This window comes from Sceloporus occidentalis, unplaced genomic scaffold (genome assembly GCF_023333645.1).
Source record: "Sceloporus occidentalis isolate IW3139 unplaced genomic scaffold, rSceOcc1.0.p SCAF_135, whole genome shotgun sequence".
In the NCBI taxonomy this organism is placed as follows: Eukaryota; Metazoa; Chordata; class Lepidosauria; order Squamata; family Phrynosomatidae; genus Sceloporus; species Sceloporus occidentalis.
In genome coordinates, this window is record NW_028317115.1 from 234,765 (window position 1) to 523,122 (window position 288,358).

Genomic DNA, 288,358 nt, shown 5'->3' on the forward strand with positions numbered 1-288,358 from the left:
TAAGCTCGTTTGCATAAGTTACATAAGCTTTTGGCACCTCGGAGGTCTCTTCATTTGTAGGCTTTATTATAATGTTACTGCTTAATGATTCATTACTTTCATTTGTTTTTGCAGCGGTTTGTTCTGTGAGTTTTCTCCGCCGATGGTCCTACCTCGCACTAGTCCCTGTGACAATTTTGACTGTCAAAACGGAGCCCAGTGCATTGTGAAGGGCATGGAGCCTTCGTGCCAGTGCATGCCTGGCTATCAGGGAACCAAATGTGATAAACTAACCAGCGTAAACATTGTCAACAAAGATTCATTCTTACAAATCCCTTCAACAAAGATCCGGCCTCAGACAAACATCACACTACAGGTGAGAAATTGCTGCAGATCTTTCCTTGGGTGAAAACAATTATTTTGGATTTACAAGTCCTTGTTACAAGTCTGGAGTCTTCAGTAAAAGTTTATACCAAAACAGAAAAGGATATAAAGGTTCAGAAGCTTTCAGGACCTCGCAGGTCTCTTCTGCTGCTGCCATATTTCAGATCTTCCATCTGAAGGAGTGATCTCTGAGCCTTTGAAAGCTTCTGTATTGTTATGTCTTCTTCTATGTCTGTCCAATGAAAAGTATTGCCTTCAACTAAAGACCCCAAACCTTTGACTGTTTTTTTTTTTATTAACACTCTATTGTTCTCTATATATAACATGCTGCAGCAGAAAACAATATAAATCACCATTCCCATGTGTGAACTCGTAACATACATCAGCTTGGTGCATACTTCTGTGTCACAATAAAATGGTTATTTAGGTATGAATATTTGCGGCAGAATGGAGAACTTTTAATAAGTAGAACACATTGAAATTCCTCATAAAATTGGATCCTTTGTTGCTGTTCCAGAAATCTGTTTCTCTGTTAACATAATGCAGATGTTGATATAGGTTAGCACCGAAGAAAATACATTTCATGCTGCTCCATGAAACTACATGAAAAAATAGATGAAATGTCCGACGAATCGACAGATTCTATATGTACAAATCTGCCAGCATGTGTAATTATCTTTTTATTAAAGTGTTTCTCCATAATTACATTTCACTAGGGTTTGAGGCAACAACAGGCTTTGTGACGGACAGTTGTCCACATGCCCCATTTGTGCACTTCCACAAGCTGTCATTTGCCTACCTTTGTCCCCAAAATCATTTATAGGACAACAGTCAAAACCAGGTCTAACTCATGAGTTAAGTTGCCAAGGGCATTACATTTATTGTGTAAAAAGAATTAGAAGACATTACAAAGACCTTATGGTGTCTATGAATGACAGTTAGCCTAGAGGCTCACCATCCTTAACATATGCAGCATCGTAAGATCTGGTTGTCCATGCCTTGTGACATTGTACCTCTATGATCTAGGATAATTAAGTAATTGTTACGTGTGCAAAGGTGTGGAAACCAGGATGCAGGAAACAAACGGACCTGTCTCTTCTTAGTCAGATAGTCCAGGTTTAGGAGCAGAGAAGTAAACGAGGTCAGGAATCAAGCCGAGGTCGGTACCAGGTATCAGGCAGAGAATGGTCAAAACAAGCCGGGTCAGGAGCTGAGAGGTTAACGTGGTCAGGAATCAAGCCAAGGTCGGTAACAGGCAGCAGGCAGAGAATGGTCAAAACAAGCCGGGTCAGGAGCTGAGAGGGTAACGTGGTCAGAATACAAGCCAAGGTCGGTAACAGGAATCAACATAGACAGGTAAACACCAGGTAGATACAGCAGCTAGTTGTAAAAACAACTGAGCACTGAACTGGTGTCAGTGCTCTGCTTTTAAACCTGCCGCCCTTCCAGATCCCGCCCCCAACTATGATGACGTCCAATGGACGTGTTTCTCCTCCATAGGGGTAGAGGATTGACAGGGGGGCGTGTCCTGTGACACCGTAGGTGTCCATCACTGTGCGGCGGTTCATTCTTGTGAACCGCCGCGGAAGAGGACCCTGTGCCACTGGATCTTCCCGGGAGGGGTAAGTACCGAGTACCCGCGACGCGTCCTGGACGGGGCTGTGACGCCGCGGGTACTCGGGCGACGCACTCCGCACGGGAGCGCGACGCGGTGAGTCCCCCCGGACCGTACTCCGGCCGGGATCGTGACAGTAATGTTATGATCTTGTGGTGTGTTGGCATTTCGTTTGGTTTATAGTTTTTGTTGCCCCAACAGGTTGCCACCAACGAAGAAAGTGGAATTCTACTTTATAAAGGAGATAAGGATCATGTATCCGTAGAGTTATATCGGGGCAGGGTACGCGTTAGTTATGACAGTGGGACTTCTCCAGCTTCTGCCATCTACAGGTAATACTGTCATTTATGTGTGGACACTCCTCATTTCAATCAGTTATTTTTAATTGATTATATACTTTACCCAACGTGGATCAAAATATTTGAAAGCCAAAATGTGATCGACTAAACTGCTTTATGCAGAGGCACAAACACTTTTTCTTCCTAGCTCCAAAGTTTGTATGAACCTCACAATAATGATAACTCACCGTGAAAGTGTATAAAACGAAAGGGTATAAATATCCTTAATGTGTACAATAATACCATAGCTCATTGGTATGGTAACCAATGTTGTCAGTTTTAACACTGGGCTGATCTGGCTCAACCGGCATTGAGCGAGTGGCTGTTTTTTTCTGGCAGTGAGTGAGAAGAAAGCAAAAAAAAACAATATGGAGATAACGTTTAGAGATTCCATCTCTAGAATTCGCTAAAGTATTTTATTGTGTGTGACCTTGTAGTATAAATGAGGGTTCCCAGGTCTTAGAACATAAACACAATCAAATAGAAGCCAAGCATAACTGGTTAACCTCAATCCCCCATGTCTGTTGGTGAGAATTCTGCAGGCAAAGGCAACGGACACTCACTCTTGTTTACAAATCTGCTAAATCACAAACCTAGCTATAAACATAATAATCCAACACAGTATGGGATTGTAGATGAATTCCAGATTGTTCTCTTTGTGTTTACCCATCTGCAATGGATTCTTGTTTTTTTTTTTTTGCTTCTTCTGAAATTTTGCCCATGCGGGATCATTTAAGGTGTTGGGGAGGTGTTCAGGATGACGACTGTAGCCCACAGGTGTTGCTCTAGTTCAGACCTGGGCAAAGCACGGCCCGCGGGCCACATCCGGCCCGCTGAATAGCTCGGACCGGCCCGCAAAGAGTGTCCTGGTGACTCACCAATGAGTCCGGTGTCCCCCCCCGTCACTTACCTTAAACTCCTGTGTTGGAAGCGTTTGTCTCGGGTGCCGGCGCTTTACGCTGGGCGCCGGCATATGACGTCAGACGCCGGCGATCAGCAGTGAAGCGCCGGCACCCGAGACAAACGCCTCACGCTTCCAACACAGGAGTTTAAGGTAAGTGACCGGGGCGGGGGGGGAGATCCTGAGAAGGGGGGGTTAGGGAGTTAGAGGGGAGATACTGAGAAGGGGGGGTTAGGGAGTTAGAGGGGAGATACTGAGAAGGGGGGTTAGGGAGGGAGGTCTTACTGTGTGTGTGTGTCTTACTGTGTTTGTGTGTGTGTGTCTTACTGTGTGTGTGTGTATCTTACTGTGTCTGTGTGTGTCTTACTGTGTCTGTGTGTGTCTTACTGTGTCTGTGTGTGTCTCACTGTGTCTGTGTGTGTCTTACTGTGTCTGTGTGTGTCTTACTGTGTCTGTGTGTGTCTCACTGTGTCTGTGTGTGTCTTACTGTGTCTGTGTGTGTCTTACTGTGTCTGTGTGTGTCTCACTGTGTCTGTGTGTGTCTTACTGTGTCTGTGTGTGTCTTACTGTGTCTGTGTGTGTCTCACTGTGTATGTGTGTGTCTTACTGTGTCTGTGTGTGTCTTACTGTGTCTGTGTGTGTCTCACTGTGTCTGTGTGTATCTTACTGTGTCTGTGTGTGTCTTACTGTGTCTGTGTGTGTCTTACTGTGTCTGTGTGTGTCTCACTGTGTCTGTGTGTGTCTTACTGTGTCTGTGTGTGTCTTACTGTGTCTGTGTGTGTCTCACTGTGTCTGTGTGTGTCTTACTGTGTCTGTGTGTGTCTTACTGTGTCTGTGTGTCTCACTGTGTCTGTGTGTGTCTTACTGTGTCTGTGTGTGTCTTACTGTGTCTGTGTGTGTCTCACTGTGTCTGTGTGTGTCTTACTGTGTCTGTGTGTGTCTTACTGTGTCTGTGTGTGTCTCACTGTGTCTGTGTGTATCTTACTGTGTCTGTGTGTGTCTTACTGTGTCTGTGTGTGTCTCACTGTGTCTGTGTGTGTCTTACTGTGTCTGTGTGTGTCTTACTGTGTCTGTGTGTGTCTCACTGTGTCTGTGTGTGTCTCACTGTGTCTGTGTGTGTCTCACTGTGTCTGTGTGTGTCTTACTGTGTCTGTGTGTGTCTTACTGTGTCTGTGTGTGTCTCACTGTGTCTGTGTGTGTCTTACTGTGTCTGTGTGTGTATTACTGTGTCTGTGTGTGTCTCACTGTGTCTGTGTGTATCTTACTGTGTCTGTGTGTGTCTCACTGTGTCTGTGTGTGTCTTACTGTGTCTGTGTGTGTCTTACTGTGTCTGTGTGTGTCTCACTGTGTCTGTGTGTGTCTTACTGTGTCTGTGTGTGTCTTACTGTGTCTGTGTGTGTCTTACTGCGTGTGTCTTACTGTGTTCATAGCTTATTCAGTTATTGTAATAAATATTTTAGCCCATTTTTTAGCTCAAAATATTTTTTCCTTTTTTTTCTCCTCTAAAATCTAGGTGCGTCTTATCAGCAGGTGCGTCTTATAGAGCGAAAAATACGGTATGCACTCCGAAGCCTTGTTCATTTTGTTCACTTCTGTGCTGTGCTAATAGTTATTCAGGCCTTACTTATTCAAGCACCTCTACCAATGACGTAGGCTTGAATAACTTTATTAAACAGCACATAAGTTAACAAAATGGACAAGGCTTCGGAGTTTGTAGTTTGTAGAGGTCTGGCCCTCTAAAACCATTCCAATTTCTCATGTGGCCCCATGGGAAAATTAATTGCCCACCCCTGCTCTAGTTGGACAAACCATTAATAGCACTCTCTACTTTGTTAAGCAAATTTACCTTAGCAGATACTTCATTTTAACCTGATGTCCTGATGACAACTGGAATAATTATTGCTCTTTCTATTACATTTAACTGCTATTCCATTAAAATGCCCTTGGAAGCCCACATATAGAAGTCATAACACTTTGTGCCTTACAGCTTTTTTTTTTAACAGAGCGAGGACAGCTTCCCAGGCAGTAATTCTTCTCCTTTTAGGGAAACAAGTAAATTATCTTTAGAAGAAGAGAAGCCCTGTCTTTCTTGATTAGTTGCATTGTCTTTGTACCAACACCATTGGTGAATGGCTGAATAAATCAGCATTATCCAGTGGTAGAACTTAATAAATTCGAATGATCCTCAACAGAGCCTTTTGGCTGTCAGTGTATTAGGAATTAGTGCTTGAGACTAGAAATCTTTGGCTTTAAGATCATCTGAAGCTTTTGGTTAATACTTTCAGGTGCTCTATTGATTCACATTATAAGTTGGTTTTAATTAAAAATGAAAGATTGTCGTTGGAAAGGCTAACAATCATTTTATTTGTCTTGTTTTCCAGCGTCGAGACCATAAACGATGGCAATTTTCACGTTGTGGAATTAATAAGCCTGGATCAGACCTTGTCCCTAATCGTCGATGGAGGGAGTCCGAAATCCATTACTAATTTGTCAAAGCAGTCATCCCTGAGCTTTGACTCCCCACTTTATGTAGGAGGTAAAATATATTTGTTTGCTATGTCCCTGATAAGAGCCAAGTTTATTTAAAATATGTCATTTTGATTAAGAACCGTTTTGACCTCTAGGGCACATTTCAGACTTCTGTTGAAATTTATTGATCCATTGGGGTAGACGTTCTCAGAGTAGATAGCTTAATCAGAAAGTGAGGTAATGGCATGAATGGTTTTCTATATGTTAACCCTTGCTTGTTCCTCTAATATGTCTATCTATTAATGCGGGAGACTATAACGCTTTCCACAGAAGCCGAGAAATTGTGTTAAAAAATGATATAAAAATTAGCTTTGAGATTAGATCAACATTATTAAGCCTGTTAGAGCTTGACTGTTTAACCAGAATCGCTACAGAAAAAGAATAAAAAACATTTACCTTTCATATATTTCAGTAGTTTTTGCTAATACCTTTTTTTCTTTGTTTCTAATCAGTTGCTGTAAATAATAATACAATTAAATATATCATAATTATTTTTTTTTCAGGAATGCCTGTGAAAAATAATATTGCGCTTCTTCGTCAGTCTCCTGGACAAAACGGAACGAACTTCCAAGGCTGCATCCGTAACTTGTACATTAACAACGAGCTACAAGACTTTAAAAAGTTTAATCTACAAGCAGGAATCCTCCCGGGGTGTGAGCCTTGCCACAAAAATGTCTGCGTTCATGGGACCTGCGTAACGACCAGTCAGTCCGGCTTCTCTTGTGAATGTGAAGGAGGGTGGACGGGGCAGCTTTGTGATCAGCAGTCGAGTGACCCATGTCTTGGAAATAAGTAAGATCTTTTTTTTTTTTTGAAATCAGAAAAATCATGTTTATCATAATATCCTGCATGTTTAGTGCTTGTTTCGATAATACTTCTCCTATGAACGTCAGATTGCTATGTAGATTTTATTGGTTCAATACTTGTGAATTGGTAAACACGGAAAACACCAAAATTGTTACAGAAACGGGATTTCTTGTTGAAAGAAATGGTTACTTGCATGACGGCAATGCATCTTTCAAGTGTTAGAGCTTTAATCAGACACCGTGTCTTCAGAGGCTCTAAGCAGATGCGAAAACAAGCATGGCTACCCTAGAACGGAAAGCTTGTAAAGCGCGTTGCACAAAATGTGTATTTCTGAATTGGAGGGAATATTAAATTGAACATATCACACGTAACACTGCAATCAAAGCCCCATTAACAATATAATTGTCTAGCCGAACTGTCCTGCCACAAACCTGCGGGCAAGCGGGCCACATAGCTGCAATCGGAGGATTTCGGTTGTGTGCAAAATAGCATTTAACCTATACATTTGCTACAAGTATGTATAAATCATCTGAAAAGGAGAATAACATGCGTGTGCATCAATTTCTCTTTATTCCATGTGTCGCTTTTCCTTTACTTGTCTACCAAAGTGTATTAAGTTGTCTGCGTGTGAAGCAAGTAGAAACTAATAGCCATATATTGGATGGGTTTTATTGGTATACAGATCTACCGCAGAACTTACGTAGTTATATATCCTACCAAGTCAATCATAAATCTTGAATGCAATGATGTGCTTCCATCAATCTTATCAACCAATATTCTCACAGCCAAGGCATTATCTGTCATGCACCCTCTTCTTATCTCTTAAGAATATCGTCTGATTTCAGTGTTTTGGCATGCGCTGTTTCCTATCTTCATTTTTTTCCTTTTTTTGGCACATTTGAATTAGTGTGTCTCGCTCCCCCCCCCCCCCCCAATTTATGCTGTTTTGACAGTTCCCAGCTGAAAGATGTCTGCCGTACCTTGCACATATGTTCATCCTGGCACAATGACAAAATATAGATGGAGACAATTTGTTTGTTTATTATAATTCTAAGGAAGGGTGTGAAATTCTTTAAAACATTTCTGAAGAGGGAGTATTGGTAGAGCGAGACTAGTAGTTTGACTCCATAAAGATGTTTTCCAGATGTGTTATGCAATGTTTTCTAGTCTGCTAAATTTAACCATTTAATACTTGGATACCGTGGCCCACATCTTGACTTCCATTTTGAGTGAATAAACCACAGCCCATAGTTTACATGAAGTAAACAAACCCAGGACAGACTGGGGAAGAAAACAGACCACAGCACATTATGGAAGCACTTTACGTTTTTGTATTCGTGCCGCTAAAAGTAAAAGTGGGTGCTTTGAATATTAACTTTATCAATAGTGAGATTATGACTGGCTTTCTTAAAAAAATAAAAATATATATATTATAGCCCTTACAAAAAATTACTGCAGTTTTTCTGAAGTAATACTGCAGTTTTTTGGACATGAAAAAACTGCAATACTGCACTTTTACTGCAGTATTACTGCACATTTACTGCACTTTTTTTTTTTATATTGCAAACCTGCAGTTGTACTTCAATGTACTGCAGTACAGTGAAGTACAAATGCAGTAAAACTGCAGTAAATGTGCAGTAATACTGCAGTAAAAGTGCAGTATTGCAGTTTTTTCATGTCCAAAAAACTGCAGTATTACTTCAGAAAAACTGCAGTAATTTTTTCGTAAGGGAGTGTTCTTTTTTCCCATATTTAAAACACATTTATTGTGCCATCTGTCATGTTGAGTATTTCTACACAGAATTGTAATATTGTAATGTTGTCTCTCTTTACCTGTAGATGTATCCATGGAACCTGCCTCCCAATTAATGCTTTTTCATATAGCTGTAAATGTCTGCAAGGCTATGGCGGCGTCCTTTGTGATGAAAGTGAAGATCAGCATAGCCCGTGCCAGTCTCTCAAGTGTAAACATGGCAAATGCAGGCTTTCCGGCCTAGGAAAAGCCTATTGCGAGTGTAACAGCGGCTTTACTGGAGACCTCTGTGATAAAGGTAAATAAATCCCCAAAGTACTTAGTGTACATGGGCACGCTATTTTAATGAAATGTATTATTCCGATATGTTATATTTATATAGCACATCTAAGAGGCGCTGTCTCATCTGATATATCTTCCATACTGTTAATAACATAACTGGTTAATTTATGATTTTTGGAGTGAAAAGCACAAAAACTGAATCGTAAAATGTATTACCAATGCCATAGAGACCAGGGTCAAGTCTGTCAAATATTAACCTTATAATAGTCAATCACAGAGATGCCATTGTATTAACTATGTAATGGCGGCAATCAAAAGGTTATAATAACTGCTGTTATAAAACCCAGGACCCAAGGAGGAAAATGTGTTCTGAATAATGTAACCTGTATTCAAATCCCTGCTTGAATACAGGTTACATTATTCAGAACACATTTTCCTCCTTGGGTCATGGGTTTTATAACAGCAGTTATTATAACCTTTTGATTGCCGCCATTACATAGTTAATACAATGGCATCTCTGTGATTGACTATTATAAGGTTATATACCAGTGGGCAAAGCACCACCTGGGATACTCAGATATAATTAAATTAGATTATAAAGTGTAGGAATCAGCTCCAGATTGTGTGACCATGTGAATCTGCCCATGGAATAAAAGCCCTAAGACTCCTAGTCAAACCATCAAAAATCCAAGGCATGTGCCCGGCTGCCATTATTATTACTATTATTATTATTATTATTATTATTATTGCAGTTTATGTGCTGCCACGTCCTTGGCACATGTTGCAGGTCTCCATCTACACTCAATTCTTTCCCCGCAGAGAGCACCATCACATGACAAAGACAAATGACAAAGATGTTTCGGTTAGAGAACTGGCAGTTCCGCAGTTCACATTAAGCTATTAAGCACATTTGAATGAAACATAGAATTGCTTGTACCACACAATGGCAAACAGCGCCACCAAAAGGAAAGACCTCATACTGCAGCTGGACTATCTAAGAACTATTTAAGTGCTGTATCTGCAAGTAAAAGATAACATTGGTTAATGAGTAAATGTTGAAGTTTTATATCATCCTCCTTAACTAGAAAAAAGAAATTTAAACAGAAAATGATATAACTCATATAGAACTGCCTATTAAAACATTGGAAAACATAGAAGTCATTCAGCAATAAATAATTTATTTTTGTTTTTCTTTTTTTTCCAAAAAATGCTTCTCGCCATCCGTGGTTTAAAATATTATTTTTTTCATCTATATTTTCCTAAACTTTTCTCCTGAATACTTTAGCGTGTTCTTAACACCAATGCTGACCTTCTGGCATTTACCAATATTCTTATCTTCTTCTCTTATCTTTATCATAAACTGTGCTTTTCACCCTTCAGCTGCCATTGATCTGTCAAAGCGCGTTTCACAGGTGAGATGGTTAAAAGACCCGGACTCCCAAACGTATATCTTTACCTTTGCTTCCTCTCATTCTAGTGTCTCCTTCCTTCTTCATCTATCAGCATCTTCCCTTTCTGATTTTTTTATTTAACCTCTGAAAATTTTTTATTTTTGCTTTCAGCGTTATTGTGGACAGGGGAGAACGTGGCCAGGGTAGTGATTAATAGATGGCTCATTTTTAGCCAGCTTATTCTTCAGTAATTTATGAAGCTAGCAGAATGTAGTTTGTGTATTAAGGAGTAGATTGAATAATATCGAGCTGGGGGTCTAATAAATTAAACTGCATGCTCTCTGAAACAGTTCCCTGATGTAAACAGATCCAGCTGTTCAGACTGAGAACAGTGTATGTGTATTTGCGCATTCAAAGAAAAGATTTAGGGATCCAATTTTGTTGTCACTGTAATAGTTTTGTATTTATTGCTCGCAGGCAATGCGATTTTCCTAAAAAAAAAAAGCCAGAATGTGTGTCGTCTGCATCAATTCCAAGCTTTGAAACAATATCAAAAACCAATATTGTTTGTTAAGAATGTTTGATTTTGTTTTCAGAAATCTCTTGTCGAGGGGAACGGATCAGAGATTTCTACCAAAAGCAGCAAGGTTATGCAGCTTGCCAGACGACCGAGAAGGTATCGAGATTAGAGTGCAAGGGTGGATGCTCAAATGGCCAGTGTTGTGGACCACTGAGGAGCAAGCGACGGAAATACGCCTTTGAATGCACAGATGGTTCTTCATTTGTGGACGAAGTTGAGAAAGTCATTAAATGTGGCTGTACAATGTGCCCTTCCTAAGTATGTAGCGTCACAAGTCTTTTGTTGTATACCTATTGACCGTGTTGGACTAATTAAAGCTTCATAGTGGAAATATTGGAATTATATTGTAAAATACAGAAACAGACTTATTTTTTATTAAGAAAGCAAAGAGATTTTTTTTCACTTGCTAAAAAAAAAGCAAATAAAAAAAAAAAAAAAGGCCGGGCTTAAACTAAGACTTCTCAAAATGACGAGGAGCTGCCGCTGGAACATGAACATGAATGAAGATATCACTTCATCAGGAGACTTAAAACTGCTGTTGATATGGATGAAACAATCTGCTCTGAAAAGTTTTGTTCTCTATGGAAAAATGGCGTCCACAAAGAGGCTTATTGGTTACGGCATATCAGCGTTTTTCAGTTAAAGAGATTGGAAAACCCACGCTGTTATAGCAAAGGAAACGCATATGATTGACGGATCAAAAAACTGTGACTTTTTAACCTAATAAAGTTGGCACATCCTGGCCGAACAGCTTAACCATGTTAAGGAATTATGCACATTCCACAAAAAAAAGAAGAACCATAATTAAGACTGAACATTAGCCTGTATTAACGTTCTGATGTTAATGTTACAGATAGCACAAGGAAACTTACACAAGTGTTCATTTAACCCTTTTCCAGTATTATTTTTCTTTTTTGTAATATAAAAATTCAAGTGGACCGTTAGAGAAGAAAAAAAAAAACTTTGTTAGTTTTCTAATTAGGAAAAAAGTGCTTAAAAGTTTATAAGCAATGGAATGAGACGTATTTATTGTATTGAAGTACATTCTTAACGTGTTTAGGTCCCCCCCTTTTTACAGTTTTTTTTTTTTATGCTTTAATATATATTAATTTATATTTCTCTTGATATTTTTCTATTTTGGGAAAGACAAAAATGACTCAAAATGTTTCTTTGTTTTATAATAGTACTAACGTAGCATATATTCTTGGGCGATGCTTTGTCAGAGAAACTTTCTCGTTTTCTTCAAAACAGCATCTTTTCCCAAGATGGTAACAAGTGTACAATAGAAAAAGTGTCTTTTTTGTTGGACTAAAGTATCTGGAAGTAATTTTTTTCCCTACAAATAATATAAATAAATATATATATTTACCTACAACTAAAATTGTGTGTAAGAATACAAATGACACTAGAGTTTAGGAAATTACAAATTCATATTTCCCTGGTAATTTACCCTTATTCTAGAGCAGGAAATTGTGCCAAAAACTGTGATTTTTTTCTTCTTCTTCTTCTTCTTGCAATAAAACTACTACAATACCCTGTGATTCCCCATGTTAATATGTTGCTGCTAAAATACATATACATTTGGAAATGGTTTTTAGTGGACTGTGCTCTCCTTTACCTAAAATAAAAGAAAAAAACAAGAAACCCAGGCATTCTGTACAAATACAGCCATTTGTTCAACATGTTCGCTCTTTTTTTATTTTATTATTTACAGAACAATTAGGTGTCCATGTATAATACAGTGTACTTTATCTTATCTGGACTGATGTTTGTAAATTAAACAAATATTACTTCATTTATATTATCTCTATGTCTTTTTGCGAGTCAGCATTCTTAATGTAAATGTAACGATCAAAGGTTAGGTTATTAATGTTTCATTTATCTTCATGTTCTATAGTATACTGAATAGAGAAGATGCAATTGTTATATAAAGTCACAGTAAATTGATATATACCGTAAAGCCTTTCTAAAATAAAAAAAAATATCTAATATATAAAAACAGTATAGGCATTGAACATACATTCGGATACTAACTATACACTGCTAATTACATAATCTGCACATTTTCTCAGGTCATAAAGGTCACTTTTTAGGGTCTTAAGCACAGTCCTCTAGAACAATGAGGCCCAGGAACACCGATTTCATAGCAAAATGTATGTTTTTATTTACAGGTGCACATGAAAAACCATTAAAAAAATCATAAAATAAAGCCTTGGAGCCCTCTCTGGCTATACTTTGTTGGCCTCGGTGGACCACGCTAAACACTCACTAACCTCCCTGCCAGACATAGCTAAGACAGGCTCTGGAAAACTTCCCTAGACCAAAGACAGGCCACCCTGAAAATATCATATTCAAAAAAAAAATATCATAATTTGCATACTAATTAAATAATTATTAGTACATCTTTTGCAAACCAACAAAACAAATTGCAACAGTAGCTTTCAACTGTAATTATCTCCTAAGTTACAAATGTTGTTGTACTTCAGAAGTTCTTACACACTATGCTGATCAGTCCATTAAGGAATCCATAAAGTAAAGTCTCTGTTTAAAGCCTATGGCCTTTAAATGTTCTGTAACCTAAAATTCACATTTTGTCGATCAATCTACCAAATCCCAACAATGGTGTGCTATCTGGAAAAAGGTACCTTGGAGCTGAAATGATCCTCGTCAAATGTGTATCAACATTGGGCTTCAACAGGGGTGGCCTCAAGAGATGGGTTGATTGATTTAGGATACATGGGCAAAGGTATGTGTGTATGTGTTTAAAACAAAATTCTGCTATTCTGCATGTCAGTATGAAAGGTTTGAAAGACAACCCTGACCACTAGTTGTCATCCTGCAGGCCTGAGCTGCCGTGGAGCTATCGCGATAAATAAGTACCCTCTTACTGCTACCCATGTTTGCATGTAGAGGCTATAGACTGCTAGAGAACCAAGGGACTATTTGGGCAGGACAGGAAATCTTTGTCTCTGCCATTATTGTATTAATACAGCTTTGTAAACCCTTGCGCCCAGCCAAGCCATTATCAGCAACCCTTTAAAAAGTGCCCATTTTTGGTCATTGGAAGTGTTGGCAGGTATGGAACTATAGTGGCAAACAGCCCCAAAGTGCTTAACACAAGGAAGCCCTGATCTATACTATACTGCTGGAAAGTATGTCTAGTTTAACTAACATGTCATGTAAAAGGCAATCCCGCAGAGTTGGAACGAAATAAAAGTAAGAAAGGCAGCCGACAGAACACAAATGCACAGAAATAATGTATGTGTTGTGAGGATGCATGCCTTGATCTAATTTAAATTAATAGGTACTGTATCTCGTGTATGTCTTCCATAGCCTTCATGTATGTGCAGTCTCACAGGTTAGATGAGGCTACATCAGCCGTCCAAACACAGCTCTAAAAGAAAACAGATTTTGCACATTCAGATAAAGGAGAATGGGTAACAGTACGGCCAGCTTTTGGGTAGATATTACATTAAAATGGATTAAAATACCACAATAAGCTGAAAACTGTACACCTGTACCCCTTCACAGCGTGTGTATTTGGGTGTTTTAATAAATATACTAGCTGTTGTGCCCTCCATTCAAATGGCAGAAGGTGTCCCGCATCCATCAAATCTGCATGGAGTGCTTCTACCTGCTGTCTCGGTGGTGAAACCACCTCTTCTCACTAGAGGACCAGGAGGAGAGGACCTCATTTGAGGATGGCTGGGCCTCTCTACTTGTGTATTTGGGGCATATGGACAGCATGGGTGGGAAGGGTTGCCAGGAGAACTCAACCCAAGGAAGCACACAGATTCTGGTCTGAAATAGATCGCTGCACCCATCAACGCTCCTTACTAATGAAGCTGTGATGTCAGCTCGTTCACCTGTCCCCTGCTCATTAAGATGTTTGCAAATATATCTCTGGGCCCAACCATGTTAAAAAGGCAAAATGTCTAACAAGAAGTATTTTAACAACCTAGAACATTGTGGTAAAACATAATATAAACCTATTTGTGTAGCAGCATTATAGACAATAAGAATTCTAGCCTTTATTTTTCTTTTTGATCCAATCATATTAGAAAATAACAAATTCACCAAGTAGTGTGCTTCTGCACTGTTTAGAGATAATTTGCTTATATGACATATAATCAAGATTCATTTCTATAAACGTTTGACACAGCACTACCTGCAGGGGTAGAATCGATATCAAGTGTAAATGGGGCAATATTTAAGGGAAATACTCAAGGAAATTATTATTATTATTATTATACTTTATTTATAAAGTGCCAAGGAAAGAACTCTATGGTTTGTCAAAGCTTTTGTTTATTTATCAGACAAGTGAGGACAAGTAAAGGACTTTGCCTCAGATGCTCTGCGATCATTTTTAATATGGACTTAATAAAGATATGCTTTTTTTCCTCTGTTTGGCAAAGTGCAATGTTTTTTGTACATATTTTCATGTAAAGTCAAAAGGAATCCAAATTAGTTTCAAAAGATTGATTGTGTGGAGGTCATGAGATGACGTACAAAAAGACATGTATTTTCATGTGTGACGAGTTATGAAATTCATTTATCAAATGATTATGTTTTATAGACATTCTGTGTATTGTTTTAAAAACTTTATGATAACGGCTTGGAGCTCCAGTAATCTGTGCAGCGAGACCAATGAAATGTTCCTTGTGATGCAATAATACACATTTCAGTAGAGAAATTTAAGTAGTGATGCTAGGATTTTTCTCTCTAACATCACAGGTACTCACATATATTTCTACTAAATATGGAGAGTCTATCAGCTTCCATATACCATACTTCAGTAGGACCGGGGTAATGACCAACGGTATGGTATGATCACAGGACATTAGTGTTTGTACTTGTTCTTTTGAGAATTTTGCCTTAACCCCTTCAATCCCAGGGGTTTTTGGTACCTCAAAGCCCAGAGCAATTTCGCCATTTTTGGGGTATGTCGGTTTAGCGATGATTCTCTTTTCCTGTAAATAGTGTACCCATATAAAACTATATATTGTTTTTTTCAAGGAGAGATAGAGCTTTCGTTTGATACCATAGTTGGATGATTAGCTGAAAATTTAGAATGAGAAATTTAGTAAAAACTAGCGAAGATTAGAAAAATAAACTAATTTTTTTTACATTTTCCCTCTGAATCCTCACAAAATTAGGTAAAGTGATGGAAAATCCCCTCCAAGTTTATTAATTCAGGTGTCCTGATTTCAGAAATACCTAATTTATATAGATTTTCCAGACTTTCCCAGCACCAGGGAGCATACTATAAGGTGTACAATTTTGTATAATTTTTATGCCTATGGCTTAACGGGTTTGGGGGTTGTGAACGGGGGCAGGAGGGTTATACTGGCTAGATGTTATGCTAGGGCAATGGGAAGTAAGGTTTTTTAATAATTTTTTTATTATCTTTTTTTATATATTTTTTTTAAATTATTTTGAAATTTTAATTTTTTTACATTTTTTTTTATTTTTTATATATTATTTTTACACAGAAATGGTTAGAGGTCCTCCTAGGGACCTCCTGAACATGCCAGTGATGTCACAATGACATCACAGCTCACATTATAATTTTTTTTTGTATTATATATATTATTATTTTAATGATTTATTTAATATTATTTTTTGAATGAATTAACTTTTTTTTTTTCTGCTTTTCTCTTTCAGGACGGGAGGGGGAGTGAGAGAGGTGGTTTCTCACTCCCCTCCCCGCGATCCCCCTGCACCGATCACACTGTGATCTCTATGCAGGTCCTCACAGACCTGCATAGAGATCGCAGCGTCTCTGTGCCTCATCGGAGGGCAGGATATCCCCGCAGGGGATATCCTGTCCTCCGATGACCTTCCGGGTTACGTCCTCCGATGACATTCCGGAAGGGAATGCCCGATCGCGCGTTTGCAACTGCAATCGGGCACTTTCAACTGTAACAGCTTACCGGCTTTCATGCCGGAAGCTGTTACGGTAGATCGGGCAGCAGAAAGCCGGCGATGCCGGCTTCTGCTGCCAGGGGGGAGTCCAGGCTGTCAAACGACAGCCTGATCTCCCGTGCAGCGGCAGGGATGTGTCCCTGACGCTGCACGAAGGGCTGGACGTACCGGGACGTCCATAGGGGTTTCTTTGTGGGCGTTTTTTGGACGTCCCGGTAGGTCTATAGGGGAATGAAGGGGTTAAAGTGCATATGATGGATGGCGTGATATAATAAATATCATGAATGGTGATACAATTGAACAAGGCCATGTTGGTCATTAAAATTGGTCCTGGCACTTTAAGGCCAGCAGCTTTAAGGCAGCTCAAGCACTCCAAGCTTAATATTTTTCTATATCATTGGGAAAATCAAGAGACCTTGCATAAACAGAGTCAAAACAAGAATGGGTTAATGTAAAATGCAAGCTAGAATTTCAGTGTGTTTTGTTTTTTTTTTTGTATCTAGGAACCTTTGATAAAGCCAACAATTGTGTTTCATGCAAGTCTGCCAACATCCTGCATACAAATATAAATATATATAAATATACCTGATTACAAGTGTCCCACTTTCAATGTGTCTTTGCTGATTTTCCAGATTACTCAATGTTTAGGAATGACCCTCCACGGTCTACTGTTAGACGTTAGAGGCTAATCATAAAATAATGTAAGATTGGCAGCAAAGACCTCTTATGGAGAAAAAAGGCTCATTGGAAAAAAATGCAGACTTCCAGACCAAAAATTCAGATTTCCAGACCAAAGTGCTGTGACTCCATTAAGGAGAACACTATTAGGACCAGCTGCAGCCCAAATGCCATCGGACCTAGGAGTTCACCCGACACATGTTAGAAGAAAGCAAATCCATTATCCAATTCAACAGCTGCTGTTAGCGCTTTGGGTTCTCACATGAGATTGATGCTATAGTGCAATCGCTCCACCATGTTTTTGGACTGTTTCTCTTGGACCAAGTATTTGCTAACAAAATACACTAGAAGATAGGAAAAGGTAGTAAAGGTGCTCAGAATAAGGGCCATAATATTAATTTGCAAGTTAAAACTATAACATTTGATCCAGATGTCCCATATATATATATATATTATTAGTCATTATGGTCGGGATTAGGTGGAATTCATCAAATGCATTTTGGATGCATGCCAGCTGGCCTGTAATTATATGTTCAAATTACAGGGCAAGCAAGAAACCTTATATTGAAATATCTTTTGATAGCTATGCTATCTCTTACCAGCGAAATATGTCCTTACGAATTCCAGGTACATTCGATGAAAATATTACTAATACTGTATTTTTTCTTTCCATCATAAATAACCACATGTCAGTTCCGAAAGGTCTATGATACTATTAATGATTAGTTGTGGCAGAATTTGACTTCAATATTTCAACTAAATAATGTTATTCATCTTAGCCAAAAAACAGGACATTTTAGAGCTACATTTTCTGGCTTCCGATACCGTGTACAATCACTGTATAATAAAAATAGGCTCATCGGCAAAAGCCATGCTTTGCTCACACAAAGATTGTTTGCTTGGTCCTAGACTCTCCAACCTGGCACATTCTTGTGAATACAGTAATTTTGATAATGATCATTACAAACATAAGCATGATTAAATCTGGAAGGAATATCGCTCTCTGGCTGCGCGTAGCGTTCCATGGAGTTGTTCTTGGCTTGTCATAACGTTATGTAAGCATTTTCATCGTTATTTCAACTTTTTGATTTCATTTATGTTTTACAACACTTAGAAAAGCCAAGTAAATTGCCTCCAGTTATATCAAAAAACATAAACAAAAAAAACTCCAAAGAACTTAAAACATAATTCTTTGTTGTTTTCCTCCAATTGAACCCAATTAAAAATTCTGAGCAGTTGTGATGTTGGATCCCACTTTATCTTCACACTTGTGTGTTCCACTCTTTAAGTACTTCTCAATTTGTAATCAAACACATCTGCTTCCAACATGACACATCTCTTTTACGTTAGAGGTATCTGGCAAAAGCCATTTAAACAAACTCTTATGAAATACGTACATGGCTATGTTTATATTCTGAACCATTACACAAGTTTATGAAGCACTCCTTCTTACCTCCTAACACAGGAGGACTCTATTCCATGGCAGTCTCCAACAGAAGACAGTGGGACAGAGGACAGAGGACAGTGACTCTGTGTGTTCAAACATCTATAGCACAATTCACTCATACCTCAATGCCTCTAGGCATGGTGCATTGTAGATCTAGTTGAAGGAAAGACCTCGAATTACGCTCACTCTATTCAGCCACTTAAGTGTACCTCCAATTGGGGCTTCTGTCCCTGATCTTGCTGTCCTACTAAGGGTTCATCTCTGGGGAGTAATGTTGAAAAACAATATAGAAAAAGACCAAACTTTACAAAAATGTATTAAACGTGCATATTATGCAAATAACAATAGCTCGTTTTTTTATTGTAATATACATAAATATTCTGGCCTTTGGTGTTTTCATATGTTAGCTATACCCTAGCCAAAGAAACATGCCATACAGTATGTTCCATACTAAAGAAGGTTAGAGGCAGGCCCGGACTGGGACAAAAAATAGGCCCGGGCATTTAAGCCCGAGCAGCCCATATTTATTTATTTATTTATTTATTTATTGTTAAAGCCCACCCTTCATGTACCATCTTTGCATTTACTCATTCACACAAATCATTAACACATTCATTAATGCAGTCTCACAAATCATTCAAGCAATTCATCCACACATGAATTCATTAATTGTCATACGCATTCACACAATTCATCCACACATTTATTAATTCATTCATTCTCACACTTACATTAAAACATTGGGGGGGTTTTTTAACTTTATTTAACATCCTCCATGTTAAATAAAGTTAACAAAAACTTTATTTAACATGGAGGATGTTAAATAAAGTAAAAAAAAACAAACCCCGATGTTTTAATTTAAACATAGAGTGGCGGACCTGGTCGCAGTTGCGGCGGGCTTAAGGGGCAGGTGCCCCTTATGCCCTGCGTTAATGCGGCCGTAGAGGCAGCATAGGCCCAGTCAGTTCGGTCCTGACTGGGCCTATTTTAAGGTAGGGGCCTGGAGCTGCAGCTCCATCAGCCCCTAAATCAATCCGGCCCCCGATGGCCAGTCCGGGCCTGGTTAGAGGTAATCTGGTTATCTCCATAACTGCTTAAGAGATGACATCCTATCACAACTTGCTTGGCGTTACTGAAATATAAGCCTAGAAAAACAATGTTCTTCAAGATTCTTTGTAGTCATCTAAATCAATTCTGCTATCGGTTACCCATGAAAAGCAGACACTGCAAACCTAAAATATTAGAAAGAGGGGATTATGTAAATCCTGCTATCAGCATGTTTCTAGTTATAAAAATAGTTTCAAGATGATAGTAGAAAAAAGTTCTTAATAATAAATCTGCTCATGTGGTAAGCATATCATTTGTAGATATAAGGTGCAGACATAAATATTTTGGGAAAATGCAAGCAAAGTGAAGTATAGAATATAAAAAAAATAAAAAAATGAAAACGTTTCTGCAGCAGTGACTAAAAATGTGGTCCAAATGTTGGATGACAATAACAGGACAGATCTTATTATATGCACAGATGAGTTAATAACTCACCTAAATCAATGACGTTATCCTTTATCGTTAACCAGTACATTTTCACAAGGAAGATTACCTGTTAATGTTGACCCCATCTGTTGACTGTTCAAGGCTATTGTATCTACTATACCTCAGCAATTTCAGTATAAATGGGAAGATAATAGATCTAGAGTTTAGAACATTGGAGTTTATTCACTAAAGGTAGAATTGACAGGAGAGTTTGTAGGATTGTTTTTATTTCAATTGCTTGACTTCACTATACATTAGCCCAGTCCTGATAAGCTTGGTTGGCTGGCTTGGCTGGCCTTGTATAATAACTAGCTAAATCAGTGAGATTTCTCCAAAGTCTCCTCGCCAACTGAATAATACATAATTCAGGGCCAGCCTAGTCTTGCTGGAGAAACCTGCCAGTGTTGGATCTTCATTTAGCAAAGAAGTCACATTGGGTTGACCACCCAGTTCCTTTCACTCACATGCTGCCAAGGAGTACCACTGATGGACACCACATATTTTTCAGCATGCATCACACTTTGGTGCATATGGGAAAAAGTGATCAATGTATGCCTAGGCTACACTAAACTTTTGCCCCAAACAAGTAACCCCTGATTACCAATGTAAAAACGGTAGAACTTATGTTAATAAAGCAGAGAGAAATTAACCATGGAAACAAAGACATAGACAGCATTAAAAATGTTTAATAGATGATGTACTCAAGAGGATTAAGAAGTAACATGGACAGGAAACATTAAAAGATGTAAGTGCATTCGTTCCCCTGTCTATCAGTAATACCAAAGTTGGGTGTGAGGAAGCATCACTGTGTTCATTAAACTAAAGTTCTTCCCCCAAAAAAGCGATTCATGGGAAATACATGAGTAGTACATGTTTGGCATACTGCGAGTTTTAAAGATTAGGAACTGTGGGAAAATGTACAAGGAAAGTCAAAAGCTGACAATTGCTAGTGAATTCAAGAGACACCCATACATTTGCAGTACAGAGAAATCAAAGCTGAAATAGAAAAAGTAGGAGATCCAAGTTTTTATGGAAAAATAACACAGCTTAAATAGAAACAGTTTCTGGTAGCATAGTCCAAGATGCTATAGAGGATTTAACCCAAAGAGAGGAGTAACAGCATCTGATGATTCATATACAAATCTTATTTTTTCCTTTTTCCTATCCGAACCTGCAGTAATATATTTTGGGTATATTAACTGGGTGTTGGGTATTTGGGTAGCTTTTTATATATATATTGCCATAATCAGTCATTTTAACGGGTCTGTATCAAGAATCCCAGATATTTCATAAATAATATAGCTGGACACCCTTTGCTGGGAACACTAATGGACACTCCTGGAAAGTCCTGATTTTGACACACAGTATGAATAAACATTTAACCCCTTCGTGACAAAGGCTGATTTTACTTTTTGTACCCTTCGTGACAATGGCCTTTTTAACATTTCTGCGCTGCTTGTGTTTAGCTGTAATTTTCTTCTTTCCCGTTTACTGAACCCACACACATTAGATATTGTTTTTTTCAGGACAAGAAGGGCTTTCTTTAGATGACATTGTTTTGATTGTATCATATTATTTACTACTAAAAAAAGTATAAAATATGGTGAAAAATTTAGAAAAAAATGACTGTTTCTAACTTTTAGTTGAAAAATCTTTTACTCATCTATAAAAGGTAATGAAAAAACCTGCTAAATGGATTCTACTATTTGTCCTGAGTTTAGAAATACCCAATGTTTTTATGTTTTTTTGCTTTTTTCTACCCATTATGGGGCAATAAGTACAGGTAGCGTTTTGCTATTTCAAAGCCATTTTTTCCAAATCTGGTAATTCTTCCCCCCATGTGCCATTTCGGGTATCTTTGAACCCGGCCAATGCAATTTACCCCATCAAATCATATATTTTTGAAAACTAGACAGCCCAGGGTATTCCAAATGCTAGTATTTTAACTCTTTCCATGCACCATATCTACCACCAGTTTTTGTTAAACTTTGTGGTAGTCATTTTTTTGCATTTGTTTTGTCACACACATTTTACTTCAGGTATTAATTAAAAGGTTCTCGTATATGTCACTATCACAAAACACCCCAATATGTGTTCAGCAACATCTCCTGAGTACAGCGATACCTCACATGAATGATTTTGCCTGGCTGTTTGGGGGCAAAAGGGCCACATTTGGGGCATGCGCATTTTTCAATGTTGAACTTTGGCATTTGGGGATTCACTGCCCATGCCCTATTTGGTACATCTTTGAGCCGGGCCATTTCAGTGTGCCCAACAAAACCATATATTTTTCTAAACTAGACACCACAGGGTATTTTAAATGCTGGTATTTTAACTCTTTGCATGCACACATTTTACCACCAGCATGTTTTCAAAGTTTGCAGTAGTATTTTTGTGTGTGTATTTTTCCCACACACACCTACTTTATGTATGAATATACAGCTCCTGGTATATGCCGCTGTCACACGACACCCCATAATGTGTTCAGCAACATCTCCTGAGTGCAGTGATACCCCACATGCATGGGTTTGTCATTTTTGTGGGAACTAAAAGGCCACATTTGGTACGTGTGCATTTTTCTAATTGGAAATTAGGTGTGTGGCCATCCTTCCCCCGGTGTTAATTGGGACGTTGTTGAACCTGGCCAATTCAATTTACCCCATCAAATCATACCTTTTTTAAAAGTAGACACCACACGGGCATTTAATATGCCAGTATTTTAACTCTTTCCATGCGAGAATTGTTTTAAGCTAATATGCTAATTTTAGGACTTGCTCACAAAAATATATTTTTTATATATATATATATATTTTTTGTCTTTTAAAAAAAAACTTGGAGGTTCCCCTGATAGTGACATCAGTGGGAAATGATTTTTACATTTTACTAGTTTTTTACTATTTTTTTTCTAATTATTATTAATTTTATTTTATTTTTTAATTTATTTTTACTAATCACACTGTGATTAGAAAGCTGGGTTCCATTGACTTGCATGGTGAATGCAGTACCTGTATTCAACCTGCAAGTGGAGCCAAAGTTCTCTAGATGGTCTGGACCATCTAGCGAACTTTTAAAATTTGTTGGTTCCTGTTACAGGGCAGCGGCCATCTTGCTTGATGGCGAAGATCACTGGCAGCTGCGGCTGTGACCGCTCTCCGGAGCGGTCACAGCCCATCGAAAGGTAAGTGTTTGGTGTCGCTGGATGCCTCCTGATCGAGGCATTCCAGCGACACCATTTAAGTTTAGGAGGCGATCGAAAGTATGGCGGATGTTGACGCCCCGTGGAGGGGCCAGAGATGGCCCCTTCGTTCCGATCGCGGCGTTGCTGAATGCCTCGAGGTCGAGGCATTCAGCAACGTTTTTTGGGTGCAGAAAGCGAAAACAGATCGCTTTCTGCACCCGTTTAAAGACGTGCCGGTCCTGGCACGTCAATTGTCGTAAAACACATGCTTTTCCGTGTCGTGCCAGGACCGGCAATTGTCGTTAAGGGGTTAAATGATGTGGCCTAATGATTGCTAATATGATTACCTTTGTAACTACACAATTCCAATGTATTGCCCCTGTTGTGTACAGATTCAGGTTACTGACTGAAAAACCTAAAAGCCATGATGCCTAGCCATGGTCTTCCAGTTAAACAAAGCAGATTGTGGGGGCGTGGCTAGCCACGGATGAAGATGGCTGCTTAGGTTTTTCGCTCCGCTAACCCTCTCCGTGTCATCGGCGAAATAGCGTGCATTCTCATCGCGATGGGCAAGACAAATAAAGCCCCGGGTACCCCCAAGCCCCCGGGATGTAAGGACAAACCCCCACTTACCTCGGTCCGCTCCTATTTCCAAGGATCTCAAGATCAGGACTCCAGGGACTCTTTCCACAAAATGGCGCCTTCTCCCGCCAGCTCGACTGCTGAGGGCCCTGAAGACTCCTACTCCGAACATCGAGATTGCCCCTCGCTTCAGGACACTCTCCGTCTCCTGCCGACAAAAGAGGAGATGGTGCCGCTTATTGAGAGAGCCACCCAAGGCATTCGTGATGCCTTGTCTGACCTTAAGGCCGACGTGCAGCAACTTGGTGACCGCGTGGCGGCGGTGGAGTCGGACGCCGCGAAGATGACCGACTCTGTGGATGCACTTTCTACTCAAGTCTCAGAACACTCTCATACCCTGCGTCTCTTGGCCCGGAAACTGGAAGATCTCGACAACCGTGGCCGGCGCAATAATCTCAGAGTGCGTGGCCTTCCTGAGGATATCGATCACGCCGCGCTTACCTCTACACTCCAGGCTATTTTCAATGAGCTCCTCCAGCGACCTACCGATATGCAAATCGAATTTGACCGAGCCCACCGGGCCCTCAGGCCGCGGGGTGACGCTGCCAGCCCTCCGAGAGATGTGGTCTGCCGTCTCCACTATTACACAGTGAAGGAGAGCATCCTCTGAGCCTGCCGAACAAGGGGTGACCCCACATGGAACGGTCATGCCCTCACAATTTACCCGGATCTCTCTCCCACCACTTTGCAGGCTAGACGCACCTTGAAACCGCTGACGGCTGCCCTGCGGGAGGCGTCGATTCCCTACCAGTGGGGTTTTCCGTTTGCGCTGATCGCACGGAAAGGTTCTGACATGGTTGTCCTTCGCCAAGCATCGGATGCCCCTTCTTTTTTGCAGAGCCTGAATCTACCTCCTGTTGTTGTGCCGGACTGGGAGTCGGCCTTGGTTGCTCCCACCCGTTTACGTGATCCGTCTAAGGGCTGGTCGCCCGGACCTCAGCGGCACAAACGGCCGAAGTTTCCGGCGACTTGAGTTTGCACCACCCTGCAGAAGTTAGTACTTTATTTTCACTCACCGTTGCAGATCGGTTCCTTTCCTCTGGTTTACCACTCTTAGTCTCTTGACCGCTTATGTGGACTCGGATTACGCCCTGACTTTGCTGCCGGTCCCGGCTGATCGGTCCTGTTGTGTCTCTTTGCTTCCTCCTGGGATGCGTCTTCACCCTCTCCGGGGATGCTATCCACTCAGCGCGTTGTGTCAGCTCCAGGGCCTGGATCATATTCGGCTCCTGCTCCCGCCGGCTTGCCGCTCTGCTGATCCCAGGATCCCCCCGGTTCCTGTGTTGCGATGCCTATTCGGTCGCTCTATTGCTCTGACTCTGTCCTGGACTCACCGCCGATTCTGCCTGTTTTACGGTTTGATTTTATCATGCTTGGGTTTCCTTTTCCCCCTTTTTTTTTTTTTTCTTTTCCCCCCATGTACCCATTTGTGTTCTTGCCGCACTCGGTCACTTTGGATCGTAAACCTCTATATTCATGCGGCTCTATACTATGCTCACACAACCACACGGCAATCTTGCCCCCCATACACACACGAGCACACACACTCCTACTGGCCTCCGTTTCGAGTTTCCCATTCCCCGAGATGTTCCGGTACATATGGAGGATTTCGATCCTCTGCACGTACATGACCCCACATACTTACCTTCCTTTGTGCCTGCGGTCCTTCTAGGTCCTGCTCCAGCTCGCTACCTTTCAGGTATGGACCTAATTGCTACCGCTCCTGGGCTGTGTGCCTACTACGAGGTGGATTCCTCTTTTCATCCCTTAGCTACATTACACCACGGACCATGTCCCCCCCCCCTTTTTTTTTTTTTTTTTTTCTTTCTCACTTATTCTGTTTTGATTGCCTTCCCTACGCATACTTACCTAGTCACACATTCATGCACGCTATTGTATTTACCATTGCATTTGTGTTTGCTGCCCGTCTGACACGGAGGGGGTGCTCTTGCACCTTGCCTTGCTACCATCTTTTCTTGTCACTACGACTTGTCACTGTCTGTATTATTCCACCACCCCTACCAGAGCCTACCTACCCTGCCCTTTGGGTTCGGTACAAGGTCTTTGACCACTGGTATGGTCATTTGGCTCAATACTCGATGTTGTTACATCAGGGCCCCGCGTTGCCCAGTTTGTTTTTGGTTTCTGTTTATTGTTTATATGCACGTACGATATTCTATTCTTTTTGCTGTCATATTATGTTCCTTTGGATGCTATGAGGTACCGTCTACAAGTACTGCTATACCTTGGCCTTTAATGTCCTATGGCTCTCAATCACCTTAAATGTACGTCTCTGAACGTCAGAGGCTTGAATAAACCCCAGCAAAGGTCAAAACTTTTCCTGCTCCTCCAGTCCTATAGAACCCACATAGCCTTCCTACAAGAAACCCACTTCACGACTGCACAGGTATTTAGGCTCACAAATAGACATTTCCAATCGGCATACTTTTCTAGCTCTGCTACTACCAAGACCAAGGGTGTTGCCATTTTGCTACATAAGAGCCTTCCATTCCAACTTACTGATGTTTGGAGGGACACGGAGGGTAGAAGTTTGATTGTCAAGGGTTTTTTGGGTATGCACAAGATCACTTTAGCCACAGTTTATGCCCCCAATAAAGACCAAATACCTTTCCTAGTACGCTTTCTGTCCAAGCTTGCTGACCTCCAGGAGGGACTGACGATTTTTGGTGGGGACCTTAACATGGTCCTGGACCCTAGACTTGACTGCTCGACGGGTACGTCCCATCTCCCATACGCTAAAATTAAGAAAGTGAAACGGATGCTCCTCCTTAACCAATTAGTCGACGTTTGGAGGGCCAGTCACCCCACTGACCTCGACTACACCTTCTTTTCCCCTCCGCATAACAGGTACACGCGTATTGACGCCTTATTCGTGTCTCACCACCACCTTTCCTACCTCCACTCCGCTTCTATTGGGACTCAGGCGATTAGTGACCATGCCCCCGTCCACATGTCCCTTCGGCTCCCTTCTGGTCCTCCCAAGGTCTGGTGCTGGCGCCTTAATGCCAATCTGCTTAACGACCCCACGTTTCTCCCGGAACTCGAAGACCACCTCAAACATTATTTTGCAGACAACTCTGCCCGAGGTACCCCGGTCCCGACGGTCTGGGAGGCCCATAAGGCGGTGATGAGAGGCCATCTTATTCAGCTTGGAGCCAAACTGAAACGTTTGGATTACCTGTCCCTCATTTCCCTCACGCGTCAAATAGCAGACCTGGAGCTCAGACATAAGCTTACCCTCTCTCCTGATACCCACGCACAGCTCCAGGCTCTCCGCGCTGACCTCTCTTCCCTCCTGGATTCCAGAGTTAAGCGTAATTTCCTTCTCGCTAGGAAACATTTCTATGAGCTTGGAGACAAGCCTGGGAAGCTGTTAGCCAGGGCCCTTAGGGCCAGACGGTTGGCCACCTATATACCCAAGATTAGGGACGCGTCGGGTACGCTGCATCATCAAACGAGGGACATTGCTCGCTGTTTTTTTGACTATTATTCTGAACTTTATAACCTAAATGGGGGAAGGGACCCTGACGATTCGACACTTGATCGTATGGCAGCGTACCTGGACAAACACCTTAAGCTCAAGCTAACTGCTGAGGATAGGGTCGGGCTCAATTCTCCTATTAGCTTGGAGGAAGTGGAGCGGGCGATCAAACTCCTGCCGAAGGGCAAATGTCCAGGCCCGGATGGGTTCACCCCACTGTATTACGGCAAATTCTTCCGCACTCTAGGCCCCCAACTGGTGACCTTTTTTAACGCCCTCGCTGACGGGTCGCCTCTTGACCCACATCACTTCAGAGTTGCAGCAGTTCCACGACTTGGCGCAATATAAGATTAACCTGCAGAAATCGGAGATCTTGGGTATACATGTCCCCCCCCCATGAAATTGCACCTCCAGGCCGTCTACCCCTTTCGCTGGGCGGATGCGTATCTTACTTACCTCGGTGTGCGCATTCCGGCTGACCTATCCACTCTGGAGGACTTGAATTTTGCCCCCCTGTTGGCGTCAGTTTCAGCAGATCTGCGGAAATGGTCCTTCAGTCACGTCTCCTGGTTCGGGAGGGTGAGCGTAATCAAAATGAATATTCTCCCTCGCATTTTGTATCTCCTGCAAACTCTCCCTGTCTATTTAACTCAGTCCTTCCTTAAACGGTGGACTAGGACCTTTGCAAAATATATATGGTCCAACCGTTCCCCTAGACTGGCTCTCTCTTACGTGACCGCTACTAAGGAGTGCGCCGGACTGGGCCTTCCGGACATTGAGGGTTGCTTCCCATCTTCGGCGGGTTATAGAATGGTCATCTCACTCACATAAGCACTGGGTCCAGATTGAAAATTCCCTCTTTCCTCACGACATTGCTGCTGTTCCCTGGCTCTCGCGGGCGCATTGCTTCCCCAACCCGCCACGCCATCCGACTATCGCCCCGACGTTGCGTGTCTTTCATAGAGTCCTCGCCAAGTTCTCCATAACGTCCTGCCCTAGCCCGTTGACCCCCATCTTGTCCAATCCTGACTTCCTCCCTGGTCTGGCCCATCCTGATATACGGATTTTTGTTCCAGCTCAAGTGTGGGTGCTCCGCGTCACACATCTTTACGTCGGGAACTCTATTCGCCCCGTGTCGGATTTTGTATCTGCTGTGCCCGTGCCCTTCGGGGCGACCTTTCTGTATCACCAGATTAAACATTTCCTGTCCTCCCTGTCCCCCGCCTCCGACCTGACTAGACCGCTGACGGCGTTTGAGTTACTTTATATGGATCCCTCCAGACATTCCCACCTTCTCTCCACACTCTATAAAATTTATCTGTCTTGCCGTACCCATAGGAAACCATACTTTCTCAGTCTGTGGGAAAGGGACCTGTCCCGTACGTTCGAACAGGACGATTGGGACAAGATGATATTGCTCACCCTTAGAGGGGTCACCTCTAGTAAATTGCAGGAGTCAGCTAACAAGCTCCTCACCAGATGGTACAGGGTGCCCGCCGACTTGCATCGCTTCCTCCCGCATGTCGCTCCGTCCTGTTGGCGCTGTGGGACTGATGAAGGTACCTATTTGCACTTATGGTGGCACTGCCCCCTAGTACAGCCCTTGTGGACGGCTGTAGCTGCGGTGATCCGGGCAGTAGATGACCCGGATTTCCAACCCAGTCCTGAGTCTATGTTGCTGCACTATACCCCTTCTAGCATGGGTGTATATAAGCGATCACTCACTATTCATTTTATCGCCGCGGCTAGGGCTACTGTTCCTAGCTTCTGGAGGCAGGCTAGATCCCCCTCCGTCTCTGTTTGGCTCAAGAAGGTAGGCTTTATTTGCCAGATGGAGGACTTGGTCATGACTTCCAGGGGCTTTGGCTACAAAAACGGGTTAAAATGGCTACCGTGGCGGGCGTTCCTGGCTTCTCCATCTTTCCGCACTGTACTGGGGGACTATACTGATGCCCCTCCTGACTCAGACGGTTTCTGAGAGGTATTCTCCCCGCTTGAGTCCGTCCCCATCTATTCCCCCTGCTGGCCCTGCCCGTTCATATGGTTCGTCCTACCACTTTCATTTTGCGGACGTTTCCCGACGGTACTCTACCTGCCTATTTAAGTTTTTACTAATTCACTCTTCCACTCGTCCATGCATCCACGTGTATTTTTGACTGTATACACGCTAATACGTGCTTTGTTTTTTGTTTTTTGCATTGTTGGTTTTTATTTGTTTCTTATGGTTTGCATTTGACTTGGATACTCTCCGAAACAATGTTGCCTACAGGCGGTTCAAGTAACATTACATCTGCGCCATCGCTTTTATTATACTGTTGCTTGTATAATGACTGATCTGTTAATGCGGCATATTTTGCTGCTTGCGGTCCACATTTGTACTGCCTTCTCTCTTGACTGTATCTTGGCTGATGTACGATGTTCTGTTATGTCATATTGCCTGATGTATTTTATTTTCTTCATGTCTGTACGCAATGCTGTCTTCTTTTAATAAAACGGAGATTTGAAAACAAAGCAGATTGTAAACTAGGTATACGCTTCATAATATCTGTGGGAATTAAACCGTTTGTGTAATGCTTGGCCTGTTTCCCCCACATACATCGCTGTTGGGCATGTAGCACACATGATGAGGTACACCACGTTAGATGATTTGCAAGTAAAGCAGCCATTGGTTTTGTGGTGAAAGTGTGAGCCTGGTATCTGTATTTCATCTGTGGGAAGGATGTGTGCACAAGGTCTCGCATCTCTTTTGTTAGCACCAGGGGCGTAACTAGACGCCTCAGGGCCCGGGTGCGAGAATCTGTTAAGGGCCCCCCCCCTCCCCTCTCACCCCCCCACCCTCTCACCCCCCCCCAAAAAAACATGATTTTTACCCAACAATTTTTTTTCAACTAATTCAACAAATTCAATTTACATATTGAATCATATCTGTAAAAAAATCAAAGAAAAAGGGGCGCATGTACAAAGGGCATAATCCAGGGGTGTCCAAGTTTTTTCTGCAGTGGGCCACTTCATCAGAATTGTATACGTGCGCGGGCCGCACTCATTTTTCACTGTGACAAAAAATATGGCCTTTAATAAAATATGCAGATTAAAATAAAGTAAAATGACACAAAACCTTTACTCTTCCTCTCACTGATTTCTGGGCCTTGAAAGTTTTGCGACTACAAATTCAGGATTCCCTAGATTTATTCTAGGGATGAACTAAAATGAAAATTCTGGACCAAAACATTCAGGGTTCACTTAGCCAAAACTGAAAATGACCCCCACCTTTAAAAATAATAATAAAAACTCACATGTTTAATAAAAGTAGGTAACACACAATTGGACAAAATTAGCAATATGACTTGGCATGATAGGAGTGTGATTGCTAACAGCAATCACACTCCTATCATACCCAGGCAACCAGTAAATGCTGGTACCTAGGCATTATGGGACTGTGCTCGCTGTGATTGCTGTTAGCAATCACACTCCTATCATGCCAAGTCAGCCAGTACATGCTGGTACAGGGTGGCTGTAAGTGATGTGCAGACCCCATACTGCTGGCAGCATCACTACACAAGGGGGGCAGCTAGCTAGGTTTCAGCATGTACTGGCTGACTTGGCATGATAAGAGTGTGATTGCTAACAGTAGTCACAGTCCCATCATGCCTAGGTTCCAGCACTTACACATCCATCCAGTAAATGCTGGAACCTAGGCATGATGGGACTCTGATTGCTATTAGCAATCACACTCCTATCATGCCAAGTCAGCCAATACACGCTGGTACAGGATGGCTGTAAGTGATGTGCAGACCCCATACTGCTGGCAGCATCAATACACAAGGGGGGCAGCTGGCCAGGTTTCAGCATGTACTGGCTGACTTGGCATGATAGGAGTGTGTTTTCTAACAGCAATCACAGTCCCATCATGCCTAGGTTCCAGCACTTACACATCCATGCTATCACACACACACACACACACACATTTATTCATATAATCATTAATTCACAGATTCATTCCCTCAATCACACACACTCATTCAAACACCCTCCCCACCCCCTTACCTGCACTGCATCTCTCTTCGATGCCGCTCACAGACTTCAGCAGGGGGCGCGGCCTCCCTCTGCCTTCTCTGCTAAAGCACAGAGGAAGTAGGATGTCACGTGAACTCCGCTTCCTCTGTGCTGTCCAGTAGACCCTCCCACAAGTAAGTAGCAGGGCTTGAGGTGCGGCTCGTGTAAGATCGGTTGCCCTGGCTGCCGATCTTACGCGGGCCGCACCTCGAGGTCTCGCGGTCCGCATTTGGCCCGCGGGCCGCATGTTGGACGCCCCTGCCTTATTTAAAAAAAAAAAAAAACTTAAAAAAGATTTCGGGCGGCCCCTTGGCTTGGGCCCCCCTGCCGCCGGGGCCCGGTCGCAGTCGCGACCCCTGCGACCCCGGTAGATCCGCCACTGGTTAGCACCCTTCACAGGCGAACAGCAAATGGTACCTCTCCCTGCCAACAAAAGAGATAGTACTGATGGGATCGTTCCGCACCCAGAGGGAGAGAAAAATATGGGAGGTAAAACTAATCTGCCTCAATAGAGACAGAGAATTCAACTCTCATTATAATATTTCAAACCATTAATCCTCTCACCAACATCTAATTAACTACAAACAACTTATTCCTGTGAACATTTGACACCTTCATGGATCTGGCATCTGTCAAATAGTTTTATGGCCCCTCTAACCAGAGAGTAAACTGACCAAAGATGCTCTGACTGAACCGTATCTGTCTATTAGATCTCTGCTAGTCCAGATAGTTTACTGCTGAGCAAATTCCCCCATACCTCTGTGTTTATTTAAAGTTTTTGTTAACATGTGAATTGAGCTTTTGTATTTAGAAAATTCTGTTTTAGCTTCATTAATGCCTGAGGAAAGGACCTAACAACTTGGCCTCGGAAGCTTGCAATTAAACTCTCAGTTAGCCAATAAATGGTATCAAGTCAAGGCTTTGGCCACCCCGCTCTATGAGTGTGCGTGGTCTACCTCTTCGTTTCTGATGGTACTCCAAAATGCTTCTACTTCACAATAATAGCGCTTACAGTTGACCAGGGCAGATCTAACAGCGCATAAAGATCACTGACTTATGGCAAAGGTGTTATCCTATGACGTATAAAGTCACTGAACTCTTCAGTATGACCTGTTCTACTGCCAATATCTGTCTATGGAGATGGCTGCCTATGCGCGGATTTTCTAAACCTATTAGCAATCTGTGTGGCTGAAACACCTAGGCTCAATAATTAGGAGGTCGGTCCACATACTTTTCGGAATATAGTGTACTATTGGGAGGGAAATCCCTCTGTCCCCCTTTCCTCCCCTGATGTGCCTCTTGTCCAAAAGCTTATAATGTTTTCCGGGTATGAGAGTATCACGGTGTTCTACAGCCTAATCCGACGCAATACATATAGAAACAGTAGTGAATGAATTGTGCAAATTAAAGATATTCTTATTTCTTGTTCCTTACTCAGTTACATAATCTGCTATCATAAAGTCCTCTTGTTAATGCCCTGCCTCTTAGCCAAACGTTTTGGGTCACCAGGCTTCTCTGTGCATTGTGTTCAATGTTCTTCTCGGCCCAGCCTCTAAATCGTTCCATGTGCCCTAAAAAAATAGAGTGCTGGGTGTTGATGATAAGGCTGAGATGAAAGGAGGAATGGGGGCGGAACAGCTATAGTTAATTTAGCGGAACAAGAATGACTTGTTCTCTATGGTTTTCAAAAGAGTGCAATATTTTCTACTAAAGGTTTATTGGTGTTCCTCAGGGTCATCCTTCTTAATACGCAAGCCAAACTACTAGGACTTGCTGCTGCATATCAAATAAGCCTCCGACCTTAAGTTTTTGAACAGCATTAATTAATTAGTATGAACTCAAGAAGAAAGGTCAGCAAAGTTAATCAGTGATTTGGTGTATTTATAAAAATAATCCCTAAACCCATACCTCTAGCTTGTTGAAAACATTTCTGGAACTCAGAAGTACTAATGTAACTATAAAAAATTACACTCTGGTAATTTTAATATCATTACAAACTAAATTAATTTAAAAAGAAAAACTGTTTCTGTCAGGTACATGTTCTTTCAGGTGCTATTAAAATGCAGGTTATTTATTCCGCCTTAAATCAACTCTCTCTAACATCAGGGAATTCTTTAAAGAAGGTTATAAAAAAAAAGTATCCATGATGATCGCTGTTGGGTACAGAGCCCTTTGTTCTATAATGTAGAGTATGTCACCCAGACCAAAGTACTTTTATATAGTGTAAATAAGAAAAACTGAATAGTTTCATGGTTAATTGATTAAAAGGGTTCACAAAAGATACTAGATCAAAGAGCGATATAATACTATCATAGTACTTTAGATAACTGTCAGAGGTTGATTTGACAAGCAGACCTTGAAACACTGATAAAACATTTTTTTACAGTTTTGTCCATAAAAAAATTGACCTTGTGTATGCTGCTTATAGCTCACCCTAAATGCCAAGTTTGTGAAAAATGAAATGACATTAGTGTAATACAGATGGATATTGGTTGTATAACACCAACATCTAGCAATGCTACAGGGCCCCAAACTAGTGGGGACTAGAAGGTCCTTAAGCATCTGCAGACAAGGCCACCCTTGTTATGGGCAAGGGTCCTGGTATTTAGGAATGCCTTGAGGGTTTGTGGATTGACCTTGTTCACTAACACATAGGACTGTGGAGAGTCATGTGAATGTCCTTAAGCACGGACTAGAATTATGCCCTGCAAATGCTTACAGTTAGGTTCGGGAATATTTGGATACTGACACAAGTTTTGTTATTTGATAATGAAAGTTAAATAATCAATAAAGAATTAAAGTGCTTCTTTCGTTATTTCTTCATCAATTAAGCAGGTAAAAGGTCTGGAGTTGTTTCCAGTTTCTATTCGCATTTGGAAGCTGTTGCTTTAACCCCACAACATGCAGTCAATTGAGCTCTCAATGCAAGTGAAACAAGTGCAAATAAAACCATCAGAGATAGCAGGTACATTAGGAGACGCCAAATCAACAGTTTGGTACATTATGAGAAAAAAAAGGAATGAGCTCTGCAACACAAAAAAGGCCTGGACATCCATAGAAGACAACAGTGGTGGATGATCGTAGGATCCTTTCCATGGTAAAGAAAAACCCCTTCACAACATCCAGCCCAGTGAAGAACACTTTCCAGGAGGTAGGAACATTATTATCCAAGTCTGAAGAATACTATGAACATTGGAAAATGCTTGACAGAACAGAATATTCAAGATGTATCCACAAAAAGAATTAATAGGGCATTAATAAACAGAATGGCACTAAATTGCTCTGTGTACTAAATACTATCCTCTGATTATAGTTGGGGACAAGCTATATATTTTGATGTTCAATCCAATCTTTACATCATAGTTCAATTTCCCAGCTACCTGAGAGGGTCACATCCAACCCTATTCTTGCCACATCTATCAAGGGCTGGAAATGTATTAGAATCATACTTGAGAACTTTTGGGCTCCGGCTACCCGGAGCCTTCCCTTGCGGGACGCGGCCAGGACTGGACACTGACGTTGGTGGGTGGTCCCGCTGACGTTGGTGGGCGGTCCCGCTGACGTTGGTGGGCAATCCCGCTGACGGCAGCGGGAAACACCCCTATTTAAAGGAAAAATGGGCGGGGAGCAGGGCGTGTCTAGACCCCACTCCCGCGACCCGGAGGATTCGGGTCTTGACCCAGAGAACCGGAGGAGCAGCGCTCACCTGGCAATCTCCGTGTCAAACCCAGAGAGTTCCCAGGTATGATTAGAATACATTATCTTTTATCTTGGCAAGGGACACCATTTCTCCCATGGGAAGGGAACCCACATTTTCTACAACACATCCCTTCAGATCTTGGTCGACACAAGGAATAACTATTTTAGGTGCTTTTCTTAATCTAACTGCGGAAAGATGTTGACTTTTGACGAAATGAAAACTAAATATTCAAAACATTAGGACAAACATCCCAGAAAAGTAGGACAAATATCCCACTTTATCTTTCCCTTTATTTACATACCTTCAGGTGAGACGCTATGCAATGTCCCAAAGACCCAAGTCCTTTTTAAAATTGGGATAACCCCTTGAACAAATTAATACACAAAACAATAGGTCAACTGTTCTCTACAGCAACGCTATACAGATGCAATGCGTAAACGACTTGCCTTCTCTAAGGGATGGGCTTCAATATTTGATTGATCAACATGCCACATTTAGAACTCGATGATATCAATACTGCGACATATGCATCTTATAAAGCTACCCCACCAGCCCTTTACTGAGACATGCTACTTAAAACAACATATTATGTATATCTCTGCCCTCAATGTCTCTTTATGATGGGACATAAAGCTGTTTGAAACTGCATAAAATGTCAAACCCCCAAGCAGACCTTTACCATTTGCTTCTGGCAAGGTCCCTCAATACAATAATTCTGGAATGTCACATGTCTTTTCTATTAAATACTAGGCTTGCCCCTACAACGTATCACCCTGGAAATCGCTATTTCGGGCATTACTGGCGAGACCTATAATGGTAAACCGTAACTTTGCATATTTCTTGCGCCTGCAAGCAAAACAGTTACATAGTTTATAAGGTTGAAAAAAGACCTAAGTCCATCAGGTTCAACCCTTCCACCTAACCTTCCTACTCTTGATCCAAAAGACGGCAAAAAAATCCCTAATTAAGCTACTACTTCAAATTCTGCCATCGGGGAAAAATTCCTTCTTGACTCCAAAAGGCAATCAGATTTCTCCTTGGATCAAGAAGCTTTAAAATATGAATTCTATTTACAGCCCTGTATGTCATGCCTTTATAAAATAAAAAATATCCAGACCCCTTTATTAGGCATCTAACATATTTGATAACACCACCTCCCTTGGCAGTGAATTCCATACCTTTATTGCCCTCACTGTAAAGAATCCCTTTCTTTGTCGTCTATTAAATCTTTGCTCTTCCAGTCTCAGAGGGTGACTTCTTTGTACATTTCTGTTAATGAACAGGTCATTGAAGAGCTCTTTATATTGGCCCTGCATATATTTATATAATGTTATCATATCCCATCTAAGACGTTTTTCCAGTGTATATAATTTTAACTTTTTTAGTCTCTCTTCATAACTAGTATCTCCCAATCCCCTTATTAATTTCGTAGCCCTCCTTTGCACTTTTTCTAGTTCCATAATGTCATTTTAAAAGGACCGATGCCCAGAATTGTACCGCATATTCGAGGTGAGGTCTTACCATTGACCTGTAAAGAGGCAAGATGATATCCTCCTCCTGTGAATCAATACCTCTTTTTATGCATGCCAAAACCTTATTGGCCCTTGCAGCTGCTTGCTGGCATTGCGCACTGTTGTCAACCATTATTCTTCTTATTAGTAGGTTTCCCCAAGGATATTCAATTAATAGTATAGGTTGCATTTTTATTATTTTAACCATAATGCATAACTTTGCATTTATCTATGTTGAACCTCATCTGCCAATCCCCAACTCTGTCTAAATGCTCCCGCAGAGAGGAAACATCAAGATTAGTCTGAATTACCCGGCCTAATTTTGTGTCATCAGCAAATCTGTGACATGGCTCTCAATACAGCTTGGGAGATCATGTATAAACAAATTAAAAAGAAGAGGACCCAGGACAGACCCCTGAGACACTGTACTTAATACCTATGTACAGTCTGAGACACATCCATTCACAACAACACTCTGCATTCTATCTTTAAAAAAAAAAAAAAATTATACATTTTAAGGGATGATTTTTTTTAGACCTGGACTGGGTTTATTAGCAAACTAGATAATGTCAATAAAGTCAAGATACAAAATACATTCCAGTACACCTTTTGGTATTGCACCAGAGTTAAGATGTGTGATAGGTGCGGTTGAGTGAGGTGTTTTGTGTTATATGCGTGATGAGAGGAATGTGTAATAGGTGTAAGGTATTTTATGAAAGAGGTGTGATGGAGTGATGTGTAATAGGTGTGAGGGAGGTTGGTGTTTTGTGTGAGTGAGGTCCATTTAAACCAGAAGACCTAAAGGTAACTCCCCTTCTGTGATGTCAGAGATCGGAAGCCAAAGCAGTGCAGACAGACCAGACTATGAGGCCCCACAAAGATGCATACTATAGTCACAGTACATAATAATAAGGAAAGTTGGAAAAAAGGTCTATGTGGAAATGCCCCTTGAACTACATACCCCGACAAATCCATGCAGTTCCCCACTGCATCCTTAGCCTCAGACAATGTCTGCCACTAGTGTGTGTATGTGTGCAGCTGTATATCTATAATAAATGTAACTATGGATTTTATCTTAGATGTGAAGCTTCCACTTTAAGGAAGATATGATAGAAAAAATGCTGTCTGAGAGATAAAAGGAAAGAATGTTTTGCGTCCCTTTATAAGCCTTCCAACTGCTAGTATTAAAAAAGAAATTAGACAATTTCAACCCCTTCTGCATATATCACTTAACGCACCATTATTATAATCTTTATAAATATGCATTTTTATTTATTATTTTAACAGTTTTAACTTATTCCGGTATATTTAATTTTTTTACAACAGAATTGAAATAAATGAAAAAACATAATTACTATTTATACATTTCTAGTTATAATTTTTTCCTTTTTTCTGATGCATTTTTAATGAAAAGAAAAAGGGATACGTGAATTAAGTCTCAATAAATTAGTATTACAAATGTTCAAACTTTTTTTTCCTGTCATTTTAGAGAATCCTTTCATTTTACAGCATATGTTGTTTAACACGAATATCAGTCCTACTTCAGAGGTGAAAATCCTTCCGAGCAGAAGCTGTACGTTCAATTCGCACAGTTTAAGATTATAAAAGACTGTACATTAATGACATATGAAAAGACAGCAGTGTTCATCTGTCCATGACAGAGGCACAGTGCCATCAAGTGGCAATAAGTATATAAGCACCCCACTTATATAAAGCTACCCAGGGTTCCTGGATTAATAAATGAATAAAATATATGATAAAAAAAAATAATAATATTGAGTCTTCTTCTATTATTTCTTCTTCTTTATGATTTCATTCAATCATTTTTATCTCCAACCAGGCCACTGGTCTCAAGCTTGTACTAATTGTCTACAAATGTATTGGTGTTCCACAGCACCACCAACGAAGTACCCATTGACACAAGACATAGTACATAGTGGCATTATCCCCTCCAAGCCAAGGAGCTGCTGAATCCCTCAATGCATTTGGGTTGGGGAGAAAATGCTAATTTAAAGGGGACATTCAGCTATTATATGCATTAAAGTGCATATGATGGTTATACTGTTTCCTTGACACAACACAGTCTACATAAAATGGAGTCATAGGAAAGGTGCTTCTGCTCCACAAAGTTTGTTTTCCGGCATTCCTGTGCAAAAGGACTGACAGAGTTGGCGTTATCCCACAAACTTTTCCAAGTAAAACCAGGGTGTATTTAAATGATAAGAAACAGAATCAGAGGGAAGATAACAACCATTCAGCTCATCTACTTTGTCCTTCTTATTCGAAAACTCAAACAAAGTCATTGGTCTTGCCTTAGATTAAGGATAGCCTTATGCCATGAATGTTTAAATCTCCTCATTGTATGAGGTCTCCAGAACTGTACACAATGCACTAGGCGAGGTCTGATCAGAGATCTGTAAAATGGCATATCCATATTTCTGCTACCAATGCCTCCAGCTATACAACCCAGCGCCCTGCTTGTATTTTCTGATACTTTGTGGTGTTGTCTGCGTACCAGGCAACTTACTGCACTTATTTAACAGTGACGAGATTCTGTTGCTGTAGCAGCTGAATTGTCCAATATATCTTCCGCCTGACTGGCCGCTTCAAGCAGCCAATCAGTGGCAGAAAAGTTCTCTGTTGACATCAATGGAAGGACTTTACACACATATGCACGGTTGTCTGAACAGAACCCCCCATGCATTTGCTAAAGAAACAGTGGTGCATATGATGGCTGTAGTGTGTCCAGTGTGACCAGTGGTCTCTGCTGGGCAAGTTGCTGCATTAGGATTTTAAAAGTCTGTACGAGCGACTCTGTGGAACTTTTAAAATCCTGGTGCTGTAACTGGCCTGGCAGAGACCACTGGTCTCCCTGCTCTATCAGTTAAATGTCCGTACCAGTGACTTTGTTGGTCGCTGGCACGGACTTTTAACTGTTGCAGCAGGGTCCCAGGTTGTTTTATTTATTTTGTGGTGAATAGCAATCAGTGGTCAGGTTGCAGGGTCGCTTGCACGGCCCTTTAACCTACGGAGCAGAAATCCGTAGGTTCGCTGTCAGGAGTTAAAAAGGCCGTGCGAGTGAGCCTATTGGTCACCTGCAGGGTCTTCCTCTGGCATCAACCAATTGGAGGTCCCTGTAGGTGACCAATAGGCTCACTCGCACTGCCCTGTAACCCTGCCAACTCCTGCGATGCCGCGAAGATAAGGTAGGCTAGATGGGGAAAGGAAAGGAGAGATTAGTAGACGAAGGTGATCACGAAGATTCTTCGTGTTGTGTGTCTTTGTCTACCGCCGCTATCGTCTCTTCTTCATGTCTTCAGAATGAAAACGCACTCTTTGTGTTTGTTTTCATGTTCGCCCAAAGACAAATGCACAAGTCTACTCCAAACCATTCTTCTAATTTACTTAAATCATTAGCCATTTGGCTTATCCAGCCAGGAATGGCTTCCTTGTTGCAGACCTTTGTATTATCTCCCAAAAGACATTTTGTAATACTGCTAATAAAAATATTAAAACGGGGTCCCGGTATCATTCTCTGAGGTACCTCACTTGTAACAAGATCTTCTCGATATACACCATTAACTCCAACCTTCTGACTGTTGTCACTGCGTTTATCCATTCTCCTACGAGAGACGGTGTCCAATGTCCAACTTAAACCTACCGATGTCTCAACTACTGAAGTAAGATGTACTGGTGTGTAGTAAGCAGCCTTCCCTGCTACCTTTTTGTGAAGTAGTAAGAGTTTTGGGTGAATCCTATCAGAATTTAAGCATGCATGGACTAGACTAACGTTTGAGTCTTTACATCAAGAAAAAAGGGCTGACTGGATGAGCCAAATTACAATTGCAGCCAGCCCTCCGGAATGTATTGTGCGATACCGAGTAACTGATTCCTTTCTGTGGTTTTATACATTCCACACAGAGCAGGTCAGCACTGTATAAACACTGTGAAAATGATACATTCCCAGACAAACAGGGTTCTCCTCATACCTGCAAACTCTCTGGGAGGATTTCAGGTGTTGAAGCGGTCCTTCTCCTGGAGTTCTCCGGGTCAATACCTGAACCCTCCGGGTCGCGGGGTCTTGACAAGCCCCATTGCCTTCCGATTTCCCCTTTAAATAGGCGCGTTTACCACGATGTCATTTGGGAACGCCTCCTGACATCAGTAGGCCCGCCCACCAACGTGTCCCGCAAGGGCAGGCTCAGGGTAGCCAGAGCCCAGAAGTTTCCATTTATGGTTATCCTAACCCAAAGAGAGACACTTCCTACATACAGCAATAAAGGAGACGTGATTATAGTAAATTCTAGAAATATAATAGAAATATAATAGAACACATACACAATAAGGAAAAATGGTTAAAATTATTGTTTAACTCCTTAAGCACAAAGGCTTTTTACCACAATTAAGTTTAAAGTTAAGGCGTTATTAGAAAGAAGGTATACACAATGCATTAAACATTACAGGTCAAAAGCTTGCGAGCCATTATGTGTGTTTTATAAAGTACCGTTTGTGAATTTGATTTATAAACGTATATCAGCGCGTAGAGCAGAAATAAACGCACCCAAAAAGAGTCAAAACCCAAGCCAGGGTTCGTCTGCGCACTGGAAGCAGATTTGTACTTCTCGGGACGCCGTCCGACTGCATCGGTTGCTGTGGTAACGGAAGTGGACGGTCCTGACGCCTGAGCTGGTCCTGGAAGCGGCTGTCGCTCGGTACCGCTTCGGCTCTTGCACTGGGTGACGGCGGCTAATTTAATTCTGTGAGCGTCGGGTGAATTCTGGAAGGTATAATACGAGCTCCGACGTGACCGGATATTCCTCCGTTACAGACGTAGGCATTTGTAAGGTGTAGTGCAGCGCAGCACGGTTAGCACACGAGGAAAGGTATATTGGACCGGTTTTGTTTAATTAATAATGCTAGTTTAGGATATACCGCACGGTTAAAACAGGACAGGGATTAAAACATCACAACGTGCTGCAGACTACAGCACCCTCTCCCCCGAAACCCGAAAACATGGGTTACTGAGAAAGACTGAAGCAACTAAGCTGGCTTTGGACATAGCACCAGGCCTGTGTCATTCCTGTATGTGGGGGGCGCAGTCAGTACCCGTGTATGGGACCCAGGCAAACAGGGGCGCCCACAAGCTTCTGCCTGGGTCTAGGCCCCGTGGGCTGCTATGTGTGTCTGGGCCCTTGCAGGTTTAGGGGCCCTGATGGCCCCTGTTAGAGAATTGGGACCCATTGACCCTTTTTCTGGACTTTGTGACCTGGTGGCCCCATTGTGAGGTTTAGGGCTCGTGGCCCTGCGATGTTGAAACGACATAGAGTGTGATGGTGCTGTGTGTGTGTGTGTGTGTGTGTGTGTAGGGGGGGGGGTTGAGTTTAGGTTTGTACTGAGCCCCAAGATTCATGTTTGGATGGCGGCTGAAGAAGACTGCTGCCTCATCCGTACCGAGAAGAAATTATATCATTGGCTACTTTATAGTTAGACAGCGGCTTGATTACCGAGGCAGTCTGTAAAAGGCCTCTATTCTGGTGAAGTAAGCTGTAACTCTTATTTATTAAATAATTTTAGATCCATCATTTGCAATTGTTCTGATGTCGCAGCACGTGGGTTTAGTTAAACTCTGCTTTTTTGCAGGTACGAGTATAGAAAAGACAATACCTGAGACCCCTGGGAAGAATATTTGATAAGTTCACCTCCAACACTGCATTTTCTTAAACCTGCAGTAAATGTTTTCAGTACTTCTAGCTCTCTGTATGATATGATATGGTGAAAATATATATTTATTGGTGGAAATTTTTTATTAATGTCTTTCTTTTGTGAGACAGGTTCCTAACATGTTGACGTCATGCATTCAGGATAGGTGTATGAGCCAATTGAATGGAGCAGTCACTTACTATATAAAAAAAATTAACTTCTCCATAGGAATCGGTTCTAGTGAAATAACGTAGTTTTCATTTAACCCATCCTAAACTTAGAGGGAGAAAGAAGAAAAGGGGTTGGGGAGAGGGGGACCTAGACATAGAGGAGCAGATCACCCTGGTATGGTAAGGTTCAGAATTGGCTTACATATGAGGAGACTAAAAGATAAAAAGCCGTGGCTGGGTAGGTTTAATATGTATATTATTAATAAGAGTAGCCGTAATCGCTTTTTGTATTTAGTATGAAATGCTTGTGTGGTGAAGCCTGTAAGGACTGGTACCCCCCTAGAAGCCGAGTAAGTACCTTAATTACTGGACAGTCCCATCGGATGTGAGCACCAATCTCAGACTTTCAACTACAGCTGTATGGGGATTTAGTTAACGCTGTAATGTTTTTTTTTGTTTCCTTTGGTTTCAAAAATATTTATTGTGCGAGAACATCTAATAAATCTCAATTATCTGTTTATTATCCTTTTTAGGACGTTATGGTTAACAGCGATGTCTTCTGCATCTAAAGGTTATCAGAGAGCCGCAGGTCAAAGAAGCAAATCTACTTCTTCTCCTTCTGCTGCAACCGGTTCCACAAATTCAGCCAGCGGTTCTCGTCCAAAACCAAGTGATCGGCTTAATCCTAAAACCATCGACCCAGTAGGTTTTCTTTTGCAATCATTTCTACTTTATATTCGTACGTAAAAGGATGCTGATATGTTGAAATTTGTGTTAGCACCTATGAGCATCAGTTCCTCATGAGACCAAAGGTGTAGATGGATTGTAATGGTGAAATCTGCATACGATACATGCTAAGAAAAGCTGCAGAGTTCATTCAAATCAGACCTTTTCCAATGTATCCCTATCACATTGAAGACATCTTGTAAATGATGTATTAAGGCAACATAGTTCCTGCTTCAAGATTAATATTTTTTTCCCGTCTCTGTCTTTCTGGTATGCCGACAAGTAGTGTGTGCCTATTGATTAGGCCTGTCCCTTGTTTGCCATGGTGATAAGGCCACTTTTAAAACATTGCTGCAGGACTATTTATAAAAACACTCCGCTTCTCACATTTGTTTAATGGTTTTTTTGCTATGTATGTAACAATAACTAGTTACGGTGCAGTTTGTTACAATCCTGTAAATTCTCGCTTTTCAAGAATTCAGAATTGCAGAACAGAGCTGATTTATAACATGATTATAGACTTTACATTTTCACCATGAATACCTACTACAGGGGCGTCCAACGTGCGGCCCTCCAGCTGCTGCAGGACTACATCTCCCATAATGCTCTTTCAGCTAAGGGGCTGGCGAGGAGTATGGGAGATGTAGTCCTGCAGCAGCTGGAGGGCCGCACGTTGGACGCCCCTGACCTACTACATTTAACATTACAAGCTCTCACTGCTCGTGTTAAAAAATCCACACTGTGCAAGAGACATAGTTAACACTTTCTATCAAAGCCCAATTAATGATTATGGATGGAAAATACAACTGATTTGTGAACCCTGTCAATCCACATGAAAGACATGTTTAGTCAATTAGTATAAGCTCAGTACCTCTTATATTTGCACCAGTGTTTCTGTTTCTACAACATGCTGCTGATCTACAGAAGACAGGTACAGGTGATGCATCTCTCGTATTGTAACGTCCGTTACCATCAGTTGTTTGCTATACAGAGCATCTGCTTCGTTGCGGAGGACTGCTGATTTAACCAGCGATTCCATAAACAAGGATATTCTACAAGTTCTTCCAATGTACATTGTGGATTAAATGTGGTGCATGCCATCTCGTAACAATGTATCAAAATACATAAGCTATAAACTGTATTTGCTCGATTATAAGACTAGGTTTTTTTCAGAGGAAATGATCTGAAAAATACCCCTTGTCTTATATTCAAGGTCGTCTTCTAATCAGACCTCAAATAGAGGTCTGACTATTAGACTAAGATCCAGATCCCCCGCAGCGCTGCAGGGGACCTGGATCCTCCTGTTTGGCAGCCTCTTCTGCTGCCGGCTTCTATGATGGGTGCTGGCATCTCATGACCTTCCGGTGCTCCACCACTTCCGCTGGGGCTTCTATGGTGGAGCACAGGAAGGTCATGTGATGCCGGCACCCCGTCATAGAAGCCCCAGCGGAAGTACTGGCCACTAGCATAGGAGGTCTACATCGCGCAGACCTCCACCAGCTGCCCCACTAGACACCAGGGAGTCTGAAGCACAGGTCACAAGTAAAGGGATGCACTGGTAAGTTGGGGGGGTCATGTGAATTAATATTTACTAGGAAAACTTTTTTTCCTATAGGGTTGTCTTATAATCAGGCTTTTTCTTTTTTTCCTAAATTAATATTCAATTTTTAGGGGGTCGTCTTATAATCAGGGTCATTTTATAATCCTGCAAATACGATAATACCGATATTTACATACTGGAGTGTTTTGGTTAGAGTTGATGTTTACATGCAGCGTATCGAATACAGTCAATTTCTTCGCCTGTTAACAGTTAACACGGAGGTTTAATGGATATATGGGGATCATTTAAATGTCCATTTGCCCGTTAAACCCCCTTGGTCACTTGTTGGTATAAGAACGTTTTTATCTGCTCAAAACGGAACGTGCATGATTTGCACGTTAATGAGCCACTTAACGAAATATTGAATATTCTTGCATGTCCCTGAATGCTAATCACCCGAGTAAAGCTGACCGCAGCACTGTGTAGAATCCACTAATGCTCCGGAGCAGGTGTCCTCTTGCTTTGCCAAAGTGGGTTAATTGTAATGCATTTAACTCGCCAGCCTTGCTGGAGGGATTGTTGCAGTTGAAAACTACACATTTTTAACACAAATATATTCATTCTATTTTTCAAACACTCAAAAAGAAAGGCATTTGGACAAAGTGTGAGCGGCACATATACTCACAGCGGTGCCCACGTGTGACACTTTCCATGCTTTCATCACCTAGTAGGGGCATCCAAGATTTAACCCTGTGAGCACCTCAGCTCGGTGGGATGGTATGCTAGCCTGCCAAGTGAAAAGAGATGGTCGAAGGCTCCCTGTGCAGTGAGCAGATACTTCTGCAAGGAAGGGTGACGCTGTTAGACTACAATATTGGAAGTGTTCTGTGCAGACACATGAGGTGGTTGGTCCTTTAATGCATTTAATAGTCTTTCAGTGGTAGACAAACTGTGGTCTTTTTTTTTTTTTTTGTGGCCCCAGGATCATTCACAGGGTGCACCTATGGAGGTGAAGAACTGCTGTATTTGTGTGCAGCCAGCAGTGTCCTCCGCGTGTAATGTTTAATGATTCACGTCTGTGGAATACCTGCTCAAAGTCATGGTTTCTTGACAAGCCTGGCAAGTTTAATCGGGGCACCTGCCCACGGGGGAAAAATCTGCGTGCGGTTGGATGGCACATAAACATCATTTTTGTAACCTTTTAAAACATGTTGTGATTGTACAGGAAACAAAAAAAAACATTTTCCAAGTTTGGTTAGAAGTGGTTTTGCTTCATTTATTTGCACAAACATTTTGTTTTTTAATATCTTTTTTTTTGTTGTTTAGTTTGCAGCATCACAGAGATGTCCATCTGCATTTGCTGCTGTATATTCAAAAGGCGGTATCCCTTGCAGGTAACGTTAACAAGATACCTATGCTACCTAAGTATACAAATAGGCAGTGTAGTAAGACCGATATATATCAAATATACTGTATAAGCATTGTTTATCAATTGAAGAGGTAAGTCATGGCATGGCTATCACTTTCTTTGTGTTAATGTGTCACTGAACCAACACGTGGTATCACTAAATGGTGGAGATACTCTGTTGGTATCTGATGTCTGCATGTTAAATGGGAAAAAAAGACATATTTCTTTGAGTAAAATAGTATGGTACAAAGCAGCATTGAACAATGTGTACTGTTTATCATTGTCTCAGTAAACGTATCTGGAGACTTAAGTGCCAACATTTGTAATACAACACACCGTGCTAAACGCCTTTATCTATTTACATCCGTTATTCTAATGGTTCATCTCGTCTCTCTCCTAGACTGAGATTACCGTATGTGTATGACGTTGAATTCTGAACCTTTTTTTTGTATTTCAGGCTGGTTCACGGTTCTGTAAAACACAAGTTACAATGGGAATGCCTGCCGGAAACAATCCCCTTTGATCCTGTACTGGTGACGTTGGCAGAGGTAAGCTGAAGATGCTCAACTTGACGTTATGGTCGCCTAAAAAAGTAAAGTTGTAAAACTCTTGATTGACTTGTTAGACTAAGCAACAGTTTAACACCTGTTGTTTATACTCCAGCAGTCCCCGATAGCATAATCTGACACCTGAAAGCCTCTTCTGGAAGAAAACTCCTTATCAGTGTAGGCTATTTCATCTGATCCACCAATAAACATTACCTTATACATGAAGAATGTAAGGATAAAGTGCTGTGTATATAGTGACCAAGCATTGGCATGCAAAAGAGTTGATTTACGTTGTATGTCGAGCTATCAAATGAAGCCTTTGGGGACCATTACTGGGTCCCGTGACGCCCTCATGGCTTGCTGTGTCTGTGAAATGTGTCTGCGCGTATGAGATACTCGAAAACATGTCCCTTTTCAGCCCTGTTTTAGACATATTGTTAATTGAAGACAGGTTGTGTCAGTGATTTCCACTGAAAAGTGATTGACTGCCCTTTACCGTCAGGGTGATGTGTAACAGGTGCTGTCAACTTTCCATAACAGGGAGCTCCTTGTGGTATAATTATTTTTATGCCTTTCAGGCCAACTGAATATTAATCAGGTTCCTTCACAGTCATTTAATTTTTCTGCAGATCATTTAATGTCTGGCCAGTGCTCGCTTCACAAATTTGTAGTTGATTGGCTTTAGATGGGACCTAAGCACTGTTATTTTTTCAGAAACTAAGTTGCGAATGCTGTTAGTTTTAGGCTTTTTTGAAGCAATAGATTATAAATAATACTTCTTACATCCAATAAATAATAAAATTATACTTCTATAGCAGAAAACCTAAGAACAACATACACAACGATGAATAGTGGCCCGTACGCATTTGCTTTCCTTGCTTCACATCCAACTCATGCCGTTCTCTATATGTACAGATAAAAATATAATGTCTTCTTTTTCTTCTCCTCAGGGTCTAAAAGAGACGAGACATCCTTATACTTTTGTGTCTCAGGAAGGCTTTAAAGAGCTGCTGCTGGTCCCTGGAGCACAAGAAAAAGCACTGCCAGTATTACCTAAGTTAGCAACAGCACTGAAAGGTGCCCTGGTAAGGAAATGTTTCATGAAAATCTCCCCTATGCAACAGGAGTTAGCCGGTACGGGCGTTCGAAGGGGATGAGGGAGAGATGAAATGCTTTTTTGACCGTTGTTTCAATGGCCAACATATATACAATTAGAAAGAAAAAAAAATATATATGACAAATGTCCCGCTGGTGCAATATCTCACTGTACGGTAAACTGTAGATTTGCCCTGAAAAATTAGCGGGGGAAAAACTTGTCTTTAAGAGGATGCGAGAAAATTTGTGAGAGGCAAGGCTCGGAAATGATGGAGTCCAGACAGCGAAAAAAGACCTTATGGCTAAAGGGATTTGAAAAAGTGTCTGGAAAAAATAATAGAAACGGTCAGGAGGTTAACATGAATAGCACCAATATGAATTTCTAGTATGCGTAGCTAGTAGTTAGAAGATTCTGAGGAGACAGGCACATAACACGTGGCACATGACAGACAGACTGGAAACCAAGAGCTAAAGGAAAAGGTCAGATAAGGACCTACATGGCAGCAGACCAGACAAACGTGTTCTGATGGTGCAGGAGATACAGTTCCTGTAAAAACACAATTATTCATAGCGGTTTTGATAAAGACTTTGTACAAAATGTCCATATTTTTAATAACTGACTTCTGTGAGACCACTACATTGACCGGCAAAGTTTGCCGAAATACGCGAGACCCAAGAAGCGGAAAATTAAAGGAGACATTGAGACTATAATTATCAGAAGGCGCTAATGCCGTTGAAGGTTATGGTGCATCGTCTCTCGTATCTGTGCGTAGAATATGAAACATACTGTATGTAGGTGATATCAGTTTTGCACGAGTCCAGTCCTTGATGGCTGCAAACATGTTCTTTTTGATATCCCAGCTTGTGTGAATATTCTTTGTATAGCATTAACATGTTCTTTTGTTCTAGGTACATTCGGATGGCAGTGTCTTTGAAAGAGGGCTGAATGCTTTGGTTCAACTAAGCGCAGTTGTTGGGCCGTCGCTAAATATCCATCTGAAGAATCTACTCACAAGTGTAAGCAAGATGGCTGATTACATGTACATTTTGTACACTGGTTTTATGTAATCCATAATCATAGTGGGGATAATTCGCTGTCTGGGATTTCTAGAGAAATTGAACACTTCCACTAATAGGCAAAAAGCCACATTTTTGTTAATTGTTGATGAACACCAGTTGTTTGGGGAGAGGTAAATATTGACATACAAGTCACATATTTACATGTGTTTTTACTAGTATATAGTTTACTTTTAGATTAATTACATTTGGACTTGTAGGCTTAACCCCTTATCTCCGCCTGCACCTCTGATATATAATTTCAAACTAATGTGTATATACTTTGCGTCTATACTTTGCACGGGGCACATTTTCTCTGTGGCTTAGATCTTTTTATATATATATATATATAATATATGTCAATGTATGGATTCATCAATGTAGAACACTATGGGCATTGCAGCTTTGACTTATTGGTATATTTTTGAGTCATTAGTCTTGGTAAATGTTCTTAACTGAGGGAACTGATGTGACCGAGTGCTTTCTTTATGTTATACATGTGATTTATATGCTTTTACCAGCTTTCAAAAAGACTGATGGACAAAAAACATAAAGAATTGGTTACAACTGCTTTGCAGAAGTTGGAACAACACGGAGGGAAGGTACCTATCTGCTTTTCATTTATTCATATTTGAACATGTACAAGCTAATAGTGAATTATTATGCCTAGAAACCAGTATATGTTAATAATGCATAGAATATACCGTATTTGCTCGATTATAAGACAAGGTTTTTTCCAGAGCAAATGCTCTGAAAAATACCCCTTGTCTTATAATCAGGGTCGTCTTATAATCAGACCTCAAATAGGTCTGATTATGAGACTAAGATCCAGATCCCCGCAGCAATGCAGGGGACCTGGATCCTCCTGTGTTATGCCCCCCCCCCAACTTACCGGTGCTTCTGAGTCCCCGGTGCTTAGTCCGGGCAGCGTGTAGAGCTCTACGCGATTCGCGTGGAGCTCTGCCTGCTGCCCGGACTAAACACGGGGGCTCAGATGCAGGATCCTGGATCCTCCTGTGTTATGCGCCCCCCCCAACTCAGAAGCACCGGTAAGTTTGGAGGAGGGAGGGGGAGTGTTAAATGGGAGGTGTAAGGCATTTCTGGAGGCAGAGTGCCCTGTGAAATGCCTTTTAACCCCTTTAATGCCACTCTGCCTCCTGAAATGCCTTTTACCTCCCTATATGCCACTCTGCCCCATAATATGCCTTTTAACCCCCTAAATGCCAGAGTGGCATATAGGGGTATAAGGCATTTCTGGAGGCAGAGTGGCACATAGGGGGTCAAAAGGCATATCATGGGGCACAGTGGCATATAGAGGGTTAAAAGGCGTATCATGGGGCACAGTGGCATTTAGAGGGTTAAAAGGCATATCATGGGGCACAGTGGCATATATGGGGTATAAGGCATTTCGGGGGCAGAGTGGCAAGCCTGGGGGCAGATGTGCATAACTGGGGGGGCAGGTTGAAAAAAAAAAAAAAGGAAATAAAAACAAAATATTTTTCTCAATCATAGCTTTTATTAACCCCTTAAGGACCGGGCTCATTTTTCGTTTTGTACCCTGTGGGACCGAGGCTGTTTTGACACTTTTGTGGTGCTTGTGTTCAGCTGTAATTTTCTCCTCACCCATTTAGTGTACCCACATAAGTTATATATTGTTTTTTTCAGGACAAGATGGGCTTTCTTCAGATACCATTATTTTGATCGTATCATCTTATTTACTATAAAAAAAATTAAAAAACATGGTGAAAAATTGAAAAAAAAACACATTTTATGACTTTTATTTGAAAAATCTTTTACTCACCTAAAAAAGCAAGTAAAAAAACTAGCTAAATAGATTCTACTACTTGTCCTGAGTTTAGAAATACCCAATGTTTTTATGTTTTTTTGCTGTTTTTTGTAAGTTATAGGGCAATAAGTACAAGCAGCGTTTTATGATTTCCAAATCTTTTTTAACAAATCTGGTCAGTCTGCCTCCATCTCCTCTTTGGAACATCTTTGAAGCTGGTTAACTCAATTTAACCCATTCAAACCATATATTTTTGAAAACTAGACACCCCAGGGTATTCCAAATGCTGTTATTTTAACCCTTTCCATGCACCAATTATACAACTACACTTTGTCAAACTTTGTAATAGTAATTTTTTTTTTTTTCCCCACACAAATTGTACTTTAGTTATAGATATACAGGTGCTGGTATATGTCACTGTCAAACAACACCCCAATATGTGTTCAGCAACATCTCCTGAGTACAGCGATACCCCACATGCATGGGTTTGTCAGATTGTTTGGCTGGTAAAAGGCTACTTTTGGGGCATGCGTTATTCAGGTGGTCATTTGGTCATTGTGCCTCCCTCTCCTCTTTGGAATATCTTTGAAGCCGGTTAACTCAATGTAACCCATTCAAACCATATATTTTTGAAAACTAGACACCCCAGGGTATTCCAAATGCTGTTATTTTAACCCTTTCCATGCACCAATTATAGAACTACACTTTGTCAAACTTTGTAATAGTAATTTTTTTTATTTTTTTTTCACACAAATTGTACTTTAGTTATAGATATACAGGTCCTGGTATATGCCACTGTCAAACAACACCCCAATGTGTGTTCAGGAACATCTCCTGAGTGCAGTGATACCCGACATGCATGGGTTTGTCGGGTTGTTTCAGATTTAAAATGCCACATTTGGGAAGTGCGCTTTTTTTCTCCATTTTGGTCAGTCTGTACCTATGCCCTATCTTTGAGCTAGGCCACTCCAATTTACCCCATCAGCCATTTTTTTTATATATTAGACACCCCTTGGGTATTTGAAGTGCTTTTTTTTTAACTCTTTGTTGAGATTTTTGAGAAATTTTAGCACTTGCTCAAAATAATAAACTTTATTTTTTAATTTTATTTTATTTTTTTAATACTTTTTTTATATTTTTTTTACACATTTTTCTGGTACTGGATGGTTCATCTAGTGACATCACTGCATAATAATTTTTAAATGTTAGCACATTTTTTTTTAATTTTTTTTTTTCCATTTTTTATTTATTTTTATTTTTTTTGAATATTTTACTAATCACATAGTGATTAGAAAGCTGGGCTCCATTGACTTGCATGGTTGAATGCAGTACCTGTATTCAACCAGCAAGTGGAGCCAGTTCTCTAGAGGGTCTGGAGACCCTCTAGCGAACTTTTTCGTCTTTATTGTTTTATTTCCCGGGCCGCCGCCATCTTGCTTGATGGCGAAGATCACCGGCAGCGGCGGCTGTGACCGCTCTCCGGAGCGGTCACAGCCCACCCAGAGGTAAGTGTTTGGTGTCGCTGGATGCCTCCTGATCGAGGCATTCCAGCGACACCATTTAAGTTTAGGAGGCGATCGTTGATCGCCTCCTAAACGCTTTTAAAACGGGCGTCCGCCGCCATACAATGTATGGCGGCTGTTGACGCCTCCGGGAGGGGCCAGACATGGCCCCCGATGCCGATCTCGGCCTTGCTGAATGCCTCGACATCGAGGCATTACAGTAACGCCGTTTAAGCGAAGAAAGTGATCGTTGATCACTTTCTAAGCTTATTTTACTTTTTGACGGTTCAGGACCGTCAAAGGTCATTTAGTGACCTTCAGGTCATGACGGCAAAGGTCGCGAAGGGGTTAACAAACAATTGTTCACATAGTTTACATGAATTAACATTTACTGGTAAAACTTTTTTCCTATAGGGTCGTCTTATATTCAGGCTTTTTCTTTTTTTCATAAATTAATATTCAGATTTTGGGCGGTTATCTTATAATCAAGCAAATACGGTACATACCCTCTTCTCACTACTAGTCCATTATGTATCAGAGTTTCCTTTTCATATGAAAATTATTTAGCCCTGTTTTTCACTTGCAAACAACTTGCTTCTTCTGGTATTTTTTTTTCTGGAAACCTAATTTTTTTTCTTCTTTCGAAAGGAAAGTCTTACAGTTATTAAATCAAAAATACCAACTTATTCTTCTATTTACAACTGAACAAGAAAACAGCTGCCCGCAAGAAAATAATACTGATACAAGGCATTCCAGCTCTAACAGCTAGACAACATGGCAACATTATTTCATTGTTTTTTTGTTTTTTTATGCTTCAAAAGAATTCGAAGCATCAGCATATCAGATCCTCCAAACTCATTGAAATAAATTTATAATATCAATGACAATATTGGGATGAGATGATCTGCATGTTGTGTTCTTTTTAATAGTGTGGTGTTCTTGCTATTTGTATAGCTCAGTCTAGCCTACAATGCAGGGCATTCGTGTTTTTGGGATCTCCATCTGCAACGTTAGAGTGGAATATGAAACATCCGGTTTACTTGGCTGCACTTTCTCCTTTCACTGGTTTAGTATTTAAGTATAATTCTCTTTCTGTATCATCACTGACTGAGTGATGCCCTTTTATTTACTTTTTGATTGTAAGATTTAAAAAGGTGAATAAATCACTCTTAATATAGGGGCACAATTATTATGTCATGTGTCAGCAGTGTGGAGTATCTGGACACATGCGTTGGCAGCGTCACACATGTCCCCATTGTCACTGGGATGCTGGTGATGCTAATGTTATGGAAACCAAGCAGACTTGGATGCTTGGAATAGCGTTCATATATAAACAATGGACGAGATGTCTGATGGACCTTTGTAAAGATTTTGACTGTCCCTTGTGTGTTTACATTTTCTCTGATTGCGCCATTTATCTGTGCAATGTTTACAAAAAATAGGTAAATTTACAATTTTAAAACCATAATAGCAGTCAACCATGGTACATTTACGACAAACCCAAACCCCCCCCACAAAAAAAATAATAAATATATAGAAATTGACACAGAATGGGAAAAAGGGAAAAAAGAATAAATGTAATTTTACTTGAAGCATCCATTTTTGATAATTATATTTTTATGTCTTGGGCAATTAAAGTATTTTTAACCTGCTATGCTGCGTGTGGCTTTCATGTTTAATGGCTGAATAGTAAATTGTGGTATTTAACCAGAATTACACGTTATACTTCACACATGCACATGTTAATACCCTTTTAGAATAATACTGTCAGAGTATGTATAGAGTAATAGAAACATTACAGCTCCGTTGCTGTTGGCTTTATTATCACTGAGTAAATATGGTTGCTCTCGTGGTCATGTAGATCTAATGCATATGTAATGGTTATTACTAGACATTCGTATTTGGGCGAACATGAAAACGAACACAAAGGGTGCGTTTTCGTTCAGCCTGAATACCAAAGGGGGCTCGTCTGCCATCAACCATTGAAGTGCAGGTGCCCCTTCTACAAAAAAACGGCAAAAAAGAAGAAAAAACAAACTCGAAGAATGTACACAAATATATGCCCGAACCGAACACAGGAACGGGCGAATATTCGTGGAATACCAAGGGGTTTTTTTCCCCTCGAAGAGTTGGCCGGCGCCCAAGTCTAGTTATTACTATTGTTCCATAAACTTATGTTTTAAGCTGTAACAAGTAGATATGCAATATGACTGGTGTAGGGTTACAAATGTTTCATTTTGAAATGAGGTTTTATGTATTGAAGAATAGTGTTGGCTAAAGCGTGATTAGTTGGGCTGGACTCTGTAAACTCATAGCTGATTTGAGCTGAGCCAAGTCTCCGCTTGCCTTAGTATATATTACTTTACAGGTGAACTTGTGTAAGAAAGCCATATTTTCTTTGTTCTGTACAAATGTTCACATTAGGCATAAGTGAAACCTTTTCCACCCGTACTGTGAATGTTTAATGGGTGTGTTTTCATAAAGATATGAAAGATGGTCATTGTTTGTGTGTTATTAGCTTAAGCACGTTGTATTTATCTATACTTGTGTCACATTTTATGAACAATTAATGCAGAAAACCAGGTAATTCCAATGGGTTCATTTACTTTTTCTTGCCATTGTATATTCGTACAAAGTACTATTTCTAAATTTGTTCAGCATCGCCAGTTCTGTTTACTATATCTGATGCATAAACGACTACTGTTAGGTGACTTTACAATTTCTTCACTGTCAATATTTGTAGTGAGATGCAAATCTCCATACCAAAAATATGCAAAACGAAGGTTTAATTTAGCGAAGATACTGTTATTGTCTGGAAAAAATGTTTCCTCCTGAGAGTATTTATAGTGTGTATGTGTTACTAATGAACTTTATTCTCAGAATGCTATACGGAGATTAGTTTTCATGCCTGCAGCTGCGATACTCTATAAAGGTAATTTACTATAGTAAACTATGACAGTTGGTTTTCTCTGTTTCCCTTAAACTCAGAATTTTAAACAATATTTTAATGCAGATTTGTAAAAACAAATGTAAGCCTAATGCCCCTAGGGTATATTTAATGAAGTTTTATGCTAATACTTTTTTGGATTATGCGCCATTTTTGTACTGTACAATCCAATTTTCCATTTCTAACATATATTAGTCTCTGTATACGTTTCTTTACTTCACCCTCAGAAACGTCTTGTGTGTGCGTGTATTTATTAAACACTAACATTTTTAGTTAATACCGTATTTACTCGATTATAAGACGACCCTGATTATAAGACGACCCCCCAAAATCTGAATATTAACTTAGGAAAAAAAGAAAAAGCCTGAATATAAGACGACCCTAAAGGAAAAAAGTTTTACCAGTAAATGTTAATTCATGTAAACTATTTTTTTAAATAAAAGCTATGATTGAGAAAAATATTTTTTTTGTTTTTATTTCCTTGTATTTTCCAACCTGTCCCCCAGTTACGCACATCTGCCCCCAGGCTTGCCACACCAATATGGCACTGTGGCCCATGATATGCCTTTTAACCCTCTATATGCCACTGTGCCCCATGGTATGCCTTTTGACCCCCTATGTGCCACTCTGCCTCCAGAAATGCCTTATACCCCTATATCCCATTCTGGCATTTAGGGGGTTAAAATGCATATTATGGGGCAGAGTGGCATATAGGGAGGTATAAGGCATTCCAGGAGGCAGAGTGGCATTAAGGGAGTTAAAAGGCATTGTATAGAGCACTCTGCCTCCAGAAATGCCTTATACCCCTATATGCCACTCTGGCATTTAGGGGGTTAAAAGGCATATTATGGGGCAGAGTGGCATATAGGGAGGTAGAAGGCATTTCAGGAGGCAGAGTGCTCTATTAAATGCCCCCTTAACGCCACTCCAGAAATGCCCTATGCCCCCATTTAACACACACACACACCCTATACCCCCATTTAACTAACACACACACACACACACACACTCTCTCCCCCCCCTCTCACCCCTCTCTTCCCTCTCCCCCCCCCCCCTCTCACCCCTCTCTTCCCTCTCTCCCCTCTCAGCCCTCTCTTACCGGTGCTTCCAGCCGGGGCAGCAGGTTGACGTCGCCTTCCGCTGCAGCCGGAAGGAGGTGGAGTTGGCAGGGGGGGTTTGTATGCGTCCGTCGCGTATACTTTCCCCGGCTGTCAGAGATCAGAGTTCCCCGCACCGGTGCGGTTCCGGTGCGGGGAACTCTGATCTCTGACAGTCGGGGAAGGTCTACGCGACGGACGCAGACAACCCCCGCTGCTAGCCACACCTCCTTCCGGCTGCAGCGGACGTTGTCTACGCGAATCGCGTAGACGTCAACCCGCTGCCCCGGCAGTACAGCAGGAAGCACCGGTAAGTGTGTGTATGATGGGGGGGGGGGGGTGAGACAGGAGGATCCAGGTCCCCTGCAGCGGTGGGGGGATCTGGATCTTAGTCTCCTAATCAGACCTCTATTTGAGGTCTGATTAGAAGACGACCCCGATTAGAAGACGAGGGGTATTTTTCAGAGCATTTGCTCTGAAAAAAACCTCGTCTTATAATCGAGCAAATACGGTACTTTACAGATTACAGTATAATAGGAGGTACAATAAATACAGTCATAATCAGTAAAACATTTTTTGATCGGGATGTAATAAGTATGAATATATTGGGAAATGAGATCCCTGTAGTCTGAGTCTTTCATTTTTATGTACACTATAGGCAATGGTATATGCTACATAAAGCATAACCATTTTGGTTAACCTTGGTCTCTGGTTTTTCAAACAATTAACAATTTGTTGACCTGAACATGGGCCAATCAGTAGCAAAGCTGTCAATAGTAAATATATAATATGTGTATGTGTGTGTTTATCTTCTAAAGCATCTGTTGACTGTTTTCCCCCAAGAGTGTCATCATAGAAGCCCAATAACATTTAAGGACTGAAGAAGTGTCAAGTGTAGATTATTTATTTTATTTTTATATATTAAAATGTATTATTTGCCAAAAGCATGGTATTTTTTTTCTTCAATGTTAATATAATGTTAGCATTTTAAAAGAAACATTTTGCAGAATATGTGTAGAAAAGGAGTGGTATTAGGGTGTCTTGTCAATTTAGTCATCAAGAGATTGAGTAAGGAACTAGGTTTTCAGTCTCTTTGTGAAACTTGTGAAGATCGTCAGTCATATGAGGAATGTTATGTCTTTGTATTTACTCAGTCCTGACATTTGTTGTGTGGAATCGAGTTCTTACATGGTTGCACAGAATAAGGATTATGAGACTTTACTTGGGTTTGATTTTTACTCTAATAAATGTTGACCCCCCCATCCCAGAACTTGATGGGTTCCACACCTTCCCAAGGGTTACCTTTTTTAATCCCTCTCGTCCTGCTACACACAGTGTGAGAGTGGAGGAGTATGGGTGGGCATCAAGCCTTGCCACTAGAGTGACAACATTTTGGTTCTGCCATTCAGGGACACACTATGAAGCTCCGTGGGTCACATGGGCACACATATGCATTCATATACACATAAAATGCATTTTATATTAATTATTTAGAAGCCTTGGGACGCATGTTGGTTTCAGATTTAATAATATAGTTATAGTATAAAATACATACAATCATTACAGACATGATTAGTTTCAGAGAATTAACCTCTCTATTACCAGGTATGAACAGATTCATAGAATTAACCCTTCTATTATCAGATATTACACACAGTCACGCAAACAGACAAGCACAGTTACATATACATACCTGGTGCTGCCTCAGCTCTCACTGTGCTCAGAGTGTTGGAGGGACTCAGCCTATCAGGGGAGTTGAGAAGCCTGATTGGCTGAGACAGCTATCCATTAGAGTTCTCATTATGGGACAATGCATTGTCCTGAATTGAGACTGCTGGGGACCCTGGACTTAAAGTCCCATTGCAGGACTGTCTTGGCCAGTCCGGGACATGTGCTCAACCTACTTCCCAGAGGGATGTTTTATACAGTTAACACTCATCCCACTTGATAGAGGTTGAGGGGATGCACCTATCCCATGACAATGTTTGCATGTAAGGATGATTGATGACAAGCAGATCTGATATTTTTTCCCCCTTATAACCATGGAAACCAATGGCTTCACTATCCCTAATCTGGTCACTGGTTATTAGTCGCTGACCAGATTAGTAATGTTTTTCCTGGCATACAGTGGCAGTACGAGTGGGTAATGTCCTTTTCTTAGGGACAAGTAGAATCTAAAGAAAAAGAAATGGTTAAATGCCCCTCCTCCTTACCCATAAAACCAGAGCCGACCGCAGGAAATCAGTTTTTTTCTTGTCCCTTTCAGGGACGGACAGTGGAATCTTCGGTCCGGACAGTGGAATCTTCGGTCCGGACAGGGAGTCTGGTATTTCTGCATCTGGTGAGGCGCACGGGTTGCTGCCTGGGGGTTTGTCAGCCTCCAATTGCTCCCCGGGTGGTGAGCAGAGAGAGGTCTTCCCTCCGTAACAGTTCGCATTCTGGAGGAGGTCTGTTTGTCTTCCTTTGTGTCCAAGGAAGTGGGAGCATGCGCGGTTTGGTTCCACCGAAGATCCGATCGCTCTACTGAGCATGCGCGATTCGGATCTTCCGGAGGGCGGCAATTTTAAAATTGCTTATAATGCGCTTTGTCTGTCTGACTGCTGGAGCTTTCGTCAGTACAGTGCTACCGTGTCACCAGCCCCCCCACACGGTTCAGAGGAGGTTAGGGTAAGATATTTTTTTATCTTGGCTCTTTCTGCTCCTCTTCCCTCCAAAAAAAATAAAAAATAATTTTTAATTAACATTTTTACGCTTTTTTTCTTTTTTATCAGATGTCTAGTCCGGTGCCTACAGAGAATCCGGATAAGGATAAAAGACCTGTTCCAGCTCCCAAAAAGTCCACTTCTAAAGCCAAACATTTAACATGTTCTGAGTGTGCTACTCCACTTCCTGATGGCTGCAGGGAAAAATTGTGTAACTCCTGCTCTGCAGAACAACTGGCTTCTGAGAAGCGTAAGGAGATACAATCATTCCTTGGTTGGTTCCAAGAAAATTTGGCCCAGGCTTCTGAGGCTTTTCAATTCTCAGCAGCTCAAACCCAGGAGAAAGTCAAGGTGGGTTCTACACGGAAGCGCAAGAGGTCCAGGTCTTTCTCTCAGTCAGACCTTTCCTCTGGTGAGATCTCCCGTTCCTCAGTTTCATCATCAAGTGACAGTTCGGAGGACGAGATGGTTTTTCCTTCCCACGACCTCCATAAGTTCACCAAGGAGGTGACGCGTCTGCTGCTGGAGGATGATGTGGGAAGAATCAAAGGTTTCCCTGTTTTGCCTAAAGTTAATGACCTTATTCCAGGGAGTGGAAGCACCCAGGAAAACGTGCCTTCATTTCCAAGCAATTCAAGCAGTTGTTCAGAGTGCAAGGGGAATATTCTTGGGACGAGCCCCCCAAAGTGGATGTGCAAGTCGCCCAACTCTCCAAAAAGACTACTCTCCCTATTGGTGAGGTGTCCGGGCTTAAAGACCCCATGGACAGAAGAGCAGAGACATCGTGTAGGCGTATTTTTCAGGCTGCAGGTTCACAGTGCAAAGTCGCGGTGGCTAGGGCCCAGCACATGTGGATTCAGGCCTTGCAAGATTGTCTCACTGATGATTCCAATTCGGAGATTGCGAGGCTTTTAAAGAACTTGAAACTTTCTAACAGTTTTTTTTGTGGATTCGGCTCATGAATCTTTGAAGCTCTCAGCTAAGAACATTGCATTGTCATCTGTGTCACGCAGATCCCTGTGGTTACGATCCTGGACGGCTGATTCCGCTTCCAAAGCCGCGCTTTGTGACTTACCTTTGGAAAAGAATAAATTGTTTGGTGCTCCTTTGGAGGACCTGATCAAGCAGATTTCAGACACTAAAAGAGCCTTACCACAGGATAGAAGACCAAGGTGGAATCGTAGGTATCCATATAGAAACCCGAGGCCTTTTCACCAATCCTCTAGATCTCCGAATTTTCGTGGCTCCTTTGGAGATAAGAAATTCCAAGACCGGCCGAAAAAACAGGACAAGAGGAAGTTCTGACAAAGTAGGAGGGCGCATGCAGCACTTCAGACTCTCCTGGGAACAGAGCACGCAAAATCCATGGATTGGACAGATTATTTCAGAGGGTTACAGGATAAAGTTCATTCATCCTCCGGTCCGCCAGTTCCTGATTTTATCTTATCCCTCGGTAACAAAGAATTTGGTGCTTTATTCAGAAGCATGACACTGTTGGAAAAGGGAGTGATAGAAAAGGTCCCTGTTCACCAAAAATTCCAAGGAGTCTATTCCTGGTTATTTCTGGTTCCGAAGCCAGACGGCTCCCTTCGTCCGGTTCTGGACCTAAAGAATGTCAACCGCTGTATCCCCTATCAGTGTTTTCGTATGGAAAGCATCACCTCAGTCACACAGGTTCTGAAAAAAGATTTTATGGTCACCCTAGACCTCAAAGATGCATATCTTCATGTTCCTATAGCTGAGGCGTCCAGGAAGTTTCTCAGATTTGCTCTGCGGGTCAACCAGAGAGTGCATCATTTTCAATTCAAGGCCTTTCCATTCGGTCTGTCATCAGCCCCAAGAGTTTTTACAAAAATTCTTTGTCGTTTGACGGCTCACCTCAGGGAACAGAATATCTCTATCATCCCTTATCTAGACGATTGGCTGATCATGGCGGGTTCCCGGGCGAAGTTGTTGCTAGACCTATCCACAACAGTGAGTTTTTTGGAAAAACACAGCTGGTTGATAAACAGGAAAAAATCTTACCTCATTCCTTCCACCAGGATTCTATTCCTGGGGTTTTTGTGGACTCGATGTCCCTTTGCATTTATCTTCCGCAACCCAAGCTAATAAAGATAAAACAAGAGGTCGCTGCTCTTCAAAGGTGTCCAACTTGCTCTGTCAGGAAAGCGATGAGCGTCCTGGATCTGCTCAAGGCTTCCATCCCGGCGGTACCTTGGGCAAGGTCTCAGCTTCGTCCCTTACAGTGGCAGATTCTCTCAAACTGATCCAAGCAAGAAGAGGACCTGGACACTTCCTTCACAATCGCTGGGCAGGTCCTATCTCAACTGAATTGGTGGAAACAGTCGACCCATCTCTCCAGAGGTCTTTCTTTCCAACCCAGAAGTTGGATAATTATTACCACGGATGCCTCCGGTCTGGGATGGGGAGCTGAAGGCAGTTCTTCAGGCCCTCCTGGTCTTCGGGCCCTACATAGAGGGGCAGGCGGTAAAGATCCAATCGGACAATGCCGCGGCCGTCGCCTATGTCAACAAACAAGGTGGGACGCGGATACGGAGTCTTCAGACCCTTTGTGCGGTAATTATGGAGTGGTCCCAACATCATTTGGAAGATATTTCGGCGACTCATATCAGAGGCCGCTACAATCTAATCGCGGACGATCTAAGCAGGGCAAAGTGATCTCAGACAGAATGGTCTTTGACCTCGCGAACCTTCTGCACCTTGGTGGCACGATTCGGTCTCCCGGAAGTGGATTTGATGGCGACTCGACGAAACCGCAAGGTTCCGGTATTTGCGTCCCTCAGCAGGTGGGACTCGCTTCATTTTCTGGACGGTCTTTCCATGGTGTGGAATTTCCGGTTGGCCTACATCTTCCCTCCGGTGGCTTTGATTCCTCGCGTCCTGCAGAAAATTCGCTACGACGAGTCCAGGGTCTTGGCCATTCTTCCTTACTGGCCCAACAGGAGTTGGTTTGTCCTCGTCAAACAGTTGACCGTGACCTGTTGGGAGCTGCCGATTTCAGCACAGTTATTGGAGAACACCGACCTTCGCCCGGAAGTCCTTCAAGTGTTCAGACTGACAGCCTGGCTGTTGCAAGGCTGATTTTGCATAACCAGGGTCTTGACGAAAATATCTCTGATTTTCTGTTAACATCAGTGAGAAGTTCGACGTCCAGAATTTATTTCCGGGTGTGGACCAAGTTCCTCCTGTGGTGCTCCGCCAGGAATCTTTTGATTTTTTCCTCCGTCCATCAACTCATTCATCCAGTTTTTACAGGAGGGTCTGGCTTTGGGCCTTAGTGTCTCGACACTTAAAGGGCAGATTTCGGCCCTTAGTCATTTTTTTCTTTCTGATCTGGCCTCTCACCTACTAATTAGGCGTTTCTTTAAAGCCGCCACTATCCGACGTCCTCCTAGGAGGTCTCATTTTCCATCATGGGATCTTACCATTGTTCTACAGGCTCTATGTTCAGCGCCCTTCGAACCTTTGGAAGAAGTGTCCATGAAACTTCTCTCGCTAAAGACGGTTTTTCTGGTGGCTATTACTTCAGCCAGGAGAGTAGGAGAAATCCAAGCTCTGTCCTCCTCTCCTGATTTCACTGTTTTTCATAGTGATAAGGTTGTTCTACATGTCAAACCCTCATTTCTCCCTAAGGTCATCTCCAAGTCGAGTGTCAATCAGCCCTTAGTTCTTCCATCCTTTTTTCCGTGTCCTTCCTCTCTAGAGGAATCTGCATGGCACACGTTAGACGTCAAAAGGGCTTTGGAGATTTAAATTTCACGTACCTCCTCTATCCCTACCTCGGACCATCTGTTTGTGAATTTTTTCGGGCGTTCAGTCGGTAGAGCGGCTTCAAAATCTTCCATTTCCAGATGGCTTGTGGACACCATCTGTATGGCCTACCAGTCCAATGACCACACTCTGCAATGGCCCATCAGGGCCCATTCCACAAGGGCCATGGCAGCCTCCTGAGCAGAAAAGGCTGCGGCTTCACCTGAAGACATTTGTAAGGCAGCTACCTGGTCCTCATTCTCCACCTTCATTCAACATTATCGGCTAGACGTCTTCTCCTCCTCTGTGGCGGATTTTGGGCGTAAGGTGCTCCAGGCGGTGGTCTCCTAATGTGCTTTTCCCTCCCAATTTACTGGGATCTTGCTACTACATCCCACTCGTACTGCCACTGTATGCCAGGAAAAACGGAAATTTTTACTTACCGTAAATTCCTTTTTCCTTAATACAGTGGCAGTACAGTTTTCCCTCCCCAGTTGTGGTGGAATACATTGATTTTTTTGGCAAGCATTTTCTGTGTGTGTCTTGTTACTTACTGATTTCCTGCGGTCGGCTCTGGTTTTATGGGTAAGGAGCAGGGGCTCCGGGGCATTTAACCATTTCTTTTTCTTTAGATTCTACTTGTCCCTAAGAAAAGGACATTACCCACTCGTACTGCCACTGTATTAAGGAAAAGGCAATTTACGGTAAGTAAAAATTTAATTTTGTAGCCTGCCTCTGCACCTTTTCTAGTGCTATAATATCCTTCTTTAGAATAGGTGCCCAAAATTGCACAGCATCTTCGAGGTGTGGGCTTACCATTGATTTATAAATAGGCACAATGATATTTTTGTCCCGTGAATTGATGCCCCTTTTTATACACGACAATACCTTATTGGCCTTAGCAACTGCTGACTGACATCGCACATTGTTTCCTAGTTTGTTGTCAATACCAATTCCCAAATCTTTCTCATCTCTTGTTACCCCTAATTCACTACCATTTAGGGTATAAGTTGCTTGTGCATTCCTTACCCCGAAGTGCATAACTGCATTTATCTACATTAGATTTCATCTGCCATTTGTGTGCCCAGTCCCCCAGTCTAAATCCCTCTGCAACAAAGTAATATCCTGCTCACGTTGTATTACTTTACAGAGTTTAGTGTCATCTGCATACACGGAAACATGACTTTAAATGCCTATTGCAAGGTCATTTATAAATAGTATGAATAAAATTGGTCCCAGAACAGAACCCTGAGGGACACCACTTACCACCTTTGTCCAGCATGAAAAATTACCATTTATGACAACTCTCTGTACTCTTTCACTAAGCCAATGTTCAACCCAAGAACAAGAATTTGCATCTAGACCTACTGTTGATCCAGCTGTTCCATGACCCATTGATGGAGCTGGCTGACTATGAGTATAATACACGTTTGGTCAAACACATTCCTTGCAGACCTAGCTGGAAAGAGGCAAATGCTTAGATTTTAAAAATATCTTCAATGTTAACCTTTTAAACTGATGATACACATGTGAAAGACCACATGAACTTATACATAGTAAAGATCATTTTTATTCTAATCAGCTGCTATGGCTTACAGTACATAAACACACCAGAATATTCGCTGATGCTTATCACATTTTTTCAATATGAAGTTTTATATCTGCGGACAGCATTGTTATTTTTTTCTGAAATTGACGCTTTGGACATGAGACAGTGTTTATTTGGTGATGAACTAAAAATGATGCCTGTGTCTATCAAACACAAAGGATCTCAATAAATCACAGTGTCTGCTATTTAGACCTGTGATAGTGGCACTAATGTCAGAATCCATAAGAGCTGTCCCAGTTTCCTACATGTGCAGAGAAACAACAGATTATCGTAGGAAACTTGGCTGATACGCATGGTAGCTGATACGGTCATTTTACTTACCTAATCGGATTTCTTAAATTCCATTGGTATTAATAGGTAAAAGTATTGGGCTGAGATGGAAGGTGTAACCTTTGACTGCATTTGCAGTCATGTGGTATGAAATCTGGTATATTTGGAGCATAATAAATAATGCTGCTGGGCCAAGGTGGCACCATATTTTGTCTTCCAACTATTCAAATCATTTATTATTACTGTTTATTAATGTAGTAGTTAAAAAGTTAATTTTCTTCCCCCAATAAGTTAATTTAAAATAATACTATACTGGAACAAAATACATTCTTCAGAACTTAATTGGAAAAAGACCACAGCTTTTCTTATGAATGAGTATTTGTCAACTTTTATCATAAGCAAGCGAAAAATCATAAATATCATGAGGACCATTGGCCAAACATATACTGTTTAGTTTATTATGTTTTTTTTTTTTGTTTGTGACTTTTCTAATTTCAGGCACATTTTATGGAAAGATAATAGAGAACACTTTACCTCACTGTCCTTTATATTTGTACTAAATGTATGGTAAGAAGCCAGTGATGTAACTTACCATAGTAAGCAAGGATCAGGCAGTTGTCCGTCATAGCATGAAATACTGTGTTTTATAAAGTACACTGTTGTTAACAATTTATTAATTACTATAAGCTAATATTGGCCACTTTTTAAATAAAGCGTAGTGAAAAAAAACTATGGTTTGCGTGAAAATGCAAATGTCCCACTGTATGCCATTAAAACTGATTTTAGAAAGGCGTCAGTAAAAAAAAAAAAACAAACAAAAAACACAATCCAAAAAGCTGTTTTGCATAATATATGACTTAGTATAAAGCTGAACAGTCTATTTATGGTAAGATGGAAATTGCAGCTTCAAATCATTGACAAAAATAGATCGAATGTCTTTTCTTCATAGCTAAGACACGTGTGCTAAATCAGATTTTCAAACAGCTGCATAGAGCACATGATATTTTCATCCTGTAAAGAAAAAAAAAAGTTATTTAGGATAAATTGCCTTTTGATTGGGAAAACATTTATTTAACTCTTTATATCCTCATTTAGGCTGGTTCTGTAAGAGTTAAGTTTTGTATGAATATACAGTATATTGGGGTTACCAGCAATCCTCACACACGCAGGTCTGTCCACAATATGTATGACGTCATATAAATGTATGTTCATGTTACGTTGGGGGTGTTTTGACATGAAACTCTATCCATTTTACTTCCCATCTCTCACTTATTAAAATGCAGAGCGCCTCATTTGGGTATAATTCATGCATAGCTGCTGGCAGTCCTGATCATCACCACTCCTTTTGGAACATCAAACAGGAACAGAAGCCTGGTTATCAGAATAGTTGGCAGCTATGGCAACACGCATGGTGACAATTCAAACAGTGCTGTGAAAAAGTATTTGCCCCTACCCGATCTTTGGCGGCAACAACTTCAATCAAATGTTAGTGATAACTGACAATGAGTCTTTTACATCGCTGTGGAGAAATCTTGGCTACACTTCTTGGCAGAATTATCTTAATTCTGACCTTACTTTATGTCCTGCTCATTGTGACCAGCCCCACAATGATAAGGCTATTATAGGTATTATAATTATTTAATTATGTTTATCCATCAATCTCATCTGATACGAAAGGAGACATTAATAGGTTGTTACCAGAATCTGCTGGAACAAACCAAATGGCAAGTGATTGAATCGAGACTGCTGCTGCAGTTTAATGCTGATAAATGTAAAATAATGCACTTGTGACAGAGAAAGTGCAAGGCAGAATATGGCACTGGAGCAGTGTTCTGGCGGTGACAACAGAAAAGAGGGACTTTGTAATAATGATTTCAGACAATACAATAAAGCGTGTAAAAAAGCAAACAGGGTGCTGGGTTATAGCGAGAGGCATCAGTAGCAAAAGGAGAGAGCGGGTTCTGCTACTTTTACAGATCACCGCTCAGACCTCACCTAGAGTATTGCCTACTGTTCTGGAGACCCCATCTCTGAAAGGATATTGACATGTGGTAATTGGTTTGCAGGGAGAAAATATCAGGATAGACTAAGGGATCTCAATATGTATAGCTTGGTGGAAGAAAAAGAGAGGGAGGATGTGACAGAAAGATTTAACAAAGTACATGATGTTTATTTCAAAGCAGTAGAAATGTTAGAACAGGTGGCCCACAGTCTAAAACCAGACAATAAATAGTTTGAGATGTAAGAAGGTTTTACATTAACAAAAGAATGGTAGACAACTGAAACAACCTCCAAGTGGCAATTTAAACATGCATAGGAAAAGCATAAAGCTATCCTGAATCCAAGATAAGAACAGGGACTGATTACCTTACATCAGGAACAATAGGCAACTAGGTGGACTAACTCTTTATTATCTGCTCTGAAATTCAATGTTTCTAAACGGAAAATGGTTCTTTCAAGGTTTACGTGATGTTCTTAACCTGATACAGGGAAAAACATAAAATGTTTGAGCTCTGCTAAGGTTTATTTTCTTAATAGCTAAGTGGAAGAGCACCTTTAATATTGTTAAATATAACAAAGCCAATATAACAAAGCAAAAAAAATGTTTGGATGAAAGCTGTGAACATTTGCTGCTGAAATGTTTATTAAAATTGTCAAATATTGCATTTGAGGGAGGTGTAGACTTAGTGGAGTGTAGGTATATCCTTTTGCCACATTTACATTTTCAAATATAGTTTTTATTTGAAAGGTGTTTGAAAGATGAAACAAAAACAGTCCAACATTATCTCTCTGGGCATTTAGAGTATCTTAATGGAGAATATAACCGGAAAAAATAGCAAAACAATCATGTTGGAGGCACTCAATGCAGGGCATACCCTGCTAACAGTTTTATCGCCCATGGTGGCTCCACTAGGAAAAACTGATATATACGGAATATGGAAAGGTAAAAGTCAACAGCACTGCCAAACAATTGCAAAGCTGTACGCGATGTGTATGGATTATATAGAATTTGAAACCCTACACATAATCATACCGTAATGCATAATGTAATACAAAATTGCATCAAATTGAAGCGTTGACCGTTAACGCTAACCATGCATTCTTTACATCCATTAAATAAAATTAAGGTTTAGAAGGGTAATTTAATGAGGCCTAGAGCATCTTGACTGGTTTCCTTAATGGGACACTCCTATGCAGCCCTACCAACAAAAAAAGCATGCTGAAGTAAGTATTTTTATATGTAAATAAATAAAACAAATCACCTTTAGGAGAAACTGCAGATCCAGAGCTAGGTGCAGGAAAGAAGCAAATGCCTCTAGAGTGATTCTGCAGAACTACTCCGTGCATTTGAAACGGAAACCAAATGAACATTTAAAGCAGGGGTTCTCAAACGGCGGCCCTCCAGCTGCTGCAGGACTACATCTCCCATACTCCTCAGCCAGCCCCTTAGCTGAAGGAGCATTATGGGAGATGTAGTCCTGCAGCAGCTGGAGGGCCGCAGTTTGAGAACCCCTGATTTAAAGGGATCACTCAGCTATCAAATGCATGTGTATATGATGACTGGAGTCCCCCATTAAGGATTATTTTCTTTTTTTAAATACAGTAATTAAATTAATTTAAACAGATTTAGTCCATGCTTGTGTTACTTACTTTTTGACAGCTTTCTATGAACTCCTCTTTAGTAACTACTCCATCTTTATTAATATCCATTTTCTGTAAAATAAAGTAAAAATGAGTATGGAAATATAATAATTTCCCAACAAATACCTTTAACTTGTTATATGGAAAATAGCATTTTGATTACACATTGTGCTATTAACACAATTACAAAATGCAAATACACAAATGGGTAGAGATATCGGATATAAGTTTCTTGTCTTTTTTATTTGAGATAAAGTACTTAGAATCTTTTCCCTACTTCATATAATTCCCTACCTGGAAGAAATTCTCCACATGTTGTTTTGGTGTTTCCTCTCTAACAACAGGATAGGTGTATTTGCCCATCATGTCATAAATTGCCTTCATTATATCAAGCATTTCCTGTTAAGAATAATAAAAAGTCTGTCTTTGAAATTGAAACTGTGAAGTATATATAATTCTCATCTACAAACTATTTTCTTTATAGTTTTTGAACATTAACAAAACCAAATATAATATATATATATATATATATATATATATATATATATATGGTGTGTATATATATATATATATATATATATATATATATATATATATATATATATATATATATATATATATATATATATATATATATATATATATATATATATAGCGTTATTCAATTGGCGAGGAGACATAAGAAATCTCATTTAACAATACATTATACAGGGTTAGCCAAGCTCTTCCTGCAACAGAAGCTCTTTGGGGTTTGGACTTTCATAATGGTTATTGAAGCCAGGCAGTTGAGAGCACAACACTCTTGAAAATGTTCTTGACAACTCTCTTTATGGAATAAACCCTTTTATGAGACACTTTATGAGAGGTGGACAAGCCAACCACGGCATTGCATTAGTTTTGCTCACAAATGGCTGATCGTAAAACCAAAGGGGAAGATGCTTTTAAAACACCTTAGCTCTGGCTGCATGACTGGGAAAAAATAGGCCATGGTGGCTGGGCAATGATAGTTTTTCCATATGTACCCTTCATAAACTCAAATTCATAAATAAAAGCCCAGGATCAAGAAGTTAAATGGTGGGCAAATGGAGCACAAGAACAATCATTTGGAGACTTGATCACCCATTAAAACCAAATATTTTAACATTTAAAGTTTCACATATTAGATAAATAGCCGCTATTATTAGTTATTGCATTCAATACTTACGTCTTTAGTTATATATCCATCTTTGTTGATATCGTATAAATTGAATGCCCAGTTAAGCTTTTCGTGCACTGTCCCTCGTAGCAATGTGGAAAGACCCATTACAAAATCCTACACAAGTGGAAAGAAAACAAAAAGATCATTGTTTCTTCCTTTTGATGTTTTAGAGGAACAACATATCAAAGAAAAACCTTGGACGGAACATCTAAAGACGCCAACATACAATTATCACTAGTGAACATTTCATGTGTTCATGTAGGTAACTAAACAATTATTCTTCTCAACATCGAGATAAAATTAAATTACGTGGAAATATGAGGCCTACCTTTTTATGGACACATATTGGTGCTCACAGGGCACGTCCTTAAACGTCCACCACAAAATGCTTTACTGCCTACCCTTATATTTGCCTCACGCAGGGGTAATAAGGTGGAGAGAATACTGTGCATGGATTCTACTATTCTCATGCATATGGTTCATGTGGTTTACATAATTTATTTAGTCTGTTGGTAAAAAGAGAAATCCAGTAACATTGGGGGAAAAAAGCCGATTCATATTCCTCCTAAAACTCATTTGTGATTGATTGGTGTTATTTACTGAAATGGTCTTCAAAGAAACATGCTTTTAACGAGTAAATATGTTAGAAGTATTAACTGTCACACACCGGGAGAGCCACTTAATCAAGCAGAATTTGTAAAGAGTGATTCTCCGCCAAAATGTGCTTGTACAATGATGAGAAGAAACTATAAAGAGGGTGCTGAAAGAAAACATTGATGTTTATTGATGGCCATCGTTATACGGAATAAAGAACTTCCAATACATTTCTTTCCAGATTCATGATTCTTCAACAGCATCATAAATTCAATCAGCTTGCGGATTAAACATTACACATTGCTTTGTCCCCTGCCTGTCTTCAGCTGCTTCAGATTCTAGAATAGAATGACCACACTTCTCAATTGTATATGAGAAATGATCAGGACTGATAAGGCATACAGATGTTTAAATTACCGTATATTAAAAAAAATATACGCTCTACGTGAAGTCTTACATTTCAGTGAAACCAAGCTATGAGAATCTTAGACAGCTACAAAAGCAACTGATTCATCTGAATTCACAGCTGTATTCCAAAGAATTGGACTTTTGGGGCCAGCTTTACTGGAACTTATGGTTAAATCCAAAGGTTGATGCCTGAGACAGCCAATGCATGGCACATAAAACAGAAACAAGGAAAAACTGTGAAAAAGCAATACTTTAAACTACACGTAATACAATTCTCCAGGACAGACTTTGAAGGTTCTTCAGATTCTACTCTGACCCATGCCAATGCCGTGCAACCTTATACATGGACATTTCAATGCACTTGAAGGACAGATCAGCTAATAAAAATCAATGTATGCAATATATTCTTCTTTTTTCTTATTTCCCCAGTTCACATGCATAGACAGAAACATAACATTTGACAGCAGATAAATGCCATTCAGCCAAACCAGTCTGCCCATTTGTCCTGGTGTAAATGTTGCACGCCATTCCCTCGGCAAGGAACCAGTAACAAAGCAAATAAAAATTGGAAATTAGGACAAAATAAACACTACGACTGTCCAGATATTGTATTACGTACCTCAAAACTTACAGATCCGTTGTGGTCCGTGTCAAAAGCATTAAAGAGAAAGTGTGCGTAAGTCGAAGCATCTACAATTAAAATAAAAACATTGTAAATTAACTTTATGACATGGTTAAGATACAATAACATAAAAATGGGAACATGCCAATTTTCTGGCTCATTAATTATGAAACTAAAACATTTGAAAAATACATGTTTATAACTATATTGTAAATGTGGTGTCTATTAAATATATGATGGTTAACTATATTAAGATACCTATGGTGGTGGCCATTGTTTTTATTGAATCGTCTATATTGCAGACAAAAAAGCTTTAAATATATGGTTCAGAGCATCAATGTAAAAGACATTAAGATAAGATTTGTAACTTTAACATCCAGAAGATGGAGACAAAGAGCACTCTTTAATGCTAACCATAGATGTTTTGTCTTAAGATACAGAGAATCGCGTATAAATGAGTGGCTTTATGATGTATGCTTTTTATTTTATTGTTTGCATCATTGTTATGGATGAATATTGTTGCTCTTGGCACCTAATGTAGGGTCAAAGGTCCTGCCTGGTGTTGATGTCTTATCCACTTCGGGAAATGGACTGGGGTTTGGGGCATCGCCACCAAGAGGTTCAAGTGAGCTATCAATCCTGCCCCATGAAAGTTACTGCCCTAACTAAAATTGACCTGCGTGTGAGAATTCATAGCTTAGGCCACCTCCTCGATTCATAAAGAGATGTAGGCCTTGCTTAGGCTTTGGATCATGGAGTTAAAGGTCAATAGAAGTTAAGATGATACTTTCCATGGTGGTGATATAAGTCTACTCAGGGTTCTCTCCTTCAGATAAAACTATTTCTATCTGAAGAAGATACCTCTGAGACCCAAAAAGCTAAAGACTCTATCTTTTCTTATAGCTATGTGTATTTCCCCATTGGCTGACCAAAACCCCAAAAATAAGGAAAACAACAGGATGAGGCATCTACCCTAAATGGACAGTTTAGTGTCCTATGCAGCCTCATCAACAAAAAAATTATATTGTAGCATTCTGTAAATACTTTTAGGAGAAGCTGCAGCACACCCCTTATCACACCCCCTGCAAATTATATAGCTCGAAGGCAGACAGGGCAAGAAACAAACGCATAGAGGGAATTCTGCAGAACCCCATCAATTTGCTAGAAGGAAAACAGTGATGTTTAAAGAGACCACTCACTTATAATATGTATTAAATTGTGTGTGACCCATTATAACACAATAAATAATAATAATAATAATAATGTGATGACTGGAATATCCCTTTATGTCAGCTTTAATATAGTAGAACACAAAATACAGCTTATTATGAAGTCCACCACTTAAAACTCCTGGCAAGTGGAATATATGGCTTAAGAAACGCAGGAATGAAGAAGCATTAAAATCCACAAAAGTGAGACACATTTTAAAAGTTATCAAGCAAAATAAACTTCTTATTCAGCATATCCTCTGGCCCAAAGTTACCATTCTTAAGCATAAATTCCTTCCATTTAAAAAATCACAATTAGTCTTCTTTCAAAGAGCCTTGAAAGCATGAATTGCGTATTCTCAGGAAATCAACACGTTGCGAAGTGCCAATGTTGTTACTATTTAACATCTGCTGCTTGCATTATTTACATATTTCCACTACTGTTAACAGTATTACAGACACGATAACTTCTTACATCAGCAAGCGCTGGGATATAACAGTGGCAAACATGCCCTTATGTTTTTTGTAAACACTTTGTAGTATGTGCTCGTACGCAAAGCATTCCCCCAGAAACAGCTTGTTAGTGTTTATACAGTAGAATTGTCAACCACATAGTTGTAATTCCTTGTTTAACTTACCTCCTTGTGGGAAGAACTGTGCGTAGATATCTTTAAAGGTTTCTTCGTTAACCACCCCACTGGGACATTCCTGAAGATATGGAGATAAAACGATTAAAACGTTTCTTAATGTACACAATTCTGATTCACAAGCAGTTGCCGTAACAAATACCGGCCTTTGTTTTATCATCGGAACACATAGAAACGAATTCTACTATCATCATTTTTAAGATGTGATTTTTAGGAGAATCCACCAAATCAATTCAGATTGCTTAGTTCAGCACTCTACAGTTCAAGGTGCACCTTAATGTAGATATTCAGAGTTTGATTACATGAGAACAAGGGGACGTAGTAGTGAAATAGAAATGCTGGCGGTTTTAGTTTAATTTAATTCCTACTTGTCCCCATATGCCTCTGTTCCATCTTCTATGGTCAGTCATTATCATCTTCTCTTTCTTCAAGGATATGTCTTTGCATTCTCTACTCCTTCTCTCCTGTTAAGCATTTCCTTCTAGGTCACACATTTTCAGCTGTCACTCAGCTTTGAGTATGCATGAGTTTCGTGCTTGCTTACTAATATTTCATATAAGAGCTGATACATTCTAAGGAACCCACAAGTACCTCTGCCTGTTTTTGGAGAGAATGACAATCATGTTTTTCAATGGTAACTCTCAGAACAACAAGGGGTCTTTAGTGGGGATCCCTGGCTCTCTGGTCCTTCAGTAGTGACCATATGAAGCTCCCATGCAGAACTAGACATTCCCGGTGGAATAATCCAAATGCCTAATGATTTAAGTAAATTAGAACAATGGCCGAAAGTGTAGTAGCTGCAGCTGAAGATAAACAATGTAAAAATTGTGTTATTACAATTATTGTTACGTTATCATCATGTTAATAAACACTTTGCTCTATTTTAAACCTAATGCTGCATCTGGGGTCTTTAATAGGAAACCTGGCGTTCCCCATCTTAATAAATAGTTTGCAGGACTGATTTAGGTTTGAATCCGGAAAAATGGGCAGAACAGATGGGCCAAAAGGTTCTTTTATGAGATCAAATGCTATGTTTCTAAGCACTTACTATAATATTGAACTCCTGAAAGTGGAGGAAAAAGAAATTCCACAAAGCAACCAGTCAGCAAAGAGGTATTATTGGATACCCTCAGCACAGGGATGAGGCCAATCATGGGAGGGCCACCTCCCTTCTTCCAGGGAAAGGCGACAGATGCGAGGGAAACTTACTGTTGCATTGTTATCATAAGAGGATCAGCAACTAATTATAAAAGCATGTCCCACCTTTGTGTTATTCAGTAGGGACTGGCACAGGCAGTAGGGACTGGCTTAATTTTTATTGTATTTGGTCACCCGATGTTTACCCGGGGACACCTCTTCTGCTGCTGCCCACTAGCTCTCCCATTCACAATACAAAGATCTCTCTGTTACATACCAGCGTTCTGTCCTTTGGAGAACATCAGCTTCTGTGGCATGGTTTGCACAAGTTAATGGTGCATATAGTGAAATTGTCATCTGAAAACAAAATTGCTGGCGTGGATTGACAAACCAGTGTCAACACACACTACATGCACAAGACAAACGTGTTTCCACAGGTGGCTTTTGGAACATCTGTTTCTCTAATAAAGCTCGGAATTTTCAATGAATGCATGTTTATATAAGAGTATATGTCTTGTGCTGATCCATATATTAGATTTTATTGTCTTTACGTCATGCCTATGAAAACTTATTAGGAGTCAAATAAGATTTACTATATTTTATATCGTGATTTTCTTTTCCTAAATTAGATTGTTCTCAGAAGAACATCTTTCACTTGCATCCCTCCCTTTTACGTTCATATGAAATGTCTTTCACCTGCAATGCAGGAAGAAAAATAGAGAAGCCTCAAGGCCTTAAGAGTCTGACATTAAACAACAAGCCTGACATTTTTTTCAGTCAGTACTACTTAAAATTCATTGGAGAATATTTTTAAGGACGTAGTGGTGTAGATGTGCTTTGCTTGGAGATCAAATATTTAATCTACCTCTAAAACCCTTTACCTTGATTTAAACTTGCTCACGTAAGAGTGTGAACATAATTAGAATGTACAGGTCAGCGCATTCTACCGATGCCTGCAGAATTTACTGCATTTGTCTTGCTTGGCTGTTATTTTCCATACTCCTGTAACATTTGCCCTCTTTGTGACATTGCATTTTCCTGTGTTACCAAAAGGCTTTTTTTTTTTGTATTTTACAAGTGATTATCATGCTATGTTTTTTTATATATGGCATGCAACTTGGAAATATGTGCTCCTTGGGGAAAATGTCAAACGTTAATACGTTTTAAAAATAAAGAGTTAAGATTTAGAAAGGAAGATATACCTTTATTTAGAGAATTGATCAATAATAAAAATTACAGCTGTTTTTTATTTTAGGATGCTCTTTAATAACTAAATCGTATTCCGTAAACTATAAAAAAAAGTGCAAGAAAAAGATTCCATGTAAAAATTATTAAATGTTGCTAAAGGGTTAAAGGGAAGGAGGGGGAGATGAGTCATTGGGGGGGGGGCAAAGGTGTATAATGTTACAAAAGAAATTGGATAAAGGGTCCTTGAAAGGAGATATATGTAAAATAGACTAACATGAGTGCCTAAAGAGAAGAGACGAAAAAGGCTGTGGGTGGAAACGGAAAGGAGCTAAGAAACGGGGAGTAAGGGGTAAAGAGAAGAGATGGAAGAGAGAAAGAAAGGATGGAAGAGCAGATCATTAAATCAGGGGTGATAAATTTAAAGTAGAGTAAGAAAATTAAGATTAGGGCACATGAATATGAGTCAATTGGAGCAGCCACCACCTAATTACTGTACATGAAAAGATTAAATACACTTAATTCTGTAATGCTTGATGCACCTTTGGAGTATTTTAGTATGTACGGCAGTGGGTTCCAGCAGAAAGCTAATCGCTTTGATAGGTATGCATGGACCATAGAGTATATAGCAAGTTAATCTCTAACATATTTCAAAATAATAATAATCAAATTTGTAGCCATTCATCTTCTGGTGCCAAGGCGATAGAGCTCCCTGTAAAGATTTGGCTGGCCGCTTTACACTATTAAATGGCAAACTGCTCAGAATATTTACATAATTTTATAACTCTACTGCACCCAAGACTATTTCTCCTGTTTTTATCTTTAATAAATGCAAATGCATTTTTTGATTTACTCCTCAGGTCCAAGATCGAAAAGTTTTGCTGGAAACAGGGATTAACACATGATACTTGTAGCTGTCGTCTCTCAAGAAAGCGGGAGTAATTCAACCCTTGATAAATGTGTTTCCAGATTATCATCAAGAACTTATACTTTTAAAAGTAATTGAAAATGCCGCTCATAATAAAAAAACAAACAAAATGAAAAGTGTTATCACGTCGACCAGGTTAAGATCAGTTTTTAAAAAGAAATTCATACCTTTACGTTGTATTTCTTTGTATCGTTTTGACAGGAGAAAATATTTCCGCTCCCTTTTGTAGCAAGAAAATATATGGGACACTCGGAGGAACTTATTTATTTAACGTTTGAAGCACTAAATTGTATCACCTTTTATTTTGGTGGAATGACGCATTATTTACCTTTTGAAGGATTTGTATGTTTCGAATGACGCAAAAATGCACGAAACGTTTTATGTGCCAAGTTTTAAAAAGAGCTTGTGTTATTACTTTTTAACCTGATTTCATTTTAATTATTGTTTGTTTTTCTCAGTAATTTGGGGAGATGTTTGCGTTTTCCACATACATAAATACGTTGTTGAATAGACAGCGGTCACTAATTTCCAGTCACTCACATCAATAATAATTAGTACTGATTAACATTGCAAGAAGTATGTTTAGCTGCAGAGGAGTCCATTCATTTATGGGACCCCATCAGAAATGAAGTCTATGTATCGCGTTCCATAGTGTCCCTTTTAACGGGGCGATTCGGCTTACACTGAACAATCTTTTCTCTAAGAAACCTAAAGAATTTAAGAATTTCCTGTTTTGCTATCTTCCTAACAGTCTTCTTACCATTTAAAAAAAGACAACGTGGGGTCTTTAGGTTTAATTTAGGGATGGGAGTGATGAGGATGATGAGTATGAATTTTATGATAGTACATTTTTTTTCAAATGTCGGGCCCCAAAATGAGAGGTGCGTCTTAAACATGGGAAATACGGTACTTCTTATTTTATTTGTGTCCAATCATATACATTCAGCATGATTTAAATATCACATATGGATTGTTTCTGATAAAACACTTAATTTATTCTGCCTTGTAGATGAAAACACGTATATTAACGTTAAGCTTTTAATTGCCTATTAAACTGCTACCTCGTCCGACTCCCCTGAAGATAAATTCTCTCTTCCGGTATCCACTGTGTATTCGGAAGAGTTTGTATACTTCCTGCGGTCCCTATACTCCTACTATAAATGACAAGAATGGGTTGTAAATTCCATAGAACAGATTACTGCAGATGAGTATTTTCTTTCTTGGGTGTTTAAGTAAATATGCAGAAGAGCCTTTGGTCTACAATTTTAATGTTGTATGAGGTGGTTACAGGCCCTCATTGGCCATAGACACATTGGGTAAATGCTCATTGGACAGATTCACAGTAACCCCTCCCACAGATCATCAAGGCCATCATTGATGGCTGATGTCTGAAGGATGAATTCAACCACACATCATTTGACCTATGTCCTGCTGGCCTTAAAGTGCCAGGGCTCATTTTATGGTCTAGTCCAGTCCTGGGTGGATAAATGTTTTGGCTTCTGAATGATGGAGAAAGGAAGGAAAATATTTATAATTGTTGGCAAAACTGCGGGGAATAAAATCAGGATCCAGGAGCATAGGAAAAAGCAAACATATTTTGGTAGGCAACCATGGCACAGGAATTAAGATTCCACTGGCAGCACATTGCACATCTATTAAATGAAAGGAAACTAACAAGCCCTCTCTGAAGACATGATTAGTGGAGAAACCATTGTGTTCCATTAGCCCATGAATCAGGCTTATTCCAAAGAGATGCCAGGAAGTCCTGACTAAAGCCATATTCTTCATCTTGCATTCAAAAGAAATGTAATTCCTTTTTGACAATTCAGGCAAAACTACATGTGGCATCCAGATTGTATTGATGACTTGTCTAATCATTTGCCGGCCGAATGGAACAAGCGTTATGATTACCAGGGGATTTGATTATCATCCTGTCTGTTTGAACCAATGTTATTGATGCATCCATGTTAGCCATTCACTATTGGTATTATCTTGGTTTTCACTGTGGTAACAGAGATGAAATCAAACTAGTAGAGTTAGTATGGAAGGCTGTTTGTTTTGGAAATTATGTCTTTAGTTAGAGGGGTGGCAAAATAATGATGGGTTGGGGGGGGGTAACAGGGTAGGAGTTTGTGTTATCCCCGCATGTATTTGTATAACATTTTCCTATCTCCTGCAAAATGCATTGTTTTCTAGTGTAAACAAAAATGCAATTTTTTGGCCTGAACATTTTGTGCCAATTTCCCCTTCTTTCCCACTCAGGTTGAATAGGGGTCTTACTGCCAACCCAAGCAGGAAGTAGTTACATGGTTTCTGCTCCCTGCCTGCATTGTTTAGCTGTCTGTGAACGAGCCTCTAGCGCTATAGATTTTATACAGCTATGCAGTTCCTCTATAAAGCTATTATCAAATACGTAAGGCATAGTTGCCAACACTTGAAAACTACTTCCAGGGGCACTTTGTGGCTCTGCTATCAATTACTTACTTGATCATTTACCATACCCACTGCCACAAAGCTCCTCCCACTCTGCCATACCCCCATAATTAGCATAATTTATCTCCACCCAGTTATTATCACCAAGTTTCCACCATCTCTACCATACATTCTTGGTATGCGATAGATACACTTGCAGCCAATCAGTGGCATAAATAGTTGGAGAATAGGAGAAGAAGGCATCTTTTGCAACTGGGCTGCCTCTTCTCTGTCAGGTAAATGCTGTATTTTATTTTTTGTTTCAGAAGAATACGTATTAATATTTAATATACATTCTTTTATAGTAGGAGTGTCAGGATATTGACAGCAATGTATTGGAGCTTTTTAAATGTTTCTCATATTAATGAATTTAGCAAGCTGTGATTGTATGACGTTGTATATACATATTCAAGATCAATCTTTAAAGATATTATATGATTTATGATTTAATCTACTGGATGATTATCAATATTCTACCATGAGAATAGCATATTACATCTCCATTACAATCACCAGGCTGCATCTCTCCGAGATGGTAGAATATATTACCACCTTTGTTTTACCACTAATAAAAATAATTACATACTATTAATTTGTGTTCCTATCTTTGTGTGCGAACATATCTTTGTCTATGAAAAAATAATCCAATAGTGCGTTCCCCTGTCAAAGCACAAATGTTATTTTGATCATAAGACAAACTTTATTACTTATTTATATATGCAATAGACACATAGCTTAGGGAATATGAGGGTTTACTTCAGTCAAAAGAAAAAATATTTAACATTTGCATTAAAGTGGAAATGATGATTTTTCCACTCCAAATTAAGTTATATATAATATAAAGTGGGAACAGGCAGCTCATAGGGCTTTATTAAAAAGTAATGTAATTTATTAAGCAGAGATTATATAACATTTTATACTATGTATCTCTGTCTGGAAGGATGCATGCCTTGGTAATCCCTAAAGCTTCAGAATCTTCAGAAACCTTGTTTCATTCAATACATCAGAGCCTCATACCCCTCAATTGTTCCATGGCGGAACATGGAAAGGAACTGTTCTTCAATTCTTCTTTCTTCTCGAATAAACATATTATTGGGTTTTAGGGTGGCTCAGACACCTTGGGATGTATGACTCAATAGCTACTGCATCCTCTTGTTAGTAGAGATGGGTAAGTGGACTGTGGTATGGCAGAGCCCAGCGACACAAACAAATGAGCCATGCTAAACACTAAATACAGATTATAGTCTCATCTGTCCAGATGATGTGTCTGAGGCCCCAAAATTGGAAGGATTACCAAATATACTTCGTTTTTCCACAGCAGGTGCTCAGTGGCCATAGGGCAAAATTATTACAAGCGTTGACTACAGTGAAAATATAATTAAACATTTAGAAGTATATTAAAAATGTAAAAAATTGTTTAAAAAAATAATTTTTTAATTGTATGGGGCATTGTATTGTGTTCGCCATACATAATACATTGTATTGTTATCTAAAGAGACAGTTTTATGGAGAATCTGTCACTCTGTAAATTATTTATTTGGATAATATTTTTTATTTTGCTTTTTCTATTTGCAAGCAAATTATAACTGGTATGGCGGTAGACAAATGATCCAACAGTAAATGTTCAAAGCAAACTTAGCTAGCACTGGGTTTAGTATTTGGAATTACTCAAGGTCTGTTACCGATTACTCTATTAATATTTTGGTTTAAATATATTTAACTGTCATACCCAACCTTGATACATCAAACATTAAGTTTGAATATTTTAATGTAAAAATGTAAATTATATTTTGATGAATTAACAAAAATGTTGTTGAATGTTAGAAAAAAAAAGGTTGTTTGTATAGCTGCATTTAAGCGTATTTTATATAGAAGTTTTTCAGAATTTTAGGATGATTCAGTCTTCTAATATAAATAATTATACTTTATCTGCTTGGAATATTATCACTTTATATAAAGTATATCTTTAAGCATTGATCATCATTGTAGGTAAAATCTCTCACTTGCCACAACTTCTTTATTATTATTATTATTATTATACAAACCCTTTTTCTAGATAATGGGAACTAAGTATGGGTGGACAGGATTTTTTTCTGGATGAAAGAGCCAAGGGCAAATACACTTACTGAGAGACTCCAGGTGTGTACATATCAGGGTAGTAGATTTATGGTTGTAATGTTTTAAGGTTGTAAAAAACCCCAGGGGATTATAGGAAGCCTTATTTAGCCACAGAGAAGAAACTTCAAAGAGTAAACACATTACACAACAACACCAACCCTATTAAATCCAAGTAGGACCTTCTCCCTTATCAAGGGGCAGCCAGTTTAGTTAGTATAGACAGTAATGTCCATACAGGTGAAAGGAAATATTACACACCTGGAGATATCAAGACAGGTAGATATGAGCATGCATGGTTGATATTTGTAAGTATGAATTGTATATCTAAGTTTATGTCTATTAATGTTGGAATAGTAGTATTATTTGTATTGTTTCATATTTGAAATGTATCAGTAAAAATTGGTCTTGATTAAATCATAACTAGCATTGTGGAGTCTTGGATATCCTGTTGTTGTTTTCAATATATTCTGAGTCTGATGGCACTATATAAAACAATAAATAAAAATAATGATAAAACTTGTAGTGCTACCACCACTGGACAGATGGACCCCTTGGACCAAATGTCCGCTGCACTACACAGCCTTTAAACAAAGCCCAGGACAAAGGTGCAGAAGTCAGAAAACCACAAGACTTGTGCATTCGGATTTTTACGAATTGCACAATTTAACAAAAATTGCTGATTTTGTCAGTTTATATGAATCTCCGAATATGAGGCCAGATTCCCTTCTACTTTGTACCAAAATAAAATAACAAAAAACATATATATACACTCACTGGCCACTTTATTAGGCACACCTTGCTAGTACCAGGTTGGACCCCCTTTTGCCTCCAGAACCGCCTTCATTCTTCGTGGCATACTTTCTACAAGGTGCTGGAAACATTCCTCAGAGATTTTGGTCCATATAGACATGATGGCGTCATGCAGTTGCTGCAGATTTGTTGGCTGCACATGATGTGAATCTCCCAATCCAAACATCCTAAAGGTGCTCTATTGGTTTGAGATCTGATGACTGTGGAGGCCATTGGAGTACAGTGAACTCTTTGTCATGTTCAAGAAACCAGTTTGAGATGATGTGAGCTTTGTGACATGGTGCTGGAAGTAGAAGATGGGTACACTGTGGTCATAAGGGGATGGACATGGTCAACAACAATACTCAGGTAGGCTGTTGCTGTAAACAATGCTCAGTTGGTACTAAGAGGCCCAAAGTGTGCCAAGAAAATGTCCCCCCAACACCATTACACCACCACCAGCAGCCTCAACCATTGATACAAGGCGGGATGGATCCATGCTTTCATGTTGTTTACGACAAAGTCTGACCCTGCCACCTGAGTGTCCCAGCTGGAATCGAGACTCAGCAGACCAGGCAACATTCTTCCGGTATTCCATTGTCCAGTTTTGGTGAGCCTGTGCCCCATCCACACAAATGCCTCTCACTGGATATTTTCTCTTTTTTGGACCATTCTCTGTAAACCCTAGAGATGGTTGTGGATGAAAATCCCAGTAGATCAGCAGTTTCTGCAATACTCGGACCAGCCCATCTGGCACCAACAACCATGCCACGTCCAAAGTCACTTAAATCCCCTTTCTTCCCCATTCTGATGCTTGGTTTCAGCTTCAGCAAGTTGTTTTGACCAAGTTTACATACCTAAATGCATTGAGTTGCTGCCATGTTGGCAGATTGGCTGATTAGTTATTTGTGTTAACAAGTAATTGAACAGGTGTACCTAGTAAAGTGAACGTGCATATATATATATATATATATATATATATATATATATATATATATATATATATATAAAAATCTATATTTATGCCTGTGTACATATACAATAAAGTTACAGAGACAATACATATCTGCCCCATCACATAGTTTGTCCAGGTGATAAAGACCCCTCTCTCCCTCAACTTTTATTAGACTTTAATGGAAATGGAAATTAATTCAAATTACTTATTATTTTACAGCACAAATCTAAAGATTTTTTTCACATGTAGTGTTCCTGTTTCATTATTTCACATTATTATGCATAATTTTCCAGAATTTCCATTTTGTCATTGTTCTAGGCCAATTATGCCGCATGAGTTCCCTTGTTTTTACTTTTATTCCTTGGTTCTTTAGAGGATTATTTTCCTCATCTATTCAAGGTCTACCCGCTCTTATGTTTGATAGGTGTAAAGTCATATTACAAGCTGATATATTCATTATTTCTCATCTACGATTATGCTTTGCACACCAACATACCAAGAAATAATGAGAATAAACTTTCCCAGCCATTTAGTTTGACTGCAAATTGAGGACAGATTATTCTTGGTATTCTTGGTAAATCAATACATTTTACATAAAGATATCCACTGTTTTAAGTGAATAAGTCTATAGTGAGCGCTGAAGGCTTTTCATCCACTTTGAGATGACGCCCCATCTTTTTCCATCTGAACGAGCCAAGGTAGGGTACGTTATCTCCGTATTCACTAACCATGCACTTTGCCATTATGGAACGTAATGTACCTCTGGTCAATGACTATACTGACTTTATATGGATTTTACAGCTTGTGTTGGACCTTCATGGTAGAACCTCTACTGCCTCCTCCTCATTATTCATCATACGCTAAGGGTTCCGGTATAGGATTTAGAACATTTATGGTAGTAAATTAAAATAATTACTAATTACTAATGGCTTATCAGGGAGGCTAAAGGATGAGCTGGCAAGTGGAGACCCGTCTTCAGAACTAGAGACTCTAATCCCTTATGTTTCATGGCTGTCCACTAGACTTGTTCATTCGGATTTGCACAATTTTGGTAAATTCAGCGATTCGTACAAAAGAGAAAAAGAGCCCAGACCCTTTCCCCCCACAAATTGGACAGAAACAAAGCAAAAAGGTCCGAATTGTGTTCGAAACACGTGGGCCCACACTCTTTCACACACTCATTCTTGTTCACCTTCTTTCTCACACTCTCTAAATGTTTCCCTAATTTCCTACTGATCAGTTTTGCTTCTGCCGACCACTTCTTATCTTCTATATTTGATCTTCTCTTCTATCTTCAATCTGCTACCTTCTTTGTTTGTCCAGAGTATGAGGTTCAGACCATCATGAATTCCAGATACCTTAGGTGGCTTCTACAATACATGATCCAGTGGAAGAGCTTCAGCCTGCAGCACCCGATATGGGCGAGTATGTGGCTCTGACGGCATTTGCCCCTTGTGCCAGATGGCCAGTCTGGGCCTGAATGCATGTAATATTATTTCACAACTACAATTCAAATCATGACAATAAATGCCTAAAACATATATTGAAGAAAAAATATCACAACATTTGGACTGTATAATTAATGCAGCTTTCCATTAAATAAACATAAATGAAAAAGAAAAAGAATTCTCTGTGCAGATATCTTGCAAATAATCAAATCAGTGCCTTAAACTGGAATCAATATCAGCCGATTCAGGGCCAAAGGGGATGTAATGCATTATAAATCAATCATTTATTTGATTTAAATAAACATAAGCAAATACTTAGTACCGAACTGCCAAAGACATCTGGGGCCCTTAACTTGGAATATCTAAACAACGTTGGTCATTTCATAATTTGGTGATTACATTACAACGTTTTAAGGAAAATAGATGCCCCAAAATCTTGAACAGATGAAGTTTGTCTATAAGAAATATTTATATGTAAAGAGACATTAAACAGGGGTGTGACAGTGTACCTAGTGTAGACTAGGTGTAGCTTGTACTTCTCAACAGTCTTTACGGAAATGAAAACGGTCAGAGCCACACTTGTATACTTCTTGCAGCATTCCGATAAGGAAAAAGTAACGTGGGCTTAATGGAGCAAAAAACTATCCTTTTACATTCCACAGCAATACCAAAGTTATGAGCATAAGGAGAAGTAGAGAATAAGGTTAAGAGGTGCTCTTGATAAAGTGCCAGAATGTATTTCCCAGATACATTCACACCCTTTAGAAAGTACATACTCAGTGTGGATTTATGATAACTAAGACTGTCTTATTAAAATCTGCTAGGTCTGGGAAAACAGATTTCATGGGGTGTAGCCGTATTGGTCTTGGTTCAATGACACATCAAAATTCTAGACTTTCTTGCAGAAAAAATATTGCATGTACACATCACATAGCTCATAAGCAAAGCCTGGGCTGTTTCCGTGTCCTAACCACTAGGAATCTAGCTATATAAAAGAAAGGCATGTAGTTAATCTTACCACAGGATTCTGCCACAACAGAAGCCCATTACAGCTAATGCAACCCTAGGTTAAAAAATATATTTGTTTTAATTGTTCACTTCTTGTGTTATAAGGCACAATGGGTGCAAGATACATCTATAGAGACACAAGGAAATAAACATTGCTGAAGTACAATGTAGAAGTACATACACATTTATTCTAAAAAAAATAACAATTTAACTAAACTTTGATTTTTTTTTATTTTGAAGGCACAGCCCAGACACAATTGCATATGCACTATATGGACAAAAGTATAGGGACACCTGACCATTACACCAACAGAGACGTTTATGACATTGCATTCTAAATATGTATACATTAATATGTAGTTGATCCCCCCTTCGCATCTATAACAACTTCCACTCTTCTGAGAAGGCTTTCCACAAGATTTTGAAATGTTTCTTTGGGATATTTTGCCCATTTATCAAGGAAAGTACCCGTACCCTACCCATGGGCATATTATCGGCCCCCACCCCATTACATATATGGTAGGAGAAGAAGGTGGTTTGCTTCTTTCCTTCTTTTAAGACTTTTAACTGGGAATGTTGCAAGCTGCAAAATTTGCAGTTGTATGTACTTGCATCACCTTGCAAGCAACTCATATATAAGTGAATATACACTTTACAAGGTTGTAGCATGCAGTTAGGTCACTTAAATTAGCTTAACTTGGCTAAGAAGTGAACTGTTTAGTGAATTAAAATAATTATAATATTGTGGTAACTTTTTTATGCTAGAACGATCTTTGGAATAGTGACAAATGGCAACCTTAAACAAATATATTCAATTAAACAGTATGGTTTTTTGATAATAACTTTGTTTATACTAAAATTCTCCAAATAAAATAAAATCTCACATTTTTAAATCCTCTGTACAGAATCTGAAGCTCCTTCTTTGTGAATTTTGTCTGTGCTTCCAGCAACTCAAGCGCTTCAGGGCGATGTCGCACAGTGGCCATTTCCATTTCATCTTCAACATTGTCTGAAGAATAAAGTAGAAGAATATTAAAACAGGAAATATAAATTCAAAGGAAGTAACCTTCAAAGTAGAAAGAAATCCCAAATGTGTCCATATCACATACAACCTTACTTTATACAACACATCTTTCAGATTGCCCTTCATTTGATTCACATTATTGTAATTTTTTTTACTTGTTTAAAATGTGATTACCATTAATTAATTTGATCTGATTCATGGAAACAGCTCAACAATCCAAAATAACTTCAGTGAAAATAACTTTCGTTTTAAAGCCAACACATGGGCTGATTTTGACACATTACACAATGTTAGAACATTGAGTATTTCAAAATGTTGGAAATGGTGGGTCTTGTGCCTGGCTCTGGCTGGCACATCAGTTGCTTTTTCCATACTACATAATTACTAGCCTTGCCATGCAGGCTATTTTTAATTAGTATTTCCTGCTATAAACAGCCTTGAACGCATAAAGTAAATTTCAACGTAAACAATGTATACTCATTGGCTTAAGAAAAAAGAGAACACCAAGACAAACAAGGATAAATATTTATCAGTTATTTAACAAACTAACAGTAATTTAAACAAACAGCATAACAACATATACATCACTCCAGGTAGCCTGTCAAAAAAAGGTCAGGAGATCAAAGAAAAAAATTACATCAAGATGTTCCTCTAGTATCGCAGTTTATTTGCCCAAAAGACAAAAATGGTTGCTACCCATTAAACCCACTGTCAATTAACGCAGTGTATTCTTTTCAGACAGAAATCCTATACTGCTTCCGTGTCTCCTTCTTCTTTTCCACAGCTCCACTTCTTCTCTTGCCTCTTGTTCTTCTGTCTTAATTCTTTGTCTACTTCTTCCCGGTATCAGCTCCATTAACCAGGCTTCCCGAAGCACTTCCTCAAAAGGGGGGAGTTCCACGCGCACTTTGGCTCCTGAGGAGCAGGGGCAGAGGCTGAGCCTGCGGGGTGCACCATGGCAATTGCAGGATGTTTCTGTCCTTCTCTTTCTCTGCCAATATGTCTGTATTACAAAAAACAAAAACTGTCTGCGCTTCTTACCCTAATATAGTTGGCAACAAATATATAAACATAATATAAATGAGAGGTTTTGGTTATATGAATTGGCCAAAGCATAATTAAGCTCACCCGCCACGTCAAGGCACACTCTCAATAGGGTGAGAACCTACGCTCACCTCCTACATAGTGGGCACACAAAGCAATTTATACTGCTACCAAAACCTTATTAATGTGTTGGGGGAGGTGCAGTTAAACCTCCTCCCTATTAACCCCTGGACAGCAAGCTGCAACCAGACTAATGAGGAGCCAACAACCTCAAATATGTGCAAACAGGGAAAAGAAAAAATGTCGGTGCGCTAAGCTAGTCACAGGCTCAAATAATACAAATGTATAATACGAGGCCTACCAAACAGGTGTAAGCATGCTGCAAAAACAGTGTATTGGCTGTACAATGTATACAAAAAACAAAAACTGTCTGCGCTTCTTATGTCTGTATTATTCTGGCTTCCTGTAGTATTGCAAAAGGACAGAGCCAGGGCCCGCACCACTGACACAGCCTGTCCTCCGTTCCTCTAATCGGGGTGTGGTTGGAGACTCAGCCCTTTTCAGGAAGCGCTCTGGGGAGCCTGGTTTATGGAGCTGGTACCGGGGAGAAGCAGACAAAGAAAGAAGACAGAAGAAAAGGCAAGAGAAGAAGCTGATCTGCAGAAAAAGAGACAGGGGCACTGGTCGGTGGAGAAGATAGGGAAACATTAAGAGAGAGAGTGAGAGAGTGTGTGAGAGAGCCTGACAGAATGTGTGAGGGAATGAGTAAGAGTGTGAGAGTTCAAGAGAGTGTGAGAGAGGATAAGCAATAGTGTATGAGAATGTGAGAGAGTGTGAGAGAGCACGAGAGAGTGAGTGAGCGAAAAAGCAACAAAATACAAGCACAAATTTGGAGCTTTCTATTTCATTTTATTTTGTTTCATTGGGGTTCCTCCTTATTTTCAGACATTTCTACTAATAAATAAATTGGCAAATTTCATTAAGGTTAAAACTTCCACGAATCTGAATGCACGAGTCTAATTTGGACTAAAAATACAAGAAAATATTCTTCTGTGAATTAATCAACTCATTTAAAAAAAATATATAATCAGGCAAAACAAAACATACACATAACACACTGTAGAATATCAACATAATATTTGTTTTGTGAAAACTACACATATGTATATTTTGACAAGGTTGTGTCTTCAGCGATTTTTGACAGCATTAAATTTCCAAACTTGGGACCTCTGCATATAATTTTCAAGAAAATACATAAAATAAAAATACACAAAAGTAATATTCCCTATTTAACAAACCCTTATAGAGTGTGGTGAATACCCCACTTAGCATCTATCAAACCAACTGTTTATGATCTATTAAGCCTTAAATAAAGCAATGGAGGAAATGGAACATATATTTGTTATATATAATTTTACTATTGTAGGATCACTGAGTAATTTTTTTGGAAGCACTGCTTAAAAAATGTGAACGTGGGTGTTGCTCGGGTACTAAAGAAAATCACATAATTTGGCTAAGGTAAAATGTTCACATTCACCCTAAAAAAAATAAATGATTATAAAAATAACTGCTATTAATTTCATATAATTACCCTTATTCTATCAAGCCTATCAAAAGCTTGTGTAATGAAATGAAAAGCCTAACTTCAAAGTCTTGCAAAAGATAACAATTGCTATCTCAAATTAAATTTTTCCTTAGCCTTGATATTTTATCATAATGCTTCACCTTTACATGGCAAATTAATGATTATGTACTACAATCAAAAAGCAAACCTAAAAGGAACATAAGTCTGTTCTGGAATATTAATGTCCAGCTGGTGGCCTGTTGGACCGATGCTTCATTCAAAAATGTTATATGGTCCTCGTCCTGCCAGAAATTCTACTACAGTCTACTACGGTCTACTACACTACAGAACCATGTATATACCGTATTTGCTCGATTATAAGACGACCCTGATTATAAGACGACCCCCCAAAATCTGAATATTAACTTAGGAAAAAAGAAAAAGCCTGAATATAAGACGACCCTAAAGGAAAAAAGTTTTACCAGTAAATGTTAATTCATGTAAACTATTTTTTTTAATAAAAGCTATGATTGAGAAAAATATTTTTTTTGTTTTTATTTCTTGTATTTTCCAGCCTGTCCCCCAGTTACGCACATCTGCCCCCAGGCTTGCCACACCAATATGGCACTGTGGCCCATGATATGCCTTTTAACCCTCTATATGCCACTGTGCCCCATGGTATGCCTTTTGACCCCCTATATGCCACTCTGCCTCCAGAAATGCCTTATACCCCTATATCCCATTCTGGCATTTAGGGGGTTAAAATGCATATTATGGGGCAGAGTGGCATATAGGGAGGTATAAGGCATTTCAGGAGGCAGAGTGGCATTAAGGGAGTTAAAAGGCATTGTATAGAGCACTCTGCCTCCAGAAATGCCTTATACCCCTATATGCCACTCTGGCATTTAGGGGGTTAAAAGGCATATTATGGGGCAGAGTGGCATATAGGGAGGTATAAGGCATTTCAGGAGGCAGAGTGCTCTATTAAATGCCCCCTTAACGCCACTCCAGAAATGCCCTATGCCCCCATTTAACTAACACACACACACACACTCTCTCCCCCCCCTCCCCTCCCCTCCCCTCTCTCCCCTCTCAGCCCTCTCAGCCCTCTCTTACCGGTGCTTCCAGCCGGGGCAGCGGGTTGACGTCGCCTTCTGCTGCAGCCGGAAGGAGGTGGAGTTGGCAGCGGGGGTTTGTATGCGTCCGTCGCGTATACTTTCCCCGGCTGTCGGGGAAGGTCTACGCGACGGACGCAGACAACCCCCGCTGCTAGCCACACCTCCTTCCGGCTGCAGCGGACGTTGTCTACGCGGATCGCGTAGACGTCAACCCGCTGCCCCGGCAATACAGCAGGAAGCACCGGTAAGTGTGTATGATGGGGGGGGGGGGGTGAGACAGGAGGATCCAGGTCCCCTGCAGCGGTGCGGGGGATCTGGATCTTAGTCTCCTAATCAGACTATTTGAGGTCTGATTAGAAGACGACCCCGATTAGAAGACGAGGGGTATTTTTCAGAGCATTTGCTCTGAAAAAAACCTCGTCTTATAATCGAGCAAATACGGTATTCATTGTATTCTTTATCTATGGTCCACATATTGACACCACTATGAAGGAAAATGACTTAATAGAACAATATTAGTTTAAAACCTAAAAATTAATCATGTCCAATTGGTAGGCCCACTGGTGACATTTGGTAGTCAGACATTTGGTGGCAAAATATCACTCGTAACAATTTCATATAATACAGTTTAGCCTATTTTCATCCATACAGCATATCTACTCTCTTCCCTGTCCCATATATGTCGTGCCAACAGTAGACATTTAATAAATCCACTAATCTGTTTATTGTTCACTTCTATATTGATATTTATCCCACAACCATGATAGTCATCAGTCATTTTTAACTCAGTCTTAACCATTTTTGTTCCTTGTTTTCAAAAATATTTCCACCCTGATCATTCCCACCTAGCCCATGAATTATTATGTAAACATGTTAAATGGTTAATTGGTTTATCACAAATTAAGAAATGTATGGTAAATATGTAATAAATCAATCCAATTAGCCAAGCGACTCCATTCTTGGAGAGCAGAATTTCAGGTTAGTGTCAGATGTGTCTTTTCTGAGTGTTTCTTACAAGTCAATCCCTAGGATCAGGAGCAGACTCTTCAGAAAAAGGTAAGAATGTATTAAGGAATGTGATGTTATCTGCAGCGGCTAAGCCTATATGGAAGCTATGATTGCTGTCTGATGCTTCAAGAGCTGTGGAATAGCTGTGAAATTACTGCTACATATTAACCTTTCCCCTCTATTCCGTCAATATCTATGGCACTGCTGCTGCCATCTGTAAAATAAAAAAAATCTGGCACTTAGTGGATATTTCTACCCCAATTACCACTCCACATTAGCATCACCCATTCACTCCACTTTAGAGTGCAATCCTGGAAGTTATTAGCTTGGTAAACCAGTTTGATTATGAACAACATTCATAACCAGCCACCTGTCCTCCCAACACATCAATGGGCGCCATTTACACCGATCTCAGCCCAGGAATCTCCATCAGCCATCACTATATGCAATTGTGTGGCATAACACAGCAATACCGAACAAAATGTATGGAGTCGAGCAATACATAGCATGGAACCTGACTTTACTCCATCACGTCTGTTATGTAATATGTGTAGCATTGTCACTCAGCTCAACCACCTCAATAGCTTCATCTAAGTGACTGAGACGCATGCTGCCCAATGGCCAGACAAATAGAGCAGCAGTGTTTTCAGCTGCTAACACAACGAAGCACAGCGGCATGGTTTATCATTTTTAATCCTGCAAGATCATGACATTAAGTAATTGGAAGGAGAACTGTCCATTCTATGAGACAGGTGCCACATTAGAACTGCTTTGTATGATATAGTACGACTGCGCTCAGATGCCAACGGCAATTAGAAACAGAAAATTGTTATAGCAACAGAAGTCCGGTCATAAAGCCATGTACTAGTGAGTTGCCATGTGTGTTCCGCTACTTCTGAGACATAAATCTGATGTACACAGCTGATTACTTTAACCTCTTTGGGGCCATTGGTACTTTATATTACATACCATCTATGGATGAGTCAAAGGTTGCATGGTGTGTAAATGTATTTTAAAAAGCAATAGCAAAATTTTGATTTTTCTCTGTGAATCTCTTGTGCAAACTATGGCATTAAAATACCCCAAATTGGAAAGTGATTATGGATTTGTTCCTTCTCTTTGTTTAATACTGATCATTATCCAACAGGCACACATGGCAAATTTGTAAAAAAAAATGAATATTTTATTTGGCACAACATTATTTTAGCTTACTACAATACTTGAAAATGCTCCTAGTGGTCATAAACAGATGACATTTTAAGTGATTATAAGCAGATCTACAAGTTCTCTAATAATAAAAAATGTAACGGTAATTACGGCTTTCTATAATATGATGACTTCTGGGTACTGATGGCTTCTGAGTACTGCCGCTCTGTGTGCCGACCTTGGCTTTGTCTGACTACCCATTTAGTGTACCAAACCCAGAATTGACCACTACCTGTTCTGCCCCCAGAAAACCAGGATTGTTCTATGAAAACTGTTGGGAGGTACAATAATGTAGCCACCTTTAATGTAAGCACCATGAAAATATTTAATTGACTACAAACATAACTAAAAACTTGTATGATATGTTCTACTTATTTTTTCATTTAATAATATGTCACTATATCCTAAAAAATGCGAATGTTCTAAATTTCATCTACTTTTTACGAAACGTGGTAAAATATTCAGATTTCCTGTCTAATATAAATGATGGCAGTAACTCGTGTAGTAGCTCCAGAGGTAAGCATTTGCCAGACATTGATAAATTCACCTTCCTACAACTGTGTCATTAGGAAAGTAAATACTATCAGCCCAGTTTATTCGTTTGCCTCCTTGATAATTATGTACTCCATCAAAGCCATTTAGTGTGAAGAAACAGCATACCTGTGTTGTCGTGAATAATATGCAGCAAAAGACAAAAGTTTAAGCACAAGTAATTAGTATCACGAGTAAGTATATCTCTTTTATGCATAATGTTTTGATGCAAGCATTTTGTTGTAACAAAAAAACAGTGTAATTTAAGGCATATTGTATCTCTTATGGACTAGGAACCATGCACTTTATACTATATTATAACCAGAATTGCTAACATCCACACTGGCAGTGCCATGAAAGCAGCTTAAATTGGACGCAACCACTCAGTAGAACAAGCTGTGTATTTTTCCCATTGACCCTGCCCAAGTGAAACCCAGGCAGCCTGCAGTAACCTGTTGACGACCGAAGGACGTTCCCTGCCGCCATGTATTTCGATGCATTGCCGACCAATCACAGAAGGCACAGGTCTTGCATCACATCAGAATGTTTTGAATGTTAGCTCTGTCCCTCTCTTACTCACAGTTCTTTTGTGACGCTAGAGAGTCAAATAAACATTGTTGAATGTGTAGACTCTACACTGTACATAATTTAGTGTAGAGCACTGAAGAGTTACATTTCTTTTGTGTTGATGGAAATTGGCTTGGGTGGTGGGTGGCTTTCTTAGTAGGTAGTTGTGCAGGTTTAAGGTTTAGGTGGGTAGGAAAAAAAATATATAATTTGTGCGGGTGCACTAAACGAGAAAGAGGGACGTTACAGTTAAACACATCCAGAGCAAAAGTGACAAAAAGAGCTCTGGTCTTTAAGCAACAATTTTAAAAAAAATAGGTCTGGTCATCAAAGAGTTAAATAAGTCTTGTTTCAGAAGTGCTGGCATCCAGGCTCCATAATTCTCAACATGCAAATAATTAAGAGAGAGAGAAACAGAGAGAGGGAGAAGAAGAAGAAGAAGAAGAAGAAGAAGAGAAGAATCAGTGGTGTATTCTGGACTAGGCCTAGGTCTATGGCTGCAGCCCATCTGTCACATAATAGGGAGCCTGATCGCCCTACTATATATTACTGTTGGTTGATCGGTCCCCCTGTACCGCCACTAATTGATCAGCCGTCTAAAAGAGAGATCACTGATCTCCCCAAACAGCCCATTATCACTATGGAGAGTTGTGCCCATAAGAGATACAATATGCCTTAAAGAGTTAAAAGTGGAATGCTAGGGTATGACAACATATCCACCCAATAGAAATAACAGCAGCACAGAGGGGGCAGCAGGCAGCGCTACCCAGGGTTAGGCCTAGGGCGGCGCCAAAAGTAAATACACCACTAGTAATAACGTTTTATCACTATAGCCCAGGATTCTACCTCCAGAATTATCCATAAATCCAATTGTCAGATGATTCATTGAAACAGCTGATCAAGAAGACTATTTTAGAAGACTTTACTCACTGGGACTATAAAGAAAAACAATATTTTGTCTATTTGGACAGCAAAAATGTGTATACCGCCAAGGAATTTTCTGCAAACATGTTTTATTATTATTATTATCTCCACTGAACATAAAAATAATCCCACAATATTACCTGCCTAAAATTTCACCATGTTCCAATCAACTATACTATCAGGGGGCTTTGAAGTTATCACAATAAAGGATTAGGATTAAACCACCTGATGGTCTAAAGAATTAAATTTGCTAAATGGGGGGAAAAAAGGCAAATTCTATTTGCTTTCATACATACTTTTCTTCAAAAGTTTTTAACCCCTTCAGTCCCAGTGGTTTTTGGTACCTTAAATCACGGAGCTATTTTGCCATTTGCTACTGAATCCTGGGGATGCAGGCGGTGTGGGGGGGGGGTGCAAACTGTGTAGCCTTATTGCATTTAAAGAATTTCAGCTGTTTTTAACTGTGAGTAAAAATAGTTTGAAAACCTAGATTTTTATATAGATTCAGTGAATGCTAGCAATCTATACAATAAATGTGTATGGCTATCCATCTGTATCAACGACTATATCCGCCCTAAATAATCTTATTTTACCAATGAAATTCTAATGTACCATGGCAGTCGCTGAAGATAACATCTCTTCATTTTGTTTTTTCTAAATAGCCACATGAGCCAATATTAAACAATACCACCTTTTTGTACCGTGCTATTTATCACACTCAGCAGACAAAAAATGAATGGATTTAATATAAATTTTTTTGGGGACATCACCTTGCACGGGACACATTTATATTACTATATGTGTGGACAGCTAGGATATTATGCAGTTCTTATACTCTTGGAAAAGCATCAGTAATTTTCTATTTGCCAGATGAAATCGGTTACAAGCTAAAATGGACCTGCACCCAAAACAGATACAGTATATAACCAAATTAAGTGGAAAATGCAGACTTAAAGATTTGAAATAGAAACTGTTTTGTTTTTCCACCAAAGAGAATATTTTTTTTAACTCTTACAAAACTGCATATAATATAAAACACTAAAACCTGTAAAATTATTGAAACATTAAATTAATCTAAACAGCTCATATGAAATTCAAACGTATTTAAACTGTACATATGTAATTCTGATTTATTTTTTGACATTTTTTTGCACAATACCCAAAATCTGAATATTAACTTATGAAAAAAAGAAAAAGCCTGAATATAAGACGACCCTATAGGAAAAAAGTTTTACCAGTAAATGTTAATTCATGTAAACTATGTGAACAATTGTTTGTTAATAAAAGCTATGATTGAGAAAAATATTTTGTTTTTATTTCCTTTTTTTTTTCAACCTGCCCCCCCAGTTATGCACATCTGCCCCTAGGCTTGCCACTCTGCCCCAGAAATGCCTTATACCCCATATGTATGTCACTGTGCGCCATGATATGCCTTTTAACCCTCTAAATGCCACTGTGCCCATGATACGCCTTTTAACCCTCTATATGCCACTGTTCCCCCTGATATGGCTTTTGACCCCCTATGTGCCACTCCGCCTCCAGAAATGCCTTATATGCGTTAAAAGGCATATTGTGGGGCAGAGTGGCATATAGGGAGGTAAAAGGCATTTCAGGAGGCAGAGTGGCATTAAAGGGGTTAAAAGGCATTTCACAGAGCACTCTGCCTCCAGAAATGCCTTACACCCCCCCCATTTAACACTCCCCCTCCCTCCTCCAAACTTACCGGTGCTTCTGAGTTGGGGGGGGCGCATAACACAGGAGGATCTAGGTCCCCTGCATCTGAGCCCCCGGTGCTTAGTCCGGGCAGCATGTAGAGCTCCACGCGAATCGCGTAGAGCTCTACACGCTGCCCGGACTACGCACCGGGGACTCAGAAGCACCGGTAAGTTGGAAGGGGGGGGCATAACACAGGAGGATCCAGGTCCCCTGCATCGCTGCGGGGGATCTGGATCTTAGTCTCATAATCAGACCGATTTGAGGTCTGATTATAAGACTACCCTGATTATAAGACGAGGGGTATTTGCTCTGGAAAAAACCTCGTTTTATAATCGAGCAAATACGGTATTTTACACATTGCTAGAAAAAAGGACTAATTAAATGTAGGCTGAAAAGATACTATGAGTAAGACAGAGTGAAACCTTACTTTTAGTCCAGATTAGAAAAAAGGTAATAAATACATATACTGTATATTTCTTTACTGTTATATTCAAGGGTTCCATTGGCTGGTCTTTTTATTTGGTACTTTGTGTTTGATATATATATATATATATATTTTATTTTTTATTTTTTATTTTTTTTTACTATGGGATTACGGACCTGAATAAAAGATCAACTGTACATTTTTAATGACACATAATCTGACCATCTCTTCTTTGAAGGCGTGCCAGTCTTTGGGTACTATACATACACTGCATATAGTGAATCACTCCATAATGTTTTGAATATTTTACACACTAACACATACAAGCACACTTATTAACACACACACTTAAATAAGCACATTCACATGTATTCACACATACTGACACATCTGCATACATGCACTCACACACGTCTATATTTTAGACACAGGTGAAAGATTGTCCCTGCTGATCCAGAGGCCAGTAAGAGGCCAGTCCTGCTATTCCTTGCCTTTCCACACACACTGCCTGTTCCTGTCCCACCAACTTATCTCCTATCTGTCCCCTTTCTTCCCCTGTCCACTCTAAAAGCATATATACAGCCCTCATACAGTCTGCAACACATTCCCCAATCTTTCCACAATTCTGCTCTCCCTACCCCTTTCCCACTCTTCTGTCTTTATAAAAACACTTCATCACCTTATCTAATTACATATCAAACCATTAGCCAGTAGAGGACACCACTATAATTGTTCTTTTTCTGTCACATTCTCTGGCACATCTTCCATTAAGGATCAATTCTTGGCCCTCTGCTCTTCTATCTTCACACTTCTGTGTTCAGTTAATTTTAGTTTCACCTATATGTAGATGATGCTCAAATCTACTTAAGGCTTCTCCTGACCTCTCTCTCTCCTTCTCTCATGTCCTGTATGACCAGCTGAGTGTCTGCTATATGTAAGTGAATGTTACAGTACCTCAAACATTATCTCTCCAAACCTGAATTTATTGTCTCTCTTTCCATCTTCATTTCAGGAAGCTGAAATCTCCACAACTATGTCCCGTACTAACCAGGCCTGATGCCTTGGGATCTCTTTGACTCAACCTTGTCCTTCATCCCTCACATCTGATACTTCACCAGATCTTGCGGTGTGTACCTAAAAAAACTTTCTTGCATTCCCCCTGTCCTCACTCAAGAATCTTCAAAAAAGTTAATTCTCTTCTATCCTGACTTGGCTTTTTCAACATCCTTCTGATTGGTATTGCTCAACTCAACTATTGTCGCAACTCCCTCCCCTGTGATCTAACAAAATCAGGAAAATAATGCTGCTAGGCTTATCTTCCTTATACAACGCTCTTTCTTACTGACTCCTTTTATGTTGTATGCAAACTAGGAGAATTCCCAGGTATAATGTGTGATACCTTAGGCTTGACACAGGGCAGTCTCTTCTCATCCTCAGTGCTGAGTACTGACATATTCTGGCACCTAATTAAAGGCACACAGGGCCACATAAAGCAATATAGAGCTTGTGCTGACACGTCACCGTTCAACACAGTATGATTGGGCTGGTTTAGATGGCCAGAGATCTCCATTTAAACCAGCCTACTGCAGAGGGGCTACTGCCTCCAAGACTTGCTATCATAGACCTAAGTGTGCAAGAAGACAATATGGAAGCTCCAAGGAATTAAAACTGTGTGCATCATATGTTAAAGAGCAGCAAGTTAAACCTATAGTTCAGGCTAATTAAAGCTCACTTATTTTGATCGTAGCTACCCTTTAAGTATACAGTATAATTTAAATGATGAATTGCTCGACAAATGTAACATATTAAATATTAAACAGATAATCATTCTACTTTGACTTGTCACTGCAGGTAAAGTGAAAAGGCAATGTTAACTTGATATACATAACCCTTAAATATTATAGTTATCCTTTGTAAAGAAAATAATGGCCAATGAATCCATTGGCAAAATTCCCTGAAAAAGCTAATTTTTCATTACATGTATTTAGCACCAACATTGTGTTAGCTGCTAGAAAAGAGGAAAAGGAAAAGAGATATCTAAAATGCATAATCTGTCAGCCGTAATTGATTGGGTGCTCTCAAAAGTAGAGAGGCTCATCTCTTATAAATGAAAAAGTAAACCATACAATTTTATTTTCCACATTCTACTTGTCATACGGATAACGCAGTTTATGATAATCTGTCTTGTGGAGTTATCTTGATCTATGTAGATAAAATGTTCTTTCAATATACATGTCTAGGATATCTATTTTATATATAAAAAGCGTATAATAACATTTTGAATAACGCTATAAAAATGTAAAATATACAGAATGAATATTAACAGCACAATGTGCTATAAATGTAAGAGATTATTATCTGTATGTGTTATGGTTCCACCCTTCTTGCCAGGACTCTGTCTATATCCTCTAGAGTGTGAGAACCTGGACTAAGTACTGTCAGCTGATCCTGATGACCTGGGTGTAGCCCTGCCCTTAAATACGTGCTCAGCCCTGCAGTCTAGGCCTTTTGTATTGTGGTGCATGTAGTTCTGCTCTGGCTCTGCTTTTGGTTCCTGCGTCTTGTTGGCTTCCAACCTGTTGTGCCCTGGCTTGTTTCTGCAGATGCCATTCAGCCATGTGCCCTGCCTGAGAGCTTCCAGACTCGTGCCCTGCCTGAGAGCTTCCAGCCTCGTGCCCTGCCTAAGAGCTTCCAGCCTTGTGCCCTGTCAGAGAGCTTCCAGCCTTGTGCCCTGCCTGAGAGCTTCCAGCCTTGTGCCCTGCCTGAGAGCTTCCAGCCTTGTGCCCTATCAGAGAGCTTCCAGCCTTGTGCCCTGCCTGAGACCTTTCAGCCTTGTGCCCTGCCAGAGAGCTTCAAGCCTCATGCCCTGCCTGAGAGCTTCCAGCCTCATGCCCTGCCAGAGGGCTCCCTGCTGTGTGCTCTGCCTGAGGGCTCCATGCCGTGAGTCCTTGTCCGTGGACTTTCCAAGCCATGGGTCCATTATCCAATGTCCGTATCCCACCGGGGTCCACCTGCCTTTGTGTCTTTGTCTTTATCACGCTTGTTAACTGGCCCAGTTTGCACATACATATTTCCCGCTCTCTCTTGATGTCTCCCTACCTTTTCCACCGACCGCTTCAGTATTACTGTCTCCTTTTTCACAGCTCTGCTTCTTCTCTTGCCTCTTATTGTTAGTCTTCTTTCTTCATCTGCTTCTCCTCTGTATCAGTTCCGTTGATCGGGCATCCTGGAGCACTTCCGTGAAAAGGGCAGAGGTTACGCTCCCACCATCTGCCCCGATTGGAAGAATGGGGGAGAGGCTTTCTCCGTGGCTCCACCTTTTTGCAGAAGTACTTGGAGAGGCCAAAATAATGCAGAGAAAATTGCAGAGAAAGTCATGCAGAAACACTTCTCTTTCTCTGTGGATCCCTCTGCATAGTTTTGGCCTCATGGAGTACTTTCAGAAACTGTCAGAGCCACGGCGACAGTGGCGTCGGCAGGGGGGGGGGCCAGAGGGGGCCATGGCCCCCCCTACATCATGCTGTGCCCCCCGGTGTGCCCCCCCAATTGAAACGCCGTCTTTTTTTTTTTTTTTTTATAGACCCGGAGGAGAGAGTGAAAGGCGCCGAGCGGTTGCTGAGGAATAAGTTCTCAGCAACCGTTCGGCACCTCTCACTCTTCTCCGCGACCGCGAGGCCTCTTCCTGGTTCGCAGTGCCGGCATTTCAAGCCGAGCGCCGGTATATGTCGTCATATCCGGCGCCCAGCAGTGAAGCCGGCAGAACCGGGGATACAGAGACCTCGCGATCTCACCGCTGGACAAGCCCAAGGTAAGTGAACTTCAAAGGGGGGGTTAGAAAGTTAGGAGGGGGTTAGAGAGTCAGAAGAGGTAGATAGGAAGTGAGAAGGGGTAGATAAGGATAGATTGGGAGGGAGAGGGGGTAGATGGGATAGATTGGGAGGGAGAGGGGATAGATTGGGAGGGAGAGGGGGTAGATTGGGAGGGAGAGGGGGGTAGATTGGGAGGGAGAGGGGGGTAGATTGGGAGGGAGAGGGGGGTAGATGGGATAGATTGGGAGGGAGAGGGGATAGATTGGGAGGGAGAGGGGATAGATTGAGAGGGAGATGGGGGTGGATGGGATACATTGGGAGGGAGAGGGGATAGTTAGGATTGATTGGGAGGGAGAGGGGGTAGATAGGATAGATTGGGAGGGAGAGGGGGGTACATAGGATAGATTGGGAGGGAGAGGGGGGTACATAGGATAGATTGGGAGGCAGATGTGGTAGATAGAGAGGCAGATGTGGTAGATAGGGAGGGAGAGGGGGTAGATAGGATAGATTGGGAGGGAGAGGGGGTAGATAGGATAGATTGGGAGGGAGAGGTCTTTATGGGACAAAAACGGCGTACGTTCAGCTGTTTGGGGACAAAGTTGACATAATGTGTAACTTAGGTGCTGGTCAGGTTCTATGTGGGCAGTGTGGACACCAGGGTTGGCTTTGGGGTGTGTGACCAGTGATCTATGCCTGTAATTTAGGGGGTTTTATCTATACCTTTAATGCAGAGTTTATATGTAATTTCCAATTGATTTATATCTGCAAAGCTGGGTTTTGTGTCATTCTGTTCATCTGTATCGGCTATATTTCCATACATTATTAATGTTTACCTGCAAATATAGGATTTGCATGTCTTATTCCGTTGATCAATACCTGGCGTGCTGTTTCCATGTGTTTATTATTTGATCTAAACCTTCAGTGCTGAGTGTACATGTGATTTCCAGTTGATCTATACCTGCAATGCTGGGTTTGTGTGTTCTGTTGGTTTATACCTGCAATGCTATGTTTCCATACATTATTTATGTATACCTGCAAATACAAGGGTTTTTTTTAATCTCATTCAGTTGCATGTGCTGTTTCCATGTGTTGTTTATTTGATCTATACCTGAACTACAGGGTGTAAGTAAAAGAGCGCTATGGTTTAGTGAATGAGGGGACAAAGGGACTCTGGGGATGATTACAGGGGAGAGGACCTCTCAATGTCACGGTGCAGTCAGAAGGAGGGAACACTGCACTGACTCTCACTGTCTTCCCCTGATCTGCAGTCAGTGTGGCAAATATATTGGCAGCAGGGTCTAATATTAATATATATTGGCTGCAGGGTCTAATATTAATATATATTGGCTGCAGGGGCTAATATTAATATATATTGGCTGCAGGGGCTAATATTAATATATATCAGAAGCTGGGACTAATGTTTATATATATCGGCAGCAGGGGCTAATATTAATATATATTGGCTGCAGGGCCTATTATCAATAAATATTGGCTGCAGGGGCTAATATTTATATATATTGGCTGCAGGGACTAAAACTATATATCGGCAGTAGGGGCTAATATTAATATATGTTGGCAGCAGGGTATAATTTCTATGTATATCGGCAGCAGGGTATAATATAAGTATGTATCCGCAGCAGGGGCTAATATTAATATGTATCTGCAGCAGGGGTTAATATTAATATATATCGGAAGCAGGGTGTAATATTTCTATATATCTGCAGCAGGGTCTAATATTTATATATATTGTCAGCAGGGGCTAATATTAAAGAATGAAAAATAACTGTCACTTTAGCTGTTATTTTGAAATCATATTTTAATCACAGTCTTTACGTCAAAGAGATAAGTGCATATTATGTAGTTAAAAATGCACGTCTAACGTGTGTGTGTGTGTGTGTGTGTGTATATATATATATATATATATATATAGTGTATATGTACCGTTTTATAATTGGCCCCCCTACTTTGGTCCCTGGCCCCCCATGTGCCCCCCCTAAATATGAAACCTGGGGACGCCACTGCACGGCGAGCACTACGGGGACAGCCTCTCCCCCTTTTCTTTAATGGGGTAGAGGGTGTAGGGGAGGCCTGGTTAATGGAGCTGATACCAGGGAGAAGCAGACAAACAAAGAAGACAGAAGAACAACAAGAGGGAGGAGAAAAAGTGGAGCTGTGGAAGAGGAGACACGGAAGCCATCATTGAAGAAGGTAGGGAGACATTAAGAGCGTGAGAGAGAATGAGACTTTGTCAGAGAATGAATGAGCGTGTGAGAGAGGGTGAATAAGTGTGTGAGGGAGGGTGAGAGAGAGTGAATGACGGTGAGTGACTAAAAAATTTTGAATGAAAAAAGCCCTCTGAAATTTGATGGAACTGAAAAGGCAGGAAACGATAACAAATGGACAAAAAAACGATACCAAATTTCATTTTTGTACAAGTTCAAAAATCATTAAGACATAATGGTACAGAAGAGAAGAGGGGCATTCTATTACTTCACCAGAAAAAGAATGGAAAATATATATTTTGTGTTGAGCAATATATACAGTGCTGTATGCAGTAGTGTAGTGTAGTATTGAAAAAAAGTGGGTTTTAATTTGCTTTGTTGCGATAAAAGGCCATTTAGCTGAAGACCTGGAGGCCGCCAGTGTGGCCAGTCACTGGATATCTTGGATGAATGTCCATGCTCAGACCTCACATTGAGCTGATTCTTTATGGCAATCCTAAAGAAGTCCTGCTTAGCCAATAAAAACCTTTCCTCCAAAAAGATGCCAGAGGGCCAGTGTCTGGGTTCTATTGTTTACTATAAGGCGGTATCACAAGGAGTCAAAGTGTCTGTCTAGTAAAATGGGATAAGTTAACAGAGCTAAAACACATATACATATGCAGATGTGAAAACTCTAATCTTTATTAAAAAAAGTTTTAATATAAGAAACAGGTAGAAGTTACTTTAAGAGTAGGTTTACTTCTATGAAGCCAGGCCCACACTTAATGGTCAAATTCTTGTAGGCATTAAGGCATCTGCTACACCAACCTCACATGGCTGATTGGAATCCCTTAGAGTAAAGCTGTTCTTTAACGACTTTTTAGAATCCGTGATTCAGTACAGTCAAATGGTTAGAATAAACTATGCATTAAAACACAGAATTATTAATAAGATTACAAGGTTATTGCAACCCAGGAGAATTAGTATGTTGCAATAGGTTATTCATAAAACATCATAAAATCAAACACCACTATTTATTCTCACCAAGAGATTTAAATGTTGACTTTAATTATTTTACCAGACTTCACTATTCCAGAACAGATTGTGTGATAGGGAATGGATATATTCTAGAACAAACCAATCCAATTGGTTAATAAACATGTGAGTTTGGCAGTGAACAATAATATAGCGAGGTATCAACGGGTTTATTTTTCATATTTTCCATTTACCAACCTGCAATCTATAATATAACTCTGTAAATTATTAAATGTATATATTTCATTTTGCTTCAGTCCTTCTGTATAATTGTAATAATTCCAATGATGGTCAGACATTTATAATTAGATGTTTAGTTTCATTTTTCCCCCTGGTATGAATATACCATTTGATCTGATAACCCCATTTTATATACACTAGCTCTTTTTATGTTTAATTTATATTTTTTACCAAATGCAATAATAACACCTTTATAGTAGAATACTCTATAATACTGCACAGAATTAATTTAGACAAATGTTTTCAAGCATAATAATAGAAAAGAACATGCAGCCTAAGGGAATCATTGTTCAAAACTGAAGTTAACCATACGAGCAAACAAAACCAAGTAGCTACATAGTAAAAAGTGAGCCCTGGGGAGGCCACTTCTAGACATTAAATTGTTCCCATTATAAAAGTTTGAGTTTATTCAAAATAGAACATAAAGAGACACTCCGGTGTCCCATGCAGCCTCCCCAATAACGTACTTTGGCTGAACACCGCTCCTGTAAGGATATGCGCTGGGGTTATGGAAAGGGTTAAATTCATTTGCAAGTGGGATCACATGAAAATTTAATTTAGTATAGCCATAAAAGAAGGTCAAATAACTGCCAATTAATAGAAATAACAATATCATCTTAAAATTAAAATGGAAAATAAAAAGATAACAATACAAATTAAAGTAATTGCTACTTTTAAAGGGAGAGTTTAGTGTCCTGGGCACTCCCAGTATAGAAAAATGCATATTACTCAATGAGCTATATAAACATAGAATAAATTAATGTATAGGTTTGCTCACTGATGAAACAGTACCTGTTTTTCTAGGCAAGATGTATTTCAAACAGCAAAATAAAGTAAAAATTAAAAAAACATAAAACTAAAAAAGTACGATAAAACCATAGTGTCATTATTTAGGTTATAAACAAGAACTCTGGAGGATTCCCAAATCTGAGTCCAGGAAGAAGCAGGCTTTCGAACAGCCGGTACTAGACGTGGCTAGTGTGTTATGACACAATATTAACAATGAACACAGACATTATGTGGTAGGATCCACAGGCCAATTTAGAAGGCTATACAAATGGTGACCATTTTTCCACTCCAACAACCAATGTTTTCAATGTCTTCACCTTTAGTGGTGGAATGGACACTTTATGCAGCAGCCATAAAGCTTTTTTAGCTCTATGTCTTAATATCAGTGTTAGAAGAGGAACACAGAGGTACATTCATAACCTCAGATGTAGAAAGCTAGGAAACTAACTCTACAGTGTCCACTCTTGTAGGTATTGAATTTGATGCATCAAAGGACTTTGACTCAATGCTTTGATTCTTATATCTAAACAAGTTGCTGCAAATCCAGCTTCTTATTCTTTGTTGTAATTGTTCATGTGCAACAATCACCGTTTCCCTCGGGACGCCAGCTACAAAGGCAGAGCAAAGCTTTACTAAAGGAGCGATAAAAAATCCCAGTGTTTCTGGACACGTTGCGCTGACAACACAGATTAACAGGAGATATAGTGTTCCAGCAGAAGGAAGTGACCAGCGTTTAATTAACTTTGTACAACACAACCCAAGGGCTATAAATTATTTGTGTAAATTAAGACAAACAGTTACATAAGATAATTACCCTCTTTACCACTTAAATTCACTATTACATATTTATAATCCTATTTTGACTATTATTTATGATGTATTACTTCCTTGTTCTTTATTTTTCTAACATTTATATTCTTTTATTTCTTTCTATACAGAAATATACTATTTGTATAATTTTATCTCCTTTCTTCTCTTTTATTAAGTTCTGCTGTTTCCAGCTTTTATTCATTTCGTATCGTCTATATATATATCTCATTATTTATTATGTGCCTGCATGTCTTGGTTATGTTACATTGGTACTATTGGGTCTCCATATTCCCTCTCCCTGTACAGATTTTTATATTTTCCTAAATTTTGTAATTATGTATTTTTATACAAATTTCATTACCCATTTATAAATTTATAAAAGCCCGGATTTTATATATTACAGGACAACGGTTGGCGGAAGCTTATTAATGTTTGGTTAAAGGTCTACCCATTTAGCCACAAATGTATTGTCTGACTGACTGTGGCAAAGTATCCCAATTGCAAAGGCTAACCTTGTTGTTCATGGACCCTGGTCATTCTGTTAACCCGTCAATCAAGAAAGGATAGGGGCAACAGAGGATGTAAAGCACCCTTTGACACGTAGGAAAAGATTAATGCCGATTTTGTATTCCACCCTTGAAAGTTAGAAGTACTCTGAATATAATTCTGATATAGATTCCGGGAAGTTATTCCCACAAAAAAGGATATCTCACTGAAATCAAAAGTTGAACCACCAAAGGAAACAGTTTTTTGGTCATATTTCCATTAAAGTTTAGGAGGAGACCCCAATTTTGTATAGCAGCGTGGGCAAATATTTAAGCAAAGTGGGGAATTTCCTCTTGACTTTCATAAAATTGTAGGTAACATCACTGTGATTTCTGTTTTACTTGAAAACTGATTGCTGTCAAAAAGTTCACAATAACTTTAAGTCTGGTTATTGACTAGAATATTCCTGACGATCTACATGAATTAACATATCATATTAGCAGTTGAAGTTACCGGCTCCCATTTATGAGACTCCTGTGACTTGTACCATCCGTTTACTGTCAGAAGATTTTAGGTATGTAGGCAAAACAAAAAAAGGAAAGACCAAAGCATCATACAATATATATTTCAACAACACATCTTAAGAACTTAGAAAAAAAAATGAGGACACCCAATATTAACAAAAATGGAGTATATTTACTCTTATACAGTTTATCTAATTGTAATAATACATATAAAATTGTATATTATTCTATTTAATTAGCCACTACATTTGCCTAAGACACCCTAAGGCACCCAAGTACATTATGTGATGAAACTGATGGGTTTCCCACATTGCATCGCACAATGCATGCAAAATGATCCCACTACAACGATCATTTACAAAATACATTTTCCATAATAAGGTTTAATTAATTGAGCATCTTGGATCCTCTATTAATGCATATACTGTATGTTACATTCCCATGTTTTGAAAATTCATGACAGATAACATTGTGATCTTCGTCATTTACTTTTTTGGGGTGCATATTGTAATTTGTTTGGGTTTTGTTTTTTTCTGTGATTGTTTGTGGTTAATGTATGTTTTTACTGTAGGAATCTCTTGCTGAATCAGTGGTTCTTGGATCACTCCTTGAGGGGCTCATGAGATATATTAATTGAAAACATTGAAACTGACCTCTCAGCAGTTGTAGTTCAGGGACTTTAAATGCGCCAGTCTAGTTAAAATTGCCAAGGTTATATATTGCATATATAAAAGCCTTACCTAAAAACCTAAAAGTATAAAGGTAAAGTCATTTATTTCTGCTGTCTCTAGGACACTGCTTATTTTTAATCACAGATAGTTTTCTTATGTGAGTGCGGAATGATATATATATATATATATATATATATATATATATATAAATATATATATATATATATATATATATAATAGTAATAAAAATTGGGGTAGATGTGATCTGAAGGCTTTGGGACCATATCACAAATTTTGTTCTAGTGTAAATTACTTTGTATAGCCCTAAGATTGGGCAACAGGCGGTCTTAGCAGCATTTACATTATTACTGAATCCTTTGTGTGCTTGTCTATAGATTCTGAATATGGACCCTTCTAATGACTATGCCTTTACAAGGTGTTTGGGGATAATATATTACTAAGTGATCCTATTAGCTAAATATTGCCAGTCCTTCCATTGAAAATAATGTAAGGACAAATATCAGATGCCACTAGTGTATTTCTAAATTTCCACATCAGCGATTTTTAAGATATTTTATAGACTGATACATTCGAGTAACTTTTTCTTGTTAAGTGCATATTGGAGCACATTTTGCTCCAGTACATTTTACTGCATAGAAATGGGTGCAGTCCTTCCTTAGTTAATGGAGTTGGAAAATAAGACTCGTCCTTCCAGGAAGTATACGTCAGTTGTTCAGTAGAACTCCTAGCCAAAGAGGGCTAGGTTCCCAATGCATTGAATAGCCGATCACATCTATACTATCTGAACACTGATGTTTTATTAGCGTACATGTGGTTGGGCGCTGCTTTAGTGACTACAATGAAAACGCTACTAAGTATGCACAAGCAGTTTACATACTAATGCATCTTGATTTCATACAATGCATTGCATTGGAGTTCATGCAAGAACGATTTTGGGGACTATTTCCTTAGTAAACTATGCTATTATACTTAACTATATACTTTATATACAAGATATTTAACTACAATTAAACATGAATTAGTCTATAGATAAACAAAGGGTGAAATGGTCAACATCTAATGACACAATTATAGAAACCAGTTTGATATTAATATTTACAATACACTGGGGCAGTTAAATTATAGCCAGTTATTATAAGTGGCTCGTTAACCTATATTGTACCAGTCTAGTAGAGTGTTGGTTCATAGAAATATAGATAAGATGGAGGAATGCTTATAGGATGAACTTACAGCGTTACACGTCTCGTGTTTCAGTATAACGGGCAGAGTTCAGGGCGTACTGTGATCACCCCAAGCACTAGGAGCTCTTTCAGGCCAAGTGCTCTTCATTAAAACTAATCAGCATTCTGAAGGCAACGTAATTTTGTTGCAGATATACAGAGGTCACAGAAACATACAAGCAGATAATCAGCTCCTCGGCTGCTCAGGGTCTCAAAGCCCCCCTCAGAGAATATGGAAGGGATGAGACAAAGATACCTCGTAAATTATGTAACTACAATGTATCTCCTTACCAAGATATTACGTGCCTTTGTTTATATTCAATATTATGTTTATACAAACATTTATTTATGTTCTTTTTTAATATAATGAAAATAATATAATCACTGGTTGTTTTATTCATATAAGATATGTCTTTATGAGTGTTAAAGATTGCCTAAATAATCATTTAGAGTTATGAGGACATTTGTGCAACAGATCACTGCAATGTTCTTTCATGAGCTGTAAATTGCCCTTATTTCTATACTTGTTAAGGATAGTTTAATACTAAGAGATTTAGCAGGACTCCGGCTTAATTAAGCAAGCATATGATTCATACCTCGCAAGAGCTCACATACAGTGTTTGTAGTAAATGTTACCAAGGAAACGCCATATTAAATTAAGATTTTTTAAGTAAAATCAGCCCATCGATCATATGTTTTTTGAAAGTATAATAAGATTATTATGATGACCCAGATGTGGCGGTCTCCTTGGTCCATGGCGTCAATCGCAGCACATGTATCTGCAGAGACACAGACAGACTCCATTTCTTTAGTATGACCAGTGATGGTGGAAGGAGCTTCTCACTTCCTGTCATGTGACGGATCAGTCAGTAAGTCACATGTTGCAGTGCGCAAGGGCGGAAGCCCCATGGCTGTCTGTTTGTGTGACTACTATTACTGTATACGGTACACATATTCCCACTGGTAGCAGCAGCATCATTATCGGAACCGTGTTAATTGGATGATCGCCCCAAGCAGTATTTGGTTCTTATTGTGTATATTTTCCAATGTATTGTGTCCTTTTATCTACTGTAATAAAGGATCAGAGGCAGGTGATCTTAAATACTTCATAGTCATCATAGATAAGGCTATAGAATCCGGATACACACACCATCAGTGCTTTTAATGAGGGCTATCAACTGGTACCAAGCCCCCATCGCTTCTTGAATGTTTGTGCATGCCTCCACTTATCATCCTTTGCTGTTTTTTCACCACTTTATCTACATTTCAGCTTCATTCACTTCTCCCCTGCTTCCGCTCGCCTCCCATTTTATTTCAGATCCACTTCTCTGTATCTATTCTTCTCTTTCACACCTCAAGCCTATATTAAAATTGGACTGCGACTGCATATCAAAGTCACACTTTTTGAAAAAAAGCAGCTTCAAATTATTTATTTCTATTTGTGAACAGTAAACATTCCAATATTTAAGAAAAAAGAAATAGCTTTCCTTTTGCTAAAATGCAATCCTTCTGCTATTAGAGAGAAACAATCTAATCCCAACAATAAAAGTTACTAGCAGCGCACCACACATTTTGATGCCGAACCGCCTATTGGAAAACATGAATAAAACAATCAGGGTTACATCAATTATTCCGCAAAGTGCTCCTTTACTAACTTTTAAAGTAGGCTGTACTGTGCATGCTTAAAGGTCAATGATCAATAACGTGAATGCCATTTTATACCAGTACCATAGTTTATCAATAAATGGACCTGCTGCTTAGATACAACCGCTCTCTGTGTATAAACGCGTTACATCCGAATCCTGCTTCTTGATTAGATTTTAGATTACTTGGCATTTCAGCAAGCCTACTGAAGTGGCTTCACTGTGAACACCTGAAGACAGGCAGAACAAGTAAATATTTAGATGTTTCCAGAGCAAAATTCTCCAGTAATACATTCTGTATCAATTATTCTGCGTTTAACTCTTTGTAGGTGCATCATGATTCATTTTGATAAACGTGTTCATATATTTTTTTTCCCCCTTTCAATTCTTTGTATGCCCTGGTAAGAAACATATTAAGCAAAGGTTAATTAGTTTGGAAAGTTCTATAGATTGAGTTGAGGTTACGTCAGGTTATGGTTTTTCAGGACTGTAAGTGAAAAAAATTGATCTCATACATTCAACAAATTTAATTATACAGAATAAAAAAGCCAAACATATCTTTAATTTATTTGTTTTAAAAAAAAAATTTATGGTGATATCACTTTATGGTAAATGGTAACAGGAAACTGTTCCTCTGAGTAACCTTCGATCAATAAAAGAGTTAATTAAACATAGAAGTCTATTCATAAACCATAGATAGCACGTTTACTTCAATGTTGATAATCCTTGGATTAAAAAGAAATGAACGGGGGAAAACTATTATTGATCAGTCACTAGAAACCGTGCTTGTTCCATATTCCATTTATGCTGCCCTAGTGAGTCCAGCTAAACCTGTTATGGAAACCAGGGTGGGTATTTCTTTGCATAATAAAACATAAAGAAGAATATTGGGTTTTTTTTATTAAAAATGTTACAATACCTGTTTCTTATTAAAAAGTTGTTAAAAAATTAAAGTAAATTGGTCGCCAAAACCCCATAATATTATTTTTGGCAACAAGCCTGCACCTTGTATAATGTGAATTCACATTGATATAGCTGTTTAATAAGGAAAGAACGCAGCAAAAAGGTGCATGAATATTGCATCATTTCGAACAAACTCACGTGTATAAAAGTGTAGTCACTGGGAGCATCTTATTATAGGGTGCAGAATTTTTGCATAGTATTTATATGCCCTTTTTTACATTACTTTCCTATTCTTACTATGACTATATTTATATCATGAATGTATTTTAATAGTATGGTATATTATACTATATTGTATATAAAAATAACTGGTATCCTGTAATAATATGGATCCTTACAGTAGCACTATACCACTTATTTAAGTTAACCTCGAGAGGCTCCCCCATCAAAATACAATCTTTTTTATAAAATACATCTCACAAGCACTAGTGGTACATACAGGAAAATAATATACAGTAGCATAATCACCTGCAAATTAGACTTGTGCATTTGTCTTCGGGCGAACATGAAAACGAACACGAAGAGTGCGTTTTCGTGTTCGTTCCGAAGACACGCCGAAGAGAAGATGGCGGCGGCGGTAAAACGTAGGCGAAGACGAAGACACACACCACGAAGATCTTTGTGATCGTCTTCGTCTACCATTCTCCCCCCTTCTAACTTACCTTGTCTTCGCAGCATCGCGGCAGTTCCCGGAAGTGGAAATCGGCAGGTTCGCCGTCACGGGTTACAGGGCAGTGCGAATGAGCCTATTGGTCGCCTACAGGGACCTCCTCTGGCATCAACCAATTGGTTGATGCCAGAGGAAGACCCTGCAGGTGACCAATAGGCTCACTCGCACGGTCTTTGTAAGTTAACCCCTGACAGCGAACCTATGGATTTCCAGTGGCATCTGCAGTGTTTTAAAACCCCAATGCTGCAACTTACCCGGCACATCCCACTGGTCTCCCTTCCTGTTCAATTAGTTAAATGTCCGTACGAGCGACTTTATTGGTCGCTCGTACGGACATTTAACCCGGCACAGACTAACTAATTGACCAGTGGCATCGGCAGGGTAAGTTGCAGCATTGGGGTTGATTCAGCTCCTTGGTAAGAAATATAGCCGTGAAAAATTAGATAGGACTCATCAAACTTGGGGTACTTTGACATAGTGGTGGGCTAAACAACAAGTAGCAAAATAAGCCACTCTGTTTTTGTTTTCATTTCAAAGGACTTATCATATAATTATCATACATAATAATGTAGTGGCTACTGTCCAGGGATTTCTCTGTGTTTGACTCGGTGTTTCTGGGTGAGTTTCTTTTTTTCTCCAGGAAGCAGAGAAGCATCAGGCCAGTGCCCATTCTCCCACATTTTTTACTACCCCCTCCCCACTTTCCCCCTTATTCCTGGTCAGTTCCCTTCCACTAAAGCCTTTTTGGAGTTACTCTGACCCCTTCAAAAAACTGGGGATAACACTGAGTAGTTAACCATAGGATGCCAGTGCATCGCACTCCTTTTAACAGTAAAAAATATATAACAGTAAAAAAGATATGTGTTTGTATAGTGCATTCGCTGTGGTTATTGAAAGAGCACGTTCTTTGAAAAGCAGTTTAAGATTATGTTGCTTTGTAAGGGTGCACAGGAGACAAAAAACATGGTTCTTTGTAGTAACTCTGCCTATCAAGTTGTGCGTCATCATGCTGCTACAATTTGAATTACAGCATTGCAAATGTCACTCCAATTTTATGTTTGTGTATTATGTACGTAAGTATCCTATAAAATCTTAAAAAATGTAGTATCTGGAGAGATATCAGTAATCTCTATGCCTAGAGGTTTATGACAGGTTGATGAAACACAATTGTTATTCGCACTGCAAAAGAATGATCCATTGTCCTAATCCCAGCATATTACAGAGTGTCAGAATCTTATTTGAAACAAATGCCCACTTATTTTGTAGTTGTTTGACAATGTCGGAGATTTTCGTCCACACCACATGAATCATTTTTAGATGTTGTACATTTTAGATTTTTATTCAGCAAGACATTGGCCTTTACCTGAACCGTGCTATGTACTCCTAATATGTAAAAGGGTTTGTAGTTTTTTGTTCTTGCTTTGTAAAACAAATTATCCCCTTTCATAAGGGAAACTAAGCATGATTTTAACTTAACTCAAGTTAACAAGAGTTCCATTTAATTTGTGTTACAAAGTGACAAATAAAACCCGAGCTTTAATCACAAAGATGCCCAGACAATTTCAATTAGTAGAAAAGTCATCCGTTTCCAGTAAGTCTCTAATACGTTATTTTTCAGGATGTGAATGCTGGTATTAAAATCTATTGTTCATATTTTTGACAGAAAGTATGTTCATACACCAGACATTTATTTTTTTTGCTGGAATCTGAATTAGAAAGAGGTCACAGACAGAAAAGGTAAACCACTTATCATTCCAGAGAAGGACAGTAATGACTCTTTCATCAATTAAAGTAAAATAATACATAAAATTATATATATATATTCTCTTAATATTTTATACATGCTCTAAACACTTCAAAAACCCTTGAAAGATGATCAAAGATGCAATAATTATATTTGTTCCAGTTTTGCCCCCTTAGTAAATGTTTGCAATATTACGGATTGTGATGGAATTTCCTCAATTCTAGATTCATAAGCCTCCATGAGTTATAGTATAACCGACAATGGCATAAACTTCTTGTAAACTTCTCATTGGAAGCAGTCAAAATTACACAACGGAAGACATGCTGCTCTACAAAGAACGAACGTACACAAAAACAAAACCGCATCATTTTCCAAGGAAATGATTAATGCATTTCACGTCAATTACTAAACAATCAATAACTAAAATAATCAAAGGAAAATGCAGTTGAAAGATCCATTAATTAATTATGCATGTTAATAAATAGCAATGCTATGCATCTTTGTGTTTCATGCACAAAGGAAATGTCAAACTTAGTTAACTATATAAGGGATATCTCCATACATAGATGCATAAAATATTTTAGCTGATTAAAACAATATATTTTACATTTGCCTCATATTAAAATTCCACAACACACATTTTCTAGAAGGAAATTATATTCTTTCCATTGCTTAACACAGAGAATCATGAAGTATGACAAAAGAAAATAAATGTTCCTAAGCCTCGACATCCTAAAGTCCTGTAGGATCTCCCATTTCCCAGTATTAGGATTGATGAGGGTGATGAGAACAACGGGGTCTAAATCCTATGGTTAATCTCAAAAATGCAATAGATCTGCAACTATGAAGAAAAATCAATTGAAGATCATAGACAGGGACAATGTGATGGGTATTTTTAATATTGCTACAACACTTGCCTTGCTCAGCAAAAAGTAAAACAACTAACAATTAGTAATTACCTTTAAGCAGACACGCCAGCCATCATATTCACTTACATGCATAATGTATGGTAGGTGAATGGTCCCTTTAAATATTTGTGTCGTCTGTTTCGCAAACACATTGAAGGATTCTGCTTAATCCATCCAAATGCATTTGCCCCTTTCCCCACCCCCAGCTAAATGCCCTGCAGTAGATATATTTGGCTAAATATATCTCCCTGCACATGATGTACTCAACTCTAACCAACTACAGCGCCGGCCCTGGTGAACCCTGCGTGCAAGGCACTGTTTAGACCCCAGTGAACATATGTAAAGTTTTCCCATTGACTTCAATGGGGGGAACTTTCCTGCCACTACTTGGCTGCTTGAAGCTGTCAATCTGTGTTAGTACCCTTATTGATTTAAATGGGGACACTTTCCTGCTACTGATTGACAGCTTGAGTTAGCCAACCAGTAGTAGGAAAATGCTCCCACTGAAATCAGTGCTAACGTTTTAATTAATTTGTTTTGATTCAGAAGAATGAATGTTAAAGTACTCACTCCTTCATTCTTCTATAGTAGGGTTATCAGGGACATTAGACTGTCCCTTTAAGGATTTCCATTTAAAAATGTGTAAATTGGGTAAACCATCAACAACTATGAAAGGCAAAGGCTGAATCAGCACATTTAGGTGATTTATAAAAAAAAATATGATGCAAAGTTTGAAAGGTGGTCTTATCACAATAACAACTAAAGTAATGTTATTCTGATTGGAACAGCCCATAAATTGCTACTGTGATAAAACTACATTTCAAACTTTCGACCAGAATAACGTTTGATACATAAACTCTGCTGTAGCTAATTTTCTGCACTTGCCATTTTGTTTTCTGTGAACAGTGCTTGTTTTCTATTTCAAGAAATCCTATGAGATTTAGATTGGAACCCAGGCGAGAAAGGAAATGTAACATTGATCAGATACAATCCCTTATGTCCACAACAGTCATAATACTATAATATTTTATACATGTTAACAGCAATACCAAATGGAAAAGCATACTACATTATTTAAGGACAAACTGGATCCAACACATACACTAAACACAATTATGTTTTAAATAAACACTGCAGGAAAATGAACACATTAAAGACAAGAAGCTAGTTTCATTATTTTATATGTTATTAAATCCCATTTTAAACACATTCAGCAACTGCATTCCCCATTAAATGTTGAATAATACCATTAATTTATGAATAGATCAGAAAACACAATTTAAATCTACTGCTGCTTTGAAAACTGTTATTACTCTCCATGGTACTGAAATAAAAGTAAATCACTTTAAATCTAATATGTAATTCTCTAGATTTTCCATAAGGCAGGGCAGATGTGTATTAGAGTTCCAGCTTTTAAGGATTCTATGTTAGACAAAAGGGGCTTAGCAATACCCCTGTCCTCCTTAGGCATTTCCCACCTATATGCCCGTGTTGTTTAAGCTTATGTCCCCCTTTTTTGTTCATGTTCATTCTGGGTTTAGCCCACCTACATACAGAGCTTAGACCCCAGGCCAGAGGCAGTTATATCAATATCATAATTATTATATCAATTTATATTACAGCGCCAATATATTCAATGCCATATGTGACTTTTGGGCAAGTAAGTAAATGAACAATTGTATACAGTAACACAGCTTTCTAAGCATAAACAAGCATTAATAATTGTTTCATAAATGTTCATTAAATCTGTTCATTAAAAGCAGGTAATTAAAGCAAATCTTCGATATATATAATAAATATAAATATTTTCGTTTGTGCTTAGTAAAGAACTGAGACTTAATACCAAGAATCAAGTAGACATGTATTCATGCCCAATGACATTGCTCTGGAACTCTAAGGGTTAATCAGATTACTCAGTTTGTGTTAATTCCAGGATAAATTAAATTTAGGCTTCTTTCCATGATTGGCATCAGCATTAATATCAAAGATTACCAACAGCCTCGGAAGATATAATCTTTAATACAAATAATTCATTGAAGTCAGTCTGCATGCATTAGATCCATTATCCAGATAGTACAATTTATAAGCACCAATACCTTAAAAGTACTAATCATAAGCAGCTAGTCAATGTAATATGTAGTGGGATTAATTGTGTTTATACCTTTATTTAATTTCAATGTTCTTATTTTGTATTGATAATTAATCATTTGATGAATTCCCTAATAAGGATAAACTATAATTTCTATACAAACTAATAAATCTTATATTACAGGTGGAGTTTCTGCATTTTTTTGTTTGTTAATCATTTTTTTTATTACTTAGATACTTAGCATCTGAAATTGTTTCTGGAAAATGTTTAACTTTCAAATTTGTACTCCAATGCTTTTTGTACAATTGTTTACCTCTGTGTTTCATATTTTGAACCTGGTATATAATATATATTATCTTTGTCTGTCCTAGTCCTCTTGGTTAAACATTGAGACTAGAATTTCAATCAGACTTTTTTTTTGGGGGGGGCGACTAAATAAACAAATATCTAAGTATAAATTAAATATGATCTGAAGTGTAGATTCCAATGGCAGAATATGGAAACCATTTGGCTCCCAAAAGCAACCACCTGCGCAGTAAGCAGTGTTCCAGTTGCATTTTAGTGGCAGCTAGTGAATATAATAATGACTAAGTAATGAATAATTCATGAATAAGTAATCACTATAATGAAACAACAGCCTTAATCAGCAAGTGTATATTAGATATTATACTAATAAAGGCAAAACCAAGACAAATCAAGGTATTTGGGGTGGGAGAATTAAAGAAGAACACACGCTAAAGGTCTTAAATGAGTAAGAGGTTAAAGAAGATGGAGCACCACCTACTAGGCACTGGTTATGGAAAAGGTCCAAGTATAAATAGTGTTTCGGGGCACCAAATCTCAAGTTTTTCATATATGGGTGCATAGCATCAATGAGTGTGACTCCAAAAATCTGCAAATTTAGGTAAAAATATTTGCATCTGCAATGGGAAATTACCAAAGATCCCTTATAATGTTGACAGCTGGCGACACTGTGTATCAGACAATATACATATTTCTAGATTGTGTTCTTTTAAGCAGTTGCAGCAATATAATCTGCAGAGCGCCTGGAACTTGTACTCACAAAATGATGAATGAACTTTCCACACATGATATGATTCTGAAAGCACAGCCATAATGTAAGTCAAAGGTGCGATGCACATCAGGGCGCTCTGTGTCATCTCATGTGCTGCGATTGATGTTATTTTAAGAATGCTCACTTCAAACATAAATTACCAAAAGCACAATGAAAGCACAATAAATATTGACTAAAAGAAAAATTGATAAATACTAGGAATACTTCTGAATGACTTCTATGATTCAATTGCATTTAGTGATGTGTGACTCGGAGCGGATGTTTTATAATCGCTCTGTTAGGCTAGTTTATGCTTGGTCAGCATTGGCAGACATCCGTTAGTGTAATGTATTTACCGTGCCAGTAAAAATATTCTGCTCCCAAAACTCTTATTTGTATATCAAAGGTGAGTTGTGAACGTCACAGGTTTTTGCGGAACTAGAGCTCCTTTGTCACTCAGCATAATTGTTATGGAAATACATTCTGAGCCTACATTTGGAGAATGTTAACATCATGGAGAATGACGGCAGCGTGTGGCAGAACCAGCATTATCAATTTCCTGTTCTGATGTTCTCTTCTCACCCACTCTCATTAGATATTAATTAAGATTAGGCTCATCTAGTCTTCTGTAAAAACATCAAACATTGTTTGGTCCTCGGTCTTGTTATACTAAGTATAGCTGTATCCATGTTTAACCCCTTCGTGACAAAGGCTGATTTTACTTTTTGTACCCTTCGTGACAATGGCCGTTTTAACATTTCTGCGCTGCTCGTGTTTAGTTGTAATTTTCTTCTTTCCCGTTTACTGAACCCACACACATTAGATATTGTTTTTTTCAGGACAAGAAGGGCTTTCTTTAGATGACATTGTTTTGATTGTATCATATTATTTACTACTAAAAAAAGTATAAAATATGGTGAAAAATTTAGAAAAAAATGACTGTTTCTAACTTTTAGTTGAAAAATCTTTTACTCATCTATAAAAGGTAATGAAAAAACCTGCTAAATGGATTCTACTATTTGTCCTGAGTTTAGAAATACCCAATGTTTTTATGTTTTTTTGCTTTTTTCTACCCATTATGGGGCAATAAGTACAGGTAGCGTTTTGCTATTTCAAAGCCATTTTTTCCAAATCTGGTAATTCTTCCCCTCATGTGCCATTTCGGGTATCTTTGAACCCGGCCAATGCAATTTACCCCATCAAATCATATATTTTTGAAAACTAGACAGCCCAGGGTATTCCAAATGCTAGTATTTTAACTCTTTCCATGCACCATATCTACCACCAGTTTTTGTCAAACTTTGTGGTAGTCATTTTTTTGCATTTGTTTTGTCACACACATTTTACTTCAGGTATGAATTAAAAGGTTCTCGTTTATGTCACTATCACAAAACACCCCAATATGTGTTCAGCAACATCTCCTGAGTACAGCAATACCTCACATGAATGATTTTGCCTGGCTGTTTGGGGGCAAAAGGGCCACATTTGGGGCATGCGCATTTTTCAATGTTGAACTTTGGCATTTGGGGATCCACTGCCCATGCCCCATTTGGTACATCTTTGAGCCGGGCCATTTCAGTGTGCCCAATAAACCCATATATTTTTGAAAACTAGACACCCCAGGGTATTTCAAATGCTAGTATTTTAACTCTTTCCATGCACCATATCTACCACCAGTCTTTGTCAAACTTTGTGGTAGTAATTTTTTTGCATTTGGTTTTCCACACACATTTTACTTCAGGTATGAATTAAAAAGTTCTCGTATATGTCACTATCACAAAACACCCCAATATGTGTTCAGCAACATCTCCTGAGTACAGCGATACCTCACATGAAGGATTTTGCCTGGCCGTTTGGGGGCAAAAGTGCCACATTTGGGGCATGCGCATTTTTCAATGTTGAACTTTGGCATTTGGGGATCCACTGCCCATGCCCTATTTGGTACATCTTTGAGCCGGGCCATTTCAGTGTGCCCAACAAAACCATATATTTTTCAAAACTAGACACCACAGGGTATTTTAAATGCTGGTATTTTAACTCTTTGCATGCACACATTTTACCACCAGCATGTTTTCAAAGTTTGCAGTAGTATTTTTGTGTGTGTATTTTTCCCACACACACCTACTTTATGTATGGATTTACAGCTCCTGGTATATGCCGCTGTCACACGACACCCCATAATGTGTTCAGCAACATCTCCTGAGTGCAGTGATATCCCACATGCATGGGTGTGTCATTTTTGTGGGAACTAAAAGGCCACATTTGGTACGTGTGCATTTTTCTAATTGGAAATTAGGTGTGTGGCCATCCTTCCCCCGGTGTTAATTGGGACGTTGTTGAACCTGGCCAATTCAATTTACCCCATCAAATCATACCTTTTTTAAAAGTAGACACCCCACGGGCATTTAATATGCCAGTATTTTAACTCTTTCCATGCGAGAATTGTTTTAAGCTAATATGCTAATTTTAGGACTTGCTCACAAAAATATATTTTTTATATATATATATTTTTTTTTTGTCTTTTTAAAAAAAAAATTTTAACATTTTTTTTCAACTTGGAGGTTCCCCTGATAGTGACATCAGTGGGAAATGATTTTTACATTTTACTAGTTTTTTACTATTTTTTTTCTAATTATTATAAATTTTATTTTATTTTTTAATTTATTTTTACTAATCACACTGTGATTAGAAAGCTGGCTTCCATTGACTTGCATGGTGAATGCAGTACCTGTATTCAACCTGCAAGTGGAGCCAAAGTTCTCTAGATGGTCTGGACCGTCTAGCGAACTTTTAAAATTTTTTGTTCCTGTTACAGGGCAGCGGCCATCTTGCTTGATGGCGAAGATCATCGGCAGCTGCGGCTGTGACCGCTCTCCGGAGCGGTCACAGCCCATCGAAAGGTAAGTGTTTGGTGTCGCTGGATGCCTCCTGATCGAGGCATTCCAGCGACACCATTTAAGTTTAGGAGGCGATCGTCGATCGCCTCCTAAACGCTTTCAATACGGGCGTCCGCCGCCATACAAAGTATGGCGGATGTTGACGCCCCGTGGAGGGGCCAGAGATGGCCCCTTCGTTCCGATAGCGGCGTTGCTGAATGCCTCGAGGTCGAGGCATTCAGCAACGTTTTTTGGGTGCAGAAAGCGAAAACAGATCGCTTTCTGCACCCGTTTAAAGACGTGCCGGTCCTGGCACGTCAATTGTCGTAAAGCACATGCTTTTCCGTGTCGTGCCAGGACCGGCAATTGTCGTTAAGGGGTTAAATTCCTTCATTCTATTGACATCTACAACGGCTGCCTGAACGAATCAACAACAATCAGAAACTTAACAACAAAAATATACTATTTTGGAAAATTGCACATCCGAAGAATAGGACATAGGTACACACAGAAGGTGGAATTTTGATGGGTGTATAAATTTGGTGTATTACCTTAGGTTTACCCTTGTATTTGTTGATTGTCTCTTTGTAACATTTCTAAAAGTTCAATACTCTATGAGATTCTTGGAATATGATGGTCCAGATCCAATTATACTATTACCTGGGCCCGCTAAACCTTTCTTCTGGGGAAAACTGGGTGTCTGCTTCAGTCATGTAAGTGCACTATTGACCTATATTTCTTATTGTGACAAACCATTAATAATAGAAAATAGCATCTCTAAAATATTTACAGACTTTCATTATTTGTAGATTTTTTTTTAAATGTCAGTGGTAATACCGGGAAATAACATTTATACAGAAATACAGAATTCCATAGAGCATTTAATCTGTCTGTCTGTCTGTCTATCTATCTATCTATATCTCTCTCTCTCTATCTATCTATCTTTCTCTCTCTATCTACCTTTTTTGTTATGGGAATAGACACTCTTACTCTTATCAGCAAAACCTTATTGTTTGAAGGGACAGTTTACCCCCAAATAGTTTTTTAAAGTGAGTTAAAGTTTACTATGTATTAGCTCGTTCATTGCTTTCTTTTCATGCATTCTTTTGCTATTGGAGATAGAAAATAAGACTTTTGACTGCCTCTCCTGGAATGAGGAAGTGTCACAATGGGCTGTTAATGGGAGTACTACAGAGCATGTGCAGGAAGCATACTTAAGTACACATTCTACTTTCAGGAGAGGCAACCACGAGGAATTATCCAAAAAAAGGAATTAATTTGCATGTATAAAACTACAATGCAGTCCAACCAAATTGGACTCCAACATGCATTTTACATACAAATAGGACTGGAGTGTTTCTTTAAGCAGAAAAACAATGCATGGGTTTTTAAGGAATTACATCTGTGAAAAATGTAAATATTATCATGTGTTGTATTTCAGTATTGTGATCATCTTACCATACAATATACAGTAGCTGTATTTGCTAAATCAACTTTCTCCACACATAATAAAACCAATAATGCTCCACTGCTTCAGCCCTTGTATTCTATATCCAGGTTTCTAATAACCATAAATTAATAATTCTAACTGTTCACTGAAAATAATTATTTTGATCTCTTCTTCAATATTGAGTAATTACTGATCGTCATATATTCGCCTATGGCCTGGATATCTGGATTACCTGGTGATTTAAACCTCAGACCCTACAGAAGGTAAAAATGTTTTCTTTCGCTAAAATTTGTTCTGATATCCAACCGCTCTATCTACATCTTCTGTCTTGGGCAACTAATCTCTTCCTTTGGTTTCCAGTACCACCTCTACACTGAGGACACACTCGCCTTCTAACTTATCTTCTGAAATTGCATTCTGCGTGTCTCTGCATATCTACAATCAATGAGGTGTTGACCTTTCAGTACCAGGGGCATTTTACATACCAATCTAGTATTGGCATAAATCAAGATTAATGCACATTCCCTGGGATGTTGACAGTCTGATTTTATGCTGACATGAAAAACTATTGGTGTTTATAGTAAAATGTACTTTATTATATCTCATCATAAACTAATTTCCAGAAAAATGCCCACAAATGTAATTCTTTTATTTAAATGTATTCTCAGCATGCAATATAGCACTAAAATGTATAGTTATAAGCATTCTAAAAAAAAAAAAAAGATTAACAAAATACAAGTTGATTCCATTATGATAGCCCATCTAGATTTTTTTTAACTCGCTACTAACTCGCCTGCCCCTCTCCCACCTTTCCCCCCTCCAAACCTGAACACCTTTGCTATTTTCCTATCCCATCTCTCTTTAGCTGCTGTCCCACTGTGTTGTCCCTCCTTTGGTTCCCAATACCTTCCGGAGTTAATCTTAAATTAATCTTTAATTAACACAGTGCCTCCTATATCTTTGCTATTATCTCCCAATAGTCTCCTAACTGCCCTCTTCAGTCTGTGCCTCTCTTCAATTGTTATTAACCTCTTCCCACTTTCTTTCACTACTTTACCTTTGCTATACCTATTCTTAGACGTGAAAAAATACATTATACATTAGAATATCCCCCCAAAAATGTGCTCCTGTTTTTTATATACCAACATGATATATATATAACTGATGCCAGACAAGGAATTTGATACATACAATGAAGCACTTCAGTTTCCAGTTACAATCTAAACTCAATATTAACAACATACGGTAATTGCGTCACCTGTAACAAACAGTACATAAAAAGAAGCATTGACACATTGACAGTTCAGACCCTCGGGGGCCATCACACACAGTATGAACACCAACCCCTATAGTTATCTCTTTGTGCAGTAGGTCAGTGGGGGGTTTTTTATTGCTGTTTTAATTTGTTTGTTGGTTTTGTATTAGCATTAGTTGGAATTGTGGCCTGAAGGGCTATTTTCTAAAGAAGTTTTGGAACTTTAAATTGCATCCACAACCCAAACTAACACTGTAAACTATAAGACCGTTAAGCTATAGCTGAGAAAAACAATTAAATACCACTTAAAGTCAAAATTACATTTTCTACAATTATTTTAATCTATCTGTATGATATAATGGTCTAGCTCTATTCCTAGTGACTATGTAACCTTATGGGTATAAGAATTTTCATTAAAAGTATGGTCTAGTCCCCAGTGTATTTTCATTTTATAATGCATATTGAAGTCCAATTTGACACGGAGTCCAACGCGTTTTAGTATATGTAAACTGGAGCATGCATTCTTTAGTTATTGACGAAATCGGAAATTAGACTCGTCTCATGTCCTTACCTGGTTGCCTCTAATGTAGCCGGGAGGCATTAGTATGTAGACATCTCCCACATGCCCAGCAGCACTCCCATCAGAGTCAGTCAAGAGTAGCATAAACCAATTGCATGTGTGCTATTCAGATAGCATACTTGTCATTGGCGGCTGCCATTCCTATTGTTTTCAATAGGCGCTCAGCTCTTATTGAGTAGAAAGGGAGATCTACTGAGCATGTGCAATAAGCATGCTAAGATTCTTGCTTTCAGTAGAGGCAGCTGGGGAGAAACAGAAATCTTCATTTTCTAACAACAATAACTAAAGAATGTTTGCACGGATTTAACAGTCCCTTTAAACTATTTTAATTGTTATTGGCTCATATTTAAAAAAAATATGATTAACTTTCTATGTGCCCATGACCTCGGGTTAGATCTATAAATGAACGTATTGTTAAATAAATTAGAACATCAAACAATGGAGGAGACAGCTGTTACAAGCTATGTGCATATACAATCTTGTCTAGGAGTCAAAGCTCCTCTTTACATTTCAATTAGGAGTGAGACATGCAGTGTACGAAAAAGGTAAAGATGCTACTTTAAAAACATCTAATATTAGTTTTGCATCTAAGGAACACAAAGCCTGGAATAAATTTAATGGCAGCAGGAATCTTCCACAAACCATCCAAGTGTGACAGAACAGAAAGAGACCTTTAGGTGCAGACTTCGAATCACGAAGATGCCAAGGTAGTTCAGAGAAAGAAGATACCAGAAAATACACTGCTCAAAATAATAAAGGGAACACTTAAACAATACAATGTAACTCGAAGTCAATCACACATCTGTGAAATTACACTGTCCACTCAGGAAGCAACACTGATGGACAATCAATTTCACATGCTGTGGAGAACGTTCTGCTGCCTGCAACATCCTCCAGCATGACCGGTTTGGCAGTGGGTCAGTAATGGTGTGGGGGGGCATTTATTTGGGGGGCCGCACAGCCCTCCATGTGCTTGCCAGATGTAGCCTAAATGGCATTAGGTACCGAGATGAGATCCTCATACCCCTTGTGAGACCATATGCTGGTGCGGTTGGCCCTGGGTTTCTCCTAATGCAAGACAATGCTAGACCTCATGTGGCTGGAGTGTGTCAGCAGTTCCTGCAAGAGGAAGGCATTGATGCTATGGACTGGCCCGCCCGTTCCCCAGACCTGAATCCGATTGAGCACATCTGGGACATCATGTCTCGCTCCAGGTCTGGGAGGACATCCCTCAGGAGATCATCCGTAACCTCATCAGGAGCATGCCCAGGCGTTGTAGGGAGGTCATACGGGCACGTGGAGGCCACACACACTACTGAGCCTCATTGTGACTTGTTTTAAGGACATTACATCAAAGTTGGATCAGCCTGTAGTGTGGTTTTCCATTTTGATTTTGAGTGTGACTCCATATCCAGACCTCCATGGGTTGATGAATTTGATTTCCATTGAGAATTTTTGTGTGATTTTGTTGTCAGCACATTCAACTATGTAAAGGCGAAAGTATGACATACGATTAGTTCATTCATTCAGATCTAGGATGTGTAATCTTAGTGTTCCCTTTAATTTTTGGAGCAGTGTATAATAAGTGGTCTACCAGTGAAGATATTTCTTATTCGACGGGTATCCCTTTATTTGTTTACTATTAGCATAGTTATTATTCGGATTGAAAGATGTTAACTCATCAAGTTCTTCATATTCAAACAAAGATTAAAACGGCAGCACAGAATGACACAGGAGTCATTCTGGTTTAGTATCAAGAATGTAAGAGTTAATGCTGTTAGCGCACTAAACTTCTCTAATTCGCACAGTTCTAAAGTAACAGATTGTAGCAGTGAGCTGAAGAGCCCTCTGATTCACATAAAAATGACCCGAAAAGGGCAATGATTACAGCATTCTCGCACAAATACTTCAGTTGAATCCAATTAATTAGTTGATGACTAACCCTCTAAAAAATATGAAAAATAGGTAAATACATAAATCAACAGGGTTTAACAACTTCTTTTTATTTATGCTTAAAAAGGGAATGGCACAAAAGTTCTACTGTTTTCCTTACTAGATACACTTGTCAATAGTTCAAGTTATTCGTAAAGAAAGAAGAAAGAAAAAAATAAATAACCTCCTCGCTTATCCATATGAACCCTTTCTAACTTAGATGTAATCTTAAATTACAATATATAAAAAACACAACTATATTTCACTGTTTTTATATAACTATGGTGTATCCAGTAGAATAGAGTAAAATGTTTCACGTTTTTACCTTTTCAAAATAAATATTTTCAACACGCAGTACAAATCATAGAGCAACCTGGCAAAATATCACTTAATGGCTCAATAATACAGACTCCAATTGTGATTTGAGATTGATAAAAGATTTAACATACTGTAGTATGTAAATACTTTTTTTTTCTAATTTATTTTGAATGGTAGTGGGTATTGAAATTGTAAGTTTGAGAACATGTTAACCATTTAGATATTTTTTTTCAGCGAGTGCATGAATCACTCAATTTTTATCAACAAATTGCAGGCAATTCATGTAGCAAACTGATTAAATGTGGCCTATTATCTTTGTTTTTTATCAATCTCTTTTTGTCCTGTGATTTTAGGCGGTGATAGAAAACAGCACAAAGAACTTAGGAGAAAATTGATTGAAATGAAATTGAATGAGTTCTGCAATCAGTGATACAAACAGGCTTTTTAAACTGTTCTCCATCATCAGCTCTTTAATAATACTGCCATTTCTTCAGACTTTTTTAAGAGTTTCCATTTCTTACATGTATATTCTATATTATTCTCAAATGATAGTCAAATGAGATTATTATCTTCTACTTGTGTGGGAGTCCAAATTAGAGAAATTTAACAATCCAAGTTCAATCATTAATCACCAAAAGTACCTGCTTCATTGTTTATTAGCAAGCTACCTAAATAAAAAAACCATAACGACACAAAGAGCATAATTTACATAGCGTTAAGCCTAAATGTAACAAAAAATGTTTCTATGTATCAAGCAAATGATTTCTAATTTAACATTTCTGTGAGGCATGCTCTAATGTCCCATACAGTGTTACCAAAGAAGGATTACAAAGAGTAACATCCATGTTTTGGTAATAAATAAAAAACACTAACCTTCAGAAGAAGCTGGAGCACTAGAGCTGCAGCACGAAGCCTTCCCCCACATCCATATTTTGTGCCAATCACTGGCAGGAAAGTGCACCCATTGAAATCAATTAGAACACTTTCTGCATACAAACACGTTGGGCTCTCATTAGACCCCCTGGAGATATCACACAGGTCAGCGCTGGCAACTTTCCCTGACCTCTCTGACTTTAACTAAAGAGAAAAGTCTTACATTTACACTTGGATAGTAGGCTTCCTCTAGACAGCACAAAATGTTACATATCATTCTATGACCAATAGTGAATTCTCTTACTGTAAATAAAATAATAACTATAATAAATAGTCAGGATGCCAAAAAGATTATGAGGGTTATAGTGTTTATGTATCTGGCAATGTGTATGTATTTATATGTTGTATGTCTAGAATTTTTACTGAATTAGGCTGGGTTTCTAAAAAATATATTTTTGTTTGGCTTGTAGGGGGGGAAATATGGGGGTAGGTTTTTTTGTGCTTAACTTGTCCTGAAATATCGATTTCCCTAGGTAAAGTGTAAGTCATTTATAAACTATTTTCCTATAACTAACTATAACAAAACTTTTCACCTGACATCCTAGGAAGAAAAATGTTTCCCACTCCATGGCACTAAAAATTTTAAAACCTATAAGTAATTTTAACTACAAATTTACAGCCTATCAGTGTTTCAATGCTTCTTAACAGGAAGCTGAGCTATCGTAAATAACATTTAGAATTAATCTCCCAAAGACAGAACCTTTAAGCCTTTCATTAGCCCTGAACGTAAGTGAATATTATCCAGGGAGATTTGATATGCTGATTCAACTTTATGAACGTAAACAATATGAAGGGATAAGGACGCTCTTTAGAAGTCCACGCTTAAGGAAAAAAATCATCATAATAGCTTCTCATAATAAAACATCAACTAGCAGGATTACTGGTTAACCCATTACATCAGCTGCTCACCTGGGAAAGAATTACCTGTATCCCTTTTAATTATCCTGCTCACGTTAACATGATCGTTGATGGTTTTCCGCACAGCCGGGCCTATACAGTTGCATAACGTGTGTCACAATGTTTATATCATCACGATGTCGTCACTTACACAATATTTATGGAAACTTTGCGTGATGTCAGGAACGGGCAATTTCTACCTGGTTTCCTAGATATCTGGGTTTGTGTGGGAGTGACCGTGGAAAGGGGCAAAATCATGAGGTTTTGATGGCCAGCTTTCATTTTCTATTGGCCTGTAAGCCTAACTGCCTTACAGCGGATAAGGAAAAACAGAATCGTAGACGGCGCACAGAAGTGGTTGTCGGAGAAGGTGGGAGAGAGTCAGGAAAAATTAAAATTGGGAACTTTCGCCTTCATTTTCATTTATTTCTACATTTATTTGCACTAAAATTTTAAATAAAATAAATGCAAATGCACAAGTCTAATAACTACCGTATAGACTATGTGTAGGACATGATTTAGCTTTTAGTGCCAGGATTCATCCATAATATCTCAATTGGGTGTTTTATTTTTTTCATAAATTAATTATTTGCTCCAAGTAGCCATGGAGTAGTCACATATCCGCTATTTTTCTGCTATGCTAGTTTTGTAACATTTGGCAAAAATATGCGAGCTCATGCATAAAGAAATGGTATCTTGGTCTCTTCAGTCTGGTGCCAGTAGCTACACAGACACCCCGAGCAAAAAATAATAATTAAGGGCATAAGAAGCAGTTAAGGGCGCATTGAGGTGGGGGCATTGCACCTACACGCTCCTGTTACTCAGAGGGGTCCCATAACACAACATTTTACTAGAAATGAATAATAGACAATGTAGGTTTAAGTTACAAAACTACAATAATAGTAAATGAATGGGTATGTTACCCCCGAAATGGGCAGTTAGGCCATTGGGACTATTCTGCTAGCGATGTTGAATATCACAAATTATGAAAGCAGGATCTTTCGCCCCATAAGGACACACTCTTCACACTCGCACCCCCTCAGGCCCCCACAACACCCTTCATCTCCTTATTTTCTCTGCTCATAAGATCCCTTCCAGTCTTTCTCGCTCGCTGCACCCGCCAATATGACATCACTTCCTGCCGTGCCGTACATGAGACAAAGAAGACCTTTCACGGGAAGGACCCGCCATATTGTGGGGCTAATTTCCACATCGGGGACAGCGCCTCAAAATCAGAACTGTCCCATGTGAATCAGGACAGCTGGGAGGTATGGTAATAATTTGTGGAGTTATCCCAGGGACTGCTTCAACCATATGTTTAAAAAAAACAAAACATTTTGGGAAGATTCAGTATTAAGCAATTATTGTAAGTGAACACTGACAATCAGTCCATATAAATATTTCCATCATTGTGATGACAACTACTAAGTATCAAAGTTTAACTAAAATATATTTTTCTAGAATAAATATTTCCTATTTTTAACTATTATTTGCCCACAGAGCTTACTGTCTCAATGGCATTATCACTATTATAATACAGGGCCTCTGAAGCCTGGTTCCATCACGATTAAACTGTAGAAATCTCTGCAGCAACGTACATATAATTCATATTTTGCAGTCCCCTTGTTCCAACATAATATTTACTTCCAATAATTAAACTGATATCAGAGGAAACAAGAATGAACGTGGAATTGCAATTAGATTCACAAGCCTATCTGTTATGCAGTGTGAAAAACACATCTCTCTAGATGATATGTAGTTTTTGCTTTATCTCTCATAACAATCGAACCCGTTGGAAAAAAAATTAATAAAAAGAAGAACATGATCTGGCTGTAATCGAGAAGTCGCATCTTTATTGTACTTATTTTGCATTTACATTCAAATACGCAGCAGACAGCAATTTCACCAAATGAGTGTAATAGTGTTGCACTCATTAGTCAAAACCAGTGCAGTGTGTGGAAGTTGTCTAGCCTCGCTATATCCATATTTATCTAAATAGAATGTATTGCCGCTCCCTTTCTCTTTATCTCTCTCGCTTTCTCTCTCTTCTTCTCTCCTTTTCATTCTCTCTTTTTTTTTCTCTCTCTCTCTCCCCTTCTCTCTCTCTCTCTTGCTCTCCCTCCCTCTTTCGATATATGTATATATATATATATATATATATATATATATATATATAGATATACATACACATTTAAAACATTACATTTGTGCTTCATCATTATGATAATGAAAGGGGTAATTATTCTAGAAATAACTTCCTAGTTACAGTCCCTGATTAATTTTTTCAAGTACAGTAAACATTTCATAGTCATCCCAACACACGTCATTTTGTGCTACGTCTAAATATTGATCTCAAAATATTTTTCAATTTAAGGATTTTTCCTTTACTTTTTTCTCTTTCATTCATTTTTTTTTACATTTTTTTTTTATTTTAGCATATTGGGTGTAAAGCTAACAAACTGTCTAGATACAAATCTAAGTAATAACTTTACCTTCGGAGAAGTCGATCAGCCCCAAAAGATGCAGCAGTTTCAAAGATGCACAAATGATCATAACGATTCCCACCGTTTGCAGTCCTTCAGACTCCCACTCGACTGTTAACATCCTTGGAATTGGCAAATCATTCCTGTTTGAACTTTACAGCTGCTTGGGTGGTTTTTGTCCAGAAAGCGAGCGTATCAGAAATCTTGCAGTCATGAGAAAGAAATAAAGGCAGCTTTTCCCTGCCCGTGGAAAAGACCACTGTCACTGAAGCAAAATATCCATAATAGCCTCACATTGCATGCTTCCTGGTGTTTGATTGTGTTAGCAGTGAATTGTCGGGAGATGCTATGGTGTAGAACTAGCCCTTTGCTTTGACATCATAACTAGGAGCTAATGTGTTCTTTAGAGGTCTTCATAGAGCGTCTGCTTTGGAACTCATATCCTGACTTTTCAATTCATAACAGAAGCAATCCCTGGAAACTTGCAGCGTGAGAGCACGTTTCCTTTTGCACACAGCTAATTCTAATACCTCTGTGTTCCCAGCGTTCACTTCACAATCCCGTTTAACACTATTTGCTCCAAGCAGCGACATATCCTTCGACACAAAACGACCCCTGCATTTAAAATAAATCAAGTACCACTTTTTTTGGGGGGGACATTTATTTACGATGACGTATTTCTATGGCTTGTAAGACGCAGAAGAAGATATATGGTATTATGTCTCAGGGCACATTGATCCAGTTTTATGCCAAGTTATGATATCATTTTCTGGGTGTCTTTTTGATTTGATATTTATAGGTAGAAGAAACAGGGACAGTTTCATGACTAATTAAGCTCCTGAAACCGTGACTAAGATCTCTGGGGACTTGTAAAAGATTAATGCTCCCTTTGGACATAGCCATGAACGTAGCAGGATTACAAATAATGCATTTTTTTCACATAAAAGAGGTAATAGTCTTCACAGATGCTATGTAGTTTTGAAAAGGGGGCTTGACGGCATAGGTTAATTTCATTTGTAACTTGTAAATTGACATGCAGGAAAAGATAACGTTTCGTACTAATTACTCACGAGTTCAATCTTAATTAAAGCCACTACCGATAATACCGTTAAAATAAATAAAAAAAAACACTGAACAAATATAGACACATTCTGTGTCTGTAGTCACAATCAAATATCTTTTCTCAGCAACATATTAGGCAGTAAATCAGCTTTTATGTGAGTGGATGATTTTATTGAGGATAATAAGAAGGCAATTGTGGCAGAGAAGAAACTTATCGCTTGGGAGGAAAGTTGTGTTTTTCTTTGTTCTAGGAGAGTAATGTAACTGTAAAGACTTACTTAAAGACAATGAAGCTGCTTCAAGATTTGCACGAACTTTGCCTTTCCTAAATCCCCCACGTTTTTCTTAAATACCTGATTATTGGTTAAAGGGTTCATGGGACATATCAGTTAATGGGTGCTATCATTGTTATGTTGGTTTAACCAAAGTAGTATTCATCGTGAATGTTCCACTCTCATTATTTTATTTTCATTATCTATCCAAGGAAATTATATTGGGTAACCCCCCATAGGTCTTAATGTGCCCAAATATTGTACTTAATTTGCTATTTCAAAGGTTTACCACCCTTTATGTTTTTGATAATTAGGTTTCACAAAATACTTTTGGATATTGACTGGGAAAAGTGAACCCAAATATGCAACCAACAATGACTTTTCCAAATGTCTAAACTTGTCTATAAATCATAACACCTTCTGTTTTTCAGCATTACGTGAGTCTTTAATGACCGGTGCGATTATTCTTGGGCTGCTACTAAGATGGTCAGGCTGGCTCTGACATGTTTATATTTACAGCCCCCGGACTAAGTGATGATCACATCTTTTCCAGTTCACAAATAGGCCCATTGGGCATTTCCCAGTATGTTCTCTATAGCCAGACCAAACCTGGTTACTGGAGTCATCACTATTTAGCCAGAGGCTAAAAACACTGGAGGTCATAGATGAATAGCTCCTGGAGGATGTAACCATAATATTTTCTTTAACTAATAATAAAAAATAAATTAACCAAATGACACTGATGTTGTGTATTGTATTTCTTCCAAGGTGCCTAGTGTAGTGCGTTGACTTTCCATCTACTGAGCAAGCCTAATGCATACCCTCAACTAAACATAAATAGTAACAACTAATAACTCTGGTGCAACCACAGCAAGTACAGCCATGACTCGGATCCAAGTAATAGGAGTTCTTGCCGTCTTGATCTCCTGTGATATTTGGAATAGAAAGTTCTCTACCGGCACAGACCTCCCTTGTCTTGCTGCCTACCCAAGGATTGCGTATTAATAGGTACTCTGGGAGCAGCAGGTTGTGTTCTCCTAACCTTGTCCTCATTGTGGTTCTGCAGAGTAGGACCATACGTGGGAAGTATGAGAAAAGAGATTATGCTACACCATCAGGGACATGGTAGGGGTCAAAATGAGCAGTAATGAAAGTTGGTGGTTGGAGCACATTTTCTGAGAATAGGCTTCCCCCTGATTACTTATACTGGTGAGATCGACTTTCAAATATATCTGCTCTTTATTGTGATTTATAAGCTCTCTGTTTTCTGCTCATTGAGTTATAACTCTAGCCAACACACAATAACAATTTGTAACAATATTACAATTCTGTGTTTTATACTAAACCGGCTTCCGTTTTCTAGGAGCCAATCTGAGCCCTTAAACAAAAAAGTGTGAGAAAACGAATGCTGTTGCATCTAATGCATGTTCGACGGTACATTAGTCATTTTGTGTTTTAACAAATATTCTGCCTTTTAGTCTATGAAAAAGCTCAGAGTAACCAAATCCTTTCACATACTTCTTTATAAAATGAACAAAAATATATTGGTTAGATTATTGGTAATTATATAATTCCAGATTCCATAACAAATTATTTATTATTATTGGTTTTATAAATTTATATAGCACTATCATATTTCACAGTGCTGTACAATTTAAACAAGAAAGACGGTTATGGTAAATCCCATTATATGAATCTTTATTTCATTTACTAAATAACTTTACAAATATTATATACACGATTCCATTTTAGTAAGAGGCACCAAAATGTTAGCAGTAACAACCAATGAGATACATGTAAGCATTCAAAATATTAGGCACATGTAATTTTAGTTCACTGTTTTCTCCAATAGGGTTCAAAATAGCATACAACAAAATTTCATAGAGAGATTTTTTTTATCAGATTTGGGGTAAAGGAAATGATTTTACAGTAAGTGTAGTAAACATGCTGAATTCACTGCAGGGTTAAGAGTGTTTTTGTACATATTGTCATTGCATTAAAAATGGAAAGCATATTTTTCAGCTGAACACACATTTTAGGTAATAAAAGTTAATGATGAATGAGCAATACATCAAAAAGGTCCATGAACTCCTTTGAGACAAAACTGAAAATGGTGTTGCTGTATCCCCCTTTTTCAAAATCAATAATACACCTACCTGTAAAATGTGAATTTCATGTACGTGACTTTTTCAGACTAATAAAATATGTAAATTCATGTTTTATTTATGTTTAGACTATTTCCTTTCCGTAGTTTTAAAAGGTATTGAACCCCTATCTATAGAAAGATATCATTATCCTGGAGAGAATATAAAGAATGGCTCGTAAGGTATCAAAACATTTATAGCTTGGAGGAAAGGCGAGGAAGAGAAGATGTGGTAAGAGAAGGCGAGAAGATACATAAAATGTTTACAGAAGAGATGCATGTTTTAAAGAAGGAAATGTTTGATCTTAGTCTTAAACTGGAAGGTTAGAGGCGTCAAAGTAATCTAGCTCTTCACTGAGAAGTTGGATAAGTGGAACACCTTTCCGGCCAAAGTTGGACTAAGTTATCTTTCACATTAGACATGGTGAAGAACCAGTTACGGTTTGAGGTTTTACAAAAGGTAACAAAATGGGCAAACCAGGTGGGCCAACTGACTGCCACCTTCCATGAAATCCCATGCTCGATCACTGCATGGCAGTCACATAGCCTTAGCCTGCAATAAGGAAAGGCGTGCGATTTCAGCTGTATATTTTAATATATATGAAACACTTCTTTTCTTTAACAGCTTTTGATAACGCATTACTGGAGAACATGTTTTTTCTATAAAATCACCTTACCAAACCATCTCACTTTCTATGTAACTCAATTTAATGTGCTAATTATAATTCCAAAAATATTAAAGTATAAAGAAAGGAGATAAAAATCAGTGATCAAGGAATTTATCTGTCTGTAGAGATGAGTGTAGCCATGGCAGCAATTTAAACCATTGTTCAATGTGAATCTTGTTATCTTATTTATTTTGTCAGCTGAGGCAAACAAGGCTGACATTTAGTGAATTTCAAATTCCTTAAGGGAGGTATCATAACTTAATCATTATATATCAGCTTATGTTAAAGAAATCAAAACACGGGAATATAATTTTTACAAAAACAAAATCAAAATATATAGTTAATAAAACATGGCTTAACAGAAGAAAGAACACTTGATGCAATGCTACATTTAATAAACTAGTTTTACTCTTTTATTCATCAATATGAGGTTTATTTCAATGTACCACTAATTTAATTCAGTAACCAAAGTTGTCTTCTGCCAGTAGCATGTATATGCTTCTAAGAGTACCTATTAATTTATCAATATTTTATTAATATTTTGCATATAAAATTGATATCTAAAATAAAATTAGAAGTAGTATTCCTTCAGTCATATATACCTTTACCTTACTGCCTTCAAACTTATGGCTTGCCTACCAAAGCGGTGCCACCTGTATCCTGTGCAGCTGAAAACTACAGATTAGTATTGTTAGCTCACGTATATGGTAGGGTCAGCTCTGGCTGGGTTCAGGTTACTAACACCATACGTTAACACACACATTCTCTAACACTATACACGTATACATAACAAAACATACTCTAACTCTCCCTCTACCTTCCCCTCTCCTTGGTGTCACTAACTGTAAGGTCACCCCATGGCACTCTAACACCATACACACTCTAATGCTAACACCAAATACTAACACACACATACTCATACTAACATACATTGAATAACACCATACGCTGAGTGAGACACTCACGCTAATTCAATACATTAACACACAAATGAACAGTATACACTCAGACATGCTAACACTATATATATATATATATATATATACCAGGGGAGGGCTGGCAGCCTAAGGCCTGGGGGGCAAGTCTAGTCAACTGGCCCGTTGCACCATCAAAGCGGCTGCGAGCGACATTGAAAGCGGCCGTCGTGCGGCAGTCACTCCACCAGCGCCTAATGAAATTAAAGTGGCCGGCGTGCACGCACCGCATGCCTCAGCTCTTCATCCCACCACTTTTAAGACGTGGGAAGAGGAGCTGAGGCATGGCCATTGGGTCTGACAGCCGCATGATGCAGGGGCGTACCTAGAGTATTTGGCACCTGTGGCAGATCCTGTATGTGGCACCCCCCCACACACACACACACTTTAAAACTGCATAGTTTCTATGGTTAGGCAAACATTGACAGGGGTACAGCATATTTGTTATCATTATATGCTTAGGGATTATGCGGTACCACCGTCAATGTGTGCCTATACATTGAGCCAGACACTGACAACCCCTATCACTATATACTAAGCCAAACATTGATGTGGTGTAGGCTTACCACTTTAGTGACTGGCATAGTATATAGTAGGGATGCAACGAAATGAAAATTCTGGACTGAAACTAAAAATTCAGCATTCACTTGGCCAAAACTGAAAAAAAACAAAAAAAAACTTTAAAATACTTTATTAAAAGTAACACCAAAATTAGACAAAAAAATCAACAACAATATTAACATATATATACACACAAACACACATATATATAACAACAATCACAATCCTATCATGTCCAGGTTCTAGCATGTGCTGGCTGACTTAGCATGATAGGAGTGTGATTGCTGTTTGCAATTATATATATATATATATATATATATATATATATATTAATACTGTCATTGAATTATTCTGTCCAATAAAAGTGTTAACACACCGAAGTTGGACCAAAAAATTATTTATAACAGCAATCACACTCCTATCATGCCTAGGCAGCCACTACATGCTGGAATCTGGGCATGAAAGGAATGTGATTACGGACTCCCTATGCCAAGCTATCCCCCAACACTTACACATCCATGCTATCTGAAACCCTCATTCACAAACATTCAGCATAACACCCATCACTCTCACACACTTACATTCAGCATAACACCCATCACTCTCACACACTTACATTCAGCATAACACCCATAACTCTCACACACTTACATTCAGCATAACACCCATCACTCTCACACACTTACATTCAGCATAACACCCATAACTCTCACACACTTACATTCAGCATAACACCCATCACTCTCACACACTTACATTCAGCATAACACCCATCACTCTCACACACTTACATTCAGCATAACACCCATCACTCTCACACACTTACATTCAGCATAACACCCATCACTCTCACACACTTACATTCAGCATAACACCCATAACTCTCACACACTTACATTCAGCATAACACCCATCACTCTCACACACTTACATTCAGCATAACACCCATCACTCTCACACACTTACATTCAGCATAACACCCATCACTCTCACACACTTACTAATCCACTCTTTCCTACCTTTTCTTCTTTCACGCTCACTTTTCCTCCTCCTCCTCTTCTTCTTCTTCCTGTCCTTCCGGTGCACTGAGCGCGGAAGACGGTGGGCGTGGCTTCAATGTTGTGCCGCGCGCATCGTTTCTGAAGGCGTGCCGGCATGGTGGCACCCCTCAGATGAGCGGCAGCCGGGGCGGACCGCCCCCCTCCCCCCCACGCCAGGTACGCATGACGGCCGCATTCAATCCTGCTCGCGGCCGCCGCTTAGTTTTTAACTTTGCGGCCGCAGCCGCATTGAATGCTCGTCAGTCCGGCCCACCGGCCCGGATTTAGGGCGGCCTGGGGGGCAATTGCCCCCCTGCCCCCCGGCCCAGTCCGCCCCTGATATATACACACACACAAACACACACACTCACTAGCCTACTCTCCCTTCTTCATTGCAGCTTTCCCCCTCCCTTTTGTGGTGTTTAAACCAAATATAAAAATATATCTCAAAGGTTCGTCTACTTTAACAGATATTTAATAAGAAACAAAAACACAGTAACATACAATAAATGAGTGACAGCCCAACATACAATGCAACACTTTCCAAGACTAATCTGCAACCTAAAGGTCCAACATAACCCGATTACCCCATCCATGCAGGATGGTGGGCAGAGAGAGACGGAACTAAGATTTTGCATTCAACAGGCATATTGAATCACTGTACGTGTGCCCTCGTTAACATATCAAAAGACACATGTGATACAGGAAGAGTTCAACTGGCATAAACATTGACATCAATACTTATGTCACCACACCTTTAACTTTTGCCTTCCTGTTGTTATCTCCTGTTGGAACAGGGACATGTGCAATAAGTGACAAGTGAGAAGGTTTTCTACAAGGACACCTCCTATTCTAGTGGTTTCTAGTTATGGGTCCATATTATATCTGCCCAATGCATTTTTTCAAAGTAACTTCAATTTTATTCCTTCTAATAAAGCCCATTCCAATGTGCACTAGTGTTTTTATTTTCCACTATAGGAATAGTATTTAGTTTTACGAATAGAGGCTCAGAAGGACACACAACACAGGTGGCAGCTATCAACTGGCAAACTAATCACTGCTGGAACAGAGTGAAAGCTTTACTCACAGCGTGACACTCAACACAGGAGGAGGAAAAAGTTTGGGTTGGAACATCACCTGATTGCTTTAATCGATATTTATCTATGAGAAAAACAGTGACGGTATTAAACCAGGACACAAATCTATCTTACCTCTAAGGACTGATTAGGATCTGAGTCTTTACAGCAGAAACGATGGGCAGACTAGATGCACTGAACGGTTCTTATCTGCCATCAAATTATGATTATATTTCTACATTTTAATTGATTCTATTTTGAATTTTTATTTCTATCCATATTTTTCTATATTTTAACTGTATTTTTTCTTGGTTTTATGCTTCTTCTTATTATTATTATCATATAGTTCATTGTGAGTTTTTTGTTGCTGTATACAGTATATAATTCTGTACACTAAAGCTAAGGTTTGGTCTCTATCTTGAAGTTGGTAGAAAAATGGTAGTTTCCTGTTTATTTGGGGGGTCTTAATTTATTTTCCTTCACGGTGTTAATAAGACTATGAAAGTGAGCACTGGATTCTGTTACTATTACTAAGGAGCACGAGGACGGAAATTTAGTTTCAGGGCCAGACAGACCACAAGTTGGCCTTGGCGCATTAAGTCTGTTGGCCACACATACTTTATCAGGAAATTGGACTTAATGTGCTTGATATTCTCATGTTCAAAAAGCATAAGGCCGCACGTGATCTGCCACTAAAGTAAGGGGAGTCGATGGCCAGCAGCCCACTGGGCATTGTCCTGGTGTACCAGATGACCAGTCTGGGACTGGTTACCCCCAGTAATTAAAGCCTTCATAAATTCCATATTCCTCTAAATCCTGTGTTCTAAAATAAGCAAAATGAAACAAAAATTTGAATTAATGGGACAGCTGAGTTAAAATACTGTATCCAACTGTCTGGCCGAACACTTGCATTAATCTAAATAGAATAAAGGTGCTGTTCCACAAAACATTTGAATTAACAGTGCTGCATTGAGTAATCCTATGGCACGTAATTCTATACAGTGTGTAAGGCTTTTAAATTTGAATCTGTAGGGGTTTCTATGTACATTTCTCTGGCTGGTTGTATTTTCTAAGCTCCGTGATTGCTGAGGTCAACATTTTTTTCGTAACTAGAGTACTAATAAAGAAAATTTACAATTAAATAGGGATTATATTGAGTAGACCAATATTTCCTTAGTTCACTGCAATTCCAAAGTTGCTATGGTATACTCTTCCTTGGCATATCTTTACTTTCACAGTTTATAGCACCTTTGTTCCTACTTTTGTTAAAATATAGCTCTGACCCTGTGATATTTCTCTACATCTTCATGAGTTTAAGCACCACAACTCATTCTTAACACACATCTTATAAAGGCTTAACATAGCGCAGTACATACATACATACATACCACATACATTTTATCCACACCACCATCGACCGAAAATTGAGGGTTTTCAGGTTTTTGGGGCAGGGGGCATGGAAGATTATCTTTCCATATTATTAATACTGTATTTGCTCGATTATAAGACGAGGTTTTTTCAGAGCAAATGCTCTGAAAAATACCCCTCGTCTTATAATCGGGGTCGTCTTATAATCAGACCTCAAAGTCTGACTATGAGACGACTAAGATCCAGATCCCCCGCAGCTGCAGGGGATCTGGATCCTCCTGTCTTAACCCCCCCGCCCGCCCCACTTACCGATACTTCAGAGTCCCCGGTGTGCAGCTGGGGCAGAGTGTAGATGTGTACGCGATTCGGCGCCGGCGCGGGGAACTCTGATCTCTGACACGCCTCCTTCCGGCTGCAGCGTGAGTCTACACGCTGCCCCAGCTACATGACAGGAGACTCAGAAGTACCGGTAAGTGGGGCGGGGGTGGAGTGTTAAATGGGGGGCATAAGGCATTTCTGGAGGCAGGGTGCTCTGTGAAATGCCTTTTAACCCCCTTAATGCCACTCTGCCTCCAGAAATGCCTTTTTAACCCTCTATACGCCACTCTGCCTCCTGAAATGCCTTAAACCTCCCTATATGCCACTCTTTAAAAGGCATATCATGGGGCACAGTGGCATATAGGGTTAAAAGGCATATCATGGGGCACAGTGGCATATAGGGGGCAGATGTGCATAACTGGGGGGCAGGTTGGAAAATAGAAGGAAATAAAACCAAAATATTTTTCTCAATCATAGCTTTTATTAAAAAAAAATAGTTTAAATGAATTAACATTTACTGGTAAAACTTTTTGCCTATAGGGTCGTCTTATATTCAGGCTTTTTTCTTTTTTTCCTTAATCAATATTAAGATTTGGGGGTCGTCTTATAATCAGGGTCGTCTTATAATCGAGCAAATACGGTATTCAAAAACATCAGAATATTTTAGATTTGTTTGGCTATACTTTGCCTGGACAAAGTGATTGACTTGGAGACAAAACTTGTTGTATGGTAGTTTCCATGATATTGTTATGTTTTTTGGAGAGGAAATACTAGCAGTTATTATGTCAACCTAATAAAACAATTAATTTGGATGTTGTGTACAATGTCAAATAAAGTCAAATAACATTGGCTACCAAACAGGGACAACAAAAAGTTAAATAGGGATAATACAATGTGTCTTTAAGATTAAAACCCTTCCATTGCATATCATGACTGGGTTTTTTTTCTCTATAAAAACAACAAAAGGTTTTCCATGTACATTTTGGGACTATTTTTGGGATTATTTTTTTCTTAAAGTTTCTTCTTTCTTTTAGAAAACAACTTTATAAAAAGTAATGCACTATTGATTGGTTATTGACTAAAGTGAGGATTTTCAACTGCTTTATAGTAATTCCTTTTTAGTAAAAAAGAGGTGAAAAGCTGGCTTGATCTATTTCTATTGCCTTTGGCCTATTAATTGCAGTACATAGAATGCCTGCTGTTACTATCTGCAAGCCCATATATAATGTACGAATTAATTTAATTTAGACTATATCTTGTGTTAATCAGAGTCTATTGTTTTTCCAACTATGGGGTAAGCATAGAGTATAATAATAATAAAAACTGAAATTTTAGAGTCTTTCCAGAACATATGTAAATATATCCAAGTCAAACTTACATATACTGTAAAATATATGGAAAATTCAAATAAAGTATAAAATAAAAATGGAGAATCTGTTCTGCAAAGTTGATCAGGACATGATATTGTTACTGGTTGAGGAGAGGAGATGAAGGAATTGGGCATCCTTATTTTCTACTGATATTTTAGGGGGTCTTCTTGCATTTAGGTAGCCAGAGGACATGAACGGACTTAAAGGCCAATGGCTGCCTGATAGCGTAAATGTAGCCAACAGCTGGATATGTGGAGCCACATGGAACATTGTTATGCTCACATGGCATACAACTGGGCATTTGGCTGGTGTGCTGATGGCCACTCCGGGCCTTTCAGGGGGTAACAGAGGGGTAATAGTCATCAGTTGGGTCGTTCCACTTAAGATTTTCCATTTTAGATAAAATGTTATATTCATTTGCACATCTTGACAATAATTAGACAGGACTGACTAAAAATTAATGACTTGCTGCTAATTAAAAAAAAAATTAAGCCCGTGCCTCTATTATACAGATAAATATGTAATCCTTGAGTACACAGTGGATGTTAGGAATGTTAAATGATTCAGATGTTTAATTAATTTGTGTAAATGTTATCATTTTTCAAGATAAAAAAAACATCAGGTGTTTCGCTGTAAGAGGATATACCATTGGCAATCAAGATATGAAAATAAGCTCATCTACTAGCTGCAAAGATGCCGTCTGGAATAATATAAGTGGGACAGAAGATTCTACTGTGTAAGTTTCCAGAGAACAACAAGATAAAGCAATATACATATGCTAATAAAGTGTTTGTGTCTAATAATGGGTCTGCATCTGTTCATAAAACAAGAGCAGATGCACAAATGGCATGAATTAATAGAATAATCATTATATTCCACAAAACTGCTTTCCAACTTTGACAGCGTTTAGAAACGCATCATAATGATAAAAGGTATAAAGGGTAATACCGCCCCTCCATTGTCATTAATTATTGTATAGATTACCATCTTTATCTTAAATTCATTTAAATATCAGATGCGGAATAAAATTCTATTTGTCAGAGGCATATGATACACAATGGGGAAATAAAGATATACAGTACATGTGCTAATGTTCTTACATATTTAACCCCTTAAGTCTGTTCATGTACGGGCTCAAAATGCATTGTTTTCAATGGGTTTAGGGGCCACCCATTGTCCTTAAGGGGTTAAGAAAAACTCTTGACATAAAATCCAAGACCTGTTTTGCTCATTTGTATACACCGTTCACATAGCCGATCCGTTTATGTACCCTATGGATGTAGAGGCTTTAAATAGACAAAAATGCCTTTGCTTCATGGATAAGAGCTAGAACAGAGTGCCCCAAGCAAGCCGAAAATGTAGTGCACACAAAAAATTCCAAGACTAGGTTGTATTATACATGCAGGCATAGGAAATGAAGCTTAAAATCAGAATGTAATGAGTCAACATCCTTGCTTCTCCCAACATATCGAGTATTAACCTTGGCGTCAGTTCTTTTTTGAATGTTTTATGATTCTGTGTAGAGATTAAAAAAATGTAAGGTTCAATTTATGAATTGTTTCATAGAAACTATCCAAACATTTACATAAAGAAGCAATGAACCTCAAATGGCGATTATGGTAAAATATGACAAAAAAGGACGTCTTTCCTATTTTAAAGTCAATAGGAGGATGAGATCGTGATGGCCTGATTCACATTCATGTTCTGTTGCTAGTTGAATAACTTGAAGTATAACAAAAATAGTTATTCTAATATAATTCAAGATTGTTTCAGGAAAGCAATGCTTTTATTTGTTATTTTAAATGTATTTTACTTCTATAAGATAAAGCTTGTTGAAGAGGTTTTCTCATAACAACTAGATATCATAAGCAAACTAAAACTGTCCCAAATCCTTATAGTCTGTTCTGTGTAATTTTAGTGTATTGATTGGTGTATTTTTTTGCCGTTATCAGTATAACCATATTTCAGCAAAAAAACACAAAAGAAACAGAGAAAATATAATAGTAATTATTTTAAAAAGACCAAAGTGCTGAATGGATTTTTTTAGGAACATCTTACCCATTTCAAACATTTTCTTTCCTTTTAATCTTCTTAACCTTATCTCAGCTGTTGGCATATTGTGAATGTCAAGAATCCTTATACAGCATTCACAACACTCAACCTATCTGATCTATTCAATGCAAGGGGTGACTATATTTAGACCGAGGGCTATTTATTGTTCAATTATTATCAAGTAAAAAAGACAAGAAACACACACTTGATCCTGGAAACTGATACTGTTAAAAAACAAAATGGTACAAAAATCGATACACATGTATATAGGGAGGGAAATTAAAGGATTCTTAAACATTAGGGCACAGTATCTTGGCTTTACTACCTTTTGAATATGCAACTCATCTATAGCTTATGGTTTCGTAAATTACTGCCAAAAACTGCTAAAGGAGTGTTTTTAATAAAGAATTTCATGCAGTGTACTACGGCCGGCCAAGCATAGAGACGTGAGCATAAAGGTGTGAGCAAGTTTATCCAGCCATCGACCACACTCACAGCATCAGGCGGCTGTTGGCCTTAAAGTGCCAGGGCTGCCATGTAATTGACAGCCCTGATCTAGCCAATATGTAATCAATGACTGCAAACAAAAACATTAAACAATTTATTTGGATTCAGATTCTCTAAGTATATGTGCATTGGTATGCTAAGGTATTTAAAAAAAAGTATCTTAAATATAGCATATTTAAATAAACCACCCCTTTAAAGCTGCCTATCACTGTGCCCCATCTCATAATAATAATAATATTATTATTAATAATAATAATAATAGTATATTTATTTTTAAATGTAATGGTAGGAGTTTATCACTGTAATAATTGTAACAAAGACTGTAAATAATTATTTTTTATGTACCTGATTTCTCTGTTTCTTGAAGTAAGTTGTGCCACATTTAGAACAGAGGGAACATTTTTGAAAAGGCAATATGAAAAAGAAAACTTCCAAATTTTAAACACATCAATATAAACACAGTTGTTTTGGAGGATCACCTTAAACTCAGTTACGATTGACACAATTCTCGCATGAAGACAAGTCAATATAAATAATTGGTGAAAACAACACCTCAAATGTACAACGACTTCTGCCAAGATACTTAAAATTTATACATTTGTAGCAAGCAATCCAATTAAATAACCTTGGTGTGGTTATTCTAATTGTGTAGTGATACATTTGTTGGCTGTGTGCCTAAAAAGTAACAGGACAAAAAAGCACGGATAAAAATATATTTCTGTAATTACTGGTTGTACAAATGAGACTTTATTTTTCCATTGATCTCAGCACATACTGGTTATAACGAGACTAACTTAACAAGGATCTCTATGCATTTTTATGGCTTAATTAACTGAATTGAACATAACTTTTTTTTTACTTTGATCATATATTAGGCTTGAAGTGATTTGGACTTCAAATCAGTACTCGCTGCCCTGTTATTATGAGATTTGATCGCTAAATTCATTCATACATGTTTGCACTTAAAGGCTGCTTTTTGGATTTGTGCCCTAGGAGCTGATTTGCTCACCGAAGAGTATATATTTCGAGGTGATCTGCTTTCTCTGAAATAGTTTTGGTTTTAGATGGCTCGTTGTATCGAGGCCCAAGCCTCCAAAACTATATGTTCCATTGAAAAAGGAAAAAAATATATATAGAGTATTCTGACTCCGATTCTTGTGATAGCGATCTATCCCTTGTAAGACCTCAATGCCTGGCCTGAATAAGCAGATATAACCACTGCGGACAATCCTTGTCAGATAGCTGAACTCACCAATACCGGTTTTCATCCAAGAGCTGGTTTATTCTGTACAACAAACAACTGAATACAGCAGAATGAATGGATTTCAGTATTATGGGGTCAAAAGATGATGCTTTACAAGCTTAGCATGCAGAATACATGTGTCCCTGTTACATGTGGCAGATACAAGCAGCCATGATACAGGAAGTGCCTCACTAGAGAGCAGGGGTGGGGTTTACATGCAAAGGAAATGTGATAAGTGCATTACCAAAAAGGGCCAGAAGATGGCAGCTAACTAACCATAGAGAAATCCATAGTAAATGGATTAAAGAATAAACTATGTAATTCCCATCTAGAATAATGAGAATACTAACAGCATATAGAGAGACAGATAGATATATCGATCTGAAATGTTCTTACATAAAAGAGATACTCCAGCCATTATATACAGTCCGATGCATATGTTTGGTGCATGGTCTTTTTAAATTTTCATGTAGTCAGTTTTACCAATGCATTTGCTGCAAGCCCCCCCCCCCCGCAAATGTCCTGCAGGAGATGCGCATCCTTGTGTTGCATATTAGTGTTGAATACATTTTCAGCCCTTTATTAATGTATAGAGCAATATAGAAATAGTGATTAAGGCACCTGATTCCCTAACAAAGAGCAGCAAGCACAAAATGTGTACTTCCCAACCACTTAAACATGAGATCAATTAGTGAACAAAATGTGTTACTATCTAACTATCTAAAAATTAATAGAAATATACTTATCTCTACAAAAACTTATTTGGGATGACATCCATAAACATGTAAAAATACAAATAAAAGAAAATTTTATATATAACCCCTATTTGAAAATGCACTCACATGTGTATGAGCCTATGAATACCGGCTTAAGTATAACTGGTGTAGTTTTTCTTCAAATTAAGACATTTCAGAGTCAGGTACTTCGATGTAGCGAATGTAGAAAACAAGAAAAAATGCTGGACATAGCGTAACAAATATAATAAACAATTTTATTGCCCCCCTCTACAATAAGGCTTACTTACTTACTTAAAATCATAAAAACAGGTTTCTCATTGAACTTGTGTGTTAACAAATGGATCCTACACGCATGTTAAATGAGAAACTCGTTTTTTATGGTTGTAAAGGGGCCAATAAACGTGTTTATTATATTTGTTAGGCTATGTTTTCTCCTGTTTTTTACATTAGCTACATCAAAGACTTTGTATTAATTTGGAGAAAACCAACACCAGTTATACTTGAGCGGATATTCATAGGCTCATACACATGTGAGTGCATATTCAAAAGGAGAAAAGATATTTGGATTATATTTTGATTTGTAAAAAGTATTTATTCTGTTATCTTATGTAGCGTCAAGGACTAGAAGTTGTGAGTTTTGGAGTTGACTACTTCTTTCCCCTCTCATGTACTGTGTGCGAGACAATGCTTTTTTTTTCAGCAAGTGCTGATGTGAGTTGACTTTAGGGAATATGCAAGTTGGACTTTTGTCCAAGTTGCGCACGTTTACTGCTGCAAACACACATTTTTTGCCAATGTGCAAGAATTTACACTTTAGGGAATAAACCTGAGCGAGGAGGTCTGTGCCGGAGGCTGAACAGCTCTGTACTTCCAGACTATGGCGGCTCTTTAGGGGTCCTGCGGACGTCTGTCCCATTTACCTCATATTAAAGACTCCCCTGTGCACATAGTCAGCAATCCCAGCAAGTATAGAAAAATTCACACAAAAAAACAAAACACCTGCATAAACAATGAATTATATGGAATGCAGCAATGATATTTAATTCTATTTATTATAATAGATTTTTTCATTGCTTATAATTAACTTAATTTTTTACAGTAATTATACAATAACTTATAAAGTAAGATATAATCTAAATGTAATTGTCTGCAAATTAGACGCTATGCAAACTAATGTAAACAATGACAATGCAAGCCTATTTAATTGCTTTGTAAAACTCTTATAATTAAACAAAATATAGTCTGTAATGAATAATACAATGTGTGGTGCTTGAAATTATTAGATCTAGAGTATTAGATGATGTGTTTTCATGTCTGCATGGGTTGAATACATTGTGCATTTTTCTCCTTAGAGGTTTGATCATTTATAATCCTTATGAGAGAAGGTAATGGTGACTAATGAGAGCCATCAGTGATTTCCCTGTGTCAGTGCTATGATGCTACGATTACTTCTATAGGGGCTCTACGTGGTAAGATTAGAAAATAAAAGGTTAAGGATTAAATCAGAACCAGCAGCAAATACAGCAAGCTACACTAGGATGCTATAAGATCATGGGGCACCACAATAAAGTTTGACCAAAGACCATGTCAAGGCAGGATAAGGCCAAGCTGTGCAAGAGCTGACTATACAGAAGTATATTCTATGTAAACAGTAAAAAGTCAAATGGTACATAATAAAACAAAGGTACTCATAGGCTTCCTAGGTATCAGTGAGTAATCATTGTGAGGTTAGTTTGGTAGGGTCAGGAAGTCAAGTAATGTGCAGATGCAATATTTTTTACTAAGTTATGTATTGGGTACATTCAGGGGACAACCCTACAAAAAGTTGGTTGCAATCAATACACAACGATTATGAGCTGGATTGAGTTCAGAATGGTTTTAGTAAATCTTTGTGAAGTTTTATATATATATTGGATTTAGGATTTAAAATGAGAAATATCACATCTTAGGTGCACTTTACTTGAGTTTTAAATGCCAATGCATATTAGAACCTTGGATGTAAAGATATGCTGTGTTGTGAATTTTAGCATGGCAATTCATGCAACCATCAGTGTCATTGTCCTCTTACCCAAAATGACCTTTTAGTAAATCTACCCAATTGAGTAAACTGAAAGATGTCTCTCAATACGAAGGCACCTGCCAAGGTCACTGCTTGGTGTGGCAAGTTTCTCCTGGAGTGGTCTCCTGAATGGAGTGCAGACTTAATGTAACTAAAGTAAAATAAAAGCTGTGTGGATTGATATTGTTTTCAAACATATTTAGCAAAGTAAGAATTGTGTGTACTTGAGATCCGCTTAAATCAACCTAGACCCTAATCCTTGAATTAACCCCTGGCTGTTTTCAGTGTTCCATCCATGTCCAGTTGCACTGCTCAATAAATGAAATTTGCCTACCACAGCCTTTTGTATTTTGGGCTTATAGAATATTTCTGTAAAATATGAGGATTTTCCCAACAATATATTTGCAAAATGCCCTCTTGCTAAGGACAAGTTTGAACATTCATGCGTGTATACGAGTATAACTTTAAATAACACTATTTTCCCAAGAAACATATTTGAATGCCTGAAAGATATTATGTTAAGAACACAATGTATCATAAGCTTGACTCCTGGGCAGTCTGCTGAACACCAGGTAGAACATAACGTGACAAAGTTTCATATAATTTAATTTTAACCAACAGATTTGTTGCTTTTGGTGGCTGACCTTCATTTCTTTACTTGAGATTTTATTAGTTTAGTTCTTACTAATATATTGAGTTATATTTAGTTGCTATGGTTACAATGTACAAAAGAAAGAAAACTTTCTTTTTTTTATAAATCAATAAGCTTAATAATTTGTTTTATGGTCCTTAGTAGTAGCCAGATCATACATTTTGTATAATTACAAAAACGTTGCATTTCTGCTTTCCAAAGTTAGTTTGTACATTTGGTATGTCATATTTTAAGTTAAGTAATATTTATTTATGCACTAAATGGTTATTATAATATTTAAAAAAAAACAGAACCTTTTTTATATGGTCTTTGCCTTATTCATGTATTTAATTATTGACACAGACCGGCATGCATTTAAAAACATGATAGATTTCCTCATCTACAATAATTCATAATTCATTTTGTATCACACTACATTTATGTTGTACATGAAATTTATTTTAAAAATACAGAAAGCAACAAGGAAAATAAGATTCGTCTTTTCAAACGGGCAATACTCTAAATTTTGGGAATAGTCTTAAGGATATTAAAACTGGCTCAAGGACGTAAGGGCAAAATGCCAGTAAAATCGCCCCTAGCTTGTGACACTGGTTACCAATCAATTATATTAAACCATGTATTTTACTTTAAAGGTAAGTTGGTGTTTTGACTTTAGTTTAGCTTGAAAAGGCTTTTAATAAGCTCTTCCATTGGAAAACAATGCAATGGCATACTGGGACACTTACCTAGTTACCCAAGTCTGTCTTATTATATATAATTTATTTACATGTCAATCATTAGTCATGTTGTATTAAAGTTTGTAGCATATTTAAAATTATTTTGTAGCATAAGAGTATTTTCTCTTTGGGCTATCACAAGGAAAAATACATTTTAGAGAAAAATCTTCAAAAAGAGTTTTCACGCCATACAGTGGGCCCTACTGTCCTTTTCTACATTGTGCGAGCAGCCATAGGGAAAGACAGCAGGCAAGGTACTAGTGTAAATGTGTGTGTGTGTGTGTGTATGTGTATGCTAATGTGTGAATGTGAGAGTGTAAATATAAGTGTATGTGTTAGATGGAGTGCATGTGTGTATGTTATGGGGGCTAAGGGCCTAGAGGGCCACTGAGCTGTACCCCCCTCCCCAGGCCAGACAGTGCAAGTCAAGCCACTCTCGGTATGGATTGTTTCAAGTGCTGCCTGCCAAACCGGAAAAGTTCTGTCGACTCCTAGTACCAGCTTTGCATACTGTACAGTTCTCCCAATTTGTCGAGCCAGATGTCTCTGCCGGATATATTATATATATATATATATATATATATATATATTGTCTTATTATAGATTTTGAAATGGAAACACAAGTGACATGACAACTGGCTGAGTCTTCCAGGCAAATTTTGCATGATCAAAGAAATATCCAAGTGGGAAAGAAAAATGACAAAACAAATCCCTGCAAATCTTATCATAGAGCTTTATCAAATATCCACAGCTGCGATATGACATTAAATAATATTTTACCGTTTGGCAATAGGATTGCTCTTCTACTGCATTGAGAATGTGAATAATTCAGCCAAAATGTATTCACTTTGTGTTGCAAGAACGGTGAACACTGACTGAACTGCTACTGCCTTGTACACAAAACTATTTTTAAATGGAAATTTAGCTCCCAGCAGCTGCTTTGCAGTACAGCTGCTCAGAGATAAAGGTAAGAAAAAAACAAGGAGTGAATATGAAAGCACATCACACACTGCCCCCTAAAAAGTGATTTCATATCGAATGAAAGTGATACAGAATTCAAGAGTTATGTTTAACCATAAATCTGTCTTATTAAAAAAAGAAAAAATCTTCGTTACTTTTATTATCGTTACACATGGAACTCTGCATTTTATAGAAGACAAGGGTATCTCAGCACTTTAATGTAATCTCTGCTTTTGATTTTTAATCAGATATATTTTCATAATTAGTGGCGAAAATAAAATGCTTCATGCCCATTATTGCATAGAAAGAGCATGTGCCTGTCATTAAAATTATGTGCACTTTTTTCTCTCACTCTTTCTTTTCTTCCTCTCCATTTATCTCTGTCTCTTCCTCTCTCTTCTCCTTCTCTTTTTTTTCTTCTCATTTTCTCTACCCCTCTATTTTCTCTCTTGTCCCATTCTTTCTTGGGGATACATTGTCATCGTTCTGTTTTTGATGTGGAATTTGATGTGGAAAAGTTGTTTTTGACCGTTATTACTGGATATTTATGAAAGTCCTCTTCTGTATCCTGAAATTTTGCATTGACTGTGCGTAAATCTCATCCATGTATTATCATATTTTAATTAGTAACGTACCTTGTAGCAGCCATCAAAAGCCATCAATATATTTTGTAGGGCTGAAACAACGAATCGATAAAATCGATAATAATCGATAACGGAAATCGTTGTCGACAATTTCCGTTATCGATTAATCGAGTGATCGATTCGTTGTTGGCTCCTTTTACTTACCTCCGCGAGCGTTCCCCGCTTCCGCTACACGCTCTGCACTCTCCGCCTTCTTTTGGTTGCGTGACGGATGTGACGCGTTCCGGAGGTAAGTATTCTTCATGTCTGTGCGAATCGCTCTGTGCGAGTGGCTCCATTCGCTCTGTGCGAGTGGCTCCATTCGCACAGAGCGATTCGTGGGGGTGGGGTTTCAGGGGATGCAGGGCAGAGTGGGGGTGGGGGGGCTGGCCAGGGTAGGAGACTGAGTGCAGGGCAGAGTGGGGGTGGGGATGCAGGGCAGGGTGTGAGTGTGGGGGCAGGGCAGGAGACTGGGTGCAGGGCAGAGTGGGGGTGGGGGTGCAGGGCAGAGTGGGAGACTGGGTGCAGGGCAGAGTGGGGGTGTGGATGCAGGGCAGGGTGTGAGTGTGGGTGCAGGGCAGAGTGGGTGCAGGGTGTGAGTGTGGGGGCAGGGTGTGAGTGTGGGGGCAGGGCAGAATGTGGGGGCAGGGCTGGGTGCAGGGCAGAGTTGGAGACTGGGTGCAGGGGCACAGTGCAAAGTGCTGGGTGCAAAGTGCCAGGGCTGGGTGCAAAGTGCTGGGTGCAAAGTGCCAGGGCTGGGTGCAAAGTGCCAGGGCTGGGTGCAAAGTGCCAGGGCTGGGTGCAAAGTGCTGGGTGCAAAGTGCTGGGTGCAAAGTGCTGGGTGCAAAGTGCCAGGGCTGGGGCAAAGTGCTGAGTGCTGGGTGCAAAGTGCCAGGGCTGGGTGCAAAGTGCCGGGTGCAAAGTGCTGGGTGCAAAGTGCCGGGTGCAAAGTGCTGGGTGCAAAGTGCCAGGGGTGGGGCAAAGTGCTGGGTGCAAAGTGCTGGGTGCAAAGTGCTGGGTGCAAAGTGCCAGGGCTGGGGCAAAGTTTCTTGAACAGTAATAGTCCACCTCTTTTCAGAATGTTTGGGGTTATTTTGTTTCATAAATATTGTGTTTGGGTTTTTGTACTTTGAAAATATTGTTTTTTTATTACATCATAACAAAATAAGAATGTTAATGTAAATTTTAAGTTGTTTTTTAACATCCAGTTCATTCAATTATTTTAAATAAACTAAAAATTTGCATATTGTTTTTTTTATCCGATTAATCGATTAATCGAAAAAATAATCTGCCAACTAATCGATTATTAAAATAATCGTTAGTTGCAGCCCTAATATTTTGACCTAATCATATCTAACAATAATGTGATTTCACCATCTATTATTTTGATTGTTTTGTAAAGTCAATTAATTTACCTTCAGTGATTTCACGTTTTATACTAAATCTGTGGGATTTACTATGTGTCATATTCTATTTCTTGTTAAATGTCTGAACGTGAGTATTTAACATTTGTCTTCGATTAATTTCTAATTCTCATTATTTTTGCCATTTAATGTTGTAAGAAGTATTGCTTTGTTTTCAAACCTGTGCTTTTTAGATTTTATTGTTAAAGAAAATATATCTTTTTATTATCATTGCCTTTAATGTTAGAAATGTGTGGTTCTGGATATGCTTAGACATTAAAAAATGTTTAAGAGTATGACAAAAGCAATCCTACCTTAACATAAAAATGGATATTGGTTTTGCTTTAACATTAAATTGCAAATAAATAAAAGATATATATATATAAACTAATACAAATAAGTTTCAAATAGCATACATGCATAATTTTATTGATACGCTACGCACTATTTTCACATATATTGTTCTATGCCATAAACCTATTATTATTCACTGAGCAGCTGGACAGTTACCCACAGTTGAACAAAGGAAGAAGTTAGGTAATGCTGAGTCATTGCACTTTCCGCTTATTTTCATATAAATCCAAGCATGGGTATCCGCATGGAAATTTTCGGACTTAAATTTCACCCATCAATCGAAAAAAGACAGGGGCTTTTTGAACAATTTAATTGTCTATCCTACCAAGCAGGGATAGTTTGGACAACTTGCACAACAACAGGTATAAATCTATTTCAAGCTCTCCTGCCTCCAATTTCATTAAAAAATCTGGTCTGCTGCCATATCTTGCAATTCGGCTATCTGAGAGGATCTGCAGCCCACAACTAGATGTTATGTGACTTCTCAAACGCACAGCATCGTCACGCATGTTCCTCTCCAGGAGATTACTGCTGGATTCCCACAGAAGGCTTCCCCGGGCAGGAACAAAACAGACAAGTGTATCTGTGTACTGTACTGTTGAGGGTACTACAGCATCAACCATGACGATAAACAACTTTGGCAGTGGCAATGGTCCATGTCATTCTGACAATGCCATGTACTTATCCTGCCTATGCCCCACACCTTGGACAGGGCTAATATCCCCACACCCTAGAAAGAATTCTGTGGATGCCCCTAAATCCAAGGGCACGGACGAGGAATTTCTGTCTGGGTACCTTGGTTGTCAAACCACTTACAGGTTCCATCACATCTTAATTGTGTTGGGGAGAGTTCTATAGGGTGTATACACAAAAAGAAAGGTTGGAATGCAGCACTCAGCAGTATAATGGTGCACGAGCCAGGGTACCACCAAGTCCCTCAATAAATCCAAAATAAAGAAGCAAAGGCTCAGTGCTGAGCCTTTGCTTCTCTATAGGGTGTATAGAGAAGAGGGAAAGAGGGAAAAATGATGGGACTTGAATTACACATCCATTATGAACATTTTTGTATATGAGAAGGCTTATGGATTACAAGCAACTCTGTGTAAGGGCTTGTGTGTTAGCATGTTAGTGCATTTGATGTGCTCTAAACTACTACCAAGAGCTTGTGAGTTACAAAAGTTTTTGGGACATTACAGGTCTCTTCTTCACATAAAATAAAGTATGTATTTATAGTTTATCAGTTCCCGAGGGTGTGAGATGAAATTTGTAGGTGTGGTTACTTTTGTGAGACTATTTAAGCACTTACATGTAAATTAACATGCAGTGACTTCCAATTTAATTTCCTAGTTGCTATACATGTTCCCTTGAAATTTGCATGGACTTGGAGGTGAGGCCATGCAAGTTAGTGTAGAAACTTACAAATATTTTGCCAGTTTGCAGTTGAATTGCCTTTTAGTAAAAGAAGAAAATTTGTTCTTTAGTGACAATTTTCAGGAAAAGTCAGTAAAAGCGTGCCAGAACATGCCTAGAATGCTGTTACCATTGATATATTTCCAGTTTTTACGTCCCTGCTTATTTTGTTCCCAGAATATAAAGTGTTTCGCCTGAAGCTTACTTTTTTGTTGTAATTGGTTTAACTTTTATATCTGTACTTTAATATCTATACTATTTTATTTTTGCAACATACAATTGTTTTCTTTACTGCTATACCTGACATACACACTAATCGTTGTGCTATTATCTTTGACTGAACAATAAAAATGTATCTGTGTTGTCTTGTTAACACAATGCTTTGGTTCTTCTGTATTTAGTTTAGTTTCAGCGGCACTTGAAGCAGTATCCCTTTTTTCCCAAAGTGCTTAAAAAATATATACAGCACAATTCAAACTTTGTATCTATTTGTTATGCAAAATTCACCCTGGGCATCTAATGAAGTAAAAAATGAAGACAAAGAAGAAGAAGAAGAAGAAGAAGAAGAAGAAGAAAAGAAGAAGAAGCAATCCATTGCTATATTGTGTTATTGCGACTAATATGTTTGTTTTACTTTTGAGTTAAAGACATTATAGTCCTGTTGACTTTAAATGGCTTTTCAATAAAACCAAGGTAACATGGAAACAAGTTGGAACAATTGCCTTTGGCATGTTCTGTTTGTAATTCTGTTATAACACCATTGTCATATGCTTTGTAACTTACAGATCTCAGAGAACACATCGAAAGTCGGTTGTATCCAGTGGCGTCACAACCCAGGTGCATGTGACAGGGGGTGACACCACACCGGGCCCTTTTCTCTTTTTTCGTTGCTTTTTTTGTTCTTCTGCATTATACCGACGCCATCCACCAGGGGGCACCGGTATAGAGTAGTTAGATGTCAAAATTAAAGAATGCTGGTTGCCCGTGTATTAGGTAAGTAGGGGGTAGGTGGAAAGTGGGGCACATGGTGGGTTCCCAGAGGCGGTTGTGGTGCTCTGTTCCAATATCAGGCCCCGGGCCTGAGAGGGGGTGACACCATGTGTCATCGCACCTGGTGACACTAACCCTAGTGACGTCACTGGTTGTATCTTATAGTTCATTATATCATAAGTGTAAAACATACATGGTTAGGTGATAATGATGACACAGTAATTTTTAAAGTGTGCGCTGGGAACATGATGGGATATACTTTCAAATGATTCAGTTAGCATGAGAGTTACTGTTCCAACTCCCTTACTTCACTAGGCATTATGAAGGGTAGAAAGAGCTTATCATGCAGGAAAGGCTGAGATAGCCCCAAATACTGCATACTTAATACAGAGAGATTTTTTAAAAGTCATTAAAATACTCATTATAAAAGACTTGTAGGGGTATTTTTGTAGGAAAAGTTCAGAGAGAATAAAAGCTGATATGCATGTAGGATACAGAAATATCAAGTGATAGATCAGATTTAGTGAGTTACCTTTATTAATAACTATTTTTAAATAGATGATCAGAGACAGGTAACTTTAATGTCATTAACTTAAATGATAAATGCTATTATTATAGTAAGTGATTAGAGCAATTATTATATGGAAATGTAGAAATGTAACTAAGCTCAACTTTTGCATTTAAAGTAAATATCCAATACTTTGAAGTAAAAGGGGGAAATATGCCTTTAAACTATAATAGATAATGCCAGGGGGAAAAAGTCAGTAAATAGAAGGTAATGTGCATTTTCAAGTGCTGTGGCCTTCTTGTTCATGTGAATTATTTAAAAGCTGGTAGCATTCAAGATATCAAGGAAATAGGTGATTTTTCCTGAAAGAATGAAATAGATTTGCTTTGTAGGTCTGGCTGTATGGCTACAGTCTTTTTTAAGTATCAATGGATAAATATAGGACCTCATTAAAAGTATAGGTATTATCTACAAAGATATAAATTATATATAAACTTCCTGGGAGCAACTGTTACAAGTGAATGACATGAAGCAAAACCCAACTCTAATGGCATATAATCAAAAATTCATTCATAATTACATTTTGCTAACAAATAACTAATGGAGCATGAAATCTAGAAGGTCATTTGCGCCGTTAACATGATTAAATTATTTATATCGTGCATGACTGGTAAAGCCCTCATCTCGATAAATTACAATAAAGAAAAAAGTAACACATTTATGTACAAGTAGTTTGTCCTCTCATTGCTTGTTTTCCTTTAATTAATTGGTTACATAAAATATACAACAAATACTACTCTTTCTTAAAGTGTTATTAAACTTTTAGAATAATAAAAGCTTCTTTAGGAGAAGTCAAAACTGTTTTCCCAACGCATTCATGTTTTGAGAAAGCAGTCTGCACTATAGAATTTACGAGCTGCTTTCTCTGGGCGATCTGCATTGTCTAAATTATTATTATTATGATCTCTTATTTATATAGCACCAACAATTTACGCAGCGCTTAATACAATACATAAATTCAAGGGGTCTGACAAGACGAGAATTGACAGACTAAGACAAACTGATAAATTAGGTGGAGAGAGCCCGGCTCGCAAGCTTACAATCTTAATGCAAACAGGTAGCTGACGGTACCTTATAAAAACATGGCGTGTTTCCGTTGTTGCACATAGTATTCTCCAAGGAATACCCAAGTCACTTTTGAACTTTAATGGCTATGTAATCTTTCGAAATAGCAGGTAAGATTACAAACTGAGGTTAAAGAAGAAGGATTTTGCAGACATGCGACCAGCCACAGTAGCCTTTAGGCTGAGCAGGAAGCAATGAGCAGGAACTACATTTTCTTTTTTGAAGAATTTCTAAACTGAACAGTGATTGTGAGAATTCCTGCTGGGTAGCAGTGCCATTTTTTGGTTTTCTACTCTCTTGGGAGCACATTTTCATACTATTTTTATTTGCAGCAAATATAGTAAAAATAAATAAATCAGAGAAACACAGCCTTTTGTACTTGTTTATGCATTTACATTGTCATGTGCTACACAGAGGTATATCCCCAGAGGCTGCAGAACTCTGGGTCAGTTGAGGCCCACCATCAGGCCACCCTAAGAAATCGGAGTGAGGACTGTGTCCCCTGACCTCACACATCACCCTATCACATATCAAAGCTACCCAAAGGGGCGAATGGCTGTACTATGTCAAGTGTTGGGATATGACATCATACCTACAAACTCTAGCATTAATATACACATTTTATGGATGATAATTTACATAACACAATAAGACCACTAAAGGAGGTGCATGGTACATCTTTGCTGGAAAAGAGAGATTAATTGTCCACACACTGCCCACAATAAAAATACCAAGGCGCCATTTGCAATCTTCATTGAACGCACAACTTTATTCATTCATTGTTATAAGCACACAATGCATCTTACAGGTTTCTAACTAAAAGTGCTTAGTTGTAGGGTACGACTCAGCGTTATTAGAACAAATGTGTTTTTACCCCTCTGCTGTTTGCATATAACAATGTATAATAAAGGTTTGGATGTCAATGATATACTAGAAAAAGAGTTTGACAAAGTTTTGGAAATTTCTTTTAAACAAATTTAAAAAAAAAAGATATAATCAGACCAAAAGCATAGTAGAAGTCATGATTAAAAAATATTACTTTACATAAAAATAGCTTTATCCAGAGGCCATCGATAGAGCTCTAAATAATGAATTATCCAGAGACTTTAAAGGAAGTTCATTGCCTTTTTTTAAAAAATAATTTTAGTTCTTAATAATTCTCAGCATCTTTTGCTCCAAACAGTAATGAACTAACTAATTAACAAATTCTTTTTTAGAAATCCATCTCAAGCCTTTATCTATTTCACGAGCCACAATGTTTTCATACCTGTAAATCTATATATGTTGATCCAGAAGAAAGCTAAAAACACTCAACCAAGATGTTTTATGCAATATTGTTAAAGAGTTAAAACATATAGATATAGATTCAAACAAATCATTCTTGATTAGAAAGTAAATCAGATTGTCCCCTCAATGTTATTTATGCTTAAATTGTTGCAACGTTTGGCTATAAAGACATCCAACCCTTTTTGAACGTATTACCTGAACCCACAAAAACCCATTCATTTTTAAGTGTGTTCCACACTTGACTGAAAATCTGTTGTCATTAAAATACTGTGTATTGTTTTTGAATATTCTTGTATATTATGAACCCACATACATTTATTTTCAGAGACCTAAGGTCTCAAAATACTAAGGGACTTAATTTTGGAATATATTTTTGGCCGAGGGTGGTGGTCTTTCCCCCTTGGTCTGATTATAGCCCATAACAGGGACAATCCAATTTCCCACCACTTTCTATATTGATTTATTTTAATAGATGTTTAATAAATGGAGATTTTAACTGTCTTTTTTTCTTTTTTGTATTATTATTAGGTATTTGGTTCCAACACTGTATACCCCCCATATTCTACTAGGGTTTTTTTGTGCTACTGTTTGTATTGACGAGTTTATTCTACCATGTGGCAATGTTTCGATCGTAAGGGTGCGCGTAAGTTAGGCTTAGAGGAGCCCTGACTGAGAAGAGAGCTGAAACTCTGAGAGGAGGACACTGTGGTTGCAATCTGGGTGCTGGGTAAATCCTGTGGATACAATTCAGAGAAATTTGGTTTACGTGTGTAATCTGGGTTCTGGGTAAATCCTATGCACGCAATCTGGGTGCTGGCCAAGTCCTATTTGTTCAATCTGTGTGCTGGGCAAATTCTGGGAGTGCAATATGGTGGCACGTTGTGTGGACTAATCCAAGTTTAATTTTAAAATTCTAATTGATCATTAGAAAAACCTTTCGCAATTATATTACACAGCTAGAAATGTCCTTATTTTCCATGAAAAAACTCTGAACGGTAGTATATATATATATATATATATATAATACATGTATTAATAAGTATTTCTAATATGAAAATGTAAACTGTTCATCCTCTTTCTTTGGTAACTTCTATAAAACTATTACATTTACACTTAAAATACATTTATATCAAATATGCCTCTTAAAAGTAACATGTTATGTTGAAACAAAACATATCTAATAAAAATATCTAAGAATCATTCATCATACTACATTCCGATTTAACAACGCCGGAATTTTATAGTGTGATAATTACAGAATAAATCACTGCTGCACTCTGCTGGCTAAAAGACAAAATGATTGTAACACAGAACCAAATTTATAATAAAATAATAAAAATGCCATTATTTGTTTTTCTGTTTAATCATAAAAGTTAATTAAAAAAGTGCATCCCTTTTATTTGTCTTTGTTGGAAAAGTTTTAACTATGAATTGTGTGTATTTTACATATAAAAAAACACATTCTGATTTTTTACAATAGTAAACACTATGTGACTTGCAATGTGGCTGCACCTCTGCAATAATGTAAGCAACTAAGTATACATTGTCATATATTTAGAAAAATAAGATAAAATAAGAAAACATCTCTTAATTCCAAAGACTGTTGCAATCTATATATATATATATATATATATATATATATATATATATATATATATATATTGAATTATATTATATTTGCATTTCTCTTAAATTGTTTCTTGTTTACTGCTGTGACATCTGGATTCCAGTGTACATAAAGAGTAAATTAAGCTGACATGTTTCTGTCACTACTGAAAGATTTACAATTTGCCCTTAAAACGACTCTGGGTAATGTTATTCAGGAAAACAATTGTTTTAGACAATTTCAAATGAGAGTTTGAATTTTTAAGCTAATGTATAGCAGTAGATGCCTAGCTGCTGCATATTATCCACGGCAATCTTTTTTCTTCATCCTTTATTTTTACAATAGTTATTCCGGATGATGAGTCAAGCTAGGGAAAGATTTAAAAGATCTATGCCAACTGAGGGATAGCTGTTCTTGTAAAACAAGTGAGAAAAGGGGTTAACTTAACTGATGTGATGGGACTTACATTGAATATAATATAAAATTAATGGGTTAGCTTAATAGAACTAAAGTTCATATAAAAAGACACTTTTATATTCAGGGTCACAAAGATGCACCAGGTAAAACAAGAAAATACAAAATAAATATGTATAGTGCAACATGTCTATAAAAGTGGTAATAACTAGACCTGGGCGCCGGCCAACTCTTTGTGTGGAAAAAAATCTGTGATGGTTTCAGGCGAATATTCATGTACATTCTTCGTGTTTGTTTTTCCTTTGTTTTTTTACTGTTTTTTGTAGAAGGGGTTAATACGGGGTTAACTCTATTGGTCGCCGGCAAGGGCCTCCTCTGCCACCAACCAATGAAGTGCACCTGCTAGCGACCAATAGAGTCTCCCCACTCCAGAAGTTAAAGGTCTGTACGAGCGACAATTAGAGTGGTCTCCCCAGGCCAAGTTCCGCCGCCATATGTTAAAGGTTTGTGCGAGCGACTCTGTTGGTCACTTGCAGGGGCCTCCTCTGGCATCAACCAATTGGTTGATGGTAGAGGGGGCTCCGGCTGAGTCGCTCGCATGGCCCTTTAACTCCTGACAGTGAACCTACGGATTTATATAAATTTATATAAATTAGGTATTTCTGAAATCAGGACACCTGAATTGATAAACTTGGAGGTAATCGCTAAACCGACATACCCCAAAAATGGCAAAATTGCTCCGGGCTTTGAGGTACCAAAAACCCCTGGGATTGAAGGGGTTAAAGAAGAACTGGCATTAAGAAAGTTTTATTCCATAAAATAAACTATGTTAAAGATGGTATCCTCAAGAACACTAGGTAAAAAGTGCTCAAATTTGTGCCATGTTCCTTTCTCTCTACAGCGCGTTTCACCTGTCGCTGGGCTTCATCAGGCGTAACTAAGTAATTTCAGCAGCATCCCGGAATCTGAATATTTATGCTTTTAAGGGTTTATTTACCTTTTTGTATTTTTTTGTGCATGTTTCCAAGTTCTGACCAAAACCCAGGTGCCAGCCATCAGCCATATTTTATCCATGGACCGAAGATGTCAACTCAATGGGTTCATTGATCATTGCTGGATGGTATTCAATGATAAGTGCAAAACCATCTTTAATAGGGTATAAGCTTTGGGTTCCAAGGTAATGGGTAAGGATTTTCACTTTGACTTTCACTCTCCACCCACTGTCATCCAAAAGAGTGCATGGGATGGACCTTGCCCCCCCACCCTCATGGGATGGTTAGAAGAAAGGGATAATGGAAGCTGGTCCAGTTATATGGGATAGAAGTTGAATTTAGATTGTTAAGGAGAATAGCAGATTGCACCTTAAGAGTTGAAATAGTATTTTATGGTGGTTATTTGATTAGTGTATTATCAAGTGAATAGCTCAATTTACACACGTTTCACTTGTGTTTATTAGTTCATATTTGACTGTGTTGCTGATGGGGCTTTGCTGGGAACCTTACTGCATCCTCCATAACTATATTATCTTCAATGTCGGTTTGACAGAGGAGGCTCTCTGTGCTATTGAGAAGTGGAGGGACACCTGATAGCCAGTTAGCGGACAGTATTCAGAGCATCTGGCTAGGAAGTGCCTACTTGCCCTCACAGTAGGTTTCGCAGGTGATATTTTATTTTATGGTTACCGCAAGGATTATTCTATTATCGTCCCATTGGGGTAATGCAGATGCATGGATCTCCATTTTTCTGCTCAACCTATAATGCTAGTCTCTCTAATCAAATATTATAAGAAAGGTACAGTTAGATTTTTGGATATCTGCCATAAAAACTGAGAAAAACATGAAATAATAATAATACACACGTATATTTTAAAAAAAGATATTTTTATTGGACTATCATTTTATTTTAAAGGCGAGCTTTAGAAAGTTTTAATCTCTCTTTGTCACGTCAAAAAGCAATACTTAATATTTTAAGTGTTTATTTTAAGTGTTAACCCTTTGAAATGATGGCATTGTGTACCACATCAATGAATGTGCCTGCTTTTTAAGCATGTATTATTAGTTGATGGTAGAAATTGCAACCAATAAAAGTTAGGGTGGTTTATTGCATGCAACAGCAGAGTATGATAATATATCCAGTAATTAATCTGACAAACGTTGTACAATGTAGTGCTTGGAATCATACACGCTCAGCATATTGCTGTGTACAGCTGTCAAATTAATCAAAGGCTTATACGTGTGGGGTTTTTATACTTTAAAGTTTACTGGCACTGTTTAAAGCCCATCGCACTTTCAATGCTCTGACTGCGATCAGCTTCCATCTATGGAAGGAAATATTTGTTCCTCTAGTCCTGAAGGAGTTAAGAGACCACAGCTGGTATACATCCTGAAAAATTGATGTTGTTTTCATTAAGTATGTTAATTTAAACTATTTGCATATTGTCTAACATCCACAGTTTGGAAGATATTAATAGAAACAAGATGGTTGGGTTTTTTTTAGGCATGATCAGGTCCCAAATTTCTGTAGATATTATGTACTGTTGTGGTTTTACACAAAGAAATTCAAATGTATATTAAATGTGTTTTTGGCGTCTATGTCTTTCAGGGTTCTTATATTCCCCCCCCCCTTATATTGCAGTCATGCTATACATTAGATCCATAAGATCCCCAGTTAAAGGGACACTTGGATTCCCTAGTAGAATTCTATATATTCATATTGCTTTGTTTGAACTACACAGGCTACATAGCCTAACATATGCAGTATGGCATGGGGGCATTATTACAGAGGACATTTTTCAGTAAATCCAGTACAGTATACAATACTGCAGGTTATATTAATAAAAATCTTTTTTTTTGTTTTCTAATTTTGTTCCAATAAACTTCCTTTATCTACAGAGCTGGAGGCTGCCATTGTTGTCAGTCATGTGATATTTTGGGTGATTTTCACTGTTCAAATACTACACTAAGCTAATTATTTATGGCAATAAACATTAGACATTAACCAGAGTGTCCTGATGAGTGATTAAGACTGAGCCATTCTATTGTTCAAAACAGGCGGTATGATTAGGAATCAGGGTGTTTTTCTAGTAGCATAACATAGTTAGAACACATGAAAATGGTTAATATGCAGCTGCCTGAAAACAATATATTATGAAAATACTGAAAACAATGTAATATTTTGGAAACCCTATTTTTAATGTTGCATCCAAAATTCCCTGCTGCAGCCTATCACATTTGATTATTTGGCAATCATATTATGTAGATGATGATATATTTAAAAAAAAAAAATAGAAATACATATCTTATGTGTGAAGCAACCATTTTTTCTGGTACATGAGAAATCTCTAATGGCGATTAATGATTTGTGTCATTTCTGTATCTTTTGGCTGGCGAACAAGTGAAATTGATATGTCTAAAAGAAAGGTACCATACTTAAATAATTATTTGGCCAAAAAATGTATCAAGCAGACACCCATTTATCAACGTCTTAATTACTTATTGGTTAAATGTGTACACCTGTCACTTAAAATTTTAAATATAAATACACTTAAATAATTTTCTTTAAAATTTTGAAGAGACTTGTGGAATGTATCTTTAATATAAAATGGAAAAGGTTATTCATTAGGATTATCTTCTAGTCATCAACCAGACTGTTACACCCATATTACCCAACCACTTCCAGGATGGGCCTAATGTCTTTGTCTCACTGAATATTTATTATAATATCCACTTGGTGCCTTTGCAGGGGTATTTGGAGCTTTACCCCTTTTAATACTTTTTAATTTGAGATGAGATTTTATAACCTAGAAAGGTTAAATGTTCCATGTATCTACCTTATTCAAACTGTTATTATTTTTTAAGCAACTATAATATAACAGTGTGTCAAAAAACTACTTTATTATTGAAATATATTAAAAAAATTGATTTTTAAATTGTGTTAAATGAAAAAAAAAGCATGTCTCATTTGTTTTCAGGCAAAATAGTTGTTAGGTTCTTTATTTGAGAATAATGATTCTAGCCATAATTTGCATAGTTTACTATACAAATAGCAACTAATATGGTTTTGATATGTCAGGCTGATTATAGTATTTCATCGATGATTACAATCACAAGTGTATTTTTGTGTATATCGATGCCCTATTCTATTTTAAACACAAAGGAGAAGTACATGTGAAGGTTACAATGAATGAACCTGTTGGCATTTAAGGCTAAGGAATAATAATGGAAAACTTTTACACACTGGCATTTGGATCAGTTTTAACAAGAACATAAGAAAAGATTAAATGTCAATCCTTTGTTGGACTTCTATTAAGATAGAACTAGTTGGTAACTGTCAACGGTTAAATGTAAAGTACAAAGATGTATTTAACATGATGCCAAAAGGCACAAACGTTAACATTTAATTAGAAAACTGAATTCCTCTCACATAAAATACTGAGCACGGCCTCACAGTCAATAAGCATCCCAGGTTTCAGATAAGCAGATAATCTAAATATCCTGGAAAATAGTCAATATTTAAAGCAATAACATGTCCTACCTTTCTCCCCAAACAGTTTATCAGTGCCACCTTTGACCCCATACAGCTTGCCTGTGCAATTTGTAGCCTCAAAGAGCTTGCCTGTGCCATCTTTGCCCCAAACAGCTTATCAGTACAATATTTGCTACTTAACCAAACAATACTTACCTGCAGGAGCGGTGTGTCTCTCTTCCTCCATGTTGTGATGTCAATTCCTGCCCACTGGATCAGACACTGCGTGTAGATGGTGTGAGAGATCATCCAATCAAATGATCGCTACACTCTCTGTGCTGCTAGCTGAGGGTATTAAAGAGGCAGACAAGTAGCCGCAGGGGCCCTATAGAGTGGTGGCTTTGATGATTACATCCCTCATTATATTCCAAAACCAGTGTACTCAAAAAATACAATGAACATACCAGGGAACTTCTGAGCTCCAGCTACTTGGAGCTTACCCTTGCGGGACATGGACAGAACTGCCCACTGACGTCAGCGGTCGGTCCCACTGAAGTCGGTGGGCGGTCCTGCTGACATCGAGGGTGGTCCCGGTGACTCCGCAACCCAGAGAATTCGGGTGTTGATTGGGAGGATTCGGGTGTTGAGATATCCCAGGTATGACAATGAATTCAGCTCCAATGGGAAGAACTGAGTTATGCCCTCTTGTATACTTGACAGCAGGATAACAGTAGGACCAACAACAACATATATATTAACTTGACAAATTTATTGTGAAATTATCATCCAAAACGGCAACATAAAGATTGTTGTAGATACAGGTTTTCACATAGTTTAATGCATATAACACTGTGCGATATTATCCGATTGATGTGAACAGTTTGAGACACAGTAAGTAACATTTAGCTGTCAGAAAATATGATTGTGCTCTGTATGAAGTACCCTTATTTGCATCAGAATTATTATTTAGTAATACCAACATTTTTGTTTCATTTTTGGCCCAGTTTTTTTTCCGGACAATACATTTTATCTAGTCCCTTTTGGTTTGTATGAAAATCATAGGGAATTTTACATTTAGAAACAAAATTTGTTGTTACTCAGCCTCATTCACTGTCTTATGCCCTTTCTCGCATTCCCACGCTCTCTCACACTCTCATTCATTTTCTTTCACACACTCTCTTAATGTCCTCAGAGAATCGGACAAAGAAAAAAGAGTCAAGAAGCAGCTGAGAAAGTAAGAAGACAGAAGAACAAGAAGATACAAGAGAAGTAGTTGAGCTGTGCAGCAAGGAGTCAGGGGCACGAAAGCACTCAGCAGAGAAGGTAGAGAGACATGCAGGGAAACAGTGTAAGAGAATGTGAATGAGAGTGTGAGGGAGAGTGAATGAAAGAACCAATGAAATCCAAATGAAAATTCATAGCTCTGCTTTGTTTTAGTTTATTTCTTTGGGGGCCCTTTACTCCTTTTTGGAGACCTGTACGAATTGACTAAATTGGCAAATTTTATTAAATTTGAAATTTGTACAAATCCAAATGCACATGTCTAGTATTTAGTCCATATATTTCAATATGACCAATCTTGGTTGTGTATATATATGCTAGTTAGCGAGGGCAAGTCAAATGCAGGTTTCACTAACTAACTTGAGTCAACTGGACCTTTTGTTAAATTCCCTATAATTTTGCACTAAAAATAATACAAACACATACGTAAAGTATATTTAATAAAGGTAAGTATTATGAGACAAAAATCTGCTCGGCAGACTTAAATAAAACTTGAGATCTTATTTGGGATTTAAAACTTGTGTGGAGAACGGGGATCGTTCTACTTGTGTTTAAGAATTTTTTTCTTGTTTCAGGGGCCCATGAAGATGCATTTTCATGATGTATATTCTTGGTTTTTAAGATGTTTTTCCTACTGCTGTGCGTTCTTCCCGGTACAAAGCGGCAAGGCAACAGTAGGAAGTAAAATAACAAGACACCTGTTACTGACATATCTCTGGAGTCCTAATTTTAAACCTGGTCAACTTTAGACTATATGTATTATTTTAATGATTGATTGACTTTTTCTTGCTAATGTATTTATGTATTTAATATTTTGTAAACAACATTTGTTCATAGTTTATGAATTAGGATGGATAATATACAAGCCATGTGCTTATCAATGTTGAAGATGCATGTGGCAAGTTCATTGAGAAACCATCATTCAGAATGAGCAATATTTCACTGCCTTGTGTATCTTACGTCAAAGTCTATTAATGCCTTAAAACATGTGTGATTTGCTGCATCTACAAAGAAAACAATCCTTTTCAAATCTTGGCTTTACAGCTGCACTAAATAATCCTATTGTGACAATGTTAAAGACAGACATTTCATATGAATTGATTACCAGATCTTACTCTTCCATGGTCTGATGGGCTTTATTACGGTTAGTGTACAATTTTAGTAAGAGTTTACTCCAACAGGGACTTTTTTGACGTTGCATTCTAAAAAAAAATAGACATTAATATGTAGTTGGTGCCCCCTTTGCAGCTATAACAGCTTCTACTCTTTTGGGAAGGCTTTCCACAAAATGTTTGAGTATTTCTGTGGGATTTTGTGCCCATTCATCCAGTAGAGCATTTGTGAGGTCAGGCACTGATGTTGGAGAAGAAGGCCTGGCTCACAATCTCCGTTCCAGTTTATCCTAAAACTGTTCAATGAGGTTGAGGTCAGGGCTCTGTGCAGGCCAGCAATGTTCTTCCACAACAACCTCATCCAACCATGTCTTTATGGGCCTTACTTTGTGCACTGGGACACAGTCATGCTGAAATAGAAAAGGACCTTCCCCAAACTGTTCCCATAAAGCTGAAAGAATAGCATTGTCCAAAATGTCTTGGTATGCTGAGGGAAACATACCTTGACATTGTGGACAATGCTATGCTTCCAACTACATATTAATGTATTCTATGTATTTAGAATGCAATGTCATAAATTAATCTGATGTAATGGTCAGGAGTCCATATAGTGTATGTATGTAAATGGTTTGCAAGTTCATAAACAGAATTAGTCTACTACAGGGAGATCTTGTCAAATGAACGTAATTTGTTTGAGTAACTAAAATAATAGAACTGTGAGGAGCAGATTTAGCCTATCTGGATTTCAATAAGGCATTTCACACTGTCACTCATAGGAGACTTATGAATACATTGTAATATTTGGGTTTGGATATTAAAATAATTGAATGCATAAGCCAATTATTGAGTGACAGGAGACAGAGGGTTGTAGCTAATGGTGCAAGATCATTATTGGAAGCCATACTTTTTAATTTTTTAATTACATTTTAAAAATGATTCAATTACAAATGGTCTTAATTGTAAGGTATGACTTTTTGCAGGTCTTTAATTGGAGAAAAACTCCTAGTGGAACAAGCCACAGGGCAAGTGATTTAAGTAAATTAGAAGAATGATTGAGCATGTGGCAGCTGCAGTTTAACCTTGATAAATGTAAAATAATGTACTTGCGATGTTGAAACCCCAAGGTAGAATGTAGCATCTGAGACACTGTTCCGTCGATGACAGAGGAAATGGAGTAAATAGGGCGACTCTATAAAGTGTCTGAAAAAGCAAGCAGGGTGCTGGGCTTTATAGCAAGAGACATTAGTAGCAGAAAGAAAGTGGTGGCTCTACCACTTTACAGACCTCAGGTCAGACCTTACCTTAGTATTGTACAGTTCTGTAAACCACATCTCTAAAAGGATACTGGACTATTGGAAAGAGTTACAAGGATGGCTACCAAAATGGTAAATAGTTTCCAGGATAAAAAGGCTAAACATCAGAAAAGACCAAGGGATTTTAATATGTATGGCTTCAAGGAAAGAGAGAGGCAAGATGTAATTGAAACATTTAAACAATTGCAAGAGAGAAGTTTATTTTAGAGGAGAAGAGGCCATAGTCTAAAAACAAAGGTTTAGATGTAATGCAAGTATGTTCTACTTCACCAAGAGGGTAGTAGATAAGTGGAACAGCTTCCGTTCAGAGGTGGTAGAGGCGAATGCAACAAGTGAATTTAAACATGCATGGAATAGGCATAACACTATCCTGAATAAAAGACAAGACCTAGGTGTGATTAAAGTCCGAGTCTCTATGTCTGGAAGAATGGGCAGACTAGATGGGTCCAATGCCATCGGATTCTATGTTTCTACATGGTTGTTATCACTTCCATGCACAACTTTGGTTTCTTGAAAAGAAAAAAAAAAATAGAATAAAAAAAGATATCCCTTTAAAATTGGCAGAAAATCAAAACAACTCTTGATTTTTAATTGAGATTTGTGGAAAAAGAAAACTGCTAATGTCAAGAAAGAAGCCTTGACAAAATGTTTATTGCTTCTTAAGTCTAAAGCATATCTCTTCACCTTAATCCTATGAAACATTTTATAACTGAACAGAACATGAGAAACACATGAAACATCAAACTGGGAAAGCAAAGTCTTAAAACAGATGGTTAATTGGTGAATTGTTGGTCATTAATGCCATGACTTGACAGATAACAAATTGCATAATTGTTGCCAAATTGGCTACAATCCTATGTTTATAGCCTTGTCACTGAAATGGATTCATAGAGCTTAACAACTCCATATTTTCCTATTTTTTAGGTTAACGTCAGTTAAGATGACAAACTTTACAGAGCAAAAATAATGAAAAATAAAGAACTCTCAGTCTCTCATTAATGTAGCACCATGGGGACAAATCTAAAGACTAAAGTGGAGAACAGTGCTTAGATTTTTAATTTGAAACTTACTTGACATTCAAAGTATTAAAAATAATTGTTGTATGACATTGTATATTGCGAACAGATGGGAAAGTATGGAAACTTTAATATATCATAATGGTCTAATTGTATTTGCTGCAAATGGTTGTCTAAAAAGTGACCAGGGATTCATTCACTAAAAATTGAGAAGACCACTGACTTGTCTTCAAGAAAACTCAGATTACTTTCCTAAAAAGAGTCATGGTATTTATATGATGGTATATGTACTTTGTTAATCTCAGGGAAACATTGCCAACACAACTAGGTTCAATTTATAAATCTGTTCTATTTATTGAAAAATTAGTAATTTAAATAATCACCTAAATTGGTACCGAGATGAATAAATATGCAGCCTTCCCATTAAATAAACCCCTCTGTATGTATAATTAACTTGTTTGTGCTTAACCAAAGTTTCATGTCATCATGAACATTTTGGGCTTTATCATCTTCTGGATATAATAGGAAATTAGGAAAAGTATAAATATAGTACAAAACATACTAGAATGAAAGTGTAATTTTAAAATGTTACAAGTACAGCAGAAAACCACTTTTTGGATATTTTCCAGTCGTAAGAGGAAGCGGTATGGACACCAATGGGAGGGCAACCATTTCTCTTTCCTGTACATGGTGAAATATAATGAAACTACTTTTCTGGAAATGTGATAGGCAGGAAATTCTTTCAATGAGGGGTCGTTACACTCCTTCGCGTAACATTTTATTAAGGCCTTTTTTCTTTTTCATTGATAATTTGGCTCTTTTGTTATATATTTTAATGGACCATCTAAAATGTATTACAACTAATTTAGATGTTCTTCCCTGGGATGCATACAGCAATATTTATTTCCAGTGTTTTTCCCCAATAAACCTTGGATGTTTTTAACATTATTACATCCAATAAGTGCTTATTTTAATTCACCAGTTGTCCATTGTGTACATTTGATTTCATGATGTATGTGTTTCTATTTTTTGAAATATTTACATTAAGTAGAATATATATGAATTGGATTAAAGACAGAAATGTTCCCAGCTATTTAAACAAAGTAACTCGTAAAACTTTCTTTATCAACACTATTACCCAGATTGATTAAGAAAAAAGACTGCAAATTTCAATTCCCTCTCAAGCTGAGCGCCAGCATTTTAATTCCAGCTTATCATTGACAGTTTCTATAAATAGTCTTTTTAATATAGATGCTCAAATAATGTCACAACCTATTAGCGTACAGTCAACATTAGGCATACATATTTTATGGAACTCAGAAGATGTCAAACAAATGACACTTCATTTTCAAGGTTACGTTTTAATGTCAACACAGTGCGGCACACTTGAAATTTATTATTTTAGAATTTTGTTATTGTATACATTTATACCATTATTATAATGTAATTTTTACCGTTTTGTATATTATAAGTATTTTACAAATACTCCGGCACCTTTATCTGCAATCTAAAGCAGTGTATTTGTATGGTGTCCCATGTGTGGAGATCAATTTGCTGGAAGATGAAAACAAATCTATGATAAAGTTACACAAACATTTTAAAGAATTTGAAAAGGAGTATCAATGCAGAAATAGATGAATAGATGATTAGATGGAGTTTTTCATTTCACCTACAACTTGATATTTAGGGAAAAACAACTGCTTTTGAAATTTCCTGAATATTAAAGGAACAACACAAAACAAACAAAAAAAACCCAATAGTTTACAGTTTGGGGTTCCTATATATTTTTTTAACACCAGGAGCCAAATATATATATATACTGCACATGCAAGTGCCCAATGTTGAAGGAACTGTGGGAAACAAAGTAAAGGATCATGGCGTCACTCCCAAATCTCCCACTCATATATGATTATTTTTCATAATTTACTAAAACTTTCAGGTCATGCTCATCCCTTTTTCTAACTATGCCCTGCCTCAAATACCAACAAAACATCTCACATTCCATTTTTAGGTGCACCTAGGACACCAGCGAGTGATTTATAATGCATAAATTATACTAATATTGAAAAAGGTTGCATTCTTTTTTTTTTTCAGCCGAGATTTATTTGTTGATGTTTTTTAAACAGCATCTCCCTCGAGAAAACAGGAACCCGAGGCACTGTCAGATGGTAATATTTCTGTCTAACGTTTAGCTGGTTTATTTAAATTATTTTTCTTAGACTGACAGGGAACATAAGGTAGGATACATTCTATAATTGATTTAGGTCTGCGAAACAGTGTTACATTTGCAAAGATGTCTAATGTAGAATTCAGTTACAATTGATTACTTAATGAAATATACTAAAGAAACATCAATGACATTGTCTTCTGAAAAAAACAACTTTTGTGAACAAAAGATTTGTGCATATATTTTCAGACATGAGTGGGTGATACATATTAATCTAACCGCAATGTATTAGGCTTTTTTTCGATTTTTAGTAAAATTTGTTTAAATATATGAAAAGCTGTAGTGGTTAGCTTTGTTGGAAAACGGGAGCATGAAACTGGAGTTACCTTGATTTGCTTACAAGGACAGAATGGAAGAATTAGTGTCCAGAGTTGTCCTTTTGCCAGTAACGTAGTACACTCATGGATCAGTGGTTGGTGCCATGGGTGAGATCCATGGGTTTAAGGCGAGCGCATGTCACTCGTGTACTTTAGCTGCTTGTAAGTCCTTGTAAAAATGAAAAACTGCTCCAGAAGCTATTAAATCAGGTTTGGAATACGCCACCCTCCCTGGAGAAACAGACTTTTGCCCGTGGAAGGATCTTGTTCATACTTAAATTGCTTTTGTGTGGAGATATTACTATGGGGAGATTATAAAAAAGGCAACAAAGAAGAAAGAAAAAGAGACAGGGCAAAAGCTGATCAGGAGAAATGAAAGGCACATAGAGGGAAAAATGAGGAGGAAAGAGTGAAAGAAACAATAATATGACAAATGAGTGAACATACTTGTATTTATATCGCTTGGCATTTAACTCATAAAACATGTAAAGCTCTATGAGCCAGTCTCCAAATCAATCCCGCAGAGATTTTTAAACTTTGCACCAGAATCACTTTTTATAAATAATTCAGTGTCGGGTGTGCACGACATACAGTTATCTGAGGTGTGGTGTGTGTTTGGGGGAGCCTCTGGTGCCCTGGTTTTCACTGAGGAAGGGTTCAAGAAGATTTACAGAGAAAGCCCTGGAGACAGCTAGGCAGAAAGGGCGGCATGACATGGCCTGTGATAGGCGAATGAGAGGGCAGAGGGGTCAGCTAGGGGACACTGGTTGTTGCTGGGCAGCCCATCCTCGCTGATTGGTGTATGGGCATCTGAGGTGTTTAGGGAACATTATATAAACAGTACACACAGCATCACAATTTATTGAATTTAGAAGGAAAGTTTCCCTCCCTCCCCATGTTTGTGTCTGTTCTGTGTTTCGGTGTTTTCGTTGTTTTGTATTTTATCAGGTGGTGTTCAGTATCTTCCTGCACGGGTTTCCAGCCAGGCGGAGGCAGTCAGCATGAAGAACAAAGAAAGTAACAGAAAATTGGAGGTGCCGCATGACAAAAGGCGGCAGTTTTGGATGTGTGTTTTGTTTAAACGTTCCCTAATGGGCTGGGTCCCTGGGGAATTGTAGTTAGCTGATCCCCTTGCTGTTGGAGACTTTACGGCTTGGGGGTAATTGTCGGCCTGTGTATTAAGTTGTTTATGTTTAAGGGGTACTGTTCTTTCCGTATATTGTTTATGTCCGGGACTGGCAGGGGTTAAATTTTAGACATTTGAATGGCACTCTGCCAGAGTATAATTGTGTGCCAGTCCCGGTTTTATCTTCATTATTTGTGTGTCATAGTCTGTCTAAATGAATAAAGTGCTGTGGCCTTTTCACATTCCAAAGCTTAATGTCTTTGCGTGTTTATTGGGTATATCATCAGTAGCCATATTCACAGTTCCTATGTCATGACTGACAGAAGATATATTTCGTTCACACTACATGGAGACACTGGATTGTGCTTGTATATGATGAGAAGTGCAGTAGGTATCATCATCAAACATACTTTACTGTTGGCTGAGAGACAGGACATATGGCACAATTGGGCCACAATGGCCCTCTTTCTCTAGCAGCTGGCTAGGGCCCTCTCTCAAATTAAATTGTTAACAAACCATTGCTTTTTGTACTGCCCACATTGAAAAATGAAGATCCTAAGGGGTGCTCAGGGACTAAAAAAATATCACTATTATATTATTACCCCCCCAAAAAATGTATAACTTGGTGGGAGACTTTTGAATGAGAAGGTACTTTTACACAGTTACTCAATAAGAGTCAATAACGTAATATATTTGCTTTTAATAAAAAAGAAGAATAAAAGCAACAAATCTGAAGCATGGTAAAGAATCACAAAAAAATGTTTAAGCAAAAAAGCAGAGAAATCAAAGGGCTGGACATATGGGGAGAAAAAAAGGCAAGGAAAGGTAGCCACCCAAAACTCACTAAGCGCAGGGTTTGACCCTGGCCCCGAGGTACAGGGTAAATATTCTCAAAGTGACCATAACAGATTAGGAGCTATTTTATGAATAATTGTATTTTTACATACTTTTTTTTCATCTAATTTGAAGGCTTATTTTGTAAGAATATTTTTGAATATCGTAATGGTGATATACAAGTAACATGAATCGGTAGACTTTGTGTATTTCTATTAGTTTTTTCCCTTGTTTATAATATTCATGTATAAATAAAAACCTCATGAGGTTTTTCTTATACATTTTGTTTCACATTTTGTTTTTGTCCAGCTTGATATTGCCTGTTACCATGGTCAGGTCTATTTAACAAAGTACAAGTTGGACATTTATGTCGAAGGAGGATAAATGGTAAAAGAAGGGGTCATTATCTAAAAATAGAGAGTCAGATGCTTAGATGTAATGTAAGGAAGTTTTACTTTTCTGAAAGGGTGGTATATAAGTGGAACAGCCTCTCTGCAGAAGTGGTAGAAGCTAATAAAGTGGTGGAATTAAAACATGCATGGGATAGGCATAAGGCTATCCTGAATCTAAGCCAACACGATGAACTGATTAAGCTTCGGTCGTTTGAGTCATTACTTCAGGAAAACTAAATGGGCTGAATGGCTCTTATCTGCCTTTAAATTCTATGAATTAATACATTTATTAATTAATTAAAAAAATGGAAAAAAATAAAAAGTGAAAATTGTAAAAAATTATATCTAAAATAAAAAAACTTATCAGAATATATAAATAAGGAAAGGTTAACTAGTGTTATTGTTTTTTTTTTTAAAGTCTAGTGTGTATGTAGGCCATCCAAATATTAAAAAATGTACTTGCTGAATACTTCTGTACTCTCAGCATGTTACTGAATATAAAATGGGCTTTTGTTGAGCAGTAGCATCTATCCTGCAGAGAAGACCCTTGGCAAAATTTTATTTTTTTCCCTTCAATTTTTACCTAACATTTTATGTATTCGGTAATAACTATTGTTTCATATGTATCAATATGGTTTCAAATTAAAGCCCTGAAAAATTGTAGTAAAACATGGTAACACTAAACATAAAAACGGAAGTCTTCTTGAAAAAAAGACTGTGTTTTGAAGGTATAACGTATACTATGACCATGAAGCGGTTAAAGTATCCCTTAATTATATCCAAACATAATTGTTGCCAGCACGATCCCTAATAAAATATCTGATAGATTGTGGATGTTGTGGCCAAACCCATTTGAGATACTGTGACATAGATGACCATACCTAAGAATCAGACAGGTTTCAACTGAGTTTCCGAGCGGGACTACCTTCAATCTCTCTGCCTTTATAAAACTTGGGCTAGTCCTGTCTCCTTATGGCAAGAAGATGGGGAGCTCCAGGCAGTTCCTAGGGATAGTATGTAGGTACAGTATGTAGTTGACTGACAGGTAGACAGTGTTCAACAGACAATGGAAGATAGCTCGTCTCACCCGACCCCATGATTAACATTTAAAACTTTCCCATACCATTTGCAGAACCGGAAGAATACATTAATTATTTTATATATATAGAATAAATATATAATAGATATAATGAAATATAAAATGAATCTAGTTTTATTTTCATTGAAATGTATTTTTAGATAACTGAGAAACTCTTGCCATCATATGTAAACAATATATACTTAATGCTTTAGCTGAAACTCGCAAATGTATTACATTTTTACTTACCTTATTGTTTCAAAAAGTTTCAATCCCAGTGTCCTGTAAGCCTAATGGAGATGAGAACACTGCACTGAATACATAACACGCAATGTAGCATCTATTAGACGCATCTTAATTTTGGGGCCCGAAATATTTTAAAAAAAAATTATTATCATAAAATTCATACTCATCATCCTCATCACTCCCATCCATTAATCGCCCCTAAATTAAACCTAAAGACCCCATCAACCATAACTGCCCCTAAATTAACCCTAAAGACCCCATAAACCATAACTGCCCCTAAATTAATCCTAAAGGCCCCATTAACCATAACTGCCCCTAAATTAACCCTAAATGTCCCATTAACCATAACTGCCCCTTAATTAACCCTTAACACCCCATTAACCATAACTGCCCTTAATTAACCCTTAACACCCCATTAACCATAACTGTCCCTAACTTAATCCTAAACACCCCATTAATCATAACCAAAACCTCTCGTTTATATATTATGTTTATATATTTGTTGCCGACTTTATTAGGGTGAGAAGCGCAGACAGTATTTAGTTTTTTGTATACATTGTACAGCCAACACACTGTATTTGCAGCATGCTCACACTGTTTGGTAGACCTCATATTATACATTTGTATTATTTGAGCCTGAGACTAGCTTAGCGCACCGACATTTTTTTTTCTATTAATCATAACTGCCCCTAAATTAACCCCCACCTCCCCTTACTTTCAGCAGCCTAAATATTAATTTTATACTCACAGTTAGATGAGTTGCTGTCTGAGCAGTGTGGACGCTATAAGGAAAGGGGCGGGGTCAATCGGCGGTGAGTCAGAAAGGGAGGTACTGGGACGTAGTATCTGCAATCTACAATCTACAACCCCTGTATAAAATGCACCCAGTTTTTAGACCCCAAACTTTTTTTGAAAAAAGGTGCGTCTTATACATGGGGAAATATGGTAATTGTGTGTACACAGAGGCCACAGATGGAATGTGACATCATACATGTAAGCCAATAACTGGTGAAACTGCCACATTTATGGGTAAACCTCTTACTGGCTCCAACAATTTATCAGCTTTTTCTGTATGGTGTGTAACTATACAAATGTGTTTGGCCCTGCATTACACCACAGATATGTACCTTAAAAAACATCTGAAAGTAGCAGTTAATATGTGTCCTTCACACCATGAATGTGATTAAATCCCAATGTAGGTGGAAACCATTTCTGAGAGGATAAAGATACATAGCATAAGATGTTTAAACATTAGGCTTGGCATTATTGGGTTAAATCACATAGGCATATAATATTTCTACAATACAGAGACTATAACACGTATTCCAAAACTGCTGAGCTTACTACTAGCTATAAGTTCTGTTTGAAGGTTTTCATTTACTCACGTTTAATGTCAAACATCAAATCAGAACTACATTTATTAAAAAATTTATCCATGCCAGTATCAGATAAGTAGGGAAGGCATCTGTATTGAATGTTCTGCTTGCTCTTCATGCATTTTAAGCATTAATTAATAAGAACCATATGGTCAATTAACCTTTAAGCTGCTGGACGGTACTGCAACTACTTGCATATCTACAACAAACGTGACAAACAGCTTTAAGTATTTAAGAATCTTACTAGAAACATAGGCTCATCGCTTGAATCTTAAATATAATTTAATGTGTTTCCAGATTATATGCATAAAACATACACACTACAGACACATGCCATATTGCTGATGAATGAAGAAACACAAAGTACTAAGATAGCTACTGAAGAACATCCAACACTATCCAACAAATAACACGTTCGGTGTAGAATACTAAATTGCGTTCTCTATTCATGTACATGCCTCTCCATATGAAACTTTGAGATCTTTGCTTGTGATTAAATCATCATCTGCAGGTAGTGTTCCAACACAACATTAATGAACCAGCGCAACTGACAAAATGTATAAGCATCAGAGTGAACTCTTCAATTTCTGTCTAATAAAAGGGAAGACATCTTTTTTCTAAATGAACAGACCCGGGTAAAATACAAAGCACATACAATCTTTAACAGGGTTGCCCACATTTAAAGGGTTAAACAACTTCCAATGCTTGTTTCAGTTAGTTTACATGACTCAAGACAGCCCTAGATACTCATTGTCTTTTGTAACATAGAAACTTGTGCTGATCCCTTTATTTAAACACAAATGACAACAGAAGGTTGTTAAAATCAAGAAGAAAATAAGCACACAACCCAATGGATTTAATCCTTCAGATGTGAATAGAATGTTTCCTTTAGATCATTCATTGGATGTTGAGCATCAGTTCCATCAGATGATGCTCCGGTAAGCTGTGTATGGTATGCAAAAATATTAAGCTAATACCTCTACAAATCTTAGCAAATGCTTTTAACCTTTTTAATCAATATAGATTAAAAAAACAAGTAGCTCTTAATTAAATGTCCTAATTAATTCAAATTAATTGAATACATTAAAATGTATTATTATTATTATTATTGAACCAACATACATTTTATGTTTAATAATACATTTAATTTATTATTTTTAAACATACACACATGTTATGTTTAAAATTCCACCCCTGGGTAAGAGAATAAAACACAGAAGACACACGAGACACTAGTTAAATACTAACTGCCTTACCTTCTAGACCTGCATCAATAAGCCCGAACTGTTCCAACAATTTCACAAAAAGAACAATCACGATTAGAACGGCTATCATCTCAAGACCTTCCAAGTTCATGATGCGCTAGGTCATGATCTGAATGCAAGGCTCAGTAAGGCTGTCTCTTTACAGACTTTCTTTGCAAAGCCATTAAACTACATGAAGAAAGCAGTAGCTAGTGAAGGGAGCGAGAGCGTGTGTGTGAATGCCTTCTGTCTCTGCTAGCAGAGGCCAGAAGTGGCAGACGGATAAACTCCGGCCTGTCGGGATTATCGGTGTGCTCGTTATCACTCTTACACAGAAAAGACAGCCAGGTATTAAGGAAAGCGACGATCGCCCGTGGACCCAGGAGGTCATACAGCAAGCATCCTCGCTAAAAGTGACGTGCTCCGACTGGCAGCTACACACCTGGGATTTGCAATTCCTTTTTTTTTTGTGTTCGTTTAACTGTGCGAAGAGTTGTAGATTGGCAGTTGCCTTGGCAACAACATCTAAAGCGAAGCTTTATGTTTCATTCTTACTGGAAATAAAAAAAAAAACCTGTATGAGTTCAAATAAACACAGTCAACAGATTTTTTTTTACCTTGGTTATAAATAGTAGTACTTTCAGATTCCATAAATTTGTTGATGGAAATGATACGATGAATTTTATTTTTAAAAGAGACTAGATTGTACGCTCCCATGAGCCGGGCCCTCCTTTTGTACCTTTTTTGTTATAGTTGGTTTGGTTGTAAAGCGCTATGGAATTTGCTGGGCGCTATATAATTTATATATATATATATATATCTACACTATATATTATAATGCAATGTAATTTATTATGTATTAACTGTTCTTTGCCATTTTTGTAATTTTGTACAAATTCAATGCTTTTTTAAAACACATTATGCACAATATTGATAATAACATCAACAATAATAATATAACAAGATTTCAAAACTTACTTAGTGAAGTTGATAAAAAAGGAATATTTGTCAAATTTTTAAGATTATCTATAATTGAATTGATCCAGATCAAATAAAATTCTGTTTGATTAGAAAGGAAAAAAGATCTTCCATATAGTATAATGCGTGTAATACATACATGTACTCCCAATGCATTCTCCCCTACCAATGAGGTTCAGGATTATGCCCTACTGGTCCCAATCAAGGACACGGGTCATCGTGCTGAAAGGAATGGAGCTTACTGTCTCCATAGAGTGCTTTACAATAGGTTAGGGTGATTATTCACAGAAAACATCAGACATACTTTAAAGAAACAGAGTTAAATATATATAATATATATACATATATATACATATATATACACACACACCAATCAGCCATAACATTATGACCACTGACAGGGGAAGTGAATAACACTGATAATCTTGTTATCATGGCAGCTGTCATAGGGTGGTATATATTAGGCAGCAAGTGAACATTGCGTCCTCAAAGTTGATGTGTTAGTGTAACGGCCGGTAATGGTTCGGATCAGTAGCTGAGGATCCACAGTGCAGAACCCGAGCACGAGCCAGAGCAGACACAATGGTACTGGAGAAGGACACCAAAACAAAGCCGGGTCGGGGGCTGGACGACTGTAATGACCCAGAGCACCCAAAGATGGATTTCAGGAGGTATTGCGCAGTAGCGGAGATGGACAGGGCCTCGTCCAGGGTGTTGAGCACCTAGGGTTGTGCGGCCACATATCAGGGCCCTGACATACCAGCGGATGTTGTCCAGAACAAAACAAAGTGATATCCTGCAGGCACCCTGGAGCAGGCATGAGACATAAGTGGGCAAGTGTAAGGATCTGAGCGACTTTGACAAGGGCCAAGTTGTGCTGGCTAGATGACTGGGTCAGAGCATCTCCAAAACTGCAGTGGCCCAAGCAAGTAAAAGCAGTGAACCGGTGACAGGGTCATGGGCGGCCAAGGCTCATTGATGCACGTGGGGGGCAAAAGCTGGCTCGTGTGGTTAAATGCAACAGACGAGCAACTGTAGCTCAAATTGCTAAAAAGGTTAATGCTGGTGTCAGAACACACAGTACATCTCAGTTTGTTGCGTATGGGGCGGCATAGCTTCAGACAAGTCAGGGTACCCCTGCTGACCCCTGTCCACTGCTGAAAGCGCCTACAATGGGCATGTGAGCAAAAGAACTAGATGGAAGAAGGTGGCCTGATCTGACGAATCAGGTTTTCTTTTACATCATACAGAGGAACAACGTCTCCCCTCAGTATTCACCTTGATTGTGAGGCTTTAATCAGTTTAAATGTTCACATCCTGCACCCATTAAATAAGACAAAGTAGTCTGGTCTCTGGAGGCAGAACTTCAACATAACCTCCTACGATGTCTGTAGCAAAGACCACCTCAGATTTACAACTGAGAAAAGTCTGGAAAATATGGGAGCAAGAAAAAAACAACAAATTTCTCATGCAAAAATCCGTGAAGACAGGAGATTCTATTCTTTTAATTTTGTGTTCTGTGACCAGTTAAAAATAATTCTGTGCTACGTACTCATGCTGGAATGGTAAATTTTCTATTATTTAGTAACTATAGCATTGTCTTTTCTTATGTAAATCGTAGAGGTAATAGTTATTCCCTGTGTGTTTGTTTTTGTCATTTGCCAATGAATAAAATAGCTATGTTATCGCACAGGAACAATAACCCAGGTTCCAATTGCCCATTCCATTTGGCATTTTCTCATTTGTTATTTCCTAACTGCATGTAATTAATTGGTTAAATTAATTAAATTACAACTTTGGGATAATTGGCAGATTTCTATTGTAGTCACTGGTGAATAATGAATCTGTATATTATTAACAGCACTGAGGTTCTTTCTCCTTCTGCCAATATAAGAACTTTAATTTGTGCTAACATTACCAAAGCATGGACAGTTTACTTTTCTGTTGCATCAGTATTGGTTCTGGTAGCTACATTTCATTATTGGTTACTACAATCTTTGCATACATAAACATTATCTGCAAAGAAGATGTAACCATATGGATGTAAAAAGTGATTTTTGAAAAAACAGGTTTTCGTTTCTGGACACATTTTCTTGGACATCATTATTTTCAACACTTCCAATAGCCAAGGGGGATTTTTTTCATTTGAGGGCATGTGGCAAATCGGTGTTCTTCAAACTTTTTTTCTTGTGATCCGGTGCAATAATATCACATTATAACACTTGCAACTTACAAGGGAGGGCCAGTAACTTACAAAAGACAAAGATCTAATTTCAAAGACAAAACCTGTTAGCTTTTAAAATAGGATTCATTTCTGATCAATACTGAAGTCACAATGCATTTCCACGACTGATTGAAAGCAGAACACCCGTTTATTAAACATGGCCAATATTTCAGCTGGGAATATTATATATTATTCAGCTGCAGACAAATCTGTCATCCAGCAGAAAGCAATGTCAGCTGCAATAAGTAGAATGTCCTGACACAGTTACTGTGCTCTGCAGAATGTTTTGACTGGGTAGCAGAAGGGTAATTAATCACCACTCTGACATGCACCGCTCACTCGACTTGCACAACTCTCCAGAAATGAGGCCAGACCTCCCATGAAAGAGACAAACATGAAGCAGAAAGCTACAAATATTCATCCGAAGTTCATGGGTTCTTTCATTCCCACTCTGTCACACTCACTGAATGTCTCTCTATCATCTCTGCCAACCACTTCGGCTTCCGTGTCTCGCATCATGTTCTTCTCTCTTCTCTTTCCTCTCTTCTCTCTTCGTCGGCATTTCCGCAGACATAACCTCTCAGGGAAAACTTCCGCTATTTTGCCCTAAGATAACTTTGTGAAAACTTTCGCCAAAATGGCTGAACTTCCAGTAGCATCCTCTTCCTATGATTGGAGGATTGGGGAGAGGATGTAAACGGAGGCCCCACGATTTTACTGTAAGATAACCTAGTGTGAACTTTCTCCAAAATGGCGGAGCTTCTGGTGACATCCTCTCTTCTTGTCTCAGCGAGCTGCAGCTTCTCCCTAAGGTAAGTATTTTGCTTCTTTTTTTGCAGGTTAAATGAGTGCATATGAAAATACTCATAAATGTACTTTCAGAAGCAGTCACTGTTCAGGGGGCTGCTTGGGAGACCGGAATATCCTTAGGATCAAGCTTTTTGATATTTAAGATGTAATTTGTTTAAATTGGTCTTATCGGTTTTCCTCTGAAGTGAGCACCATTTCCACAGGATACTTTAATCTTCAAATTCAGTAAGTCACTGCGAGTCATTTTTTTTTATTATTTTTCCATTTGCTCTTACTAAAAGATCGTGGCAGAGTAGAAAGTCTTGGGCATGTCACATACAGTAGCCAGCAGGGATTTGCCTTAAATATGAAATTCACAAAATGACGTAAGTGGCAGCGTCTAGCCAAAGGTGTCCTTTTCTTGAAAGACAACAAACCTACAGAGAAAATGTTCAAGTAGATAGGTGTCAGTACTAATGAGCTCAGTGCATCAATAAAAATGTCTCATGTGGTTCCCGGGAAATGTATTTCTTGCCACATCTTGCAGGTTTTAGGTTGATAAGAATGGAGTGGCAATTACTGAAGGGAACCTTGGTGCGTGTGCCCAGAGTGCTTTCACTTCTATCCTGAAATATAGCTTGTGTGCTGCATTTTAAAACAAAGCGGAGAGGATTGTAACTGCGCAGAGGACATCTAACAGCTGGGTTTGTCTTGTAGCTAAATCAATCTTTATCGAATTATCTTACATTGCCTACATATGCCTATTAAAACAAATGACCTACTGAGAAATTAGGCGACAAGAATAGGTATCAAGCAGTCACACTCCCGTGTCACCAGCAATTCCAAACGGAAAATGAAATAAAGTCATATATATATATATGAAATCATATATTTATTCACAAGCTCCCCCGGACATTACGACAACGAGTAGTAATTATTACTAATCACCATCGTAACAGATCCTACAGATCCTAGCACTTTTTTGATAACCCCCTCATTTGAAGAGCAACACCACAGCATATGAAGTTTTATCCTAATACCCTTAATACGACTTTAATTATGGAGGAAGCCCTGACAGTGATAATTAATAACTGTGATTTCTTATACTGAGTTACCGTCTGTTGATTTATTTGTCAGCTGGATAAGCTACTTGAAAAAGTCTCACTTATTATTACTATGCTTCCTGTAGAAGACACTGATGCCTGCCAGACACATACATTTGGCTTTGGAAGTTAAGGATATATAAAAGAAAGATTAACATAAGGTAGGGATTGATAAAATACTGTTTTTATATTGTCTCAGAGGAAGCCAATGTTTTAATCTCTGGCCAATATGGAACGACAACTCAGCCGGTCAGTACAGATCATCTCGGGGAAAGCAATTCAACAGTAGTTTGTAGATTCGTAGGCTGGATATGGCCAACCTTGGTATTCTATTGTATAATAGTTTGAATTTAAGAGAATAATAACTGCTGATAGAAAAAAGTGATCAAAAGTAGTTTGCCATTTGAGATCAATCAACAATTTCAGGCTTATATTTAGGTGTTATTGGTCAATGAGTTGCTTTTAAACTTAAAAAAAATTAATTTGGAAACAATACTCCCATAGCCAGGATGGTTAATTATTTTGATGTATTATACATTATAGACCAGACATTCAAATACTCACGTTAAAAATGGGTCCTAAAAAAGATAATTGAATAGAATGAATTATTTATTCTTCAATTAAAGACTGAAAGCATTGTCTTTCTTTTGAAATAGCAAACACTCAACACATGGAACTATGAGAATTTCTGACAGGCAATTTGTAAATTCCATTTTTATACAAGAGGTTGTTATATTAAACATTGAAATTTATCTCTATGATTTTTTAATAGCTACGATTAAGAGTGTCTCTCTCTCCAGGCATACTTAATGGGGCTTTTACTCTTCTGGTTTAGTGGCTCTGTGAATGGGTATAGCTTGCCACCGATGTGGGCAGGTTTGCATCAATCAGCCTTTAGCGAGTGTGGAGCATGAGGCAAGTGGGAGAGAGGTGGATGTGGCAAAACACAGCTCCTTTTGCTTAGAGAAAGAAGAAACCAATGTTTCAAATTTCCAAAAACGAGGCGGAACTCTCTCTGAATGTCTCCTTCCTTCTCCACTGACCATTTCCATGTCCCTGTCTCCTTGCCGTGCAGCTCTGCATCTTCTTGCTCTTCTGTGTTCTAAGAATCAGTGACTCGCACTGAAACAACTCACAAATACTCACACTCATTTCCCAGGCTCGTTTGCACTTCAAGAAGCTGGCTCCTGTTTCCCAGAGTTAGAGGAGTTTTTAAAGTCTGGGTGCTGCATTGTGATCCAGCTTTCTAACAGTCCCAATGAAATATTAAATTACCGTATTTTCTCAATTATAAGACGACCCCCCAAAATTTGAATATTAATTTGAAAAAAAAGAAAAAGCCAGAATATAAGATGACCCTATAGGAAAAATTTTTACTAGTAAATATTAATTCACATCTAAACTATTTTTTCATATTTAATAAAACTATGATTGAGAAAAATATTGTTTTTGTTTTTATTTCCTTTTATTTGCCACTCTGTCCCAGTTATGCACATCTGCCCCCCAGAAATGCCTTATACCCCCTATATGCCACTCTGCTTCCCTAATAAGCCACTCTACCTCCAGATATGCCTTATACACCCCTATATGCCACTATGCCTCCCTGATATGCCTTTTAACCCCCTATATGCCACTCTGCCTCCCTGTTATGCCTTTTAACCCCTTATGTGCCACTCTTACCCCCCCCATGCCACTTAACCCCCCGACTTACCAGTGCATCCCTTTACTTGTGACCCGTGCTTCAGACTTCCTGGTGTCTAGTGGGGAAGCCGGTGGAGGTCTGTACGATGCAGACCTCCTCTGCTGTTGGCCAGTAATTCTGCCGGTGATTCTATGAAGGTGCGCCAGTATCACAAGACCTTCCGGTGCTCCACCATAGAAGCCTCGGCGGGAGTGCCGGCAGCAGCGGAGGTTGTCTGTGTGCATCGTTCACCGACTGTGGAATGCACACAAACAACCTCTGCTGCTGCCGGCACTTCTATGGTGGAGCACCGGAAGGTCATGTAATGCCGGCGCTCCACCATAGAAGCCTCCAGAGGAAGTCCCGGCAGCAGTAGAGGCTGCCAGAGAGGAGGATCCAAGTCCCCTGCAGCTCTGTGGGGGATCTGGATCTTAGTCTTGTAGGCAGGCCTCTATTGCAGGTCTGATTAGAAGACAACCTCGAATATAAGACAAGGGGTATTTTTCAGAGCATTTGCTCTGAAGAAAACCTTGTCTTATAATCGAGCAAATACAGTAATCGAAATGAACAGCCTTTGGGGGATGATCAAATATAATGCTATATTTTTTTTTTTATTGTATTGGGGTTTTTTCCCCTTAAGTGACATGCCCGAAAGAAAGAAAGAAAGAAAGAAAGAAAGAAAGAAAGAAAGAAATGATGTCAACTACTACACGCAAGAAACTAGGCCAAAGTAAATTTAATTTTAAAAAGTTATTTTTGTGACATGCAACTGGGGATTTTTATATAACTAGCATTTCAAAAGAACCAGAAACCGATTTTAGCTGTTAATAGGGTGATTACATTTATTTAGGACAAGCTTTAAAAAAGTGTCCTTGAAAATCTGATCCAAATATTTTGTCAAGTACACGAATGTATGTGATGATAGAATGTGATAAAATTTATTTGTAGTTCAAAAAGATTACATACATACATACGTAATTTACTCTCTTCTACACACTCTTAAATCCTGCAACGCTTTCTTTCATCTCCCCACAATTCTGCACCATGCCCACCTACCCCTGTGCTGTCTACTATATAGAGACAGTTTATCACCTCATTCATTTACACCTTAATCTCTTAATCAGTAGAGGACACCTGCCCTTCGTATTCCTTCACTACCCATTATGCTCAATTAGACTAGCACAACTCTCTTAATTTCGTCTTTTCTATGACGGATTTTAGTAAAGCATTTGACCTTCTCTCTCATAAAAGACACATACATAAATAGCATTGTTTGGATGTTAAAATAGTTGAATGGCTGCAACCAAAAGTTGTAGTTAATGGTGTACATTCAAAATAAAAGTCTTGTTAATGATAACATGCATTTAGGACATAAAAATCCACAGGCAAAATTACATTACATTATATTTATTTATAAAGCGCCAGCCGATTCCGCAGCGCTGTTACATTGATTAGAACAATTTCTATATACATACAATAACAAACTGGTGCAAAGGAGAGGAGGGCCCTGCTCCTGCGAGTTTACAATCTAGTCGGTTGTTGGGGGGGGGGAGTGAGACAATAGGAGAGGACGGCTTGGATGGGGATGAGTTTATCTGGTTCCGATGATGTGTTGAAGCTGTTGATTGTTTAGATGGCTTGATTGTGATGATGGTTGGGAGCACTGGGAAGGAATGTTGTACGCTTCCCTGAACAGGTGGGTTTTCAGAGAGGTTTTGAAAGTCGCGTACAAGGCAGAAAGTCTGACGGAACGGGGAAGGGAATTCCACAGGAGGGATATAGCATTGAGAGAGATTTTTGAGTAATTGTTTCTGAGGACTTAAAACTGACAATGTAATAAAGCATTGAAAAGGTAAGCAATGTGCTGGGTTGTGTAGCTAGAGGCATTAATCACCGGAAAATGGAGGTGGATTTGCCAAATTAGTTGTGTAGTGAGACGTAATCTAGTATATTGGGTATAGTTCTGGAGACCTTATTCCCAGAGGGATATTGAGAGAGTTCAGAGAAAGGCTTGCTAAAATGGTGAATGGTTGGCAGTATAAATATTATAAGGAAAGACTAAGGGATCTTAGAATATGAATAGCTTAAAAGAAAGAAGAGAGAGATAGGGATGTGATAGAAAGGAAGTTTCTTTTACAGTGAGGGCGGTAGATGAGTGAAACCACCTCCCAACATAAATGGACAGGCATATGGCTACCCATATGGAATCTAAGACAAGACCATTGGCTGATTAAGGTTTAAGTCTTTAAATTCACTTTAGGTGGTAACCCCTGTGAAACCTTATATAAAGATTACAAATAACATGGAATACCAGTGCCCTGATTTAATATCACTGGCATTGTGGCTTCTAATGTTTCCATTTTCTGTGAGATGTAGGATATAACACTTCAAATTAATTGCTGTCATATCAGCCTGAAATGTCTAGCTCTTCATGCTATTAATATCCATCCTGAAAAATTACCTCCCTTATGAATGAGCTTGTTAAACCTGAATAGCTTCCATAAATAGAATTTCTAATAAAAGTGGCTAATTTTGAATCACTGCCTAAAGCATACTTGTAAGGTTGTGTCATCGTGGAATTGCTAGCTGCAGTGAACGCAGGTCTCCATGAGGTAAGAGGGAGAGGGGGGTGAAGGGACAGTAGTGTGAGCTACATGGGTGATGGGATGGGGAGTAGTATGTGTGTGTATAGGTATTGTGTTAGTGTCAGTATGTGTGTACATGTATACTGTTAAGAGTCAGTGTATATGTGTGTGTGTGGTATGTGTATATATATAAATATATATATATATATATATATGGGTAAGTTTATGGTGTTTTTAGTGTGTGTTTGTGTATGCATGAGGATAAGTGTAGTGTTGGGGTGTGTGAGCATATGGTGTTGTGTCTTACTGTATGGTGTTAGCGTGAGTGTGTATGTCAGCATATAGTTTGTGTATTAGCGTATGGCGTTAGCACACGTGGTTACTGTTTGTGAGCATATAGTGTTAGCATGTGTGTCTGTTACTGTATTGTGTTAGCGTGTTTAAATTACATTAGTGTATGGTGTTAGCAAAAGTGTGGATGTTAGCATATGGTGTTAGCATGAGTGTGTCAGTTTATGCTGTTGTATTATGTTTTACAAAGTCATTAATCTGACTTTGATTATACCAATCATTTATATCAGACAATATAGCGACTTACATTTCAAAATAAGACACATTCACATAAAATAATAAGGTACTATTGCACATATATGCAGAATGTTTGAGATTCTAAGTATAAACAGATGATCAATGAATGAACTGCAACTAATTTGCTAGAAAATCAACATCTACTCTTAATTCCTTTTCATTTTATTCAACTGATGCTGGCAACCATTGTTTTATGAAGTTCTAGATTGATGACCTCACTTATAATGTCTAGGTATTATGCATCACACCTCAGCATGATACTCAGCTATTACAATTACTGTTTATAGTAATTTTTGCCACCATAAACAAAAGGGTTTTGTGAAACATGATTGAATTTTGGAAAAGTAAAAAGCATGTAGAAAAAAAATGAGGCACTATGTATTGCAAATCGCCATAATGAAATTATAATATATTATATCAACTTAGTTTTAGCTTCCGCTATTTCTTTTCAATGGCCTAATGATAAAAATACACAAAAAGGGTAATTAGTGATATCAATATTTATACATGGCTTTTGTTTTTCACCAGACTCAACTATTAGTTGTATTTGTTATAATTTTTATGAAGTACATAAGGAAAACTAGCATCAGACTTGAATTAAAATGGTCAAAAGTATGTAGAAATCCTTGTGTATAATTTTCTTCCTTTATGCATGGATAGTGGAAGTATTAGGCATTTATTTTACTAGAAATCTACCTAATTATCTACCTAATTATTTAAAGGGTGCAGAGATCGGTGCACTCTAGTATTTTTTAGACTTGCGCATTCGGATTTGTATGAATTGCAGATTGACTGAATTTTGGCAAACTTGGCAATGCATATGAAGCCACAATAACAAGGCCAGACTCCCCATGAATTGTCCGAAAACAAAAAGCTCCGAGATTTTGTCCTAAACTTGCAGGCCCTTTCACTCACACTCTCTCACTGACACTCTCATTCTTGCTTATTTTCATGCTCACACTGTAAATTTTTCCCTACCTTCTCTGCTGACCACTTCCTCTTCTACCGACCACTTCCGCATCTCTTATTTTCTTTCTTTCATCTCCTCTCCTTTATCTTCTATCTTTGTCCGCATCTCCGTGGACATAACCTGTCGTGAAAGCTCTGTGATTTTGGAGGAAGTTCACTTTAAGGGACATCCTTTCGCCTAATTCTCCAATCAGGTGGGAGGACGTCAGTGAATTTGCCGCCACTTTGGAGGAAGTTCACGCCAGGTAATGTCCTTTCCTCAAATCGGGTGAGAGGACATCACTGAAAGTGCCGACATTTTGCCCTAAGGTGAACTTTGGCCAAAATTGTGGCGCTTTCGGAATGGGGAAGAGGCTGCCTTCAGGGGGTGTGCCATGGCTCTGCCCTTTTTCAGTAGTACTTCAATAGGCCATAATATTGTAGACGGATACATGGAGCAAAATTCTAATCAAATTTAATCTGCATTATTCTGGCCTTTTGGAGTACTTCTGTAAGTTGCATGGATAGCAGAGAGAAGCAGACCAAGAAAGAAGTCAGAAGAAAGAACACAGGAAAACAAGAAAAGGCAAGATAAGAAGCGGAGCTGCGGAAAAGGAGACAAGGACACGAAAAGTTGACGGAGAAGGTAGGGAGAAATTTACAGAGTGTGTGACAGAATGTGAAAGATTTTGAGAGAAACTACAGGAGAGCATGAGAGAGTGTAAAGGAACTTCAGAGAGCATACGAAGGAGTGAAAGTGCTTCAGTGAGAGAGAATTAAAAAAACAAAACAATGAAATGAAAACAAAAATAGCTCTCTGCTTAATTTCCGTTTGTTCCGTTGTAGTCCATCCTCGTTTTCACCGTGTTTTTTTGCAAATTTTGTTCAAATTTTAATTTGAACAACTCTGACTGCACAAGTCTAGTGTCCACATGCTTTTGGTCCTATAGTATATATAAAGTTATTGTATGTAAAATATTACATTGAGAGAGCAAACTTGATGGATAAAAGATACAAAATGAGTAGCCTGGAGTGTTTTTTGAGACTCCCTTGGTAAAGAATGTTTTCCAAAATATAAGTATACAGATATCTCTCATCAACTATGTATATACCAAGCTTCACAAACTAGCAAACGAATGCACATTTTCAAATAACAGTAGCACCGTTCTGATATTAATTAACTATTAGTCTATAAGTGATAAGTGATATTTTTTTTCCCTACAGGAAAGATTTTGTAAGAGTACCGCTTGGTAATGTAGCTCTGTAAGACAAATAATGATTATGTCTCACTCCAGCTTCAAAGGGTGTCTTTCTGAAAGAGTAAACCTAACAAATTTGCAAGCAACTTCTTCGGTGTCATTTTGGGATAATCGTAATATATAAAAATCAGTTGGTGGTTTCCCTAATTTTTTTTAACTGGGTAGTCAATTGGGACTTGGAAACAGAAGCAAAGCAAGCAAAATAAACGAACAGAAAAACGACTTACGCATAACTATACAAAATCAATTACGTTGAATCATTCATGGTACATCATTTGTCACAGATATTAGGACTATGCTAAATCATAACAAATCTGTAAACACAAAATTTTTTTTCCCCATAAAAGCTTTCTATTTTTTCAGTTCATATTTTCGGTCAATGTCCCTCTTACAGGCTCACAAAAACCAGGACGGAATGAAAAACTTGCATAGTAAAAGTCATATCAGTGTTCTTCTGAGGTCCCTTCTTGCATCTAAATTCCTTATTCCACATTTTATTCTATGAATGCGCTAAGACATATGGCAAGCTTCCCTATACTCTCATCTTCATTAAATTCAATGGGATCTTAATAACATACATTTCTGAAGGAAAACTGACTGTAATTAGCTAAGAACTAGACCCTCCAGCTAACCTCTTGGCTACCTATGTATCATGGGGAATGTAGTTCGATAATAGCTATATCAAACAGTATTCACAGTCACGTAAAGCCAATGAGCATTGAAGAATATTATTACCGTATTGGCTCGGAATATAGGCCGCCCCCTAAAAGTTTGGTGCTTTTTTAAAGAAAAGTTTTTCCCCGAGATATGCTGCCACTGTCCCCCCCCCGAGATATGCTGCCACTGTCCCCCCCCGAGATATGCTGCCACTGTCCTCCCCCCGAGATATGCTGCCACTGTCCTCCCCCCCGAGATATGCTGCCACTATCCTCCTCCTCCTCCCACCCAAGATATGCTGCCACTCTGCCCCCCCCCCCCCGACTTACCAGAGCAGACTCCCGGGTGTCTTGCGGGGCCGGCGGGGGACATCTACCCAATACGCATATACAACTTCCGGTGCCGGGACTCAGCGGATGTGCCGGCACCGGAAGTTGTATACGCGTATTGCGTAGGTGTCCCCCGCCGGCCCCGCAAAACACCCGGGAGTCTGCTCTGGTAAGTCTTGGGGGCAGAGGTGAACGTCTGCACGATGCGCTTAGACAATCTCCCGTGCCAGCACTCCCCCCGTGGAAAGTGCTGGCAGGGCAGGCTGTCTGAGCGTATCGGAGAGTAGGATGCAGGTCCCCTGCACCGCTGCGGGGGATCTGTATCCTAACCCTGCTGCCTTCCCGGGGAAAAAGTGCGGCCTATATTCGAGCCAATACGGTATTATTTATTGTTATATATAGCGCCATCATAATCTGTATATTAATAGTATTGTTAAGCATATACTATCACAAAACGTCATTAGTTGGAGTTGATGCCTTTTATTTGGCAAATACAGAAAAAAAATTAAGGAACCTCTGAAAAAGAGCCTCTGAAGTCCTTAAAGTTACGTGACTCCATATCTTTTTAATATAAGTAAAATGATTCCATCTTCTCTTGGACCGATACAGCAAAATTATTATTTGCAAAAAGCGTAAGATTTATCTTTAATATTACAAAGCATTTTATAACTTTAACGGTATGTTTTTATAACTCATCCAAAGTACAAAGTTTTTCCACCATATGAAACAGTTCAGTAATCAAATGTTTCTACTACGAAAACTACATATACAACTTACCTTAAAAACAATTAAAATAGGCAGCATTAAATGTATGTAGTTAATAGATAAATTACATTATATATACACATAATCAATAATGAAAAATAAGTCATTAAGATTGATTTCTCCCAGAAAATATAAATAACTACATATTTAATTATTTTTTAAGGATTCTAGTAATTTTCACACCCATCACTGGAGAGCCATGTTGTTTAATGATAATCAGGACAATATTATTTTTCGGATTATAGCTTACTTTCACAATCTTTTTTCAGCTGCATTGTTATTGGGTCCAAAATGCCTTTGACAGGACACACTCATAAATTAATTATGGAAAAATAGCTGCCTCGGTGGCCTCATATAATAATTGCCCTGCAACTTCACATAGTTTGTAATTACTATTTTGAAGACCTGAAGGTCACTATAATTTGGAATTCATTATAGTAAAACAAATAAGCATTTTTAAGACACAAGCTTATTGATTGTGGATATTTTCTTTCTTTTCCAGGATTAAAAAAAGGATTATTTCACCTACATCTTAATGGTTAGCAATTTAAATATTTTAATTAAAATGCAAATGTTCTATTTTCAGGTGCAAAAGAAATATGATGCACTATATAATAAATATTTGCCACCAATTTCACAGTCGTGATTGCAGTTAATGAGTTTCTTAAATTAAACACAGAGCAAAAAAAATGGAATGTAGAAACATGTTATTATTTTCTAATACTGATGGAAAGTTATGCTGGCAATATAATATCTGAAAATAATTAAAAATTACATTTTGTGTTTACTTTGTTGGACAAAAAACATTCGCTTTTGTCAACTGCATTGGCCACATAACCATGCAGCCATGGGCGGACACATTGTACCCTAACAAGTCCCTCACGAGATGGCACGTATTATACCGTAGATGTCAAAAAATAAATAAACAAAACCATTGAGCAAAAAGATAAATGTAAACTGCTTTAAAACTTATTTTCTTTGTACCAATAGATTGCAGACCATATCCGCATATAATGTTGCCTAGAATAAAGGCCCTTTGGGGGGTTCTGCAGAATTACCCCATGCATTTGCAAAATGTATCACAAAAACCCACGCAGCTATCATTTGCATTAAAGTGCCCCGGGTAGCTCCTCTTTAATTACTGAAGTAACAACCCCGGATGAAATGACATCATGGTCAACCAGCGATTAAACACTAGGGTTTTAATTTGAGTTTGCAACTCATTGACATTGTAACTCGACAACTTTACAACACATTATGATGGCCAGTCTTGTATAATGCATGGTTAAGTAATAGAGAGAGTCTTGGAAGTCTTCTCACAAATGAAGGATTAGCTCATGACTTCTTGTGTAATGTCCATCACGCATAGTGAAATTGGTACGTGAAAACCATGACTCTCATGGACACTCAATGAATAAATAACTCAGTAATACAGTTTGCAACGCATACAATTCTAGAATTTCACAAGCTGTGTTTTTTTATCGTTCCTGCTACTTTCACTCCAGGCTAAATAGCAGGTATGTGTTTTGCCAAGTTAATAAATTCAGTTTTTATTTTGATATTTCAATGGGTACGTCTATATGGGTATGCTTATAGCAACAAATCCACATATACAGTCTATTAACTGACCCTTAACAACCACCTTGCCATCATATATCTGCTGCATGTAATTAGCTGTAGAATTTGCAGGTGAAGATTTAAACTATTGAAAACATGATCATTTAATAATGAATCACTTAGTTGAACCCTTTAACAGTTTTGCAGTTTGCACATCTCAGCACTAGAAAATATGTAAGTATTTTTACTGAGCCTTACCTGTCTGCCTGAACTACTAATTTGACAAACACACAATACACTCAGCTTTCATTTTAAATCCCTATACATTTCATTGCCATCTGCAAAGAAACTAAATCTTCACTGTGATCCCCTGAGGTATTATTAGTTAAAGAGAAGCAGCCTAGGTATCAAAACTGCTAGAGATTACACAGATGGTCCTATCCTGACATGTAACATGTACTAATCCTGCGTCCACAACGGTATACTGAACGGAACGTCTTTTTCCTTCCCTCAGTAGCTAATATCATATGAAGAGAATTCTTCGCAGATCCCTTTAACTACACTGCTTTCTAAACTTTGAAATCTTATCATGTCAGTTTGAAAGCATTTCATTACCACCAGTAACATATATGTAAACAAATAATCATAAAGTACGGTTATCTTTATTCATGTGAATTCTTTAAATTACATACACAGACGCATCCTCTAAAATCTTTGCACACTCATCCTACCTAAAAATCCTACACAAAAGCACAGGTAAGATCAGAGATTTTGTCTTCAAGCGTTATGCCTTTTTAAACAGTTGCCTGTTTCAATGAAAACTGAGAATTCCTGCATTTCAGGGAAAACCAAACCTGTCAATATCTACTAACATGTGTGATATTCTCAGATGATATTTTAATAACTATATTTCCGTTTTTTTTCTTAACTAGGGCTTTTTTACCTGGAAAGTACTGCACAAGTTAGGTTTATTTCTTACAGCTTGTAGACAACATGCTGCACTTAATATTGGCACTTGTAAGATTAAGACACCTAAACGTGTGACGAGGAGAAGAAGTGTAAAGAAGCCAGCTACAGGGACATTAATCTTATGCTGACAAAATGAATAAATTACTAAAATAGTTTTGCATCAACAATAAATGGAGAAATAATACGGCAAGTGTATGCATCACAAAAATTTCCAATGTTATCAATTACATCTTATGTTCACCAATGACATATAAAATAGGCCTCACACTTTTTCCAAATTCCACTTTTTACAGTTCTCTACATTAAGTAAAGCTAAGTAATGCTACCTAGACTCGTCTTATGTCTTACTCTAAAACATAGGGGCAACCAGCTTCCAATTTGCCACTCCCAGCCATTAAGTTTTCTCTACTAATAGAGCCAATAAACTTAGAATTACTTTCTCTGAATTTTTAGAAACCAACATGTCTACAGATATACTGAACTCCCAACCCTGCAGAGGGATACTCAGCAGACCAGAGAGGGAGAAGAGGACCTAAGAAGAAGGGAAGGGGGAGCAAATCTACATCACCCATCCATGTTCCAGGCCACTCAGAGAGGAAACCACCAATTATTTGGGGGTGGCTAGTACTGGGAACAGAGACACTTGGTGGAAATAGGGGCCTCACATTTACTGTACATTATGCAGCTCAGGCAGCCTGTCTGCACCCTTGTCAGATGCAATTTGTGCTATTGCCACAGGAGGGCAAAGACTGCTGTGCCAAATGCCTGGAGGAGCCTCTGGTCCTAGCATGGGCAGGACTTGCTGGACCTACCCCAGAATCATCACTGTAAAGTTACAGAAGTAGCCTGGCACCAGACATGGTACTTGAGGCATGCTGCCAGTTCAGGGGTAGAAAGTTAGGACCAAACCTACTGAGAGGGCAATAAATCCTTGTTCTACCTGCCCTACGCTTGGCCCTAGAGCTAGGAAGGGGGCTAGGAGAAAATTCAGTATCCATCTAATCCTTCATCATATCCTTCAGCCATGTACTGCCACCAGCTTACCCAGCTCATGGTGAATACTTCTGTGCCTTTAACAGGAAAAAGCACAGGTGAGAAGCGTCTTATATAACTATACCAAACAACCAACTTTTGACTTTCCATACCTGAGGTTGCTCCCAGGCCGTGGTTAATCTCTGCCACCTTCTACCAGAAAGAATGCCAGGGTATATTAGTGGGCATCCATGCAGATGGCGATTTGTTCTCTTTCCCTAGAGCTATAGTTTGTAGGTTTGTTTACTTTTAAAATACAAGCTATAGCTAGCTTTTAAGAAGTGAATTCAATCATGCTGAAGGCTTGGTAGATGAAAGTTACTCTGTTTTTTTCCTGCATTGCAGTTTGACATTTTAACTTTGTGAAATATTGATTGACACACACTGTACAGTAAGTTAATTATAATGCGTGCACCAGCAAACTCCCTGTGAAATACCTTGTATAAGAAACAGATTGTTCTGATCAAGTGGCTACAGAGACATTTTCTGAGACTTAGCCCACAGCTTGTTATTTTGATTCAATTGGTTAAAAAAACAAGGCTCAGATAATAATGTTTATATGTGATAAATGAGGTGAAGAGAATACCTTTAAGGTGGATGTTCAATTTTCATATATCAAACATTACAATGAAGCAATAAATATGCGTAACAATGCCACCTATTCTGTATATAACGGGAGCAGTCAACTTAACTGCTCACATGCAATGGTGGGTTTACAAAAATATACACTCACTGGCAACTTTATTAGGTATACCTTGCTAGTACCGGGTTGGACCCCCTTTTGCTTTTTAGCACTGCCTTCATTCTTCGTGGCATACTTTCTACAAGGTGCTGGAAACATTCCTCAGAAATTCTGGTCCATATGGACATGATGGCATCACGCAGTTGCTGCAGATTTGTCGGTTGCACATCTACGATGCAAATCTCCCGTTCCACCACATCCCAAAGGTGCTCTATTGGCTTGAGATTTGATGACTGTGGAGGCCATTGGAGTTCAGTGAACTCATTGTCATGTTCAAGAAACCAGTTTGAGATGATGTGAGCTTTGTGACAAGGGGACATTATCCTGCTGGAAGTAGCCATCAGAAGATGGGTACACTGTGCTCATAAAGGGATGGACATGGACAGCAACAATACTCAAGCAGGCTGTCGTGTTTAAACAATGCTTAATTGGTACTAAAGGGCCCAAAGTGTGTCAAGAAAATGTCCCCCACATCATAACACCACCACCATCACCAGTCCGTTGATACAAGGCAGGATGGATCCATGTTGTTTACATCAAAGTCTGACCCTGCTATCTGAATGTCGTAGCCCGGTGAGGTCTTCTGTTGCTGTAGCCCATCTGCTTCAGGTTTGACGTGTTGTGCGTTCAGAGATGGTATTCTGCATTCCTTGGTTGTAACGAGTGGTTATTTGAGTTACTGTTGCCTTTCTGTCATCTCGAACCAGTGTTAGAATATTCTTTGTCTTTAATATCTAAACTTCTCCAGTGATCAAACAGCAATCAAGACCACAGCTTCTATGTCTATTAATCAGGTTTATTCGATAACAAATTATCAATTCATACAGTACCGATGCTGGAAAAAATGGTGATAAAAGGTACTGTAGGTTCAATATTCTTGGTGAGATGAAGGTGAGAGCATGGAAAGAGCATAGAAAGAAAGAGACCTTGTCCTTGTAATCATGCCAATTTATACCCCTTTACATTTGGTTAGGGTATACGTAAAGGAATCCTATTGGAACAGTCATATGATACACCGGCATTCCACAGAAGACCCTCTAAGCTACGTCACTTAATTGATACCAAATGTTCCTACCACTCAAGTTGCATTCAGGCCTAAAATGTGCAGAACAAAATAAAAGTATAAAAATGATTTCTTACACTCAGTCTGCCCATTCTCCTCTGACCTCTGACATCAACAAGCCATTTGACCACGTCTACATGCCTAAATGCATTGAGTTGCTGCCATGTGATTCGCTGATTATTTGTGTTAAGAAGCAATTCAACAGGTGTACCTAATAAAGTGGCCAGTGAGTGTAGTTTCAGGACAGGAAACTATACTTGTTAGAATGTGAGTACGATTTGTTATATCTTGGTAGTTTATATTTGGGAGGTGTGTATGCATGTGTATTTTAAAATAGCAAACATCTTTACTCTGCCAACAAAAAGAGAGCCACGGACTCTAAGGCTCCAAATCGTAGTTTAGCTCCTTGGAGACAGGGATAAAGATGGAGTGAGAGAGAGAGAATCACTATACTCATTACAGATGCAAACATTCAAATAATTTTTAATTCTAGTCAGGAATAATTTGCGTATAGTACAATTATGTATGAATCTATTCATCTTCCTGTTTTATTTTTATATACTCGCATAACATTTGTTATAAAAAAAAAAGCATCCTTGGACTTTCTAAATATATCTGCACTGGAAATACGAAAGTAAAAATGAACAGAGCCGTGACAATATCATACTTATTTAATTTTATTTCTAATAAATCAGTCTACATAGAATGTTAGATTCTTAGAGGCAATTAGTGACAGTTCTGGGGAAAAATGCCTGTTAAAAATCAAAAGAACAAGTGGCCATCTGCCTTGTAAGTACAACTATAACTAAGGATTAAAACAAGCCACATTTACAATTTTATAATGGTGCTTACAGGGTTAATATCCCCATCGCTATTAATATGAAAGTAAACCAAACACGTTTCTGTAAAATAAAAACCAAAGATCCAGGAACAGACTGGTTATTAAAAACTTGAACTATAGCCTATCTAGATTAATGCCCTACTAACTGGCCTCCCCATCTCCTGCCTTTCATTTTTCCCATCCACTCCCAGTTGGTCCATAGGCCCGGAGCGGCACATTGACAAGTTTTTTCTGATGTTGTTAAGGATGAAGCGAGGTTAAGTGGGGTCACATCACGTTGCTTGACCTTGTGGTGATAGCATGGCAGCTCAAAGGCTGAGGCTTCACAATGGTAAGTATGCTAGTGTTGTGAATGTGTGGGTCTGGGTATGTTAGTGTGACTGGGTGGGTCTATGTATGGTAGTGGGGTGACTGTGTGGGTCAGGGTATGTTAGTGTGACTGGGTAGGTCAGGGTATGTTAGTGTGACTGGGGGGTCTATGTGTGGTAGCTGGGTGACTGTGTGGGTCAGGGTATGTTAGTGTGACTGGGGGGTCTATGTATGGTAGTGGGGTGACTGTGTGGGTCAGGGTATGTTAGTGTGACTGGGTAGGTCAGGGTATGTTAGTGTGACTGGGGGGTCTATGTGTGGTAGCTGGGTGACTGTGTGGGTCAGGGTATGTTAGTGTGACTGGGTGAGTCTATGTATGGTAGCAGGGTGACTGTGTGGGTCAGGGTATGTTAGTGTGACTGGGTGGGTCTATGTATGGTAGTGGGGTGACTGTGTGGGTCAGGGTATGTTAGTGTGAGTGGGTAGGTCAGGGTATGTTAGTGTAACTGGGGGGTCTATGTATGGTAGCGGGGTGACTGTGTGGGTCAGGGTATGTTAGTGTGACTGGGTGGGTCTATGTATGGTAGCAGGGTGACTGTGTGGGTCTGTAAGTGTGGTGACTGTGAGTGTCTGGGTATGTTAGTTTGTGTCTGGGTATATTAATTTGTGTGTTTTAGTGTGCATCTCTGTGTGGTTTGGGTCTATAAGTGTGTGTCTGGGTATGTTAGTTTACATGTTTGTTAGTACAAGTGTCTGTGTTTGTCTGGGTATGTTGGTGTGTGTCTTGTTATGTTAGTATGTGTGTCTGCTTTTGTGTATGTGTCTGGGTATGTTAGTGTGGTGACTGTGTGTGTCTGGGTTTGTTAGTTTGTGTCTGGGTATGTTAGTTTAGATGTTAGTACAAGTGTCTGTGTTTGTCTGGGTATGTTAGCGTGTGTCTTGTTATGTTAGTATGTGTGTGTGTGCTTTTGTGTATGTGTCTGGGTATGTTAGTGTGTGTCTTGATATGTTAGTATGCGTGTGTCTGCTGATGTGTACTAAACTAGCCTCTGTTTATAGGAATTACAAAGCCATTTAGTTACATATAACCAATTCCCAAATTCTTTAATTTAAAATGATTCAAACATCATAGCAAAAAATACTCCTGCGGGCTGGTCCGCTGTGATTTCTATATTGTTATTAATTTTCAGTGTGAGCTATAACTGATAAATTGTCTGTTTTCTAGTGACACCTGTGCACTTCTTCAAACATAATATTGGTAAATAATAGTTATTGGTTTTAGAAAAAATATGTTTATTTAACTGGTTTTCTAGTTGTGTAATTGCACAAGCAAGGTGACCAGTAGGCTTAGGAATGTGTGGGTCAATGCGTGATACCACACATACCCATGTAGTTTTGTGGCACAAAAGCCTTTGTTGTCATAAGACATTGGTTACCATACATGTGGATTTATTTATGTCCATCAAATATTTCAGCATTGCAGCACATTTCTAGTACCCAGTTGTAGAGTGAATTTGGAACATGGATGGCTGCAAGCAAGTAATATAGCCACAAGGTGGCAGTAGAGTCCATAACATACTTACAATGCTGCCTTTCCCCATGACCTGATGCCTGCCATAAGTAGTCCCAGCAGTATCAGTAATACTTACCAGACAGCTTTAGCTACCTATATTTGCTTATTATAAGGTAAAAACGTTTTTGTTTTGTACAATGGTTGCTAGGGTTTAGCCAAATGGAGGAAAATATATATTAAGGAAATGCACTATTGTTGTGTAACTAGAACTCTTACTATGCTCAGCCGTCAACATTCCCACGTTTTATGATTCTGAACGAGAAGTTATAGGTCCACAATGGCAAATCCTCTATTATACTATAGAGTAGAAGCATTCATAAACTGTGACATGTAATGGGTTTTAGGAGAACATGGTTACTGTTTGTGAATGGTGAAATTATTATAAATAATGACATTTGCTTTGGTACATAGGATCCATATTTACACATAATGAACAAACTAATGAATTGAGTAAATCGTTTACTATATACTCATGTTTTAAGTATCTCCATGGAAATGCTTATAAGATAATAATTGATACATTAATTTTATCTTCTCTAATCGTAAATTTTGCCGTCAATTAAAAATCAATATCCATTTCTTTTTTATAATAAATTGATTAACCTTGGCCAAGAAAAGACAGGAGCTCTGACTCACTGGAATTACGTTTGTAATGGGTTTTTTGTTTATGTGATTACACTTTTTCATGTAATTCATCAACAGCTGTAAGTGTGGAAGGCATGACCTCAGAGAGATGTATAGGAGATTTAAAGGGAAATAATCAGTATTGTCTGTAGAGAAGACAAGCAACCTATATAGAAGTAAAAGAGAAATTATTACTTTGAAGGAAAAAAAGTACCCTCAAATAGTTAAGCGCCCTTAAACAACATTAAGATGTCGAATGACATGGGGAACAAAATTGTCAGACAAACAGCGCAGAAGGATCTCTGGAACTGGACAATATCTGTTCCCATAAGGCTTTAGTGAATTTACCATCCCAACATACCCGTATGTCCCCATGTATAATATGCTCCCATGTATAAGATGCACCTTAATCTATCATGCTCAGGTTTCAGGATGAGTGTGATGTTAGCTGTGCTGGTATCTGGGTATGCCTGGGCATGATAGGAGTGTTATTGCTGTTAGCAATCGTGTATATTTAATACAGCCAACACATGCACATCATTTTCAGCCTCCCTGTGCCCTGCCCCCCCTATTTACATATCCATGCTATCACACACACATATTCATTCATTACCCCATTCACTCAGACACCCTCCCTCACCCTTACCTGAACTGCAGATCAGAACTCTGAGTGAACTTCTCTTGTCCCGGCCAGGGGAGCAGGAACGGAGCGGAGTCATGTGATGTGATGTACATTCACGTGACTCCACTGGATTCCTGTGTCTCCTCGACAGAACAAGAGGCGCTGCTGAGCAACACAGAGGTAAGCGGGAAAAAATCTACAACCACTGTATAAGACGCACCCTGTTTTTTTTTATACCCCACATTTTTCGAAAAAATTTCTTATACATGGGAAAAATACGGTACTTGGGACAGATGTTTGGCTTCTTCCTTTTGTTTGGGATATATTTATTACCATTCCTACAGTATCAGGATAGATGGAAGGGGCATATAATAAGGTATCTTCACTCTGAGTGAGTGAGTGAACAAAAGAAAAAAACTAAATCAAATCAATATTTGTTGTGATCACCCTTTGCCTTCAAAACATTATCAATTCTTCTAGATACAATTTAAGGAAGTCAGCAGGTAGGTTGTTCCAAACTTCTTGGAGAACTAAACACAGGTGTGTGGATTTAGGCACCTCAGTTGCTTCTCTCTCTTCCTGTAATCCCTGACAGACTCTGTGATGTTGAGATCAGGGTACTAAGGAGGCCATACCATCACTTCCAGGACTCCGTTCTTGTTCTACTTTACACTAAAGGTATTTTTTTATAAAAGTGGGCATTTGTTAAAAAATTTGCCAGTTTCGTTAATTCCTACAAATGTCTGAAAAAGAGGAGGGACCCCTAACAAAACAAAGGAAAATGAAGCTGAGAGCTCTGAATTTTTTATTAGCATTTTGATGTTTTTTTCTCTCTCTCATGCGCCCTCACTCTCCCTTATGCTCTCTCACAATCTTTCACAGTCTCTCATGCTCTCTCTGAATGTCTCACTACCTTCTCCCACAACCGCTTCAGTGTACCTGTCTCCTTTTCTGCACCTCTGCTTCTTCTTGTTCTTCTTTCTTCATGCCCTTCTCCCCGGTATCAACTCTGTTAACCAGGTCTCCTTGAGTGAGCGAGAGTGTGAAAGAGAGTGTGAATGAGTGTGTGAGAGAGTGTGAGAGAGCTTGAGTGACAAATGGAAAAAGCCCTCTGAAGGACAGGAAGCTAAATTTGTTGTTCGAAAATGAATGGACCAAATACGAAATGAAAAATGAATACGAACTGTTTTTGGTTCAATTACACAAGTCTGCCTATATATACTTCAATTGTTTGTCAAGGTGCACTAATGTATGCAAGCTCTGTACATAATTTTGTCAGGTGAGTTAACAGTTTCATTTTAAAGAAGTTACCCAATAGTGTACAACAATGGTGTGTATGTATGTAGGCATGTATGTATGCAGAATGTATATTCGTTTGTTTATTAAGTGCAAAAAGATGTATTTAGCACTTTACAGTAGAACAAAAGTGGAGGTATAGTGCATATAATAAGTACAATGGTACTACGCTCACACTAAATACCGTATTTGCTCGATTATAAGACGACCCCCCAAAATCTGAATATTAACTTAGGAAAAAAAGAAAAAACCTGAATATAAGACGACCCTAAAGGAAAAAAGTTTTACCAGTAAATGTTAATTTATGTAAACTATTTTTTTTAATAAAAGCTATGATTGAGAAAAATATTTTTTTTGTTTTTATTTCCTTGTATTTTCCAACCTGTCCCCCAGTTACGCAGATCTGCCCCCAGGCTTGCCACACCAATATGGCACTGTGGCCCATGATATGCCTTTTAACCCTCTATATACCACTGTGCCCCATGGTATGCCTTTTGACCCCCTATGTGCCACTCTGCCTCCAGAAATGCCTTATACCCCTATATCCCATTCTGGCATTTAGGGGGTTAAAATGCATATTATGGGGCAGAGTGGCATATAGGGAGGTATGAGGCATTTCAGGAGGCAGAGTGGCATTAAGGGAGTTAAAAGGCATTGTATAGAGCACTCTGCCTCCAGAAATGCCTTATACCCCTATATGCCACTCTGGCATTTAGGGGGTTAAAAGGCATATTATGGGGCAGAGTGGCATATAGGGAGGTATGAGGCATTTCAGGAGGCAGAGTGCTCTATTAAATGCCCCCTTAACGCCACTCTGCCTCCTGAAATGCCTTATACCTCCCTATATGCCACTCTGCCCCATAATATGCCTTTTAACCCCTCAGAACTCTGATTTCTGACAGTCGGGGAAGGTATGCGCGACGGACGCAGACAACCCCCGCTGCTAGCCACACCTCCTTCCGGCTGCAGCAGACGTTGTCTACGCGGATCGCGTAGACGTCAACCCGCTGCCCCGGCAATACAGCAGGAAGCACCGGTAAGTGGGGGGGGGGGTGTTAAATGCAAATACGTTAGTAGTAAGGAGTATGTAGACATACGTAAGCACAATTCACAAATGTTCTGTCTGGTGCATGTTAAGGTCCGTAAGTTACTTAAGTGATAAAATTAAAAGGTTCATCTTTTTTTTAAGTTGTTGACAGATGTGTTGTAGGAGAGAGTTCCAGAAATATGCAAAACTGAGCGAGAAGGTCTTTATTTAAGATGGAGCAATAGGTGTTGAAGGAGCAAAAGATACATCCACTATGGATGTGATGTAGAGGGTGTGTAGGTATATGGTGGGATGCCAGTAATCAAATATAGGATAATATAAGTGCTTAAGAAAGTGAGGATTTTGAAGGTAATTTGATGTTCTAGAGTGTGTTCTAGAGGAAAGTAATCTGGTGGCAAACTTGAGAACGTTGTAAAGGAGAGATATACAAAGTAGGAAGATCAGTGAGCAAGAAGTTACACTAGTCTAGACAATATAGAATGAACGAGAGTATAATAGTGAAAGAGGAATTGGCATTCCTTAGTGATATTTCAAAGAAAGCAGTGACATATTTTATCTAATTCCTTAATCTAGGTAGTAATAGAGAGAAGTGAACGCCAAGTCACCCTTAAGCAATGTGCAGTTGCCACAGGATAGTAAAGCCATCCACAGTAAGATTGAGCGAGGTATTGACTCGATACGATGATGTATGATTAATCATATCATACACATCACAGAAGCCATGAGTGAGTCTTAACCTGAATGCCAAGAGAATGTAGGACCTGGGAGAGGAAGGTGAGATCACAGCTATCAAATGCTTTAGACAGATCAAAAAGGATGAGAAGAAACAGACACTCTGGATTTTGACATATGGAGATTATTTAATACTTTAGTAAGGAAGAGCATATTGAATTTAGAAGGGGATTGATCAAATTTAAGAAGGTGAGTAGGCAATGGTACACAATTCCAGCCCATGAGGGCTGCAAGCAGGCTACCATTTTAGATATTCCAGCTTGAGTACAGATATCTCAATTAAAAGTTCATTTAATGACTGGCAGGAATATTTAGCATTTAGACAGGCTAAACCAAATCATCAAAGTAACAAAGCATACATGACACCTCTCTTGCAACTCTGGCACACCTGCTTTTGTGGGTAAACAAAAATGGATATTGAGATCTCTATATTTAACATATTGCTTCAATATTTTTCTTTGCTCCTCTAAAATCTACTTTGCAAATACTAAAATTACAAATACAGCCTGCAAAATTTTTAATGTATCATAAAATAAAATGAGATTCATATCCTGCAGTGCTTCCATCTGAATTCACTTTAGACTGCCATCATTTCTACAGCGTGGAGATGTAAACTGACTTTTTGCAGAGCACAGGATGCGTCCCACTTTATTTAATTTAGATCTCAAAATAATGTAAAGGCACAACATGCAGGCAGTATAACCTGCTAATGGGTTTAGCCATCAAAATGCTACCGGTCAAAATTGTGTTTCAGCTATTATCTCCTTCAAGGCAGGGAGCCTCTGGCAGTGCAGCAGTTGCTGGAGTATGACTTTTGGCAAACCTAGCAAGCTATCTTGACAAACATTAAAGATTAGGGAACACTCTGTTATTGCAGCTTGAGCCATCGGGAATCCTGACTATTTGTGGATCATACTGTACTCTGAAAATAAATACATCCTTGGAAACACTTGCTTTGCTCAAGACGTGCTAGTGATGAGAGTTTTGCCTGGTCTGATGACATATAGATGAAGGATTGGTGCTTAAATGTGTTGACTTAAATGTGTCAACTTCTGCCCCTAACACTTGGTCCTTGGGCAGATGCCTTGGTTTTCCTGCCTTAAAGACAGCCCTGGAGTGCTGACCACACTGGTCCAGGTCAGAAGAGCCCTTTCTAAACAATTTTGAACCAGTACAGGGAGAGAGGAATGAAGCAGCATTAAATTAAGCAACCCAGTGGAACCTAGGTGTCTTGCACGATGTCTAAGCAGCCAGACTCAAAGCTGCAGGAGAGGTAAGGTGGTGTGGACTGGAGAGAGGGTTTGTATGTATGTATGTATGTATGTGAGCATGAATGTCTATGTATGAGTGTATGTGAGCATGGATGTCTATAAGTGTATGCAACCATGAATGTGTATGTACAAGTGTGTGTTAGCATGAATGTGTATGTACAGGTGTGTGTGAGCATGGATGTCTATGTATAAGTGTATGTGAGCATGAATGTTTATATATAAGTGAGTGTTAACATGTACGTGTGGGTGAAAGAGTTTGTATGTACAAGCACGAATGTGTAAGTGTTTGTGTGTTAGCATAGCTGTGTACGTGTAAGTGTGTGAGCATAGATGTGTAAGTGTTTGTGTGTGAGCATAGATGTGTAAGTGGTATGAGATGGACTGTATGTTAGCATGAGTGTGTAAATGTGTGTGTTAACATGGATGTGTATGTGTTTGTGTTTTAGAATGAGCATGTACATGTGTGTTAGTGAGTATGAGTAAGTGAATGTATAAGCATGTGTATATGTGAAAGCATGTGTAAATTTGTCTAAGGGTGTTTACATGTGTGCCAGAGTGTATGTTGGAGGGGGGGACAAGAAGCAAAGAGGGCAATGGGGGGCAATGATTGAACAGATCAGCAGTATATATATATATATATATATATATATATATATAATGATAACTGTATATATATAAAGTGTACTTTAGTTGAGTTTCTATTTGTGAAGAACCATGTCTGATCTTCACGGTTATTATTATTATATTTATGTGTACCTTGTTTGAATGTGGCTGCAGCTCCAAGCCTTCAAAGAGACAATCCTATAATCTGGCTGGGCTCTTAATCAGCCAGCACAGCCCTGTCTGCCCAGACGGCACCCGCACTACAGGGGGGCAAAACACAGGTGGGGGAAACCCATTGTATTCCTTAATCTCCTCACCTGATACATCCCCTGTATACTGATGGGATTTGTGATGGGATGTGGCTGATGGGATTGGGGGTTGGGTTCGGTGCACAGTAAATGGAGATTGAAGTTCTGTGTGTTTGTAATAAAAGAGAGTTCTGTTTCAACCTCAAAGCATGAAGTCCTGTCTCATGATTGAGGGAAGTGCTGGTCTGTGACTGCTTTCTTCGGACAGCCACAGCGTGTCCGCTTACCGGGAGAGGGAAGGAGCTGACGGGCGGATGTGTCTAGTCGAGGGGCACAGCTCGATCCGTCACATTGGTGGCAAGCGGTGGGACGTACTCCTTCCAGACCAGAGCGGACCAAAGCAACTAGCCGCAGAACAAAGTTGTACCCTGGCGAGCAAGAGCCAAATGGATCCACAGATGGAGTGGATTGAACAGTCACCGGGATGGGGGGTGACTTGGAGGGGAGTCGAGACCCTCGAATCGGAGACTCCAGTATGGGAGTTTGAGAGACGAACCCGAGCCCGGCTCGTGAGATGGAGAGCGGCCCTAGAAAAGTGGAGCGCCCACCAAGGTACACATCTGCCCACCCTAGAACAACAAGTCAGGGACCAGGTGAATAGGAGGCTCTACTTGTTTGGGGGACCTGCGTCTGCAGGTGAGGTTGCGGAGCTAGAGAGGCTGGTCCGACAGGAGATTGGGCTCGAAGAGGAGTACCGAGCCGTATACTGGGAAGCCCGAGGCCCGCAGCGAAAATCCAGAAAGCCCCATTCTCCGGAAGGGATGGATGTTGGAGGGCCTGGCCTGTTGTGGGAGGCATTCGAGGAAAGGGATGACTTTGGCAATGGCAACATGGACCGATGGTGGGACATTAGTGACAAGCCCTGGAGAGCCCTGCCGCCCACTGCAACAAGTGAACTCAGTCAAGACCTTGAGGGACTAGTAGACAGAGAATGGTGCCTTGAAGCAGAATACTTGGCGCTGTTCGAGGGGCGCTACGCCCTGCAGTATCAGCCCACAGATGTCACAGAGCGAGCTCCGGAGGCCGCTCACTGTAATTGGCAAGCCTCTGGAGTTGAAGGTTCAGCCACTCTGCCCCTGGTACTGCAGCCAGAGCCCGAAGAGGTGAAAGTGGGCAATCACTTTTGTGAGGAAGTCTTCCGGGGGATGATGGACCACATGCAGTCGCCGGAATTTGAGGCAGCGGTCTATGGGTCTCCACTAGAGGCGGCAGAAGCGCCGACAACAGGGAAGAGGGACACTGTTCTCTGCTCAGCACCATGCGCCCCTCCTACTCCGGCTGAAGCGCCGGCAGCGGGGCAGAGTGCCACTGGCCTCTTAGTAAATTGGCCAAAGAATCATCGTAGAGGAAAATACTGTTTACACATAGACACTTTATCTACTTATATAAAAGGCATGGAGCCGTTCTGAGTGCCATGGACACAGTGACGATGGGTGCTTTCAATACTGAGATAGTTAGCCGGAGGGAAGAACAGAGCGCCAGCCAATTCATACTGATTTGCTTAGATATGGAAGCTATGGAACCTATTGGCATTTTAACGATGGCTAAATCCGCTGGTATATATATATATATATATATATACACATATAATATATAGGTCTTCAGGGACAATAGTTCAGACCTGAATTGATGTCCTTGATGAAGATCCACTCCCTAGTCGAAACATTGGGCATGTTTTGCTTATTTATCTATGCTTGATCAATAAATTATTTTCTCTGATTGCGCACATAGTTGTATATTTTTATTAGTTGCTTTTTGGGGGATTTTATGGGTTAATAAACTCATTTAGTTTTTGGTGTATATATGATTATACATTATATTATTATTATGTATTATACATGCTCACAAAGGTATTCCACAGGCCTGTGCAACCACTAAACCCACTGTGGTGTGCAGGATTCACATATTCTGCCTGCTTCACTTTCCTGGCACCTAGGGTGCGCTCGTTCTGAAAGGAAATGACTTATTTTCATTAGTTACATAAAAAAGCATAGTCCCCTAAATAAATAAAAACTATGAAGAGAAGGATGTTATATTTAAAAAAACACTCAAACATTCTCATCGGTTTGGCGCTGAAGTGGAAAATCTATTTTTGAGGATATGCAAGACAGTGTTCTGACCACATGTATTATATTACTCCCTGCACAGGAAATCACAGCTCTATTTAGACAACTCTTTAAGAAATACTGCTACTATTACCAATTTATTTCAGACCACAAGTCCATTAAGCAACTTTGGCAGGGTGAGCTGATTGAGTGTAGGCTTACATGGCACCCACGTCAAAATGGCACATGTCCCAGTAAACATCTGTAAAGTTTCTAATCCAAGAACATCATTTTTATTTCAAATCTGTGACATAATGATATGGCAGGCATGTTTATAGGTTGTTTGGTTCCCTCAAGTAAATCAGTTGATACCCCAAATGTTGTTTACAAAGAGATTGTTGATATATAAGAATTATCATCCGGTCCTCTTGTCCATTTCTTCTTGTTAATGACAAATAATAAAACAGAAAATAAGCAAAATAATGTAATGACCACATTTTTATGAACTTGTCTGGCACTTTATCTTATTCAAGGGTGAACTGGCCTGGGGGGGTGGGGTGGCCAGAGGAGCGATTCTCTAAAGATGGGCTGTTTAGTGGCTCCGTGGGGTCACGGTATGGCAAGAGAATTCGTTTTTTTTTTTATATTTTAATTATTTATTTCAGGCTGGCAATTTTAAAGAGAAATGTCTGCTTTCCGATACTAAACAAGCCAGTGCTGATAAAGACAGACACAGCACATTTAAGTAAATATAAATTGGATTGATTTATTAATCTCTAACCCACAAAAAAGTGCTTCAGTAGACAAATCTGTTAGATACAGTATGCTTTTTAGGCTAGATTCCACAGGCAGACTTAAAATTGCTCACTTTGCTTTGCGTTTTTAGAGGCATAAAGCATCTCTTGTAGTAATTAATTTTTAATCCACTAGCACAGGCACAACTAGACTGGGACTGTATTAAAAATACATTCGTTTAAACCATTTTATTAGCAGGAGGCATTTGAACAAAAGAACGAGAGACTATTTAAAACAGATGAGCCTTAAATAACAATGTTTTTGACAGAAGCAGAGAGGATGTCCGATTAAAATCAAAATTGATATTTACATTATTAAACGATAACCATCTTATTCACATTATAAACGATCTAAGTAAGGCTAAGGCTTGGGTACCCTACTTGTTCATAGCCACAAACTAAAATGTATGACAAGAAACGAGATGATATCAAGGAATAATAGTAGATAACAAACACATATTAGTATGTTCTAATGTACGTAAGCATGTGTGTGTTATTTACAAGTTGCACTTTTGTATTTGAGATTACAAAATAGGCATTGGTGGGGTCTTCCCAAAGCTGCCCACTTGGATCTCTCCCTCTTCTACCCCCCATCTGAGTTGAAAATGAGGATGGAGACGCACCATGTAAAATCAGATAGGACTCTGATGTAGTGGCGGACTAAGCAATACATGGCCATATAGTTTGACGGAATGCTCGATATTTATGTTTTTTAAATAGTATTTGATGGGTGTGCTCTGATCTCTTGCTTTGTTATGTGTACATGTTGGTCATTTCAGCAGCACCCCAGAATCTGAATGTGTATGTTTTTTATGGTCTGCTACCCTTTCTGGTTTAAAGTAAACTTTAGTTTTGTCTGGATTATCACATATAATGTTATTTTATTTCATTTATTAAAATAAATGGATATTTTTGCATTAATTTATTTTTTTCTATTTTTATTTTAAGATAAATGGTTTTTTTTAAAAAGAATGTGTTCCAGTCCAGTGCCTTTAAATATATTTGATTAAATTCAATCCAATTTTATGAGATAAGTAGCCATAATATAAAAGTGGACACAGCCTAATGTGTCATGACCCTGAGATACTTTTACGATGAAACGTGTTGGTTTGTTGTTTGGGCCTGCGAGGACATCATACTTTGGTTTGTTGTTTGGGCCTGTGAAGATGCCATAGCTTGCTCACATCAGCAAGTTCTTGTGTTCGCACTAATAGCGCTATTCAACCCCCCGCCATGTAGACTCCAAAGGTCCGTTGGCTGCCTATTGGTGCACCTTGCTGTCGATGTTCTTTATGTGTGCATTTACCGTCATTAAACAGCTTGGAGCTACACTGTATCTGTTATTTAAATTGGATATATTGTTTTCTTCAAGGCATACACATGTTCCTCCATGGGTACTTCTGGAGCCCAGTTTGTGAATTTATATAGTTATTCATATATCTTATACCTATTTGGACTTTATTACACAATTTCATATTGCAATTGATATATTATGGCAAATCGCAGAGTTCAGAGCACTTAACTGTTCCTACACAGAGACTCCCACCTGACCCAGTACCCGCAACGTTTTCACTAATTGATTGGGAAACTAAAATACCAGTCCAAGGGGAAGCGGTAGATATAATCAATATTTTATGAAGTCATTTGACATTCTTCCTCATAGAGGAGTCATAAACAAATTGCAATGTTTGGGTTTGGATTCTGAATGGATTAAGGAACAGCTGAATGACAGGAGACAGAAGGTTTTAATTAATGGTGAATATTCAGAAGAAGGTCTTGTTCCTTGTGGAGTACCTCAGGGATCTCTTCTAGGGCCCATTCTTTTTAATATTTATATAAGAGATGTTAGAAAGAAAAATAAAATGTAATGAGATTATAAGACAAATAGCTAATAAGTAAATTAGAAGAAGTTGTAGCCCAAGGTTGATAAATGTAAATATAAAGTATTGGGGGACAGTGTTGTCACCTCAAAAACAACAAACATTTCCATGTCTGGAACCTGCATTGAAAGCTGCTTGTATACTATGACTAGAAACCACCCAGGAAGAAATTGCCCCTTAGCCCCTGGGCCAACTCACCCCTGAAAGTACAAGAAGGAATTATATTTCAAAGTAAGGGAGGTATTAGAACAAAAGGTCATAGACGCTTAGATGTTATGTAAGGAAGTTTTAGTTTGCTGAGAGGGTTTTAAATAAGTGTAACAGTGTTCAACATATAAGAAAAAAATGGCAGACTGGATGGGCCAAATGATTTTGTCAGTAATTTATTCTGTTTTTCGAAGGTTTTATGTATCAACAACACAACAATATATATATATATATAAAAAAAAAAAGCTCAGGCAGTGTTGCTGAAGTGCCTCGATATTCAGCAACACAAAAAAAAAGTCTGGGGCTCTGTTAGATCACTCCTACGAGTGTTTCAAAACGCCACCTGTTAGAGACATGCTGCCTCTAACAAGATGGCGGTGCCCATTCAAAATAAAAGAGTTCCCAGAGGGTCTCTTAACTGGTACTGCAGCCAACCATGCAGGTCAATGGAGCCCAGCTCACTAATCACTATGTGATCAGTAAAACAAAATTAAAAAAATATTAAAAACTTACAAACATTATAAACATGTGTGCACCTAACTACTGCTATATGCAATGCAAGTCTTGTCTTTATGGAAGATGAACTCTAGATAATAGAAGATAAAGCAGCACATTACAAAGCCTCTCTTTTCAAAAGCCGTTAACAGATTAACCCTTTACTAAGGGAAAATACTGTCCTGTTCTATTTATACCTGCACAGAAACAAAAGAACAGAACGCAATTTGAAACCAGTCCTAATAGGAACAGAGTTGACAATCTATGTAATCGAGAAAGTGAGAAAATTATATGTTTAGGACTAAACTAAAGAGGTACTTTAGCAGATTCTCAAAAATAAAAAAAAGGTAGAAATTTTTTTATATATATATCAAGCCGCACTAGGGAAAAATTATTTTTCATCCCTTATTTTTGGTTTGCATAGTTAGGTATGCTAGTTATGTGTTAAACGTTTGATATGTTATTTCCACATTGAATTTTCAGTTTCTCTTGAAAACAGAACAACGCACTCCAAATATCCTGCTAACAAAGAATGACCTTGTTATACCTCTGGGAAATTCACTTTTTTAAATTACTAGAACAAAAACATTTTCATTCAAATAGTTGGAAACGTTGCAGTAAGCTGTAATGTCCGATTATTACTCTGATTGCAACCTTGGTGTGCAAAGAACTGTGAAACAATGCGGTGCACTTCTCCCTGAAGGCAAGAGTAACAGTGGCAGAGAAATTGCTTATTTAAATTAGAATAGACTAAGTTCAATAAAGCGTTTGGTAGATGATAGGAAAGTGGCAATGGTGGATTAGACTAGCTGTGTAAATATAAAAAGTAGTCCTGTCCAACACATATTTGCCAAAAGTGACTGCTTAGAAATGTCATAAAAGTGCTATTCTCCCAAACCCCCAAAAAACTGCATCCCACTTTTGTAGGAGCTCATAGTGATCCACAATAAACTGTTTAACTTTATTATTATTATTATTATTATCTTTTATTTATATAGCGCCAACAGTTTACGCAGCGCTTAATACAATACATAAATTCAAGGGATATGACAAGACAAGAATTGACAGACTAAGACAAACCGATACATTTGGTGGAGAGAGCCCTGCTCGCAAGCTTACAATCTAGAGGGAAAATGGGGTGATAAACATAAGGCATAGAGAAAGGGTGAGAGGTATTGTGGGGGTATCAATGACAAGGATGTTCTAGCAGCTAAGATGGTATGCTTCTCTGAAGAAGTGGGTTTTTAGATGTTTCTTGAATGTCGGGAGGGAGGGTGAATTCTGAAGGTTCCTTGGGAGCAGATTCCAGAGATATGGGGCAGCTCGAGTGAAATCTTGTAGACGGTGATGAGTGAGGAGGAGAGCCTTAGCCCATGGGAGGAACGTAGGGATCGAGTAGGAGAGTATTTGCTAATGAGGTCAGAAATGTACGGAGGAGCGGTATTGTGGATGGCCTTATATGTCAGTACCAGGATCTTAAATTTAATTCTAAAGGTAATCGGAAGCCAGTGGAGGGTTTCACAGAGGGGGGAAGCAGAAGAGGAGCGACGTGCAAGGAAGATGAGCCTAGCAGCGGCATTAAGGATAGACTGTAGTGGAGAGAGTCGAGACAGTGGAATGCCAACCAGAAGAGTGTTGCAGTAGTCAAGACGGGAAATGATAAGTGAATGAACCAGAGTTTTTGTGGATTCTTGGGTGAGGAATGGGCGGATACGAGAGATGTTTTTTAGGTGCAGGCGGCAGGATCTGGCGAGGGACTGAATGTGAGGGATGAAGAAGAGGTTTGAGTCAAGGATGACCCCAAGGCATCGGGCCTGGTTAGTAGGAGAGATTGTTGTGTTGTTAATGGTGATAGAGAATTCAGGTAGTGGAGTGGAGATGGAGGGAGGGAAGATAATGAGTTCCGTTTTAGAAAGATTAAGTTTCAGGTAGTGTTGTGACATCCATGAAGAAATAGTAGACAAGCAGCTGGTGATCCGGGACATGAGAGATGGAGAGAGATCAGGAGAAGACAGGTAGATTTGGGTATCATCTGCATATAGATGATACTGGAGGCCAAATGAGTTGATTAGTTTGCCAAGAGAGGAAGTATAAAGAGAGAACAGCAGAGGGCCAAGGACTGAACCTTGGGGGACACCAACAACCGAAAGTGGAAGGGGCGAAGATGTGTTGCCTGAGAAGTTGACAGAGAAGGAACGGTTAGACAGATATGAGGAGATCCAGGAGAGAGCTGTATCTCGAATGCCCATAGAAGCAAGTGAGTCAAGAAGAAGGTGGTGATCAACAGTATCGAAAGCAGCAGAGAGATCCAGTAGAATTAGAATAGAGTAGTGACCTTTAGCTTTGGCAGAGAGCAAGTCATTGGAGACTTTTGTTAGAGCTGTTTCAGTAGAGTGAAGGGGTTTGAAACCAGACTGTAGAGGGTCAAGGAGGGAATTAGAGGAGAGGAAGTTAGTGAGGCGATTGTACACAATCCGTTCAAGCAGCTTTTTAATTAGTTTTGTTATTACCTTATTATTCAGTTCTTGTTAACTAACTTACCTAACCAGCTAACATTAGTTCATGAGGTCATCTAAAAAGTAGGGATGCACCAAAATGAAAATTCTAAACCGAAACCAAAAATTCAGGACGAAACTGAAACCAAAAATGACCCCCTGTCACACACTGGGTAAGCAGGTTAGCGAGGGGCGTCGGTGCAGGGATAGTGTTGTCTGTACACTGCGATTCATGGTGCAAGGTAGACAAGCACACAGCAGACAGAAGAGCAGGACTGGAACTGGCAAGGCTGATGCTGAAATAGAAGCCCACCGGCAGGGCACACGACAGGAAGCCCACTGGCAGGGCACACGACAGGAGCAATACAGGATCAGGTACAAAAGGAAGCCAGGAACAGGGCCAGGGCAAAACAGTCCTATTACTACAATGCCCAGATTGCAGGAAGCTACAGCCCTTTATACTGCAGGGCAGCAGGTAACAAGGCCAGGTGGCAACAATAGGAGGAGAGCAGAAACATAGGCAGAGCGGCCACTAGAGGCTAAACTAGAAACAGTCCAAAAACATGAATGCATAATACAGGAGCGAGGAAACCAGGGCAGAATGTCACACCCCCACAATATTTAAAAAAATGATACCATGTATATGAAATATATATATATATATATATATATATATATGTATACAATATTAATATATTTGATTGCTAAGAGAAATATCACATTCCTGTCATACCCAGGCAACCAGTAAATGCTTGAATTTGGGTATACCTGGGCATGATAGGAGTATGGTTGCTCTTAGCAATCATATATATTTAATATAGCAATCACACTCCTATCATGCACAATACATGCTGAAACCTGGCTAGCTGCCCCCTTGTGTATTGATGCTACCCTGCAGGATGGGGTCTGTACATCACTTACAGGCTCCCTGTGCCATGCCCCCCCTGCCTCACTTACACATCCATTCTGTCACACACACACATATATATATATATATATATATATATATATATATAACCAAGTAACCCCCTTCGAGCTATTTAAAATGTAGTAAGGTTTGCAGTGTGGTCATGCCACCTTGTTTTCAATCCCCTATTAACTAGACTTGTGCAAAGAAACCAAAAACAACTTGGACACATTTTTTGTTTCCTGCCCTTTCGGGATGAAAATCAGAGGGTATTTTACATTAGTAAACAATTTGTTTTCACTAACCTTCATTCACTCGCTCTCTCACACTCTTATTCACTTTACGCTCTGAATGTCTCACTGCCTTCTCTGCTGAAAAGAGTGTGAGAGTGCGTGAGAGTGAATGAACTAGTGTAATGTAAATGAAAATTCAGAGCTCTTTGCTTTCTTTTCGTTCGTTTCCTTGAAGGGGTCCCTCCTAGTTTTCAGAGATTTGTGTGAATTGATAAAATTGGCAAATTTATTATTTATTATATAAATATTTTTTTTATTATTTGATACCTGTTTGTATGCTAAATTTTTTGGTTCTTAATAGGTTTGGCCTATTAATAGTCTATAAGCAGGCCCGGACTGGCCATCGGGCACACCGGGCATTTGCCCGGTGGGCCCGGGGCAGGGCCGGATTGATTTAGGGACTAATGGAGCTGCAGCTCCAGGCCCCTACCTTAAAATAGGCCCAGTCAGGACCGGACTGACTGGGCCTATGCGGTCGTCCTTAATGCAGGGCAAAAGGGGCACTTGCCCCTTAAGCCCGCAGCAACTGCGATCGGGCCCGCAACTCTAGCTTACCTGGCAGACGCACGTGAGCAGCGTCTCTTCTACCGCCAGGGGGACGCAGGAATCCAACAGAACCATGTGACGTACGTCACGTACGTCATATGACCCTGCTGTGCGTCTGCTTCCCCTGTGCAGATCTGCAGAAGTCTGCGAGCGGCGCGTACATCATTAGTTCAGGTAAGGGGGTGAGGGAGGCTGTATGGAGTACGTAAGATTGAATGAAAGAATGAATTAATGAGTACATGTGAAGGAGTGAGTGAATAAATGTTTGGGAATGAGTATATGTAAATGAGTATCTGAATGAGGGAATTAATGAGTATCTGAATGAGGGAATTAATGAGTATCAATGTATGAATTTATATCTGAATGAGTGAATGATTATCTGTGAATTAGTGAATAAATATTTTTGAAAGAGTGAATGAATATTTGTGTGTGATAGCATGGATGTGTAAGGGGGGGCAAAGATGCAACAGGCAGGCTGTTTTGGTGGCAAAGATGCCACAGGCAGGCTGTTTTGGTGGTAAAGTTGCCACAGGCAAGCTGTTTTGGGGGCAAAGATGCCACAGGCAGGCCATCCGAGTGAAACCGTCCGTGGAAACCCTCTGGTGTGACAGAGCCTGTCCAGGTGTTTGTGATTGGGTGTCAGTGTAGCAGAGCCTGTCCTGGTGTGTGTTTGTGTATGGGTGTCGGTGTGACAGAGCCTGTCCTGGTGTGTTTGGGTGTCGGTGTGCCTGTCCAGAGCCTGTCCTGGTGTGTGTGCCTGGGTGTCTGTGTGGCAGAGCATGTCCTGATGTGTGTGTCTGGGTGTCAGTGTGGCAGAGCCTGTCCTAGTGTGTGTGTGTTCGGTTGTCAGTGTGGCAGAGCCTGTCCTGGGGCGTGTGTTTGGGTGTTGGTGTGGCAGAGCCTGTCCTGGTGTGTTTGAACACAGAAAAGAACCCCAGCACTCCAATCAGCTTCCAATCCTTAGGTCACTTTATTCAAAGAAAGCAAAACAAAAAAGCAACGTTTTGGCCAAACGTTGCTATTTTTGTTATGCTTTCCGTTTTTGTTTTGCCCTTTTTTCCTGCTAGCTCCCAGCTTCCTGGGAGTTGAGTGCTGAACCATTTCTTCTTTTTTTAACTGTCCTGGTGTGTGTGTGTTTGGATGTTGGTGTGGCAGAGCCTGTCCTGGTGTGTGTGTTTTGATGTCGGTGTGGCAGAGCCTGTCCTGGTGTGTGTTTGGGTGTTGGTGTGGCAGAGCCTGTCCTGGTGTGTGTGTCTGGCTGTCGGTGTGGAAAAGCCTGTCCTGGTGTGTGTGTTTGCTTATCTGTTTCCTTAATTTACAGTAGGAACTATTTCATTTTTACTTATCCAGAGATAAAATGCCCTCCTGAATTTGTAGTGACTTCAGGGGACAAAACATTCAAGGCCCTGAAATCATTTAGTGGAAAAGATAAGGTATCGTGTTATTTACTCTATAATATTTTTTTAAAGGATTAGTTGTACTAAATTGTGGCTTCAGGCTTCCCATGTTGAATGACCAAGTATTATGTATATGTATGTACATTTATGTTTTTTCATAAAAATGGTCTGCTCAGTCTGAAATGCCCGGGCCTATTTTTTGGCCTAGTCCGGGCCTGTCTATAAGGCACCAGTAAGTAACTGTTCAATGAAATAGAAGGTACATCAAATGATGGAGACATAATTTCTAATGATGTGGTTCAGGTTGTTTCCTAGCCTGAGGCAGCAAAATGTAATCCCTAGTTTCCCCTAAGTAATAAGATAATACACAAATACAAGCTTGTGGCTTGGCTAAGAACTAGGGGCAATGCCATAAGTGAAACATACTATAAAAAATCCATTTAATAATTTATCCTGGTAGGGAAAGATGATACGGTCTCTACTATGTTCATGGTAATGCTTAAAACCATACCACAAGAGAACAGAGCACAACTGAAAATTGGATGGTACTTAAAACACACTCAAGCAATAAAATATTACCCAATGTGTTTGTGTAGTATAGAGCTTTTTATACTGGCTCTATACCATAAACTCCAATATGTTAAATTTTGCGAAACTCGTTCAGAACACGCGTGCCCTTTTGACCTTCTGATCAAAGAAATGTGATGAGTAGTGATCGGTGAGCAAACATGCATAATTAACACCAACTATTTCCAAGTACCATCCAAATGTACTGATTGATCATCAGGGGATCTACTTAAATCCTCAGTTTTAGAAAAGCCAAAATAAGCAAATACTGTTACAGTATTATTAGTATTTATTGATTTATATAGCAACATCATATTCCGCAGCACTGTACAGTGATATAAATGTCAAAGAGCGTTGCTAAGCACATGAAGTCTCCAAGCGCTGCTAAATGCTCTTAGTGACCTTACTAATAAATGCATGTTACCTAGAGGACCACCTTCAAGAGAAAGAAAGCTGATTTGTTTTCACCAATGGTTTTATTATTGACTAAAGGTACTTACCTGCCATTACATATACGGCATTCCTCCAAGCTTCTTGGACTGGACATCTAGGTATAGCCTTGGATGTTTGGGGGATGGGGCATGGATTCAGTGCCAAGGCATCTGCCAGCTGCATTCGTGCACACATGGGAACAGGAGCAAATTTTAGGAACCGATAAATGACATGCATATATCCATCAGAAGTACACGCTTACACTTTTATAGCTTGCAGCTGCATGTATTCAGCAGGTGCTTGAATACTAAAGGATAGGCTTAGCAAAAGTACAGGTACATAGGAAATGCATTTCCCTTCTGCAATCCTGGAACTTTTTTTTTTAAATTCACCCATACAGAGTAGCAGCACCATTCAGCCTAGGATTGGAGTATGGTTGTCGCTTTGCAAAGCCATTTACTGGGCAGTCTTGTTGTAGCCAGGAAGTGGTTTTATAATTGACGACGAAAGGGTTTTTGTTCATTAGAGAGAATGGAACCACAGAAAAAGAAATGAAAGACGAGTGAGAAGAGAAAGGTAGACAAGAGAAAAGAAGAGATAAAAAAAAGAAAGTAGATGAAAGAGAGACACACATGCCCCCCATGCAACTAGCTTAGACCGCATGAAGGCTCAGTCTATCTTTGGGGCAGCTCGCACACAGCTCGGCTCCACTTCTGTTTGGAAAATATGATGGAAACAGCTACCAGCCCAGACTTACAAAGGTAAGTCCAGAACTTGTGACACAAATCTTTATTCCTGAAATGTTCTGGTCAAACCAGGATGGGTGCAAGAGAGCCTGCCAGTAGTATGCCCAGGAATCATATTTAAAGGGGTAGGAAAGAAAACCACAGAAAAAGTCAGGGGACCATCATGTAAAGGAAATGTTCCGACAAAGCTGCGTCAGGCTTAGATAACTGAATGTATCGATCTAATCAAATAATATAAATCTTGTCAAGATAATGGAAGCAGAGATAATGCTTCTGTCCTTGTGCATCTACACAGATAAATGGAGACACATGGCTATATACACCCAAATTAATTGAGATATTCCCAGATATGCACACAGACTCCCATACATCCCATAAATCCAAGCTTCTACCCGAAAAGGATGTATTTTCGTGTAGGGGCAGGCTCCTGGCTGGAGGATCCTGGCACATTGGACTTTCCTTTTAAGCAGAGGGCCATGGCTTTCACTCTTACAAACTGCAGTATGTGACAACTAAAGGAGCTGTCACAGGACCAGAACCCAGGAGCACACACCACAGGAGTTATTCACCCTGATTAACCTACCCAAGGGTTGAGCTCAAACATAGGGGACCACAGACTTCGACGAGCCCAATAGTGTGGAGTCTCAGGTAGAGGCAAATACATAAAGAGCTGAGTTGTAGCTAGTAAAGCACTTGCCAGATTCCTGTACAGAATCAAACAGGCCAGGAGTTATACACAACTTCTGGATTCAGATTTGCCAGGAAACAGGAGCAAGAACACCAAAACTTTCAGACAATCATAGGACCACACCAGGTTGCCTGTATACTGCAGGCCTGCTGTGCAGTGGAGGCAAATATATGAGTTACATCATAGCAAGTGCCTCTATTGCCCCATTGTGAATCTGCACCTGGTGTACAGAACAGAAAATATCGTACACATAAGTGAATGAGTAGTTATAACCATCCCTGAGAACTTGTGGCCTGCGACTACCCAGAGCCTACCCTTGCAGTCCTCCTGGCGTTGTGATGTTGGAGGGCATTTCCACTGATGTCGGGGGGGCTTTCCCACCAACATCAGAGGGTATTCCGAGTGACACCCCACTGGGTGTGGAGTGGAGCGTGTCAAAACCCGCCAAACCTGGAGAGTTCTCCATGCCAAACCTGGAGAGTTCCCAGGTATGGATATCACTAGCCTTTATCAATATTAAAAATATATTTTGTACTATTTTATACTGGCATTATTTTAGTTGAACATTTATTAAAGTAACAGATAGGTTTTGTGCCCTTTATTAACATGAAATAACTTTAAGATGGCCAGCAAACACTAAAGGAGATTTTTTTGTCCCCTAGACTAGACTGTTAGCTACACAGTAATTATGTACCAGAATTATTTTCACAGTAAAAAGCCCTGTTTTTTTCACGATTTAGTAAATCAATTAAGACAAATTCAGAATAATGTACATAATAACTTAAAAACATAATTTCTATGTTGCGTTCTTTGTGACTCAGCTTTCAGGCTCTTTATTAAATCAATTATTCTATAAATGTATAGATTATTCCCAAGAACAGCATGTATAATTACGCTTAGTCTCTTTACCTAAAAAAATTATAATAATAGAATAAATAAACAGATGCTTTTGTTAAGATATTAAATATTTGTAGAAAACTTAAAAAACAGAAAGAGCACCTATGTCCTTTATCTACTGAATATCCAATAGCAAACCAATAACATTTACCGATCAATCGATATTGATTTTTGACACAGAAGACTAAAATAAAAGTACAAGCCCAGCAAAAGCTAAATTAACAAGCACCAAGTCAATTTGGAGTACAGCATAGCCTACATGTATTTGGTTGAAAACACGCTAAAATGATTTGCCAGCTTTTTTCTCCAATACAATCTATATAGATGGATAGACCTCTGGGGAAAATACCATGGAGTGTCTACGTTGGGTTTAAGCTTCCAAAATGTGACTATTTACAATGCTTGTGCCAGCAGAATTGCAAGAAAAGGTATAGATCAATAAAAATTGTGTTTATTGCTTATTTTACCCACATTTTTTCTTTGCTTTCCTCTGAAGGTTTAATTTACATAAAAACAACGTAGAACTTTTAAGAAGCTTCTTCAATTTATATGGCAACAGCCTATCAGTGCCTGATTTCATGACAACTACATGTTCCCAACAAAAAATTTCAGCTGTACTAGAAATCATTTTTCTCGTTCAGCTTTTAAAAGTTCACTAGAGATCTAGAGCATTAACAGATGTAAAGCTAATTTCTCTTTTGAGTTATACATTTGGTGAATACCTTCTAGATCAATGTATTGATTGTTTACATCCTCTACAGTCACACCATAAACCATTGAGGATACAATAGATCAGTTGTTTACGAGTGGGGAAAGTAATATCATGTTTTATAGTAATATTCAACAGAATACTATACCATAGGGGATGTCACATATATATGTGTTAAATATGTTCATTGCTTATTAAAGCAGTAAGGGAGACATGTTTTATTCTATTTTTTTATTCTATATATTTCCATACAGATATATCTGTTTAGATATTTTTGTATCAATAGAACAATGACAATTTCCATATACATACAATTAAGATTTATATATATATATATATATATATATATATATATATATTCACATTAATATATATATACATATACAAATGTATATATAGAGAGAGAGAGCACTGCAACTGCACAAACTAACCCTTAATTAACAATTTGAGTTATTGAATTTGATTGTAAAAAATTGTAAAAGACACCACCAAGATACAAGGTTAGTAACCCCAAAGTTAGATGTTTAAATAAAAATTAAAAACATCAAGCATAGCAGCAGTGATCTTAACGCAGCATTATATTATAAGTTCCCCAAAGTGTTCCCAGTTAAAGAGAAAGCTGGCCACCATATCCCAAAAAGACCAGAGAGGTCATATAGGGGATTACTCACTAAACGGTGGGTTGAGGGAGAATTGCATTGATGCATTATTGATGGTCAACACAACCTTCACTCCAGGTGAGACTCATGAAGATGCCATATTACAGCTCAAATGAATAATCCGACTCAATGTGTAGTGAATATACACCATAGCGAAAGAATGTTCTGCAAACCAGTACATTAGCATCAGTCGTTTCAAAGATAGCAACCATCAACATTTCACAGCAAAGCAACACAAAATACAAAACATCACCAAAACAGCTTTACCTGCGTGAAGAGAGCCAGTGGCGAGCCTCACAAGATATTGTATAAACTTCAGTATCTCCCTTTTGCAGCGCTTTCTGCAGGTACTCATTTTATGGAGCACGGGACTTTAGGTTCAGGATGAAATTTCTTGGCTTTGTTTTATTTTCAAAATGAATGATCAATCACTTCAAATATTCCTTAAAAATGTTGGGGGTTTCTTTAATCAATGCAGAGGATGACAAATAAGTATTCCACATATAGCCAAGCAGCAGAGGTTAGCAGCTATGTGCTGATGATGAGAATACGGTCGACTGCAGGCTTTAAGTTCTACGGTGACATAATGCAGGCAAGCCTGTCCGGTGATGCACGTGTAGTTAACTGGATATGCTACAAGAGAGATTCACATGCACAGTGTTTTCTCTATCAAATACAACCTCACTGGCTTTTTTAGTCTAGAGGAGGAGTTTGTACTTTGAACCTAGCGTACTTGAGAAATCCAGACTGCGAACACCATATGATTAATGTATTTGTTCATTGATGGGTTTTCTTGCAAATAAATAAAGATCGAGGAGAATAGATGCGAGCCAATATTTCCTCGAGACGTAGGCTTTTCAGGGCAAACGTGCAAACTTCAGCCAAGGCCGTGTTCCATAAAACAACCAAAATCAATTTCTTGAGTTTGTAATTCCTGCCCATGTTTTGGATTTTAACTGGAATACATTGTGAGTATTATAATGAAACAGAAATTAAAGGTTGATTAGGAAGTACTGAGGAAATATTATTGGCTTGACATATAGTTTAACCCTCCAAAGATCAACAGAGTTTCAACATATTGATTTCCAATATGTTGCGTGTCCCCAGAGCTCATTAGCGTACACAGCCTGCCCTCGGCACTGATTAATATACAAAGAAAAACATTTGGCTTTTGCTTAACTTAAACTGATTAGAATTTAAAGGTAGGGGTTTCTAACACCTCTCCTAGGTCTTCACACAGCATCCATTCCCTCTTCCTTGAAGTGTCTCGAACACACTTTTTGAATGCCTATCTCATCACTTAGGAACATAAGACAAACAAGATCACCTAGTTTGTGAAAACACACGTTATTCTTCATGCAGACACAACATTGCTAATGGTGTACAGAATTTTGGTAAATACGGCAATCCATACGAAGCCACGAAAAGGAATGCCAGACCTCCCATGAATTAAACGGAAAAAAAAAATTGAGGGAGAGGATGTCACGGAAAGTTCCGTCATTTTGCCCTAACTTGAACTCAGGGTAATATGGCAGCGCTTCCGGTGATGTCCTCTCCCCGGTGTCAGGACCCGGGCCAGCAGTTGCAGGGGATACCAGGGGCTCTATCTGTACCCCTTGATGCATCATAACTGGTAGGTAGGTACAGACAGGGACACAACAGACAGAAAAGCAGGACTGGAATTGAAGAATAAAGGGGAACTGTAGCGAGGACAGGGGAACTGTAACAAGGACAGGGGTACTCAGAATGGCAGGGCACACGGCATGGAAGCCCTCAGGCAGGGCACACAGCTTGGAAGCCCTCAAGCAAGGCACACGGCATGGAAGCCCTCAAGCAGGGCACATGGCATGGAAGCCCTCAAGCAGGGCACACGGCATGGAAGCCCTCATGCAGGGCACACGGCATGGAAGCCCTCATGCAGGGCACACGGCATGGAAGCCCTCATGCAGGGCACACGGCTTGAAAACGGCTGGACAGGTAGGTAAGTCTGGGACACGCCAGGGTCTGGTACACAAATCATAGCCAAGGTCATACACAGGAGATCAGAATAAAGTACACAGAGCTTTAGCTGCGAGCAGACTAACAGGAACCCAACCCAAACAATGCAAAGCCCCAGACTGAAGGGCAGAGCAGGTGTAAAAGGCCAGGGCTAAACTCAGGTAATGTGGCTCAGCTGTCCCAAGAAATTAGAAAGGGGGTGCTGCTGAGAGGGAAGGGTGGCCACTAGTGGCTGCAGGTAGACATGACAATGTTATGATTATTACAGAGTCCAGGCTGGTAGGGTGGAACCCTGACACCCAGGGAGAGGATGTCACTAAAAGTGCTGTCATTGTGCCCATAACATGAACTCAGGGCAATATGGTGGCACATTTTGACCCATTGTCTAGTGGACAATTTAATGATGTTCTATGGGCCTACACAAACCTTGCCACTAGTGTCCTTGCATGGGCACTTTGCCTATCCCTGTTATTTGGTATTTGGTCAACTTAGACACATGTATTTCTAGTAAAGATAATATTGGTTAGTTGGGCAGAGGAAGGTGAGTCAATGTTTTATAGAAGCAGTTGGCAAGGACCATTTTGGAGACAAGTGGATGGTATTAAACAATCTGGTCAAACCTAAAAAAAAATCATATAACCAGATTTATCCCTCTGAGTCTTAAATCATTAAGTTTGGGAAATAGCTCACTGGTTCCTGATATATAGTTATTAATATTTCCTAACTCATTTAAAAGAATGCTAATCATGGAAACCAAACATGGTCCCGATGGGGTTAGCAACTCTGACACTTCTCATGTTCTATGATTGGTTTATTGATCAACTAAGCTATGTTGTAAAAAATAAAATAAAAAAATCTTACAATGATTAAAAAAAATGCAGAATCCATCCATTGTTTAATAATATTGTATTTTTTAAATCCCCAACTCACACACCACTTGCGTATACAAGTTGTATATTCCATTGCCATTTTGGTGATAAAGTCTAACATATTTACTACAGCCAAATTGACTGGGTACTCTAGAGAAGGCTTGGTGAACCTTGACCCTAACCTCATCCCCTTCATAATATAAAAAGTGTGGTTCAACATAAATAGCAATCTCTATACTGTATGCACAGGGAACTCCAATACATTCCACTACAACTTTAGTCATGTGCACTAGCAGCAACTTGCAAGCAGTTTGAATGGTAATTAATATTCAAATAGTTTTTTGTAAGTTGTAGCGCACAAACAGCTTCAAGTTAACCCTTGTTAATATGTAAATAGCTTTACATAGACTTAAAGTGCAAATTAAAGACATTCAATTTTACTTAAATAAAACTTGACCAATAATTTGACTGTTGACTCTTCTTTTATACTACTTAATGCAACATTTATTTCTTTTGTCAATTTACGTACAGGAAAATCTAAACCTATAGCCATAGCTTCTCAAATGTTTTGTACTTTAGCCTTGATTTAGAATCAATAAGAGGCCAACAGTTTTATCTTAACGATAGCTGACTTTCTGTATTTTTAATATAAGACTAAGTTGACAATACCGCCAATTAATTAAATGTAACACTGTGATGTTGTAAAGCACACTTCATGCTAATTACCCCTTTTATATTTGGGAAAAATAACCCAAACAGGTAGAAGTGTTTAATAATAAGCATCTCCAATCATTACACAAAACAGTATGTTTTATGTTGGGTTTAATCATTCATATCCTGCTAGAATAAGCTGTAAATTATTCACTGCTAAACAAGTCTAATTATATTAACTGATCCTATCACATAGCTGTTAATGTGAAGCATGTAAAACACCTCTCATGTTACAATGTCGGTTCACCAAATAAACTTTACAAAAAAAGAAGCATAAGTGTACTCGTTTGTTGGATCGCTATACAGTCGACAGTGGAAGCACATGGGCATTTACATCAGTGTTGTGGGCAGAGTGTCCCAGTTCCCATAGAAAACCCGTGGGGTGAACTGAAGAGGAGAGTCCACCAGTGTCGAAATTTGAAGGATCTAGAGAGATTCTGTATGGCTGAATGGTCTCATGTCCCTTGCCTTATATTATCCAACCCCATCAGGCATTATAGGAGAAGACTCAGAGCTGTTATCTTGGCAAAGAGAGGTAGCACAAAGTATTGGCTATAAGGGTGGCAATAATTGTGCTGCACATATTTCTATTTTTTTGGATGAACCTATGTTGTTTTTGTGTATTGTTTAAAGAAAAGAACAATAAAGACAATTTTTCACAGCCCTATTTGCTCATATTTCCCAAGGGTGCCAATATTTGTGGAGGGCACTGTATATACGGTATATATATTTAAAAAAGCTGTTAATATGGAGCTAGTAGGCGGGTAGGCCAACTTGCAAGCACCACTGGCCGAAATGAGCTAAGTGGAAACGCAGACACTTGGGAAGGAGCGATGGCACGAGAGCCCAGGTAATGAGTGGTTGGTAAGAGTCCAGAGGTCAGAAGGCAGGCAGCAAAAGCATAGACGATACAAGCCAGGGGTCAGCAGGCAGACAGCAGACAGGATAAATGATACTCCTAACACCTGTGTCACACCAACTTAAACCATTACAATTACCCCTTGCACCTTCATGGCAAGAGGTGTTACAGATGGTGTGCATGAGCAACAGCCTCCCCTCTCTCAGCCTCCCCAATCCAGCCATAACAGAGTGCCGCACAAGTAGAGGAGGCAACAGAGTCCCGCATCAGCACAGTGCGACACTGGATTGGGCCGTGGGGGCCTCGAGGTAAGTCCTGACAGTTTGTCCCTACCATATACTGTATACGGTAACCTAGGCAGATTTATATAGATCTGACAACTCTAAACAACAGCCACACAAACTGTCTTGAAATAATATATGAACAATACTTTATAGCTTATGATGGCTCAGCTGTTAAAGTTCACTTAATTAGACTGTAATTTTATAAAAACAGGCTGTCAGGAATATAGAAAACAATGCAAAGTAGTCCGTTTCTAAGTGCTGAATTGTGCTAAAAAAATAAATCAATTGCCTGCTATACAGTCATCAGCAAACATTGGCCAGAATCTTAGTAATCCCTCCCCAAGGATAGATCTTATATTTCCCCTAGTTTGCATGCTTATAAGAGAACACAAAAATAGTCATACAATTACCTGTTCCCCTGTAACCAAATGTGCAAATCAGCCACCATAGATTACTTCCTAAATGGGTGGCCTTTGTGAAGGTGAGATAAGAGCTCTTTGTGATGATCGCTGAAATAGCGAGGCCAAGGTGTAAACACAAGAAACTCTGCCAGAAGAGGTAAGGACCACCACAGTCATCAAGCGATAGTGTATTAATCATTGCAGTAGATTTCCCTAGCCTGACCCTAGTGAAGGGTCCATCAAACGGTAGAGAAGAGAGGCATCTGTGGTGATCTACAGACAAGTGACCTTGGAGTGATTTACAGCATTCAGGAAAGACACAATTATATTGTCAACACCATAGACAGCTATCACCTCCAGATAACAATTTTACAAATCCTAAATAGAAGATAGCGCTGCTTAGAGATGAATTAAGGGCCCAGCAGCAGGATTATGTTGATTTAAGAGAAGAGACTGGGGAGTCAGTATCCTGGGTTAGAGCTAACGGGTTAAAATAAGTACTCCAGGAGCATCCCTAGTGTCTATGACATTCATGTTCATCGTTGAATTGCAACTTGAATATACTCTTACCCATTTTGGATTTTTCTCATCCTGTCCTATTGAGGGAACCACTTGTATACCTCCATGTTCACAACAGGTGTATTCATCACAGTGTAGGTATTGTACTCATTCCAAAATCAGTGGTGCATTTACAACAGTTTACCTATTGATCTATGTGATCCTCCTCTAACTATCTTATACAGAGAGACACAAGCATCTAATTTCACTAGATGAACAGCATCAAACCTCATACAATACTAGCACTTCCGGGAAGGACTTCAATAACAATAATACGGCTTAATGTTGTTCATATGTATTACCTTCAAAATTTCCAATGATGAATCTTTCGAGTGGCGGCTCACTCAATTATCCTACAGTGGATACAACAAAAGGGGGTTTGTTTGAGAATAACATCAAGACAGAAATCATAATATTTTTTTAATAATTATATCAATATATAATGAAATCAAGCCAGCTTTCAAAAGATAGGAGGCATGACAGCGGACAACGTATGTATATTTAGCTTGTGACAAATTTTGGAAAATAGCCCAAAAGCTCCACACCAAATAAAATATATGTTAAAAAAACTCTTCTTAAAGAAAAAGGCTATTTATTTCATACTTCTTAGTCGGTGTCTCCCAACGTATTCTTTTGAACATCTGTGGATTACATTTTTACACTGAAGCTTCAAGTAGATTATATTCGTCAATTTCTACGAACCCCGAAAACAAGGCCAGACCACCATGAATTGGACAAACAACACTCAGAATTTTTTGCCGAAATTCCTGGGTCCACATTAACTCACACACTCACTCTCTCACACTCTTTAAATGTTTCCCTACACTATCTGCCGACCACTTCCACCAACCACTTCTGCTTCCACATCTTCTTTGTCTTTTCTATTTTCTATCTTCTCCTTTCTCTTCTCTATTCTTCAATATTCAATCCTTTATCTGGTATCTCCTTTCTTCGTCTCCATCTCCGCAGACATAACCCAGCAACTTCTGCCAAAATGGCGGCGCTGCGTTACCATCCTTCCCAATCCTCTAAGAGGACGTCACCAAACGCGCCAACTAAGGGCAATATGGCTGCGCTTGAGGCGATATCCTCTCCCGATCCTTCAATTGGGGAAGAGGATGTCACTGCCAGTGATGCTGTATTGCCTCCAGCTGAACTGAGGGCAATATGGCACTGCTTGCTGTGATGTCCTCTCCCCGATCAATGGAGTTTACGAGTTATGCCTGGGAAGATGCGGACAGAGAAAGAAGATTTAGGATTGAAGATATATTTATATAAATGTACAGAACCAATCAAGTCCAGAGAATCCAATTTATCTGATTACCATCCAAGTCTTATATCAGGTAAAATGGGCAGATTAGATGGGCGGAATGGTTCTTATCTGCTGTAAAATTCTGTGTTTCCATGTTTCTATAACAGCTTTTATATGCTTTGTTCTTTTGCTGGAGAGGCTAGGTCTAAATTTTAAAGATTTATGTGAAAGAATAACATCTAAGTGGTTTTAGAAGATACTAAAATGTTATAGCCGCACATTTATTTTTGATCTCTTAAAAAATATGCACATGAAACTCAATTATATTACTTTTCTATCACAAAGTAATTATTCAAGTTCAAGAGAAGTCAAGATCTGTGCAAGCTAAATGAGTTGGATGTACTGCAAGGAGATAAGACTATGCAAGTCTACATTCCCTGTTTCTGTGCATATGCTTATCTAATAATGGAGAAATATATTCGAAAGAAAAACATTGTATTATTCATTTCCAGAAAAAAAAAACCTATGAGAAATAAAAACGGTAGTCTGAAGCCACCAAAATTATAAATAAATCACAATAACTATGGCTTTGTTAGTTAATCAGCTACCAGGTCCACTAGGGCCACGTATGCCCATGATTCAATTATGAACAGAAAATACAAAAAGGAAAGCGCACCCTGATAAGCATATAAATTCAAATTGTAGGATGCTGCTGGAATGACCAGTATGTACACATAAAGCAAGGAATTATTTCTTGGAAATAGCTCTACTTTTCCTTTAATAACCATGGATGGGTAGAATACATAATTCAGTGGAATTATCGCTGCAGACTCCAGCAGACATCCAGAAGTGAGATGCTTAATGCTCTGTCCCATATATCTTGAACCTTGAATGTAAGTCCCCTTCCAAAAATGTAGCAAACAAACATAAATATACACATATACACTGCGAATGTTATCACCAATATCCCATTTGTGGCTAAAGTCATCAAAAAGGTCATCACTACCGAGGTCCAAGTGTCTCCTGACTGGTTTCACACAGGCTGTGAACATGGGCAACAGTGAAGCTCCAGCCACCAAAGTTATGTCTAGAGTCCCTCAGGGGTCATCTAAACACTAGTAGACCTTATCCAACACTAGCTTGCTCACAATAAGTAACTTCCCTACGACCACTTCATCTAAACATGTCAAAAACTTAGGTAGTAAGGCAAATTGTCAGTGAAATCTCAGATCAAGGCAACTATTTAAACTGCTCTTACAAGAACTTAGCTGACAATCTCAGATACTTGATGACTGAGGCAGAAAGTTAGCACATTGCTGAAATCTTTAACAGGAACACATGGCTGAAGTCTTTGTCAGGAGCATGCCGAATCAAGCTCAGAATAGCCAAGGTCATGCACAGTAGAAGCCAGAATAAGATAACTATGGATTCAACACCAGGATATCTAAGTAAAGTACAGAGGCTATAGCCAGATAATCAGAAAGCTTTGAGAGAGGGGGCAAAACAGCAACGTAGTGCAAGTCAGTTAAACATGGGTAGCAGCAACTCAAAAAAACAACAACATTCTAAGGGCGTAAGACAGAAACTCAAAATCAAAGTCCAATGCCAGGATGTCAAACCTGGAAGAACAGCAAGACAGAGATTCCATCAGAGCCTCCTGGTGGAGATATGGGCAGGTAATCATGACACTCTCTCGGCTTCCCTAAGTGCTCCTGCTCCATAACATGTGAAAAATACAAAATCAAGGCTAATATTCCCATTCCCATTCAGTCACTCAATGGAATATCAGCACTTGCTTATCGATATGTATTAGTGTATAATTAGTGTGTTGACAAAGTATGTTACGGATGGCGTATTATCTCAGAGAGATTTTTCAAGACAGCCTAACACGATCTTTAAGATCTTTCCTGTAGGGCTACATTTCTTTTTCTTATGGTTGAATAACAACATTGGAAAGGAAGCAAACTATCAATTATTGTTGACAAAGAAAATAGAGTAAGGTTTTATATCTCATACGTTAGCAGGTCAACTGCATCTAAAATTCACAAACAAATCCCCCCAAAAAAGGTTTAATTCAGAAAAATTCCTTTAGTAACTCGATTTATTTCTTACTTACTCTTGAGTACAAGTTATCATGCCTATACTTAATCATTTGTGACAGCTTGTGAGCAAGCGAGTGGCTTTTAGAGGTCTTGGTTATAAGTAATAAGTGTCGGCCTCTATCAGAGTTTGGGGTAATGACAAGGTCCAGGTTCGCTATAAAAGGCTTTTATTATTTTTCATGTTCCACTGCCCAAACACAGTTAAGAGAATGTGATTACCAGTTGAAAGCTCATTTATCCAAATTACTCAGTACTGCAAAATAAAACTGACATTTGTAATTTGGCTACCAAACCTGGAAGTTAAAGTCATGTGAAATACGTCATCCTAACCACGCAAGTACTAAAAAAAAATCCTGCATGATGTTTAATATGAATTTTGATCAGGTGTAAACAATTTTGGTTTCATTATGGGCAGTGTTCCCAACTAGTATGTAATTTCACGCAAGGTTACAAACAAGCTATTGAAGTACTTTTTTCAAAGAGACGCTATAATAGTGTAGCCCCTAGGATCAAACCAAGCAATCAAATTAAAAAATATTGCACTCATGGAATAATGCTCAATAGATGGTCAGAATGTAACCTCTACTATTAGAGTAATATCCCACATAGAGGGCCACATCCATCCCTTATATGGGATCCTATGTTGTATTTCTTAATGAGTGGGGTAAAGGGTATTGGAAGACACGTAACTTTTTCTTTCTCTTTCTTTCTTTCATTAAAAAGTATAGAAGTGCCTTTAGGGGTATTCCAACAGTAATGTGTGATACTGTTACATCAAATCTGTCGGCAAATAACCTGTGATGCCAGAGGTGCCCTACACTCTAGCTCCCATGGTTGGGACATGGCAGGGCTGATAGGGAAAATATAGGGGCTGATGGGGACATGACAGGAGCGGTTTGGGGATAATGCAGAGGTTACTATAAGGTGAACTGGTGTAAGAGAGATACCGTATTGGCTCGAATATAGGCCGCACTTTTTTCCCCCACTTTAAGTCTTTAAAGTGGGGGTGCGGCCTATATTCGGGGTCTAGCGCCCAACGCCCGGGACAGGCAGCGGGGTTAGGATACAGATCCCCCGCAGCGGTGCAGGGGACCTGCATCCTACTCCCTGATACGCTCAGACAGCCTCCCCTGCCAGCACTTCCCACGGGGGGGTGCCGGCACGGGAGGTTGTCTGAGCGCATCGTGCGGACCGTCCGCACGATGAGTTTTACCTCTGCCCCCCGACTTACCGGAGCAGACTCCCGAGTGTCTTGCGGGGCCGGCGGGGGACATCTACGCAATACGCGTATACAACTTCCAGTGCCGGCACATCCGCTGAGTGCCAGGCACCGAAAGTTGTATACGCGTATTGCGTAGATGTCCCCCGCCGGCCCCGCAAGACACCCGGGAGTCTGCTCCGGTAAGTCGGGGGGGGGCAGAGGAGGACAGTGGCAGCATATTCCGGGGGGGGGGACAGTGGCAGCATATCTCGGGGAGGGAGGACAGCGGCAGCATATCTCGGGGGGAGGACAGTGGTAGCATATCTCGGGGGGGAGGAGGACAGTGGTAGCATATCTCGGGGGGGAGGAGGACAGTGGTAGCATATCTCGGGGGGGAGGGAGACAGAGTGGCAGCATGTTTTTTCTTTAAAAAGCACCAAACTTTTAGGGTGCGGCCTATATACGGGGGCGGCCTATATCCGAGCCAATACGGTAATATGGAGGCTGTTGTTGGATATATGGTAGAGTGGGACATAAAATAGAAGTTGGAGCTTGTGATTTGGTGAAAGGAAAGAAAGTACCGAGGTTAGTGTAGATCAGTGTACATCTCATCGGGTAAGTGTGTGGCACTCTCGGCCAGCCAGTGAGTTCACTCTACTTTGACTTAAATGCATCTTATGTATGCTCCCGGTGAAAGAAAGCAAAGCTACTTTACATCTTCAGTTACAAATTTAAATGAAACTTCTAGGTTGAACATACGAAAAAATATCAGCGGGCATGGCTAACCTACTAAAGGGCTCCTATCTTTTCTACTGGATCGGGTAAGATGCTTGACATTTCCACAGTAACAGCAGTCTACTTCGACTTAAATGCATCTTATGTATGCTCCTGGTGAAAGAAAGCAAAGCTATTTTACATCTTCAGTTAATTTTCATGAAACTTCTAGGTTTAACATATGAAAAAATATTAGAGCAGACTGTTGCCCTGACATCCCACCTGACACCATGATCAGTTTCCATTATAATGGCTAATCTACTTTCAAAGCGCCTTTCGGTGGTCTGCGTAAAATCAACTTTTTTATGAACAGCACAGTTCATCACTCTACAAATTACTATGGTATACTTTCATTCTGCAAATAATCCTAAAATTTAAATGGTAGATCACCCAGGGAAATATTCATAGGGAGGATTCAGATAAAATAATGCGATGCTTCTCTAGACCCACATCCCGCTGCACTGTTCATAGTGTTTATTCCATGACAAGGTACAGCGGTAAGAAAAGGCAGTTCTGCATCTTATAAATGTCAGGATGCATTTCATCCATTAAATCCACGCTACATTAACCAACTTCCTATCTGTGATTGTTCGCTGATGTGAATGCAGCAAATTTTAACATCCTAACTGCATAAATAACTAACTTTAGCGCAACTCTCCACTCGATCTTACCTGTCACACGCACACGTACAAAACCAGATTGTGCACGGATGGCAAGATGAATAGGATCACATTTTCCATTTATGTTAAGAAACAAACGTTAAAGGATTGTGCTATAGTTCCACATATCTGTGTGTGAGCTTATTTTCAAGGGCATGACATGTATCAGCCATTACTGTGTTTTTTTCTTTAAGTCATGTTGAAACAAGTTCTTTTAAAGTTTCTTCTCTAATATGTGGGCTCTGTGGAGGATTTCTATGTGAAACACTCTGCAGCGCTGCTTGTCCCCCTACCCTTTTTATGATCTGGTACTATAGCCCAATTATGATTTAGCAATATAGCCTATTGAGGGGACAGAAATGCCAGGGTCATGAACAGTTCACAGCTGTCATCTAATTCTAAATATCAGCCTAAATACAGTCCTGGCACCTCCATCCCGATACCTCCGTCCTGGATTCCGCGGTCTTTTCAGTCTGTTTGTCTGCCCCAGTTTGGCTGAATTGCAGTGTATTTCTTTTCCCCTTGGCTGTTATTAGCAGACAATCCTAAAATCTGCCATTGGCTAGTAGCGGGAATGGCTAACCTACAAAAGGTATCATTTCTACTGGGTCAGGTAAGATGCTTGACATTTCCACAGTAACAGCATTATTATACAGCACCATCATATTCCTCAGCGCTGTACAGGGGATATTAAATTACTATTTTTTTCCATAACAACATAACACCTAGTGCCTTTCTCCCAATGGGACTCAAAGTGCTTTTAGCACACGCTCTCGGAATTAAGCGGATCGGCGGCTGAATAATAGATGTTATTATTACCCAATGAATGGTACTCGTTTATCGACCTCGGAAGGAAGAAGGGCTGAGTTGACTATGCGACCATGAGCAGTCAGTGGCTTTTACCAGCTGAGCCATCTCACTGGCCATTACATACTTGATAATATGCTATGGAGTCACCTTTAAAAAAATCTTGGTTTCTCCAACCACTCCCTCAAATATGTCCTTTGTTGGCCTTTTGAAACGTAGGATAGTATAAAATGGGATTAAACCTGACATAAGCTTTTGCTGTGCGCTATGGGACACTGGGACAGTTTCCTGTACCTGTCAGCCTCATCAAAGAAGAATGCATATCAAAGTACTTCATGAGTTCCTTAATATGCATTCGTTTTTAAAAAATCAATTAGTTACCTGAAGGACAAACTGCTTGAAGCAACCAATCAGTTTCGGGAAAGCACTTCCATTGAAATCAATAGGAGCGCTTTCCGTGCAAACCCCCTCCTTGTGATGTTCCCTGGGCCAGCAATGGAGCTCACTGGCAGTAAGTATATTATGCGTTAGGGGATTCTTTTATACAGGAAGGTTTGACTGAGTGAAGTTTGAGCCCAACTCTTTGTCTGAACCAAAAAAATTGCTGAGAAGGAGAATATCAAATCTTTAACACATGGGTTTTCGAGCACACAGCTTTACCTAAAACCTAAAATCTACACGCATTACCAGGTAGCACACATTACAAAAGAAGATGCTGGAGTCCCCATTTAATTTTAATGATACCCTGGACATACCTCATTTGTTGGTCCTGACCATATATCTCATATACTGGGGGGGAGGCATATATGCCCATGTGATCACACAAAGTCACCCTAATTTATTCTAAGCAGATACTATGGCACATTTCACTAAATGCTGATTTTACAGAGATAGATGAAATAAATGTATGTGTGTGTGTCTGTATACCGATAATTAAGTGTTCCTGTTGAAATAATGTACTGTGACCACCACAGCCAGGGCATACATTATCATCGAATTTGGGGGCCCCACCATAAGTCTTTCATGGGGCCCCAGCATTTTTTGTTATGTCACTGATGAGCCCCAGGCAACTGCACCTTTTGCCTTGTGGTAAAACATTTTTACCTGTTCTGTTGGTAAGCACAGACATCTGTAATTTGCTCAAAATAGTTGTAAAATAGTTACAGAACTGTTTATGTCCATGGTTTCAACAATTCAGAACTTAGCAAATGTGGTCAGCGCCCTGCATGGCTGGCAAATACATGGAGGGCTTTACATGCTTACAGTAATTCGGAACGTTTACTACAATACATAAAATACTTTTGTTGTGTATCTCTTACTAAAACTGAAGTATTAGAGGAAGCAAAGAATTTGTGTGACCAAGCCTATATTCTGCATTTTGTGCTGGCTATCAACACTTGGACGTCATAAAATGAATGTGAAAAGTTATTCCACCCTGGGGATAATGGAGAGACTGGTTGTAGTGAGCACGGTGCTTTATCTAATGATGATGTAGCTTTCAATCTAATATTTCACTTACTGCAGCGTCCCCTGCTCTTGGCATTGCTTGCAAATCTATCTTTTCTTTTAAGTATAAGTACCCGGCACATTTTTTTTTTTTTTCTTCTTGCATATAGAGTTCTTTTCTATTTGTTACTGTTTTTACCAGTTATACATATGACTACAAATTTCTTTAAATGTAGGCATCACAAGACATGTTTAAATGGCCGTACCTTTATGATTCTTAATTTCTGGGAACCCAAGGGATTTTTTTCCAGCAATAACCCATCCATAATCAAACATTGTATATTTTACAAGAGAAAGGTGCCTTTTAGAAAATTAGAAGACTGGTGACAGTGAGGAAACATTGGATAGTTAAAACTTATACTACACTTTTCATAACTATAGAATGGTGCAAGAGTTAGCGACCTGTAGGTGCGGTTTGACTCAATCTGCACAAGCCCCTGGCATAAGTGTAGGACGCTCCTTGGGCATGTGTCTAGTGATTCCATGTGGTTGATTCGGCTGCCGTGCACAGGACGCCAGAAGTCTTAACAGTTAAGCCTATGCCAGCTGGGTCGGTTAAACTTGGTTAACTTGATTTAGTTTATGGTCAGTAAGGCAGCTGGATGGTTTAAGATACCACTTGCTGTAATGATGTTCCTGGTATCTTCTGAAGTCAATAATCAAATGCCATTGTATTATTGTATTGAAGGTGAATTTATATTTATGTGTCATGATGCGGAGATGAAGGACTGCCTGCACCGTGGACTTCATTTATCCATAGCTGACACGTTAATAAAATATTTGTTATTCAATTTGTCTTATTTGAAGGGGAATCATCATACCTCCTACAGTTTGTCTCCCAATCCCCCAGCAACTCCATTACTATGTTTAACAACCTCTTCCAACTACTGTAAGTGAAAAAATCAGGGTTTTAGCTATAGATATAAATTACTATCTGCAGACGATATCTTAAGCTATAGCTTATGGGCTAAGAATTATCCACCAGGATTGTTTCGCCGTTTATGCTAGCTCTTTATTATCTAGATTTTCTTATATTTCTTTAATTAACAAGCAGTACCAACAGAAGAAATGTCTGGGACATCAAAAATGGAATGCCACGGAGTCGGCAAAGTTCTGTAACTGCATCAAGCAGCTAGATTGCTTTAGGAAGCCGTATAAGCAAATTTTCTTGGAATACGGCCCTTTGAAGACACATAATTATAGCTCTGTTGGTCTACACAAATGTTGCCTTTCATTATGTGAAAATAACCTTTGGTCACATCAGCTAAGCCATCCGGCAATTGCACATTTACTAATTCCTTATTGGTAAAAGTATAATTGCATCAGTTAATAGCTTTTTTGAACATTCTAGTCTAAAAGTGCCATTAGATTGTTGAGTTGATAATAGCCCAATTTTGCGCACCACTTTGATAGCGGTTTCTGTGTCAGTACATCATACTCCAAAATGCATCTCACACAAATGAATGTGACGATCCTCATAACGCAGAATGCAATGTCATCATGTCAGAAGGAAACAGAATACTCCTAAGTGTCTGAAGCAACTGTATATCATTAACCGTTTTTGTACCAGCTGGTGCTCCCAAAGTTAGCGAAACCCTTTACCGTTATAAATGGTAGACACACACATATAATCGCCAACCATGAATGGAATTCTGCTGAAAAATGTTAGAATGCGTACAGTCTTATTCAGAAAAATGCAACTTATTGTTGATCAATATTTTTGTAGATTTTTATAATAAATATTTAGATATTCCACTGCCAGATGTTAGGTCATAAAAACTGTCACAATAATTTAAAAGCCTGATTCACAAGGGGTGGGGATGGGCCTTGGCTTTTTAACATAACTTTTTGTAAGTTGTATTGGAAATGTAACCCATCATGAATCTATGCTTCTACAAACCACTGCTCACAGTCCTGGCATTGACTCATAATGCCCTTAATTCTGCACCCTAATATATTCCTGCCCATATCAGCCCATCGATGCTTCTTCTATATCAACGAAGCTTACAATGCAATCAACTAACACCTAGCCCAATCCTTGTTTTACATATCTGCTATACACTATAAAGGACTATGCTAACCACCCTTATCTGCTGGATGAACAGAATTGCCAAATATATATATAAATTCTCACCCGTTGTTTGTGGACTCACGCAGGATAATATCTGATTTCTTATGCAGCAATTTGTAAAAAAATCCTGGGGAAATCTGTGTTTCTTTCGAAGTTCTCTCAGGTCTTTCATCCAGTTCCCGGTCTTCTTCTGAGGTGTAGAAGAAGCCATCCTAAGCAAGGACATTGGTTTAGTAAAGATTTCAGAAGCTTATGGACAGATATCCAATACATGAAGACACACTGAGCTTCCTACTTGGACCATGCATGAGAATAAAATACATAAATAGCAGGAATACAATGTAGTAAAATGCTAAAGTAACTCACAAGGTTCTTCACACGTACCTCAAATGTCTCATTGTTTAATTAACATTTAAAGGAAAGCCTAGGAACCCAAGAAAAGAGCTTAACATAAGAACCAATGAAGGTTCTCCAAAGCTCCATTCTCCACTGTTTAAAGATTGTTTAAGACTTTGACCCCTAATAATATGCAGTTGTAGGGTCTTCATTTCCCATATTGATAAACCGTGTGTATGTAAGGGCTGCTTACTTACTCGAGTCCCTTGCTTTCCCTGGCTGCTTGCCCTGTAGCTGTCCTCTAACACCAGGAGATAAATATGGAATTCACTTTAACACTGACAGAGTATCCCATTCACACGAGAGAGAACGGAAGACAAATTCGATCAGAATACTGTGTTTACCAGTTCACGTCACCCACAAGAAAATACACGTTTTTGACACTTTAGCGAATGATGGTGTCATATGCCCTTCACATTTTTTAAACCTTCTAATGTAGCGTTTCTGTAAGATTTTTCATTTTATTGGATCTCATTTTGCCTGTGCAGCCAGTATTTCATTTAACACTAGCTATCGCGTTGCAGAATTTAAACTATTAAATATACACAATGTATAATGTATTCCTAGCAGTCCCTACTGACATAATGGTTCGTTTCATGATGTAAATGAGAAAAGAAATCATTTAATTTTATATGCACTAATCAGTCTTGCATTTAATTGTGTTTTTATAACCTTTAGTGTTAGGCAATTATATTGCACTTGATTTAAATTCATGTGTTTTTTTTATTGATCTTAACCAATCTATATAATAAAACATGGCTAGCCATCAGTCACATGGACTACTTAAAATGTAAAATACAGCCTTGAATTGATAATGGTGTAACCAACCATGAAACGTAGACAAAGTTATAGCTTCTATTTTTAAGGACCTTAACATAGGCCAAGGCGTATATATGTATATGCACTTGGCTGCACTTAACCTCCAGGCCAAAGCTTTCCCTGGATATACATCACACATACTGCAGGGTTGGATTGTACATGTGCTGGTCAGCAGCAAGTTTTTACACATATATAATGTGTCCCAGAAGATCTCTAACGATCTCACGTGTGGATTGCGTGGATCTAAAAGTGTGCATTGCATACAGAATACAGTAATTTAATGTGTAAAAATCTACCTTATACAATACATACCAACAGCCGTATATGCACCACCAGTGGTATGTAGTGTATAGGGTGTATTATTACATGTTATTATATTACATCACTAATGTGTGTTTGTTTTGCTGTTGGCCAGACAGCAGATTAAGTCATGCACACTTGCTGGGGCGGAATAAAATGAAAATAACACAACTGTTCCTATAACGTTTTACGGTTTTACATTTTTTTTTTAGACATATTAGTTTTAAAGATGATTACATAGCATGTGCCCCAATCTCTAGCAACGCACACCAACGCGGGAAAGAGGAGCTGCAGATGAAGAGTCAGGCCTTGCACCATAAGGACAGAAGGTTCGGTTTTGTTATTTGTGAACTGTGAGCATGGTCGTCTGAAGGGAGGGAAAGAAGGGGCAACCCCCCCAGTAATTCAAAGAGGCCCACAGGGGAGGAAAAATCAGTAGGCTGTTTAGAGTAGGTTAACATGACATAGAGGAAAGGTAGTGGGGTGGGAAATTTGGGGAGGATATTTTGTCCCTCCTTGGAAAACAAATCATGCTGACACCCATGATTGTAAGTGCTTTATATAGCCCAACGAAATCCTTCCCTGCACAGAATTTTAGATGTTCTGTCATTTACCACAAGGCAGTATGTAATAGAGTAATAGAGCATATTAGTCACGTACAAATAAGTTCGCTTTTGAAAGATGTGTGATTGTGGCCAGCGTGTTGCTAGTTGTACATTATGGCAGCTTGAGCCATAACAATCTGGCCACCAGAAGAGAGATCCGTGCCCGTGAAGGCACCTTCTCTCTTCTCATCAGCTAGACCGTCAGATAGACAAGTCCCAGATTGTTCAGAGCTGTAGGACTCTGTTGGTACAACAACACCGGCTACACTCCATTTAGAAGTTCAAGTTGGGGGACTGAGAACCATTAATATAATGACTTAATTTAATAAAAACTGAGTTTTTTTAGGCAAGATAGTGGCTGTATTTTTTTTATGTATCTTCACACTCTTGTCCTCTCACGTCTCCCATTTTTCACATGCGTCTCCCATGTTCCTCTCCGCTCTTGCCTATCAACAATCATCATAGTTTTTTTTAAGGCAAGAAAGGTCCACTTCGTCATGACTCTCTAGAGACTTTGGGGATGTAATTGTGTCACTGATACCTATGCTGCACTTTAAGACATCTATTCTGCTTAAACCTTTTTAATCAACTTAATATTATTACTTGTAGTAATACGATACCTAATACTTAAAGCATTGGTTATGTCAGATTAATATGTTTATGATCACAATTACATTATTTATTGTCAGATTGCACATTGGGTTTGCCTAACGATTTCTCCTATACAGCATTCAAATCAAGGGACATTTCCAGCACAAATCTATATACCGGTATATTCTGTTTTATTCCCATAATTTCTGATTATGACAAAGTTCAGTGCTTTATCAGATTTTTTATAAAAATATTTATTAAGCTATAGTTTTATTAAGGAAGGTCTAGCCTGATTGTATAATTATTATCTGACACCTAATTCAATTTAAATACATAAATGATTCATCAGTTTAGAGGAGAAATGATCTATTGTGCAATAAACCTTTAATTAATACAGTAGAGATAGAAAATAAGTATTATATGGATTTTTTTAATACAAGAAATTTGCATTTGTTACTTTCAAAAATAAAAAGTAGAAAACTGGAGAAAAATATTGTAGAGCAAAGACACAAGGACTCAAGGGCATCAAAGACGGGGGGGGCAAAGCCCGGAGTGCTTCAGTGGGCAGCCTCGAATGGAGGCTCTGAGGCTCAAGTATTTGCTAACCATGAGTCTACCAGATGAACTCAACCTTATCCTGAAATCAATGGGATAGGTGTCCATGCATGCGCCATCCGAGCCAGTGCTGGAGCTGAATGGAAGCAAGTATGTCAAGTGCTAAAATTGCTTGTTATAATACAAAGTTCAGTGAGATGACATTCAAGAAATCCCCCCACAATAGCTATTTATTAAGCTTCGGTTAACCCTTCATAGACATACCAGAGTTAGAAAGTTGCAGACACCCTGGGGATAGCCAGCACCTTCTGGCTCGAGGGGCCATGTAAAGCCAAGTGGTCCCATCAGCCTCTTGCGTCTGTCCCCCAGTAAGACACACTGGCGTTCACAAAAGTGGTTGTATGTATCTGCCTCCAATCTTAAATTTGTAAAGGCTCCTGATTTATTTTTCATTTTTTTTTCTTTCTTTCCACACGGAAGTAAACCATGAAATAGTAAAGTTGACTAATTTGTCATTACGCTGATTATACTCTATCTGCTCTCAAGGCTGCTTTACTTCCATATGCCAACCACCCCTGCAGTTTACAATCCATGAACTATGATTCTTATCCGGTTTGGGGGGAGTTTACAGTAACTACTATAGAACAGATCAAGAAAATCCTTCCATGTATTCTTTAACATGCCCCCGTTATTTCTGATTCCTGAATAAAGGAGCGCTGATTGTGTTTTAAGGATATACAGCTATTTTTAAAATGTTGACTATTCTGCAAAGGATGAATTATTGCACACAAGCCTGACTCAATTACCAATGTGAGCAAGCATCCACTAAAAGCTTTTCTCAGCACAAAATGGGTATAATTATATTAAATAAAACATCACAAGGGCTTCAAAGACATTTATAGGTACATTTCTAAGAAAGCTTACCCAGCCTTCATTGGTATTAATGAGTGAACGTATGCCAAAAATTAGTAGTTGATCTAGAAATATTGAAATATATAATATCTTACAGAAATTAAATATTCATTAACGCAGCAAAAGAGTTTGACAAGTGCATGGGCTGGATAAAATCCAGCTTACGCTGCTAATAAGTGGAAGCTGGCACCTCACTATTATTAAAGTTGTTGTCATCCCAACTGTATTACTATACTAAACAATATTTTATTTTAAGTGCCATACCTTTTGTCCTTAACTGACTACTAAGGTCTTTAAGAATCCCTCTAGAATTCCTAAAATGATTTGAAAAGTTTGTACAGAAGATTGCAAGCTTGCGAGCCGGGCTCTCTCCACCTAATGTAGCGGTTTGTCTTAGTCTGTCAATTCTCGTCTTGTCAGACCCCTTGAATATATGTATTGTATTAAGCGCTGCATAAATTGTTGGCGCTATATAAATAAAAGATAATAACAATAATAATAATACAGAGTAAGATTGTTTTTAACCCCTTAAGGACCGGGCTCATTTTTCGTTTTGTACCCTGTGGGACCGAGGCTGTTTTGACACTTTTGTGGTGCTTGTGTTCAGCTGTAATTTTCTCCTCACCCATTTAGTGTACCCACATAAGTTATATATTGTTTTTTTCAGGACAAGATGGGCTTTCTTCAGATACCATTATTTTGATCGTATCATCTTATTTACTATAAAAAAAATAAAAAAAACATGGTGAAAAATTGAAAAAAAAACACATTTTATGACTTTTATTTGAAAAATCTTTTACTCACCTAAAAAAGCAAGTAAAAAAACTAGCTAAATAGATTCTACTACTTGTCCTGAGTTTAGAAATACCCAATGTTTTTATGTTTTTTTGCTGTTTTTTGTAAGTTATAGGGCAATAAGTACAAGCAGCGTTTTATGATTTCCAAATCTTTTTTAACAAATCTGGTCAGTCTGCCTCCATCTCCTCTTTGGAACATCTTTGAAGCCGGTTAACTCAATTTAACCCATTCAAACCATATATTTTTGAAAACTAGACACCCCAGGGTATTCCAAATGCTGTTATTTTAACCCTTTCCATGCACCAATTATACAACTACACTTTGTCAAACTTTGTAATAGTAATTTTTTTTATTTTTTTTTCCACACAAATTGTACTTTAGTTATAGATATACAGGTGCTGGTATATGTCACTGTCAAACAACACCCCAATGTGTGTTCAGCAACATCTCCTGAGTACAGCGATACCCCACATGCATGGGTTTGTCAGATTGTTTGGCTGGTAAAAGGCTACTTTTGGGGCATGCGTAATTCAGGTGGTCATTTGGTCATTGTGCCTCCCTCTCCTCTTTGGAATATCTTTGAAGCCGGTTAACTCAATTTAACCCATTCAAACCATATATTTTTGAAAACTAGACACCCCAGGGTATTCCAAATGCTGTTATTTTAACCCTTTCCATGCACCAATTATAGAACTACACTTTGTCAAACTTTGTAATAGTAATTTATTTTTTTTTTTTCACACAAATTGTACTTTAGTTATAGATATACAGGTCCTGGTATATGCCACTGTCAAACAACACGCCAATGTGTGTTCAGGAACATCTCCTGAGTGCAGTGATACCCGACATGCATGGGTTTGTCGGGTTGTTTCAGATTTAAAATGCCACATTTGGGAAGTGCGCTTTTTTTCTCCATTTTGGTCAGTCTGTACCTATGCCCTATATTTGAGCTAGGCCACTCCAATTTACCCCATCAGCCATTTTTTTTATATATTAGACACCCCTTGGGTATTTGAAGTGCTTTTATTTTAACTCTTTGTTGAGATTTTTGAGAATTTTTAGCACTTGCTCAAAATAATAAACTTTATTTTTTAATTTTATTTTATTTTTTTAATACTTTTTTTATATTTTTTTTTACACATTTTGCTGGTACTGGATGGTTCATCTAGTGACATCACTGCATAATTATTTTTAAATGTTAGCACATTTTTTTTTAATTTTTTTTTCCATTTTTTATTTATTTTTATTTTTTTTTAATATTTTACTAATCACATAGTGATTAGAAAGCTGGGCTCCATTGACTTGCATGGTTGAATGCAGTACCTGTATTCAACCAGCAAGTGGAGCCAGTTCTCTAGAGGGTCTGGAGACCCTCTAGCGAACTTTTTCGTCTTTATTGTTTTATTTCCCGGGCCGCCGCCATCTTGCTTGATGGCGAAGATCACCGGCAGCGGCGGCTGTGACCGCTCTCCGGAGCGGTCACAGCCCACCCAGAGGTAAGTGTTTGGTGTCGCTGGATGCCTCCTGATCGAGGCATTCCTGCGACACCATTTAAGTTTAGGAGGCGATCGTTGATCGCCTCCTAAACGCTTTTAAAACGGGCGTCCGCCGCCATACAATGTATGGCGGCTGTTGACGCCCCGGGGAGGGGCCAGACATGGCCCCCGATGCCGATCTCGGCCTTGCTGAATGCCTCGACATCGAGGCATTGCAGCAAGGCCGTTTAAGCGAAGAAAGTGATCCTTGATCACTTTCTAAGCTTATTTAATTTTTTGACGGTTCAGGACCGTCAAAGGTCATTTAGTGACCTTCTTGTTATGACGGTCCTGAACCGGCAAAGGTCGCGAAGGGGTTATATATGCCTATAATTAATCAATGGGCAGTCCCTAAGGACATTGAAAACAATGCATTTTGAGCCCATACATGTACGGGCTTTGTCATTAAAGGTAACCAAGCAATCATGTAAGTAACAGATGAGTTAGCACAGCCAAGTGTACACTATTTCACTTAAAATTGTTGGCTCACATTTAGACATTTAAACATATTTCCAAACTATGGGCATATGTAGGTACAGGGCCAGACTCGCGACTTTAAGGCCTGGTGAGGTAAGCGCAAGCGACGCTTGGTTATGAGCTGAATTAGTGCGGCCAGAAATATGTAGCCGCTGGATATTTGCATAAGAACATACCAGGAATTCTAACCCAAAGATTTCCATCATTCGCGTCAGAGCAGGTGAAGGAGGTGGTGAAGGAGGTGGTGAAGGAGGTGAGCAGAACTGCGTGAGAAATGAGTGAGAACAGCTACTCACCAAAGTGCAGTCTGTAAGGAAGGCCGGTAGCTGATGACGCACCTGAAGCCATCAAAGAAAACAATAATAGCAAGAAATCAACAATATTTTCTTTTAGTATAATATAGTAGGTTGAAAAAAAAAAAAGACTTAAGTCCATCAAGCTCAACCTTTCACACATACCTAGTTCCAAAGTTGATCAAAAAGAAGGCAAAAAACCCTACTTGGGGCAATTACCAGTTATGCCACGACAGGGAAATAAATTCCTTCTTGATTCCATAGCGGCAATCAGATTACTCCCTGGATCTTTCTAATACGACTGTCCTTTTATTTGTAGCCCTTTATTTTATGCTTACCAGAAAAGCATCCAGACCTTTCTTAAAAATATCCACAGAGTTAGATAATAAACCATCCTTAGGCAGAGAGTTCCATATTCTTATTGTTATTACCCTGAAGAACCCTTTCCTCTGCTGATGCTGAAATCTCCTTTCCTCAAGTCTCAGCTGATGACCCCGTGTCTTTTGGAGAGACCTCTTGGTGAATAGATCACTAGAGAGCCATTTATACTGACCTTGTATGTATTTGTACAGCTCTATAACATCCTTCTTAAAAACTGGTGCCCAAAATTTCACTGCATATTCAAGGTGAGGTCTCACCATTGCTATATAAAGAGATAAAATTATATTTTCATCTTGTGATATAATACTCCTACTTATCATGCCAATACCTTACTGGCTTTCTGTTTCATGTATGGGTGAAAAGTTATGTTTAATCTTATAATGGGGGAGAATGTAACTAGATGAAAACTAAACATGGGTGCTGGGCGGGCTGTGCTTGTACCCACAATCCTTTCCACTATGTCACAAAATACTGTACTAGCATACAACATTTTCAAATTCAGCAGGGCAATTTAAGCGAATGCACAAAGTGCCCGGGCAGCCATATTGGAATGTCTCAGGAACCCGTGTCGGCACCATTCAGGTAATTATAACCATACCTGGGAGCTTTCAGGCCGTGTCTACCTGGAGCGCTCCCTCTTTGGGGTGACGGGGGTTACCTGCATTAGGGGGGAGCAGTAGTTACATACAGTATGTGGTGGAGATTGCCATGCACGTGGGCCTTCAATTTGTACGTGGTTAGGAGGGGAACTGGGCAGGGAGCGGGCCTACCTAAACACTACTATCCCAACCCGAGGATCAGCACCGTAACACTGGAGAAGTGGAATGTATATACACATTTACTAGCAATTTGTACAAATACGTAGTTCAAAAGTCTACTGGTCACTGTGAACCAGCAAAGAAACAGGGCAATGGACTCTTCCTCTGTGGCCACCATGTTTTATTCCTGAGTTCTGGAGATATGAAGTATATCCCAGCGCTACACCTTTTTTTTTTTTTTTTTTTTTTTTTTTTTTTTTTATGTTGAGTCTGGGAACAGCATGTTATAGAGGTTGTGCTGGTTAGGCACAGTACTCCATAGTGTAAAGGGGCCGGTTGGAGAGACAACAGATGGAAGGTACTTTAGGGAAGTCTTTTGACATATTTCCCTATCCTAATATTACAGGCCTCCCATGAGGCCTTGATTTAAAGTATGTTGAACATGTTAACACTACTGAGTTATATAGTTATTTAATAAATGTTATTTTTCTCAGAAAAGTTGGATTCAAATTATGTTCCTAAATGCGAAGAGGGATCTGGAGGAGGTAATCCAAGGCTAAAGTCCAAATGGCGCGTTTCACGGAGGCATACTTTACAGGTCACATCACTTAGTGATATTTCTTCTCCAAGAAGTTTCCTCAGGTATACCATTCCACTTTCAGATGTGAATGAAAGAGGAGTTTATATTCTTTTGCATAAGAATACAGCTTTCGCTTTTCACCTGAGATATACTGACCCCGTGGCAGGTTATTGATTATAATTTGTTCAAGTAATGCTTCAGATTATACCGTAGCCAATTGATGTGTGCTCAACACTAACCAGATTACATTTCTCAAACAAAACCAATAAACAGCTTGGTAAATTAATACTAGGGGACTTTAACATTGCTGCCATGTCTGATAGAGACCCCAGGGTTGATGCTTCTAGGGCCAAACACATCAGTAGTAACCGAGATTGATCAGGGAATGTTACAACTACTCAGTACACAATTTATCATTATTGGTGTACATTAAACCCACTAGATACATCTTTATGAAACATTCTACCACTCAAGTTCTTTACACCGGATAAATTCAGGAATTCCTTCAAACAAAACATCAGATATCCAAGTTTAAACCTTGTGGCAAAGCCATTAAAAAAGGGCATCCAAGGTATTTATAATACTGTTGGGTTTAAAAGGGAAAAGGCCCACAGTCTATTTATCATATGCATAGACTATCAATTAGACCTATGGAAAAAACAAAAAAATTATCGCAAAGACAAAAAATAAGAAACGCACATGAAGTACCTTAGTAAACAAATGGAAAATCGCATGCAGTTTGAAGTCGCATGCCTTAAAATTAACACCACAAAATCAGCTTAATTTTCCCCATTTTCTGCTCCTTGCAAACAATAAAGGAAAAAGACACTTTTTTTTTTTTTTTTAACCCCTTCGTGACAAAGGCTGATTTTACTTTTTGTACCCTTCGTGACAGTGGCCGTTTTAACATTTCTGCGCTGTTCGTGTTTAGCTGTAATTTTCTTCTTTCCCGTTTACTGAACCCACACACATTATATTTTTTTTTTCTCGGGACAAGAAGGGCTTTCTTTAGATGACATTGTTTTGATTGTATCATATTATTTACTATTAAAAAAAGTATAAAATATGGTGAAAAATGTAGAAAAAAATGACTGTTTCTAACTTTTAGTTGAAAAATCTTTTACTCATCTATAAAAAAGGTAATGAAAAAAACGGCTAAATAGATTCTACTATTTGTCCTGAGTTTAGAAATACCCAATGTTTTTATGTTTTTTTGCTTTTTTCTACACATTATGGGGCAAAAAGTACAGGTACCGTTTTGCTATTTCAAAGCCATTTTTTCCAAATCTGGTAATTCTTCCCCCCATGTGCCATTTCGGGTATCTTTGAAGCCGGCCAATGCAATTTACCCCATCAAGTCATATATTTTTGAAAACTAGACAGCCCAGGGTATTCCAAATGCTAGTATTTTAACCCTTTCCAAGCACTAATTCTACCATCAGCCTTTGTCAAACTTTATGGTAGTAATTTTTTTTGCATTTGTTTTTTCACACACATTTTACTTTAGGTATAAATAAACAGGTTCTGGTATATGTCACTATCATAAAACACCCCAATATGTGTTTAGCAGTACCTGTATTCAACCTGCAAGTGGAGCCAGAGTTCTCTAGAGGGTCAGGAGACCATCTAGCGAACTTTTTCACCTTTATTGTTTTTTTTCCCGGGCCGCCGCCATCTTGCAGATGGCGAAGATCACCGGCAGCTGCAGCTGTGACCGCTCTCCGGAGCGGTCACAGTCCATCCAGAGGTAAGTTTGGTGTCGCTGGATGCCTCCTGATCGAGGCATTCCAGCGACACCATTTAAGTTTAGGAGGTGATCGTTGATCGCCTCCTAAACGCTTTTAAAACGGCCATCCGCCGCCATACAATGTATGGCGGTTGTTGACGCCCCGGGGAGGGGCCAGACATGGCCCCTGGTTCCGATCGTGGCGTTGCTGAATGCCTCGAGGTCGAGGCATTACAGCAACGCCGTTTGGGTGCAGAAAGCGAACGTAGATCGCTTTCTGCACCCGTTTAAAAGGCGTGCCGGTTCTGGCACGTCATTTGTCATAATCGACTTGTTTTTCCGTGCCGTGCCAGAACCAGCAATTGTCATTAAGGGGTTAATAGGCACTATTTACAAATTATAATTGCAAAGGTCATCTCTGGGATATTAATAATCTATTAATATGTTTTATTTATATAACACCAATAATCCATAACCATATGGGCTGCCACCTCCGAACAGTAATATCCTTAGTAATTAACAACTCTCAATGCTGCAGAAAAAGGAAAGTTAACCCCAGAAAAACAGTAGAAATCATTCCCTGCTGAGACTGAATAAACCAATTGTGATCTATCAGCTGCCACTTACAGCACACTTTGTTTTTGGGTAATAACAATGCTGAAGCCTATGCAGATTACTATATCGATTAGTAGATTGTATGTTCTCGTTACAGTACAAAGCATTATTCGTCTAAAAGTGTAGTAACCGTCCCTCGATATATATCCTCTTCTGTCTTCATTTTTGTTATTTATGGTACAGATCACTAAAGCTTTTTGTAATTTTACCTGATTTTAGCCAAATCAGGCTTTTTTGATTTCACTATACTTAAATGAATATATTGTTTTTTTCCCAAGGATAGCCAATATCTTTTTTATATACCATGCATAGTGCCATTCGAGTGTCGGGGGGGGGGGGGGGGGGAGTTGTGGTATTAGGATACATTTTTCCCTGCCAGGGTCCAGGCCAATTTTTTTGATTTTTAGTTAAATTCAGATGACAATCCAATACACACACAGCTTACAATATCTTAACTTGTGTCAAACAAAATAATATATATTATGTAGTTATTTCAGTATTTCCCCCTTGAATTCCAAACCAAATAGTAAAAGTGATAAAACGTCTCAATGCAAAATTAAGATCGACATTAAACGTCCTCAAGAGCCAATTGCTGAAACATTTTCTCTGTGATCACTACGTATGTAGTACATAGCTGGCACTGTCGTTCTTCTTGACCCAGCTACAGATCTCATTCATATCCGGCACTTAAAGGATTGATATTAATTTTTTATTTTTTTTTTAAATACAGCATTTTTACTAGTTTTTTCCCCCATATAATTTAAGCTAAAATAAATTGACCAAGAATAACCAGATATAAAGTCTACTTACATAAACAAAAATCAAATCTGAGTTGTACAGCAAAGTACACTAATCATAGTAAAATGTTTACTTTATGTTAAGTGGAGTGCACACTCCTCCCTCTCTCTCTACTGCATGCCGACTGTGAGAAAGGAGGCAGCGGAGCCAGCATTTACCAGTCACACAATGACTATGTTTCCAGTCCACGCGCCGTATCATAAAGCTCAGCTCTAAAGGTAGGAAAGATGTCAAAAAATGGGTGGATGAGCCGCACTACGTCCAGGTCCCTGCATGTGACTGCAAGGGTGCTGACCGGACCCTCCGCTGCTCGCACACACGGGGTCCTGGTCAATTACGGTTTTGAATTGTGGCAACAAATATAAATCCTAGAAGGACATTTCTATTTTAGTTCAGCTTTTTATAGAAGGAATACATTATCGTTCCTACCTGGGAACTTTAGATTTAGTGAACAAGCTCTACGGCACTTTTTTTCTTCACAATACAAGAAATCCACTACCAATATCTCAACTTAGAGCGAGAAAGCCGAGAAATCCTCAGAAAAAAATAATTCCTTATTGCTGGATTTGAGAAACAGCCTCCTTTCCTTAAAAACACATTTAAATGATGACGGTAGAAATAAGCACACTTATCGGGATACATACAGCTAAGTTGAGGCTAGTGGCAGCAATAAGCCAAAATTTTGCTTGGGTGTGTTAAAAAAGATGTACCGTAATTTTTTTTTCTTTTATTGGTCACGCAACCGTTATGGGGGGGTAATCTTCAAATACGTTTTGAGTTTTAAAAATTCTTAAATAAATGGTCATTACTAAATGTCATCTCTCAAGGTTTTTATCATTTTTGACATACATGCAATAGCCAAAGAGCTGTCGAAATGGTGATATAAGAATTTAGTTTACTTCATTTATAAAGAACAATACAAAGTTGTTCAGGAAAACTGCTGTTAAGAAAATATATTCTGAATTACTTGTAGAAAACTATTGTGAGTTTTGTGGCTGTAGAAGAAAAAAAAAAAAGCAGTTTATTACAATTTTAAATACAAAATATTTTGGAAACAAGGCATTCATTATATATCAAAAAATACAAAAAACTAATTTTTCTTGCTTTTCTTAAAAAGTATTTAAAAAAATAAAAAACATCACACACAGATTGTCATCTTCAAAAAAAAAAAAGTGATTTAAAACAGCAAATCTTCTTCATAGTTTGTATTCTCCCAAAAATAGCATTAAAAAAATGTTGTAAACATTTTATTCAACGAGTCTTTATACGAATGAGTTCTTAGGAAATTCTCATACTGAATGAGAGATACTACACAGTAGTTTCATGCTTCCATAGTCCAGTACGTACATTTCCATTGTTGTCCGCGTTTTTAGGTGGTTCCGCTGTAATATCGTCTTTGGCAGGTTCGTTTTGAACGGCTAAATTTAAACCGTATGATTTTTGTTGGCTTTCAAGCTCAACACCGATTGGTTCTCTCAAAATGTCTTTTTTGTTGTTATTAAATGTTACCTTTTCCAGGTTTCTGCTGTATCTGGGAAGAGTACTCCCGGCATCGCTACTGTCTTGATGGCACTGGTTGAAATGGCGCTCTCTGTAAGCCAAGTACGCTCTCCTGCTCCGAGAATGCCCCTCGCCGTGACTTTGGCGACTCTTTGGCGCTGCACTTTGAACACTTCCTTCCACGCTTGTGGGGACGTCGTAGGCATATTCTCGAAGGACTGTAAGTCTACTCGACCGGTGGCCTTTACTTCGGTTCTTGTGATGTCTAGAGGGGTGACCATTGGACCTATACTGAACTTCCACAGGGGCAACATGCATTTTTATCTCATTGTCCACAGAATGCTCCGTTAGGCTATTATCAAGTTGAGGGGCCGTGTTTAACGGTAAAGGAGCCGTATTGCACTGTGCTGCGGCAGCTTGCAAATTGGTCAGCTTACATCCTTGTGACGAGTTTTTAACGCTAGAAGCACTCTTATTTGTGCAGGAAGACTCGGCGCTGCTGTTTGTACATTTAGGAGCTTCACTACTAGTCGTAGTAGAGTTGGACGGCTGTACATTAACCTGAACAAAATAAGTGCTCCTGCCATTGCAAAACGTATTTATCAAAGCACGTCTCAAGTCTTCCCTGTTCATGCAGTGGTGGACAACCAGGAAGGCGCCGAGGCTTAAACCGGTCACACCAAAGAAACAGCTAAACACCAAGTCCATTGGATAGTTTAGAGAGACTGCCAGAGCACCAAATATCCAGAGAGACACATAAAGGAAGAGCGTGAGGCTGGCTCCGAGCAGCTGTGCCTGAAAGGTCTGCTCGTTTTCCAAGGCTGAATTTGATACCAAGGACACAGAAAGGGAATCTGGCTGGTTGCCCTCGCCGCTCTCGCTGGCCGCTAGCCGCTGTTGCTCTTCTGTTTGTTCCTTGAGTTCAAATACTCGATCGGGATGCCGTTTTAACTGAATGAAAATGCTGAGGAAGTACATACAATTGATGAAAACTATGAAACTGGCTGGTCCATAAAAAGCTCCCAAGCTGGGTTCCCAAGCCATCCAACAGCTAAAAAAAAAAAAAAAAAAAAAGTTAGCAGGAATAATGGGTAAAGTATGTGTTTGGTGGAATTATAATTGGCTTAATGGAAGATACAGAACCAAAATGAAGTACTTACTATGGTGCATTTGGTTGGTTTCCATAGTTTTTGATATTTGCTGCAGCTGTTATACCACAAACGATGACTGGGATCCCACCACCAATGAGATAAAATCTAAAACAAAATGAAAATCAATCAAAACACAATTAAAAGCAGTTGGCAAAAAACAGGCATTGGTTGAAAAAAAACAAAAAAAACGTAAGTACGTTTAGTAAGCTTTATTTGGCAAATGTATTAACTTTCTAACGTTATTAAAAAAGTACTCTTTGTAAGGTAAATTGTGTGTTAAATACAGACGTCTCCTGCCATCTAGTGGAGAATGTTTATTCTTATACACACCTCCATCATCAGAAACAAGAGACTGCGATATATAAAATACCATAATTGCCACTAATTTTGTCCATAAACACACACAAGCACAATCTTTAGGGTTGAATGTATTTTTCAATCAATTTGGCACTGTTCTGTGGCAGAATTAGGCTGTTTTACAGGGACATTGATGGGCATGCATATATGTGATGTTACTGTACTGAATCACTGGAACAATAGCCTCAAGAATGTTGTATTCAATTTAAATTCACACTTATAGCGTAAGGTCACAATGTTTCGACGGCACCGTTTTTTTTTGTTGTTTTTTTACACAGTAGCACCAGGCGGAGTGACTCTGAAGCGATGAGCACTCTTACCACTTCAGCCGATTGGGGTGTGCCTCAAAGACATTTTTGTCGTTTAAAAAGACGGAGGCTTTTTATTTACATCCATTAAAATAATTCACTGCTTACTATGGGACACTTAAAAAGCTTTAAGGGACACAATACCCTACCGACAGCCTCAAATAAATGTATATTTACCGGGGTCACCATAATGCATCTTCCCAGCACGGGTGCATTGTGTTAGCCTTTAATCATAGTTACGCTTTAATGTAGGCTACTAGAATTACCTGAGCATTGGTCTTGGTGGGGGAGGCATCTCATCCGGGTCCTGGCGCTTGGCTTTCTTTGTCACTTGCTTATATATGTTGCGCGCTGTAACACCCACCCAGAGGACTGTTGCGAGAGTGGAGTAATGCAAGAGAATTCCCATCTATAATAGAAGTAAACAACATTAACGTAAATTAATTTTTTTTGCACGCAGAGAAATAAATCTGCCACTCCTAATGTCAGATAAGAGATAAAGCCTGGAAGAAAAATACCCCAAAAAATAAAATAAAAAAATATTCCATGCTAAAAGTTCTATATAATATTTTATATTAGCCTTAATTTATTCGTAAGAAAAATCTAGTAGGCTAAATTCATGTTTCTGTCGCTTGCGATATTTATATAAATATTTATATCGCTTCTCACTTACCGCTTGGCATACACTGGCGTACTTTGTTTGATTTATGCCCCCCACATATATTGCACATGTTAGGAATATGTGAATACCAAGATTAACCAGCATGTGCCAGGTTTTAAGACTAACTCGCACCAAGCTGAAAAGAAAAGAAAAAAGTTCAGTTATTAACCTGCAAACAAACAAAAAGTCAAATGCGTAACTTCACTGATTTAAACAAGACAACCTCATAAAGCGGAACATGCCCTCCAATTTCCTTTATTTTACATAAACTATACATTTCACTTGTTTTAATATACCTAAAGGCATTTGCTAAAACTACCAATAGCTTGTGATTGTTTTCCCCCAATCAATGAGTTTTTGTAGGTACTCGCTTTGAACGAAACCGTTTACACATGTAAACAAAACAGGAGATATAGATGGGAGGAGTAATTATACGCGTCCTGACAACAGGTATTCATCAGATGGGTTTCTACTATATATGTAGTCGTCTTCCCACAACATTAAATAGGACTATTTATTGCTAAGAATTGTAAAATATATTGCTTGTGAGTATAAAAGGTCATTCAGTTCATACCTGTGATAGTAAATGTAGCTGACAATAAACATCACGAGGCACAAAAGTAGCACAACTGCAGAAGCATAAACCACCGGGTGCAAGTAGTTTGCAGGCGGCTGGAATAACTCGGCTCCTGTAAGGTCCTGCAAACAAAAGAACATCCCTTTAGCTTTACGACCTTAAACCAGACCACAAAACCTTAACGCCCCACAAGTAAACACACCATGATCAACCCATTAAAGCTGTGTCTCCGACAGGCCGTTAGTTTCATGACAGACACATAAAACACCATCTTTGAGTTGTAAAGGGGTATAGAATTGGTGATTTGTCATATTGGATCAGATCCATGCTATTTAGGTGTCATCCAAACAACCTGCATTCCAATCTGCTTGTCGTAAACATAAAAAGCCAATATAGGCAGTTAAAGATAAAAGAGATCTGCTTTGGAATGACACAGCCTCAAGGACCAGTTTCAGACATTAGTCCATGTCCCAGTAAACAAGACTAAAAAAAAAACTTTTGTTTGACTTAAAGATACACACAATTGCAGGTTTTATAAATACGTAAAGCTCTAGAAAGCTTTACTTCGTATCGGGAAAACACAGTAAAAATTTTGCTTTCTGCGGATATATGGAAACACTGGCATGTTTTCTGATGTATGTTATTCTATGGGGTTTACTCACTCTACCGGTGAGCCGTATGTTTGGCAGATAAAGAGTAAGTCAAATATATATATATATATATACGTATATAAAAAATATAAAAATATATATTACAGGGATGCACTGAAATTAAAATTCTGGACCCAAACCGAAACGAAACCTACCCCCTCCCCCCCATTAAAAAAAAACCCAAAAAAAAAACCACACTTTTAAAGTAAGTAACTCCAAAATTGGACCAAAAAAATCAACAACAATATATATTTATGATTGTTAACAGCAATCATACTCCTATCATGCCCTGGTTACAGCATGTACTGGCTCCCTGGGCATGATAGGAGTGTGAATACATCCTCCCTATGCCATGCTATCATCCCACCCACATCAATGCTATCACACACTCACTCACAAACATTAATTCACTTATTCATATACACATACTCATTCCCTTAATCACACATTCTTGCTCATCCATCATACCATTAACACAGCATAGTTCCCGAGAGAGTTGCACTGGATAGTAGTTATGTTTTCATCTGATGCAATTATATCACAGCCTTCTGATGTCCATCCACCGTGCCCATCAAGCAGATCAAAATCCCACTGAGCTGCCACGGCATCATTGCCATGTGCGATGCGCCGTAGTGTAACGTTTATAGGGACATTAGGAATGTTTCGGTTTGGACCATCTGGAAGCAGAATGTAAATGAAATCTAGTCACATGAATAAATAAGGCCAATATTAACACAAAGGAAGAAGAGGTAGTAGAAGATGATTCAGTAAAAATGCTAAAGTAACAAAAAACATGGCAGAATATCCATTTTAAAAGACAGATCAGGATGAAAATGTCCTTTTTTCGAATGAGTTGCTTTTAAGTGGACAAAATATGCAAATGACAAGGCCTGCGACTGCATGTATCATGTATCTCAAGACTGTAAGCTTGCGAGAAGGGGTCTCTTCACCTAATGTATCGGTTTGTTTTAGTCTATCAATTCTTGTCTTGTCATACCCCTTGAATATATGTATTGTATTAAGTGCTGCGTAAACTGTTGGCGCTATATAAATAAAAGATAATAATAATAATATTTTGATGGGCTCTAGATAAACGAGCAGGCAGTCAGGTGGACTTTAGATAAACATTAGGATTAAAGTCCTCGGATGCGACTAATGTAAAGTACCGGCATCTTTATACAAACCTAGTTTGGCGAGGATAACGGGGCTGACTACCGATCGCCTCTTGCCAGCATCTGCAAGGTGTGTGGAGTTTCCCGTAGCGGGAAAAAGCTTTCCGTTCCGAAAGGCAATAAGCTGCAGCCTGTACACAGACTCGTCGATTCCCCTTCTATCGCGCTTTTCTGTTGGGATGAAGAGTGCAGAAGGAAGCTGAATAGATGCCTCCACCACTGTGTTCTGAAATGTAAAAAAAAACCGTTTAAAACCAATATAATTACTGAAAGAGAAAAAAAACCAAGACAATACTTCCAAATAGTATAGTAATTACCCATTAACACCCGTTACAATAAACTTTAATGTGCTATGACAGACTGATCTTCCCTCTGTTAGGGGCATTGAGCACCACTTCCAAATAACTTTCACACAATAAGAAAATAAAGAATTTTTAAGTGTAAGTGTATGCTGGCTCTTTAACATGTAAAAAAAAAAAAGAAGCGGTCTTGGAACCACAGAAAACCAATGATATGGTTCAACTGTCAGGATTGTTCCTGTGATAAGATACAGCATAAGAATCACTTTTTATAGCCCCCCAATGTTGCTTAACAATATTTGTAATAAAATTGTGTTAGGTTGCCAGGTTTTAAAGAGAAAATGGAATATCTACAGCTCATCTTTTTTTAAAGTTTCTTTTTATTGTTTTTCACTAATCCACCTGTACACGATGAGATCCTACTAACAATAGACCATTTTTGCACTAGATGAAGAAAAAGGGCAGTAAAATACCTATTAGCGGCAATTCACCTATTCACAGGAATGTTGCTGCCGGAATTGCCCCCGATGTCTTTGTTTAATAATAAACTGCAGGAGGGTACAGGGTTTAGTAAACCCATAAAGTTATTTGATTAGCGAGCATTACCTTAAATGCCAAGCTACTGAACGTGTTCGAAACATTGCACTTGAAGCCAAGTTGTTTATCCAGGTTGCCATCTGGATCTCGTCTGCCGGAGTCTGCGAGTATAATGCGATCCGCAGCAGTCACCTTCTGAAACACCGTGCACGTCATCCCGGTGAAGAGGTTCGCTTTTATAACGTATGCTTCTAAAGCAATGTTTGGGGAATACTGCGGACATAAAGAAAAAGAAGTAGAAATTGGTATAAAAGTACTATCAAAAACTGCTAATTCCCATGAAAATGGACAAACTATAAGTCACCAAACATTTCATTTAAAAAATAAATAAATACAAAAATGGATAAAAACTGCAGAGTGAAGATTAGGACATTAGCTACAAAACATTACCCAAACATATTGCTAAATGGGAAATAAAACTAGAATTAAATCTCTGGTATAAGAAAAATTGTAGGACAACTTTAACTGCAAAGTTTTTTTTTTATACCAGTGTTTAAAATGTCTTAAAATTAGGAAAAAAATAATAATTAAATTAAATAAGTGCTGTGAATGGAAGCAGCAGCCGGCCTTCCTTCTGCATAAAACACATGACTATTAATAAAGATAAGTCTGTTTTTTTCATACACCGAGTGCGATGTATATTGCCAAGGCTAACCTCTCCTGGAGTTACTTACAGTGGAAAAGACTTGCGCTCCGTTTACCAGTCTGAACGTGGAAATGCGCTGCAAGCACAGCACGATACGGGTGCAAGCTTTAGCCTCCGTCTGAGCCATCCATAAAACGCGCTCGTCGGCTAGCATTATGTTGCTCGCTATGTCGACGATGACATCGCCCAGCTGCAGGAGAATTAAACCGTATTCGTTATTTTAGCCAAAACCAGGTTTGCGGCCAGCGATCCAAACCTAACGTTTCCGCGCTCTCTTCTTTGCCAAACGCAATGATTTTACATACCTCTTTGTGCTTTTCAACAAATTTGCCAAAATTCTCGATAATTTCGGCAACAAAGATCACATCCATCTTGTCTGAGAAATTGGCAGCTTCTACGGTATATGCTAGCAACTGTTTGGCTGTAGTTACTATGTTTGTGACATTAAGAGCCATCTGAGAGGGAGAAGAAAAAAAGAAAAGATACAAAAAAAAAAATCCTTTTAAAAAGAGAGCACACATTTCATGAAAAGTGGTTCAATTGCTGTAATCACACTAAAATAAACTGTTACTTTAGCAATTTGTTTGGGAAACAGAGCTGGACATGTCCTGAAACATGTTTATTTTCTGGGTGAGTTTTCACAACATCTATGTTTTTCCCAAATGTAAGTTATTGGAGTTCTTCTGTCTAAGTTACCCCCTCCGCCAGCTACCTCTACTGGATGGAGGCGCATCGTGAGCGGAACTCCCATGAAAAATCAAAGTGGCCAATCATATGTATCTGGATGCTGACGCTTTGCTAACACACATGTGATTGGCTGCTGTTTCGGTGACTTAATTTGGAGATGCTCACCGGTTTCAGTAGAGCCAACAAGAGTCCGACTCAAATGAGACAGAACTCCAAAAACTGAGACTGCTTGCATTGAGTAAAAAGGCTCGGAAGTTTGTGCAACAAAACCAATTTCAGGGACTAGATTGCTCATTTAACTCATTTCCAATCTACAGGATTATCATTATTTAAAAGGCTGCAGCCAACACACACCATTTTTCCTTTTCTGGCCCTAAATTTTCACATTATGATAAGACTATCCATATAACAAAAACATATTTAAAAATGAGTTTTTGCCTTGGCGCATGTGTTTGGCAGCAGCTTTGAGGCCATAAACTGGTTGAGGATGATGGTAGTTAAGCTGTATACCAGTATCCTCTTCTTCGGCCATATCTATACATTTCAGAAAAGTAGAAATTTACCTGATTGAACATAAATAGGACCCGCGTGACATCGTTTGCATACTGGCATTGGGAGTAGTCTTCCTCTGCCCAAAAGCCCCCTCTGTCGCATCTGCGCCAAGCTCTTATGTCATCTTGCTGATTGCCAGGATATATGCCGCTGCCGACAGAATATCGCGTGCACAGTAGGTATGCGGTAATGCCTGCCAATGTTCTGGGCCACCTAAGGGGTTCAAGAATTAGATCACAAAACTGAAAAAGCGGGATTCTGAGAACAATGTTAAACAAAATAATAACCCGAAGTACACAGATTATAAAAGCCTACTATTTACCTCATTCTTAAAGTGTGGGCAGCGCAGGGGATTTTATTAGAAATAACGAAACCAGCATTTATTATATTTTATATTTATTGCCATCACATTAAAAACACACCGCAAACCACTGTATTAGCAGTCTGGTTACAAAGCTGGATAAATTTTGCGAGCGAAATGCACTTATTCACAAGCTATGAAAGTTCATACGCAAAACAAAAAAAAAAAGTGAGCATGCGGAAATATAATTGGAGCCAGAAAATAACGTGAGACTTTATGCAAAGTTTATATTATTTAATGGACAAACACAGAGAAAGTATCGCACTGTGGGAAGTAAGAACGTGATTCGGAGGGCAAGGAAGCTTATGGAATTTCATGTATTTTTTTTTTTTTTCTCTTTTGCCTAAAGTCTTAACAAATTTGTTTGGGAAAGGGAAAAAAAAATGTAGCCTTTAGGCAAAGCTGGTAGGTTTTATCGGACAAACAGAAAAAGATGTGAAATCACGTAAGCTTTGGAGAATTCAAAGGTTTCTTCTTCGGACTCACGTTCTTTAGTTTCGGTGGCGCCGTACTTTTAATGCCCTGTGTATTTGTTTTGTGTTATACATTTTCAGCTTTGTACACACACTGGGGAATGTGGTTTTGGTATTGATTGCAAGCTTAAAGCCGCCTTTTAGTCTATGACTAAGCGTGCATTGAGCACGAAACATTGGACGGACAGCTCTGCCGATGCTGATAATACGGCAGTTTATGGAATGCTTCATTTCTGTCTTTTTATAGGTTTTTTTATGTGTAGCTGAAATAAATTCACCTGTGTTACGCACACAGAAAGCGGGGGAAACTCTAGTGGGAAAGACTTCATCTTCCATCAGAGTTTCGGCCAAGTGGTATGTTATGCAGCCCCACACTTTCACAGTTCTACGGGACACATTATGAGTTTATTCAGTGTATCTCGGGTCTGGGTGACAAATTGGTACACCTTGGATGGTTTCCAAAAAAAAAAAAAAAGCACACAACACTTGTCCTAATCATGAATGGCTGCACCCATCTTTTTCCCATTCCTGAGTACAAGAACACATACTGTACGGCCTACTATAGTTTCTGTATAACAGTAACAATGGATAACCACTCACCTGAAGTCTCCTTTGTTGTTTATGAGCCTTTCTGAAGGGCAGTACTTGGGGGAGCTCTCCAGCACCACGATATCCACCGTTCTTGTGTTGTTTCCTCGCCTGCTTTGGACCTGGCACCCCCAGTTTCCGGTGGAACCAGCTTGGATGTTGGAGATCGTAAGGGCACTTTTATGGAGAAAGAATGGAAAAAATGTAATTACCACTTATACTTAATTTTTTTTAATTTGCTTGAGGAAATAAAGAACTAAGGGCATGGGCGTAGGAACCCCTAAAAATCGGGGGGGGGGGGGGGGGGACAGCATTTCCCCCATCAGATCCCCACTTTATCACACTATCTACCCCCTCTCACACTTTCTTACTATCTACCCCCCTTCCCTACCCTCCCTTCTCACACTATCTACCGTCTCCCTATCCCCCCTTCTCAATAGCTACCCTCTCCCTACCCTCCCTTCTCACTAGCTACCCTCTCCCTATCGCCCCCTTCTCACTAGCTACCCTCTCCCTACCACCCCCTTCACACTAGCTACCCTCTCCCTAACCCACCTTCTCACTAGCTACCCTCTCCCTACCCCCCCTTCTCACTAGCTACCCTCTCCCTACCCCCCTTCTCACTGTCTACCCCAGGGGTGTCCAAGTTTTTTCTGCAGTGGGCCACTTCATCAGAATTGTATACGTGCGCGGGCCGCACTCATTTTTCACTGTGAGAAAATAAGGCCTTTAATAAAATATGCGGATTAAAATTAAATTACACAAAACTTTTACTTTTCCTCTCACTGATTTCTGGGCCTAGAAAGTTTTGTGACTACAAATTCAGGACTCAGGATAATTAAAAAGGAAATAGTTCTATTTATTCTAGGGATGCACCAAAATGAAAATTCTGGACCAAAACATTCACGGTTCACTTAGCCAAAACCGAAAATGACCCCCCCACCTTTAAAAATAATAATAAAAACTCACATCTTTTATAAAAGTAGGTAACACACCACAATTGGATAAAAAAAAATAGCAATATGACTTGGCATGATAGGAGTGTGATTGCTAACAGCAATCACACTCCTATCATACCCAGGCAGCCAGTACATGCTGGTACAGGGTGGCTGTAAGTAATGTTCATACGCCATACTGCTGGCAGCATCAATACACAAGGGGGGCAGCTAGCTATGTTTCAGCATGTACTGGCTGACTTGGCATGATAGGAGTGTGATTTCTAACAGCAATCACAGTCCCATCATGCCTAGATTCCAGCACTTACACATCCAACCAGTAAATGCTGTAACCTAGGCATGATGGGACTGTGATTGCTGTTAGCAATCACACTCCTATCATGCCAAGTCAGCCAGTACATGCTGGTACAGGGTGGCTGTAAGTGATGTGCAGACCCCATACTGCTGGCAGCATCAATACACAAGGGGGGCAGCTAGCTATGTTTCAGCATGTACTGGCTGACTTGGCATGATAGGAGTGTGATTGCTAACAGCAATCACAGTCCCATCATGCCTAGGTTCCAGCACTTACACATCCATCCAGTAAATGCTGGAACCTAGGCATGATGGGACTGTGATTGCTGTTAGCAATCACACTCCTATCATGCAAAGTCAGAATCACAGTCCCATCATGCCTAGGTTCCAGCACTTACACATCCATGCTATCACACACACACTCATTCATTCATATACTCATTCATTCACAGATTCATTCCCTCAATCACGCATACTCAAACACCCTCCCCACCCCCTTACCTGCACTGCAGCTCCTCGATGCCGCTCACAGGCTTCAGCAGAGGGCGCGGCCTCCCTCTGCATTCTCTGGTACTGCACAGAGGAAGCAGGATGTGATGTAATGTCACGTGAACTCTGCTGGGTTCCGGTTCCTCTGTGCAGTACAGAAGACCCTCCCACAGGTAAGTAGCAGGGCTCGAGGTGCGGACCGCGTAAGATCGGTTGCCCTGGCTGCCGATCTTACGCGGGCCGCACCTCGAGGTCTCGCGGGCCGCATTTGCACCGTTTCTATTGGGGGGGTTCCTACGGCCCTGGGGGGATTTCTTAATTATCCCCCCCCCCGCATGAGTTACTGGGGGGGATCTGTCCCCCCGGTTCCTTCGCCCATGACTAAGGGGACTAGTCTCATTATACTAATGGATTACAATGCTACAATGTTGTTGCTAGTTTTGTCAGAGTTTGCGAGAACGTGATATTTAAAGAACAGTAAAATATACCACAAAAAAAAAAAAAAAAAAAAAGACTAGCTCAGCAAGAGGGAAAGCTATGAAAAAAATGAAGATCGCCCTGTTTCCTCCTCCGACAAAGCTCATAAATACTGGAACGTAAGCTCTGGGTAATTAGTTCAGTCCTGCTGAGGAGGTTTGCCTAGCATTTAGTTCTACACTGTACCTGAGCACAGGATTATTTTCATATGTTGATGGACATTCTTCCCTGGGATGATACACGTGATGTAGGAGAGGCTATTTAAGAGTTGTATTTTTTAAGTATTTATAGAACTCATAAGAACGATGACAAATTTATATACTTTGTTTCACATGCAATATACATATAAATGGCAATGCCCCAAAAAGCCGTTTATACACACCTTGCGATTAAGGAGCAATTGTGAATCATGTTCTTCTCAACGAAAATACCCTGCGATTCATCCGTTTCCACGATCTTTCCATCTTGGTACCACAGCACCTGCATGTCCTGGTCGATATACGACGCCATGCACTGGAACGGAAGACTGTCGCCTTCGAACACAACCTGACGATGTGACGGGCTCATGTAAAACGAAGGCAGCTCGAGAGGAGATTCTGGTTTGTGAGAAAAGAACACAACATTTCAATCATTGCCTGGCAGAGAAACAAGCAACAGAACGCTTGACTACCGGACACAGGCGGCCAACGGTGCTCAATGTGCTACTAAAGTCTAAAAACTCTTTAAAGAAAACATCACGACGCATGTCACCCAAACCCTACCTCTACAAACAAACATCCGCCAGATCCTCATCGATCTCACAGATGCTCGTCCAATAATGCAACTAAAATACCCAAGGCCACTGAAGGCAAAAAATAAGCATTCACAAATTAATTTACTTAAATAATAAATGTTATCAGTCATGACAAAAAGTTGTGCTGTCTGTTCTTTTCCGAAGCACAGGACAAAAGCATTAAAGGTAATCACAGTAAAGCAATTTCTACTCCATGTTCACGTTATATAGAAAGGATCAGAATAAGCAAAGGTCCTAAACTGTGCATGGGCTTCTGACAAGGAAGTATAATGCCAAAAGCAAACACACAGAAATTGAGAGCTTAACCTATTCTTTGGCAAACAGGGAGAATGGCGCCGTCAGGCAAAACTAGATGTGTTTTGTTTTCTCAGACGGTGGTATTTAACCCCGTACGGGTGTGCAATCTGCCAGGGAACGGAAAACACATTCGGAGAAGCTGACATTTCACAATACATTTATTTGAGCAGGATTGTAAAGCGAGTGAATGAACTCCTTCAGACATCCACGTATTTGGACATTGCATGGTGTTGACATTAAATACGTTGACTAACTCCAGCTACTTTGGGGCATTTCATAACTATTGGGCAGGAAAGCACTAAGCAATGGCTGCTGGGATGTTATTGTCATTGGATGCAGACATATTTCATTTTTTAAAGTTCATGCATCGGTGTACGGTAACGGAACCAACTTTGCCACTTGTTTATTTCACAGAGAAGAGGAGCTTCTTCGGCTTCCCAGTGGCCCCCTCTTGACCTTAGTGAGTCAACACTAATGGAAGGCCAAGATGGAGAGCGTGAACTCACAAAATCCTCCCCATAAGCTGGGTTTAGAAATGGCCTGTGACAGGGCCAGGCTAGCTGGCTCATATGTCATATGAAGTTTAGCCAGGTCACGGAGCACTTTTGTGTCCGGTTCTGTATACTGTGACCCGGTAATATATTATATTGTGTTTATTGTGTAACCGACCCAGAGACTGATGTGGATTCAGCCCCAGCCTTCAAAGAGACGATCCTATAATCTGGCTGGGGCGTCGTGCCAATAGTGGAGAAAGCGAGGGGCTTAGCAGATTTTCATAGGAATATCTTATGTTACAAACGAGGCATCACATTTATGTGAAGGAAAGTCTTTCATTAATGCATATCATAGCAGTAACTCCTAACCAAGTGTACAGAACATGTGATTTTTATATTAAAAAATTCAACAGAAATAAAAGAAACTGATAAAGAAGAAAATTAAAAAATAAAAGGGTCATTTGTTGAATCAAAGGAAGACGGGGTAAAACATTTGACTCAAGTCATCTGTTACATATATATTTTTATTTATTTATTTTTAGGAAGCCAAGTAACCGCATCCACTGTTATAATATCCGGCCCATAAGGGCAACATAATACAGCATAAAAGACTGGTCCACTTTACACGGAAAGATGAAACGGCCCTTGCTTACCACAGCTGAGTTGCTCCGGTTTCAGTGCTGTAATCAGTTGTCCTTGCAGCGACTTGGGGAAAGCACATTTCGTGTCCCGGGCGGTGATATTTTTTTCCTTTATCCAACGTAACATCCACAGAAGGTTACAGTCACACAGGAGATAATCGGTCTGAAACTCACTGGAAAACAGAAAAATCATATTGAGGTCGGCGCAAAAAAGCACAGAAAGGAGGACGAGAAACAAACTATAGCACATTACTATGGATACACTTCCATTTTCTCAGGTCTCATGTCTAAACTCATACTCGGGGACCCTCAGATTTCATACTGAACAGTTCTTTACTAATCCAGATAACCGTCCTTTGTATCGGTTGAGTCCCTGCTATGCAGCTCTATTACATCTGTATCGTTACATATATCTGACCTGCTGATAAAATACGGATACCTGTGTTATCTGTGGCTAATAATCTAATAGAAGAAGAAGATAATAAAACATGACCAGAGACCTTTACTCCTTCAAAGAGTCACTAAATCAGCCTTCTGTGCCCATACTAATGCTGGCGCAGGGACGGAGATATTAGAGTTTTGTTTTTTGTTGTGTTTTTTTTTTTTTTAAAGTAAAGTTTTACTTAATACAGTGATCTTATATCTTTAGATAACGGTGCAAATAATGAACCAATATGTGAAGGGTGGTTAAACTTAACTGAATGAAATCACCAGCACAGTGGGGTCTTTTCTCTAAAGTAAAAATCGGCAGGAGAGTTGTGTTTTTAACGTCATTATAAGATTATTTGAGCTGGGCCTTCCTCGCCTCTTTCTAGATTATATATTACTTGTTATGTCCTGTTTGCCCATTGTACAGCGCTGTGGAACACGATTTTAACACGTTCATAAATGATGTCAATAGATAGATAGATACTTACATTGATTTTAAAGAAGCCATATTAGCGAATGTCCCTTGTGGCAATGAGGAAAATAAGTTTCCTGAAAGATTTCTATAATCAAAGAAAAAAAAAAAGACAAAGTAAACCGATGAAAGAATATACCCCAGAGATTACATTCAGTAAAACGGAGTCAAGACTAGGGAGCGACGCCTGCACGTGACCCAGAGGTATATTAAACATGTATAGAAACAAACAAAAGTTGGGCTGTAAAAAAGTCACATAGCTAACAAAGCACACAAAACATATGCCACATTTGGTAAACATTCGTTCAATCAGGTCGCAGAGCATCATCTTCAGACTATCTCAGGATCACACACGCAATAACCCACAAAAGTAATTATAAAGGGCCTTGGAGGATAAACTGGTGCAGCATCTTATTAAAGCGAAATATTCCAAAATATACCAGCTTTTTAACGGTTTAATTCCTGCACATTTAAGTCTAGAGCAGAACGGGAAACATATAGCTCGGCAGATATTCCTGAACTCCTATGATTCTCATCAAACCAAATCTGAGAGACTCACAGGCATTGTTGAATAGCTATCTGTTAGCGTTCCCCGGTTCCAAGCATTGCAAAAAAGTGTTTAATTGCGAAGGCGGATGAATGAGATTCATTTTAAGAGAGATGCATTAGTAAATATAACAGATTTAGAAGGTTGAGGTCTTCAGAACAACTACGTTTCTGCCAGACCTTGGACAAGCAAGACATCTTTCAAATATCTCTTATTTTTTCCTTTTTCTATAAATGGACCTGGCTAGCATTTGCTTCTATCTCCTACTCTGCACTGCAATACTTTAAAAAGGTGCAATTGTACTCACAGTCGGACAAGGTTAGTCAGCCCTTTGAAGGTGTCCGTACTCAGGCATCCCACTCTGTTGTTTGCAAGGTCTCTGAAACACAAGACATACGTTGATGCAATTGTTGATCTGTGTTAGTCTCTGTAAAATTGAGGGATTGTGTAAATTGGTATATGATCTATGCTGGGGTGGGATGTGGTTAACAGGTTTTCCTGTCTTGGTTGTCATTTGTTTGGGACTGTGTCAGATAGAGACGGTCTACACGATCCTTCCTTGGAACAGAAAAACAACCACCACATTTTTTTTTTTATTTATTGTTCGTCGAGGGCTGGGGTGAGGCGGAAGGGATGGATCAGAAAAGGAAGCTGAGAAACGAGCGGGAATGGAGGGAGAGAAGAAGAGCGAATAAGGGTCTAAGTGAACCCATCGAACTGGCAGAGTGCAAAAGGTTGTTTGAGTTGTGCAGAAGGTCAGGTACAGCAGAGTCGGGGACGACCCCTTCAAATACTCAGAAGACGTAACATAACAGAAAACATAACCACCCCATGACCATTGTGGCTGACGGACAGCTACGCCACCTCCCCTCTTAACCGCTAAATTTCAACTAAACATACATGTGCACCGTACAGGTATGTATGGATATTTTATAAGCATTAAATTACTTACAGCCTTTTTAGAGATACAAGTCCTACAAACGCACCAGGCTCGATTGAACTTATCAGGTTATTTCGAAGATCCCTGTATAAAAAACATAATACACGAAACAAAGCTAATTTAAACATAATAGTTTCCTTTTTACAGCCAATGATCATATTCTCTATTTTGGGGAAGAGGACAAAGTGTAAAAATAGGTCTTTTAATAGAAGGAGTAATAAGCCAGCAAAATTCATACAAGCTAAAAAAAAAAATACAGCTTGCTTTCAATATTTTTACCAAAAAAGGTAAAAAAACAGTGACAAAACACAACAATACAAACTTATAAAAGCATACTAAAGAAACATGCCCAGCAAATATTGATAACCTACAGGGAGCTCGTTGTTTCAGCAACACAAATTTCATCTTGGCGGCACCCAATCTTTTGCGTGTTAGTACTACCTGATGTATTCTCTACAGAGCTGTAACCCACTGGTGAATCCACTGCACTGTTCCTCACATACATGACCCCGGCTGACAGGGTACTGGGACTTATATGCATTCAGCAGTAGCTTTGGCCTCTTCTATGCATTACGATATGGGGCATTTATGTCCGTATATTTCCGTGGACAGCAATCAATACGGAAATAAAACCATTCAGAGGATTTTAAGAACCAATGTGATTATAGGAACCAGAAGAGGGAAGTACATTCAATGTAATATAGTATAAAAAAAAGTTAGGCTGCAGCATCACAAGGTTTTGAGCCATGGACCTTCAGATGATATGGACACCCAATGATGTATACACAAGCATATGCATTATTAATTGTCCTCAAGTCACTATTAAGCTAAAGAAATAGTTGGTCACCAAGAATTTTAATAAAATAAATATGAATATGGTATAAATGACACATTGTGAAGTTAACACACTTATTACTTTAATGTGTGCAACTGAAACAGCAAACAGTGCATTCCCTAAGCTAATTACTAACCACAAACCTGTACGATCTTATAGCCACCATGCTAGTCAAAAGAAAACAATCTGCCCTCCGATTCCTGAGCCAATCCCAAGGGCAAAGCATATACATATTCCATTTTACGCGAAGAATACACTTTCCATGTGTGCTTTGTAACCGCTCAGGTGGAGTGCGAACTTATAGTAAGAATGATAAAAACACGGTACTTACAGTCTTTCAAGAAAGCTCAGACCCTCGAAGGAACCGTTGGTCAGTTCGGTGATCTTATTACTGTTGAGAATTCTGTAAAAGCAAAAAACACACACAAAAACACAAAAAAACAGAGATTAAGAGGATGAAGTTTGCTGAAGAAACCTTCAGTACATTTCATTTAACGGATGGATAGCTGTACGCTCACACTCACACACATACACACACACGCACGCTCGCTATATTTCCCCAAATTGAGGATCTAACATTCAATTACTCAGATGCGGACCATGTCTGTTCTGTGGCGTTAAACATACTTCTACACACATACAATTCACAGGTCCCAAAGACAGGCATACACAGATTGTGTAAACACAAAACACCACATCTTCACTATTGTTATTTACTGCTAATCATCATTAGGGCTGCAACAACTAATCGATAAAATCGATAATAATCGATAATGAAAATCGTTGCCAACGAATTTCATTATCGATTAGTTGAATCAATTTTTATCGATTATTAAATGAGGGTTTTTTCAGAGCAAACGCTCTGAAAAATACCCCTCATTATATAATCCGTTTAGTCTGACTCACAGCAGCAGCTCCTACTTACCAGCCCCTCCCTGTAATCACTGTGACAACTGGCCCCGCCCCCTTCCTTCTCCCAGAAGGCCAGAACCACATGGCTGTGACACTCATCTAACTGTAAGTATAAAATTAATATTTGGGCTACTGAAAGTTAGGGGAGGTGGGAGTTAATTTAGGGGCAGTTATGGTTAATGGGGTGTTTAGGGTTAATTTAGGGACAGTTATGGTTAATAGGGTGTTTAGGGTTAATTTAGGGGCAGCTATGGTTAATAGGGTGTTTAGGGTTAATTTAGGGGCAGCTATGGTTAATGGTGTGTTTAGGGTTAATTTAGGAGCAGCTGTGGTTAATGGGGTGTTTGGGGTTAATTTGAGGCAGTTTTGGTTAATAGTATGTTTAGGGTTAATTTAGGGGCTGTTGTGGTTCATGGGGTGTTTAGGGTTAATTTAATGATGAGGACTGAGGGTTAATTTTATTAATTTATTAAAGTTAACTTAAGGTGCAGTTAGAGATAAAGGGGGGCAAACTAAGGGGAATCTAAATCCTGGGGGCAGTGAAGATTAACCCAGTACTTATTTATAAAAGTATGGTCTGTGACTCTATGAGGGGACTATGAGATATCTGGGGGATATAAGGGATATCTGGGGAGGACGGAGTGACATATCTGGGGGTATAAGGCATATAGGGTATATAAGGCATATGTGGGGAGGGCAGTGTGGCATGTCTGGGGAGGACAGAGTGGTGTATCAGGGTGTGTAAGGCAGATCTGGGGCCACAGTGGCATATCTAGGGGTAGAGTGGAGTGGCATATGTGGGGAGGGCAGTGTGGCATGTCTGGGAGGCAGTGTGGCATGTCTGGGGAGGATGGAGTGGTGTATCGGGGTATAAGGTGTATCAGGGTATAAGGTGTATCAGGCACAGTGGCATATGTGGGGGTAGAGTGGAGTGACATATGTGGGAGGCAGCGTGGAGTGGCATATGTGGGAGGCAGCGTGGAGCGGCATATGTGGGAGGCAGCGTGGAGCGGCATATGTGGGAGGCAGAGTGGAGTGGCATATGTGGGAGGCAGCGTGGAGTGGTATATTTGGGAGGCAGCGTGGAGTGGCATATGTGGGAGGCAGCGTGGAGTGGTATATGTGGGAGGCAGCGTGGAGTGGTATATGTGGGACGCAGAGTGGTATATTTGGGAGGCAGCGTGGAGTGGCATATGTGGGAGGCAGCGTGGAGTGGTATATGTGGGAGGCAGCGTGGAGTGGCATATGTGGGAGGCAGAGTGGAGTGGTATATGTGGGAGGCAGCGTGGAGTGGCATGTCTGGGAGGCAGCGTGGCAAGCCTGGGCTCAAATGTGCATAAATTAGGGGGGGGGGTTGGTTGCGAAATAAAGGCAAGAAATGCATTTTATCAAAGTTTTTTTTATTATGCTGTTTGTATTTAATATAATTTGTTTATTACATTATTTTAAATAAATGAAAAATTTACATTCATTTTTTTTATCCGATTAATCGATTAATCGAAAAAATAATCGGCCAACTAATCGATTATGAAAATAATCGTTAGTTGCAGCCCTAATCATCATATTACCATACAAATGGAGGTCACAAAAAAACACAAGTCACATCCTAAGGGTACAATAAGCTTAAAAGCCAACTATCAGGGCCAAGGAGAGACTATGTTTAAATCGTATTACAATGAACTATGATGTCACGTAGCTGAACTCCACTCAACCCAGATACAAAAGAAACATTGTTACTCAGTGTCATGGTGTCTTCTATATGACTGAGTGAAAATTATTTGAAGTGTTTAAATTATATTGTAGTGAAAATCATGCTTCGGCATTTTACCGAACCACCAAATAAAAATCTAAAAGCGCATGAAGAAATACGACCATTAGTGCTGGGGTGGGGGTCATGAAAACTTATGAACAAGGGTTACGAACAACTTTGCACAGCACGACGATGACATCAGAATACGGCGTATGGCTGAGAGGGATTCCCGGTCAAAGACAATGTTAACTTTGTAAGGGAATGAGAATTCCTACCCCATTACTGCATCACATTTTGAAAATGCTTAAGTGGTGAATATATCCAGATTTACAGACACGTAGGGAGAAGATTTTGCAAGAGACATCAGAAGACACTAATTTAGCCGCACAATGTGTGTGTGTGTGTGTGTGTGTTATGAGTACACTTTGTACAGTAGTGTGTGTATGTGGTATGAGTACACTGTACAATAGTGTGTGTGTGCGGTATGAGTAAACTTTGTACAATAGTGTGAGTTGTAGCATGTGTGTGCGCGCTATGAATACATATTGTACAAGTGTGCGTTGTAGCGTGTGTGCAGTATGTGTAAGTGCGGTATGAGTACATTTTGTATAATAGCATGTGTTGTAGCGTGTGTGCGGTATGAGTACACTTTGTATAATAGTGTGCGTTGTAGCGTGTGTGTGTGTGCGGTATGAGTACACTTTGTACAATAGTGTGTGTTGTAGCGTGTGTGTGTGTGCGGTATGAGTACACTTTGTACAATAGTGTGTTGTAGTGTGTGTGTGTGCGGTATGAGTACACTTTGTACAATAGTGTGTGTTGTAGCGTGTGTGTGTGTGTGCGGTATGAGTACACTTTGTACAATAGTGTGTGTTGTAGTGTGTGTGTGTGCGGTATGAGTACACTTTGTACAATAGTGTGTGTTGTAGTGTGTGTGTGTGCGGTATGAGTACACTTTGTACAATAGTGTGTGTTGTAGCGTGTGTGTGTGTGTGCGGTATGAGTACACTTTATTATTATTATTATTATTATCTTTTATTTATATAGCGCCAACAGTTTACGCAGCGCTTAATACAATACATAAATTCAAGGGATATGACAAGACAAGAATTGACAGACTAAGACAAACCGATACATTTGGTGGAGAGAGCCCGGCTCGCAAGCTTACAATCTAGAGGGAAAATGGGGTGATAAACATAAGGCATAGAGAAAGGGTGAGAGGTATTGTGGGGGTATCAATGACAAGGATGTTCTAGCAGCTAAGATGGTATGCTTCTCTGAAGAAGTGGGTTTTTAGATGTTTCTTGAATACAATAGTGTGTGTTGTAGCGTGTGTGTGTGTGTGCGGTATGAGTAAACTTTGTACAATAGTGTGAGTTGTAGCATGTGTGTGCGCGCTATGAATACATATTGTACAAGTGTGCGTTGTAGCGTGTGTGCAGTATGTGTAAGTGCGGTATGAGTACATTTTGTATAATAGCATGTGTTGTAGCGTGTGTGCGGTATGAGTACACTTTGTACAATAGTGTGAGTTGTAGCATGTGTGTGCGCGCTATGAATACATATTGTACAAGTGTGCGTTGTAGCGTGTGTGCAGTATGTGTAAGTGCGGTATGAGTACATTTTGTATAATAGCATGTGTTGTAGCGTGTGTGCGGTATGAGTACACTTTGTATAATAGTGTGCGTTGTAGCGTGTGTGTGTGCAGTATGAGTACACTTTGTACAATAGTGTGTGTTGTAGTGTGTGTGTGTGCGGTATGAGTACACTTTGTACAATAGTGTGTGTTGTAGCGTGTGTGTGTGCGGTATGAGTACACTTTGTACAATAGTGTGTGTTGTAGTGTGTGTGTGTGTGTGCGGTATGAGTACACTTTGTACAGGGTCTTCCCCACACACACTGGCCCTTTGAGCGCTGGTCGTGTAGCTGCGCTGGGCACCTGAATGAAATAAACAAAGTCTCACTACGACATTAATTTCCACGCGCTTCCTGTGCTAAGAGCCGCTGTTATTGCATTACAACCCCGACATAGTCCAGAACTTGTCAACGTCTGTCCTCAAATTCCATTAGCAGTCCCGTTTTCTTTGTGTGCCTTTTAACACAAAACAGAAGTGAAGCAGCGTCTCGGGGTTCCAGGAACAGATCATCTTCCACAATAAACAAACAGAAAGAAAAGTGCTGGCTCGCCGTTGGAGGAACCGAAGAAGAACAGCCATTGAAGGACGCTTTCACTGGAGCTCACTGATGTTTTTCAGCCATGCTCAAAGTAAAGATATAAAACATAGGCTGGTTGAAGGCTAACGCGGCGATGGCACAATGCGCTTCGCAGGGTTAAATACCAACGACAACCGCGGGGAGGAATTCATTGGAAGCGTGTGGCTGCAAGTCCATGTATCCCCATGGGCAGCTGCACACAAACGGCGTCAGTGTTAACGGACAAAGGAAGTCACCGATATATTGTCTAAAAAGCGAATGTTTATATAAAAATATATTTCAGGGGTGTAACTAAAGTTGTTGGAAAGGAGGTGTTAAGTCCTGAATGAAATATATTAAGTCAGCCCTGAGCATGTAGTAAACATGGTATTGGAAAGCATACAATCTGAAGACATATGGGACAATTCATTCAATTATACTGAGGAGGACAATAAACGACTTAAAAAATACAAAAAAAAACATCTAAAGTCATAACAACACTAAATAAAATCCCCAGTCAGACTGAAATCACCGCTCACAACGTAATAGTCAAGGCACAAAACTGCTACACACCAAACAGCAGCTGCGGACACGCAGACACCAGCACACCACGTAGACCTGGATTTAAATACCTGTGTAGCTGAAGGCTCCATAAAGCATCTAAATACACATTTCTGTGTGATAAGCTGCAATGCACAAAAAGGCGACAATTTCTAAACACATAACAGTCAGATTCATGTGTTTATTCACTTAAGTAGGACTTGGCAGGAGAGTTTTTTTGTTAAACACTCCAAAGGGTTCATTCCACTAATCTTCTGCCTGCAAGAAGAAATTGGCCATGTAATTGATTTACCTATAAATTATATAGGGCCAATTGGCCCCGTGCTTACTTTTTGCCAATTAGCCTCTGCTTTAGCTAAACTGTCCCTGATTATTGGTATCACTTATATCTATGGCTTGAGACAGCTGGCATGTATAGTTTACTGGAATAACTATTTAGATTCCTTTCCAAGCATTCTGCAACACTGAAAACATAGTTCTGGGATGACGGTCACCAGATCAAAAAAGCAGCGTTGACCACCATCTGGCACCAGTAACCGACTACAGGATGTTCAGACCCCCTGGTAGAACCCCCAATTCTCCATAGTAAAGGGGCTGCTATGCACATAGGAGATGGAGCACAGGGATACGGGTTGAGTGTTGGGGACTTGCCCTGGGTCAGGCCTAGGGTAGCCCTGCCTCACCTAAAAATGCCACCGTCTGTCACTAATCTTATCTTCCCAAAGGTTAAACTTTTTTTTTTTTTATTTATTTTTTATTGACTGTTCCTTGTCTTAAACAGAAAAAAAAAAAAGTCAACAAAGCCCCCGCTGATGGACACGCTAACATGCCACGGCTTGAACGTGGGAGGCTTTATTTCAGACAAACACTGCGGGTTCAAAGGGCTGGGGAGGCTATTTATATATTTTTAATGACTGTTCCATTTTATAGAGCAGTCGGTGTAATACTCTGATGAGTTTTACTGGATCATTTAAAGCTTTTAAACAATTGTCATTAGGCTTACGGATAAACGCGTTCCGCTTCAAGCACTTCATGTGCTGTCATTTACCGGATCACCTCGCTAAGAGACGGAATAAACATTTTCAAAGGCGTATGAATTATCCCTTTACAGGTATAAAGAAAACAATCTTTAAAAAAAAACTTTAAGAGGGTCGAAGATCGGCTCCTGTGACGATGTGATGATGTCACGTTCTATGTGCTTGCGCTGCATTCTAGCAATAGCAGATGAACTTGTTTTACATCATCGCTAACATACATGCCCCGCAATAAAAGACATGCACTTTTTTCGTCTCTCTCCCCCTTGTTAGGGTTTATTCACTAAAGGGAGAGAGTTGGGGTTTCACCTCCCTCACCTAGCTGTTCATTTTGTTATTAATAGCTTCTGTTTGAAGTTTTTAATGGTTTAATAAAATATGAAAGACTTCCAGCCTCACTTATCGATAATAAGGCTTATCGGTAAAACTAGAACACAGAACATGTACAGGCACCACGTGTGCTTTTTATTATAAGTATGTTTATTATATTTATTTAGTCTACTTGTCAGGGGTGTTGCAGAAGCTGTTCATTCACCGATCAGCAGACAGACAGCAGGTCATTTTTTTCTGCTTTGTGCTGTTTTTTTTAGACTTCTGACAGATCTACTTTACTTCATTCACAGGGAAGCATAAATCGGAGACACAACACCGAGGAGCTTTCATGTGGGGCACAAAGCGAGTTCCCACAAGCGGGGATCCCAGATCAATAAATCTGGTGTAAAACAAGCAAACGTTTTGCTTGTGTTTCCTACATCCCCGGAGCCCTCCGAGCCCCGGTGAACACAAGTCGTGTAAAGAAGCTTTTTTCTCATTATCTTCACTGGCCATGTTTAACGGGAAAAAAAACCCAAAAAACTTTGAAAGTACATTTTGGAAGCTTTAGAACCTGAAGCTTAAGAGTTATCTATAGATAGAGTTCAGAAATCAACAACAACAACATATCCAGCTTGGGAGCCAAGGGGTAGTCCATGAATGACCGGAGACGCGCAAGCACGGCACAGAACGAGGGTCACCGGTCCGCAAAGTCATATATAACAAAGCCCGACACAGGTGGCGTCCATCGCTCATACGCCAGACCCAGCCAGGTGAACTCAGCGACACGTCGGGGATCTAACGCGCCGACGGAGGCTGAACTCAGACGCTTTGATGCCGGGTTACAAAGAAAAACTATTTGAACTTGAAAACTCTGCTTCTTAAGGTTCAGACATCCAGATACTGTAATTACGCTGCGGAATTTGTTTTGGTCTGTTTGAAGATTTGTGTTTTTTTTCTTTTTCTTTTAGAGAAACTCCCGCTATTGTCATTACTAGCATCAGATTAAAAACAGGTTTTATTTAAGAGTTTTTGGACTAGATTTTTACACAGCTGCATATTAGCCAGATGTATGTATTCCGGCTCTGTTATTTAATCTAGCAGACAAACGCCCTGACCCCATATCATGTCCGTTATAAACACAATGTGAGAATCCCCTGGAGGAAATCGCCCAGGCGGCAATGAGGTGGTAGACAACACAGCATCGCCATAAAGAATCAGCTCAGTGTCAGGAAGGGGAGAGAAAGTCATCCAAAATATCACACGACTGACGCCAATGACAGCCTCCAGGTCTGCAGATAAAGATATTGGAATAAAAGGAGATAAAACCAGGTTTTTGTTCAGGGCCGACCCCCATTACTGTACGCAGCACTGGATCTTATGCTCTAGTGAAAAAAAAAAAGGTTTCCAAGGGAGCACCCAAGGGTGTCCCTAGTGAGCACGCCATTGACTCCTGGATCATATGGATACACATTACTTGTGTTAACTATATTAGCAAATGGCATGCTTTAGGCACTCCCTAGAGCATCATAACATTATATGGGCAAGTAGCCATCTTACAACGTAGAACACTCAATAAATAGAACAATATGCAACGCTTGCAAACTTTCACGATTCTCCTTATAGACCGCGTTACATTTTAAGATCTATAAGACAACATTAGTACTTGTTATTGAACAAAATCCACCAAAGGCGACACAAAACACGATGTAGCAAATACGGAGGGGGAGACAGACGTACGACTGGTGTGATCGCGTGAAACGGGACACATTGTATCCAGCTGAACGGTTTCTGTGTCTGTGTGTAACGGACTCTCCGGCCATCATACACACTTTAATGTATACGGCAGCCGATTGCCCCTTTAAAGTTAACGTTTAACTCCAGTCTGGTCCTTTGTAGGCTTTGTATGTTTAGTTAATAGACGTCATTTACAAAGATCCCAATGAAATCAGAAATCACTGCTGGGTGCATCTCGCCCGCATCTCTCTGTAGTTTATGTTTAATAAATAGAGAGAGGAGCCAGGGTATGAGACAGGATCGGATCACTCGTGTCTGCAGGACAGATTTCAGCCCAAACGAAACCAGAAAAGAGGAGATCAGGACTGATTGTACTTACCATATGTCTCATCGTCCGCTCCCCTGCCTGAACGTACTTAGGTATGCTGACCGCGCATGAGCAGTACTCCACATCAGATCAACTACAGACCTCCCCTTGACATCCATCACAATATTTTAGAAACACCCAATAACATTTAGTTAAATGCCTTTAAATCTCTATATTAAGATAGTTTACAATCACTTGGCAAACAGTGAGTAACCGCAACGAGACTTTCACCAAGGACACCATTCTTGCTGCAACCGGCAATATTTATTTATGGCCGGGAGTTCGTGTGATAAACTTGATTACAAACAGTTATAAAAAAGAATAAAATATGAGGTGCCATTAATGTTGGGAGTATATATTTATAGCAATCGCTACGACATATTGTCGTTTAGACGCGTGACGCGGTTCACTCACACGGAGCGGACTCGTGAGTACTCACTTTGTATTCTGTGCGTTCTGTGATAATGAAGAGTCAGCGGGGTCATGTAACATGCTGTTTGCTTCTCATCAGTACCTGGGTATTCCGTATATACGCGTTGGGGACTCATTTGTATTTTATGTATGCAATATGTATTGGATTATGGGTTCATCGGTGTAGTTCGTGTTATTTGTGGATTTAGTCACGAACTCTGTAATTCAGTATTTCACACACATGTGAAATAGAATCAAGATACCATTAATACCAAATATACCAAAATGTTAAAAACCCACAAAGCACCATTTGTTTAGCATATCCTGTATGGCCCCTAGCTTGGGGTGGGGGGGTACGGATCAGAGCGCAGGCGGGGAAAGGGGGTGTGGGCAAGAGCGCCAGGGGTACCAACCAGCGTGCCGGGGGGGGGTACCAACCAGCGTGCAGAGGGGGGTACCAACCAGAGTGCGGGGGGGGGTACCAACCAGCGTGCAGGGGGGGGTACCAACCAGCGTGCAGAGGGGGGTACCAACCAGAGTGCCGGGGGGGGGTACCAACCAGAGTGCCGGGGGGGGGTACCAACCAGAGTGCCGGGGGGGGGTACCAACCAGAGTGCCGGGGGGGGTACCAACCAGAGTGCCGGGGGGTACCAACCAGAGCGCCGGGGGGAGGTGGGAACGGATGACCGAGCCAGGGGGTGCTGGCGAGAGCGCTGGCAGGGAAGTGGGGTGTGGGCGAGAGGTCATTTGGGGTAAATGACATTTAGTAGGCAGCAGGTCACATTAGGGGTAGTTGGACGGTATTCACTATTCACGGAATCTCTCGGAAACACAATCCCCGGCTCCGAGGACCTTTTATATTCAGGCCGCCCATAGATCAACGAGTCATTAAAGCCCCAAGTCCGATGGCGGTGGCCACAGATGATGTGCCCTGAATAAAACATGCCCCAAATGTAATGGCTCACACACCCTGAGATCCAGAAACCCCAACGGGTCAGAGAGTAGACGTCTAACCGCCTGAAGGGTTAAATCAGTAAATACCCCACAGTACCTGGTAAATAAACCCCACACGGTTAGAGACAAACCAATACCTATTGCCCCAATATCTGCCCGCACGGTGTACTCACAGGGTGCTGGTCCGGTTGGGCAGGGGGCTGAGGGGGAAGATCCTGCCGGGGTCCACACTCGTACATACTACTTTTCCCGTATCCGAGGCAGCAGCCGCCGCCGCCTTCCCGGCCCCTCGAGGTCTGCCGTCCTGTTTACATCCAGGGGGTAAAGCCGTGGTCAGGCTGGGGTCTCCCCCTCCCACGGGCCCGGACAGCACGGCGCAGTGTAGCAGGAGTAGTAGCAGCCCGGGGCCCCGGCAGGCCTCCATGCCTCGCTCCGGTCCCTGTCCCGGCCTGTTCGTGGCTTACTCCTGGCGGCTGTCTGTGGGGCGGGGGGTCTCCGCCTTCACTCGCCTAGAGGCAGCTCGCCACCTTCCGCTGCTTTAGAAGGCAGGTATGTGCTCATCGCCCCCGCGTTAGGCTCTCTCCGGTCGGGGGGAGTTCGGCTTTGTCCTCACTGCCCCTCAGTAGAGGGTCTCTATGGGGAGTGGGGGAGGGTCTGCCCCATAGCGCAGGTTATTGGGCTCAGCTTTGTCCTCACGAGCTCGATCCGTTCAGTGGGGCCGCCTGTCCTCAGAGTGCACGGTCTGTCCAGTGAGGGGGAGGGTCTGTCTCCCCGGTATACGGTCTGTCCAGTGAGGGGGAGGGTCTGTCTCCCCGGTATACGGTTTGTCCAGTGAGGGGCAGAGTATGTCTGTCTCCCCGGTATATGGTTTGTCCAGTGAGGGGGAGGGTATGTCTGTCTCCCCGGTACACGATCCGTATAGAGCGGGAAGGTTTTCCCTCAGTATCCCGGTATACAGGCTGCTGTGTGTGGGGGAGGGTCTGTCCTCAGTGCCCCCTGTATAGGATTGCTCTCCTCCGGGCCTCCCCTCTCAGTTTGGGAGGTCTCTGATCCGCACTCGCCCCCGGGCTGGAAGGATGAGGCCCTCGTGAACTGAGCTCCCGGACGGTAAGAGGTCCCGGTACCCGCCTCTTTACCGGGGGCAGGAGGGGGCTGCAGCCCGCGGGGATCCCATACACAGTCTCAGCCATAAATATTTCTATTTCTTTTTTAAGAAAAAAATAACAGATTTTGAGTTTTTTTTATGGGAGATTGGTAACATTTAAACATTATTATCTTTTATTTATATAGCGCCAACAATGTACGCAGCACCCAAAATGAATTTTTATTACGCAGATACGGCAAATATATACATTACTATATATATATTTACTGCAGGGTCCAAAAGTCTCCACAACCTGGCTTTACTTCAGCATTCCGGATAAAGGAGATTCTTTGAGGATATATGCAGTATTTCTCAAACCAAAATACATCATTTCACCAATAAAAATTGAAAAAACTCCATTTATAGCATCAAACTGTTATTTGCTGCAAGTTTCCCTCAGTGCCGCTTTAGGTACGCTTGGCTTTCATTCTTCCAGCGTTCCTTTGGAGCATCCTGGAGAGAGGTCACAGCGCGTCCCCTCTTTACCAAATACCCCCAAAGGTGTTCCGTGGGGTTGAGGTCCGGCGGTTGTTCTGGGAATGGCATGTAGATCAGCGCTTCAGGTACCTTGCCGGGGTAGGCTGGTAGTCCTCCTGGCATGCCTCTTCAGACCGGGTCTTCTCTTTGGCCAACGTCTAGTTGATTTTGTCCCCATCTCCAGGACAATGCATCCCTACACCGTACTGCAGCTGTCTCCTAACGCTCTGCAGCTGCAGCCAAAAGTAAAACTTCAATTTATCAGTTGGCGAGACTTTTTTCCAGTCTTCCACTGTGAAAATCTTCAACGACGAGGTAGTTTAAAGATGGCTTCTCTCCCGTGGAGGCCACAGTCATATTTTGCTTACTTGGGTAGGATGTTCCTGGTTGAGCTGGGTGTGAATGCTCTTCTAGCTTGGTATACGGGTCTTCTGATGGCATGGTTACCTTCTGATTGTATGGTTTAGGTCTACCTGTAGATTTGGTTTCAGAAACTCTGGTATTTTGTACTGTCCTTTGGAAATATTAAACTTGGCAATAATTTGGCACTGGGAAAGCTTAGGAGAACAACCTACACTCAACTTGCATTACTGACTCCTTTGACGTGATTATAGAAGGCATTTCAACGGATGTCCTTCTTCAAAGGCCGTAACAGGAGCAGAAGTAGAAGCGCTAGCAGGGCCATGCTCATAGAATTCATATATCAGGTGTGAGCGCTGCCACTCCCAGGTGATTTAAATGCTTAAACTTCCGACGGGGCATTCCCTTTCTGGTGGCATCACCCCTGGCATCACCAGGGTATCCCATCATCCTCATGGAGTAAGTGGAGACCCCAATCGCAGGTTTCCCTCATTCCACAAGTTGTTACAGTAGCTTCCAGGGGAATTGAGATAGCAAGAAACGTGAAGCTTCTCTAAAAAAAATGTAACTAAATGAATCCATAAAAAGTGTACAGTGCGCAATAAGCTGTGTGCACTTTGGTGGCAGAGGGAAAGTTCTTTAGTGACGTCTTCATTCTGTCCTGATGTGTATCCTGTTTTCAATCCCATTATTCCCATACTGCATTCTTTCTTAAGCCTGAGGTACCGTGATCAAGTTTTAAACATTAATATATTAAGGAATGTGTGTATTGTGCCCACCTTGTGATACTGTGACAGATGATGAGCCATAATACAGTTGGTCCCTTCCCTGGATAGTAATACACACATTCTTAAACCCGCAGAATGATTCATCATGGTATAGCAGTGCAACAAAATAAGTGCATGTGAATGAATAAATAAGTTGTTATTGAAGGCACTAGCCTTGGCTTGATATAAACTTTCTTTCTGCTGTGTATTAGAGCTGTTTTGGAAGTGCATAGCCCCATGGGTAGTTCAAACCCCTAAAAGGTAGGTGATGAGCAACGATGGGTTCTACGACGCTCCATCTAGAGCCAGACCATCAGTGGTTCTCCCCCTTCTCAGTTAGGGGAAACTACACTTGATCTTAGTTTAGGCCATTTACATCCTTAACCCCTGAAATGCATTTTTTAGGACACTCCATGATACTTTTGACTTTGTCATTGGTACCGATGTGCGCCGAGATCTGGATCATCTGCAGCCTGTCTCAGTAGTTTGTCGGCAATATGCTGAAAGCTGAGCATCTGGTAGACAGTTAGCTGTTCCGTTACAGGGCTAAAAGCTATGAATGAGCATGTCCTCTTAATAACAGAGGCCACTACTAGCACAATCTGCCTGGTGATCCCATCCATGCTAGAGGGACTGGTCTCTCGCCCGTTCAGAAAAATAGGCGCTTCTGAGCTGAAACCATCAAACAAGTAAATCTTCCAGGATGAACCAACCCAGGGCTGCCCACCCTTTTCCCGGCTAAGTGCCTCAACTAAGCGTGGACCTCATCATGCGCAACATTAAGATATAAGAATGAATGAAAAATAGCATTTAACAAATGAATGTGCCTGCTATGCCCACCTCCTGTGTTGCTCCAGCTCACCCTTTGAGGGCCGGGAGTCAGGTTTAGGTGACAACTATATAAACTGTACATTTTACCCAGGGAAACATATATATATATATATATATATATATATATAATATATATATACACACATACCGTATTTGCTCGATTATAAGACGACCCCCCAAATCTGAATATTAATTTAGGAAAAAAAGAAAAAGCCTGAATATAAGACGACCCTATAGGAAAAAAGTTTTACCAGTAAATGTTAATTCATCTAAACTATTTTTTTTTTAATAAAAGCTATGATTGAGAAAAATATTTTGGTTTTATTTCCTTCTATTTTCCAACCTGCCCCAGAAATGCCTTATACCCCCTATATGCCACTGTGCCCCATGATATGCCTTTTAACCCTCTAAATGCCACTGTGCCCCATGATATGCCTTTTAACCCTATATGCCACTGTGCCCCATGATTTGCCTTTTGACCCCCTATGTGCCACTCTGCCTCCAGAAATGCCTTATACCCCTATATGCCACTCTGGCATTTAGAGGGTTAAAAGGCATTCAGGAGGCAGAGTGGCGTATAGAGGGTTAAAAAGGCATTTCTGGAGGCAGAGTGGCATTAAGGGGGTTAAAAGGCATTTCACAGAGCACTCTGCCTCCAGAAATGCCTTATGCCCCCCATTTAACACTCCCCCGACCCCCCCAAAAAAACTTGTCGGTGCTTCTGACTTCCCTGTCATGTAGCCGGGGCAGCGTGTAGATCCCACGCACTTACGCTGCAGCCAGAAGGAGGCGTGGCTAGCAGCGGGGGTTGTCTGCGTCCATCGCGCAGACCTTCCCTGACTGTCAGAGATCAGAGTTCCCGGCACCGGTGCGGGGAACTCTGATCTCTGACAGCCGGGGAAGGTCTGCGCGATGGACGCAGACAACCCCCGCTGCTAGCCACACCTCCTTCCTGCTGCAGCGGAAGTTGTCTACGTGAATTGCGTAGACATCTACACGCTGCCCCAGCTACACACCGGGGACTAAGAAGTACCGGTAAGTGGGGTGGGAGACAGGAGGATCCAGGTCCCCTGCAGCTGCGGGGGATCTGGATCTTAGTCGTCTCATAGTCAGACCTTTTTGAGGTCTGATTATAAGACGACCCCGATTATAAGACGAGGGGTATTTTTCAGAGCATTTGCTCTGAAAAAAACCTTGTCTTATAATCGAGCAAATACGGTATATATATTCAGGACAAATTGAGCTGTTATTAGATGCCTTAGATACTCATGCATCTGATCGCTTGCATGATGGTAGAACCAGAAGAAAAAAAAAACTGAAAGCTTTCACAAAAATATTTTTTTTAATCAAAAACATGTTTGGGGCATTGCTTAACGCAAGTGACGCAGTGTCAGAGGGGGGCATTTATATGAACATTACATTTCTTTATAGAGCTATCACGGTAAGGAGAGAGTGAAAATTAACTACAACATTAAAATGTGCAATATACAAAGCATATAGATTTACAATCTGTACATATTAAGTAGAAAATGTTGCTATGGCTGAGTATTTTAGGGTAAAGACTACTTAAAGTGCTGCAATATCGCCATCTGCTGTGTGTCTGCTAATTATTTTAATACACACTGGTCCGTAAACCCTGCGCAGTCTATAGCATGCTATATAAATAAAGCAGGGGTGTCGGACTCCAGTCCTCGAGGGCCACATCCAGGCCAGGATTGTTTGGTTACGCCACTGTTGTTGAAACGACTTGGGTTCAAAGCAAAGGATTTATGGAAAATCTGGTCTGTTTGAAGCCATCGGTGCCTGGAGTTTAACACCCCTTGAAATAAAGCTTAGTAGATGTCATTTTTCTTTTCAAGAAGGTTTAATTGCATAGAAAATAACAGAGTTTGTTAAGAAGCTTTTTCTGTTTCTATGAATTCAGGTCCAGTGTCTGTTTTTTGCCACATGACAAGCGTGCGCCCGGAACAAATGTTTGAATGGGGAGACATTGTTTGAAGAATTAATTCTGGCAAGGGTTTGGGCTTTTAACACTAATATGAATTATGATTCTAATGTTGCTGTTCCACCTAAGTTCAGCAGAATAGGTGGAACAGCACCTTTAAATGCATCTTGGTATACTTAGTGTTCAAAACTAACAGTGATTGGGTACATTTTAGTTGGTTTTGGGATATAAGTGAAACTTGTACAGTTTTCTTTTGTAGGCTGAAAAGGCTGCAGTTGTGAAAAGCACCATCAGAGACGCACTAGTGCATTTTAACATCCATCATGGCTACAGCAGAGCAACTGAATTGCTTTGATTTTCCAAAGGGCTTTGCGTGGGGAGCAGCTACCGCTGCATATCAGATTGAAGGTAAATGCCACATCCATGACTGATCCAACATATACAGTTACTGCGAGGCATACGTTGTGCCAAAAACATAATCTACCACTTGTACCACTTAATAGCCAGCCCTAGCTGTGACTTTACCTGCACAGATATAGTCTCGGAGACCTAGGTTCCTGAGAATCTCAAATGCTGGACTGAATGGAAACTAAAATCAAACCCTGAATCTAATGACTCATTTTATTGGAAAGAATAAAATATGGTATGGTATGACATTTTCTTAAAATAAGAACCCACCACACTCTGTTTCTTCTGTTTCATCAGTGATCCCTCAGGTCGAAAAAGACCATATGGTATCTCTAGTTCCTTTACAGAGCAAGTGTTTTAAAATGAAAAATACAAAAATATACCACCCCTCACTACAAAAGTAAAATAAAAAACAAAGCATTTATTCCAGTTTTGGCAGATCTTATGGCATGTTGCTGGACACGAATCTGTGCTTGTTCTATCATATTCTGGGCTATTAATCCAAAGCACAAATATTATATATATATATATATATATATATATATATATATATATATATGTGTATCCTTAGGGGGTTAAAAAGCTTTGAACTTTCTGGATGGCTGGTGATCAAATCTGAATACTCATTGTAGATTCTGTTTGACAAGTGAGTGTCATGAAATGAGCGAGCATTGCTAAACTCATAAACTTTGGTACCAACTTAATGTTACTCTGAGGGACGCACCAAGTTTCATCAAGACTAATAGCTATAGGTTTACTTTCAATTAATACAATACATTACCTTTAAACAAAACATTAAACCTTAACCTTTTTTTCCACATATGAATGGGCTAATCGCTTACTAAAATGTAACTGTGTCTGTTATTAAACATTTGTTAGGCTAATTACTACATTACTGTAATTAAGTCCATTTTTTAACAACTGACCTATGTTCCTTTGTTATAAAGTGTACAAGGCAATATCCAAAAAAACATATTACTAGTACTTTTTATTATGGATTCCTAATGCTAATTTTACGAAGGAGCTTTAACTGGGATTGGGACTTTCATTCAGTACTGTAGTTTGGGGTAGCCGTATTAGTCCAGTGTATAAGACTTCTGGTCCAACCTGACAAGTCTCCCGGTATGAGCAGAACCCTTTCTGAATGAAAGTCCGCAAAAAAACAGAATGTTGCAGAATCTTGTAATACCTTTTTTATTGGACTAACAGTATTTAAATGCATTGAGAAATGCTTTTGACTTGATAAAGGGAGGACTCCCGAAAGCTCGTCTATTATTTTAAATACTGTTAGTCCAATAAAAAAGGTATTACAAGATTCTGCAACATTCTGTTTTTTTGCGGACTTTCATTCAGAAAGGGTTCTGCTCATACCGGGAGACTTGTCAGGTTGGACCAGAAGTCTCCAAAGTAAGCCCTGCTTCCTCGGTTCTTCAGGATAGTAAATACTTTGGCCTTTGGCCAACCCATTCCCAAACAGGTTCTGCCTACTCCCTAAGCATTATCCATCCACTTCCACCCCCCTGCCTGATTGAAACAACAAGCCACCCCCTGAGAAGTTCCCAGGCATGGTCATGTTGTTTTGGTGCAGATGTCTGCTCAACAAAATAAATGAATAGTTTTGGACCTCCACAGACTCATCCATGAGGAGGGTTGTCTTGTTGCCTCCAGTTTCATGCCAAATTGTTGTATCCATTAAAGATAACCCAAACAAGGGATACTATTTGTAAAGAGGAACTGTCACTGTGTTCCAAACACTGCCTTTAACATAATGCTTCTTAACAGTAAGATTTTACTGTCCCTTTAGGGGCATTACTACGTTTCACCTTCACTACGTAGAAGTGTTTGGTGGGAGATAATTGATTTTTAGCTCCCTCGCTTTCACGCGTTCTGTCCTGAGGCTTATTATAGTCATACCGTTTGTGTGTTCATTCCATTGGAATGCCTTTATTTCCCTGACATAACTGTTTTTAAGAGTATTTTTGACATCCATTAATTGGGTCAATGTGCAATCTCTGTAAGCTTGAGTAGGTAAAATAATTTGTTCAAGAGGAAGTACCCTGAGAACTTACTTAAGTATTTCTTTGACTTATGTCATTATTCGTAGAAAAAAATGGCTAAATATGTATGGAGACATTTGAGATGTGTATAGGAAACTGGAAGAACAGCTTAACATATTGATTGCAAGAAAAACAGTGGCGTGAACTGCTTCTTTCAGTACACATTTCTTATTTTCGAGAGAAAATCTCAATAATTTCCTTGAGAATTGCTGAAAAAATTACTTCTGCTATTTTTTTTTATAGGTCAGCGCTTCTGGATTAAACTCATCTTTCATTCTGAAAATGTAATAGATTTTTGAGAATGCGTTCAGTATTGTTTCTAATGAAATATCTGACATTATGGAGTTTTAAGCAATACTGTATTGAAGAACTACATGCATAATCTGCCCACGGCTGCTGTGAATCAAATACTGTATAAATTGCGAATAATGGTTACAGTTGTATTTATCCCCAGATGCCAACCACCTTATTTTAAATCACGACCATGCCGAGAGGTCTCTTGGCATACCTAGGAACTCTCTGGGTTTCACCCGGAGTCTCGGGGGGAAGCAATACTTTCCCAGGTCTCCAGCTTATTTTCATCTTTCTTTGGGAAGGGGATCAGCATTAAGCTTTACCCACGTCCCATCCACCTAAGGTTGCCTGTGGCTAGTCCCACTTCTATGCTGGCTAGTCTATACTCCTCGCTCCTTCATGAGCTCCAGGTAGCCCACCCTGGGAAGTTCCCATGTATATGTCTGTGCTACTCCATGGCATTTCCAGACAAAACACAGAGCACTTCTGACACTGATATACCATTTAAACCCGGTAGATAAATTCAGCAGGCATGATCAGTGTCCTCCTGCCCAAAGAGTGAAGATACAAACCTGGAGTCCAGATGAAGCAGTGCTTCACCTGGAGGCTCTTCATGAAACCTGCCAGGTTCTCAGGTATCCTTATACCTTAGAAAAGTATGATGTATCAGAAATCAATTGTAAATAAATCACTCATAGATCCTTTATAAATCTTTTAACCCCTGGTACACAAGAAGCCATGTCTCATTTATCCAAGGTGACAAGCTTTATAGAGCCAAAGGGGTTAATCTGCCCTGTGTATAATCCTATCATGTTTTAGCATGTCCACTTTCCCATTCAATACAGGTTAATGGAAAATGCCCAGTTCCAACAATGCTAATTATCATACCTTACTGTTTATGTGAACCTTATCCTCAGGACAAAGAAGCATTTATTCATCAAGTTTACAACATGTATTACAAGAAATTTATCAGGCTCTGTGCCTGCCAGGTCAATTTTTATTGTACAGATTAACAGGGACGGAAATTTCCATTAGTCTGAGAGGTTAAAAGAAATGAGAAAAAAAAGTTGAAAGGACAGGGAAACGTCAACAAATCAACCTTATATAAAAGGTAATTCGAATGGATACATGCACTCTGAATCTTCCCTTATTTCAAGGCTTCTATGGACTGAAAGTTATATTGAAAGGAAAAAAAATCCATGTGATATAAATGTCAAAGTACATTTTTATATGGTTATTATTATCTTGTTTTATCGTGTTTTATATAAAACAATATTGTTATTGTTTTATTATGTGTGTAAGGCTACCTACACCAGTTTAGTACACAGAAAGTATATGGTTTTAGAGGCAAAATAAATATGGTGTTATATTTTTTCCTTCTCTATTGGCTTAAAACTTTAGATTTAATAGTGTTAGAATAAAATCATTTATTCATGCAGAATCGGTATTATGGCACTTAAAAATTTAATTTTGAAGGTGTTATCACTTTATCAATTTAGGCCATACTCTTTATGACGCTTAACATCATCAAATTCTCATTTATCTTGAAGTGAATTTTAGCCAGAGTATTTCTAAGTGTACATGTGGAATGGGTGACATGAAAACCAAAGCATTAAAATCTACTTAAAATTATGGCGCATGGGCTAGTTGCGGAGATATCCTGTTGACCATACCTGGGAACTTCTGGGCTCTGGCTACCCTGAGCCTTCCCTTGCAGGATGCGGCCAGGACTGCCCACTGACGTGGATGGTAAGTCCAAAACCTTTAACTACAAAGGGGGAGAGGGGTAGATAGTGAGAAGGGGTAGAAAAGGGGGAAAGGTAGATAGTCAGAATGAGTGAGAGAATGAATGAATGTGTGAATTAATTATGTGAATGAAAGTGTGAATTAGT

General features: G+C 39.2%; 5 protein-coding genes across 10 annotated transcripts in view; 3 read left to right on the forward strand and 2 right to left on the reverse strand.

The window, feature by feature from the left end:
• Nucleotides 1–10,817, forward strand: part of LOC149281319 (slit homolog 2 protein-like) — a 146,592-nt gene extending 135,775 nt beyond the window's left edge. For all 4 annotated transcript variants that reach the window (XM_089499421.1, XM_089499423.1, XM_089499422.1 and 1 more), the window contains 6 exons: nt 115–355; nt 2,180–2,310; nt 5,599–5,753; nt 6,250–6,538; nt 8,393–8,604; nt 10,576–10,817. In XM_089499421.1, coding sequence (XP_089355547.1) covers nt 115–355; nt 2,180–2,310; nt 5,599–5,753; nt 6,250–6,538; nt 8,393–8,604; nt 10,576–10,817 — 1,270 coding nt within the window. The remainder of the gene's footprint in view (nt 1–114; nt 356–2,179; nt 2,311–5,598; nt 5,754–6,249; nt 6,539–8,392; nt 8,605–10,575) is intronic.
• Nucleotides 10,818–40,391: 29,574 nt separating this feature from the next.
• On the forward strand, nt 40,392–52,964 carry LOC149281320 (PACRG-like protein). Its single transcript, XM_089499428.1, has 8 exons — nt 40,392–40,408; nt 43,132–43,300; nt 46,191–46,258; nt 46,730–46,820; nt 47,771–47,905; nt 48,825–48,932; nt 49,493–49,573; nt 52,908–52,964. The coding sequence occupies exons 1-8, from the start codon at nt 40,392–40,394 to the stop codon at nt 52,962–52,964; spliced, it is 726 nt and encodes a 241-aa protein (XP_089355554.1).
• Nucleotides 52,965–65,618: 12,654 nt separating this feature from the next.
• On the reverse strand, nt 65,619–221,873 carry LOC149281321 (Kv channel-interacting protein 4-like). 3 transcript variants are annotated; one of them, XM_089499410.1, is made up of 8 exons: nt 221,786–221,873; nt 85,899–86,023; nt 72,966–73,035; nt 71,117–71,187; nt 69,502–69,609; nt 68,592–68,696; nt 68,307–68,369; nt 65,619–65,666 (listed from the first exon to the last, which is right to left on the reverse strand). In XM_089499410.1, exons 1-8 carry the CDS (start codon nt 221,871–221,873, stop codon nt 65,619–65,621), a joined length of 678 nt encoding a protein of 225 aa, XP_089355536.1. The 3 variants fall into 3 exon arrangements, with proteins under 3 accessions (XP_089355536.1, XP_089355535.1, XP_089355534.1); XM_089499409.1 differs by lacking the exon at nt 221,786–221,873 and adding an exon at nt 177,278–177,377; XM_089499408.1 differs by lacking the exon at nt 221,786–221,873 and adding an exon at nt 129,751–129,862.
• A 29,144-nt stretch (nt 221,874–251,017) lies between these two features.
• Nucleotides 251,018–278,607, reverse strand: LOC149281322 (adhesion G protein-coupled receptor A3-like). Its single transcript, XM_089499429.1, has 19 exons — nt 278,357–278,607; nt 268,284–268,355; nt 267,130–267,201; nt 266,485–266,556; nt 265,647–265,718; nt 264,742–264,902; nt 262,887–263,100; nt 260,301–260,465; nt 258,878–259,079; nt 257,933–258,082; nt 257,656–257,817; nt 256,991–257,194; nt 256,098–256,311; nt 255,382–255,590; nt 254,261–254,385; nt 253,699–253,822; nt 253,292–253,434; nt 252,370–252,465; nt 251,018–252,260 (listed from the first exon to the last, which is right to left on the reverse strand). Exons 1-19 carry the CDS (start codon nt 278,605–278,607, stop codon nt 251,018–251,020), a joined length of 3,951 nt encoding a protein of 1,316 aa, XP_089355555.1.
• A 5,423-nt stretch (nt 278,608–284,030) lies between these two features.
• The window catches only part of LOC149281323 (cytosolic beta-glucosidase-like), a 20,012-nt gene continuing 15,684 nt past the window's right edge, over nt 284,031–288,358 (forward strand). Inside the window, exon 1 of the mRNA XM_089499430.1 lies at nt 284,031–284,115. Coding sequence (XP_089355556.1) covers nt 284,031–284,115 — 85 coding nt within the window. The remainder of the gene's footprint in view (nt 284,116–288,358) is intronic.

Coding starts and splice junctions, on each gene's coding strand:
- LOC149281320 (XM_089499428.1), top strand. Junction 46,259..46,729: donor AAAGGCGGTATCCCTTGCAG/GTAACGTTAACA, acceptor TTTGTATTTCAG/GCTGGTTCACGGTTCTGTAA. Junction 48,933..49,492: donor TGAAGAATCTACTCACAAGT/GTAAGCAAGATG, acceptor TGCTTTTACCAG/CTTTCAAAAAGACTGATGGA.
- LOC149281321 (XM_089499408.1), bottom strand. CDS start 129,862: ATGTTAACAGTCGAGTGGGAGTCTGAAGGACTGCAAACGGTGGGAATC. Junction 69,610..71,116: donor ACGGATCTGTAAGTTTTGAG/GTACGTAATACA, acceptor CCACTTGTGTAG/GATTTTGTAATGGGTCTTTC. Junction 65,667..68,306: donor TCATAGAAAGCTGTCAAAAA/GTAAGTAACACA, acceptor TTTTCTTTACAG/GATGAAAATATCATGTGCTC.
- LOC149281322 (XM_089499429.1), bottom strand. CDS start 278,607: ATGGAGGCCTGCCGGGGCCCCGGGCTGCTACTACTCCTGCTACACTGC. Junction 264,903..265,646: donor ATGGCTTCTTTAAAATCAAT/GTAAGTATCTAT, acceptor TCTGTTTTCCAG/TGAGTTTCAGACCGATTATC. Junction 252,466..253,291: donor CCACCAAGACCAATGCTCAG/GTAATTCTAGTA, acceptor ATTTTGTTTTAG/ATTTTATCTCATTGGTGGTG.